Below are 288358 nucleotides of genomic sequence, written 5' to 3' on the forward strand. Positions count from 1 at the left end.
TATTTTGATCCGGACAATGTGCAGCTCACCCAGGTCCAGATGATATCTTATATCCACAATTCATGGTGGTAATTTCTACGGAGTGCACCAACAGCACACACCAACCCCCTGTCAACAGTAGTTTGGAAAGATGATGTACAACCAACAGTGGGTGATTTTTCACATCCAGGAATACAAAGACAGTATTCCGTCCCCCATCACTGCACCTGTGGAAAAGCTATCAGATAAACAGGTAGATAAACTGAATGAGGATTTCAGAGGGAATATGTCCTGCTTCTCACCTATAAGGACTCCTATTTCTATGACTGACAGCAGGTGTCCTCCTGCTCAAGAGAGAGGATATAAAAGATACCAGCTGACCATGCAGAGGATATGAGAAAGTAGGATGAACAATCCACCTTGATTCTAGATGCAGACATGCAGGAATTGAAGGGGAAAACAAACACAGTGCAATTTTTTTTTTTCCAGGGAGGTTGCTGCTCTAGTCTCCAGCAGACACTTTTCCAGGCAGAATGAAGGTCTGGTCATACTACTGACCCTGTGGAGAGAAGTTCTAGTCCATTTCTACAAGATGATAGTGGGGAACCTTCACAGCAGTATTAGAGGGACCCTGCCTCTAGCCAGGTGGAGGAGAGGGATGACTGGGTTTACTGGACTGTGTGGATTCAATGGCCTGGCACAGCAGCCCCACAGGATTAAAGGCTTTGGTAGACACTGGTGCACATTTTACCCTAATGCCATCCAGCTATACAGGGACAGAATCCATTTGTATTTCTGGAGTGACAGCTAACTCCATTGGAGGCTAAGATTAGCCCAACTTGGAATTAGAGGCAAAGGCACCTTAGTGTGCCCGGAGCAGAGACTCCACGCATCCTTGGCATAGACCGCACAAGTAAATGATATTTCAGAGATCCAAGAGGGTATTTGTGGGCTTTTGGTATAACTTCTCCAGAAACAGAGGAAATTAGACATCTCTCTACCTTGCTTGGTCTCTCTCTTGGACTCTCCTGTTGTGGGGCTGATGAAGGCTGAAGAGCAGCAGGTGCCAGCCACCACCACAGTGGTGCATGGGAGGTGATGACGCTCCAACGGAGACTCTGTAACTCCTACCCATGAGGTGGATTGCTGGCTGGAGAGACAAGGAGTGATCAGCAGGACCTGCTTACCCCTTAACAGCCCCATATGGCAAGTGTGAAAGTCTAACGGGGATGGAGACTAAGAGTAGATTTTCATGGCCTGAGTGAATGCCACCTCTGAGTGCTGCCACACCCAACATTCTGGAGCTTCAATATGAACACGAGTCAAAGGCAGCCAAGTGGTACCACCACTGACATTGCTGACGTGTTTTTCTCAGTCCCTCTGGCAGCAGAGAGCAGGCCACAGTTTGTTTTCACTTGGAGGGATGTCCAGTAGACGTGGAACTGACTGTGCCAGGGATGGAAACATAGCCCCATGGTCTGATCCAGACTGCGCTGGAACAGGGTAAAGCAGCAGACCTGGAATATATTGATGATATCTGTGTTTGGAGGAATACTGCAGGAGAGGTTTTTGAGAAAGGAAAGAAAATCCAAATCCTTCTAAAGTCCATTTTTTCCATAAAACAGGGTAAGCTAAAGGGACCTGCATAGGACATGCAATTTTTAGGAATAAAATGGCAAGATGGATGTCACCAGATCCTAGCGAACATTATTAATAGGATAACAGTGATGTGCTCACCAACTACGTAGAAATAAACACCAGCTCTTAGGCACTGTGGGATTCTGGAGAATGAACATTTCAATTTAATCTGATTGTAAGCTCTCTCTAGCATGGGACACAGAAGAAGAATGATTTTGAATGGGCCCCTGGGTAGCAACAAGCCTTTGAATAAATCAGTCAGGAGATAATTCATGGTATATCCCTCAGGCCAGTCTGAACAGGGCAAGATGTAAAAAATGTGCCTTATACTGAAGCTGAAGAGAATGGTTCTTCCTGGAGCCTCTGACAGAAAGCACCAGGTGAAGCTCAAGGTTGAATCCTAGGTTTTTGGAATGGGGCATACAGAGGACCTGAGGCCTATTACATTTCAACTAAAAATGAGATACGAGGCAGCTTATGGTGTCCAAGCCACTTTGGAAGTGATTGGTACTGCAGCACAGCTCCTCCTGGTATGCTGGTTGTACAATGGGCTGGATATTCCAAGGGGCGTTCTCCTCAACACATCATGCAACCAGATGCTATATGGAGTAAGTGGGTTGCAATAGTTGCACAATGAGCTTGGATAGGAAAACTCATCATCCAGGAATCTTAGAAGTGATCATGGACTGACCAGAAGGCAAAGATTTGGGAATGTCACCAGAAGGGAAGGTAATATGTGTTGGAGAGGCTCCACTATGTAATACATTACCAGAAAGGAAGGAACAATGTGCCTATTATTTCAGTCCTTGCTGTCCTTGTGGGAAAGCACTGGAGATGGAAAGTGGCTGTTCTGAAAGGAAGGAACAATGTGCCTATTTTATTTCAGTCCTTGCTGTCCTTGTGGGAAAGCACTGGAGATGGAAAGTGGCTGTACGGAGTCACCCACAACAAGTTGCAGAAACTGCTGAAGAAGGTGAATCAAGTTTGCAGAGTTGAAAGCCATCCAGCTGGCCTTATACATTGCTGAATGAGAGAAATGGCCAATGCTTTATACTGATTCACAGGTGGTGGCAAATGCTCTGTGGGGGTGGTTGCAGTAATGGAAGCAGAATAATTGGCTGTGTAGGACTAAACCCATCTGAGCTGCTGCATTGTAGCAAGATATTGCTATTGGGATGGAGATCCTGGTGAAATTGAGTACCCAAGCAATGGGCCACTGGAGAACATCAGAATAACCAGCAGGTGGATCAGGCTTCCAGGACTGAGGAGTCTCAGGTGGACCTGGACTGGCAACTCAAGGGTAAATTATTTCTAGCTTGGTGGGCCCATGACAACTTGGGACACCAAGGAAGAGATGCAACATAGAGATGGGTTTGGGATTGAGAAGTGGACTTGACCAAGGGCAGAGGTTATCCATGAATGTGAAACATGAGCTGCCATAAAGCAGGCCAGGCAGATAAAGCTTTTTTGGTATGGAGGATGATGCCTGAAGTATAAATATAGGGAGGCCTGGCAGATTGACCATATCATTCCCCCCTAAATCTGTGATGGCGAGTGTCATGTGCTTACACTGGTGGAAGCAGCCACTTCATGGCTGGGGACGTGCTCTGTGCCTCATGCCACTGTCTGGAACACCATCCTGTGCCTGGAAAAGCAAGTCTTGTGGCAAAATGGCATCCCAGAAAGATCTGAATCAGACAGTGGAACTGCCTTCCTAAACATTCTTATAGACATTTGGGCCAAAGAACATGGCAATGAGTGGATGTATCATTCCCTAGTGTGCACCAGCCTGGAAAGAATGAATTACGTAATGGACTGTTAAAGACTACACTGAGAGCAATGGGTGGTGGGACATTCAAATGTTGGGATAAACATTTAGCAAAGGCCACCTAGTTAGATACCAGAGAATCTGCCAGTCAGGCTGGCCCTGCCCAAAGTTTGTTGTGGTGTAGAAGGGGATAAATTTCCTGTAGTGCATACTAAAAACATGCTAGGGAAAACAGTTGGGGTTATTCCTGCCCCAGGCAAAGGCAAACCCATCTGCAAAACCAATCTGCTGGATTGCTTTTGCTCAAGGACCCAGGTGCACTTGGTGAGCAATGTTGGAAGATGGGGAAGTCCTGTGTGTACCTCAAGGCAATATGATTTTAGGTGAAAATAGCCAATGAGTTAAATTGTATGATGTTCATCACTATGCAACACTCTATTACCACTTCTCTGTGTAGAAGTGGTAAAAACAGCTGCATGTCTATCACCTCATGGCATCAATCCTAATCACAGCTGTTCTGGGGATCTAAGCCTGACTTCCCTCTGATCATTGCACTCACAAAAATGAACTTTGATAAAACCAAGTGCAGCAGTACCAGGATCAGAACTGGCTCAAATGTGCAGCATGCAATAAACACCTCATACCATCTTTTCTGCTTGAAAGACTCTTACCAAGGATAAAGGCCAAAGTAATGGATTAAATTAATTCAACAAACTTTTTTTTTAATTGTGTGGATGTTTTATGAACATTTAACAGAGAGTTCTATTGACTAAGAAAATGATGTTTGTGTACCTATCAAACAGATAAATAGGGAAGGTGACAGGATGTTGGGGAGTGTGAAATTTGACATAACACAGATGATGTGGAATAAGCAGTGGGTATTGTTCCGATTACAGCTAGGGTAATTTCTTCTCAGTAGCTGTTACAGTGCTATGTTTTGGATTCAGAATGAGGATGGTGTTGATAACACAGCGATATTTTGGTTTTTGCTAAGTTGTGTTTATCCAAAGTCAAGGACTTTTTCCCTCCTTGTCTCATGCTCTGCCAATGAGAAGATTAAAAAAACCCAAACAAACTGGGGGGGAAGCATAGCTGGGACAAATGACCTAAACTGATCAAATGGATATTCCACACCAGAGAACACCATGCCTGGTATTAAACTGTGGAGTTACCCAGAAGGCCTGCGGATATGGGTACAGGAAGGGGAATGTGGCATCTGTCAGTGGCTGGTGAGCAATTGCAACATGCATCACTTGTTTGTTATTTCCCATTATTATTGTATTTCACTGCATTTTCAATTATTAAACTGTTCTTATCTCAACATACAAGTTTTACTTTGAATCTCATCCCCACTCTACCTGTGTGGGGGGAAAAGAGAGGGGAGTTGAACAAGCAGCTACGAGGTGTTTCATCTCCAGCTGGGCATAAAACTACAACACAGGTTTTTGAATATGTTATTTCACATGTTTTTGAGTATGTTATTTTAAACAGAAAACTGAAACATTTCAAGAATGTGCAAAAGGTCAGGAGTAGCAAGTTCAAAACCTGTGCTCCCAGAACCAATCTCTACAGAAGGCAGCTAACAAGGCACTGTTTTCAGCAGTTTCCTTCTAAGGAACTCACCTTTACAAATGTGATGACAGGAGAGAGACTATGCTCCCATCTTTCCTTCCCCAGTAAAATTATTGAGGAGGAATAAGGTAGCAGAACCCCTTCTACCAGCAAATCACAGAAACTCTGCCCTGGGTTGTTACAGAGCAAACCACAGACTGCTATTATGCATTATTTATTCTAAGTACTCAGAGGTCTGATCAGAAGAGATAAATGTAATGAATACTTAAGATTTAGAATTTAAAACGAATTAAGTCTGCATATATAAACTTTTATTTACATAAGGCATCAAAATTGCCATTTTTAACAAAAGGGTCATTTTTCCCTTTAATCAATACTTTGGTAAAAGAAATGTCACATTTAATAAACTAATATTCACTGGTGTACTTGTTCTGAACAAGCAGGTATAATCCAATGTACAAGATGAAAAACCACAAAACATCCAAGCATACTGTTTCATTAATTACTCTGTAGAACAAAGAATTAAGGCTTGTTTGCATCACAATGATGATCAATCATGCATCATTTATTCCCACAAAGAATAAAATCCATTTCCAAGTGAAGCAGGAATAGCAGTAGTCTTGTATAATCCCCATACTGTTTACATGAAAAACAACCAATTTGGCATCTTAGAAATTAGATTGAAAAGTAGGGGGAAAGAGAGGAAAACAGAAAATGGCTTTTGCTTCAGAATCCTTTATAGGCATTTTCAGTTTCCACTTACAGAAACCTTCAGCTTAAAGAGGAAAACCGGGACTTGTCAATGTTTGAACTAAAAACATTTTCAGAAAGACTAGAGTTATGGTTTCATTGATGATGAATATTAAGTATCTAGCAAAAATACATTGTTTGGAATAATGAATTCCACACTGATATCCCCAAGTAAATGGCATATATACATTAGGCTGAGCCTGTTTTAATAGGTCTGATTTATAAAAATGGTAAACCTGTATTATGCTTCTGCCTGATGTAATAGTTCCTGAGTTTTAGATCACTGCTAAGCCACAGCAGACAAAACTCTGAATGATGTAATGAGAAGTTCTGCAAATCACTTTCAGCAATAGCACACATTTTGTTCAGCAACTTTCAATCATCAATAAAAGTCAGTCTTCCAGGTCCTTCATTTTTCATCCACCGCCGGTATCTCTTCCATCGGGGATCCATGGCCATCTTCTTCTTTAACTCCTCCTCTTGTTCTCGCTTATACACCTGGTAAGACAAAGAAAAATTTTCGATAAGGGTGAAGAAACAGCTTAACTGAGCCTCTAGTGGGGTCTGTGTTTATTCTTCAATCATTTGCCTGCTTATTTTTCTTACAAAAGACTGGATTGCAGTGCAGAAGCAGCCCCTGACCAACACAAAGTGTTGGAGGAGCACCTGTAGCCTAAGAGCCTACTACTTACTGCCCAAGATGCTTTGTGCTCTACTGAGAGCAGAACAACCTTCCTGTAAGCTCCAAAACTTATTTTTTGCTAGAGAAGTAGATGCTCAATGAATTCAACAAAACACACACTAAGCAACTGCTCATGTTCTGAAAAGCTAACCTCGTGAGTCCCTTTCAGCACACATACTATTCAATGCAGCTGTTCAACTCCACATTTTAGCTGTTCTCCCTTTTCAAAGTCGTCATCTAACAGAAAACCACTATGGAACTTTGCAAAGTTGGGAATATCTCAAATACCTCTGCATCCAGTATTTACAGTACTACAAGACAAACTATTACATTCTGTCAAGAAATATTCTGTCACTGCAATGGAATCTACAGTTATCAGCAGAGTCAATAATCTTTAAAAAAAAAAGCCACAAAAACGCAACAGTATCTGCATTTTTATTCTGGGAGGCAGTTTATGTAAATGCATCCAGCATAAATCTCAAAACCATCCATGATTTTATCATCTCAGTGTCATGTGACTTAGTCTGACTCAAAGGCCAATTAAATTTAGAGTTCCACTGTGCATGAGCACGATTTTAAAAATATATCATGGATGGCTACATGAATACACAAACTCAATGCTCAGTGATCATAAGGGTTTTAAGAATCACTGAGAAACAGTAAAAATATTGTGAAGCTCTGTGATGTCCCTGTGTATTGAATTCCTGCTCTTTCCCATCCTAAAGCACTGGAAAACTGAACAATACTTAGAGAGACATCCCCAGTGATGAAGGAACAGACAAGCTTTTGGGGAGAAACACTACAGCACTATTTTTCAGCCTAGAAAATACATTACTACGTTTCAAGTAAGGATATGGCAGTGGTACACAAAAGCACAGCTAGCAGAACAGAACAGATTAAAGCATGATTATTCTCTGTTTCCAGTAATACTGGAATGAGCAGGAGTCCAGGTGGCTTCAAAAAATCCTCTTCTACCACCTTCTACAAGTACTGAACTCATGCAGATGGCACAGCAGAGACTGAAAACTTCAATGCATACAAGTGACCAGGTAAAACTCATTAAAGCAATTACCTACAAAGACACCATTTCCTTTTCAGAAAGTCACAAAGTTGCAAAATAGCTTGGATAAATATTACTGCACAGGTGCAGTTGACATGTCTTTGTCAGCAAAAATGAACTGCCAACCACCACAAGAGACAAGTGTGAGCTAAAAAGTCTTCACTTGTGGCAAATACTGCTCTTTCACATTCAGTGACCAAAACATCCTTAGTTAGAAACTGCATGGATGAGAAACCAGGGCAGTTTTTCTCTACTACAGGATATCCATGCAATCTATTTCTATATTAACATCTGCTTTAACTAGCAGCACTGCTTAGTCGTGGGACTTCCAGACTGTTTCTTCAAAAGCAGGCAGGGGTAGATTACTCTACAAACTTGAAGAGGAAAATGGTAAAATATGTGTTAATGTAAGGAAATAATTAGCTGCCAGGTACGTGTATGTGCTCAGTTAGGATGGGTTTGCTAGGAAACATTCTCTTATCTTGGGTGTCCTGCCATCATCCCATCTCTTTTCCCAACATATGCAGAACAGCAGCACCAAATCCTTTTCCCCTTAAGCAGGCTAAGTTCACATTCCCGTGTTTTTCTTTAGACACCTCCCATCCAAATGGCCCACAGATGTACCTCTGTGGAATAACAGAAGGGTTCTGTCAACCTGCCATACCCCAGCATCCCAAATAATTCTGGACTGCAAATTCCATGCTGTGGCTAATGTTCTTTCTCTGCTGTCACAGAATTTTTAAAAATTACATAGTGACTACCTAGTATTGACTATCCATGGCAAGAGTAGAAGTTGTGCCTAATGGTGGCTTTTATGCCATTCCTACTTGAATAGGCATACAGCACTGCAACAGTCTATGACTCACCACAGGCCAAAGAACTATCAAAGGACAGATGGGAAAACCAAACCAAAACAAAAACAAACAACCAATCAAAACAGTCTGAGCCTTCTAACAGCTTAGAAGACTGATGAAATAGGAGTTTCAGACAATCTGGGTAATGCTTATTAAAATTATTACTGTTTGGAGAACAGACAATAGTCTTCAATCTACTGTAACAGCACACTGTTATTATTGCCCTGGGACTGCTGGATAACCAACATTAGTTTTTCCACCAGGGCTACTGATAAATAGCATAGAGAAGAGATATTTTCAGTTTCCCTGAAGCTGCTGGATAGACCTTAAAGACTAAATAGCAAAAAAAGGTAAAGCTATGTAAAAGTAACTGGAACCAGTAGATGAACAGATAATAAGGAAAACACTGTGCTTTTGCATGTAACAAGAAGCAACAGCACCTGCCGGAAGAAAAAGTTCAAGGAAAGGACACCTGTAATACTGAAACTTTTGTCAATACAACCATCACAGACCCTGTCAGACAAGCCTCTAGAAACATGAAAGGACGTCCAGTAGAACTCAAATGCATGCAAATTATCTCTAGGAAAAGTGATGTATAAGCTAGGAAGTATATTGTAATGAATATGTATGATCATGATAGAATAAATACCCTACTGTAAAATTTCATAACACACATTTGATTAGAGAATATATGCTTGGGGTGTGTCCAATGCTGTAATAAAGAATGTCTGCTTTCTAATACTTCAAGTTGTGTTAGAAAGCTTATTTCCTGGCCAATTTCAGTATTGCTACCCACCTCATAGTTTTCTCGTATCCACAGCTGCCGTTCAAGAAAGGTCTCTTTTTGATGATCTTCCAGGCTGTCAAACTGAGACTGAGACATTTTCATGTACCTTCGTATGATATACAACTTCTCTTCCACACCATACTCTTGCCCTTTAATAGTGAAACAATAAATCCACCAACAGTACCAAACTATGTATTTGCACCAGTAAAAAGGAGCAAGAAGGATCTGAAATAGGAGGATATCATATATTTTGGGCTTCTGATAACCACCCTTTATATCTATTTTATTTTTAATAATGTCTTTGATAATTTCTTCCTCCTCTTCACGAATTTCTTCTTTAGACCGCCTGTTCTTGCCTTTTTCTTTAGTCTTGTTGAGTAAACCTTGTTGCCTGGCAATCTCAGTAGCTTGTATACGGTATTTTGGCACAGATGCTAAGTAGTTGATAGCTTCATTGTAACTACTCCACCAGCTGAAGAACTGTAATTTAAAAACAGTACAAGTAAAAACCATGTTTTAATACAGGCACATTCCTATCTGGGGGTTTGCCAGGAAAAGAAAAAAGTAATGCTGTCACACACTTTTAACCACAGTTACATTATAGTAAGGGTAAAAAGTGAAGCTAACAGTACTTCTGTGATATCACAGAAACTATCCCTCCAGGCTCAGTGAAGCACTTGGAAAATGGATGTATATAAGTGAATCTCACAGCAATTTATGATGACAAGGAAGGCCAAGCAGACACTGTTCTGAAGAATTTTGTTCCTGAGTAGATGGCATGCTCCTGCAAGTTAATACCAGGCTGTGCCAGCCAGTCTCAGAAGCCCCTCTTCTTATATTTATAGATATAGGAGCTAGTATACGAATATTTAAGTATAAAATTGTTACCCATTTAAAACAGTTCACTGAACATCGGCTATGTGACAATCTCATTAGTCTGGCACTGTCCACTTTACAAGACTCAACATTCCTGTCTGATCTCTAGCTGCCCTCTGATTTTCAAGGGAGTGGGGGGAAAAAACCCCAGACAACAAACCAGAAATTTAGTGCCTGAATGAACACATAATTGTAGAACATCCTGAATAGGAAGAGACCCACAAGGATCAAGTCCAACTCCTAGCCCTGTACAGCAAAACCCTGAGAGTGCTTCCTTCTGAAGACAGAAGAAGCACATAGACCAGGTGAGAGCTGATGTTATTCCCATCTAGTGTCTTGTAAATGACCTGAGATCAGGCATGGAAAACATGGAAGAAACTAGATAGGAAAAGAGGGAAAAAGTTAGCAGCTCACTTTCATTCTTGGGACATCCAAGCATGTCCCACTGATACAACTTTTTTAACCATGACACACCTCACACCATTCACTAAGACCAAGCACAGACATAAACCCACTACACAACCTTAGCAAAGGCCAAGGAGCAGAAACAACAGAAAGCAAGATGGGAAAACCAGTTTACACAAATGCTTACATTGAATTTAGAAGCATTTTGCAGTTGGGACTCCAGGAAAGTGAGTGTCTGCACTTACAAAGTAAGAAATAAGATGCATTGCCACTACTAAATGTGAAGATAAATTAGGTATTTGGAGGAATATGCCATTAGAATTTATTATTCCAAGTTCTCAAATTCTGATCAACATACTTTTATTCTAACTTCCAATATCCCACTAAACACTGAGCTATCTGCACCACAGCATAAGCTGTATCTTCCTCTCTTAAACTTGAGTATTTTTAATGTTTTTAACCAGCAATTTAAGAGATTCTAAAGAGAAGTTATGCACTTTTGTCCTCTTGTCATCAACAGCACAAGCGTTTTTACCTAAAACACAGGGGGCTTTCTTGGCCTTGTTTCTACCACCTTCGGAGTAAACTCTGCTGAACTGGATTTGCTTCTCTCCAGATTTCATCAATGTGGTATTCAAAATACACCACAATGCAAGATTCACACAAGTTTAGTAAACTCCTGATATTCAGTCCTATCATCTGAACTGATTCTTGAATTCAGTTTGCTAGTCTATTTTTTAATTTATTTATGTGTCTTGACAAACTAACACACATTATTTGGGGCACTAGTCCTGCCTCAGCTACTCTGAGCCTGCCAGGAAGTAAATTCTTCAGAAAAGATGCACCTTGTCTCAACAAAATTAAAAGAAACTTAACCTCTACCTTTGTTCAAGGTACCAAGGACAGTCAAAAATCTGCTAAATACCTCCTGACTTCAGCATTTTTATGGACACCACACAGACCTGAACCACAGCATAGAAAACAGGGCTCCTCACTGACACTTCTTATTAAATGGCACATTATGAGAGCTGCCGCTATTTCTCTTCTTGTTCAGAAACTCACAGAGTAGTACAATGTAAACATGAAATTTTACCTGAAACACGGAGATGGCACACACTGTAACTAGGATCACTATTGTGACGTCTACTTTAGGTGCCAGTCTCCTGCGGTAGTAGTGGTAGTAATGCCTGTAATACTCCTCAGGATGATCCAGCATGTAGTCATAATCTTTTCGTGTTTCTTCATCCTGCAGGATGACATGAAAAACTCATTCAGGTTTAAATTCCTGCTTTCACTTGCTCTATTGTACGTGTGTTTTACATCTCATTAAGGACGATGCTTCTGTAAAACTGGCAGCAGCCCAAGGGAGTATGAGACATAGAGGAAATTCGTAGTTTTCTCATATTCTCTATTAATTTCTCACACTTATCTGCCCATGCACATATATGTTCAGTCATAAAATGAATAAGCAGGCACTGTGAAAAGGCATTTAAAACCAGAAAACACACAAGCAACTAAAATCCATAGAGTAACTTGTTTAACTTCAGAATGGGAAGTCCAGCTGGACTGGAGTTAATAAGTATTGCTCAGGAAAAGATTTTCAGATGAAAAACCTATTAGGAAATTGTTTTACAAAACTTAAAGGAATTAGTTTACAGGGCTATGGAATCTGTCCAATGGAAGGCCAATTCAAACCTCATTGTTCTCATGTCTTCCGAGTTTTTAATCATTTTCTTCCATGTAATTGCAGGATGGGAAATATAATTTTGCCAGGCTTAACTGAATTCCTTCCAAACTCGTCCCTCCTTCACCCCCGCAAAAAAAAAAAAAAAGTTCCCTTTTCTAATCCCTTGAAGCCTTAAAACACTTACACGTCTCCTTCTTCCATTCCTGGGTTCCATCTTTGCCAAGTCACACATGCTTTGCCCTGAGAAGCCTTCCCTTACAGATCCCATATGCTACTCGAGTCACTGCTACTTTTAAAGGTATACAGCCAAGATAAAGCCTCGTCGGTTCGTTATAAATGAATAAATAAAATAGATAAATAAATAAATGTGAAAAGAACGTGTTCTAGACACAGGAGGATCTTCAACAGCACTCCATCCTCCTTCCCGCACTCTCGGGCTGGTTACGGAAGGAGGATTTTTCGGGGTGTTTCTCCTCCCCTCCCTGACTGCTTACCGGAGCGGCTCCGGCCGCGGCGGCGGTCCCGCTCTCTCACCTTGAGGGTCTCGTAGGCGGCGGCGATGAGCAGGAACTTCTCGTGCGCCGCCTGCGCCCCGCTGCCCTCGCCGCCCGCGGGCTCCCCGCGGTAGCGGTCGGGGTGGTACTGCCGGGCCAGCTGCCGGTAGGCGCGGGCGATCTCCGCCTTGCTGGCCTGCCGGCTGACGCCCAGCACCTCGTAGCAGACTTGGCGGCCGCAGTAGAGGCGGTCGGTGAGGCCCCGCGCCGGCCGCGGCAGCAGCGCCGCGCACAGGCACAGGCACAGGCACAGCGCCCACCGCCCGCCCGGACCCCCCCGCGCCGCCGCCGCCACGCGGAGCGCGGCCCGCTCGGGGCGCGGCCTGCTCGGGGCGCCCAGCGCCGGGAGCGGCCTTTTGTCCCCGTCTGTCACACGCTGCTGCCGGGCCGTTCTGGCAGGCGGCGTGTGCCCTTGCGTTGCACAGCGGAATCCTGGGATGCATTCGGAAGAGCACTGCCAGCAGGTCGATAGGTGATCCTGCCCCCTGTACTCAGCCCTGGTGAGGCCGTATCTGATCTGCTGTGTTCAGCTCTGAGCTCTACAGCTCAAGAAAAACACGGAGATACTGGAAGGGGTCCAGAGAAGGCCACAAAGGTGATTTGAGGTCTGAAGCATGAGGAGAGACTGCAGGAGCTGGGCCTGGAGCAGAGAAGACTGAGAGGGGATCTCATTAATGCATATATATATATGCAGATGCCAAGAGGATGGTGCCAGACTTTTCAGTGGTTTTCAGCGATAGTATGTGGAGCAAAGGCCATAAGCACAAGAAGTTTCACCTCAACAAGAGGAAGAACGTTACAGTGAGGGTGGCTGAGCTCTGGGACAGACTGCTCAGGGAAGTCACTGAGTCTTCCTGTCTGGAGGTACTCAAAATCCACCTGAACACGTTCCTTTGCCATGCGCTTTAGGTGATCCTTGCCTTGGCAGGGGGCTTAGAGTAGGTGATATCCAGAGGTCCCTTCCAACCCCAGTAATTCTGTGATTCTTCCGGGGAAGAAAGCTTTGAAGTACTTCCTGAGCCTGTGCCTGGTTTAGACTTGCTCCTGGCAGAGCTCAGGGTCTGACACCTGTCATGTAGGGTCGAACGCAATTTAACTGGCTCCATATTGGGAACCGCCTCCATAGCACAGAATCGTGGAGAACACTCCTCCTGCTGCTGCCCAAAGACACAATTGATAGGTGACCTCATCTATGTCTAGAAGTATCCTAAGGGAGGGTGGCAAGGTTCCACCTGAACATGAGGAAGAATTTCTTTACTGTGCAGGTGACTGCACACCGGAGCAGATTGCCCAAAGAGGTTGTGGAATCTCCCCCACCTGAGAGATTCAAGAGCTGTCCAAATGCAATCCTGTGCCATGGGTGGCCGTGCTTGAGCAGGGAGGTTAAACCAGATACCCTTCCAGCAGGGAGGTTAAACCAGATATCCTTCCAGCCTGACCCATTCTGTGATTCTGAGTGATTCTGTATGCACAGCTCCCTGAAATGGTGGCTTTGATGCGAGGTGTGCCACCTGTGATGTCCCATACCCAAAGATTTCTCCTGGAAAGGAGGATTACATCTCTGCTCTGGTGTAACCAGCAGGAACACCGCCTCAGCGTTTGACCTTTCTTAGGAAAGCAGATATGGCCTTGATGCTGCAAATATTCACCACAAAATGCTCAGCTCATCGGAGAGTATGTGCTGTTCTTAAAGCTAGAAATTAGTGTGCCTCCCATGTGGCTGGTCTCCTCCTCTGCCTGTCTCTCTTAAAAAAAAAAATTAATGCCCTCTGTTCCTCCTTTCTCCCTCAGCTTTTATATCTGAGCTGACATCATATGCCACGGGATATGGCTTTGGTCAGTTTGGGTCAGCTGGCCTGGCTGTGTCCCCTCCCAGGATCTTTCCCACCCCCCGCCCCCTGGATGGAGGGAGGAATGTTGGAGAGGCAGCGCTGGTGCTGTACCAGTGCTGCTCAGCAACAGCCAGAACACCGGTGTGTTATCAGCGCCTTTCCAATTATCAGTGCAAAGTGCAGCAAGGTGAGGGCTTCTGTGGGGGAAATGAACTCCAGCTCGGCCAGAAACATTGCACGGATGTAGCAAAGATGGTGCACAGCAGCTTTTGTCACCTTTTTTTGCCTGACTCGAGAAACAAGCTAGTGCTCTGACACCTGTCGCTTGAGCTCACGTCTGCCTTGGGACTGGCCCTGGAGCTTTCGGGAGACGTCAGCAGCTGCCCCCGTGCCGCCTGCAGGAAGCAGTACGGGAGGTGCGGAGCGGGCGCCACGCCGCCTGCTTCCAGAGGAGCCCCAGCGACGCCTCGGCTGGGCCGTGTGGCCAAGATGCTCCTTACAGAGATCACACATGGCATGGCAGAGTTTGGGGGAAAGACGCGGTGTGGTGGTCTCTCTGAGTAACCCCAGAACGGCAGGGCAGGAGTTGTACGGAGCAGCTTTATTCCTTCGGGGAATGGCTCTGGAAGACAGGCGCGGCAGCGCCGGCGGGGGGCGTGGCCGCGCAGCTCGGTGGGCGGGGCCTTTCCCGCCTGTGGGCGGGGCTCTCCGCCCTCCTCCTGCTGGCGCTCCCACGGCCGCGCGGGGGCGCCCTTCGCCGTTCCCGTCCCATCCCTGCGCCGCCGTGCCGAGCGCGGAGCCGGCGCGGCCGCCATGGAGGTCAGCGCGGACTCCGGTCAGTGCTGCCCCCGTAAACCTCCTCCGCGGGGCCCGCCGGGCGGGGCGGCGGCGGCGGGGCCGGGCCGTGTACGCGACGGGGGCGGGCAGTGGGGACGGCAGATCTTTCTAAATATAAACTGGCGGTGACAGAAGAGCGGGAGCTTGCCAGTGTCGAGGGAAGCCGCCGGGAGCAGGAGGAGGAGGGGGTGGAAGAGGTGGAGAGGGAGGAGGAGGAGGAGAAGAAGAGGAAGAAGAGACGCTGCCGCCGGCCCGGTGCCGGTGCCGGAGAGGGGTGGGAGGCGCGGGGCGTCTCTCGCCGCCTCCCCTCCCTCCTCAGCCGGCAACATGGCCGCGGCCGCGCAGGACGAGCTCAGTAAGTGCTCGCGGCGCAGGGACTCGCAGCGGGGGCCCGAGGGCGGCGAGCGGGCGGGCGACCCGGGGTTTCCCCGCAGCGGGTCTCCTCGGCGGTGGGGCTCGGACCCCGGCCCGGCCGGACGGTGACGGCAGCGGGGCCGGACCGGCCGTGGGAGGCCATCTCGGGAAGCGGAAACCGGGAGCAGCGGCACCTCCCGCATCCCCGACCCCTCCGGCTGCGTGACCTTGCGGGGAGGTGGCGGGGGCTCCTGGCCGGGACGGAGCCTGGGGTCGTCGGGACCACCGCCTCCGGGGAGCGGCCTCCGCCCACCGCTCCCGTGCGGGCGCTAGCGGCAGCGCCTCTGCCCGTCGGTGCTCTCGCCCTGCGTTGTGCGGCTGCCGTGTTCGAACCGCGGCAGCGGTGTGAGCGCAACCCGGCTAGCACGTCCAGGGGCGGGTTCGGCCAGCCCCTGGGTGCTGTGCCGGGCGGTGGGTACGAGAGCGCGGCGCGGCCAACCCTGCAGCGCTCGGCACATGACCGGAGGTGCCGCTGCCGCCGAGCATTCGAGACAGCGGAGCTCGGCCCTGCCTTCTGGTCACCTCCGAAACCCTGTTTCAGAGACTCTGGGAAAGCACCCGATCAGCCGGTCTTTGGAGAAGCTTATGGAACTTCATAAAAAGCGGTTTCTTTCCCCTTGCTTTTTCAAGCCCCTGGCTTGAAGATGGTTCTTATCTGTGAAGAGTTAATATCTAGATAGCATATGACTCAGCCAAATGAGAGGGCCTTTGGTTGCCCTGAAATAGTACTTGGCAGTTGTCAGAGAGAAAGGGCAGAAGAAATACTTTGAGCATATTTCAGCACTATTGGCTTTCACTACTAAAGAATTTCTGTGTGCTGTTTTTTCATTTGTTTATTTTTTTTCGTTGTTGCTGTTGGTTTTTTAGTTTGTTTTTTGTTTGTTTGTTTTTGGTTTTTTTTAAATTGTGAACTTCTGTGTAGACAACATCCTAATTCTGCTTTGTGTTAGATGTTACTGGAACTAGGCTGAGTGATATGATTATAGTGGTGGGAATGTCCCTTATGTAGCCAAGGTCCAGTGGTGGAGTAGAGAAGAATCTTGATCCTGCGCTGATCCTAGAACTGGAGGACCCAAATGCCAAGATATTATTTCCATTGACACCTGGGATAAATTGATGTAAGGACAGTGAAAGCTCTCACTGCTGCTGTCATCCAAGAGATTCTGTTGTTGGATTTACGATGCTATTGCGATTCCCCTTGGTGAATCCAGTCAATGTGAGATCTCTTCCTTGTGACTCCTTGGCTTTTATCTGTGTGTAATCTAACTTTCCAGGCTCCAGATCTGATCCTGCAAAAAATAAGTTCTCAGCCATGTGCCTGTTGCTGCACAGCCCTTTCTCTTAAGCTGAGCTAAAAAGACAACTATCCCTAGACTGAGATTCACATTAATAATTATATTATGTCATTCAGGTTATTTGATCACAACATCCTTCAAAAATGAGAGAGTTTTATTGGATTGCTTAGAATTCTTTTCTTTGGGTGGGAGGAGGAATCTCTTCTTGGAAATTTATTTTTGTTTAGTTTGGGGTTTTTGTGGTACCTCTCTGTCATTGAATAGAAAATACTGTAATCTTAAATAAAAAATTAATTAAAGCTAATGGAAAAAAAGTAACTTCATGTAGAGAAAGAGACGGAAACTGAGCCTCCGTGTGGGCTTGCTGTCTTTTCATACATTCAAATAGTTAAAATTCAGCGTATCTGGAAGTAAATAGTGTTTTTTGTAGGATGATGACTAGTCCTGAAATAACAAAAGTAATTACCGTTAGTTTTAAATTGGAAAATCAAGTTTCGTTGCTTTATATTCACATGGCTGTAGGAAGCTTTCATCTATAGGCCCTGTCAAACATAGAAACTCTGTGTAAGTGCTGTGTAAAGGATGCCTCTCATTTTAGAGGACAGGTTGTTTGAAGGCAGCATAAGATATGGCACTTTAAAGATTAATGCAAAGTTAGTAAATTGGCCCTAAAGCCACAAGAGTTCAGATGCAAGAGAGGCAAGTTAATCAAGTTAATCTTGAGTAATAGCAGTCATCCATTCAAATGGAGAACTTGTGCCTGGAATATTGCAAATTGCAGCATGGGTGCTGGTGTACTATTCAAGCTTCTATAAAATTAAACAATAGAATGGGAAAAAACCATAATATATTCCTCCTACAACAGGCCTTCCTAACCTTTTCCAGTCAAATCTTGTAAAAAACAACCTGGTGAGTGGCCTGTTTGTACAAGTGCTCCCTTAAGTTTTTTGATTGTAGGCACATAAGGGGTTACTGGTAGAGACAAGAATAGCACCAGCAAATCCTGACTCACTGTTTGCTGCTATAATCATACTAGTTATATTTTCTCCCAGAGTCTAATAACATTTGAACAAGAATTTGACTCCTATTTTAGTAGTTGCGCACCAGATGAGAACTTTATTCTTCTGCGTGTGGAATAGTGAAGAATTGCTTAGTTCTAGAGAGACAGAAGGGTGTGCTAGAGTTTTTGCTTTGGTAGGAACCTGCCCCTAAAACTGCTGCTGCCATCCAGGAGGTGAAATAGAAATGCTTTTGTATCCAGAACTCTTCATTTGGTGTAGGGTCCTTTGGAGAAAATATGGGGGGATGCTTGTGCTTGTAATGCTTCTACACTGTTCAGGTAATAGAGGAGGGTCTCAGGGGTTTTTGTCTGATTTACTGAAACCATTGTTGAAATTATTTACTTTGTAGCAGTTCCACCAGTCTGTCAAACTGATAGTTCTCTGGAAAGTGAAGATAAATTCTGACTTCATGCACAGATCTGCTCTTTGCAGATGACTCAGACACTCTTTTTAGTTCCTCGGATGTTTTCTGGTTAACAGGCAGACTGTGAAGTACAGCTAGTTTGATGTGTCCTAGCCCCAGCAGTTTCTTGAGTCAGTTTTCATAAAAGGAAAGGTGTGTGTTTTGCTTGATACTGCTCTACACAAATGTGCATTGCTGAGGGATCTGTGTGGAATAACTGGGGTGCTATACATAATATCTATAAATGCCAGAGGGAACTGATTTGAAATGAAACTGTGTTTGGCTGAACTGAGAGATTTCTGTGATAAAAATACAGAGATAGTGTCATAGCCAGGCTCTTTTTTTGTTTGTTTGGTTGGTTTTTTGGTGTGGTTTTTTTGTTTTTTTTTTTTTGGTTAGTTGTGGGGTTGGGGTTTTTTTTTTTGTTTTTTTGGGGGGTTTTTTGTGTGTTTTGGGGTTTTTTGGTGGGTTTCTTTGGTGTTTTTTTTTTGTGATGAAAATAATGAGGGTAAACTCTTTGAATTCTTGGCTGTATTGAGGTAGCTATTTCACTGTTTATCCATATTTTTATCCTTTTTCCCGCCCTGTCTTTCTCCCACTTACCTTTGACATGTCAGTATTTACCAAATGGAAGGAAAGGGCACGTTTTTCCTGTGAGCAGGCTGTGGGGTTTTAGTGTTACTTTGGGTGACCACAAGGTCAGTTCTGAAGTAAGGAACCTTAAAATAATGCTGACAATTTTGTGAATGGTATTGCAGGATTTGGAAGTTAGTGTCTCATCATCAGTGTAGTTTTTTTGTACAATTTGTATCCATTATCTCTGTTTTGAAAGTGATTCCTTTCTTTTTTGTCTTTGCAAGATTGTTAAGTGCTGAAACCTGTATTCCTCCTAATAGTCTTAAATGGAGATTGGAAAGAACCAGAAGTGAAACATTCATTTTCTTGCAGATAGGTAGCTACATTGCCATGGTAACTTGGGAATTGCAGATTCCAAATACACCGTGTCAGTTTACATAAATTGGACACTGGTGTTGGAAGTAGAGATACAAAGATATGTCTTGGATTTTTGTCCCTTTGTTTCTTTTACATACAATGAAAGGAATATCTCCTTCATATGCAATGCCTTTTTCAGTTCTCCGTATTTATCTTTGTCTTGTAAACACCTTTTTTTCTCAAGAAAGTGCCACAAAATTGGCGTTTTTTTGTGAAAGTACTACACAGCAGCATGAAAAGAAGTAATTGTGCCAAAATACATTAATAACTGTTTCAAATTCTGCATGGATTTAGTTGTACATATTTTAAAAGTAAATCTACTTACCAGTTTTTTTTTTACTCATGCACCTTATTCTTTGTTGTGTTGTGTTTTTTAATCCATAGTGAAATGCTAACTGTCATAGCTGTGGCACACATACGATGTTTCTCAGATTGGTTTCCAGCTGCTAAGGCTTTTTCCAAATGGTTTTTATCCTTTCCGCCTCCCATCCTCCTTGGTATGTAGTAAGCAAGTTAGACATCTTGCTTATTTCTACTATCAGATAAGTAGATACCCTAAAATTGCTATTGTGCAGTTTTTCAGTTGGTAATAAGGACTGTAAAATCAGATGGAGAAGATTTTAGCTTTATACTGAAAAACTTTGGAAATGCATGACATGGGGAATTGAGACCAATTGCGAGCAAACTGTCTTGTTTGATGTCTGGTGCATAGTGGTCTGTTTGCTGGCTGTGAAGAGACATAAAGGAGGGAAAGGCACTTTCCTCATGCCAGCCAGGCGGTCTGCAGCACACACGAGGACAGGACACAGCATCTGAGATGCAGATACTTCATCTACTTTCCTGGACCATTGCATTGCGTGTGGTGCTTTAAATCACCAGTCTTCATGCTTTCCTGTAATGAATGCTGTCAGCCTGAGTCTTAATTTTTAGTAGAATAAAAACCATGGAGGAAATGTTTGATGTACAATACTTGGGAGGTTTTCTAGCTCTTTGTTTTCCTGTCCCACTGCTATGGATACAGCCTGCATCAGCAGCATGAGAGGGTACTCTGACAAACTCCTGGCCAGTATCTTAACTACATCCAGGTGACCAGTATCCTTGAATTGGCTGAAAAGGCTTGTTATTATTATGGCTAAAGAAGAATATCTGATGACAGTATTAGGGCTTAACTGACTTTGCAGCAGAGGTATAAGAAAAGTAATAATTGCTCTTGATATTATTTTCACTATTCTGGTTGTTGCTTGAAACTAGAATAATGGAGGAAGCTGGAAATGGGGCAGGTGCTTGCAATTCATTGCACTGCTGCACTTCCTGAGAGCACAAGCAAAGTGCACTCTGTCATTTTCTCTGCCTTTGAGAAGGTCTGTGTGTAGTCCAGTGACTACCAACAAATGGCTTTAGAGCTGACTTCAGTTGTGTTTCCTTACACTTGTTTTTGATCTGTTGCAACGTGAAAGAACATGTTGAGAAAGTTCCTCAGTTGATTTGCTTGAGAATGATGGCTCTGCGATGTTCTCCTGGAGTTCTAGGCCCAAGGGGAAAGATTTTATAGTTTTTATTAATTGTTAGAGCAATTTTAGCTGCTTGATGTGACTTCTGTAGTCCCTTACTGCCTGTGTGGTAGTGAGACACCAAGAAGGTCCTTGAATGGGGGCTCATTGGGATGGGAGGGACAGGAGGGGTGGGGGAAGGATGACACAAGAATGAAGGTGAAAAGAAATCAAATGTCATGCTTTTTTTTTTTTAATTGAAACATGAGATAAGTGTTATAGAGCCTTTGACTAGCTGACAACCTGAGTAGTCTGTGAAATGTGTCTCAAATGAGACTGATACATCTCTTCAGTTTATTGTATAGATGCTGCAGAGTTTTGGCAGTAGTTTCCTTGACAGTAAAATTTTATTGTCCTCTGTCTGTTCAGTTGCTCAGCAGAAAATGAAATTTTGTAAGTGGTATGTTTATGTTTAATCTGCATCTGGCAGAGGAGGAATGATGCTATGAATGCAGGGATAGCACAGGTTTTAAAAATAGGACAGTAAAGGCTTCTGGAGCCAAATCATCGTAGGTTTGCTGGTTAGAGCTGTATTTGCATTTCAACATCCCTTTTGTTCACTTTGGTTCTAACCATATCCATTCACCTCAGTCTTTACTGCTGCCCTGTACCAGTGCTATTTTTCTTTTTTTTCTCCCACAGTAGTCCTTTACAGTCAGTTTGATGATCCTCCTCTGCTGAAGGAGGCCTCTTCTTGGTCTCCCTCTAATCTCAGCTTGCTATAGGTCACTTTACATTAGTCTTTGGGGAAATTATTTCCTCTTTGTAAGATGTCTTAAGACCTTTAGCCCTTTAAAAGCATTAGGTCTCCTTGCTGCCTGTGATTCTGGGCTTCATTGCTGCAGGATGAAAAACATGCTTCTGGTCCTGTGCACAAGGACTCTTCTCGGTCCAGCTGTTAGGAATGTTGCTGCTGCTGGAGAGGCTTTGCTTTGCTTCTGGTGTAGCTGTTGGGGCAGATGCATGCTGGCACTTAAAATAAGGACTTCTAACCTTGTTTTTATAAAAACAAATGATCCTCAGCCTTTGTGCTTGAGCAATTGACAGAAGATTTTGCTGTATCTGTTTTTGTGAAATGACTTTTTGTTTGTTCCTTTCTGGATTTGGGGAGTAAATCAGCTGGCCAGAGGAAGGTAAGTTGAAACACTCCAGCCACTTTGTTCAGTGATAGTGGGATCACACAATATGTCCTACATTTCATGCTTGTGCTCTTACTCCTATTGATGATAGTGCTGTCTTTTTGAAAACAGATCGGCTACTTGTAACAAACAAGTAACTCACTCAGCTAACATTTGTTTGGATTTTCTGGGAGACCTAAGTGTCCCAGTGGACAGGTGTGGACAGGTTAGCCTGTGTCAAGATGTCATATGAATACTCCTGTAACCCTAACCTGTGCGTATCAGATTTACCATGGAACAGGTGTCTTGAGCTTCAAAAGAACTGATTTTTTCACTCTATAGATTGTTTCTTGTGTTTTCAGGTGTGTGGACTGTACACACAAAGGTGGCCTTAATTGTTTTTGTCTTTGCTAGGAGAGGTTTCCCTATACTTGTGAAAGCTAGTGCTAGAAGCCATCAGGCTGGTTTCTACCATGAATCATTTTCTCAGTGTTAAAAAACTGTGATGAGTGCTTTTGAGATATAAGTACATTATGCAGCGTTTCTTGTAAGTCCATTAGGGAATGTTCAGAAAAAGTTTTCTTGCTACAGAAATTTTTTTTTAACCAGTTTCTCTTTTTCTTTTTTCTTTCTTTAATTAATTCCAGATCAGCTGGAGCGTGTGTTCTTACGTCTTGGCCATGCAGAAACGGATGAGCAGTTACAGAACATTATTTCCAAATTCCTGCCCCCTGTTCTCCTCAAGCTGTCCAGCACACAGGAAGGAGTTCGCAAAAAGGTAAATGTTCAATTTACCATAAAGATACACTGTCCTGATCAGGGAGAAGGAAATGCCTGTGATGTATCATGATTTGCTATGCTTGGATGTTCTCTGTTCAGAAAATTACTCTTTGAGGAAAATTTATCATTACTGTAATAGAGAATAGGTTCATTACACCTGTTAGGGCTTAAACAAAACAGTCAGTGCTTGTCAGCATGGGTTTTGCAGATGTATGGAGGCTCTATTTGTTTCCACTTGAGGTCAGCTAGCTCTGAATTTGCTTGGGACCAAGGCTTGCTGCCACAGGGACAGTTGCCTTGCCTTCCAGGGCTGTTGTGATTCCACCTGACTTAGGGCACATTGGAAGCAAGCATGCTTCTGTGCACAAAATACCATGAAGCCATACTCATTGATGTCATTCACTTGGCTGATAACTGGAATAAGAGCAAGAACTAAGTAGTTTTGAAAATGGACTGTCATGCTTACCTGAAAAAAAATCAGTTCTATGGTAATAAGACAGCTTTATCACAAAATTTACTCAGGTATCTTAGTATGTACCAAAACTGTTTGTTTTTTGCCTGTAACCAGGCATAAGGAGCAAGGACCAAGCAGTTTTAGAGGTGGAATTTAATATATAACTGGGGAATTCAGTTTCCTGTGTTAGGTTTTAGGTCTGGTAATAGGAGTGGACTGGAATGTGCTGGAGCAGAGTGCAGATGAAGTGTTGGGGGTTAGTGGTGGACAAGAAGCTTTTCATAAGTCTCTCTGTCTTGTAGAAATAGGGAAATGATCATATGTCACTGCATTTATAAGTAGATTTTAGAACCTGCAAGTTACTGTAGCATAGATTTTTCTCAAAGTTCTGCACAAAATATGTCCCTAAGAGTGATTACATGAAAGTGGATCTGTGGATGTCATGCCATTCCACTGTGCTGAAGGACAGATATTCCAGCTCAGACGTGTTCTTCTGAATATCTGCTTACCATGTGTGCTTGAAGCTGTGTAGAAAGGCATTTAACCAGCTGGTGAAATTTCTTAGGGTATTTTTCTATGATCTTTTTCTCTAAGCTGGAATCTGTTGTCAGTTATTTGGGAGTGTTGGAAGAATCAGGAAAGGGGGAGGACTAGTCATTTGAAAATTAAATTTTAAGAGGCCTCTTGAAATCACACAGCCTAGTTAAGGGTGTCTTGTAGTGGTACCAGTTAATGGCCTTTTACATTAGAGTGAATAATGAAATAAATTTTTTTAGTGTTTAAACTCTTGATTTTCATTCTCACCAGATGGTAATAATACAAGTGATTATGGCACTTGATAATTTGAACATGTTTCTTGAGTTCTGTCTTAGTATGTCCTACCCTTTCTCAGAGGGATCTGTACAGACAGGGTTTTTTCCCTCTCTATAATAGTATGAATTTGTAACTGTTGCAATAAATTTACAGCAGCAAAATTTGGTAGCTGTCAGTGTTAGTTTGTTAATTTATTTCTGGTTTTGATCACATGCTTGCAGTCAGCTCTGCAGTTTCTCTGGATATAGCTGGATATTATTTTGTTTGAGACCTAGTCATGGAGTGTATGTAAAGATGGTATCTAAGAGGCTGCTCACATGCAGCTCAGCATCCATCTGGTTCTGCAGTTTCCATTATGGGCTTCAGTGACAGCATATTATGACCAAATCAATGATCCCTTGAAAACGCAGGACACCTTGGCTTTTTGGCTTCAATTGCTTGAAGTCAACATGAATCTAGAACTGGGTCTGACTGATTTTGCCTGAACTGAATTGACTTCATCTAATGTCACTTCCATTTTTTTTGCACCACGTCTTTTGAGAATCTAATAAAGTTTGAAAGCAAGATGCAGATATTCAGTGTGATTTCTTGGAATGGATAATTGTTCCAGAGTAGAAATTGTAGTTTTTCAATATTCTTCATTCATTTATGATACTTCGTTCTGGAGATTTACAAATGGCACTTAGGTGATGCTAAGAAGCTTCCTAATGGGATTGTAGAATCATGTTCAGTTCTGGATGAAGCTGAAGGTTTTATCAGATGGGTTTTGGAAAACATCTGAGAATAAAGACTGTACAAACCATCTGGGCCTGAACTTCACTGCTTGGTAGTCTTCATCATGAAGGAATACCATGGTGCGCCTCTCTTGTTTCAACACACTCTGGCCCCAGTTTTGGTTTGCTGTCTGTCAGAGCCCAGGTTTATTCCCCTGGAGCTTCTGCCTGACATTCACAGCACTCCTGTTGACTTCTTCACTTGTTTGAAGGATTTCAGTTCTGTAAAGTTCCACTCCAAACAGTTCTCGTACACTTACTTGGTAAATTATGGGTGGGGGTATTATTTTTTTTGTCTGCTTTGTGAATTGGAGTTATTCTGCAGCTCAGTATAGAGCAGGAGTGCAGATTTCCAAGCCAGAGGCAGTTTTGACAGATAGTAGCCAAACTGTGGAGAGAACTAGTCATCTTCAGTAATCCTTTCTTTTATTTCTGTTGATGGATGTTATTGATCGTGGTGTTGTTTGGGACTTTTGTGTTTGTCTTAACAGTGACATGGTTTCAAGATAATACTATAAATGATGGCTGCTGATTTCTTACAAATTAAATAATCAGTTAGATCAGGCCTGATTTGCTTATACTAAGCCTACCTAATGGATTGATGTTGATGAGTGGACCCCAAAGTAGCAATATTAATGGTGGTTCTTTCAAGTTTATTATTTTTGTTTTTTTCCTGTCAGGTCATGGAGCTGCTGGTTCATCTGAACAAGCGCATCAAAAGTCGACCAAAAATTCAGCTTCCAGTGGAGACACTGCTGGTTCAGTATCAAGATCCTTCTGCAGTGTCATTTGTCACTGTAAGTGTCTTCAAAGACTGTTTGCTGCTTTACTTTAGCAAATGGAATATTCTTTAAAGGTCCTGTATTTAGCTCTGTCAGTTTTCTTAGCAAGCATGTAATTGCTATGAGGTTGATGTTTAAAGAGCTTTTTTATATTTAGTTTTACAGTCTGGTGTGGGTGAAACTTGATTTCATAAAGCATTTTGCTGTTCAAATTACTGACAGTTACTCTTGATATTTCATGGTTGCATGAATTGTCATTGCTTGTATTGTAAAGGGTCTGTTCTTTGTACCAATCCTTATCTTGATATCTGCAGCATCTGAGTTCTACTTAAAACACCTTTATCTCTTTGAACACACAAGGACCTGTGGTTTTAGGGTCAGGACCTTAGCTGAACAAAATGAAAAAAATGTTATTTCATAGATTGTGAAACTTTCATAAACTATTTTATTCAATCCAATTTAAAAAGTGAAAATAGTTTTAAAGTGTTTTTTACAAAACTATGAAATTATTTACATTTCAGTTTTGATAGGTCTGTTGCAAATCATCGTCACGAAACAGAAATGATTAAATCATAGGGAAACTTTTAATTTTCATTTTACTGTTAAGCCCTGTGTATAGTATAAATTAAAAATATGACATCTTAGAAATGTATGGAGAAATACTTAGACTTTAAACAACAGTGACATACATAAAAGTAGTCTTAGGTTGTCCTCAGCGAGTAGCATTATCTGGAATTCAGTTTTTAGAAATGACCAAGACTTCTGGAGTGCATATGTCTTGTAGAGCAAAATGGACCGTCTTGTTTAAAGATATACTTGACAAACTCTGTATTTGACATGTACTTGTCAAAAACGTCTCTTGGTTCACGTTTGTCAGAGATGCATATTACTTTGCATCAAAAGGCTTCGCAGCATTTTAACTCAAGTGTCATTTACAAAGTAGTGTAATGCACTACAACTCTCCTCTTTGGCACTGCTTTCAGCCAGGTCATGGAGCACAACTCTTACATATGCAGTTCTTGTTTGAATTTAGATGAACAGCATAACAATTAAATAGTCCAGTATTCAGTATTGCTCTGCTGTTCTGTCCTGTCACTGGACTCTTAACTGCATTTGCAGCTTTTAAATGAGGTGATTTAGAAACATGCTTTCAAGAGAAATTTTGTCTATACTGCTGACTTTGTAGTTATTCAATATTGTATTTTGTTTTATTTCAGAAATAGGTAAGAGAGATCATTAAATTTGCTTTCTTTTAAGCTGTTGCTTAGTTGCAGCTGCTTTTGGTGAAATTGGCAGTGAAAAAGACAAACCAGAGAGAGCTTTTTTCATTGTTTTTTTCTGCCTTTTAAAGTAGAGACCCAGCAAGACCTGCTGTGAATAGTCCTTGCTGAGTCTCCACTATAATGGTTGTCAGTCTGATAAGTCTTAGACTTAAGAAATTGGTCTTGCAAAACATACGTCATTTCCAGTTATGTAACAGAACATACAAGAAGCGTTTAAGGAGCACATACTTCTTTTCCATTGCTGCAATACTGTGTGCTTTTTCTACCCCTTTAGAATTTTACCATAATTTATGTGAAGATGGGATACCCCCGTCTGCCTGTGGAAAAACAATGTGAATTGGCTCCAACCCTTCTCACTGCAATGGAAGGTAAACCTCAGCCACAACAAGACAGGTATGACTACTTACTTTTGGAGTGAATTTTGTTGGTATTGTTTTAATAAAATAATTTATGTTAGTTGTTAAAAGATTTCTTTTCCTTAATGCTGTCTTCATGACTTAGGATGTTGTTGCCATGTACAACTTGGATCAGGAAATCAGTCATTTGAGTGGTACAAAAAGTTCTTACAGTCTAATGCTATAATGATATACAGAATCTGCAGCAACAGACTCCCTATATGATAAGAGGTCTGTGTTATGATGGAAGTGAAATGCCTGTCCATGTCCCCCATACATCTTCATCAAATTCTGGTTTCTAGCTTAAGGCCAGACCTTTAGCAGGTACCCTCTGACCAGCTGCAGCAGGAGCAGTGCTAGATGTCTCAGATTGGCTGCTCTAAATTGAGAGGTAGTGTTTCAAGTAAGTAGGAATTTTAGCTAAGTTGTAATATGTGAAAAAAAAGTGTTTGGAAATGCTGTGTACTAAGAACCTCTATGGGTGGGCCTGGTTCTTACTGAGATGAGTTTCCACTGTGTTAGTATTGGAAAATATCATTAAAATCATGTCTTCATTCACTCTACATACTGTAATGGTGTAAAAATATTTTTAAATTACATTACTGAAAGGTATTGAGTAAAATCTTGCTTCCATTCATGAGATTGGTATGAAAATACATGTTTTTTCTCTGTTGAAAAGGCAAGTACATGACTGAAGAGAGCTTTGGAAAACCTGGCTGTACTGCTATACATTTACCACTGTGTCTTGAGGATGAGACAGCCCTATACTGTATTTTTAATTATGGAACTGTCAAAAATCTGGACAAAGACAGTGACTGTATCTCTCCAGATGTCTGCATGCATGCAGATGCATCTATTCCATTTTAAGGACAAATCCTAACTTCTGCTTTCCCTATTTAAGTACATCAGGTGGTAAATAGAAGCCACTGGATTGTGAATATGTTCAACTTTTGTTAAGGTTTTCTTTTTTTGCTATTAAGGAACAGGTTTGTTGTAAAGGTTTCTCTTGTATGTTGTAAGTAAACAGATGTGGTTTTTTAAATGGTTGCAGTAAATGTAATTGTTTTTCAGCCTAATGCATCTTCTAATACCAACCCTTTTTCACATGAAATACCCTGCTGAACCACTGAAAGCAGCAGCTTCTCCATTTAATCTTGCTGAAAAACCAAAGACTGTACAGCTGCTTTTGGACTTTATGTTGGATGTTCTTCTTATGCCTTATGGGTGAGTTGATACCAGTCTTCTCTAGAATTGTTGTGTTCTCTAGGTGTGGAACAGTACAAACTACACCCTTGAAAACACATTTAAAGTGTGATGTTACTTCCTGGCTTGAATGAAAACAACTAAATTAGTTGATAATTGTAAGAACCAGATAGGAAACCCTTTCAAAGAGAAGCCTGACAAAAATGCGTGCCCATCTTTCTGCAGTTGAGTTTTAAGGCTTATTGCTCTGAGATCATAAGCAAGAATAATCTCTAAAAACTTGTGCTTTCCAGAGCTGAACTTTTGAACAAGATTGGTCTTTTGTCTGTTTTATAGTGAAAAATGTTCCAACTGCAGTGGTGTTGTCTTAGTGTGAACACTGTTTTTGAAAGCAAGAAGAATGTACAGAACAACTTGAATTTACTGATAACTGTTTGTTGGGAACCTTCTAGTGTCTAAAATCAATACTTTCTCAAAATGTTTTTCCCACTAACTGGGCTTTTTTTTTGTGTCTTTGTATTGCTAGGGGAGCTTTTGCTTTGAAAAAGAAAAATAGGGATAGTTTTGATGGTTGAACATGTTTCTATTTTTTTCTGGCAATAAAAGTCTCATAGTATTTGAGCTCATAATTCTTGCTCACCTGAGTGGATTAACCTGAAGGAATGAATTTAAAATAGCGAGCACCTGGTCTTTCTCCATGTCAATTTGTTGGAGCTGTGCTTTCCATCAGATAATTAGGGGGCCACTTCCCTTTTGTTTGAATGTACAGAATCTTGCAGCTCACAGTTTCAAACGTCTGTTCTTCTGTTCAGGATTCACACTCTCCAATTGGCGCATGTTAATTGCCCTTAGCTTCATCCATGGCTGTAGCTGCAACAGATTAATCCTTTGGCTTTCCAGTGAGACTTCACTCCCTTCTGTGCTTTAATACTCTGGCCAAACATGAGTTTTTAAATCACAGAATATAAATGAATGTTTAGAAGAGACGTCTGAGAAAACACTTGGAGACACTGAAAGTAGGAGGTGAAGGTTTTAATTTTCTTTCCAGAAGGTGCTAGAGAGTGTGTTGAGTTAGCCTGTGGCTCTAGTTGTCTGTCTCTTAAAAGTCTTGCTCCCTGGGGTGAAGCTATTTGCAGTGTTTTACAGCTAATTTATGCATGTTAGAACTTGGTCTGTCATTGTCCAGTTGTGATTTAGCCTTACAGTTCATCACAGTAAAGCAAGCAGAAAGCTTAACTGTAGGGTTAAAGCTCATAATAAAGTGTTTAAAGTTTTAACTGATGAGTCTTGGAATGAATTCCTATTGTTGAGATTCTTTACCTCTTTTTGTTGCCTGTGTGCTGAATGCAAAATGGGAGGCTGGCTGGGGCAAAAGAATTCTTGTTGGTCTCTGCAGTGCAATTTTGAGGCCATTTGGCCATCTTCCAAGGATACATGGAGAGGTGGGGTGGCTTTTATAAAAGCGTGAAGGTGAGCACAGGGCAGCTGGACTAGCTGTTCTTACAGAAGATCAAGTTATGTAAACTTCTTCTGATTTTTGCTTTCCTTCTCTGCCCAGTATTAAAACTGCCATTTTGCAAGACATTATCTCATTAATTTATTTTTTTTACTTCAGGATGTTTCCTGCCACTTGTGTTGCATATGCTTCATTGTTTCACTTGTTAGGTTTGTATTTTTTATAGAAATCACGCAAATGTTATTGGAGCTTTTAGCATGAGTTTCACGTAGTACAGCATGAGTATTTACTCCTAATGCAAAATAAATAATTTTTTCTGGTTTGTAAGCTAAGAACTCTTTCTGGAAATGCCAGTGGACCCTTCCCTTTTCTAACTGAAGTTTGTTTCCATTTACAATGACGTTGTGATGGCTCTTGCAGAATATATTGGGATAATTGGTAGCAGAGCCTCAAATTCTGTCTTATATTAGAGTAATGGCATTAATTAAAGAAAAATAATCAAGTTGGACAAGTTATGTGTCTTTCTCAATTCCAGAATCTAATTCAGCTGGTAATGTGGATTGGAAAAGGCTCTAATTAGTCTTTCCCTGCCTGCTTAGGTTTGTATTGAATGAATCTCAAAGTCGACAAAATGTGCCGTCAGCCCAGGGGTCTTCACCAAGTGGCGTGGGAGGTCCTGGAATCCCTCAGCCACCTCCAGGGATGAGTTTTTATGCAGCCAAAAGGGTAATTGGAGATAGTCCATGGACACCAGAGCTGCTAGAGCAGGTATTTAGAGCTGTGGGGCTGGTCCATGGTGAATTGTGGGTACAGTAATGGAGACAGTTGCAGATGGAGGAATGGAAAGCCAGAGGGAAAATATGTAACTCATTCTGAGCAGGTCTTTGCTTGCCCTGGGGGAATTAATTGAGGGATTTTGCATGATGCCTTAAGGAATTTAGCAGTGGTGTGATGGGGAGAAAGGTGATAGGGAAGCAGTCATGACTGCAGCCTGCTCTTGTGTTTTACTCTGAAAGATTGCCACAGTGTCTTCTGAAGCATCCCTTTTCAGCAGTGGTGTAACAAGAGTATCCCATAATGGTAATGCTGGTGCTTTGCTGCAGATGACTTTGACAGGAGGCAAGCTAAGAGATGGAGAGGATATGAACTTCTCCTTAAGCAAGCAGAAGCTGCTGATGTGATACAGTTACTGAGGCATCCACTTTCTTGTCAGTAACACTGGTTTTCCCTGGTGTTGAACAGTGTAAGCTGGGAATAGTGAAGTTCATTGAAGCTGAGCAAGTGCCCGAACTTGAAGCTGTTATACACCTGGTTGTAGCCTCCAGTGATACAAGACACAGTGTTGCCACTGCAGCAGACCTTGAACTAAAGAGCAAGCAAAGGTAAGGTCTGGATGGTTGCCAAAGATGGTGTTAGTATTCCTGAAACAGCTATCTGCAATGAATGTAGTGCTCCAGAGAGAGTGTGCTGGAGGTGAGGAAGGCTGAGGTTCTCTGTATATCTGTGAAGCTGCCATGTCTTCCCCCTGGGCTGGGAATAGTGTGGTTTGCAGTCTTGCACCTGGAAACGTCATTTGTCTCCAAAGCTGACAGCTTTAATTGTTTGGGTTTGATCATTTTGGTATCACTTCTGAGCCATTTTCTTACCAAATCATAAAAAATAATGGTGGTTTCCACATTGTCCCCTGTGGATTATCAGTTGTCAGTAAAGCTTTAGTAAGTGATTCCCAGAAAAGTATACTTTAATTTAATTTGTTAGGAGAGTAAAGAGACTAATTATGAAATGAATCATAGTCTAGAAAGTTTGGCAAACACTGGTGTCATTATTACTGAAGCTTCTGCTCACCTGCAGTTTAGCCTTCATCATCTAAAGACAGTGCTTCTGTCTTTATCTCATGAAGAGGCCAGAGTGATGGCTGTTGATACTGTTTGCTGAGACATTGACAGTGGGAGATTTGTTGGCTTACGTAGGAGGCTGGAGCAAGGCAGGCCCATCTTTGAAATATATATGTGGCTTCTGTAGAACTATTTAACATGGAGTCCAATTTTTCACTTTCTGCAGCTGAAGTCTGTTCATGTACCTCATTCATGACAGGGGAGATGATTCTATTAAATGATGAAGCCTGATTAAGGAAGTTGTTCTCTCCTGTGTCATCTTTTCTTCTGATGAGAAAGATGCCCAGAGAGAAAAATAAATGTGTGAACAATATGTAATGTTGAATGTTTTTTATAAGAAATGTATGCTGGTTCACAGATTGCTGTTTGATATTCAATTGGTAGATTACCATGTCTTGTTTCAGTGCTAGAGAAGGGAGCGTGTAGGTTTCTAACAAATTGATATCATGTTGTCAGAAATTGTTAAAGTGTAATTAGTTCACATTCTTTATAACTGTGTATTATGTGGATGTGGGAAAAGTGGTCAGAAGTCAAACTGTGAAGTTCAATGTAAATTTTGGGACTGATATGACTATGATGCAAAATGCTGTATTTTAAGAAGTAGTCAAAGGTCAGAATCATTACATGTTTGTGTTTAATGTGGTTTTTTCCTTCAGTTTAATTGACTGGAACAATCCTGCTATCATCAACAAAATGTATAAAGTGTATCTTGGGGATATACCACTGAAAACCAAGGAGGTAAGATTTGCCCCTAGAGGTGTCTATCTTCTTAATTGCTGAAGAAGTAATTTTAGTTGTCTTACTTAATTAAAAAAAAAGTATATGTATTTCTTTAATCTATCACTTCCTCTGATAGCTGCTTTCACTGAATATTTATGCTATTTGAATAATTTTTTTCTCTGTGCCAGTGTGTTCTGATTTGCAGCAGAAAGTAATTTACTGTTGTCCAGAGATGCACTATTTAATCTCTGTTTTGACAGGGATCTGTTCTGAAACCAGAAATGAAACGAGAGTCAGTCAGCACCCGTGTTAAATTAAAGATAGTTCCTCATCTTCTACGGTCCCGGCAAGCTGCAGAAATGTTCCCAGCTAACATTCAGGTGATGCTTATTTTCCAAAGCTACATTTCCTAATAAGTTTGATGATACAGTTCCTTCAGTACTTAGAGGTAGGAAGCATTGTTACTGATGACAGTGTTTAAAGGAGAGGAGGAATGAAAATCTTTGAAAGTGAAGCCAGACGCTCTCTAATCTGCTCCTTCCTTTTCGTCAGGTGGTATATGATGGACTCTTCGGTGCAAACACAAACGCGAAACTGAGAAGTCTGTCTTTGCAGTTTGTACATCATATTTGTATCATGTAAGTAGTTCAGAGAGCACAGTGTTTTTTAACTATTTGCCTAGAAGCCATTCTGTTTAATAAAGATATAGCTGAAGTAATGAATACTAAAATGCAGAGAAAGTAGGGGTTTTTTTACTTAATCCAGAAAGCTCAGTGTGTCTGTGCTTGCACACTGTAAGTTGTAATATCTGGTCTTAACACAGTCAAGACAAGTGATACTGGAGAATAACCTTTTCAGGGATGCAAAAGATAATATTTTGTTGGTTTCTCTAATTGCAGTTGTCCAGAGAGTAAAATAAAGCCCTTAGGTCCAATGCTTTTAAATGGACTTACAAAGCTGATTAATGAATACAAAGAGGTAAGATGAAAATTCTTTACTGTAATTCTTCATGTGAATACAAGCAAAAGATAAATAAATTTATGATGGAAACTGATGTATGTCTTTTTGTGTTTACTTGAGAGTTTGCAGGAGGATACCTGTGAAGAATTTTTGTTAGAAGAGAAGCAAATATTTTAAAATGCTATATAGCAAAACTGTTTTACTTATTTAACACCTATAGATATGTGCTTGGGCACCAATTGCAAAATCTGAAGAAACAGTAGTGTTAGTAATATAAAGAGAGAAGTCAAAGTAGTATCTAGTTGCCCTTACTCTGGAGCACACAAGGACCTCAACTCTGGATTTTTATCCCATTGTGTTAAGCATCTGTATAGGCCTGCTTGTTATACATTCTATCCTGTCTATCCAGACGTGGTATTACTATGGGAAGGGTGTTACCAAAGAGAACTGCAAATGCCAGTCTGGCCTGATGAGGTGTTTCCAGTGCTGTTTCAAAAGTCAGATTCCACATTATACTCCTACATGTACCGTAGATAGGGCAGATGGTACAGATCACCTTTTCTGCAGCTTTGAACTGCTTGCTACTTTGTTTGACCTTTGAATGTGGCCTTCTGGCCTGAGTTGGCGTTTCAATGCATGGGACACCCTGCCATTGGGAAAGGAATGAAAAAAGAGGAAGTAAGTCCCTGTGTATAAATGTGCTGTATTGGTCATCCACAGGATGCATTGTGCAAACAGCTTCCTTTGTTTACAGCTGCTGTTCAGAGCTAATGGTTTCTGTCCCTTTGCAACTGTTTCATATCCTCACTGAATCTCCTTATTTGTTTCTCTTGAACTGAAGTGTAGTTAGCTGAGACCAGAAGAGAGATTTGCATTTTGCCACAATTTGCAGTTTCTCTGTTTCTTAGACAAAAGTGTGCTCCCTCTGTTTCTATATAATGTTTTTATTCTTGGATAGAAATATGTTGTATTTTAGGATTCTTTCTCTATGAAAACCTGCTTGATAATTTGAAGACAGGATTTAAAGTAAATGTTTATTTATAAAAGATATACCTGTGTGTATTTCTGGTTTTGCTAAATTCTGTTTCTTGTTTTATTATTCAAGGATTCAAAACTGCTATCAATGGCATATTCAGCAGTTGGAAAACTCTCCAGGTAACTGAAGCATCATTTAAGCAATGGGACATTGAATAACTTCTCCAGAGTAACCAGTTAATTTATCAGCAGCAAGCTTTATGCCACCTACCAAATTTTTAGTTGAGTGCACAGTGCAGAGAAAAGTGTTCTTCTTGTGACAATCCAGAGATGTGAAAGGAAATATGTTTTTAAACTGATAGCTGCTCTAGCAGTGATTAATGGCAGCTCATTAATTATGCACAGAATTTAAGAAATGGTTCTGCATTCTGGATTGCCAGGAATACAAATTTAAGGAGTGTACAGCAAAGACCAGAACGCATGAAGCTAGGCAAGTGGTATGTTCAGTCACGTGCTGGTGATCTAAGTGGTTGTCCATAAAATGTCTTACTTTCTAAACTGTGTTAAGGGAGGGAGAATGTGCTGCTTTATGGTGGGTATTGCTTAGATAGAGCAAGCTTTCTGTACTGGCTCTAATTGTTGGATGGTTAAAATTTGGAATGAGGGGAAGGCTAATGAAGTGTGAAGCATTTCATTTTAATAAAACAAAAGCCTCATGGATTAAAATATCTTGTTTCAGCCGAATGCCTCAGCTCTTTACCAAGGATATAGCACTGGTACAGCAGTTTTTTGAAGCCTTATGCAAGGTGGGTGCTTGATGAAGCTTTGGGAAATCATTATTGTTTTCTTCTGATTTTTCTGAATTCTTGACACTATAAAGCGAAAACTCTTGGTTTTTTACTGCAGGAAGATGCTGATACTAGGCTTGCCATTCAAGAGGCTTTGTCTATGATGGTTGGAGCATACAGTAACTTAGAAGGAGCCCAGCGTACCCTGATGGAAGCTCTTGTAGCTTCTTATTTAATAAAGGTATTTTCAGTGGAGTCAAAATCACATACCTTAAAAAAAGAGCAATTAATTGTCTTCCTGTTTCCTGACACTTCCTGTTAGATAATTCTGGAGCAGATGTTCCTTTTATTACTGAATGTATTGGCGTGTCTCAGAGAAGGCAGGGTGTGTATGCTCAGATAAAATATTTTTAACATGGCTTGGTGATGGCAAGGAAGGTAATACTGCAGTTCTGTATTTGTTCTGTTTAGCAAAAAAACTAAATCCATTACAATTGCATTTTATGTTTCTCATAGTCTTCTCCTTAGAAAACTTTGAGAAGAAAATGCTTCAGGGACAGTCTTCTGAAACACTGTGGGACATTGAGAGTTTGGTAGAAATGATCATTCACTGCTAAGTAGAGTCTCAGCAGGCTGTGTGATATGTGACATAAGGCACCTGTGAACCTCTCCAGGAGCTTATCCTTGAGACACTAGTCTAGATTAAATCAGACTTGACTTACTCATTCCTTGAGTACCTTGTTCAGCATACACTAGAATTCTGGATTTGCGGAAGGAGTGATTGTTGTATACTCTGTTTTTGCATGAGTACTCAGTCTGACTGTGGAGGTTGTATGTATTTCTAGTGTAAGAAATAATTTTCATGCAGCAAACTCCTTTGCTCAAGGGATCTAAATCTCCAGGCAGTACCTTTTTGAGACTATGTTTACCTTACAGACACAATCAACACGCTAAGCTGGTATTTCTTTCCCACCTCTGGCTATGCTGTTCCTAAGCGTAGCCCTGTTTTCTGTGGCAAGATGATATGTGTCAGTTTCATTTCAAAACTACCTGGATGGAGTAGTTCAGTTTTTCAAGAATTGGTATGAATCCCTGAAGAGTATATGTGTTTAATTAAACATTTAATTCCCCACTTGTTTATATATGAGAACTTTGCTTTTTTTTTTCCTGTCTCCTGCCATATGAACTGTAAGCATGTGTCTCAATGTCTAAACTTTTTGAATCATGTTGGTACCAGAGGTCAAAACAAATGACTGATGATGTACAAGGGGTGAGTGAAAGTCATTACTGCTTTCATTTAAGACTCCATATGTTTGTATCTTTTCCCTTTAAGCCTGAAGTTCAAGTACGTCAAGTGGCTGTAAAATTTGCTAGCACAGTGTTCCCTCCAGATCATATCCCTTCCAGATACTTACTCCTGTTAGCTGCAGGAGACCCGTAAGTTGTTTTCCTTTATAAATTATTTTCTCATATATATACTTATGTATGTTTGTGTATATGTTTATATATGTGCGTACATATATATATATACACACATGTAGATAGATTCAATATAATATATATCTTTGCATTAAATATGAATACATGTATGTGTGTATAAGTTTCCACATAAATAACGCAAAGAAAATGTGGTGATTTGGAAATCAAACTTCACATTCTTGACATTCTCATGGAGAACTATTACTCTACTCAGTGACAGTCTTGAGATTGTCTTTCTTGTTTCAGATAAACTGCAGTCACTAAAGCATTTCATACTAATGATCAGTTGCAATTGCAAAAGTAAAAATGCATTAACTGAAATACTTTTACAGTGTCTAGAAGTTATTTTTTCCTGGCAAATTCTGTCATTCTATTTTTAGCTTGTATTTGCAGAGAGTTGAGCATGCAGTTTTGAGAGCTGTCACTCTCTGCTGAGTAGGTGCCTCATTAAATTACAGTAATCATTTTATTTGCAGTTTTCTGTTATGGCAGTGTAAATGGTGGGGTTTTTTTCCCAACTTACTTTAATTACTAAAATTTTGATGAAAACAGCTATTGTGTAATTAAGGAAGCTAAGCAGAGCAGCTGCAACAACCAGCTCTGTCATTGCAGTGTCAGCACTGTTTCAGTATTTATCTATTGTTAAGTAGATAATGATAAACCTAGTAGATGGCAGCTGAAGCTTGACTATAGGAAGTGATAGAGAGAAGTAGCAGATAGGAAAACAAGGATGTGGGAACTAGGAACTGATGGTGAACACTAGAAGGATGTAAGAGAAACAGAAGTGAGCTCATCTAGACAGTTTTGCAAAGAGCACTAAGTACTATCCTTTTTTCTTCCTGTCTCTAAAATAAAAAATATTACAAGTTGTAGTGGAAGATTTTTTTTCCTCTCTTTTCTTTCAGAAAAATCCAAAAACAAACCCATACCTCATTTAAAAACTGTTCTCTCTCCCCCAGCTTCCCAACATATCTTCTTGCTCATTAAAGGTTTTTCTTTCCTGTGGAAATAATGTCTGTTTCTCGTCTTTTCTTCTGAAAGGCGGGAGGAGGTACATGGAGAAGCCCAGCGGGTACTGAGAACATTTTCTGGAAAAAATGAGAAGGAGAGTTCTGGGAAGCAGATGCCTTCCTTCCCTGAAATGGTTCATTACATTCAAGACAAGGTACAGTGCTTCTGTCACAGTAAACGACAAACAGATATGTGATACTCAGGCATGGGATGTGTGGTCTTGCCTTCCCTGTGTGTGTTTCCTACAGCTGCCCCAAGGAATAAAATTAGTGAAAGTCAAAGTAAGGACCACACATAGTATTTCATTGCCAAGATTACCGCTTGTCAACACTTTCTGCTGACAGTGATTGCAAGAGATCCAAGTGTTAAGTAGCAAGACAGATCTTTTAATAAAGGGAGTGTTTTGCTTTCTTACAATTTGTGCAGATGATATGTGGAATGAGTTCTCAACGGTTATAATCCAGCATGTTTTACAAACACAGTTCCTGAAGGTGCAAGAAGACTCCTTTTTATTTGGCTAAAATATTGTCTGTGTTACACACTTCTGTGTATAGTAGCTGTACTAGCCTTACAAGCAGTAAAGGAGGTGTGGAGAATCACTGACAATATTTTTTCTTATGATATCCTACCTTTTAAAAAATATCAGAAGTATGTAATTTTGAAGCACATGTGATTTAGCACGAGATCTGTGATAGCAGAACTCTTGAGAGATTTCTTGTGAAATATATACTCTGGTGGTGTTGTACTCCACTCACTCTGTAGTATTTGAAGTTCTGTCAGAAAACCTGCTTTTTTGTCCAGAATGCTGACTACTTAAGTAGATAGAAAAAATTACGAAACAAAGATTCAGTTTTAGATAACACTCTTAAGTCCTGTTGCCCTGTAGTTAAAGTTCTCCTTAACATTTATAATGTCACTAAATAATTACGAATCAGTGTAGTTTAATCACTAGTGACAAAAGCAGGAGTCCCTCAGTCATGGGGGGATTAAAAATTTTTCAGATCTTTGTGTCCTGAAGATGTATTAAAAATCCTAGAGGTACAATTATTTGCTTAGTTATCTCAAAGTGTTATTTTTCACATACTGTAAGTAATCTGTGATATTTGGAGATATTTGAGAAGACTGTATACATTACTTGACACAAATGGCTGAGATGAAAAATGACTGTATGATTTAGCTTGATCCTTCTCTCCTTCTGAAAAAAAAAAATACGAAAGAGTAGGACCCTGTCTGCTGGGTATGGATGAGAAACCATTCCTCAAGGGAGTCACTGTCTGTTCACTAAGTCAGGTTTTCTTTAATAATTCTGTATGTTAATATTAAAATTAGCATTGCAAAAGATCATGGCATGTTAAGGGGAGTTCTCTTCTGCAATTGCCTTGTGTGTTTACTCAGGGACAAGCATATTGATGTGCATGTTGTCTGTTTAATACATACATACATACTGCTTTTCTGCAACATTTGCAGTGGGTGTCACTTAAAACCTCCTGTTTGGATGTTTTTCTGCTGGCATATTCCTACTTGTGAAAGCTAACATTTACATGGAAAGAAGTTGCTCACTTGCTGCTGCAGCCTTCCACATAGCAGGTAGAGAGATTACCTTGGAGTCTCTCTCAGTCTGAGAGGCTCCCCAGACTTGGCTGGCGCAGTGCAGGGCACTCACCTCCCAGGACTGGAAAAGCATGCCTGCTCTGCAGCCTCTCCTGGCAGAGCTGCCATTTTAAAGCTTTCTGGCTGCCTGTCAGGGGGAAGGCTCAGAGTTTGGAAGTTTGTGAGGTACTTTACTTTTAAATTCTTAAGTGCTTCTTTGTGTCCTGAAAGGAAGAAAGAATGTTGTACTCCTTCAGCCTCCTCTGCTATTCTCTGTCATGCATTTAGTTTTTACTTTCTGAATTGCTGTAAAGTAGATCGAACTGACTATTACCAAGTGCACTGTGCCAGAGCTGTTACACATTTTCAGTTGTTAAGTGGAGGATTAACACAGTCATATCAGCAAAATTTCACTGAGCTTTCCAACATCTCCGTTGTTATGGGTCTGAATGGTTCACTCTTAATGTATTCTGTTATTTAGGCCACTCACCGAATGAAAACTCCAGCTAAATATATGACTGGAACTTCAGCGTTGCCTTTTAATCCTGCCACATTTGGAGAGGTAATTGTCTGGTTTTACTTCCTCAGATATGTATACTACTATATCTCTAGAGGGCAGTGTAAGAAGGTACCATAAGTCACCCTACATTCTAAAATTCTTCAAAATGTGTTGGGATTAACTGTCCATCCTTTGTCCTTTAAAGGCAGTCCAAACATGATTGTCATGGGGGGTTTGGATGGAATGTTCACGAGAGGGCTGCTCCACTGCTTTCTACAGCATCTCTAATGGAGTAGCATTAGATACAGACAGGCAGTCCTGTGCAGAGGTCCCATTATGCTCCTTGGGGCTTTTTTCCTAACAGAATCCCAGGCTCCAGTGATCTGGAGAAACAAACTGAGATGGGAAGTGAGGTTTGTATTAGCAATGTGTCAGGTTGCATTTGTACATATTCCAAATTGGTATAGGGTATAGGCTGAACTTCTGCAAGGAGTTACATCAGCTGATGATAAACCAAAATTCTGCATATGATTTAATATTTAGACAGTGATATAGGGTTGTCAGATCTCTCTTGCAGAAAGTGATCCTAAGGTTTATTATGCTTTATATTTGTTCCTGTCTCCATGCTAACTTTTCTATCTATATTTGATAAAGGAAAAAAACTATTCTGATTTGGTTACATTCAATGCAGCATATTCTGTGCTCTTTTGTTTTCTGCATGGTTTTTCAAGTGCTTATGCATTCAGGATCCTGTGTTTTTCATTTTCTCTACTTAGATAGTTCTCTATCTGCGGATGTGTCTTGCTCACAGTGCTGGTGTGGTGCCAACCTCCCAGAGCTTGGCAGATATGCAAGATCATGCTCCAGCCATTGGACGTTACATAAGAAACCTCATGTCTGGCAACCACATATCCTTCTCTTCCTCCTCCTCCTCTTCAAAGAGTGCAGAAACCAACCCTGTACATATATATATTGGCCTTCTTCAGCAGCTCTTAGCTGGTGTTGGAGGTAAGAAGATGTGTGCAGCAATATCCTGAAGAAATGTCTTCTCTTACTAGAAATGAGTGTCTTGTTTTTTGAACTTGGCTTCAGCAATCATAGAGTTGAAACACAGACTATATACTATTTAGTTTAAATTTGTTTTCTTTTGTGCTATTTTGTAGGTGGGAGAAAGCATAGCTGTAAAATTGCAGCATCAGTTGACATAATAGTGTAAAATTGTGAAGCCATTGTATATAACAGCTCCTTCACCAGTGAATGCTGTGTCTGCCTCACTCTGATAATAGTCTATCTGTCACAAGTGTAGTCTAAAACATTTGAATGCATTTTGAACGAATTGCTACTAGTGTTTTCTTTTATTAGATTCCCTAATATGTCTCGGAAATATTATACCTTATTATTCTGTATTGTTTGTTATTCCTAGTGGTTTACAAATAAATGCCTGAAATGCCTGATACTTCTTTACCTCTTTTTCACACTGAATGTTATATTGTTGTAAATACTATTTAATAACCTTGTTCTTTAATTATTATTTAGGTTTACCAGTCATGTATTGTCTTCTAGAAGTTGTTTCAGTGTATCCAGAAAAATTAGCCACCAGATTTGTAGACAAAATGGATTGGATTAAGGTATTGTGAAAACCCTTTCTTTTGGTGTTTTTCTGGGGGGTGGATGGAATTTGGCATTAGCAGATTCTGGCACATTTCTCATGGTGAAACAGAGTATTACTTCCAAATATGCACTTGATTTGAAATCCGGTATTTCTGTTCACAGTCAACACCTCATAAAATGTTGTATGTGCCAGGATGGGGAAAATTATTTTGTGGTTCTTCTGTATTACTATTTTTGTTCATTCACTTACATGTTCTAGGTAGTCTGGTAGTTATCCAAGATATAGTCATCCATTTTTTTCTCTGCAGAAGAAAACTGAAGACAACATTCTGCACATTTTTGATAACATGAATGTTTTCAGTGGGAAGATGTGAATGACTTCTTAGAAGATGAGATTAGTTACATCCCTAGTTGTTTTAGAGACCTTCCTGTGCAGATGGTTTTGTTCTATTTATTAATCCCAGACCAAAAAAAAAAAATGTGTACACTGGAGTCTGCTTGGAAATAAGCCAAAGGGAAATCTATGTTCTCTAGATTCTTTTCTCAGGCAGCTCTCTGCTTTTTCATTATTTGCCTCAAACATCTAGGATTTTTGAAAGTCTTACAGGTTGCCCTTACTTTCACTGGGGCAATCTGGCAGAAACACTTAGTCAAGTATTAAAAAACATAAGAATGTATTCTAGTAGTTTCTTCTGATATCTGTGCTGCGTTGCGCTGTATGCAGGTTATCACTTCTCATTTACAAGCAGTTATGAACTGCACAGGAGAATATTTAAAAACATTGCCCTTTTCAGTATTCCTCATCATTTGTAGGAAACTCTTCTTTGTCCTGGGCCTAGTGTCCGTTTGCAGAATTAAGCTTCTAGGGATGGATATTAATAATACCGAGTTTCAGAAATAGTGTTGTAAATCATGTTTAATGTGTTTTTGCCGTGCCAAGTGAAACAAACAGGTTGAGTGGTTTGTTAGAAGTCAGATATGTGATCTGATGCTATGTTGAAGTTAACATTACATTTCATGACCCTGACAGATCTTTTCTTGTTTGTTTGCGTGGCTCATTTTGGTTTCTTTGTGGTAGCCCAAGGCACTCAAAGATTTGGGTATGAATTTTCATGGGAGTGTGTTGCTTTATACATCAAATTACTGGTATAGAGGCAAGATCATGTCTTAACAAATTACCTGAAGCTTCCAAAATTCAAATTTTAATAACTTGCTTGGACAATACAAGATCTCAAGTACAAATTGGGTAATTGTGCTTTGAGAACTTCATTTCCTGGACACTTTTTTTTTTTTGTCATGGTTGTGTTTGAATGGTTAACCCTCTTGAGGTTTTTTAATTTCCTTTGATTAATAAAAAGGGTATGGAAACCTCCAGCAGCTCAGGGAAAGTGTAGTGGTTTTGGGTAAGTGTAGAGGTTTAAGGTGTGGGGTTTTTTAGCACAGTATGAATGCAAAACCTGGAAGCTCTTAGCTCAAGACAAAATTCAGCCAGAAGTCAATGTGCATGGTTTTGACACAGAGCTGGTGGGTGGCCCCCTTATGGCTGGTGGTCTTCTTTCACTGAAGCGCTCAGTGTGTAATGAATGATTCGTTGAATTGAGGGCTGTGTTTCTTATTAAGTGATGATGCTCTTTGTTTAAAGTGTGCTTTCTGAATTAAGAACTGTTTATGTATCTCCATGATAATTGTCTGTGTGTATTGAAGCTCTTTATGAACAGACTGGGTAAGAAGCTGCTTCCATATTTTATGGCCCTTTTTTTTTTAACTCCCACAGAACTTGATGAACACTAACAAAGAGGAAATGCGTGAGCTTGCAGCCCTGTTTTATTCTGTAGTGCTGTCTACCATGTCTGGAGATGAGCTTAAGGCATCCTTGGAGCAGCTGATCAAGATGACAAAAGACAACCATGTAACTACCTTCTTCCTTGTCTGCTTCTTGTTTTTTCTCACATAATGTAACTGATAGGATATTTGAATCTCACCATGTGTCCGGGATGTATGAACCTTAATCTGGGTGTAAAATTAACTAACTGGCTTCTGGTTGGATGTTGAGAAGGGATTTTTGTTGTAGGTGAGTGCAACAGATCTTTAAATAAATTAATCTCTGAAGCTATTGAAGTCAGTAGGAGGATTTCATGGAGACACGTCCCAAGCAAAGTTCTGTCATGTATTTAACCAGTTTCAGTCAGCTAAATAGCCACATCTCATGGAGTGGTAATGGATTGCACTACCTACTTCATACTGTTTACCTGTTCCTTATTCCTGAGCACTCACAGAAGAAAAGAAAATTTTTTACTTGTTAAATGTTCAGCTCTTCCCCTCCTGAGCCATAGTCACCTACTGGATCCTCACCACCTCAGCATCTTGTGCTGTGTTAGGGCTGTGCCTTCTTCCTTCTTGCCCCACATGGACTGCTCAGCAGGCTTCCACATCTGTGTCTTTACATGCTGGGTTTGCCTGCCTTCCCTTCTCCAGCAGCTCCTTTTGCTTCCCCTTATCTTATTTCTCCATTTTGTCACTGCAAGCATGGAAAAGGAGTCCTGGAAACAAATTGGTCGGGTTTCTGTGCTGGTATGTCTTGAATCCTGTGTGTGAGGGAAAGCAGTAGTATTTCTAGATTCTGTTTCCCCAAAATGTTTTTGTATCAGTCTCTCTAAAGGACTTAAGGCCACCATTTTACATTTCAGGTAACAGGCTGACAAGAAGTGCTGATTGCTTTTTGTTGTAGTTAACAGACGTGATTTATTTTGAATCTGTGAAAGCTCCGCGTGTGAGCCAAAGCCATGTCATTGCTCAGTTTTGTGTAGGGCACAGCTCCTGCAGTCATGAAGCCAGTATAGATGGGTCCCAACCCCCGCCACCACTTTCAGCCCCACTCACCCATGTGAACCATGAAAGGAAAAAAAAGCAGGGTATTTCCATGCCTTTGTGAGTCTGAGTCAGATAGAGCTCTGACTTCCTGTTAGTGTACAAAACCACTTGAATTTGTACACCTAGGGGTGATGGTGATCCTAATGTCTCAGTAAGGACTGCAATGTGAATGGATAATTAAAATGGAGATGGGGGAAGGATCCATCTTCTGCTGGCTTTGCTGCAGTGAGACCACATCAAGGCCTGGTGGCCAGGCTAGGTTGAGGATCCCATTGTGGCAGCACAATTGCACTGGTGCAACATTTGTAGTGTTAAGAAACAAGAGGTATGAACTAATCCAAGCTTAAGCTCCTGTACCCCTCCCTTTGTTTTTTTCTCCAGCTAGGCAGCATTTGAGTCTCACAGCCTTGTTTCTCCACAAAATCCTTTTGCTAGAATTTACTTATAAGAATAAAAATGGTCACTAAATAGTTCCAGCATCAAATCAGAGAAATTGGCGTTCTTGGGGACATTTAATTGTATTGATGAGATTTCACAATTTGTCGCCTGCCAAGCTGTAACGCCCTTGCCTTCAGCATTGGCCAGGTGTGAACTCATTCTTAGCCACGCAGATGTAGACTGGTTACCCTGTACTGCTTTTTACCTAAGCAGTATTACCATTTTGTCCCCTTAGTCTGAATATGTCTGGTTTTAAGTAGAGACAATGTAGTTTGGGGTTTTTTTTTCCAGTCTGGCTACCAAAGGGTAGCTTTAGGAATGTGAGTGCTGGTGATAAATTTCTAATCTGTCTTCCTAGATCTCTCTTAAGTTTTGTTAATGAATCTTAAAGAACTCCTTGCATCAGAGAGCACTAACAATGTCAAACTCTGTTGTTTTATAATGCTCTGCATTCTTTAGGTCACCTTCTGATCTGGCTTGTCCATATGGGTTTTTAAATCAGTGCTTTGTGCAAAGTGTTACTTACTTTGAAAATGAGATTTTTTTGCACTGTTGGTGTTGTCTGTAGAGCCCGGAAGTCCAACATGGATCCTTGTTAGCTTTGGGATTTACAGTAGGAAGGTACTTGGCCAAAGGGAAAATCAGAACAATGGAGCAACGTGACATAGAACAACCAAATACTTCAGTCATGCCGGAGCAAGAACAACTTATAAAGTCGACAACAGAGACAATAGGTAACTTCCTGCCTAAGACTTTTATGCATGTAACAGTTGGTTTTTTTAGTTTACCCCAGGCTGAGGATTTTTCTGAGATGCTCAGCCCATAGATAGTTTAATGCTGAGTTCAGTTTTTGTAATAGAATTTACAGCCTGTAGGAATATAATCTGATTAGATGTATGGCCATTTCAGTAAAACCTAGGTGTACTTCATAACTTGCAGACCAACACAGCACAATCAGGAGTAATAGTATTGCCTAGATTCCTCTCAATGTCTCCTTTCGCTCCTGTTTTTTTCTAACATAATCCTTCCTACTACCTGTATAGGAGATTAATGCTTTGCTTCTTGCATGGATAAAATACAAGTGCCTGTCCACTGCTAAATGATCATACAAAATCTGAGTCATCCTGGTTTGCTTTTCTCTCTAGGTTCTTTTTTGGACAGTACTTCTCCCTTCCTTGTGGTGGGTGCTTGTATGGCTCTTGGGGAGATTGGCAGGAATGGCCCCTTGCCCATCCCCAACGAAGGAGCAGGATTTACAAAGCTGCGACTTGTTGAAAACTTACTGGCTCGAATCCCTTCCAGCAAGGAAACAAATAAGGCAAGATTTTTGTAGTGTTCTTATGATTCCTGCTCATTTCTTGAATGCTCACTAGGTATATGTATTACATGCCAAACTCAGCCTTGTTTTTTAAAGGAATTAGGCTTTTGTTGACTTTAGTGAGTTGGCTAGGGTCTAGGTGTTTCTAATACTGTGTAGCACTGATCATTTGTGCTTTCTATAGTCATAACTAGGGGCTTAAGAGATGAAAATATGAATGGTCTTCATTTTAATTCAAGAAAAATGGGAATGTCTTCTTTTACTTGCACATAATCCTCAAAGATAACAGGACATTTGTTCTGATCTACTTTGGAAAAGAGGTGCACTGATTGGTGTAATAAGCTGCTTGCATGTAGATCTGATACCTTGAGTGAAACTTCAGCAAGGGTGAGAGATAATGGGTTTAAAGTGCATCTTATGGACTTAAAGGAAGGTTATATGATGGTATTATTTTTTGTTTGTATTTAAGATGAAGGAACGAGCAATACAAACATTAGGTTATTTCCCAGTGGGAGATGAAGATTTTCCCCACCAGAAGCTACTACTGCAGGGTTTAATGGATTCTGTGGAGGTGAGACACTATCAGTGTATTGTTCTTTATACTACAGTGAGTATTTCTCTTCGGGTGTTTTTTATGTACTCTAGAGCCAGATTTACAAAGGGAGTTGACTTTTTGTAATAGTGCCTCTGGGTTTTTTAAAACTGCCTTGAAATTGAGAGCAGAGATAGACTTGGGGCTGGTAAAAGGTTTTATGCCACCGTTTGAAAACTTGCTAGTCCAGGTCTCTCGTCTCAGTCTGAGCAGATACTCACTCCCCTTCAAGAGGGTTATGGATTTTTTTTTGTACACTCTTGTATACAATCTCTAGAGCTTATATTAATGAAGCCTTAGGCCTGCATTTGGCCTTCAAATGTACTCTGAAATAAATACCTCTGAGCTACATTAGCTAATACGACTTACTTGAATTAGAAGTTCATAGCAATATATGTATCTGTTGTCCATCTGAATTCATTATTGAAATACACTGCATTCTTTCATGTACTTCAGAGCTTCTGTACATATTGCAATATGCCAGATAACAAAATTAAATAAAAAATGCTTTTTTAGCATTTTTCATTTGCAGCTTGTTTTGCCTTCCTTGATGATACTGACATAGGATTCTGCATGGTAGAAGTGGCTGTTGAGTATCAGACAGGCATGCTTTGCTGAGTGCTCCAATTCTGATGTGATCAAACAAGAATGGTTTGGGTTGGAACGGACCTTAAAGGTGATCTAGTTCCAACCCCTCTACTGTTGACAGGGCAGGGACACTTCACACTAGACCAAATTGCTGAAAGCCAATCCAGCCTGACCTTGAGCGCTGCCAGGGTTGGGGCATCTATGAGTGACCTCTACTAGTGCCTCACCACCTTCACAGTAAAGAATTTCTTCCTAATAGTTTGTCTAAGCCTGCTTTCAGTTTGAAGCCTTTAACCACTACTCCTATGACTATACTTAGAATACTAAAAATACTGAGAATACTATGTACCCAAACTTCAAAAGATGTTTCTGAGTGCTGTGTTTTTCTCCTGTAACTGCCTGGGGACATTACAACTTCCTTTATAAAAGGTGTACTTGAAAAAAAGCTATTTATCTTAGATTGCAGGAAGCTAAGGGCTTAATTCTCCAAGAGTCTGAGCATTTTGTCCCTCTGGAGCATAAGGAAAACTGTCTAGAAGGTACTCAGTGGTTATGGAAATGAGTTCTTACAACATGAAATTCATTATAAGTACTGACAAGAAAGTGGCATATCTTGTTCCTGAAGGCTCAGAGGATAGTGTAAGGAGGACAGTGAAGTAAGACAAGTACCATCTGAATTATTTTAATGTGAAAAAAGGTTTCTGCATCTTTTAAGACATCAGCTTCTGGATGGAATTACAGGGGACTCTTTCAATACTCCCTATTATAGTAAAGCCATATAGCCAATTTTCACTAATCACTATGAGCATCATTTTAACTTTATTTTCATTCTGTTTAATTCTTTTTTTTCACCAAGTTGAGCTTCTGCAGAGACTAGTAAATACTTTGTCAAAGGTATGATTTAAAAAAAAAAGTGGAAATTTTAACTTTTACTATTCATTTCAGACAGTTTGGCATTGCCTCATTTTCCATCAACTTCAGTGGGTATGAGGTGCCGCATAGTCTCAGAAGCTCACCAGCAGAGTGATGTTACTGTAAATTGGTGCTGAACATTGGGACTGGGAAAGAGACTGTGGTTTTGTGGATTAAGTGCCAGAAGTTTTGGTGTATGCTTTGTTAGTACTGTCAGTGATGCTCTGATGTGTTTTTCAGGCCAAACAGATAGAGCTGCAGTTCACTGTTGGTGAAGCTATTACCAGTGCTGCTGTTGGAACCAGCTCAGTGGCTGCACGGGATGCATGGACAGTCACAGAGGAGGAATATATCCCTCCTTCAGGTAGGTCTTCCTAATGCAGGGGCTGGGTTGGGAAATGTCTGGGCTAACACTTGGCTCCAAGCTTCATTTCTGTGGTGTTTGGTTAATAACAGAATACGGAAGAGAAGTTTTGTGTTTATGGTTATATACAGGTTGTTTTAAGTCTTCATGTCAGTCTGCTCAGAGGGCAGAACACTTAATTCATGGACTGTTTAAATAGCTGCTTATGTAATTCATTGCCACTTGACTCTGTGGTTTTGGTTTTTTTTTCTTTATTTGTTTGCCATGTTGAGTTTTGGGTTTTTAATACACAAATCTTTTAAAATACCACTTTGAACCATGAACAAGAATATAGGGCTATAAAATAAAATTGCAAGTGTTTTCCAATAACTTCAAGTGATACAATTAAGTGAAATTTATGTGCAGTAAATGCAAAAATTCTATTTAAGGACTAAGATTCTGTACCCATTGAAATACAAGTGTGACAAAAGGCTAGCTCCAAATCAGGCAACTGTAAATATCAGTGTCAGACCTGCAAACACATGTTTTAGTTTGGTGAGAGTGGACTTAGATGTGCGGTGTACAGAAAGGTGAGCGTGTGGTAAAAATGAAACCTTGCCCTTGCTCCAGAAATTGAGTCCTAACAAAAAAATAATTTTTGCCCTGAGTCTTAGGCAGTGTGAATGGTACCTCTTCTTGGCCACAGGCTTTAAAACATGTTCATGGAGATTTAGGAGGATTCTGTATTTCTATTATTTATTCTACTATTATTACTTTCCTAGTGACTCCAGTGACTTCCTAAATAAGCAGAGATTAAGGTGTCACCTGAGTGCTCTTGAGTTCATTAGGTTTTTCATTATTTGCATTAAAATGAGTGTGGACTAAGTTCCTCCCCTCCACCTTTATTTTTTTCACATAGATTTGAAAGTGAATGATGTGGTGCCCTGGGTCCTAGACCTTATTTTGAACAAGCACATCATCAGTCCTAACCCACATGTTAGACAGGCAGCTTGCATCTGGCTTCTGTCATTGGTGAAAAAGCTGAGTACCCACAAAGCAATTAAGGTAAGTTATATGCCTTCCCATAACACTGGCTCCTTTCCCGTATTTTTGCCTATCATCTTGTTTCTGTCCCTTCCTTGCCCTTCACTTCTGTTGTCTCTTTTTTCTCCCTGTGCTGGTACAGTCCTTACTGAGATCTTTTTGAGACATGGCCTATCTTTTGTTTCTAGAGGAACAGACGATCTGGCAGATGAACAAGGGTGTTTGTCACCTTTGTAAACATCTGACTTGCATCCAAGTCAGAGTAATTTCAATGTAAATAGCTGTTTTAAGTTGAAGTAGCACTACATCCTCCATTGGGAAGAAGAGTTTGGTATCTGTACAGTGTATAGTGCTTAGGATTTATATTTGGAAAATATTTGAGAGGTCTAGGAGGGGAAGAAGAAAGAGAACAGAACTTATGTGTTTCATGGTGTTTATCTTTGGTACCTAAGAGCAGTTAGAATGTGCTTCATGTATTGTGTATTTTTGGTATGCTTTATGAACCTTATATTTAAAGTGCTTGTCCATAATGAGAAAATGTGAAAACTCCTATACAAGGACTAAATAAAACATTCCCAACCAAAATGTCCTCCATCTGCATAGAGGTACTATGGACTGTGATGGAATCAAGTAACCATTTTGTACTCTACAGATATTGATAAAGAGCTTCGGGACAAGCTGCTCTGCAAATGTAAATTTTTATATATAAAACATTGCCACGTATTGCACTCATCTAAACAGTGCACCTTGTAGGGAGGTTGCAAAACTCACCAGTTTGGGATTGGAGAAAGCCAGTCAGATCAAATTGTGTAGATCAAATGGGCAACTCCATTTGTACAGTAGCCTCTGTTAGAAACTTGCCTGGAGACCAAACAAAGGATCCAAAATAATGTCCTCTTTTCTCATCTTACAGTCTCATCTCAAGGATATTCAAAGTGCATTTGTTTCAATTCTGTCAGATAGTGATGGTAAGTACTGCTGCATCTTAAAAGATATGTCTTTTTGTGGGCATTCAGCAGGCTGGAGGGAATCTTTCAACAGGCATCAAGTCAACTACACTGTGTCAGTCCGCATTAAAAAAAGACTGTAGAAACTCCCCGTTTCTTATCTTAATAGGAATGATTCCTTTTCTAGGCATCATGTGCAGAGATAAGAAGCACAACTTTTTTGTGCGTTTGGCTAAAAAGCACACTGCATTTGCCCCTTCAAACTGTAGTAACAGAAGTGGTGTTACGTCAGCTCTGCTTTGGGCAACAGGATATGTATCTGCATGAACAGAAACTCTGAGAACTCTTTAAGCTAGCACATTTTGGCTTACAGCTCTCCCCATGGCAGCTACTGGAAAGAGTGGCATCCAGCAGCCTATGCAAAGCTCGCTGAAACTGAAGAGAGTCGATTTCAGGTGCCACTAGCATGTCAAAATACCTGTGGCTCTTGGAACTCTTTCTGCTGTTTCAAAACTTGCAGTAGCAATAGGTATGTGATGATGTCGCCTAATTTGAAGGGGTTTATGCCTTCAGAACAGTTTGCAGCTTCAGAATGCAAAGTTTGTGTCATGGCAGACTAGATCTGCACTGAAATGGAGAGCTCTGAAGTCCAATAGAGCCATGTTTGCTATGTCCTGATTTTGGTTGAACCTTACTTTTGAAATTTGTGTAGTGCTTAGTTACATGCTTATCTTGAATTTTGCTTGGTAAAATCTCTTACAGAGCTTAGTCAAGATGTTGCTTCAAAAGGTCTTGGGCTGATATATGAACTAGGAAGCGAACAGGATCAGCAAGAGCTAGTCACTACGCTCGTTGATACCCTTATGACTGGGAAAAGGTACAGTGAACTCAGAACATAGTGAGAGAGTACTCTGAGTTATATGTCTGGTGGGAATAAAAATGTGCGTCTTTTTTGTGGAAAGAGATGTTTTGGGGTCAAGGGCAAGCCAATAAGAGTCAATCTGAACATTTCTTAAATCAGCTTAGAGTATTTGGTGACTGAAGTTGTTCTGGTTTTGTTCCATTCAGCAAAGCTTCAAAATAATATCCGTCCTGATTCAAGAGGTTCAGATGGGTTAGGATTTGCTTAGATTTGCTACTTGCTGCGTTGTGTAATTGCAGAGAGCAACGACCACTCTGCACGCTGTGAATGTTGTGGAAGAAGTGACCTGCTTGTGCTGAAAGGCACCTTTTGCTAAGGAAGTGCTGTTAATGGTTGCTTGTCAGCTTTAGTGTGAAAAATGCTGGTTTTACAAGACTCATGGCTAGAGATCATGTTGGTCAGTATTGGAAATGCTCTTTAATGTCTAACCTGGTGTAGGTTTGGCCACTGAATCATAAAAACCTAGGCTTGGAGTGTAGGGATTCATTGATGGTAAGCAGGAAGAAATAAGGTGAATGGAAACGGTATTACTTCATTTTTAAGTACAGATTTGCTGTCCATTATTTAGCTCATGTCTGGACAGAACTGAAAAGTCATCATTCAGTGTTGTGACTTTCTACCTTTGCATAGCAAAACTCACTTGCTGTAATGTCTTCTTAACATTACATGTGATACAGGTAAATGACATTCCTTGCAGTGTGTGTAGCTTTGCCCACCTGAGTGCTTTTTGTGGGATTGTAATGAAAAAAATGTGAAGTTTTTAAGTTAATAAAACTAAATTACATGTTCTGTAATGTGCAGTGTATTCATCTGTACAGTTTGGTAATGCTGATACTGCACTTCTTTTCTGTCAGAGCCAAACATGAGATGACTGGAGAAACTGTAGTATTTCAGGGAGGTCTGAGTAAAACGCCTGATGGGTAAGTTTACTGATAGTCTCTGACAGAGACACAGTCAGTGCTGAAACAGGATTCCCTAAAAAATCTGCTTCCTGACATTCTGTTCCTGCTTGTTCTCTAAGTTACTGTAACTATTTCTGTGTAATACAGATGTGCTACTCATTTTTTTCTGCCTGCTTTACAATGTGAATTGAATATAGCTTTAGGTGTTGTAGCATTTGTCTAACTAAAAATAGTAACACTGATTTCCCTTCTGCTTTTCAAAGTCAAGGTCTTTCTACCTACAAGGAGCTTTGTTCACTGGCTAGTGACCTCAATCAGCCAGACCTGGTGTACAAATTCATGAATCTGGCCAACCATCATGCCATGTGGAATTCTCGGAAGGTAGTGCTCCATTTTCATACAACTTCCATTCCCACTGTGAACTCTGGAAACAACAATCCATTTTTCTATTCCTGGTTACGTGTTTTATGAATAACTGCATGTGTTGATGCTGTGATATTAGTCCAAGGCAAATTTAGCAGGCTGAGAAGAAAGTTTAGGATTACTTGAAATTCTTAAAACAAAACTTTGGTATTAGAGTATTCATATAATCCTACATTCCCCTCTGAATTATCTGACATACTTTTATTTTTTTTAAGTGTGTTTAGAAGGACAGTCCTTAATGTGTTCATTAAACAGTGATAATGTTTTGAAAACTGGATGAATTTTTGGATGCCAAGAAAAGTGATCTTTTTTATTTAAGGAGGCAGAGTAAAAAGTAACCAGCAAGTTGCTAAAAAGCACTGTTGTCAAAAAGTATCACTTTTTAACGCAAGTTTTGATGTTTTGAAACAGCTGGGAGCTTTAGCAGAGCCAAAATACTGTTGGATACACTTCCAAGTGGAAAAAGGAGCATCATAAGTTTGAAGATTTAGGTGTACTGTTTAGAGCTTATATGCAGGACTCTTCACTGGCTTCACAGAAGCATGGAAGAACTTGTTTTGAGTTCCTGACAACACCACTTAGTGCAAAAAAACAAGTCCCAGCTTTAACTTTCATCCAGAGTTTGACAATTCAGCACCTCTCAAGACCTCCCTCAGCACTGTGACTTCATAAGCACAGGAGCATAGTTAGGTTCCCGACCCTTGTGGAATTTCTCCAGCCCAGATGAGTCAAGAAAATCCACTCAGAAGGTGTGGATTGGGCTTTGGCATTTGAAGAATTGCAAAATCTTTTAAGTTGAAGGGAACACCTGGAAATCTGTGCTCTAAACCCCGCACAAGAGCTAAACAGAGCATGCTGTTCAGGGCCTTGGAGGCCTTGCTTTTCTTTACACTTTCTGCAACTTCTTGCTTTTCATGGCAGTGGTCCTAACTGAAAATGTGTCTTTATTGCTGTTTTCTAGATTAACCCAAACAACACATCCTGTCCTTTGAAGTCCCTAGTGTGGGGTTTTGAGTGGCAGCTTTTGAAACTGCAAGTCAGAAAACAGGCAGTCATTACAGGCAGTCACTGCACTGCCTTCATTGAGTAATTTCTTCTTGGGCTATCCTGCCAAATCTTGTGGTACCTCACAGGGAACCGTCAGTTCCACTGTATTAGAAGTGACAGTGGAACTGACAGTGTTGGAGAAAGAAAAGGTCATAGAAGAATACTGAAGTTTAAAGTAAATATGGACAGATGCAAAATTATAATCCACAGAAATTTCAGATTTTAGAAATAAGGTGGCGTTATTTTGTTTTTAGTTTTTCAGTTCCTGAGTTACTCTAACTTTTCTTAATCAGCAGAGTTGTAAGGAGGCAGTGGCCCACCCTCACCAGTTTAGCCAGGAAAGAATCTCTTTTGGAAGAACGTATTTAAATCCACATACTTTTAATTCACCAGTACTATTTCTGCAAATGAGATGAATCATTATCTTGCATTTTAGGTTGGAAGAAAGTTTTGAAGTAGTATGTTGTCTGCTGAGTGTGAGATTACTGTGTTACTGTAGCTGTGAGGATGGGCTGATTCTAGTACCATTCTAGACCTTTTGATCTGGTCTAACTCTGAACCATGTCCGTCAGCTCCACCCCTGACTGTGGTGTGCCCATGAGCAATAACTGGGTGAATGGACAATGTTTCAACAAATACTATTTTGTTGTTATTTCAGGGAGCAGCTTTTGGTTTCAATGTGATAGCTGCCAAGGCTGGAGAGCAGCTGGCTCCATTTTTGCCCCAGCTTCTTCCCCGGCTCTACCGTTACCAGTTTGACCCCAACCTGGGCATTCGTCAGGCAATGACCAGCATTTGGAACGCGTTGGTCTCTGACAAGTCGATGGTGAGTGACCAGCAAAGTGTGGCAAGGGGCTTTGCTGCCAGCCAGCAGTGTATTGGAGATCCTCATGGAACAGATGCATTTTGTGAAAGGAGGGGCAGTGCAGAAAGGGGTGAGGTACTGCCCTGGAAAAGGAGGTACCTCATGGATGAGGTTGCAGCTTGCACAGAGGTTTTGCATTCTCATATGTGAAAGGATTTTGCTGACCTTGTTTGTGCAGCCAGCGTTAAAGTTTATGACTTACTTAAAACGAGTCTTTCCACTTTGATGTTGCTTTGACACTGCTTATGATAAGTTTTTCATGAATCCTTACAGCCTAAGATGCCTTCCTAAAGGAAGTCCACCAAAATATAATTCCTCAGTTTTTAAGTGGGTGGAAGCTCATGGTTGGAGGCTGTTCCATCTGTTTGGAGCCTCCTCCCAGGTGTATTTCAGGAATAAGCGATTTTCATAAGATGCCCTTGCACTGGTTCTGCAAGGCTTGGGATTGGATTTGCATTTTTTTCTTCTAGGAAAGCTGATCTTAATGTGAAGTTATTCATTCTAATTCCTCATCAAAACACAACTGCTTCTTGAGTAAATACATGCGTGGTGTTGCATTTTAACAGTTCAGCTGATAAAGGCCTTAGGGGACTTTTCTTGTTGCATCTTTCACAATATTAAGCACTAGAGCAGTGCTGAGAAAGGTGTTTCAAAAGCACAGTCAGAGAAAGTTTGCACAGCACTGGCAAGCATTAGTTCATCTGATATGGCTGAAAGCAGGTTGTATTGTCCAAATGGACTCTTTTTTTTTTTACAGAGTATTGGACAAGAATGCACAGCTGTACTTGTTTAATGATTTTTCCTTTTTTTTTAATTGTAGGTTGATAAGTACATGAAGGAAATTCTTGAGGATTTGATCAGTAACCTAACCAGCAGTCTTTGGAGGATCAGAGAATCCAGGTATTGCTGGGAAAAGTATTGGGTTTGTCTTTGGACCTGGTTCTTTTCTCTTGTTCATCATAAACTTGTTAACCTGAAGAGGCTGAGGAGGAAAAGAGGACTTATCCTTTCATCAGGATACAGCCCAGCCTTGTAGCCTGCCCTTGAAAGTATGATACAATCTTGAAGCTATTTGCCTGAAATTTTTTATTGCATGTTGCTTTATACTAAAGAACATCTTCTGAAGAACGAGTTTTCTGGTTACTAGTTCTTGCCTATCCTTGAATCTGAAATAATGCTTTCTCTTAGAAAACCTTGTCAGTCTGACAGTTATGTGCATGGTAGCAGGATGCCATTTTTAATAAACTGCTTTTTATTTTTAATAGTTTGTAGCTATGCTGTATTGAAAATCTTCATTTTAATTTCAATTCCATAATTCATACCGTTTTGGTTTCTTCTTACTGTATGCTTAAAGAAGAGCAGACTAAAACAGTTTTGTCACTGGAATGTTTTGCCGTAGCAGTTTTCACCACAGCAGCCTTTTCACCTCCTATCACCTGTTTCAGGTTTTACCTGAACGAGTGAGCATTTTTTTCTCTGCCAAAGCAGACATTCTTGTGACAGAGTGGATTTAGTGTTTGGGAAAAGTAAGGAGTTTGAAATAGTTCTCACTATTTATTTATATTTATAAGGGTATCTGAATATATACACCTATATCAAGTAAGAACACTGTGTGAAAGAAATAAAATTCCCTGTTTACAGTTGTCTGGCACTAAATGACTTACTAAGAGGAAGACCTTTGGATGATGTCTTAGACAAGCTTCCAGAGATCTGGGAAGTTCTGTTCAGAGTGCAAGATGATATTAAGGTAATGGAACTGAGAACTGAACAGGAATCTTCAACAAACAGTACAGTAATCAAGCTCTGAGGTGTTTAAAGAGAGATTCTCTGACAAGAGAATTTCTAAGTCTGCTTAATACTCAAAACTCCTACTGGAGTTTTGAGTATCAAGCAGACTTAGAAATTCGTGCTCCTTGAAAGTAAAATTTTCTTCTCACATTGGAAATTCTCTTTATGTTTGAAGTGTTGGGTTTTGTTCTGGCTGTGCTTATTCTAGATGATTTGAGATTTTTCCTTGAAATAAAAGAATTCCTGAGTAGTTGCTTAACTTTTGAATATAAAAACATTTATTTTTGACTTCTAGTGTGCTGAACTGATATGTGGTGATATGTGGTATGCTTAACTTGCATATGTGACATCAGAGTCTTTGGGTCCTTACAGGTTTCAGCTCTGTCAGTGTATTGATTGCACCAGATACTCAGATGGACCAAAGTCAGAATTTCTTTTAACTATGTTCTAATACTTTCTTCTAAAGATATTGCTACTTTATATTAAGTATTGACTGTGAAGATAGCCTTGTCTGTTCTAGTGTTAATGCTTATTGATTAATATTAATCATTCTAGAAGAATAAAAATAACAGAAGTAATTGGTGACTTTTTTTTTAGGAGACTGTGCGAAAGGCGGCAGAACTAGCCCTAAAAACTTTAAGCAAGGTAAAACTACAATTTTGTCGTAGGCACATATAGGCAAGGCATATATGGTTTTGATGTCAGGAGTGACCATAGACTACATTCACTCAGAGGATCTCTCGTCTAAGATCCAGTTGTGAAAGACTGCTTTAGAGAACAATCTTAATAAGCATCACCACTCCTGTGTACTTTTGATGATGCTAGTGAAGTCCTGCTGCTTGAGGGTAATGTGATGTTAAGGTCCATACAAGCAAAGGAATGATATAATAAACTGTGGGTTTTTCCTCCCATGTTTTTTGCTTACTTGGGGGTGGAATTTAAGTCAACTTTTTGTAACTTCAACAGTTTACCAAGACTGACAAATCTAATTGACCAAGCCTGGTGGTACGTCACTGGTATGAAACGGAGTAACTGTGTATTGGACTTCTCTGTGATGCTGTTACTGACAAGGTTTTTTGCGTGTAGTACACACTTGATATTTTGTTTGGTGATCCTCTGAAAAAGTCATATGGGTGGCAGTGGATCTAAAGTGCTGTGTTTGAAATCACAGTCTTCATAGTGCATGACATTTTAATGCTGCAAGTAAGGATCTGGTTCTTCCCAAATGTTGTTGTGAAAGGTTATGATTGCAGAATCTGTTCTCATCTGTGACTTCTGCTCTGCTGTATGGAATGGTTGTGTCCCTGTGGCTGAGATAGGCTGTCCTTCAACTGAGAGGCTGTTTGATTCATATGTTCATCCAGATTCAGGTCAAGGCCTGCTAGGCTGTGAATTTGTCTTTTCTGGAAGTGGATTGTAGTTGACTTAACTTAGTTGGCTTAACTACCTTGTGGAGAGAAGATGAAGATGTAACAGAGCCTGGGCTTGGCCATGAGCAGTTTGTTTAGTTGCTCTTGACTTCTTCTATCTAAAGAAGAAGGTGCTTTAATATAATCTGTGGGGAACGTTTGTGCATGTTTGCAGCACTGATTCTCACCTGTCCCCAGGTCTGTGTGAAAATGTGTGACCCCTCTAAAGGAGCAGCAGGTCAGAAGACAATAGCTGTGTTGCTCCCTTGCCTCCTAGACAAAGGAATAGTAAGCACAGTTGCTGAAGTCCGATCTCTCAGGTTAGTTTTGCACCATGTAAGTTCCTGGGGGTCGAGTCTTGACCAAAGACACCAAGCTTATTCACCTAAGATGCAGAATGTTCTTTATGTTTGAAGTGACAAGTTGCTCCCCAAAAGAACTTTCCTGCTGAGTTCTTTTTTCAGGGTTTAAACAGCAGCCTTATGAACTCTGCCTGTGTTTTGGAAGTGTGTGGCCTCTCTGCAAATGCCCAGATTCAGTTCCCAGGTGGAAGTTCTTTTTCCCCTGTACAAATAGCAGGCAGATCCAGAAACAGTGTGCCATGCTAAGGCTGTCCTTTGGGACAGGCATATTTCTTCTTGTTGCAAGGAAAAATTCCCATGGTTCTTCAAACAGCCATGTCTGATTTCACAAATTCTTGTGAATATTGGCAATTCACATCCCACATGTGACTACATTTGGTCACACTGTTCAAATATGTTTTATGTCTTGTAACAGTTCAGTGTTCTTTGATGTGTAGGGACTTTATTATGCTTGTCAATTTATAACTTTGTTTATTCTTTCCTTTGACTGAGGGACAGAAAAACTGGAAAATTCAGAATTGAAGCTGGTCTTCACAAAAATAATTCTTAGGAATTCTAACAAAATAATTTTCTTGAACTTTGTTTTCATTCCTTCTGAAGATATAAAACCCCTTTGTCAAAATGCAGCATGAGAGATGTAATCAGTCTGAAACTGACTAGTAAGGTTTGAATAGATTATTGTAACTTGTCTTCTTGGGCAGAGACAATGAATGTCTTGGGGTGACTTTGCCAGTGCTTGTTTAAAACATGGGGGTGTGTTATTTCTTCCCTTATCTGTCTGCAGTACTCCCTTTTTGCCCATTCCCATTGTGATTCCATGGCCAAAGTAAACAATCTCTGGCCAAAATATACATAACATCCCTTGGAAGTTCAGAGCAAGGGAGCAATTTTGTTTAAGCAAAAATTACATACACATGGTTTTGTTTGAAGGAGGATTTATATTAGTGTGCCTGGATTACAGTAGATCAGAGAGGTTTTACAGATAATTTTGTGTGTACCTCTATTGACCTCCCCTTTGATCTTTTTCCAGCATTAACACTCTTGTGAAGATAAGTAAAAGTGCTGGGTCTATGCTGAAGCCTCATGCGCCAAAACTTATCCCAGCCCTGTTGGAATCCTTGAGTGTGCTGGAGCCTCAAGTCCTCAATTATTTGAGTCTTTCTGCAACAGATCAAGAGAAAGTAAGTGCAGCTGTAATGAAGAAGTATCAACACAGCAAAGATTACAAAGATTTAATCTTCATTCAGTGAACACAAAAATAGCAGATTTGGTAGAGAGGTGTTAAAAAGCAAAGAGAAATAGCTAATAAGTTGCTAAAAGATTTGGTAACAGAGTATGGCTAGACAAATGTGGAGATTTTTTTTGAAGGATTGTAATAATTTTTATTCCCTAGACCACTGTATGTTTCCAAAAGTGAGGAGCAATTTTAGTCTTCCGTTTTTAAATGTCACTGCTGTTTTTCCCAAGGGATTAACTTCAGGTCTTCATATAACTTCAGTTGGAAGGTGTACTGTAGCACTATGGGCTGGAGGTGGATGTTGTCAGTGCCATGTTATTTAATTGTTGTCAAAGAACTATATTAAGCAATCACAGTCTTCTTGAAAAAGTGATTAAAACCCATTGATTAGAAACAAATTTAGCTAATTTCATTATGATTCAGTTAGATTATCCCTTTGCAAATGAAAAGGGAGTGAACAATGTGAACAGTTCAGTGTGAGATTTTGTCTCTTTTCCCCCCCTTTGTTTTCGCTTCCTCTCTCTCTCCCTGTAGGACATCCATCTGCCTCTGAAAGGGAAACATTCATAGTCTGTAGGCATAATTGCTTTCTCCATGCATCTGAAATAGTTTTTAATGTAAGGTAGTGAGTTATGGCTGATGTTGTTGCCCTTTCTACTGTTTTCATGTTGTGTTTACACTTGGATTTGTTTGGTGATTTTTCCTGTTGGTTTTTTTTTTTTGTTTTGTTTTTAGACTGCAATGGATAGTGCCAGACTTAGTGCTGTCAAGTCATCTCCCATGATGGAAACCATTAACACGGTAAGTATTGATTTCAGAAAGGTTCCAGTGTAAGGTATGTTGTAGAAGAAGAGGAATTAAAATGGAAGCTTTACAGAATACCTCTTCAGGTTTGTTTTCTTATCACATCTCCATGTGGCTGCGTGTCCACTTCCTTTTTCATGTACAGACTTCTCATCATGCCACCATTGCTTTCCCGTCATATCAGTTGTGAATAGCTTTGGCTCCATTTGGAGTCAGATGGATTGCTTCATCATCTAAAGACCTGTCTGCTTTGATGGAGAGGGCATCCTTCTAGTGCTTTTCTTTGGATGGAGCCTCAGCTGATTCTGGGTTATGTTAGCTAGCATGTCTCTATATCTCTAGCCCACAACTTCAAAATCAGCTTCTCACCTGGGCCTTAAGTTGATGATAGTCATTGTTGGTAAGGCATAAATACTGTTCAGCCATTGTCTTGTGGTGCCTTAGATATTCCTATCTGGGCCTTGCCCATACTTTCATGGCGGAGGTACTAAGAGAAAATGCTGGAAACACTGTCTGCAAGTGGTGTTTGGCACCAGAGTTTCCTGCTGCTGGAGGAGGAGTTGCTGATGCCCAGATGCTGTGCTGTAGGATCTGTCCTGACAGAACTCCTTGTCCTCTGTAGGAACCTGTCCCTTTTGAAAAAAAGGCACCTCTTTTCTGCTCAGGCATTGCATGCCAGGGGCATGTGGGCAGGTAGAGAATGTAAGGGTTGAGCAAGTTTTCGAGGAGTTGTAGCCACCAGAGCAATTTATTGTTTTCTTGGCTTCTGGAAAAACAGCAACAGCAAGCCCTTCTGTACATAACAACATGTGGAGTTGAGTTTTGGTGTCAGATGGAGTGGTCTCTATAAATAGAGTGTAAAGCGGTTGGGAATGAAAGGCTCCATGTACAAGTGTACTTGCAGCAGCCCTGCAGGCTGCAGCAGCTGCTGCTGTCCCTCCTCCAGGCCATGCCCTACCCTGCCAGCCCTGGGGGAACAGCTGTGGTGCCCTGATTATTGACTGGGATTTTGTAGGGTAGGGGAGAGATAGTAATGGCTTCCCTGGAGTATTGTGAAGATGTCCTGGCTTATGAGCAACCTCTTCTATATTCTGGGGCTGGCTGGGAGATTATATGGATAATTTCCTTCACCATACTGGTGATGGAGGGGGAAGTAACAGTTGATCTGACTTTGAAAGCTCAGTTACCTTCATTTAGTATGTGATCCTTGAATTTGCTAGAGAATGGACCTCCCCTCTGGAAACAGTGTGTTATATAGAGTGCTGGCAACATGAGGCCCAGTTTTGGATATATTTGGCCCTACTTTGGATATATTGTTGCTTCCTGGTTTCAGAGAGTTGGGGGAAATGTTGGGTTTTGTCCTAAGGTACAGGTCCTAAGATATGAGATGCTTTTGCATTTCATTCTCACAAGTATGTTAGTTTCAGGCTTCCTGAAGAGTTGGAGTGCAGGAGAACATCAGTTCCAGCAAATGATAGTTTTAGCAAGGTCAGCTCAACAGAGAGGTGGGACAGGAGAATCTGTATATGGTGGAATCCACTTCATGTGGGCTTCTCCTCATCATGCAGCAAGCTCTTGTGATTCACCTGAGGACCAGCCAGCAGTGCTGAGTGCCTCTGCAAGAAATACACAAACTTAAGTTACCATCATTGCCTTTCTTTTTTTTCTTTTTTTTTTTTACTTTTTTTCTCTCTCCCCCTGTCTCTTGCCTTTCTCTAGAGCTTGCAGTATTTGGATGTGTCTGTCCTCAGTGAATTGGTCCCTCGGTTGTGTGAACTGATCAAGAGTGGTGTTGGCCTTGGCACAAAGGTATGTCTGTGGTTTAAATAGTTCTTTTGGAAATGAAGAAGGGAATATAGAGCAATGTCAATGTAAATATGGTTCCTTTGACTATGTCTTTTAAAGCAACAGCTTGGGTTGATAGATACTGGAGTAATTTGATATCTGAGTCCACTACATCAGTCTACTGAAGGCGTGCTGACCTAGCGTCTTCTAGGCTACGTGGCTGCTGTGCTCTGTGACACATGAGTGCAGAAGGCTGTCCGCAATTGCTGGAAATCTTCTAGGATCATCTATCCTGACTAGTCCTTTGTTTTGCAAACTTTTACTTCTACTTTTACTGCTCTTGGATTATGAGAATAGGGATCAGTGGGTATAGATCATGTCTTACAAGTGCAGCACCACAGCAACTATTAACAGTAATAACCAGTGGCAAATATTGTTTTATGTTACCTTTGTTTCCCCTTGCAATCTTCCAGGGCGGCTGTGCCAGTGTAATTGTGTCATTAACCACACAGTGCCCTCAAGACTTAACACCTTATTCAGGTAAGATTTGTCTCCTAGTGTCAGGTTTTAAAGGAACTTTTTGCTGCTGTGGTGTTTCTTCCCTTGAGTTTAACACAAAAATGATAATTACATGTTTCTTTTTATCAGAGACCTGTTTGAAGTTACCTTTTTTGCTTGAGATTAGGCATGCTTGGAATAGGTTGAGTACCCCACCAAGTTGGAAGAGGCAGAGGAAGGAGTTGAGGGAATTCACTAGCACTGAGTAGGAATAGGCAAAAATATTTCTTGTTTTTCTTGGAGCAGTCTAACAATGCCTATGTTAGGGCAGCACTGTCAGTATGCACTTTTTCTTTCAACTTAAGCTATGGGTGGACTGTGAACAGCAATTTTGCCTCATTGGGTCTCTTCTGATAGAAAAAACATCACCTTTCTGTTGCAAGATAGAAATGAAGCTGAGAGCATGAAAGTGTGGAGGGCTTGCATATAGGAACATTACCAGTCAATGTGTGCAAAACACCAGTGCTTGTCTAAACATAGTGACTCACAGACTCCATAACCCCACATACATGTAGTGGGGAAAATGCATAAATTCAGGCAGTCTGATGAAATGCAGGCTATTGCAATTCTTGCCAGAGGAATAAAACATAATGCTTTTAATAAAGTAAAGTTTCTTTCAACAGGCAAACTTATGAGTGCTTTGCTTAGTGGCCTGACTGATCGCAACAGTGTGGTACAGAAGTCTTTTGCCTTTGCTATGGGGCATCTAGTCAGGGTAAGCTGGGCTTTAAGTTTTATTTTGCTTTATAGGTGGTTTTCTTTGAAGTGTTTGAATAATTTGAGTCTCTTCCTTCTTACAGACTTCCCGGGACAGTAGCACTGAGAAGCTGCTGCACAAACTCAGCAGCTGGTACATGGAAAAGGAAGGTGTGTTGCTTTTGAGGTATTCACTTAGAGAATACATGCAGACAAACATCCTGGTGACATCAAAAGCTAGTAAAGAAACATTTCTATGTTATGATGCTTGGTTTCACTGGCTGAATAATTTCTATACAATGTTACACAATACTGTGCAGTACTCTACTTTCTAAGAGGCAAACCAAACAGTTAAAAGAATAATCCTGCTTCCCAGTCTTAAGGTGCTTGTTTTGCTCTTTCAGAGCCAGTTTACAGAGCAGGCTGTGCTTTAACTGTGCATGCTATGGGACGCTACAGCCCAGATGTACTGAAGAACCATGCCAAGCAAGTGCTGCCATTGGCTTTTCTTGGGATGCATGAAATTCCTGAAGAAGAGAAAGGAGAGAAAGAGAATTCTACTCTGTGGACTGAAGTTTGGCAGGAAAATGTACCTGGTATGTTGCATTAAGAATAGTAAAGCTTTCTGGAAAGCATGGGACAAGAAATAGCATGCTTTCTAGAATTCCATTTTGAAAATACAGAGTTTTCATGGTAAGAGATTTGGGAAGCTTGTTCCCATTTTATTGCTTGCTCTAGATGTCTTGTTTGAAGTTTGCCTTCTCTGGCTATTAAAATAATTACAGGGGCATTGATCACAAGGATGGACAGTAGAAGTATTTTGAAATTGTGATACACTGAATACCACTGTAATGTGGCCCTGATGGTGCAGATAACTAGACATCTTTGGAAATTTGTATGCCTGTAGGGGTGCTGCACACTTCAGAGTTACAGGAGCTTTGCCCTTTCTCTCTTTTGGAGATCTCTGCAGTAATACCTCTGGTTTTAGATTCAATGAATTAATCTATGTTATAGAAGTGCAGTTTTTTCTATAGATTAAAATCTGGATGCATTATAGTATTGTCTTGCTGACTCTTTCAGATTTCAGATTTGGTTCCTCAGTTACCAGATGATGATTTTTCTGGAGTCTGAGAAAGGAGCTGAAAAAGGTTCCCTAATGATATGTTATTGGAAGAAAAAAAAACAAACTAATATTATATTTCTTAGAAACAGGCTGACACAATATCTAGTGTCTGCTTTACGGAAGGACTGAAATGAGCTCTGTGTCTAAATACACAACAGACTTTATTTAGAACCCCTAGAAAGGAGCCCATCTTCAACCAGGCTGGGAGGAATTCTACATGCTTTTGCCTGAAGTAGACCTTTCTGATGTATCTCGTAGCCAAAACCTCCAAGAGATCTATTTGTTTGTTTTTTTCAGGGTAGCACTGGTCTTGTTCACTTGTGGTGGTTTTTGTTGTGTTGTTTTTGGGTTTGGTTTTTTTTAGTAAGATCAAAGGTATGTTTGTTTTGTAGCAAAATTATAGTTTTCTTCCATTTGACATGCAGGTACCCAGGGTGGGATCAGATTGTATTTGCAGGAGTTGATATCCATCACCCAGAAGGCTCTGCAGTCCCAGTCCTGGAAGATGAAAGCTCAGGGAGCAGCTGCCATGGCATCAATTGCCAAACAGACAGGCTCCCTTGTACCACCACATCTGGGAATGGTGCTCTCCGCACTGCTGCAAGGCCTGCCAGGGAGAACCTGGACTGGGAAGGTAAAGAGGGAATTGTCACCTCATGGTTTGCTGTGAGACCAGGAGCGTGCAGCCATTAAGCCAGGAAATGCAATGTTCTCTGCTGCAGAGCAGCACAGTAAGAATGCTGATGCAGGGAGTCTGCCTTTTGTCCCGCATTTAGCAGATACAAAAATGACTGGGAAGATAGGTAGGTGAAATTCAGACTGCTTTAGGAGTTGGTCTCCCACTTAGACTAATTCCACTGCACCATTTCTAGCCTGGAGGGATACTAGCATGTGCTCAGAGGTGCTGCAAGGCCCCTTTTTGCTGCCAATTCCATGCAGATTGAAAGTTAAGTTCTCTGCAGGAGGAGTGGCCAAGACATAGAGAGACATTGCTTCTCTGAACTGGTGTCACAGGCATATTTCCCCACTGCCCCTTGCAGAAGAACAAAAAGGTTTGCCCTGTGCAGCAGGACTGTGTGTTTTGGCTGTGTGGCCATCACTAGCTTCTCAGTGATGTCTCTTCTGTCATTGCAGGAGGAGCTGTTAAAGGCCATTGCCAGTGTTGTTTCTGGGTGCAGGTAAGTGGCTTGATTGGGGTGGTACCCTCAGGATATGAGATCTCAAAAAGGTGTTTTTTTTGTTGTACAGTGTTACTGCATATGGGCTACTAAGGAAATTATAGAAAGTTTGTTATTACCATCCTGATCTCTTATCAGTATGTGAGGAGCAAGTGATGCTTCAGAGAGACCTGCAGAAGTAAATGATTGATTTAGAGAGGAAGAGGAGGATGTTGAGAGGCCACAGTTGCTAAGAGGAAAGCAGAGACTAAGGGGGAAGATGGAGACCTTAAATGGGAAAAGAAGAAAGAGACAGAAGAATAGTGAGGGAGAAAATGCCTTGGAAGCATATGAGAAAATAAGAGAATAAAACAGGGAGAGCAGACAAAGAGAGGAAGAGCACTCCAGTGTAACTTGTGTTACAATTACTGGTAGGCGACTGAGTGCCTGGACACAGGAATTAATTCCTCTGTGGGAACAGTGGATTTTGGGATTAACATGGTAATGTCCATGTGCCTTGCATTTCAGTGCAGAGCTGCAGAAGTCAATGCCAGGTCAGCCCACCATCACAGATGTTGTCCAGGCTCTCCTGAAAGAATGTCGTAAAGAAAACCTGAAGTATAAGATGGTGGCACTGCGCTGTGCAGCTGGGGTGCTCCAGGCCACAAAGGAAGACCGGTTCCAGGAACTTGCTGATATCATCTTCCCCATGATAAAGAAGGTGACAGTTCAACTTCTTGAATTTTTTCTCTTTCAAAACAGAACACCCAAGTGGTGAAAGTCCCAGTGATGGTGGCTGCATGCCAGACTTCTGCCCAGAGGGCTGATGATATGAGGGATTCCCCACACTCAGCCAGATCTTTGGTGGGGCTGAATTCCGAACAGTTGGTGAGCCCTGGGGTGGTTCTACCTGTGCTGCCCAAATTCTGAATTAGCCCAACTGTTCTTTAGACAGAGTCCTGCCTGTGATGTCCACCACTGCCTTGTTAACCACTTGAGAAGTTCATTCCTGACTGCTCTACAGGCAGCAAAAGGCTCCTGGAAAGCTGTGTAGAGTGCTTGTGTTTAATATCAGCAGAGCCTTGCAGCTCTGGGGGTGGGACTGGTGTAGCACAGGCACGTGTCTGGGTGCCAGGCCACAGAGCCTGCTGTGCCCCTTTGCAGGCTGCTGGCAGTGCCAGAGCTGGGTGCGAGGGCTGGTGTGTGCAGGCTGCAGGGGAAGACTGAGCTGCACTGTAGTGTGTGCCTAGCTTGCCCTCATCCTTCTGTCAGTCACACCTTCCCTCATGGCTTCTGCAGAACTCTCTGGAGAGCATGGGAGCAGCTTTTCCAAAGCATGATGAAGAAGATGAGGACATGAGGGAGAAAGAGGTTCAGATGGAGTCCCTGATCTGTGCCTTCGAGACTCTGGGCAAAGCCTGGCCAAAGAGCCCGGAGACACAGCGTAAGTCAGCTGATGGCATGCAGAACAAACTATGTTTTCTTAAAATGAAAAGCAGATGAAGGGAAGGACCTGGAGATCACGTGCAGAATGAGGAGAGTGCCGGAGAAGATGCAGGATCTCACTGCAGCCAGATTGTGAGGGTATTCAGTGAGACAGCTGCCCCAACTGCTTTCATGCAAAATAAGCCATCCTTGGGAAAAATCTTTACTGTTGTCTTAAATTCACTTCACAAAAATGTTTTGAGTTTATAGATATGCAGGATGAGTGAGGTGGCTTGTCTAATGAAAAGAAGCCTAACTCTGCTGCTCACATTTACATTTGCATCAAAGCTAGTATAAGAATTGGGAATACCTGGAGAGAGTTGGGAAAAGATTGCTTTTATTAGCATGCTGGCATGTGTAATGCAGCTGTTTTGTCTGCCAGCGTTTGTAATGAGTGAGTTGATGTGAAGATTTTCAGGGTCACTCATTACAGGATGTTGTCTCGGTCATATGCAGTGATTGGCTTGATATCACTTGTTGAGGAGCACTTTGGAGACAGACCAGTGCTTCCTTCTGCCTTTCCACGTGGTAACACAGTGATGTCCTTGTTCTCCTGTAGGTTGCTATCGCCAAGAGTTTTGCAAGTTAATGTGTGATCGTCTGAAACTCAGCACATGGAAAGTGCAGCTTGGAGTGCTACAAGCCATGAATGCCTACTTTCAAGGGTAATTCTTCTTTCTGCAGTCCGCTTCAGTGATTTGTCTTCTCTTTCTTGCTTGATACTGTTCTATGAATTTGATGACACTGAATTAATGGAGAAGTTGAGCAAACTTCTGTCCCACTGATGCAGGATGCCTGACTGTTTTTGCATTTGACAGGCTATTGCTGTTTGATAAGGAGCACTCTGACCCTGTGGCTTTGACAGAAATACTGTTGGAAACCTGTTCCTCTATCACCCATTCTTTAGGTAAATGGACTTCTCCTGGTTTGTGATGGATGATGAGTTGCTTGTTAATGCCATTGTCCTCTGGGGATTTGTGTGGTAGAGGAAATGGAGAATAAGCAGCAGTTGTCAGAGGTAACATTTAGCCGTTCCGTGCACTGTAGTGATTATTGTGAAGTTGCAGTGTTCAGAACAGCAGTGTGCAGGGTGCAGTTCACAGAGAAGTGCATTCCTCTGGTGCAAGAGAGCTCTGCAAGGGGAGGGAGAGGCAGACAGCAGACCGTGCAACCTCTCAGAACACAATCAAGCTATTCCTGATTTAATGAAACACAAGCTTTTCTGCTCCACCATTCAGACTTCTTAGATATATATGCATTATGTATCCAAGATTATAGTACCCAAAAGATACCCCAAATTTCTCAGATAGCCAGTGCATGAAGCTCCAAGGCTTAGAGGCAGTTTGTGCTCTACTGGAGCAGGGCACCCATATGTAAATGCTGCTGGTGTCATGTTGACAGTCATGGGCCTCTGCATTACTTTGGTGTTTCCACTTGTCCTGTGACTGTAACAGTGCCCCATATCTCATACCTGCATCTTGTATGAGGTCTTGTTTCTGATGTGCCTAAAGACAGCACTTTAGTGCTAACTACCAATGCAGAGACCCCTTTGGAGAAAGTTTCTTTTAGGTATCAGTCCTCATAGAAGGAGGACTAGGGTCCTCACCTTAGTAAGATTTTAGGTCAGAGACCAGGTAACTTTTTGTCTCAAGCTTGTGCTTGATGGGTGGCATGGGGTTTATGTACCTTCACTTAATCCTGCTTGTTAACATTTGTATGGTATCCAACCAGTACAACTCACTAGAACATTCTGTTACACACAGAAGTTGTCTGCCATCACTTGCAGCTATGGCAGCATTTTGTTCCCTACTGAAATACGTAAGGAACAGTAGCTCTGTGGTACTGGCAGAGGCAATGCACAAAGTTGAGTTGACTTGTCAGCCTCCAGTTGTGAACTTTCTGCCATTCAAATGTGCCTAGTGTTCAAGTGGGCACTGCAGACTGACAGCACAAACAAGAGCTTAGTGAGCTGTGTTAGTAAAAGAGGTGACTTTTTGTAAGGTAGCTTTGTAGCTTTTTGTAAGGTTAATGCATTTGGTTCCCAATGTGGTTTTTGGGTTTTCTTATTTGTTTGCTTTAAATCTTTCAGAAAACAAAAGCTACACGTCCATAAGAACAGAAGCTTTGTCTGTGATACAACTGCTGCTCGCCAGACTACAAGGTGAGCCTTTTTGCTTGCCACCTGAAGAGCGACTGTTTGGTAAAGATGGCACCTGGCTGTATGGCCTGGAACTCTGGAGAGATGGCTTTACCTTCTGTTTGCAGCACTGGGTGATTCTAGGCAAGCTGGGACTTGGAAGTAGGAGAGATCTTGAAGTAACCAAGGCTGATATCAAGTTCTAAAGTACCATTGGCTACCATTTCCTTTGGTGAGGAAAATGTTCACCAAGGAGAATCCTACATGGAGCTCATAGAACTGTCTTGTCAGATCTGTGTTACATTCAAGCTCCACAGAGGTGGGAGTTCCTCTTAGTACAGAAGAGTGACTTTCAATTTTCAGTGTCAAGTTTGGTTCCTCATTATTATTTCATAATCAAACCTTGCAGAATTGTCTTCATAGGGTGAGATCTTCTTAGGTCTCAGGTTCATATGTGTCTGCAGTTGTTATGTAGCAAATCTTTCGTTTGGGTTTCTGGTATGCATTTAATATTTCCTTTATTCTGGCAAAAATCTTACATGCCTCTTTCATCAGCCATGTGCAACATGGGAAACATGGTTCTTCAGGCCCTTGTGCTGACACGTTGCAGGCTTAGACAATGACACCTGGTCTAGAGCGGTGCAACTCCCTGTCAGGCGGCAGCACATGCAGCTGAGCATCCAGGTGAATCTGAGTTCTCCTGGAAGTGCAGTATGAGCAGTGAGTGAAAGATTGAAGCAGTCAGTCTTTTAGCCTGTCTAGGGAAAGCAATGTCCTTCTGGAATTTTGTTGGTTTGTTTTCTGGTGTTCATGTTCAATGTCTGTCTCTCTTTATCTGCACAGAAGCTCAACAATGGGAAAGCCTGACACAAGACAGCAGAGAGCACCTAATTCGTTCGTTGTCTACGATGGCATCAGATAGCAGACCTGAGCTACAAGAGAGGGCATTTGTATTGAAGAGAACACTTGAAAATCTTGACTAAGTTCTAAAATATAAATTTCAAAGTGCCATGTAAAACAAAAACAAAAAAGTGCAGTGGTCTGAAAACCAAGCGGGGAAATGAAGATTACTCTGTAGGATGCATCATTCCTGGCCAAAATAAAAAATGCCTTAAATTCTTTTCCCCATTAATATTATTTTTATTCTTCAGCTGATCATTACTTGTTTTATCAGCAAATACCTCTCATCTGCCCTAGAATGTTTGTAAGTGTGCAACATAAAAAACGCAAGGGCAAGATGCTTTTTTTTTTTTAATAGGCAGAAGAATGTTACTCAGACCCCCTTTGTCCTTCAGAAAAACTGTTGGAAATCCACCAGCACAGAAAGTAAAACCATATTTAGTTTTCACATTTTTTTTATGTAGAGATCTGTTAACTGGTGTTTACCCCAATAGTGCTGGTGTTTGTTACCTGTAGAGAACAAAATGCTTCCCTTGAGGCCTGTGTTTGCCTCCTGTGGTTTCCCAGGGGCAGGGTTTCATCTGACACCCACCTCTGCTTCTGCTTGCTCCTCCCTTGCAGCCTGTTGTCTGTGCATTGTGAAAGGCAGAGTACTGTTAACTTCACTCCTTCCTTCTTCTCTGACCTCAGCATGGATTGACCAAGACTATGCCTTCCCCAGCTGGCACCCTTGGCCTCCCAAACTTTAAATGAGAACTTTTTCCCCAAAAGGATGCACAAGAGAGCACTTTACTGAGCTGTGTGGGACAAAGTTGGGCCTAGTTGGTACCCAGGTGGAACACTGCTCTTCTGAAAATTGTTTTGCATGGACACTCCTTAGCTCCAGGAAATAAAAAAAAAATTAAAAAAAAGGAAAACAATCTTTTTTTAGATATGTTTTTGAAGAGCATTTGAAGTTTGAAAATGACACATTTTTTTAATAGTAGTGGTAATGTTTTATTCCCTTCCTGTTCGTAAATCTGTTCTTGCTTTGGAAACCTGTAACAATTTAGACTTGTCAATATTTGTAAGAAACAGAATCATCTGTCATTTATCAGAGCCCAAGTCATGCTGGTTTCTAGCAATTTGCACTTAAGATTATATCTACATTAACATGGGAGTAAAATTGCTATATGGTGATGTGGCCCTGCTGCCTGTCTCCTTTTTTTCTTCCTCCTCTGACAAAAGACAAATCTGACCACTATAACAACAAACTTTAATAGTGTGAAGATAGCACTGCTCCATAATCTGACCAGTATGTGTACAACTTTTTGGGGATAAATGCTTTGCTGATGGTGAAATAAAATCATTAGTGTGGGCACTATCATGTTCATGGCTTTCAGCACCAGAAGGCTCATTTCTTTTCTTGCAGTCTGCAGCTCCTTTCAGATCTGCTCTGTTAAGGAGAGGATTGCTTAGATGACATAATGTTTCCTCCATGCCCATTTATGCAGATTCAGGTATGCAGTACCTGCTTTCCCCGCAGGTGCCATTCCCCAGTCAGTGTTTCCTGGTACTGTACTGTAACAGTCTCATTGTCTGACTTGCTCCCCATAGGGAAGAATGTAATTTGTGCACACCTGGTAAGAGAACATCAGGAAGAAATGGGCAGAGCTGTCCCACTGTGGCTCTTGTGTAGCAGAAACCTCAGCGAGCACTATTGCATTGTACATTAGAACTGGTCAGTGGGCAACTCCTTGGTGCTGGGAGCTGGTGCTATGATGCTTTGATTTACACCTTGTTGCAGGGAGCTGCTCTTTGTTTACGTGTAGTTTGAACTACTGAGCACAGTGTACATTTTAAAATTTTACTGGGCAAATCAGTTTGCAGTAGCTTTAAAAACTTGCTTACCATGACATGTAGTGTCATGAGTGCTTTTTTTTTTTCTTTTTTTTTTTTTTTTGTATTAGGTGAATATTACCTGTGATGCATTGCTGTAGCAGTTCATTGTCTGACTTGGGTTTTTTCATATTGGTGAGTGACAGGAACAGAAAAGCAAGACCCTCCATGTCTCTGGTAATTTGAGCTTTCACTGTGGACTGGAGTATTCAGAGGTAATGCCTCATATGGTCAAATGACTGTAGTAGAATAACTGTAATCATTGTCAATAGCAATTGAATTTCTCTATTGGGGATTTACACTAGAGGGAAGAGCGTATTCTAGGAACTCTATAAAACAGCTGGATTAACAACTCTGGCCAAGAGTGTTAGGAAGGTTAGAGATGGTATGACACTTTCTGAATCACAAAGCAATATGTCTTTCTCGTGATTACAGAGCAGATTCAGAGCTCCTCTCTAAAGCATGTGCCTATACACAAAACCTACCTGTACAAAAGTTAATTAAGTCAGAGGTTTGATTTCTACCCCCCTCACATTTGTAAACTTGATAGGATTAAAAAAAAATAGATGTGGCCTTCCTAGAGTTTCTTCTCTAAAAGGTATTGCACTATGTAAAACACACTGTACTTCGCCCAGCACGGGCATTTCTTGTGCTGCTGCAGTGCTTTGTATACCTGGAGTGCAGTGTGCAGACTCGACTTAGCACTCCTGCTCTGATTTACAAGCTGTTGCTTACATGGATGTATATTGAGAAAAGTTTTCTAATGTTGCAAGATCTCCATCAAATTTACTGCAATCTGTACTGTCCAAATATGTGAGTGGTCTGACTGAAAGAAAACCCTCCTGCTTACCAAAAAGGTAAAAACTAAATAAAAGCTGCATGACCTGTTCCTTGGAGTAACTGGTAGTGTTTTTTCTCCTGTGGTGGGTATTTTATAGTGTTCTGTGCTCCAGATTCAGTGTGTGCTGCTGTTGTGCTCAGTGCTGGCCTGCTGCCCTCCCCTCACGGTGGCTCTGCAGCCCTGGAAGGAACTGTGTGTTTTTGAACCCACAGTTTGGTCTCCTGAAATCAGGCATGGTTGGGGAATCTGTCTGTATTACAGACACATTCTTTGCATTTATTATATATATAGTCTTGTATGTAGTACATATACATGGTAGATGAGGCTATGAGATTGAAAGCTTACTAAAATAATATTCAAGAACTTTAGTATCTCCAAATTATTCCAGACATGCACACATTTCACCCCCAGTGCAACCTTAATTATATCTACTTTTCTAAACAGTATTCAGAAAGGAAGAAAAAGAAGGAAGGGACGTGGATGAGGTAAGCAGAGGACAGCATGCAAACACAAACCTCACCTATGATGGCTGCCAAGTGGCTGAATCCAGCAAGGGAAATGCTGTCAGACCATACACAGACAATGCATGGGTCCAGAGCTGTGGTGAGCAGAGACCTTCTCTGCAGTGCTGTGATAAAGCTGGTTCAGACTTAAGCCCCACAGACATGTAATTTCTGGCCAGTGAAAGCAGCAGGATAAGTTAAAAACTGAAGTAAGTTAAAAACTGAGAAACGGTTCAGTTCTGAGAGGACACTGTTCAAACGAAAAACTTTGAGGAAAGAAAGCATACACACAAACAGGTTCTGTTATACATCAAAGTTTATATTTAGTAAAAACAGCTTGGGAGTCTTCTTGTTGAAGACTGCTTTGCTCCTTAAAAAAATAATTGCATACCAATGACACTTTTCTGTGGAATTTGACAACAGGCAAGGAAGACTGTTACTACATTTTGCAATAGGTCTTCTGAATAGAACCCTGGTAGTTGAATCAGCTTTTCTTCATCTAAAGGCTTTAAGTTTACAAAGCTACTACTGATACATGTTTATTTGTAAATGTTACAGCGTAATGACAGGAACTATGGCCTGTTTCATATGAATTTCAATTCTTAAAAAGCTGCAGATATGAAAAAACATCTAAAACATGAAAAAACATCTAAAACAAACATTAGTAAGCAAACAGGGAACATTTAATTTGCTTCTACTTGGAGACCAGTTCTCAGCTCACTATTCAAATGCAATTTTTTCCCAGGTTTCTTAAGGGCAGACTCTTTGTTTTTTGTCTGATGGTATCTTGCAATAGTGGATACACCATCCACAAACCTGGTCTTGTAGAGGACATTTGCATTGTTGAACATTCCATCCTTCAAGGACACCACAATAAACTAAAAAAAAAAACCAGAAACACTTAAAATAAATGTTGCTATCCAAACAACACTAGAAAAGGTTTCCAAAGAGAGGACTCATTTTCCTTAATTTGGCTAATACCTCAGTAATAATATTAAAAAAATGTTCTAAAACTAACCAAGGCCCTACAGAATGTGCTACACAGGTCAATGTAAACCCACTTTTTCTGTAGCTAATGACACTTCTGTCCATATCCCAGCACCTAGCCTGGGATACAGTCCACATGCAGCATGCCTGTTTGTGGTGGAAGAAAACACGGAAATAACTATGCCACTAATTATGAAAGAATGTAAGATCTTACCTACTCAAAAGATACTACTCAAATAATTTTGCAATACTGGTTCCTCTCCTTACTCTCATTTGGAATGGTCAAGTCCTTACATCAAATAGAAACTGGTACTGCCTTTTTTTCATGTACAGGTCGCAATTAATAAAGAGATCCTTTCCAGTAGTGCCTGACTTACTAAAATAAGGTGCCGGGGTCGGCTGTTACTTGTCTCTGCCCCAGCACGGGAAAAGGTGGTTCTGGGCAGGCCGCGCTCTCGAAGAAGGAGTCTGGACTCTTGCTTTTAGGTCTTCAGTCGAGTTTATTATTTCTTATCTACAAAGATTTTCTGTCTGTCCAGCCGAGGTCTGATCAGCAAGACAGCCAAAGGCACTCTCCCCCGCCCACGAGGCGGTTGTCTCTTTTATAATGAAAACTACGTATTAGATATTTACCTTTAATTCCCAATACTTTCTGCCCTTGTTGGCAAGTGTACTCTTTCTATGAACCAATCCCCACATGCCAACATCATCCTGAACATGGATGCCAAGGAGAAGAAAGAAGAAGGACAGGTCACGCCCAAATTCCTCCATCTTGGGACTCCTGATCCATGCACAGAATTCTAGACCCCCCTGTACAACACATAAAACCCCCCTGTACAGTGCATTCTAACTTAAGTTCGAGCAAGTGAATAACATCCCCTCACCATTCAGACCTGAAATTCTCTCATCTCCTCACTTTCAGGTGTCATTTCTTTAAAAGGATCAAAGTCAAGCCACCAGGTACTTTTGGCAACATTCCAGGGCCTCCGAGCCCCCCAAGGGTTGTCTCGGTAGCTCTGGACATCTGGAGTGATGTACTGAGTTCCCACAATAAGGTCAACATAAAATATCTTTAACTTCAAGTTAAAAATCTCTAGGAAAAAATAATTCAGGATGTTGTGATGCTTGAAATTGAGTGTATCACACATACTCCTCCCTATTGCTCCATTTAAACCAGTGCAGCAACACTATTCAAGTTTCACCACTGCCATGTAAATTGAGCTTTCAGCTGAAACAACTCAGAAATATAACACACATCCGCAGAATAAAACAGGTAAAAAGCTCAGAGTCCTCAGTGCCAGACCACCTTTGGAAATAATGGATGGAACTCTGAGCATCTGGCCTGGTGGAAAGTGTCCCCCCCTGTAGCAGGGGATTGACCTAGATTATTTTAAGGCCTCTTCCAACCCAAATCATTCCATTGCCACAATAATTTCAGGAACTTACCTGGGAGTGTCTGAAATGAGTTTGAAGCATCTGCCCAATATTCTGGGTATGAGAGAGATCAAGGGCTGCATCCACTTCATCCAAGATGTAAACTGGAGCAGGCCTGAAGAGGAGCATGGCTAAAATCAAGGATAAGGCCACCAACGATCTAGTGTGGAGACAAGAAAATTATAATTTAGTCTTGTCTGAAGGGCTCTGGCTTTTGAAAACAATTGCTGAAAGGCAATGAAGATGGTAAAGGGTCTGCATCACAAGTCTGATGAGGAGCAGGTTGTGGTGGTGTTTAGCCTGGAGAGAAGGGGGTCCAGTAGGGACCTTATTGATATCATCTACAGAAAAGAGGGTGCAAGCAGGTGAGGGTTGGCCTCTCCTCCCAGGTAATGAGGCAGGCCAAGAAGAAATGATATCAGAAATATTTCTTCACTGAAATGGTTATCAAGCATTTGAATGGGTTGCCCACAGAAGTGCTGGAGTCAGCACTCATGGAGAGATTTAGAAGACATGTAGATATGGGGTTTAACGACATGGTTTAATGGTGGACCTGGCAGTTAAGTTAATAGTTGAACTTGATGATCTCAAGAGTGTTTGTCCAGCCTAAATTATTCTAAAATAGTCCCTTCAAAAGCACATTACTGCTATGGTTCTGAAGAGATGGAATGATAGTTTCCTCATTTCAAAATGTGAAGTCTTCGGTCAGAAAGAGCAAATATTGCTACTTCTTATTGGAAGATCACATTAGTTGAGTGATGATATTTAAAATTATGCTGTTGTTTGATTTCCAATTCTGAGTTATGCAATGATGTTTTTCCACATCTGGTTCTTCAAGTATTCTGTCCTTAGAAAGTTCTGTATCTCTGTCTCACTTCTTCCCAAATTCTGTTTCTGCTTTTCAGTTTGCAAAGATCTCTTTTCCTTAGATGTTGCAAAGAAGCACATGCCCTACACAGTAGCTGTAGACACTGGAGAAGAAAACTGTTGCCATGACACTGCCCTTATACAAGGCAAACACTTGCCTATATAGATTTTTGTGGTTACAACTCAAGGAGAGGAGCAGTTAATTCAACATTACGTCAGTACTGCCTGGAGTTTAATGTGGTTTTCTCACCATTCAATTTTTTTTTTTGCCACTTCTGTGTGACAGGAGTAAAATACTCCTGTCGCACAATCTTGTTTGTTAGCTTTTACTAAGTAAAGCATTGTTCTAAGTCAGAATGCATTAATAGTGCTTCCAACATTATACTGAGTCCATTTGGAAGGAGGCAGAGTCCCTGACTTGACAAAGAAAAGGTTAATTTTTTGCTTTTCAAAACTTTAATTAGTTAGACATATCAATTACATACACAATGACAGTGGAAAACAAATGAATTCACCAACCTTTGTCCGCCACTAAGTTCTGTTAAGTTTTCCTTCCAGGTGTTTCCTAAGGCAACTCTGAACTCCATACCAACAAAGACATTGCCAGTTTTAGAGGCTGCTAGCATAGCTCTGGCTCCAGGTAGGAGTGTTGAGAAAATGGAACCAAAGTCGTCATTCACCTAGAAGTCAGACCACAAAAGAAGTGTAAATGTGCTTTGGATCAAGAGCATAAAGAGTGAAAAACTTGATGATGAGCAGCACGACACTTGAGACGTCTTTCCCAGTTCAGCATGGTGACTCCCCATGTCACAGACAGGACAGTGAGAAAACATTAGCTTTTACTTTTTCTGTACTGAAGAGAGAAGCAACGCCAAAGGATATGTGACACTTCATACTAAGCATTTTAAAGGATCCAATGAAAGATGTATTGGAAGGCTTCTTTATGCTATCAGCCAAGGAAATGGTTATGCCCTAACTCAGACTTATTAACTGGCAAATTGCAATTTCTCCCAATTAATGGACTACTACTAAAATTACAAGCACCATGTAAGAGATACATGGTGGCATCCTCCCCACTCTTTTTCTTGCCAGGTTTACTTAAGCAATGTCCAGGTATGGGACAGGATGAAACGTTGTAAATGCAGATTAAAATTTCCTAGGTTAAGGAATTATCTGAAAACACACTTATTCCACCATGCATGATGCTTTTGCATTACAGCTCACTAATTTCTTCCAAACACCATTTTTACAATGAAAAGGTACCATTTTGTCAGTGATATCCGAAGTACAGGCAGGATAATTAATAATTAAACAGATACTTCATCTATGTGAAATTTAATCTTGGTTAAAATCAATTTTCTCAAAGGCCAAAAAGCACAAGTTCTGTTAGTACAGTAGAAAAGAAAGTGTCAAAAGATTTCCATCTAGAAAGGCATAATTTTATACTTCTCTTATAATTCATTATATGAGAGACCAGGTAAAAAGGCAGGGTGCCTAGGTAACAGAAACATAAATCAGATATTACTCCACCCCAATATTATGTATCCTGACAGTAACAGGAGCAGGACCCCAGGTCCACAGCCCTGCACTGTAGAAGGCAACATAACAACAGAAGATTTTTACTCTGGTAAAATACTGGTTAGAAAAGAAAAGACGCCAAAAAAAAAACCCAGCTGTATTTCGATATGCCTTAACCTTCATGAAATGTTTGTGCATATTAAAAGGGAATGAGAAAGTAGTTTTGCAGGTCTAACGAACCTTTACAATTCTCAGAGAATTTATGTCTTATTCTCAAAAGTGGGAATAAACAGGAGAAATAAAGTGTTTATTTTTAAATATAGGCAGGGATATCAGTTCTGAAAACAGACCTTTTTTCCCCAAGGAGATATGGAAAACAGTAATCTAAGATAAATCTGATCCTCTACTAAAACATGAAGATTAAATTTAAAGTGTCATACCTTTTTCCAAGCAATATCTAAAGCTTGTTTTTTCTTCCGGTCAAGCTCTTCAATAACTGCAAGAATTTTTATCTTGTCATTCTCAACAATTCTTTTTTTCTTCATTAAGTCATTGTACTGGTGCAAGGAGAAGAAAAGATTGATTTCAATGAACTTTGTGCTCAAATCTACTTTGTGCTCATCTTACAGCTTCACTGTATCATTGTGTAGCTATGAAATAGTCATTAACCACAAGATTAAAATCCAGTGCATTCATTTAGCTGCATGAGGGATGTAAATTTGGGATTATTTGCAAATTAAAGCATCAGAATTTTCAACAATCATGAAGGGGGAAGGACGACATTGCTATGAAAGTTGGACTTCCAAGTTAATCATTTTTCATTTGTTTTTCCATAGAAGATAGTTCTCAAGGCTGACAGAAGGAAAAGTACTAGAAAAGTTGAAGGATAAAATCAGTGGGCAGTTTTCAGAAAATCCTGGAATAGCCTGAAGATACAGATTAATTCAAAACAACCTTGCTACACCATCAAGCTATCATGCTTGAAGATGAATATATTTTTGGTCTGCAACTTCTAATTCAGTATATAGTTCTCAGATAATCTAATGGATGCCACAAAGCTTGCTAATGCTTCAATGTAGGATGATCTGGGGTAGGAAGGAACAAAAGAGTATTTTTTATCATCCAAGGTCAAGATTATGAGTAACCTAAAAACCTGGTATGCCAGTGAACAGTTCAAAGATGTAAGATTAGTCTGAAAAAAACAGGAAAAGTATTAGTTTTATTTTTGGTGTATTGAGAAAGAGCACATGAAAACATAAAGCTACATTATATATATCTGTATATATTGTATATACACCATATGATCAGCCTGCCCAATTTTTATAGATTGAAGCATAGAATATTTACCCTTTCCTCTGCATCAGAAAGCATGCTCATAGCTTTCATGTTCACATTCCTTCCCAACTTCTCTTTATGCTCCTGCAATTTTTGCAGCCTCTGACTTGCTTCTTTAGGGTTCATACTTTTGAAATCATAAGCTGTGTTTGGCTGGCCAAAGAGTGGTTTGTCTGAAGCTATCCACTTGTATTCTTTCAGCATTTTGGCCACCTTTAAACAAAAGATTACAATGAAGCTTTTCTTTTTCCTCACCCTTTTCAAATGTGAAATAAAAATTAAACCAAACAAACAAACAAAATAAAAAAAAAAACCCAAACAAAAAAACCCAAACAAACAAAAAACCCAATGCACCTACATTCTGAAAGGACCACATTAATTCTTCTACCCCAGTGCAGCACAGGTACATATCTTTTCAGTGCATTGTGTGATTTCCTTCACTGTGGACAAATTTAAGGTCGCTTTCATGTACATCTTAATTACTTGAAACACATTTTCTACATCTGAACTCTACCAATGTCACTGCATCATGGAATTACCTTCTTTATTTAGTTATCTAATTTGTCCAGACAGTCAGAATGTTCTTACTGATCACTTTCTCACCGTGATCTCTGTTACTCCGTACAGATGTGCTCTTTTACAATCTACAATTTCCACTCCCTCTTCCTCAGATAAAAATTTTACATTAAGAGCTGCAAATATGACAGTGCTTAAGGGAAAAAGGCTATTTCCTTTGCATGTGGCAAGGGAATAACCATTCTTGGTCACAAGATGTGAAGAAAAGCACAATTTTGAAATACCTTGGCAGCAGCATCAGCAGCTTCTTGTTCACATTTGATGATGTTGTGTTCCAATTCTTTAATCTTAAGCTGTAATTCATTATTTTGTTCTCTGTATTTTAGCAACTCTATAGATTTGTCTTTAATTGCATTATCATGGAATGCAATTACTTCCTTTTGCTCAGCAAGCTCCTTCTGTGCTCTCTCTACAGATTCCTGAAAAAGCAAATCAGCAGACATTTATTGGCCTCTTTTAAAACTGGCATTAAAGCCTTATTAGAACACAGCAAGGAGAAAAAATTCACATGTGAAAGTGAAGCAACGAAATAACTACCTAGGCTGATTGAGTATAGTTAACAAATCTGCAGAAAAAAATACATACTATAACATGAGGTTCAGAGGGATCACAGAGAGTAACATCAAAATGGATAATGAAACACAATATTTATTCACTTTTACCTCTGTTTGAGCCACTTCAGCCACCAGAGCATCAATGTGATTCTGGTAGGCTTTGATTGCTTCCTCTGCAGCTGTTATCTGTTGTTTATAGGAGGCCTGCTCTTGTTTCATCTCTTCAAGTTCCAGAACTAAAGCTTTGACTTCCTAGAGAGATGTTTTCTAATTTATTAGTTATACTTAAATGGAAAGAATTAAGATTCAGTTTGATGTAGTAAATAATGCAGAAGATTAACAGCACCTATTTTCGAGCAAGGGTGTAATCCCACAAAATAAAGAAAAAAAATACAAAAAAACGCACTTAGTGACTATGTCAGTGACTACACAGTAATATATTAAGTCCCAAAACTGAGAGTATTAAAACCTCATGAGAAAAAAACTTTCTGATTTTTGCACTTTTAACATGGAGAGAACTGCCAACAGAAATGAAGTTTTACCTGCTGCATGTCTTTTATTTTTTTGTTTGAAGTGTCTGCCTTTTTCTTGGCATTGTCTAGATTCTGCTCTGCATTTTTTCGCTCTTTTAGACACTCTGCTTCTGCATTTTTAATTTTATTCTCTAATTCCTTGTATTTTTTTTCTGCCTTCTTTTTGCTCTCTTCAGTTTTCTTTAAAGTCTCTTCACAAGATGCTGCATCAAGAAGTAGAGTACTGAGATTGAGCACTGTTCTCATCTTTAAATTTACATCCTAAACGCCAACTAAAATAAATCTCTCTTTGCCCCCAACAGAAAAATGTGGTTGAACACTCACTAGTTGGTGAAGTCAGATATTTCAATGATTACTCTAAGACATCTTTTTTGACATAGGGAAGAATGTCAAGTTGCAGGATCAAAAAGTAATTAATCAGACAGCTACCTAACAAGGCACCATCTCATGCCTAGAATACTACTTCTAAATATGTATCACTTCTGTCCATTTTTTAGATGTTTTACTTGCTGCTGCATTTTGTGCAATTTTGTCTTTCCTTAGCTATACAAAACACTATTTCTTTCCAATGCTTTCTTGTTATGCAAACTATATCACTAACCTTAAATAGAGATGGCCTGAAAAAAGCAAAGATTACTCAAATATGGGATTAAATACATATTTGAACTTCTGTGCAAAGATGTATCTTCCTTAATTACAAAGTATATAAAAAACATTCAATAAGAGAATAACCTTTACTATAAGAGAATGACCACCTTTAAATCAATCACCTCTATGCAAGTATATTGTGATTCTGTGTTTGTTACATATTATAAAATATAAAGCAAGTATTTTTAAAGTGCTGTGAAAAGTACTTCTTTCTTAAACACAGAATGTGTCACTCAAACAGCCTGATATCCATCCCATTCTCAACAATTAGTTTTCAGGTAAAAGAGTAAGAACACATTTGTCACCAATGGTTTTCTTCAGGGCAATCAGCTCTTCCTCTTGTTTGTGGTAAGCACTTTGACAAAGCTTCTTGTGCAGCAGCTCTGCTTCCTCAGACTTCATCTCCCATTGCTGCTTCAGTTGTTGATACCTTTGGAGAGAGTAGTGACACACACTGCTATAATGGAAGGTTACCCAGCATCTCACTTTCAAAGCTGAAGTAAGTAGATGAATGTCTACATTCCATTTCTCATGTGAGATACAGTGATAACAGCAGGGCAAATAAGCTTAAATGAATGAAAATCCAATATAATTGCTTTAATAATAACTGTGAAGTTTATAGGCATGTAAGTTCTTATATATTTAGCTCCTGCTATTTAGCCCTGATCTGACCTATTAAAACAAATGCAACTCATGGAATTTTGACAACAATTCTGACATCACTTTTTTCCCAACTGGCAGCATAACAGATGTTAGGGTGAAGAACTGTGGAAAAGATATCTAGAAACAAAAGTTCCTTCCTCCTCCTAGTGATATTTCTGGAAGTATACTGCAGCTCAAAATAATTTGAAAAAATAAATCCAGCTGGTAGGTAGCATGTTATTTAACAGTACCTCCTTATGGCATTTTTGCAGAACTGACTAAATATATGTTTCTGTTCCATCGTAACTGAAAATCAAATATACTTAATAGTATTTAATTTAAATGCTTTCAGCAGTATCACTCAGATAGTCCTTTATTTCCTTGTGAGAAAAATAAGACTGACTACAAATTGAATTCTGTACAGGTGTTAAAAATATGTCTGGAACAGACCCATTCTTCAGTAGACTTAATGAAAATGCTACCAGTTTCAATTAGATACCAAAGTGTACCCTTTCCCCCCACTCCCAGTATTATCCAAAACAAAAGGGTTTTGCATGCTATTTAAAAACTGAATTCGCTTTTTGGTTACTGAACTTACTAATTATGTTGGGAGAAGAGGGAGGAAGGGAATTACTTTCTTCATATTACATTCTCAAAGGGCCTATGGCCTTCCAAAACAACTCGTTACATTGAATTTACTCAGTCACATTAAGAGAAATTACACACATTGTATAGTGCAAACCTTACCTTTCAGCAGCCGTCTTCAAGCTTGCCAACTCATTCTCTAGAGCTGCAAGTTCAGATTCCTTTTTCTTGAGTTCTATTTCAACACCTTTCACTTCTTGAAGTTTAGACAATATTGGTACAGCCTGCGAAGATGCACCTGTTCAATGAAAAAATTTAAAAGCCAGGCTGATTGGGATGAAACCAATGAATTCACCACTGGTAATTGCAAATTCTAAACATTAATAATGAGGCAGGTTAATGATTTATTTTAGCTGAGAAACAGAGAAATCAGCTAGGCTAAATCTAGGGCTCTCAGAAGATAAAGACTATTCTCTCTGTTACAGAACATAGTTCTGCAGTCTTTGAATACTTCACATGTGTGTCTTATGCAAACAGCTAACTTTTCATAATTTATGAAATTATTGCAAACCAATGATGAATTACTTCAAAAAGTGCTTGAATTCCAAGCACTTTTACTTCCAAGAGGATTATACAGTCTAATAAGATTTAAGTATTTTAAATCTAAATTACTTTATGTGAAGTTTGTCATTAATTTTTTCTTAAACTAATATTGTTTCAGCTCAAGACAACTTTAGCTCAAACGTATTATTCCCAGTATGTATCTAAACAAAAATGTTACTGTTAATTTTTAGAAAAAATATGCAAGAGCAGTAATCGTATCAACAGACACACAATGTTATTAGTATTATATGAATAGAACAGCAATTGCCTCCATGCAGAGTTCCTTGGGGATCAAACACATCTCCATCAAGAGTAACACTTCTCATCATTATCCTTTTGTCGAAAGTCACTTTCTTAGCGTTATCCATGTTATTACAGACCAGTGTTGTTCCAAAGACATATTCCATTGCTTTCTGCAGTTCAGATTCATATTCAATTAGAGAAAGGGCTAAATGCAAGTTACCATGCCCAGCCTAAAAATCAAACAAAATGCAATTAGTATGCCTGAAGTTATAATAAGTTTCAAATTTAATTTCTGTCTTTTGTTGATAATAACTCTTCCAAAAATATCATCACATTTTAAAACTATTTCCGTTACAAATAGAATAATTAATACCCATTTAAACCTCATAAAATTGAAAGGATACAAAGCAAAACAAAATCAATATAGCCCCAAACCCTGTACTATTTATTATTATAATAACCATTAAGAATCTCAGGTTTTTAGTACAGAAATAAAATTAAAATGGGACAGAAGCATATAGTGCAAATAGTGTATTTATTTACATACCAAGTTTTGGGCCAACTTGATTATGTCTTCTTGAACACACCTGGCTGAAATTTTGTTTAAGGGAATGATGGTGTATCGATGCTTTAGTTCACCCTTCTCTAAAAGCTTTTTGCCAGTAACCTCAAATGAAAAATAGTTACAAAACATACTTTATAAAACTTGTGTACTCAGGTAAGACAATAGGGCATTGGAAGAAGAACACATTATTACCACTGACTTTGCACGACTTTCTTGACCCAATTAAAACATGTATATGGGTCCAAACCCCTCCCAAGTATTCAGTAACAAGGCACGTGTTTGCCAACTCTGAATCATATGACCACATCTCAAAATTTAGAGTTCTAATGAAATTTAGAGTACTAATGAAATAAACTTACTTCTGTGTCCACAATAATGTTATAGAGTTTCCCTCCAGCCACCGCTTCCAGGGCTTTGGCATTGGATAGATCTTTTGCAGTGAAAAGGAACACAACAAGGCCTTTCACATTGTTTGGATTCCAATTCTTTTCTGGATGTCTTAAAATAAATATAAATTATGGCTATGAATCATGTCAGTTTTTCTCTCACACATCCTTAAAATTTTCTATTTAAAACCCATGATAATGTGTTTTCCTCTAAGCAATTCTAAATTCTATCAGAAAAATAACCCCAAAAAAGGTTAAATTAAATACTCCACAGGAAGAGATTTGACAATAAAGAGTCAGTTACATTGTCATTAAAAGAATTCCTGATTTATTTCCATATTTTTTCAATGGATTTTTCCAATGGGGTCTGTTATTACCACAGCTATAGGAGTATGTTCACCCTATTACACAAAAAATTAAACCTGGGGATACAGATGTTTGGAGTCGATCTCCAAAGAGCAAGTCTACTTGTGTCCACAGGCAGAAAACAATGATTACATATTTCCCAGTTTAGACCTTTGGAATCTATGGCTTTAGCTACTGAACTTATGACTTGGAAACGCCATCAGACAAAACTTTTAAATTCTAGTGACTTAGATAAGATTATAACATTTCCTGACTTTCCCCTCACCTTCCCCTTCACTTTTCAGCATGGGTATTGGTCATTATTCACTGGCAGCAATAAAAAGACAGCAAGCTTAGACCAAGCTAATTGGTAGAATTATGCAGTAAAAGGCCCCCAGAAGTCTTCTCAAGTGTCTTTCAGGATCACACTGAGATCTTACTTGTATGTAAACTGTAGATGAGGAAATTTTGACATTAAATTTTCACTCAGTTCTCTTAGTCGGCTGATCTCAGAAATCAATGCCTTCTTTTTTGCTAGGAGGGCTTCTCCTTTTTCTTCTTCAAAGTTGAACACAAGCAGTAGACATATATCCAGAGGAGAGAAATCTATTAGCTTAAAAATTGTTATCCTACACTGTTTATCTACATATATGTAGAGAAGACTTCTAAAAATTATTTATTAATTTTCAGACTAAATAAATACCATCATGACACCAAACATGCAACGAAAATGTTTAAAGAGTAATGTTCTTCTCTAAAGGTTAATATGGAATATCAGCTAACAGTAGTGTCTGAAACAAATATTACCTGGCATAAGAAATAAACTTCAAGAAGTGTTTTAGGTACAGAAAACTAGGAAGCAATAGGGGTGCTGGTCTCTTTTACCATCTAAATTTAATTGTGCCATCAAATTTCAATATCAGCCCAAAGCTGATATAATCAAACTATTTTAAGCTTCTGTCTGTGAAAGTTTAAGAGTTTGCAGAGGAATTTATGCATGAAAGGAGTGTACTTAATTTTTCATTTCCCTCCTGCACTGGGGCTGGGTGACATGCCCAACAGCAGCCCTCATAGTGCTATTCTCTGTGCTTCTACTGAAAAAGCATAGATGTAACACAGTTTTGACTACTGCTAAGAATACTGGCACAGCACCAAGCCTGTCCCTCCAGTCCCTCTTCCAAAAGCCAGTAGGCTGTGAGTGGGCAACAGGTTGGGAGGGGACACAGACAGGATGTGGGGTCCATACTATTATGAAGGTATGCTCATCAGTAAAAGCTAAGAGGAAGGATGAGGGAAGGGAGCATCCCTCATTAAGGCCTTTGTCTTCCAAAACAGCCTTCCAAAAGAGCAGACTGAGGTCCTACTTCACAGGAAGTGGTTGAACACTGCCTCCAAATTCCTGACGGGAAGCAGAGCATAAATTCTTTTGTTTTCATTTGTATATGCATCCTCCAGCCAGCTCCAAGACAGAGCTGCCACTTGCCAAGGCCAAGACCATCACTGATGGTAGTGAAACCTCTGGGATAACATATTATGGAAGGGGAAAAGAAAGGCCAAACCTATCTGCAGTGGCTGGAAAGAGACAGCCAGAGTTATGCATCAGAAGTCTGTCCAGACCTGAATAGTTCAGCTCCTTTATTTGCTTCTCTAAGGTTATTTTCATTTTTTCGACAGCTTCCAATGCATTTCGGTCTTTCTTGTAGCCTTCATCCATCTTTTTAACTTCAGCTTCTTTTGCCTTTAATTCTTTTTGTGCATAATTCAATTTCATTTGAGCCTATGAGTAAGAAAATATGGAACCAGATCTTCACACACAATCTTGCAGGTGCAAATTTAAAACATTTGCACTATCAAGCTGTCCATGTAATTTATGAAGTTTTCCACTGGTTGCAGATATGACAAAGACCAGCCCTGGCTTTTGAAAATAATGGCACAAGTTATTTGGAAACAAAACCACAGATCTTGTATTTAACTATGGTAACATATTAGAATAATACAGAATAACATATGAATAAATTCTGAGAAGAAACAAAGTCATTTAAGATGGACATACCTGTCCTAGTTACTCTACAGAGAAGAATTTCTCCGTAAGTGAGACAAGGAAAGTAAACTTTGGAAATTTAAACTCCACTATCAGAACTACCCCAGCAGAGGTCTTCTATCTTAAGACAAAACAAGCATTGGCTCTTTCAGTCAGGTGATGAGCATACAATTTAACTAAGGAGAAAATAATTTGTTCTAAACCCTCCATTTCACAATCACAGGCATCTTTATTTTGATTCTATTAACTGTCAAAATCTCTTTGATTTTATATCATGGACAAGAGTCCTAATTTTTTCCTATTCAACACTATTGATCATTTGAGTACAGTGAATCCTACTTTATATCTCAAATGCCAGTTTCTAATACTTCCTCACAGCAATGCTACAGGATTTTCCTGTGCAAGGATATTTCATTTATATTTTATCAAAAAGTTAGTTTAATGCATATGCCAAAATGTAAAATATCTTCCATAGATATTCTGCACCTCTTATCATTGATCTTTCAAGCATGTGTCAGTTGGTTTTCAGACAATTTTCAAAAGCATGAAGGCAGGTCTAAGATAGGCAGAGGGTTTTTTCTTACCTGTTTAGCCTCTGTTAGTGCTTGGCTAATTTCATTTTTGCAGATCATCATCTGTCCTGAAAGTGTAGCTTCTTCACCATCCTTATTGCTGGACAGGCCAGCAGATACAGCATTAAAATGCTGTTGTGCTGCAGCTAAAGCATGTGCATCTTTTTCATTTTCTTCCAGTAAAACATTTAGTTCTTTCTCTAGATTCTTTACTTCTTTCTCCTTTGACACTAATGCTTTAGAATCCTTCAGCAAAACAAAGAACAAAAATTAAAAAAAAAAATAGAGAACCTGAGTCTATTACCTTGAAATTCATGTTGTTTAGGTGAGGATCAACAAGTAGTTTCATCAACTACACTTCTATGACCCTTTGTCAGATTTTGTGATCTTGCAATACTTCTTTCAATGTTTTCAAATGTGTTACTTGCCCCATGAGTATATTGAATATTTACAGAGAGATGAAATACAGGAAGTGCTAAGAACTCCCCAAGAACTAGGAGAATTATCTCACTCTTCCCAATTATCTAAAAAATGATCCTAATACATAAAAAACATCAATTGTCAAAAATATGCAAGGCAGAGATTCCTCATTTAATTTTAAGAGTAACATATGTCCAGAGAGCATAATAGTTTGAAGCTACAGAGACCTCTGCTGAGCTTAAGAGAAAATTTGGAACCGTGAGGAGTTGCTCTTTATTTGTATTTGCATAGTGTCTTTTTCTATAGGGAGCCTACTACCTATGCTGAACAAATTAAACAAAGCCCTTAACATTTGTCTCTACTTTCTTAATGTAAATTCTTGCCATCGCAGGATTCTTCATACCATAACAGGAAAGAAAAAAACAGCTGTTTCCACAATCTGAATTAATTTAGTATATAAATAAAATTGTATATAAATATCTTACCTTCTGCATACGTGTTACCAATTCATTATACTTAACCTCTTCACCTTTTAAGTTTTGCTTCTGGAGATCAAGAGCACTTCGTGCTTTTGTATTAACTCTTTGATGTGATGAAAGAGCAGATTCTAGTGCATTGAGTTTACCACCAGCTTCCTACAATCAGTAATAAAGAGAATTTAATTTAGCCTGTGAAACCAATGCAGCATTTGTAAATACTTTGCTCATCTTCTGTTCAGAGCTTTATGTAGAAGGAAATCTGACAAAGCAGGCAGTAGTCTCCAACACAAACAAGTCAGACCATCTCTCAGCTCTGAAATCCAACCTAACTAGAAGGTACTATTGAAGACCCACATCACTCCGTAAGCTGGGACACTGTCCCTGTACAGAAGGATTTAGACACTCAAAGACTCTATGGGCCATCCTGTGTCTTGTTACATTTACCCCCTCTCCCCACAAAACTGAAGCCAATATTGATCATTGTCAAACAATACCTTGTTTACTTTTCTTTTGAGACATCAACAAGAAGGGAGAAAAAAGCCTTTGGCAAAACTTAATGTTGAATGCACAGAGTAAAAACTTGAAGTCAGTTTTTTATGCTTCAGTAATTTTTCATTTCCATTTCAGACAAAAAAAAAAAAATCTTTAAGTGGATGTCTTCTAGACAAAACCAAATAACCTAAGCATAACCTAAGCAACACACCAGAAGAAGATAAAAATTCAACAGTATATTATCTATACAAATAACTCCAGTATCTTAAAATTCTATGTATTTCTCCTTGCTCCTCAGGTACTCAGAGGAGCACAACTCTGTTTTCATTTACCTTATCCCTTTCCTTTGCCATCTCCTCTATGTCGTCATGAAGTTGTTTTACCTTCTGTTCAATTTCAGCCCTTGATTCCTGAAACTTCTCTATATTAGACTGCATTTCCTTTAACACATCAGTGGAGGATACCTTTGTTTCTTCAGCCAGAACAAACTGATAAGCTGTACAAAAATGGCTTAAATGTTCTATTTCTCGTACTAATTTTTGGTATTCTAGATAGGATGCTCGTTCCTGGACAAAAAAAAAAAAAAAAAAAAAACCTCTAAATTTTGATGGAAAAACAGAGTTGCATAAGACTACTACAGAAATCTAAATATCGGTATTTGTAAGTAAGAGGATGGATTCTTCACATTATTCTCAGCTCAAACAATATTCATATAATTGATTGCACACCAGAAATACCACTTAATTTTTTTAAGAGCTAAGACACTTTTAAATCTATTTTTATCTAGTTCTCTTGTTTTCTTCCTTCTCCATACATCTCTCTCTAGGATTTCCTGTAAGTCTAAAATGCCACATTCTCTGTATTTGGAAATATAACAAAATTCTTTCCCTTAAAAAGGGACAGAATTGCAGCGCTTGAAAACATGTTATTGTTTTAGCCAAAACTTATTTGTTCAGGGTAGCTGTGAAAGTATTTTTTCAGCACTTGAAGGACCTATCTTACCACCCTTCTAATTTTTCCATACCTCTTTCAGTTTCTGTAAAGTTGGACTGATTTCCTCATTTAAGACCTGAAACACATAACAAAAGATTTATATTATGATTTTACTGAGCTCTAAAATTTAAACATGTCTAGGCATGGATATCTTAGTTCCAGGTGCAAAACTGAAATATTCTAGAACATTGTACAAAGCCAACATTGAACTAGTTGTTCAGTTAACTTTAACAAACATGAATAAAATGTAGTACCATTTGAATGTTTTCCAGTTTGGATTCCTTCTTCTCTATGGTTTTCTGGACAGCTATTTTCTTGCACTCATACAACCTAGTTCCAGCAGCTTCTTCAATCATAGCTAAAATCTAAAATAAAGCAATGCAAAAAACTTTGATGTTTCTTCTTACGTTAGATTGCTTCAATTAAGCTGAACATCTCATCTCCCTCCAACCTTTATTTGTGTTGTCCCCCTCCCAATATATAGATTCTTATCATTCAAAACAGTTCAGTAAAACTTCAGACAAAAAAACACTCCCACAACTGTCCTACCTCTGGTGGCTTCATATTTAGAACTTTGGTAATTCGTCCCTGGTGACCGAAAGATAAAACAAAATCAGTCGTTGTGCACCATGAAGTAGTAAAAAGAAAAACCAAGACCCCAAACCCCCACTCACTTTTATACATTGTATTATAAGTTCAAGCACTTTAAACGTTTTTTTTGCTACAACAATAATCTAGTTTACTCAATTGTTTTGCTCTTCAAAGTTCAAGTCACTCTTTCAGGTAATATACTTGAAATGGCCCTTACATCGTATCTTAGGCTAATCCTCCACAGTCCTGATCACATCTTAAGGGAGTAATACAAATATTTTTTCAAGAGTTTTACTGCGTTGCTGATGTTAACAAGCTCCTAATCATAAACCAGCTATAGTGGTGATGTAGCTCATACGTAACAGGTAGAAACATAGCATGTACAAAACTGTTCCCACCTTTGCCATCCACTTGGGATAGTTACATTTGAAACAATAAATCCCACTCTATTTTATTATTCCTTGAAATAACATTTCAAATATTTCAGGGTTTTACCTAGTCCCTTAAAGTCTTCACAATTTTTCAGCTTTCTTTTGATAACTGTGACTTAAGAAGGTAAATATCTCAACTTCTTTCAAGATACTGTCTAACATGGAGCACAAATAATAGCAAATAAAATCTGCCATTTTATAATATTTATAAAAGCAATATCTATCTGTTAAGGATAAAAAAAAGAAAATAAAATAGGAACATCTTTTGGAAAAGTTCTGCTAACATGAGGGCCACATGAGGTCTTGTGCTACAAGATGTATGTTAGCGTCAAACTGTGGTGTACTGGAAATATTAACAACTTAACAGAATTCATTTTTTTCTTGATAAGATGCCACTCTAAATAGGAAATTAAATGTTTTCCCACTATCTCCCCTGTCTTAAATTTAGTGCAAGTCCTACTTTTTCTGGATTTTATAGAGACGCACACAATACCTGCATAATGAGGAAGTGAGGATTATTGACATTGAGTCCAACAGAACAGAAGAGATCCTGCACACGACTGCTGGCAGCATTCACACCATTGATAAGATATTTACTTCTACCTCCAACAACAACCTAGAGAACAGACACAAAAAAAATCTGCTTGGTGTTGTAAGAATACAAACTGTGATAAAGCATAAAAAATCTGAGCAAATCACACCTGTTATATCTTTGCATACATATGTATGTGCAAACTGTGCAGAACATCAAAACAGAACTTGCTTGACATTTAAAATTTTTAACTCAAATATAATCAAGATTAGTCATTGAGGACAATACTGTCAAGAAACCTTCCAAAAGCTCTACTTTAAAAAACCAAACAATCAAAAAATAATCAAAAACCAAAACTCCAACATCTTCACCAGAAAAACAAAGGTTCCTTTGCTCTCTGAGACCAAATTTCACAAAGAGTTCAGATATTAAGAGGAAAGATATGAAAGCAGAAAAAGTAAGATAGAAAATTTTAACTTGCTTTATGAACACTTCTAGCTAGTACACTGGACCTACTCTTACAGTTTGTATAAGTAACAACAGTATAGAAGAACATAGAAGCCTTGCCTCTACTGCAGAAACTCAGGGACATTAAAAATCACCCTTCTTTTTTAACTTGATCACTCATGAGCATGGTAAAAATGTAAATAGGTCATGAAAAAATACAGATATTAACTCACCTGCCTAGTCACAGTGATCTCATCATTACATTCAAATCCCAGTGGACTTTGACTTTTGTTTGAATTATCAAAGTGAATAGACACTGTTGCCTTTGTAATTCCAGCTTGCCCACTCTTATAAACTAGATCTTGCAAGTTGGCAGCTCGCACCTAAGTCCAGGGAACAGATAAACACTCTTTTCAAAGAAATTAACATTTTAATTGTACTACTGTAAGTTTTTGAGAAATTAACCAAAAAACCAAAGATCTAGCTGCATATTTATGAGTTCATGTGAACTGACATATGGGAGCTGCAAAGGTGCTACCATTGTAAAACCACAACCAGTGTCTGCCAGTCTAGTTTTAGTTATCCAGATAAACTGCATGCTTCTGCATGAGGCTCCTGACAAACACTGAATACATCTGTAAAAAAAGCCAGCTGACAGTAAATTTTCAAAATGCAGTTCACAGGGAAATATTCATAAAGTGCTCCTTGGAGGCGTGCTGGCTTTGTCTACAACTGGGGGGAGGTAGGGATGGGAAAGAAATCAAATTGAAAAATTGCCTTCAGACAGAGATTAAAACTGATCTAAAAGCACACACTTTTTTATAAAACTAAAGCAGATATATTATCTCTTAAGTAGCAGGCATGGCATGAAAACCACTTTTAATTTTTTTTCTTATGAACCAGGTAGCCAGACTTTAAGATCCAATCCAGAACTGAAAATATTACAAATGAGTGAATCAGTGCCTTTAGATGCAAAAAGGGCTTTTGGCTTGAAGTTGTTAGCCCTTAAGTGGTTATTTTTAGTCTATTGTTTTAAGCCACATTATGTAACTGTGGTAGGTGGATGAAGTTGTAACTCAACCTTAATGTAAGGTTGAGCAATAACGACAGAAACCCAGATTCATGCAATGAAAAATTGAAATAATTAAACTATTTCTTTCAAAGAAGCACCACTTCAGGTCTTCCGCAGGAGGTTACTCACTAGAGTAACATGAAAAGTTGCTAACAGAAGAAAGACTTCTCAAATGTCCCATCTCCTTACCTGTGACAGATTGTTGATTCCCAGCACAAAACAGATGGAGTCCAAGATATTGGATTTGCCACTACCATTCAAGCCAGTAATGGCATTGAATAACGGGTCAAAGTTATTAATTTCTGTCCTCTGTGCATAGGATTTAAAACCTTCAAGAACAATTGACTTAATGTACATCTTCTCAATGTTCCTAAGGCACCGGGCAAAGTATTCCTCTGAGAGACACTGAGAAAGGTATCCGGATTATAATCCTATATACTTCAGAGTAAAGAAAAAAGAATAACCAAATTAATCACACTGCCAAACAACTAGATCTGAGAAAACCGAAAGGCCCCGTGCCTTTTACAACAAAAATATCATGCATTTATAAGTGAAAAAAGCCAAGTAGACCACAGATCCAGGCAGTATCCCAACTGTACATCAGCATTTCTAAGGGACTTGACTTTACACAAAGTTTATCACGACTCTTGGGCATAGACTGGCGGCAAAACCACGAGTTTGTCGCAAAGTCGGCCGGAAGCGATGAGGAAGAAAAGCCCCGGGCGCTCCAGAGCACAGCAAAGCCTCCCTTTCCCGCTTGCAGAATTGCTGTGCCTGCTCAGCCACACCGCCCGCGAGGGGCGAATCCCAGGGAAGCGCCAGCCTCGGCTGAGGCACCGCGAACAAGGACCCATCAGAGCCCCATCCACAACCCTGCCGCCTTCATCGCGCCAGTGGCCCTGCTCCGGCGAGCTCTGTCTACCGGCTCTGATGCCAAATCGGCAGCGGGCAGCCCTGCTTTCCTCCCCGGTCCCGACGCTTCACCCGCTCAGCCCCGTCCGCCGCCGCTCCGCGCTGCCAGTGCCTCCTCACCTGCTCAGCCCCGTCCGCCGCCGCTCCCCGCTGCCAGTGCCGCCTCACCCGCTCAGCCCCGTCCGCCGCCGCTCCGCGCTGCCAGTGCCTCCTCACCCGCTCAGCCCCGTCCGCCGCCGCTCCGCGCTGCCCGCCAGGATCAAATTTTGGCGCCGAGCGCCGCAGCCGTTAGGGGCGGTGCCTGATGGCGGCCGCGCCGCGCCCTCAGCCCGGCCCGCCCTCCCCGGTGGGAGAGGGGCGGTGCAGGACTGCCCTTGGCGCCTCCTGGGAGAGAAGCGGGTAGGGCCGGCATGCTGCCGGAGGGGAAGGTGGGCGCCCCAGGGCAGGCGCGGCAGGCTGGCAGGCGCGACTGGGAGAGGGCTCCTGTGGCTTTGACGCGGGGGGAGCCGGCGGAAAAAGGTGGCTGCCGGCCCAGGGAGGGAGAGTGGTAGAGGGCCTGTGGTCCCCGAGGGAGATGGGGGAAGGCACGGGAATGCACTTGGGCGTTCGTGGGCAGTTCTGTAGCGGAGCTGAGGAGTCTGAGCGTTAGCTCCAGGCTGCGGCGGGAAGTGTCTGTGTACCTCCCTGAAGTTATATCAAAATGAAGGAAGTGCTGCTCTGTACTTCGTACACGCATTCCTACTATGCCACTCCCTTCCCCCGAAAAAATTTAAACCTCCCCCCCCCAAAAAAAACCCACAAAAAAAAAAACCAAAAAAACCCGCGAGCGCCATTTATGCCTGTTCAAATCCGCTGCTATGATTTATACACAGATGCTTCCATTCAAGCAGAATTAGGAGAACTTGCTCAAAATGTGTGAGTACGTGTCACTGGAAGAACAGTCGCTGTCTATTGATTGCTGCACTGGTCCAAGCAGGAAAGCAAAGTCGGCTGGATGCATTTACTCATCACTGAGCCTGCTTTTGTCGTGCTGTGTGAATAGACCAGGACTTTGCAGCGGGCTCAAGCTGTCAGCTGGACAGTGTTACTGCTGAGATCTGCTGTAAAACTTAGTGTCCTGGACTGCTGAGTTTAATATTATTTCAGTAATTTGAAATAATTCAGACTACAGGTCTACATTATGGGAATCCATAAAATCAGAGGGTTTTGGGAAAGCTGTGAAAGGCAGGCCTCAGAGACAGCAGAACTGATTAGAGCTAAGCAGTAGCCATAAAATAAGTTAGCAGAAAAATTATGTACAAAACAGAAAATTAAGGACAAATGAAACAATGGTCTGTGTATTAACACTTGTCTAGAATAACTCCCTAATCTGAAGAAAAGTATATCTAGCATGATATTAGGAAGTTCTAAGCTTAATAATCGAGCTCTGTGTGTTGTGTTTTAAGGCTTACAATAGGTATTGTATTTGAAATAAGCAAGCATTGTTTTAACTGAAGGTACGTCTGCTTGTAGTGGTTGGATAGAATTACTGTCAACGTGTTTTTTGCCTTGTGTGATTGGTCAAAAAACTTATAAAGTAAGTTGTAACATTACATTCTTGGTCTGCTGCATGAGATGTGAGCTGCTGGCATCTTGCCATTGTCATAATGATGTAACGAGGCTGATGCTGGAAAATTAAACTGCTCAAGGCACGTTCCTAGCAGTCCCATTCCCTTCATGCTTTGTACATAGCCCCTGGCCAGCGATATACATTACATTAAGGGAAAAAAATATAGTGTATTTGCTTGCTTCAGGAATTATATTGGATGCATCTGTTTAAGGCATTAGTGTGACAGCACTGCTGCTGGAAATACTGTAGCCAAGAGTACTTGATGATCCCTTATCTGCAGTTCGCTTGCTTACATCTGGAACCTATACTGGGAAAAATTATTTTGAATTCGGACAAGAATCAGATGGAAACTGTGTAGCTATGCAGCCCGCTCTTTATGTGGCAAACTGAAAATATTCCCAAATTATTTTTGAATCTGTCTGCTGTGGCAAACGTGCTTGAGTGTTTCTTGCCTGCAGGAGGGTTCCTGGTTTGTTCCCATTAGAGGTGGCTGCTCAGACTACACTGAAAGTGGCACCTGGTTGTTCTTCAAATGGCCAAAGTCATTCTCAATGTGCGGTTGATGGAGCTGGCAGCTGGGGAGCTGGTACTGTACCTGCTCCAGTTGTTCCTTTTCCATCCAGGTTAACCACAGCCTGAAATAAGGAAATGGAAATAAAGCACAACCAATTCTGTTGTGAGAGGCTTCATCCTATAAAGACAGCCAGATTTGTTCCCTTTTTACATATGACATGGAAAAGAAAAAGAATTGCTTAAGAAATAAGTTATTAAGTAGATCTATAATAGCTTTGATGTCATAAGGCTTAAATTTGAGTGCCTCGTTTTAAGAAATGTAAAATCCAGTTGTAGCTACTTAACATGCAGTTAGCACATTGGAATTAGTATAACACGTGGTTTGAGGAAGGAAAGTATATTTTTAGCTGGTGGCTATCTAGATGCAGTTTTGTTCTTGTTATTAAAACAATTATTAAACTTCTTGGAAGCAAATTCCAGCTGTTCGAGGAGCTATTCGGTAGAATTCTGTGTGAAACTGCTCTTTTGGACAAGAGGTGACGTATTTTTAAGGACACCTTCCATAGAGCACAAGAGCTAGTGATCCCCAGTCACAAGAAATTGTTTAAGGAAGGCGAGAAATCAGCATGAGTGAGTCAAACAAAAAGGCAAGAAGGACATGCAGAGGCAGTGGAAGCAGGGACAAGTATCTGGGAAGAATATTGGGAGTCTGATTGTGTACGGATGGGCTGAGAAAAGCCAGGGCGCCTCTGGAGCTGAACTTGACAAGGAGTGTGAAGAACAGCAAGAAGGGTGTCTACAGGTATGTTACTTTGACAGCAGAGGTCAAAGAAAGCATACACACACATACCACTGTGGGAAAGGCAAGGCTGGCTAATGAGTAGCAATGGATGAGGATGAGGTGCTCGACACCTTTTTTGCCTCAGTCTTCAATGGCAAACCACCTCTCTGTCCATACCCTTAGAGTGGGTGGACAGCAGGGTGGGGACTGGAGTAGCAAAGTGTTTCCCACTATAAGTGAAGGTCTAGTGGTAGGATTGCATCTATGAAAAATGCCATCCTAGGGGTCCCAGAATCATGATAAAGAAGCCATCCTGCAGTGACACATGACACCTGACAGATTTGCCCCTTTCACTGATCAACACTGGTCATAGATTTGAGCTCTGACTGAGATATTTCCTATGGTCTGTAAATGTGCGTGTTCATCTAGCCCTACCTCAGAGACAAATTGGTGAGTTAAACTTGTCCCTAAATTGGAGGATTGTCCACCACAGGACAAAGTCCAGTTGGCAGCCTATTACAAGCCATAATTTTTGATATACTTATGAAAGATCTGATCATGACCTGGAAGACCAGAATCTTTTCCCACTACCCTGAACTTGGATCCAGCTGCATCCAGCGTTCTCAGTTCCCTGGTAGAAGACAGTCCCTGATACACATGAACAAATCCAGTGTAGAGTCCCCAAGATGATGAAGGAAAACCAAGAGAGAAATGGCTTTGTTCAGTATCCAGAAACAAAAGCTATTGTTTCTGCTGCCATCTTTAGCTGCTTAGTGAAATAAATGGGCAGGATGCAGCGAACCTAAAGGAGGCTGACTTGGTCTGGCTTGGTTTTTTTAGCTCTGAAACTAAAAAAAATTACAATTTTCTATTCATAACACTTAGCAGGACAGTATTAAGAGGATGGAACCCACCTCATCTGAGAGGAATGCACGGTAAGAGATGATAAATGTTGTTTGCTAAACAGTGTATTCCGATGGCACATGGAGAGCCCTGAGATTTCCTCCTGCAAACCATGTCAAGGTCAGATATTAGAACAGGTTGCCTGAAGATACTATGAAATCTTTATCTTTCAAAATAATACAGCTTCATGTGTCTTTGTGTAATTTGATCTGTGCTTCCACTCTTAAAATTTGTTTCCTTGGACCCTCTTCTTTTTTTTTCCTCATTTCCCTTTAATTTTTCATTTATCAGTCTCCTTAATACTACAAGATAATGGGTAACAAATACCAGATCAGATGTATGTATATGCTAATCAGGCTTGAGCAGCAAGTTCCATCTTGAGGGAGAAGTTGGTTGTGCATGTTGGAAGCAGGAACTTGTTCAACGATGAAACTACCCTTGTTATATTACAGAAATCCAGGAGGGGTCTTCAGAGAGATCACTGGTGCTTGAGGACACGAGCTTGAAGTTCGTCACTTCCCTTCCGAGTTCGCTTAGTCACTATGCTCTAGCAGATGTGTACACTGCAAGGGGGTGTTTAATGTTTGTAGAAATCTATGCTTTTAAATACTCAAAGTTTTATTTGGTAGCTGTAAAATCAAGCAGATTAAACATTTCTCTCTGTGGGGCAGTGACAGGCCTGTTGCTGCAAATCTAAGAAGTGAAACTGAGCTATAGGATGTTTTTTACAGCTTTGATGAAATTTTGCATTTATTGATGTTACAGCAGGTATTTGTCCTCTATCAACATTTAAGTAAGGCAGAAGTAAAAAAAGTGCCTAAAAGAAGTTTAGGGTGCTGTGCAGTGACTGGGAAAGCACAGCTGGCCCTTTAAGTGTTTCAGCTTTGTTTGTCAGCCTGCATCAACTGCTGCACCCCATAGAACTGCTAAAGCTGGAAAAAGATGTTTAAGATCATCGTGTCCAACCTAGCACTACCATGTTCATCAGTAAATGAATGTAGTTTGTCTATGTAGTAGACATGTCCTCAAGTGCCATGTCCATATGTGTTTTGAAGTCTTCCAGGCATGGTGATTCTGCCAGTTCCCTGGACAGCATGTTCCAATGCTTTACAGCCCTTTCTGAAGAATATTTTCATAGCACCTATATTAAATCTCTCTTGGCTCAGCTTTAGCTCATTTCCTCTCATCGTGTCACTTATTACTTGGAGACTGGCCCACACTTCTCTACAGCCTCCTTTCAGATCGCTGTAGAGAGTGATAAGGTCTTACTTTATGTGCAGTTTCTGAGAGCTGAATGCAGCTGACCTATTTCTGTGATGGTGTTGACTTCCCTTTTCACTTTCTCGTGTGAACTTGCTCCTTTGAACCTCTGTTGGAATTGCAGCCTGATAACAAAGTGCAGGCTAGCACAGTCATTTAGCAGAATGAAAACTAGTCACCTTCAATCTTTGACCTTCTTCCAAGGTTTGATAGTATTGCATAAGTGTAGGTGCAGCCTTATTGTTTCATAATGCAGTGTCATGCTTGCGTGGATATTTACAGTATGGTCTCTGCCAAAAGTAGCATGAGAGTGGTTTGCCTTTACTTTGTTCTTACCACAGGGAAAAAAAAAATACGATTGTGAAAGAGTTGGAAGAACTAAGCCAGAGGGGAAGAGCAGGTAATTTTTGGTAAAGTTTGTAAGAACATAGAATTTGAGGTCATATTCACTCCCAGGTAATTGGTATTCCTTGTATGTGTGGTATTCACTTGTATGTTTGGGAAGTCCTCAGGTAGCCTCTGGATTATTACTCCCTTGGCAGTATCTACTGCCAAGAAGTCCTTTTATGTTAGTTTGGGGGGTTTTTTGTGGGTTGATTTTTTTGTGGTTATTTTTTTGGTGGGTATTTTTGTTTCGTTGGTTTTTTGTGGGGGTTTTTTTTTTTTTTGCCTTTAGCCTTATGCTGGTTACTGGCACTTTGTTTTGAAAGCCTACAGAAAATTAATAAATTAGATCTGGGGGAAGAAAATATATAAGATGATGATTACCAGAAAAAGTGTGCTGTTGTGATGATGGGTGAATTTCTCCTCAGAACCAATCTAAACCAAACTATTTATGTCTGAGATACACTTTACTCAGCTTTTATTCACACCCTTTTCTTCCAATGTGTAGCTGCTTCAGAATGGAGATAAAAGGAAGAGTACCACAATCATATCTTGCAAATTGTGACTGTCAGGAAGATGAGCTGTTAATCTTACCCAGAATTTGAATTGAACTCATGTAACTGACAGGTTTCTAAAAGGATTTTGTCCTCAAGGTTAGGGGCAAGGTTGGGCAAGTGCAGGCTAGGAAATCATACCGCACCAATCATGCATAACAGCTGAGGTTACTTAAGAAAGGTAAACTTTTCTGATTTGACTCATGCTGTCTTGAAAGCTTTACTGCTTTTCTGCTTTGATGTGATGATTCCCAGATTTCAGGTATATTAGCTCTTCAGTCTATTGAAACTGTTTCAATTTTCTTAGACTTGTCTGTGTCTTCTTTTCTAGTTGCTAGTATGTATTATGGTATTCCAGTTTTCATCTCTTCCTTCTTCTCTTCCATTTTCCCCTGAATTGTGAACCTCCTTACTCATGCTGATTTTGGGAACTGAGCTATGATTACCTGTGTGAAGGGTCTTTGCAGTTTGCAGCAACTGCAGTGTCTGAACGCAGGTGGGATCCTTACTTTGTTACATATATTGTTAGTGCAAAAAGCCAGGACTTCTCAATCCATTTCTTCTTTCCTTGATAGTCTTTATTATTTGATAGCTTGATGGGCTAGACCACAGGGCAGGGAGGGTTTCAAGGACATCAGAATAAATGCTGTCTTGGACTTCAATTTCAGCAAAGGCTTTGATTGTTCTTTTTTGTCAAGAAAATCAAGCAGAAATGCATCACCTTATTTTTAAAGACGTCTTATCGCTCTCTGGGCTGTTCGTTCTCAAGTCATCATAGCAGTCTCTTTAATGATTATAATGGTCTGTGAAACACTTTATGCAAAAAACACACAGAAGTGAAACAAAGAGTTTTAACTCTACCAGCAGAACTCTGCTAGAGGAACATTCCTAATAACAATTTTGAGTCAAAATTTGAAACATTTGGGAATTTATTTGCAGAGATATGTTCAATGAAACAACACTTTTCAGGCATTTATACGCACTATAACATTCCAGATTTTTTATAGACACTCTGAAAAATCTGCCTAATTTACTGCATCATGGTATATGTGCTTTGTTTCTTTTAAGTACTTCCAGAACACTTAATCTATTTCAGTTTAATGGATAACCCAAGTTTTATCCAGCTAAAGAGTCCTTTATCAAATTTACTGTCCTGGTTAGACAATTCCTATTGATTAAGTTTTCTGGGGTGTACTCAGCTACAAAATGGCTCCCTTACTGCGCCTGCAATGTGTTAGTCAAGTTTTCTGGGATGTAAAGACCTTTGACTCCTTATCTTTCTTGTTCTATGACTTCCAATTAATCTCTGGTTAATTGATAACCATTGAAAAATTTTTTATTGAATTTTGTTCTTCAACTATTGATTAGGCTCTCTAAGAGGTATGGGTCCATGGAGTTCCTTCCTGCAGTTACAGTGAGGTAATTTCTCAGGGTTTTCTACTGACACTCAGCCAACATACATCTAAATCAAAACCAGCTAAAATCACAGTCAAACTTTTTCAGCTAATTAAATGCAGTTAATTACAAATTTTTTTTTTAAATCACAAAACTCCTGGTTAACTAAGATATAATTAAATGTCAAAGAAATGTATTATTCAAACCTATTGACATTAAAAACAAAGTAGTATTGCAGTTTACAAGAGCAGTTTGCTGTTCTTGGAACTGAGATTGTGGCTATGACATACTTAGTTCAGTAAAATTTAGCTGGAACCGACAAATGTTTCACTGCTGTTTGTCCTTTGGAGTTATTTAATGTGCTTAAGCAATGTAATCCTTACCACTTCTTATAATTCTATATCTAAACATACAAAATCATCTTGGTATGTTAACCTGGAAATTAGTTTGTGGATCCACTAATCAAGTATTGTTTTCTGTTTGATTTGGGTTTTTGTTTTTTTTTGTTTTATGACCTACAGGAAAGTCTCCTAGTCTTGAAGTGGTTATAAGAATGTGATTGCAGTAGAAAAAAAGAGAAATAGTAGACAGAAATAGTGTTCTGTCTCCAAAATTAGGCCTAAATGTAACAAAAAAGGGTTTAGTGAAATTAGTGTTTCAGTATTGTTCCTAAGTAATTGGTCTGCAGAGAAAGCCCGTGTATTCCAAAAAGTAGGGATGTTTGATAGGAAGGTGAGGATTCATGTGAATAGGAGAGCTGAGTGGAAGCACCCGAAGAAACAACAGAAGAGAGACAGAAATGGCCAGGACTGATGGCACGTAGATTTGCAGATCGTCATGATTACAGCACGTTTGAAAGGCCAGGTAGAGAAAACAGAGGACGGCCCGGAGCAAGTAACAAGTTCCTGTACTCAGATGTGGAGATTCAAGCTACTAAGGTAGGATAGTGGGACAGTAAAGAACAGGGCTGGAGCCTTGGAGGCATACAGACAAAAGAGACAAAAAGCAGGCAGTCAGTACTGATGGCTCACAAACATGTGACAGGATGGAAGACAAAGCATTTCTGAATCACTGTTAGCTCCCGGGGGTACAAATGGTGCATCAGTGAATGGCTGCCAGCCTAGCCAGCATCCCTTTGTCCCTGTCATTCCTGGCTGGAGCACTTGGGTATCTATCTGAATGCCGGGCACACAGGTGGGACAAATCCCTCTCAATGCCTATGAGTGTAAGTTAGTGAGTGGGATCAGTTTTGTGTTTTTCTGAATTCACCTTTTGCTCCCGTAAAGCTGTTTTCTCGCTTTGCTTTGTTGGTTCTGCAGTGTCACGGTATCTTTTGTTACAGCCAATCACTGCTGATACCAAAGCAAAAAGCAGCAGATACAAATGCTGACCCACTTACCTACTGTGGAATGCTTTGATTTTGATGTTACTTCATTTTGTGAAAGATGATTTCCCCAGCACACAATTGTGGTGCAGGAAACCTTCGCTTTCGTTGCGTTTCTTTGTCATTGCAGAGCACGGAATATTTCTGTTTCATCACAGAAAATTGTCAAGTGCTGATTAGTTTCTGGATTTGGTGACAGACTCTTTTATTTAAATAGTACCCTGTTCTCCCTGATCCTTGCATGTGCATCTTTAAACTCGTTTTGCCTTTTTTTTTTTCCTCAGGTCCTTGGTACTAATTAGTACTTCTGTCTTCATGGGTTTTATTGCTGTATATTGGTTTCTTTACACTTTTCGCCCTTCATATTGTACTTGTGAGTTTTCACAAAGAGAACAAAAGCTGAAGACTGTCCCTTGCAGAGTTTTCTCCCTTGCCACATACTTCATTGCAACATAGTTGGGGCAAAATGCCAAAATTGCTATTGTTTCTTAAGGTGGCTCATAGATAGAGGCTTAGCCACGCAAGCCTTGTGCTGAGAACAGGGAACAACATGTCAGGGCACACACCATGAGCGGCGAACGTATTTGCTGTGTAAAAGTATGAATTGAGCAATGAAATGGTAATTTTTAATTAGGTATTTCTGCACAGAGGTTTAGAGTTTCAGGGCTCGATGGGTAAAATGTAATTTGAAGAAACTCCTGTTGTGATGGATAGTCTTGTCTCCCGACTGCAGTATGTTGTGGGCTCTAGAATCACGGGTTTTATGCATTTAGCACTGGGTCCTTGACAACATACGTGTGCAGCTGGCTGGGCACTGAACTTCGGGGGTGGGGGGGTTGAGGGGTTGGTCTCAAATCTTAATGGGAGGGAGGTGAATCATAGTGGTTGTGCCTTATGCTATGTTTACTTACTTCCAGGGAAGTGTACTGAGGGTGGTACCTACCAACAGCAGACGTTTTCATCTTTTATCAGTGTGTGTGACTGAGGGAGTCCAGCCAGTGACTGAGCGGACGCAGAAGGTTATTGACTTGTCAGCAGAAGACCCAGTTTTCGCCTGCCTGCTCTAAGTATAAACTTCTCTTTTTTTGTTCTTGTTGATTCACTTGGGTGTAAAGAAGGGAAAAGGACCTGTGAGGAGAGAATTAATGGAAGTAATTTGTTTGTTTCTGTCTTGTATAGATAATAGTGCTCCCAATTCCAAGCTCTAAGCTTTGCAAATGCGGAAGTGTTTTCTTTCAATACATGAGTGTCACAGAAAGATCTTGCTTACCTGTGTCTTTCTCATTTGCCATTTGGTTTAAGCTTGTAAAAGTTTAGGTTCAGTAGACATCTCAGGTAATGGGGACAATAGACATCAGTTTTAAATTTTATTTTCTAAGGGGATTTTTTTCCTCCTAGAACTAGTAGATTTTCCTTTTGTAGTATCTTTAGAGTGGGAGTTGTACATTTTGCTAGGATGACTTCGCACATGAGGACTTGCTGCCAGCAGGCAGAGAGGTCAGACAGGTCACAGGAAGGTCTGGGTTGCTAATACATTAAGGGTACTTTTCTGACATTTTCTTAACCTGGTGATATTACCACAGACAAGCAGAAGCTTTCTTGTGTGATGGCACATTATTGAGATAGGTATTTTGCCTGATGAAATCTAAGCCAGCCCCATGAGCAGCCCAGCACTGTTGGGCATCACTTAGACAGGTGTGCTTTGTCTGTTTGTACACAGGATGGTGATTGCCAAGGCATGGGTTCTAAAGAAGCATTTTGATGGTTTTCCCAAAACCAGTGACTTTGACCTGAAAAAGATAGAGCTACCAAATCTAAAGGATGAAGGTGAGCAGAGCACTACTTGTTACTACTAATTTTTCTGGAGGTTATATGATTGCTGATGTGTGGCTGTGGATCTATAAAACTGCATGTTTCTCTTTGGAATTTCAAAAATTGCTGGCTTGTCACAACCCTCTCCCCTTAAGGGAGAAGAACAGTTGCTGAAGAAGCATACTGGTGGGGCTGGTGGTTTCAAAGACACTTTGCCTTCTGATGAGGCCCTTAGAAACAATGATTGAATTCTAAGTCCATTGCACAGCAAATGGGGCCTACCTTTCACAGTTTCTGCTGCCTAGTCACACTTGCTGTCTGATGACAAAGGCATTCAAATGTGTTTGCAAATGGAAAAAATCACCTAAGTGATGTGGCCTCGAAACAAACAACCACAAGGGGAAGAGAATTTGTTTAATGCAGAAAAAGAGAAGTGGACTGTGAGTCAGAACCAATGAAGTAACTGTATTACGTTTCTTACATGCTTTACTAGTAAAATGTTTTTATCTACTTTAATTTTCAAAATCCTTTGGAAAAAGATGGAGAACACGATACCCTATAGGAGTATGTTTTCAGTGGAGTTCTTAATGCTGATAGAGAAAATATTGAGAATAATGGTTGGGGAGAAAGGAGTGCCTGCACTGGGAATGAGCCGGCAGTTGAAAGACCTCGGGGCTGAAGAAGAAAGATGGCAAGATTTCTGCCTTCGTTCAAAATCTATTTTTTTTAGCATTCCTTATCTTATTTGATCTGTTGCAACAAGAAGATAGGTTGAATATAAATAGAAAAAGAAAGACATTTTTTATTCCTGCGTTTCTCTGTTTTGAAAAGATTAAGGAATATGATGACTTACCATCATATCAATAGCAAGAGCTGTAGATAAAAGAATGAACTTTGATTTTTGGTTTCACATGGACATTTGTACTGCATTTTGTTGAGACTCATCCCACCACTTGTCATTTACAAAATTTGCCACACTTTAAAAGGTGTGTAGAAGGAACTGTGCAGAAGGACATTAAAGTACCAATTATGTTTACAACTTAAATGTTTGAAAATGGATTTTTTCCTACATTTGCGGATATACTTAAAAATTTAATGCATGTGGGTATTTAAGAACATGGAGTATTTTTTTTCCTTCATATTTTAATCCCTAAAACAAAAAGAGGCATAAGTTCACACTGCAATGACACTTCTAAAGGCACTGGCCTTCCTTGTTATGTTACATGGCTTTTCTGCTCACTCTTGAGTAATGGGAAGGTACTTAGACATCTGAGTAAATTTCCAGCTAGACCGCTGCAGCACAAGCAATGAAAAACATTAGTAGGTGGAGATGAACCGCTAAAAGTGCTGTGTATATGAGAAGTTTAAAACATGTTTAACAATGTCTTTCCTAAGAATTAGCTTTGTTTGAGACAGTAAAGTGGATTAGGCTATTTAGAAAAGCTAAACTAATGTCTTCTGTTTAAGGCAGCCAATTGGTTTTTGGTATTTGACCTGTGCCACCCTCTTCTGGCTGAATCATGGGATGACATTTTATGTACATGGAAACTAAATGAAAATTTTGTTTAGGAATTCTGGCTGCTTGACCTTTCTGTAGAAAGAGGAGACACATGCAAAATTGCAAGGTTGAAAATAAGATAGTATGCTAAAGTTACACTTGGAGAAATTTTCTTTTTCAACAGCATACCAATAACCCGAAATTAAAGAATGTCGTAGTTGTTTCTGGAAAGTTTTTCCTAAACAAAGACAGGATACAGGGGTTTTGAGCTGTCAGGAGTTCATATCAATTTAGCTGAAAGACTGACTTGTGGAAACTATGCTCTACTGCACTGTTAATATCCAGGAATTTGCTTTGTCTTTTGTTGCAGAGTTGCTGCTTGAATCAGTGTTTCTCAGTGTTGATCCTTACATGAGGTATACCTTTTTGTCCTTTCTGAATTTCTGACTGAAGCGCTTCATTTGAATTGCCATTTAAACATCAAAACAACAGTGGGCAGCACCCACTGCTGTTGTCAGTGTCCCAGTGCCTTTGTGTGCTTTTTAAAAAAATGTATGTGAATTACAAGACTCAATATATGGAGCTGTGCCAGATTTAGCTAGATGTTGGGGTAACATTTCTGCTGCCCTAGACTTTTCTTGGAATCAGCTGTTGTTCCTTGTCATGTCTTCAACTGGAATGCAATGTACTCAAATGAGAATGCAGCCTCGTAGCAGTTCCTGCTTAATTTAACTTAGCAAACTTGTATTTAAGGACATTTTATTGCTGGTATTCCCAGTAGGGGGGGTAGTTGAAGCACAGGGAGACTGGGTAGTTTGAAGAGGCGTTGAGAACACTGAATTCAGAGATAGTTCTCTGAGTCTCAGGCTTCTTGGAGTGATGGACCATGCTGGGAAGATTAATACTTTCATCCCGCCAGCACTGTTACCCAGGATGCCCAAGTAGCTGGCTCTGGAAAACATCTGGTTATGGTGTTACAATGACAAGCTAATTGTTATCTGTCAACAACAGATGCTCTCTTTCTGGGTCAAACAGTTGCTACTACTTCCTAGTGTGTCTGGAGCATGATTAAAGTTGCATGCAGTAAGCTGTGTTTGTCTGTGTTGCAGACCTTACAGTCGAAGGGACATGAAGGAAGGCGACATAATGATCGGCACGCAGGTTGCCAGGTAAGACTTTCAGTTCCTGTTATCAATGTGCATGGCAGGTCACAACAGGAATGTGCTGACACTCCAGACATTTGCAGCCTATGTTACCCATCCTTGACTTGTGTCTATGTACTTCTGCTACTGACGTTCTTACCTGTAAGTGGTTGGAATGTTTTTCCTCTAAGAATCTCTTTTGCCTTTCTGGAGAATATATAGACCTATGATAAATTCTGTATGTTGTTTCTGGTGATAATGTCTTCAAAGGTAATTTTTACAAGTGTAAAGGACCAACCATTGTACTTGGCACACATTTTGAACTTCACATTTTAAAACCTCATGTCGTAGTAGCTGCATGTCTGCAACCATGCATGCTATCTACTCCACTTGAAAATATTTCTGCATCACCAAAGATACAGCCCGAGCCAAAGGGTTATATAACCTTAAATCCATCCTTTTCTCAAGCTTGTGGTAATGTAGCTGCACTGATGTTTCCCTCTGTTGGCTTGTTCCTGCTGTGCTGCCTGTAAGTTGCTGCCGGGGAGCATCTGTGGTCTTTGACTCTTGCGTTTCTCTGCAGAAATACTGAGGGCTGGGATAAATTAACAACCAACTCTGATGAACAGAAGGCCAGCTGTTTCTAATAATTCTAAGTTGCTTATCTACCCCATTCCAACACAGTTTTCTTGTTGAGCTAAGAAAGTGGAATTTTCATTTGGCATAGAGGTGCTGATATGGATATCTCCCTGATTTTAAATGTTGTTTTTTACCTGGTTTCATTAACCCAAGAGGTTCCATCTTCAGGATCTTCAATTTTTAAATTAGGTGCAGAGAACAACAGCCTATCAGCAACTCCTTGCTGTTCCATGCTTTAATCCCAATATCCTCTTTCCTGCATTCTAACTTACAGAAGCCTGATCTCAAACCAAATTGGTGCTAGTCAAAGAAACAGTTGGCACTTCTGTGTGAAAATTTGGTTTATTGTGGGCGAGGCTGAATCTAAAATCATCTTGCCCGTATTTCCCTCATGATAAGAGGTTGTGGACATTTCAGGAAAGACACTTGACACCTACAGCATTGGGAGCTATGCGTTAACAATCATGATGTGAAATATTTCTTTCCTGAATCACAGGAAGAATGGAAGAGCCAGTATTGATTTGTTTCTAGTTTTTTGTTTGTTTGTTTTTTGGTGGGTTTTTTTGTTTGTTTGTTTTATTTATTTATTTTGTTTTTAAACAGGGTTGTAGAAAGCAAAAATTCTGCTTTCACAGTGGGGGCCTTTGTCGTGGCTAACAGGGGCTGGAGAACTCATTTTATCTCTGATGGGAAAGACCTACAACTCCTTCCTTCCAATTGGCCAGAATCACTCCCGAAATCTCTAGCTCTTGGAACAGTTGGCATGCCAGGGTAAGTTTGGAGATGAAAGGACAACTATCCCCTGGATTTTAGTGTGCAGGAGATTTCTTCCTGTCTGTATTGACCTTTGTCTCTGACCTTTGTTCTACTACCATACTGCCTATTTGCACTGGTAAAAAAAGTGTGCTTCTAGATGCCCTTGTCCTGTATAGGGCATGAAGTTTAGCCCATCCTCAACATCAGAGAAGAGTTGCCTTGGAGATTATCGTGCTTCTCCTTGAGGAGCTGTAATAAGTCAGAAAGAGGATCCAGGAAGAGCTGGAAATAATGTAGTTCAGTCTATGTTAACCTCAGTGGAAAGTCTCAAACTTCGCTGGCACCCGGACTAGGACTCTGCTTTTACTGATTGGGCTCAGTTGCTATCACTGTATTTCCAGAATGAATCCCAACATGCAAAAGACAGATGCTGTATCATGCAAAATAGATGTTCTTTAAATTGCACTGCAGCAGACAGAAGTGTTGTGCTTTGGAATCTGTATGTACTATTGGAAACTCTCAGTCATCTGCTTGCATTTCTTACTTCATTCTGTGTAGTTTTTATGGGAGATCAGGAATTAGGCAGTCCTAATGATCTGGAGGGTTTGCAAAATGATTGTAAAATTGTGTATGGTAGAGAACTTCTCAGATTTCATTTTAATGTCAGTTAAGATGCATGTTTTTCTAGATGTCTTACAGATCAATTCAGTTAGCTCTTTCAGTTGGGACCATGTGGGAAGCTCTGAGCTTGAATTTAGAAATTAGAAGAGTTCTGTGGGATTCTGGGCCAGTCGATGAGCTACTTTAGTGGTTCCTACAGATTACTAATGCACTTGTGAGACCTGAAGTACAGATTCCATTTTTGGGTCCCTCACTACGAGAAAGACTTTGAGTTGATGGGGCACATGCAGAGAAGGGTAACAGAGCTGATGAGGTACCTGGAGCACAAGTCTTATCAGAAGCAGCTGAAGGAGCTGGACTTGTTTAGCATGGATAAAAACAGGCTCAAGGAGATACTACTCTTCTCTACAACTCTATTACCTGAATGAGGTTGTAGCCAAATGGGGGTCAGTCTCTTCTCGCAGGTAACAAGTGACAGGACAACAGGAAATGGCCTCAAGCTGCATTAGGGGATGTTCGTGTTGGACAACATCAGGAGGAATTTCTTCACAGAAGAGATTGTCAAGCGTTGGAATAGACTGTCCAGGGAAGTGGTGGATTCACTGTCCCTGAAAGTGCTCAAGAAACAACTGCATGTGGCACTTAGAGCTAAGGTTTAGTTGATCAAAGGTTGAACTCAGTGATCTTGGAGGTCTTTTCCAGCCTTAACAATTCTGTGTTTCATCTAGTAGCCATAGCACAGTAGTCCTCTGGAGCAGTGAGCACATCAGTTCAGCAAGCTTTTCTCAGCCTTTTTATCTTTTTCTGCCAGCTTTGATTTGTGATGAGTATTGTAGTATTGCATTTTATTTAAATGGTATGCTTTGTCTCACCCCTCCAAAATGTATGGTATATCCCAAGCCTGTGGTCCTGCCCTGAACCATCATGTATCTGTAATCCCATTGGCACAAGTCTGATTCCCGCCCACTTCAAATTCCCCTCTTAAGCTGCGCTAGCGAAATCAGTCACTCTCTTAACCCTTCTCCACTCTTAGCCCTTCTCCTCCTTTCTTGGCCCTTCCCTCCCCTAGGCCTTCTCCTTCCCCCTTTCCCCTTCCCTCTCAGTAACCATGCGGCTCCCGGGAATCGGACCCCAATAAACCCTCATTTAATCAGCACCCTCAGAAGCCGTGTGGAGTCTCCTTGCCTGCCTGCTGCAGCCAGCAAACCCACAGCCTAGGGGCCCTCTGGGGACACCCTGGGGTGCACCCCCCCAGACGAACTACAACAGGGTATAATTTAATCTAGTAGATACCAGCTGGCAACCAACCTCTGTCTGCACTGCATTTACTATCTCTTCCAGTAGGTAACTGAGTTGTCACAGAGTTATCTGTGCTTCTCCTTCTGACTAATGAGCACAATGAAAACTGTTTTCACCTTAGAGAGACTTCTGCCTCAACAACCTCTTTCCCAGCAGTGTATCTGTGGTTTTTTTTTCTGAGATGGCTTTGAAAAAGCCAAATTAAGACGATTACAGTAAGTTTTGTATTTCACAATATAGGAAAACTTAATCTTGTTCTGGTGGTGACAATATTTTGGATCAGTGTGATCAAGTCACATCTGGTTGTCTATCGTCTTTTATTCCTCACCGAACATTCTTTCCTTTTTTTTTGCAGCCTCACTGCATATTTTGGTCTGCTGGAGGTCTGCAAGATGAAGCCAGGAGAGACAGTCCTGGTTAATGCTGCAGCTGGCGCTGTGGGCTCTGTGGTGGGGCAGCTCGCTAAAATTGGGGTGAGTGGCTTGAAGTGCTCATACTTGCTGCTGAGAAGACATAGCTGTTAAACAGGGCAACAAGGCCATGAATGATCAGTAGGACAAGCATCCCTGAAGACATGCATACACTAGGGTCTTGAGATAGAAAAGCTCCTGAGAACATAGCAAATCTAGTTGGATGTTTCAGGAGCTCATATGCTGACAACAGCTTTACTTTAAGGGTGAGCCCAACTGAGCCTCTGTTGTCAGGGGATGTTTATGAATGATTTTCTCCTTTCCTTGCAGGGTTGCAAAGTGGTTGGCTGTGCTGGCTCAGATGACAAGGTTGCCTATCTGAAAAAAATAGGATTTGATGAAGCCTTTAATTACAAGACTGTTAAATCTCTGGATGAAGCACTGCGTAAAGCCTCTCCTGATGGCTATGACTGTTTCTTTGACAATGTAAGTGCAGAGAGAAGGCCTTGCCTTGAGCAGCTGTCATTTTCTTTAAACTGTAGCAGGAACTCAATATTGTAATCATCTGTTTGAAGTCTATGCCAGGATTTCAATATGGAGATCCATTTAATCAAGCAATGGTCTCTGTAGGAGCCTGCTGCTTTTCTGTTCTCTTCCCACACATATTTCTGCATCTGACTTAAGCAGTAACAGAAAGAACAAAAACGAAAAGGCAAAGCTGGATTGTTGGCACAGTTTGTAAGTGAAGAGAGGTTTTACTTCACTCTCTCAGAAGCATGGCACATTTTTGGAAGTGAGGGTCATAGTAACATGAAGCTGATTCAGTCCATTCCTGGCCCCACCTTCAGCCACAGGCAGTTCTCTGCTATTGCTGAAAGGGGAGTTGAGTGTGGATGGCTCCACATTATGTGGTGGTGGAGGGTGTACTGGTACCTGTAAACAAAATAGTAGCAAGGCCCACTTGCAAATCTACTGGAGCAGCCCTCAGAAAGTTTCTGACATCTCCCAAATATAGCTGGAATTAATAGGGACAATGTACTGTTCTTGATAGGTGTTTGAATATGAACATCTTGTTTTGAAGGTTAAGAAAATTTAATAGTATGGATGCAGTTAAATTGTGTCAGTTCACTTTCAAGATAAAGAACTACCCCTGTCTCTTTTTGATTTCCTACTGCAACTAACATATGTTATCATACCTGATAGTATCATACCCGCCACAGGGGTGTTAGCTGATATACGGGTCTTAAACTCCCTGGCTAGCCACCCAGTTTAAAAGAAACCATCATCACCTCTTTAGCATGTCTTTCTTTCAGAAGTGCTTCTGCTAATCCAGGGATGAAGGCTATGGTGTTTTGCCTTTCTCTGGCAATTGAAAGGAATGTTTGGTGTCAGAGCAAAGTGCTTGTCTCTGTGGCAGGAGCTCCTGCCACTTGGCCTTAGCCTTCCAAATTTCATGTCCCATGCTGCTAAGGTCTTAAATAGGTTTTATGGTCATGTCCATTCCCTTCATTCTCACTTCTAACTTTTCTGCAGAGCTCCTCACAGCAGTCTATTTTCTCACAGCTTTTCACTATTAAAAGCTTCTTTTCACAGCACATCCCTATTTTGGAGATGAGAACCATAAAGTAAAAAGTTTACATCACCATGATGTAAAGATGTAAAATTGCAGACTGATCCGTGGGAAAAGCAGAGTTGGTGCTTCTTAGCACCCTTAGGAGGAGAGATCTATGTGCTAGTCCTTCCTGATGCTTCCAAACCAAGCTTCATGAGGCAGATTTGGAATTAAAACTAATTCCACACATTCATAACTAATTTTTAGAAGAGTGAGATTTGAGTCCTCATAGCACTGTGTAAATCCAATGGTTTCTGCAGCCACCAAGTCTTTGGAGCAGTGGAAGTCGTTTCCCCCAGATGAACCTGTTGGTGCAATAATACAATGTCGGCAGATTTTGGCAGTCAATGCTAAACACTGGATTGTCTCTAATGCACTGGATTGTCTCTAATGCTGCACATGTTCTGGTTCTTGTAGGTCGGTGGAGAATTTGCCAGTGTTGCTATCAACCAAATGAAGAAATATGGAAGGATTGCAGTCTGTGGCGCTATCTCTCAGTACAATGACTCTGTGCCTCAGAAGGGTGAGGGCCTTTATTGTATCTAAAATTATTTTGTCTTTGGTGATGACAGAAATACATAATGGCAGTCTACTGTTTACTTCCCTGTGCCTTTAAGTGTATATATTTGTATGTATTTCGGTAACCAACTACTGCTGTGGGATATGTGGGACACTGGGACCATGCTCCTTGTGTGTACATGCACTCATCCTCCTTGTTCACCTCTCTGGTGAACATCAGCTGATTAGGAATGAAGGAGTGGCTAAGATACTTAAAACAGGACTCCACATGACCCTATGCAGATGGAGATCAGCAGAAGGCAGGCGTGGTGTCATGATGCCATTCATACAGTAGCATGTACTTTAAGATGAGATAATGGTTTTCCCTAAGGTTTTTAGATGATGCAGCTTAAGCTTTCTGGATTGTTGGGTTTTTTTCCCAGTAAGATTTCAGCTGCTCATAAAACTGCTGAGACTTGTGGCTGAATGAATATTAGCATTAAATAGCATTAAATTTTCCAGATTTGCCTTCTAAAATAAATAGGAGGACTGTATTCTCTTTGGTAGCTGACCAGCTTTGGACTGTCAGATCACTATAAAAAAATGGAACAGGCTTTTGGTAATGAGGAGACTATCAGACATTTTTGTGACTGAGGAAACTGTTTTTCTAGAATTTATAACTTAGATCCTGAGAGTTAGAGAGAGCATAGAGCCTATCAGGCTATCAAACAAGGTGTTAAAACAGTATTTTTGAGATTCAGCTTAAGTCTCTCAGGTGAAGCAGAGGCCACTTTATTTCTGAATGAAACTGTTTTCAGAATTGTTTATCTCCACAGCTTTATGGATCAGGCCTTTGTCTCCCTAGGTGACTATCTGTCCATGAATCTTCAATCTTTTGTGCTGGATATTATATTTGGAAAATATATCTGTTGCTTCTGATTGAAAGAAAATGATCCAGTGATCTTTACTGGCTAAAAGCTCACTTTATGCATTGGGACTTTTTCTGAATGAAACTGATATTGCAGGTGGCTTGCTGGTTCTTTTCTCTTGCAGGGCCTTATGTGCAGGTTCCCATGATTTTCAAAGAGCTTCAAATGGAAGGGTTTATTGTGAGTCGATGGAGGAACCGCCAGGAGGAAGGTCTGCAGGCCCTGCTGAAGTGGGTCGTGGAGGTAAGGAAGGAAGGAAGGAAGTTGTTTGTAAGGTGTACTCACACTGCAGAGTCCATCTTTGCAAGAGGTCTCTTGTCATGGCTGTTTAGGTGAGGTCCCAGCATGATGCTTTCCTTCTCCATGTCTTGAGACTCTTGGGGACACTTAAACTATAGTAAATATGCGTGATCCCTTCTGTTTTGTTGAGATGTGTGATATCAGCTTATAGACTCAGATATAATCCAGAATACATGTAAGCTTTGAAGAAGCATGTTTCCAGAATAATTAAAAAATACTTACCTGATAATGAAGACTGTCATAGTTAGAATAATTCCTGTATCTCTCATTCAGTCATTTGTAGTATGGGCCAGGATTTCCATTGTAGTATCCTGCTGAAGTTACTGGCAAGAATGAATTTATAGTACTGGGAGCTGGGCTTTAAAGGGATTTAATAGAGAATTTCTTGTGTTTTATTTTTCTAAGTGGAGGCTGAGTTAGTAACCGAGTTCATGGCTGTGAGAAGTTTGTGAGTGTGACAGTAAAGGTTAAGAGACTCTAGCTTTTACAAACATGAGGTTTTGGGATGGGTCAGGTTTTGATCACTGGATTTGCAATTCCATATCTCTGTATGGGTAGAGACAGGTCTGGTTTGGGTAAATGATCCCGTATCTGTTAACTGTTTGGGGACCAAGTAGCAATAAATCTGTCCTGGTATGTTTTACTTCCTGTTATGGTTCCAAGTAAAAGGTTTTACAACAAAAGCAGATACAGGAGCCCACCTGGTTTTGCAGTTATCCTGGTGCATATCAGCATGCGTGTTTCAAATGGAATATATATGCTGGAGAAAATATTGCTGCAATTCATTCAGTTTTGATGGATGAAAATTCAGCAATTTTCTTTCTTATTTTTGACAGGGGAAGGTGAAGTGCCATGAACAAGTCACTGAAGGATTTGAGAACATGCCAATGGCTTTTATAGGAATGTTAAAGGGAGAAAATCTTGGAAAAGCTGTTGTAAAAGTGTGAAAATCAAATATTCCTGGGAGACTGGCACAGGAGAATGTGATTCTGTCAAATGCTTTTAATTCATTTGTCAGGTCATGTGATCGGTATGTTTCAATCATTTTGCTAGATGTTTAGTGATGGTAACTTCTGTTAATAATTTGGCTAATAAGTCTAAGTATAGTCAGTTGCTTTGCTCTTGAAGAAATTGAGAATTGCTTCCCAGAGCTACACAAAACAAAGTGCCTTAAAATTGCTGAAAATCAGAACTGTAACAGATCTGATAGTAGCTTGAAGCTTTCTATGAGCAGGCTTGTAGAGAGGAAAATCAATTTGAAAAGCTTTCCTAACTGATGGCACATTTAACTTTTACCCATTGATTCGGCCCAGAACTTTGTGAGGGGGATTTTTTTAACCCACATCAAGGAGCGGAGAGCAAGCTAAGCTAACAACACTTGGGGATTCCAGCTTCCTCTCTGCCTGGCTTTTTTAAAAATTTCTTCATTAAACAGTGTAACTATCTTAGTTATTCTGAGAATATGAAAAGGAAAAATAAATCTCTTAATATATACTTTGCTTATGTTATATTTCTATTTGTGGAACACTCTCTCTGTCTCACTTCCTTGTGGTTAACACAGAGGAGCTAAAATATTGCAAGGACTTGTTTATCCCAGCAGACGTCAGTGCAGATTATATGGATAGATTACTAATTTCCTTGAGAAACTTGTTGGTGTCCAAGCTTGGGGCTGACCTTGCCATAGTGTTCACCCTGGCTCTCTGGGAAGGTGAGATGAATATGATGGCCCCACCCTGTGTTAAACTGGTGTCCAGCACACACAATGTGCCAAACAAAGGAGACACACAGATTAGCAACTGTAGATATCTTAGATGTTCTGAAAAAGAACAAGGACCTGTTACTATGGGATACAGACAGACATTGAAGGTAATAGTGATCCATTTTCAGTCACTGTGGAGGACTTCTTTGTTAGTTTGAAGGTTTCATTACTGATCCTTGACGAGAGATTCCAGGCAGCCTTAATATCTTTGCAGTGCCAGGGTTAGATGCCCTCTATGTCAACAAAAAGGGATCACTTACTTAAGATATAGATTGACAATACTTGCTAAGCGGACTTAACAAAACACACCCTGAAATGCAGGTCAGCTGGCCACTGGGGAAATAATGAACCTTGGCACAAGTGAGGAGGAGGTTCTGGTAGCTTCATAGTGTTTTTTGAGGAGAATAAATTGACAATTTGAGTAAGCTCCAGTGCTGTGGTTTTACACTGGCCACTGAGGAAAATCTGTGGACTAATACCACTGTATATTACATAAAATGTTAAACCAAAAAAGGGAACTTCTTGTCAGTAGGCTTCAGATGCACTGAGTAGAAGTGTGCTGTTGTGTGGTATCTCTTTGTTGAGGAATTTTCAGAGGGCTTGCAATTCCTAAAATACTGAATTAAATCCTGTGAATTAATTATCTCTTGTTTCAAGTAAAGTGATGATTGGGAAATGAACTAAGAACAGCCACATGGAGTCCCTTGGTAAGAGTTGCAGAAAGATTTGTCAGTTAGCTTCCTCCTAAAATACTGATCTGTACATTCCCCTTGCTGTGTGCAGATTATATGCTTCATAAATAGCAGTTGATTTTGCAAGGCTGTTTAACCATAAAAATATAACTTTTCTGTGTAAAATCAACACCACACACCTCCAAGCCTCTGAACTTCTCTGGGGAATATATTCTTCTGAAAATCCAAGTTTTCTGTTACACATCAGGAGCACTGCCACTACATGAATAATGACAATTATGTCCTCAAAGTTCTGAGTTTGTGGAACAATACCTGGATTTTTTCCACATGTTGAAAATAAAGAGGAAATACTAAAATTTTGCATTTTTTTACTTGTGGCAGTGGCCCAAGGCAGGATGAAGGTCTCTCTGTTTTGCCCTGCTAGTGAAGCAGGCTAATCCTATGAGTACAGTCAGGGTGATGAAGTTAACAAGGTGCCAAGGTCCAGCCTAGAACAAAGATGCAGCAATGTGTTGCTGGGATTGGCTTTTCTGCCAGTACATGGCTGTGTGTTTTTAGAGGCAGAGCCCTTGCAGGCAGTCCAGCCTGTCCTCTGACATCTGCACAGGGCCTGTGAGCAGCCCTCTGCCAGGCACCCCCTCTTCTAACATTATTACTCTGCAGCTGATCTTAAAGGCTTGCTGGGAAGGGGTGAGCTCCAGTGGTCCCACTGGCTGTCAGAAGGTGTTGCAAGGGCTTGCGTGGGGCTAGGTTAGTTCAGCAGTTCTTCACTGCGTGTGTCTGCAAAGATGGAAAGGGTGTCAGCTCAGCCCAGGGTGCAGTGGTCATTCTTTAATCACCTTGCAGCTGTGGTTATCTGATACTCATCTCTGGTCTTTTTCTGCCGTTTTTCTCCAGCCCACATGGTCATGTTTGTGCCACTATATAAGTTACAGTGCGCAAGTAGGGTGGCAGCGGGATTCTTGAGACTGTATTATCCCATTTAATTGAGGATGTAATATTTGAGAGCGAGAGCAAGAGGAAGAGTGTATGTTATCTTAAATGTAAAGAGCTGCAGGCTTCATAATGTATTGGCTAAATAGCTCTTCATTTATACATATTGTTGTTTCTAGCGTGGTGGCTTAACTGCTTAATGCCTTATGCTTGCTTGTGCAAAATGAAGCAGTCTCTAGAGTTGTTCCAGGCTCATAAATATGCAACTTTTATGTCCTGTTCCTAAGCAACATCAAACTGGGGCTGGTGACAATAACTTGCCTGAGCTCAGGACATAGTGGGTACCTCCTTGAGGAGTTCACAGTGGCCTGCCACACCAAAGGGGGCCTCAGGAAGCACTGGGAATTGTTGCAAAGGACTGTGGGTTGTTGAAACCAGGGAGCTATCCCTGGAATCCATTGCTGCCTGATGAGCTGCTCTCATGGTCCCCCCCAGGGTCAGTGCCCACAGGAGGGATCATAAGACACTATGGCCCAGCCACAGCATCCATTTCATATGAGGTGAGATCTATTTCCCCCACTGGGTCAAATCCAGCCTTAAACCTGCTACCACCTCTGCCTGTACTGGAGCAAGCAAGCCATACCTCTGATCCTTTGCTTTTATTTTGCTCCTATGATCCCTTACTTTAATTGTTCACCTCCACATCTGCTCCAGACAGGTTAGCTTGCTGCTGGACATTACCTACAGTGTAGGGAGATGACTCCTGTCCTTATCGTCAACCCATCATCACTACCTCAGTGTGGGCTCAGCCTCCTTTCGAGCAATCCTGCATAGTGCTGCCCATTGTGTTTCCCTTATCAGCAGGATTAACAGATGCAGTTCATGGTGTGTGTCCTAGCTCTCCCCTAAGTGTCCCTCTCAAAGGAACTAGAAACAAAGGTTGAAATACCAGACTTCATTGTCTCCCTGAGCAAATGTCATGGATTTATTTAAGTAGAGGGGAGATGCCTAGTCTAAGACTCTTCCTCCTTCTATGCCTTCTAATGCTTAGCTTCACCACTACCTAGAGTCTGTTTATACCTCTGTTACATCCATGACAAATGCTGCAATTCCTGTAAGCCAGGCAGATGGTGCCACCAGGATAGTAGGAGCCCACCTTCTCCCATGCATTCCCTTCTAGCCCATTACCTCAAGGTACAACCATCACCCCAACACTGTCAGAGAGGCACAAGCACAAGGCATTCAGAGAGCCTGCCTGTTATACACGTGTATAAAACCCACAGACAGCTGTGGCCACCTTGTGGTGCTCTGCATGGCACAAGCTTGTGTTTGTCAGCTGCAGGTAGAAATAGAACTTCATGCAGCTCCCATGCCTCCCTCACCTTGTGTGTCTATCAACCTGGACTGTAGGAGGAAAATTGCATTTCAGGTGGATGTCCATCTCCACTATCTCCTCAGGTGTTTTCAAGTTTCTCAGACTCATCCAGTTCATTCTTATCAAGGTCTTTTTACTGCAGGGGTGGTGAGGACCAGAAGCTGCCACCACATCAGATAGACCCAGTGACAGCCAGCTCCAAAGGGGATTTAACCAATGGCCAAAGCCAAGCCCTCTGTGATATCTGAGTTTAAATAAAAGCTCTAAACTATAGTGGTAGTGAGAAAGGAACAAGAACATATGAGAAAAAGCATCTTGTAAGACACCTTCACTGGGTCAGACTCTCCCACGCTTCACCAAGGGCCAGGGACTAGCACAACAGAGTTAATCCAGCAAGGATTTCAACAGTATACTCCTCAAGCCAATTCCTTTGGTGGCTGAAAGCTGCATGCCAATAGAGCACAACACAGAGGAGCTGCCAGGCCAGTTTGTTGGCATTGGTAAAAAAATATATGTAATTTTTTAGCTTGGTAGATCCAGCTAGTTTTAATGTATGAACAGTTAAGAAATTAAATATTGAAATTATTACCAACACTCTTACTAGAATCATTCCGGGGGAGAATTAAAGTCTCCATTCAGGTCAAGGAAAGAAGGGAAAGCAGATGGCTAGCTGGAGTTGCAGTTAGGTTGACTGCTGCAAGAGATGGGAGACATGTGGGTGGTTAAGCACCTCACATGCATGACATACGCTTCTCCAAGTATGCAACAGCCCTTTCAGAACCCCCGGATGGAGGTAAGGAGTGTCACTATTCCACTGCAATCTGATCAAGCATAGTTCACATGTCCACTCACTGTGATCCCTTGGCCCTTCCTTTCATGTTAGTCCTCTCTCATTAAGCCTAATTATTCCAGCTATGTGTTTTAATTGCTGTACTCAAGGAAGTACTTCTCTTCCTGTTGGCCAGCCCATTATAAGCAAGCTACATAACAGGCCTGCAGACTAAAACATCTTGTTTTTCTTGTTTGACAGCAAGGGACAGATCTCAGCTATTTCATAGCCAAATGACACAGACTGCAGTCATTGCCTGAGGGGAGAATTTCTTCCTGAAACCCTTATTCCCAAAAGAAACCTTTCCATGTTGTTTTTTCTCTGTCATGTACATCAAGTCTACCAAACATTCAAGTCAGTTGGCTACCTACTCTCTTCCCTTTTACAGGCATCTTTGCAGATCATTGGATCAAAGCAGCCAATTCTGTTCATTCAAGAAAGAGACCACAGTGTTTAATGAAAGAGTGAATGCTGTACTACTGCCTGGCACATAGCAATACTGGCCTCACACCTTCACACAAAAAAACAAACAAAAAATGCACCTACCCAGCTCTCTATGAAGTAACATTACTTAATACTTGTGGGAGGGCATATGCCCTAGGCTTTAGCAAGGATATTCATACCCATTCCATTAAGAACAAAACGTTTATTTGCTATACCTAGGCTGGTTAAAGACTGAAACACCCACCCTGTCCTTGCCTGTTGAAAGATTCAAGCCAATTCCCATCCTGAACTAGGGTTCTCTCCTCCCAGTATGGGGGCACTTGTGCTCTAGGAACCAGGCTCCTTATGTATAACCAGAACAAAGCATAGGCTTTGCTTTCCGTCACCTGTAATGACAAGGACCAACTACAAACAGTCAAATTCTGGCATAACTTTGCATTTGAGGACCATGTGTTGTTTCCTTTAAAGAGAAAGTTTACCTAACATGGAGATTCTCACTGCATATTCCTCAAAGAGTCAAGCCTTAAAGAATATATTTCAAATTAGCCTATGCAAGTTATTTTCATCACAGTATGCCTACATACCAGTTCTTGGGAGGGGAGGATAATGCAGCACAGGAAGCTGAACTCACTGCCCTTTTAAGAACTGCTTTGCACCCCTTGCTTCAGCACAAGTATTCCAGCTATTCTGGTCTTCCCACTAATGTCTTGAATTCCACTGTCACCTGGATTGTCCAAGGCTACTGCAGAGCATTTTATTACAAAACTAAACAAATATTAAGTTCAACTCAACACATAAGCAGCAAAGCACCACAGACTGCACCTTTCCCCTGCCGCTACATGGTCTGGTCTTGCCTCAGCAGAAATACTGTATGTTGCAGGACACCTCAGTATTATTTCTTAAGGATTAAGTGGGATGCCAGAGCCTCTTATTGAACTTCATCTGGAACTTTCAGCAGGAATTTTTTAAACCTTTCTTGCTCAGAGCTACTGCCCAAAGGGAATAAATAGGCCATGCAGAAACTGCTTTCAAAAGCAACACTTGTTTGCAGATAGTGTGTGTTCATAGTGCATTCTTGTTACAGCTTCATTATATTCTCTCCTCACGAGTCTGTCCAGGGCACCACTTGGAGTAGTGGTTTCCCATTTACCTTTGAGCAGTTCAAACACACAGCTGCACTTCTCTTAGTCAAATAGCCAGAACTACATGGAAAATATTTTCCATGTTCTTCTCATGGAAATGACAACTCAGAACTTACATCCAAGAAGAGCCTTGATGGCTCACTTTCAAGTAAAGGGTGTGGCCACTTCTTGGACTAGAAAAATCTTGTTTCAAATTAGGAACATATACATTAAGCTGTTCAAGGCCCCCAGTCCTCCAGAGCCATTGAGAAGTTCATGCATGCTTGTGAAGTGAGTGTAAGGCTGAGTCATGGGTGAGTTTCCTACCACAAAGACAAGAAGCTCTTTCATTCCACATTGTCTGCATAAGCAGCAGGAAGTCTAGCTTTTCCATAAGTGATACTCAGTGAGCAGCACTAAGCTGTACTCACTGCTAGCTACAGCCCTGCTCCCTTCTTCAGTGAGTTCTTGTACAGGATAACATCCAAGCCAGCAAGGAAGCCATTTTGATATAGTGGAAAAAACACTGTTCCTCTTGGTTACAGTGCCAAGAGTAAGTAAGTGGCAGGTATAAAAAGGCTAGCATTCATCTAGACAGCCCTTCAAGACTGGAGGACCACAGAGTCCCAGTTTACTGTCCAACACAGTGTCAAATGTGTTCTGAGAGTGCAATAGTGCAATCAAATGAAAATTACGCACGTACATAAATCTAAAATTCTCTTGACTGTAAGACATTACAATTTTTACTTCTTCAGTCATTTGTTCCAGACTATTGCCTAGGAACAAAGCAGGCCAACTCAGACTAAACACACTTCTTTACTATTAGTACCAGAAGGTACACATACCGGCAAGGCAAATTGAAAAAGCAAAAAGACAGCAAGTCCAAGTCCCACCTTGCACTTCCATGGTAGGATTGGTATAATGGTCTGGAAGGACAAGTCTTAGCTTTGAACTCTAAAATGCAGCTTGAAACATTTTAAAAACCTTTCAACTAAAAAGATGTAATGAAATAAAACTATCCCATGCAGTGACTACCCTCTTTTCTCTTAACTCCTTTTTGGTGTTTGTAAACTAAATTATGGCACAGTGACTACCATCTGAGTAGGGTGGCAGCAGACTCCTCCTAAAGCAACTGTCATGAATCGCAACCCAACAACAGATGAGGTTGCCTTTGAGAAGTCTTTGTATACAGACAGTACTCTTTTAACACAGGAAAACCTGACATTCACCTGACATAAAATTCTTAAGCTTCTTGTTAAACACACAGCAATATCCAAAAGTGAAGAGTTTATACTTTATTTTACTCATGTATGTGGACCAATAAGATAGTTTGCACCATTTAATCTAGCTAGCTTGTTTATTTTTTTTTTTAAGTAGAAAAGTTGCAGGCTGTAATTTAGCCAAAGCAGTCACGCTTCAATGTCTTCATGGCTGGAGATTAGACTAGACTTTTAATGGTCTCTTCCAGCTTCTCTTTATTGGCCCCAGAGAACTCCTGCACCTGTAAAGAGAGATTGATTTTTAGAACTCCTGCATTCAATGCTTTTTAACATTAGTTGCATAGCATCCAGTCACATACACACCTATTTAACTCTGCTAAAAACTAAAATTTTTCCCACTCTCAAAACACAGAATATTTTGCGGATGTTCACATATTTATTTGCCATTCAATTCAACTCATGCAAAAGTTGAGACGGAAGACTATCAAACTTCATTTCCAGACTACCATTAATCCTGGATCAAAATTATGTAAGACTCAAAAGGAGGCTTGAAGAGACTCTGAAGGTCCCCACATATCAGAGGTAGCTCAAAGTCACCTTGAGTTCTCAGGACCCTACCAATCAAATTTTGGAAGGACTGTTCCAAATGACCTACCCCTGTGCCTGGCTTCTCCTGTTAGAACTGATCTTCTTGCAACTTACAGAGCAGAAAGATAGAGGCAACATTCATCTGCTGTCTCAAAAACAACAACTCTGTCCTCCTGTATCTAGAGGGGTGGAAGGCAGAGAGCAGACTACACTAACAGGCCATGAAACTGCTTGCTTGATACAAAAAGCCACACATTGACTGTCACACTGTAATCACATTTCTTCTAATGACATCATGAAGTTGCAGAAGGTCACCCTAACAGAACTGTCAAAGGTTCATACTGACCCCAAACTGAACTGAAAGTCACCCTACCTGTGACACTCGACTATCCAAGGTGCAATTCCGTTGCCTTCAGCCACGAAACTTACACCCAAAGCACTGTTCTCCTTTAGACAAGCCTACCCTCAGCTTGCTTAGCAAAATAAAAGCACATTCAGATCAGCAAGTTTGGGCAGACAGGTATTCAAACTACCCTGCCCAGGCAGCCCACTGTGCTGTCAGAGCACAATCTGCATCCCATCTCATCCATCTCTTGGCAGAGCAGACAAAAGAGGTCTGCTCAGTCCTTAAACAGGGACAGGACCTGTACTTCAAAGGTTATACAGCCTCTCTGTGAAATAAACTAAACAGCTGTTTGTTGTATATAACCTCAACCAGGTTAGAGACTCCTGTTTGGGTGGGATTCCATAGGCACCTATAGTAATTTCCCTACCTCAACACACGCTGCATGCAGATAACAAACACTGGCCAAGTAAAAGGCAGGGTGCTAGGCAGACAGACCAGCAGTCTTACAGACATCTGACCCCACTGTCGCTCATGAAATTGTCTGTAAGATTGACCTATAACTGACTCAGTTTGCTACCTGTGAACAACACAGTCTGCATCACCAGTTAACTGCTGGTTACATTTGCTGTGGTACAAAGATGAACTTGCTTGCTCTTAGGAGTCTCTTAATGCTAGTGGTACCATAATCAAGAGAAAGCAGACCAAGTAGTCCAACATTCCCCATGTCCTTTCAAGTGTTTAGCTTGCCTGCTCCACTTCCAAAAAGGCAGAGCCTACCTTCTTTCCATTCTTGTAGAACTGGAACGTTGGCATGCACTTCACATCACAGTGTGAAGCAACATCCTGGAAGACATAAAAAACCATCTTCAACTGGGCATTCTTAAGGATGTTAAATTTAGAACCCACTCTAGCTGACTTTTGTTTAGGTGACAGGGTAAAGCCATTCTGCTCAAGATAAAGCAAAAGAACTTCCGCTAGTTCATCACTAGCAAAAGCAGTGCAGTGTTAACATCTCCCTGAAGTAAGCCTTAAAGATCCCTTTTTCAACACTTAATTCATGCAACAGCAAAACGGTACTCTATGTTTGGAAAAAAACAAACAGAATTCTGCATCAAAAGAGATGGCTGCTTGCAAGACTCAAGAGCCCTATGGCAACTCCTGGACTTCCAGGTGATATTTTTCAAGTACCTATTTGACAATGTTGAAACTGCAATACAGCAGACATTATATTGCACTTAATTCAAGACTTAATTTCATTTTTAATGAAAGACAAAACAGTGCCAAGAGCAGTGGAGAGACCAGACAGATCAGTAGGTTGTGAACCTATTAGGTTTAAGGAAGATTGCATCAAAGCAGCTTAAGACCTTAGACTAACACTCCCTCCCAAAGTAAAGGATCATTGCTTCCGAGTTATCTAATACATGCCATAGGACTTCAAGAGTGCCATAGACTTCAAGATAACCAAGACAGTTTGTTCTGTTCAGGTGTTCCCTGCAAAAAAATTTCTTTCCAGCTAAACCCCTGCGTTTCAATTTTAAGTTGAAGTAAACTCAGATTTTGATTCAAAACGTGTGAAGACATTTTGAATTCTTGTCTGTCACTTGCATGGAAATCCTTACAGGACTACCCCAGATCTTACCTGGGCATCATCCACATCGATTTCTATGAATATCACATCACCATACTTCTCACACAAACTCTAGAAAGAAATAAAAAGAACTATGCAGTTACAGTGTTCCAGGAGAGCTTCCTGAAAAGATGCATTTGTATAAATTGAAAGGCTGCTGCTTAAACTGCTAGTGAAACATGCTTTGTTATCTTAAAGCAGCTATTTTACTACCAGAGCAAAAATTTTCTTTTCTGCTGCAGACTCTTTCTGGAGGAGTCTGTGGAACATGTTCTCCCCACAAAGACTCAATTTCTTAAGACATAGGTGGAAGGCCTTCTCTAGCAGCCTTCAGCTGATCACCAAAAGATGCTACAGCTACTCATACCATATCAGGAGACAACACAGCCACCTAAATGCAGCTGGAGAAGATACATTAACAATGTACAGAAGGTTGCAATGCAACTGGTAGTCTGTATGTACCTAAAATGCATATGAACACCAGGACAAAAGCTAAAACTCACATTAGTTCCCAGCTATATCAATGGTCAGTCTATTTCATCTGGTAGTCTTAAAATTAGATACTTATGCAACTTCTCACTTTTCCAGAAAATGCTGGCAATCACATAAGGCAAAAGGAACTTTCCTCTATGTTATTGTCAAGCAACACAAACATTTATATACAATTTAATGCAGAAATAAACCCAGAAAAACTACTTACGTGGAAAAAGGGCTTGATCATTTTGCATGGTCCACACCATGTGGCAGAGAAATCAACTACTAAAAGCTTCTCACCAGCAGATTTCAGTTCTGCCTCAAATTCAACCTAAAAAAAACAAAAACGAAAAATATTGATGGTTTCCCTCTCCTTTCCTAAATGATATAAAACTAATCCCAATGCTGGTTTGCTCTCAGACCTAACACACTAATCGTTATGGCAAGTCTTAAACACTTAACTGGGTTATTTGCACCATCATGGAAGTGCTTCAGTATGAAATGTTTTTATTGGTGCTAGCAACAGTCAGTGTCTTATGTCTCACCAATTAGAAAGCAACCACAATGCTCAAACTCACTGAATTGTGGAAACAAGCCAGAAATTCTCTAGTTATGATGCTCAACTCTGACAGGTCTGTATTATCCCCAAAATATGATCCTTAGAGTTTCTTATAATCCATGTTCTCATTTCTGTCTTGGCAGTAAGACTTCCATCTTCGTCGGGGACAGATTTGCCTCTGCAGAATTTGGAAAGGACGACATTGTACAGTCATCAGCTCTAGTGACTTTTCCAATCAATGGCTAGCATTAAAATGATACTGTGTGTTTTACTCTATAGCATGTTTTTGAAAGCACCTTCATAGCATAGTTATTTTTCCAAGTGAACCCACATTTGACATCATTAGCCAAAAGCAGTGCTACACATACAGACTACACAAGTAAACACCCAATACTTATTCTGAGTCTTCAAGTCTGTGTTGCATGTAGTCACATGGATCATCCCTGGACAATATTTCTTGGAAGTAAACATCTTACATGCCATTACTCATTTTTGCTTGTCAAAAAGTGAATGCTTTAACAGAACAGACAAACATTAAAAGCAATAGATACTTGCATGCTAGCAAAAGGCAAACAAGTATCTCAGAAGCAGAAAGTGCCAATCACCTGCTTTCTGATACTGTCTTTGTCAAAGAAAGAACAAGCCACTTCAATAATTTTCAACTTTGTCTTGGCGATCAAGCTTCTGGAAAGCTGTTAGCATAAACTTCAAAAGATAGCTGCTTTAGTTCCCCCCAGCTTAATGGAGCAAAGCACTGGAATCCTGTCAGCAACAGCTGACTGAAAGCAGTATGGTGACTACCAGATGTACACAGGGGTTGGTTTTGCAGTGCAGGGTCTAACTAATTCATACCTGCTTCTGCAATCAGCCACAATAAGTTATGACTCGACTCTAGTAAGCTAAAGAATGTCATGCAGTTGAGGAGCCAAAGTCAAAGTGGACATGAATATATTTAACAAGCAAGCAGAGATCCTACATGAGCATTCTTATGTATGTGTAATCCTATGTGAAAGTCTTCACAGCTTCCTGGAACTTCAAACACACTCAGCATTACATCTCTGTTAACAGACTTTTCCCCTCCCTACATAGCTCTCTTCAGAGGCACAGCATCCATGTTGATTTTTCTATCCTTGCATCTTGGACAGTCACAGTCTACTCTGCTGTAAGACCACTAGTAACACTCCGCACCACCTACTCTCAACTGTTCCTGTCTCTTCAGAATAAGTTTTCCTGTCTCCCTAGGTTCCCCTACTCCTGTACTGACATAGTATGCATTCCTGCACCCATTCTCACCAACAATGTTTAATGTCTCTGTACACAGGCAATCATGCTTGCTGGTCCCTCCCAGTACTTTTAAGTTCTTATAAGTACTTATAAGTCAAGCTTCACTCCTTTTGGCCTTGAAATCCTGCTACTGATTTTTGGTATAGCTTCTCACATCTCTGCACTGTAACATCGCCTCTCTATTGAATCCACTTCCCACAGCTGCCAGTTAGACCATCCTATTTTAACCCCTAAGTCTCCTGTCCAGCTGCATAATTACTGTATTCAGTAAAAGGAAGCTAGCCTTGGAACACATTCATCATATGGCCACACACCTGAGGTTTGCTATTGCACACAACAAAGAGAAAGTGTGACAGCATCATAATTACAGCTGGTCACATATACCACTCACCACTGGTGACCTGGTTCTGACTACAAATCAGGTGTTACCCTGCAAATCATCTTTACTAGCAGCCAAACTTGTTGCAGGACAGTGAAATGAGATGCTGGGTCCAAAGGTGTTACCCCTGAAAGTTAAAAAATATTGAACTAGTGAGAAGTTCTGAAAGTTTTTCTAGTGAGCTTAATTTCCCTGGAGGAAGGAAGACAGTATCAGGGCATAAAAAACCCAAGCTGCTTGACCAGTCCAACTGACTTCACTAGTTGTCTTTCATGTTAACTGTAAAGTGACAAGAATTTTTATGAAAAACTAAATCTCTGTTACCAGAAGGGGAACCTCCCATCACAAGACTATTTGTCATGCTTTGAAAAGATCTTACAACTTTGTTAAACAGCATTTTCTCCAGGTAGCAGGGGAAAACCTCAGCTAGCATGCAGGTCAATATTGGTTTGTTCTTTGTAGTGGTGGCATTTTTGTTGTTTGGTTGATTTATTTATTTTTTAAATGGTTAACTACAATCTCTCTGAGCACACACAAGCCCTCATTTTACTTGCATTGTTGTCCAACAGAAAAGGGCATGCTACCTTCAACAAACATTTTGGTAGCAGGCATCTGTTCCTGAAGGCCAAGTAAGAAGCTCTACTGAAAATGAAATGAAAGCCTCTAATGAAAGCCTCTAGTGCCCCAGAGGTTCCCAGCACCAGGTAGTGCTTCAGAAAGGAGGCTGCTGGCCTCCTTGGGATGGTGCTGAAAGGAGTCTGCTGCTCTCAGCAACAGATAATACAGGTCCACACTATCTGGGATATTTCATTAAAGCTTGGTTGTAAACATTATTTTCAACACATATCAAGTCACCCTTGAACTTGCCCAGTGATCAGCTGACTGCCAATGGTTACTATGTAATTTAGTGAGTTTTTTTAAATACAGAAGCTAGCATAAACAAAGCAAAGGTTCAACTGCCTGAACTCCCTAGCACATGCCACTTCTAAAATTATTGCTTATAGCAAAAGCTGCCATTTTTCAGCATTTTCTTTAACTTAAATAACAAGAGAGGCAGCTAGAAGGAAGAGGAAAGCTTTGGCAGGACCAGCATTTTAAGTTTATATATCTCATTAGCTCTGGCTACAAAAGGCAGTATGTCCCATAGTCAAACCCTCTTACAAGTTACACTGGTCACTCATCTCAAGGCCACTAAAAAACGACCAATACAGCTCTTTCTGTGCTATAGCAGGTGCTACAGAGGGATCAATCAAGCATTCTTAGAAGCTAGTCTATTTCTGAAGAGGTGTGCAGGGAAAAGGGCCACCTCTACCTAGCTCTCATGCATAGAAGCTCTTGCAGACAGTGCAAGAACAGGTTTTCCCCTTTGTATGAGAGGAATACAAACCTGCTTTACTGAAAACCAGAATTAATCCAGAAATCCCAGCTGCACTGTGCTTGAATACTCTGGGTGTCACTGTCGTTAAAATGCTGTTGTCAGCATGACTGTTGAGTTCACACTCTCCATGAATGTGTAACCAAAGTTCGCTTTAACTACAGCAGACTATTAAACAATGCTCATAGCTAGGAGGATAGTGGAAGCCTAGCTAACTTAGAGCTCCTCCAGAGCCAGGTTTGACTTGCCGTGTTTAGTTTGTTCCTGTGTGTAAAACCTCAACCCTTACACCAAAAGTTTGCCCCTCCTGTGCCACCATAAACAGAGAAGGGGGAAGAGATACAAAGCAGAACAACAATTCCAGGTTGCATTCACACAGTACGGCATTTCATTCCTGTTAAGGAGCTTCCCGCATTCACAGGTTTTCAAGCTGTGGTCACAAGTGTTAGTTTGTATATTTATGTATCAGATCCCAACACTTTTGCGGTCTGACATGCCTTCCGTTTATGAAGTGAACTGATTGCAGAAAAGCACAGCCTAGAAAACAAACTTGGATGTGTGAGACTGGCAAGGCTGAGGTCTCGAAACAATGTGAGGCGCAGATGTGTGGGGGAAGGGGCAGTCAGGCCCCCTTGCTCTGGTGAAGCCCCACACTCCCCATCCCCTGATGGTGTGTCCCAGACACACCAGTGTCCGCCCGTCACGGCTGCACTGGAGGCAAGGGGTATTTAAGGCCAAACACGCTGCTAGCATATGTCTTGACCCTGCCTCCTCTTGGAATTCCTATCAGCTGAACACAGCGGTTAGTAGCTATATCTGCCCTTTTTAATGTATTTTCTGTCTTTTTCTGCTTCCAATTCTCTCTTCTCAGAATTTTTGAGTAACTTGAAATCAAACAGGTTCAGAGTTTGCTAAGTTGAATGGGCTAAGCTAATGCTTTGAGAAGTGTTTTATGTTGACTGAAAGTTGCCAAAGTTCCCCGATATTCTCAAGAGGTCAAAACAACAAAAAATACTGGCAACTTTAGAAAATCTCGACAGTATTTCTCCCTTGTCTAACTCAGAGTACAAGAACAGCTATAAGTCCTGTTAAAGACCTTGCTGAGCGACTTTTTGGGGCCTTACAGGATGCCCACACACTAGCAGATGCCTCAAAATGAGATTAAAATGATACCCGCACCAAATTTCAAGTTCAAAAAGGTGAGACTAGCCCTACAGGATTTTTCTTGAAATGAAGAGTTTGTTAAGTTTGCATGGAGTATATTTTTTCAGACTTGGGTTCCTAAGTTACAGCTAACAAATACTCTATTGTTGTCTATCAACCACATCAGCTGCTGTGCACAAGACCACATGCTATTTCATCACCAGCAGGGTATTCTCCATGTGTTGGTCTAGGCTTTATTTCTATTTTGTATTTCAGACCCACAGATGCATTTGTATTCCCAGAACCATCCAAACAGTGATGTACTGTATTAGGGTTGTGAATATGTCAGACAGCACCATAACAAGGGAAATACTTCTTATGCCAGCAACTCATGCTGTTTAAATATGGGGAATGGGCCCTAGCAGCTCCTTTCAAGTCAAGAATGGATGAACTTTTCCATGATGTCCTGCCCAGAAATGCAACAGAACTTAGGCCAAACTCTAAGAAAGCCACCTGGTCCCCTACACACTAGCAGCACATATGACAAATCAGGAACTGCTAAATTAAGAAAATCAATTAGGCTGGAAAAGACCTCCGAGATCATCGAGTCCAAGCTGTGACCCAACTCCACAGTCAACCACACCATGGCACTCAGTGCCACGTCCAGTTTTCTTCTTTAAACATCTGCGAGGACGGTGACTCAACCACCTCCCTGGGAAGCCCATTCCAACGCCTAACCACCCTGTCTTTTAAGAAATTCCTCCTAAAGTCCAACCCAAATCTCCCCTGACGCAGCTGAAGGCTGTGTCCTCCTCCTCTCGCTGTAGTACCCTGCTGTCCGCCTGAGAAACGAAACCTTTTCCTTAAGACTTTTCAGTGCGACCAGCCACAAGCCATCAGGAGGTGAAATTGCATCACCTCCCCGCTCAGTGCGGCTCCCCGCAGCCTCAGGCCGCGCAGTTTTTTGTTCCCCCGCTCTGCCCTGGCCGAGCCCCCGCGCGGCTTCCCCCGCTCCCGCCGCATGGGCGAAGCAGGCTCCGCCTGCCCGGGCAGCGCACGGGCTCCCACCGCCATCTCCCGCAGGCCGAGGCCTCTCGAGAGCCCGGGGCAGCCCGAGCTCCGTCCCCCGCCCGCCAAGCCGCCCCCGGCAGCGCTCCCGGCCCGCTCGCCCGCCCGCCGGGGAGCGATGCTCATCCCGCCGTCCGCCCGTCTCACGGCCAAAGGACACGGCCGCCTCGCCCATCGGACTCACCAGGCTGCCCACGGTCTTCACCATAGCGGCGACGGCTGGGAAAGGGGGGTCGCTGGCGTAAAGGCAAGGAACCACAGGCTTCGTCCCCGCGCTCGGCTCGGTTTCCTGCCTCGCCTCCCGCCGTCCCAGCGCTTCTCCCGCGCCGCCCCGACCGCCCTTTTATGCCCAGCGCCCCGCCGCGCCGCGCATGCGCAGGGCCCGACCCGCCTCCTGCCGCTCCCCGCGCGCCCCCGCCCACGGCGCCGCTGGGGCCCGGGGTCGCGGGGCCCCGCTGAGGGGGCCGAGAGGGGCGCGGGCCGAGCCCCCGCCCGCAGCCCCGGCCGGGGCAGAGTGCGTCCCTGCCGGCTGCCAGGGGGAACCGGCAGCCGCAGCGGAAGAAGGGAGAGCCCTGGGAGGTTGGAAAAGTGCTGTGTAACGATGAGCAGGAAGTGCTCGGCCTGCCCCCCCCCCCCCCCCCCCCCCCCGGGGGCGGCCCCCCCCCCCCCCCCGCGTCCCCCCGAGGGGCGGCCCTGCCTGACGCGCGGCCCTGCCTGACGCGGCGTTTTGCTCGCCTTACGAGAAAGGGAGCTGGTGCTGCCCGTAATGCGGGCCGAGTGGGGGTGCTGCGAAGCTGGAAGGCGGGAATAAGTCACGGGAATATTTTTTCTTTTCCCTTTCCTCCCCCCACCTTGTTGTTTTGCTTCCCAGCACCAAAAGCACGGAGTGGCGCCGTTCTCTGCGGGATGTGTTCCCTTCTGTGCGCAGAAAGCTCAGCGACGAGAGCGGTGCTTGCCCGGGGTTAAACACTGACCGTCTCCCGGCCCTCCCCTCATGCAGGGGCTCAGCCAGGATCAGAGAGATTCCTCGTGGGAACAACTTAGCCTTCCCATCCGAGGGGACTCTGTGGTGCAACCTTAAGTTCCCATCTAGCTTGTTTATTTCTCTGTGTTTTGGAGATATCCTTTGTCACCACATGCTGCACCCCTGCCCAGCCCACAGTGCAAAACAGGTCTGCCACAGCCCTACTGTCCTTCTGTTGGGCTGGTAGGGCTTAATGTTGCACTATGGACGTTGCTGGCTGCAGCTCCCACTGCACGGGACACAGGAAAGGCTAGGATATTGGTGCAAAGTGTGTCACGTATGGGCCGTTTCTGCAGGTTTTAGCAGCTGGGTTACCAGCCTGTGATAGATTTGCTGTGGGATACAGCTGAGCAGAGGATGGGAATACTTAGTGCAGGTCCTGGATAAAAAAAATTACACTTCCTCCTTAAAAAGAAAAAGAAAACAAAAGACAGTTTGCCTTGGATACAGGTACCAACCCATCCCAACAGGATGTGCCCTCCCTCATGTGTTGCTTTACTTGTGGTGGAATATGAGTAAGGTATTTTTTATTTTGAAAGTTTATTAAGTGTGTGGCATACTACTACAGCAGAACTAGTAAGCTCTTTTCTGGCCCTGTGGTTGCATCCCCTTTGCTCAACTTTAGTTGCACCACAGCAAGCCACCTCCTGTCTAGGTCTTTCCAGACCTGATAGGTTTTGTCTGCTGGAAACACTTCGAATGCTGCTCTCCCTGCTTCTTTCCCCTCCTGTTAGATGCCATAAGCATTCCTTTTTTTCCTTTGGTAGCATCACTAGAGGAGCCAGGATGCCTGTGGGTGAAAAGCAGCACTGTGAAGGCTTGGTGGTTTCTGTTGGCTTTCATATTTTCTTCCAGCTTTCTCCAGCTGGTCCCTGCTGCCCTTGTGTCCGTGTGCCCTGTGGCTGACAGACACAGCTGGTACCTGTGCCCTGTGCTGCTTTGGGGAAGTGCAGCTGCTGCCAATGGCAAGGGAAAGTAGGAATTCCTCATCAGCCAAGGCGCCTTGCTCTACAACTGGCTGCATGGCAGGATAAAATGAGAAGCCCAGACCACCTTCAAAGTCCAACTTCTGAATGCCCCACCTCAGCCAAACATCATGTGGCTCTTGCAGAAGCCAGTGCAAGCAAAGGCAGGGAATAACCCACACAGATAATAAATTCTTAGAATCCAACAGCTTTCTAAAGGCAAGTGTGGGTGGGTAAACCCTTTCTAAACTAGGAGAGGTCTGTCCCTTCTCAGGTGCCATATGTGGCCACTTGTCTCCTGCTGTGCTCACAGTCACTTGACTTGACAGGCTTAGGCATACAGCAGTTTGAAGTCCAAAATGTTGCTGTAGGATTGTTGCATGGATGCCTGAAATAACTGGACAGTAATATAATTTATGTAATTGTGCTTGATTCTAAGACTGTAGAAATTACTATCATGACTGCACATAATAAAAATGGTTTTCCGCTCTAAATGGGGAAAAAAATCTACACCCCCAGAAAACACACCCTGTTTTCTCATTAGTTTTGTATTTTGTTTTTTAAACTGTGGAATGTCTCATTGTTTAGCTCAACAATGCTGTAGCTGTCCCATGTACACAGTCACTCAACCATAGGGGCCTCAGCTTCTCATGTGCCCTCACTCCCACCCTTCCTCACAAGCACAAATGCAACGTGCTTCTCTCCCCCAGGCTGCCAGAGAGTGGATGTTAAAAATATGCAAGTTGACTGTGGCGAAGTTGAAAATCACGTGAATTTCATGCTTCAGCAGACTGCTGTATGATGTGTCATACCCAGGAGTCACTGGATAGGACGGTGGCCAATAGGTGGCTCTTTGCAAATGTGGGCTGGCAGAGAACCAGGAAGCACTGAAAGACACTCAGGAAAGTGTGTTTGCTTGATTCTGAAAGTCAGAAAATGTGGCCTGAGGAGGGACAGAGTGGAAAGGCAATGTAAGCTTCAAAAATCAGTCCCTAGATAGTTTCTCTTGCAGAAGGTCTGGAGACATAGGCAAATGCCTGAGCCACCCATGCACTATAAGTATATATTTGCAACACTCCTTGGATGTGTGGAAAACATGTAGGAGAGGAAGTCAGAAGGTCTAAATTTAGGTGTCCTCAAGAGAATTAATCAGTAGCACTTAGGTGTAGGCCAGTAAAAAGGACTGTGTTTTTGGAGAGCTCATGCTATGCCACAATCATCACAAACATCCAGGTGGGAATTCAATTTGCCTTGTTTTAGTCACCTTTAAAGCTCCTGTGATGGAAGGCATCCTCTATTTTTTTGGGCTTTGTTTTTGTTTATTTCTGTCAGCTGATAGATGAGCAACAGCACCATGGGCCAGCAGTAGGGAAGAGCTTCACCCACAGCTGGAAGTGAACTCAGGGTGGGCTCAGGGTCAGACCTGCAGTAGGGTTTGGGAGGCTGAGTAAATTACAGTTTCAGTTCTTTCTGAGCTGCTGGGAGAGGTGGGAAGCAGGGTAGGAAAGGTGGGCAGCAGTAGTCCCTCACAGGATGACCAGGGCGGGAGGTTGTAAATCATGGTGTCCCTCTGGATGAATGAGCCAGAGCTGTGACACATGGTGTGGTGTGATGCCCCCCCTTAGCTCCACATGGCTTTCCAGATCTGTTTACCTGTCTGTAGTTTAAAGGCTTTGGAGCCATGAATCTCCTTTCCAGGGCTTGCTTTGTTGTTTCTTCTTTGTGAGCCAGTGCATGTTGGTGGGTAGAGGAAACGCCGTGGAGTGGTGAGACCCAGGGTAGGCTGGAAGTCTGCAGCTGGACATCCTGAGTGTTGCAAAGTGTTAACCAACAAGAAACCTACTCTTGGCAGGCTTTGGACTCTGGCACACAATAGTCACTTGTGTTCCGTTTCCTCATAGGCATGCAATGGAGAGTGGGGAAACATGAAAATAAAAGGGAAAAAGAAGAGGAAGAACAGAGGAAATGGAAATAGAAAAAAAAAAAAAGAAGGAAACTAGATCCAGTTAGCTTGTGCTAACTTCTTCAAGTTAACCTCTCCAAGCTCCCATGAGCATATCTAAGACAAACTTCTGTCTCCTAAAACCACTCTTAAGTCTCCTGACCACTCAAATGTGTCATTCAGTAAAAGGCACAGCTGCAAGGAAAATAATACTACAGCTAGATGGTCAGTCATGTCCAACATTAAGAAATGGTGCATCCACTTGCAGAAATGAGGAAGCTGCTAGAGCAACAACTCCAGCCATAGCAGCGTCACATTTTACCACAGGAAAGCCAGGTTATTTGCCAGTGTCTTCCAATGGAAATTGAGAGTCACAGACTCTGGCCCTGACACTGCAACAGAGCAGCAGCAACCTTCAATTGTACTTTCCCTTTCCTTCCAGCCTGCCCTTCTGGAAGATTTAGCTTTTAAAGGTGCAATAAATGTTTAATAACGGGATAGGTGTGCTTGGTGTTGTGCCTATATAAGTCACAGAGGAAACATGCTTCTTTCTCTCTCCCAGGCTGATGTACTGCAGATGTAATTGCCCAGTCTTTGAATGCTTGGTGTACCATATATGATTAAAAATGAGAAGTTGAGTAAAATGTGAAAAAAAAGGGGAATAAAGATCTTGGCCACAGTTCATCTCCCTTTACCATAGGGGGATGTTGGTAAATGAAGCACTTCTGGGAATCAAGAAAACATCCATGTTGCTTCCCTCACACTCTTTTGCTTCATTTTTAGTAAGTTCTGTGGAGAAAAGAATTTCAAAACACTCCAGAGTTAATGAAGCTGCTACTTTTGGGACTTGTATTAGAAGGAGACCATTTTTCTTTTTTAAAGAAAGCTTCTGTGATCTCACCTGGGTTTATGACATGTGCCGGGTCTCCACAAAGGAAGGTACCGTGACAGGAGGTCTCTGAACATGGGAATGCTCGTCTGCACTCTCTGGTTTCGAGGCACTTCAGGTCTCATGTCAAGACAAACACATGTTGTGTGTTTGCCTCAAGTGTCTCAAACTCAGTTATCACCTCCATGCTCCCAGCCTCTGTTCTTCTTTGGGTAGCAGAGCATGCTGGAACAAGCAGACCTGCAGTTTTTTCTACAAGACGTGTCTTTTTTTTTTTTTTTTCTAGAGAACTTCATCTTTTTTTCAGAATCTGTCTGTGCCAAATGTCCCCTGCTGCTACTCAGGAGCAAGATTCTTTGGGGCACAGGAGGGTATTACAAGGCTCTTGACCTTGAGGACAGCAGTAGACAAAGAGAATTTCAAGGCTGTGCAAAAGCATGAAGCTGAAATTTAGCACTTTGTGGTTGTTGTGCTTGTGCTGGGTATCTGCAGATGGGAAACTCCTGGAGAGGAGATGAGATATTTTTGCTTTTCTGGGACATGTGCATTTTCATAACATTTTGTTTGGGGGGACAGTATCTGCTGATTTGGCCTGATAATAGGCAAACACTCGTGTTTCAGGACGTGGAGATACACATATGGAGATGTCTTTAAGGAAGCAGGTCATGCAGAATAAATGTGTATGTGGTGTCTACAAAGAGGACAAAATGGTTGGTGTGTGTTTTGCTTCCAGGTGTGGTGGGTTGACCTTGGCTGGCCACCAAAGCCAGTCTATCACTCCCGCTTCTGAACTGCAGAAGAAATTATAACAAAAGTCTTGTGGGTTGAGTTGAGGATAGACTGCTGTTACTATCATAGGCAAAATAGTCTCAGCTTTAGGAAATTAATGTATTGCTCATTAAAATCACAAATAGGATAGTGAGAAATGGGAACAAACCTTAAAACATCTTTCCCCACCCCTCTCTTCTTTCCCATGGGAGATTGTCCTCCATGAGTTTCTTCAGTTGGGTTCTTCCCATGGGCAGCAGTTCTTCCTGAACTGCTCCAGTGTTGGTCTCTTTTTTTAGGGTGCCATTCATCAAGCACAGACTGCTCCAGCTAGGGTTCCCTGGTGGGGGTCAGAAGTCCTGCCAACAAACCTGTGCCAGTACAGGCTCCTCTCTCCACGGTTCTGCCAGAAGCCTGTTCCAGAATGAACTTCCCATGGGTTCTCAGCCTCCCCTGGGCATCCCATTGCTCTGGGCATGAGGTCCTCCACAGACTGCCGGTCCTGTAGGTTCTGCTCTACTATGAACTCCCATAGGGTGCAGTGGCAGAGACTGCCACATTGTTGTCTTCACCAAAGACTTCAGAGGAATCTCTGCTCTGGTGCCTGGAGTACCTCCTTCCCCTTCTGCTTCACTGACCTTGGTGTTAGATCTCTCACCCCAGACATGCTAGCACCTTTGCTGACAGGCTCACATCTGGCCAGTGGTAGGTCCATCTTGGAGCCAGCTGGCATTGGCTCCATTGGACATGGGGGTGGCTTCTAGCAGCTTCCCACAGAAGCCACCCCTGCAGGCCCCAATTACCAAAACTCTCACACATAATTCCCATTCACAAGGCATTTGGTCCGGTGCTTTTCATTTAGAATTTGTCTGAAATACAATTAATTCCTGGAAATGACTAATGTATATATTTCACCAGAGATGAGTCTGTTCATTGTTGTGTGGGCAGGACCCTTTTCATCAGAGAGTTTTCTGGAAATCTACACAGCTCAGCCAGTTTTCACTACCACAATTTGCCAAGTGCTCTTGGTTTTTTCATCTTAAATGCAAGTTTGTGAATGAAATACACTGAGTTGGTGTGTTACCAGTGAACTAACACTCACATTTGCATTAAAAGTATTGACATCACACACGGGTACTTATGTAATGTAGAGAAGATACAAGCTGTAATTATCTTTGGCTACCTTCTCAAATCTTGTTCACAGGCCAAAAAAGGTACCTATGCACCTGAGGTAGGGTCCTGTGGTCCTGAAGTGTTTGTTCTGACTGCCACCATTCAGGTGTCCTTGCATCAAGCCTGGCTCTGATCTCCCAATCGAATGTGTAGGAGTCTGGTGCCTTTTGGCAGCTGGCTATGGCAGACCACGCTGTGCTGTCTGCAAGAAGCAGTGTGTGAGAAGGGGTATGGGAATAAGGTTCAGTTCTTCATTTTTCTTTGTTTCACATTCAAATTACAAACCAGTGCCAATGACAAACATTTTTTTTACTTTCTGCTGCCCAAAGCTGTTCTGCTTTATTTCTCTTTCAGCATCATCCACTTCCCTGTCTTGTTTTTTTCTTAATTCTTGACCTCTCATCATTTTTTTTTCTTCCCACCATGCTCTGCATCTTTTCTTCTGGAAGTAAAATACCACATTTCCGTATAGTTCTGAATCTGCCTCACAAACCTCCACATTCCTGCACTAGCTGCAGGCTGAGGAACCCAGATGCATAAGCCACACAGACTTTGACCTTCAGCAGTGATGCGTTTGTCAGGTCTGATTTAAAAACACATGGTGTGGTTTGTACACTGAGAATTGTTCATGGCCTTCTTGGGAAGATGCGGTGCTCCCATATCCCCTCCTTCCAGTTTTGCACACTCCCTGGACCACTGCAGAGACAAATTTGGCACCACAGTCCCTACACTTAGTGCCTCTATGGTCCCCTGTGCTCCAAAAACTGAAATTTGGGGCGTTGGGTCATCTTCACTGGCTTCAGGAGTGCAAGTGTATTATCTCTCTCAGGACTCCATGCAGCTCTTACTTTCATGCTCTGCTTGCAACCCTGAAATGGGTGATCTGTTATCTGGAGATGTAGCAGTGTGGGAAAGAAGCTGTCAGCAGTGTGAAGGAAAAATGATGGAAAGAGAAAGGCAAACTAGCTTTGGACCTGCATTCCAAGGTGCCTCAAGGCCTTAATGTCATCTTAGCTGTGGGAGAGCATCACATCCCTCCCACAAGGTGAACCTCAGAACACTAGAGCTCTGCCTCAGCATTGTTTTCTGTCCTGGCACCCATGGCTGTCCCTAGGCTGGGGGGTTGACTGGTCTCTTAAAATGTAGCTGTATGGTTGCCTCTTGTGGTGGGTTGGCCCTGGCTGGACACCACATGCTCCTCAAAGCTGCTCTGTCATTCTGCTTTTCAGCTGAACAGAGGAGAGAATTCTTGTGGATTGAGATAAGTATGGGAAGAGGTTACTCACTGATTACCATCATTATTGTCAAAACAGACTCGACTTGGAGGAGAAATCAATTGGATTTATTATAAATCAAATCAGAATAGGGTAATAAAAAATAAAACTAAGTGCTAAAGAATGACCTTCCACCCCATGTCTCCATTTTTCCTGGCTGATTTCTCTACCTCAGCTCCAGAATGCAGGGAGTTGGAGACGACTGAAATCAGTTTATCACACATTGTCTCTGCTCCTTTCTCTGCAGTAGGCTCTGCATACTCTTCCCCTTCTGTGGCCTGGATTTCTTCAGGGACTGAGGTGGATCTTTACTGTGGACTTTTGTGGGCTACATAAGAACAGCCTCACCATGGTCTTCACCCCAGATCCTTGGAACGTCTCTTCCTTTTCTGTCTTCACTGACATTAGTTCTGCAAAGTTGCTTCTCTCACATATTCTCACTCCTCTCCCTGGCTCTCCTTTCCTATAGAGTAACTTCTTCCCCTTCTACTATTCCAGAGGAGCTTCCTTCACCACTGACCAGCGGTGGCTCCCTTGGACATGGGGGAAGCTTCTAGAAGCTTGTCATAGAAGCCAACCCTGTAGACTGCCTGCCCTGCCCCCCATGAAAAACTTGCCTTGCAAATGCAGTGCATCCATAAACCATCACTGTCTCACTTTCTTACCCAAAACCAACAGCGCTTCATCTCTTGTTGCTGGGTCAGGTCAGGGGATGATTGTGTCTGGGTATAGAGTCAAGTTTAAAAAGCATGTGATCTGTGATTTCCTAGATGCTTCTTTAACAGAACCGTGATGTCCACTGGAGAGAGATGTGCCCAAGCTCCAATTTCCAAAAGTCACATACAATTGCATTTCTGTGCCCAAACAAATAATGCTGAAGAACACATGTTTACACTGCAGAAGTTGTCCAGCTGACATTTTTCAAAGCAATTATATTTTTGGATGTGCCAATATGTAGGGATGAGTCAGAAGATGGTCACCACATCCCAGAAAAAAACATAGGATCCTTGAAGACATCTGTAATAAAGCATTTGAAAAACAGGGATGAGATGCCCTGGAGCACACAGGAATAAACAAAACTAGCTGGCTATCTCATGAGACATGTGCTTTTGCCCTTCTACAAGCTTGGAGGTGGCTGTGATTCATGCACTGAGAGCAAGACTTGAGGAACCACACAGCCAGAGCCCCAGGACAGAGGAGTCTTCTAGTCTTAGACTTATCCATCAGACATCTCAAGCCACTGCTATTTCCAGGCAGAAGCAATGCTGTAAATGTCACATCCATGCTGGTGGCAGGTGTCATTTGTTTCCTAAGGATTTCACAGCTGTTTGGCCAACATATATGTGTGGTTTGTGGGTCTCTCCATATGACCAGGGTGACCACTGACAGAATGGCACCCAAGCATCACATGAGTGCCAGTGATGCTTTTCAGGCATCTGTCAGCACCAGTTTTGTCTATTGGAGCAGAGGACTACAAGGGAACCTTTCCCTAGTCACCAACAGCGCATGAGGAGAAGACCTGGCCTTGGCTTTTCTGTGTGCTACTGAGGAGCAATGGGTCCTTTTCCACCCTCTCTACAGCCAGACTGAACCTCAGCCTCCAGCCAGAAGAGGTTTTCAAGTTACTTGGCCATGCCACACACAGACATGACCCTCCCAATGAAGCTGTGATCATATGCCTAATGAAGATGCAGGGGAATGTGTGGATGTTCCTTTCATTTTCATGCTCTGTGGGAAAGGTGGACGCTGCTGCAGCCAGTGTTGTCATACCAAGTCCCTGAACTGCTGTAGGGCAAAGGATATGACAGTGATTAATGCTCAGGGAGGCATAGCTGCTGCTTTTCCTTCCTGTGCTGGACATTTAACTCCCCCTCAGCATGGGACAAGATCCTGGAGACAGCCCACCTCCAGAAACCTCCAAATGAACAAAAACAAAACAATGTTGAGCCGAGAGGGGAACCTGAACATCTCTGTGCATCACATGAATCTCAAAGATAGTTATGTTTACCACCTTTCTGGTTAATTAACAGGAACCAAATAATTCTGCTTTATTGCCATGCAATTTCCTCTCATGGCAACTCCAGAATGACTTATGAGACATTTCTGAGAAGTGCAATATTCCTTAACAGCCTTGGGGTACCCCTGGCCTCCTTGAGAGATGCTTCTGCATGAGTGCACTACTGCTGCTTCCCACTGGAGACAAATGGGCTGGACACCTGTACCTAGATCCAGGTGTCCTGCTGCAACGACAGACATCAATTTCCTCCCTGACTACCCCATGTTTGGGGCCTGTGCATGGTGTTGGAGCAGTGGGGGATTCTACAGGGGCACCTGGGCAGTCCGCATGGGCTGGGGAACTTCTTCTTGGTCATCTGCTTTCTGATAAACCCTGGCTTTTCCTACCAGTGTCGCAGCACTGCACCAGGCAAGCACCAGTGTACGGGGATAGATGAGGCATCCTCTCCTCCAGATAGAGTACCCCCTGACTGTGGTCTGGGGGAAATTCTTATCTCAATTAGAAGTTCTTTAAAATGTGCAGATTTTCTTCAGATTTTACCCAAATTTGAGGCGTAAACTTGAACCTTGATTTGTTGTTCAGCAGGACCCTTCCCTCAAAGTTGTGTTGCACAATGATGTCTGTGCCAAACAAGCACTTTCAGTCCTGAGTTTACTCTTTAGCATCATATTAATGTATTTTCTTTCTAAAGCAATTACAGCCCTAGCTTTTCTTTCCAGCAGCTACAAAGCACAGAAACTTAGCAATAGTAATACCAATTAAAATGGAGAAGTATGTTGTTTTTTTGTTAACTAAAAGAAAAGACCCTGCAAGCAGGAAATAGGGTATACAATGTAAAGAAAAGAAATTAACGTTTGTGTGTGTATGTGTGTGGTCCCAAGCTCAAATTTCAATTGTTGCGATAGAGGCTACAATAACAGTATCCAGACACAGAGCTGGTCCAGACCGGCCAATTAATGTTTGAGTCCTTTGAGCTCTTAACAAGATTGAGGGCTCCCTTGATTCATTTTTCCTTTCAGTATTGGAATAAAGGCTGGGATTTTGTCAACAGACTTACAGAAAGTGTGCTGTCATTACAACAAACTGGTTTATTTTTGGGGGAGGGTTGTGTGCAAAAAGAAAATGATCCAGTGAGAAGCCGGGACCCATTCCCAAGTGCTGTTACTTGAAAGTTTTGTTCCTGATCTGCTGAAAATAAAGTCATAGAGAGACAGGAACCAGATTTCTATAGCCTTGTGCCTCTCTGGGAGCCAGCTTGCATGAAGAGGTTTGGGACACTGTTTTTAGGCTGCAATTCAGCAAAGCGCTGAAACTGGTAAATTGCTGCTAACACACTTCATTTGGCAGCTGGCAGCCAGGAGGGGGAGTGAACAGAAAACCAGGGTTTGGCTACTGGGTTTTGGTCTGGGCCCAGCCTAAGCTTCATTCTCTTGAGGGCGAGGCTGGTGGTTGGCTGGCTGAGGGAAGTCAAAAGAAGTTTGTTAAGGCAGGTGAAATGGAGAGGACAGTACTGTGAGGGCACTCTGGGCTGGGCTGATAGACACCTGCTATACCTGGGAGACATTTCCAGCCTTTGTCTTTGGACCACACCCACCCACTCAATGGTAGTTGACACCAATCACCTATTGTTTCTTGATTTCGAACAAAGATGGTGTTTCCAAGAGGACCTCTGTCTTAATTTACATTGACTGGTCACTGGCCTTTTGGGTGTTTTGCTCAGAGCAGAAGAAAAGGCTTCTGAACTCCGTGTACCCTGCCTTTTTTTTGTGTGTGTGTACCTCTCTTATTGTGGGTGGTTCACATTGCTTTTATCTCCCATTGTCATGGTTTGACACTGGCCTCTCTTGCTAGAGTTGGGCAGAGGGGAGGGAAAAAGATTAACAAAGGGCTCATGAATTGAGATAAGGATTGGGAGAAAAAAATGCTCTAAGAGCAAAACAGGTTCAAATTTAAAGGTATAAATTCAATTTATTATCTGCTGAGTCAGAGGAGGATAACGAGAAGTGGAAGTAAGCCTTTAAAACACCTTTTGTCCCCCCAGCCCCTCCCTTGTTCCCACTGACAGTGCAGGACCGTTGTGGAGCAGTGATCCACTTGCATCTCATGGAAGAACCCCATGCTGGAAAAGATGGATGCTGAAAATACACTATCCACAGGCCCATGGTGGGAAGCCTACTCTGAAGAAGGTTCCTGCCAGGGACCTGCATATCCATGGAGAGAGGAGCCAGTGCTGGAGCAGGTTTGCTGGCAGGACTTGTGATTCCGTGAGGGAGCCACTGGTGGAGCAGTTCATGAGGAACTGCAGCCCATGGGTAGGTCTCACACTGGAGGAGCTAATGGAGGACTGTCTCCCATGGGAGGGATGCCACTGTGCAGCAGGGGAGGGGCTCCTCTCCCTGAGGAGGAAGCAGTGGCAGAAACAATAAGTGATGAACTGACCATTCCCAGTCTCCCTGCACCAATGTGGGGTAGGAAGCAGGGATTCAGGAATAAAGTTAAGTCTGAGAAGGAGGGAGGGTTGTGGGCAAGCTGTTTTTAAGATTTTTTTAACTTCTGATTCTCCTACTCTGATTTTTATTAAACTAATTTCCCTAAGTCAAATTAGTTTTGCCCATGGTAGCAATCTCTGATGAGTAACCTCTGCTAGTCTTTTTCTTGACTGATGAAGATTTCTCCCCTGTTCATTTGAGGAGGGGAGTAATAGAGTGGCTTTGGTGGGTGTCCAGCCAGGGTCAACCCACCACACTGAGTGGGGTGTCTCTTGGATCTTACCAGCTTTCACATGTGGGACTCTGGGAACTGTTGCCAAAAGTTCCCATGGGACTGGGCTGATGCCCCTGCCTTCTTAGGGTCAGTTCTTTGCCCATTGAGAAATGCAAAGGCATTTGACATATTTCACTGAACTTGAGGGTTTTTTTAAACAGGCACAAATAACTTTGTACATACTTCTATGTGTCTGTGTGTGTGCAGATGTAAATACAGCCTATAGCAGGTGTAGATTGAATGTTGCCATCTCAATTTTACCACTATGGTTACAGTACACCCTATTGAATAATTTTGTAAGTATTAAATTAGTCAATGGCTAAGGGATATTAAATCCTTTAGCTGTAAATTGTTCTGAGACTATGTTTGGGCACAGCCATATCTAGGCTTCATCAAGAGTTTAAAAAGAAAGGGGGTCTTCACTGAACCTTGTTATTCAATGGGAGGGTCTCCCTTTTACCCTTTTGCATCCCCAGCCTCTGTATAATTAATTCTAAAGTGATTCTAACACAATTTTCCTTTGTGCTTCATCTAGGTAGTAAGTGCTAGAGTGGACCCTGAGGTTGACTTTTGTTGTGACTTTACAAATTTATATTTAACCTGCTTTTGCTGATGGTGATTTGTTAAATGACCGAAACCATTCACTCATAACAGTATAAACTTTGAGTTTCTAGTTCCCATTTCACTCAAAATGCACCTGTCCTTTTGTCACCATGGCTTGTCTGTGCTGGCCCCTCAGGACTGAAATAGGAGCAAAAGAGCAATGTTTGAATTGCATGCAGTTTTCTCCCAAGAGAGCTAGGTCCAGGTCTGGAGAAGTTGAAGCTCCAGTTATTCATTGACATGGATAGAAATAAGTAAATACAGAGACCATGAAAGGTTGCTCTGAAGCACAGTTTTGAGAAAACACATCATCTTCCTGCAAATGATCCTGCACATCACCTTCCTTCCTTCAAGATGCATTCACATTTTGTCCTATAGAGTCTGCTTCTCCCCTCTCAGGAGCAGAATTGCTTTTTCCTCATTTCTTTTTCCTCATTTTTTTCTTATGTACTTGTCACAATTAATAGATTTGCTCATGATAAGAAATAGCCACCTCTACAAATTGTATGCCAAGGTGGAAATCTGAACAGTGATAAAAGGTCAGGGTTTTGAAATAAGAAATGTCCAGCTAATCCTTCTTTATCTTCCTGGCAGATAGCCAGAAACCTTCTCCTATTTTCAGCAATAAAACATGATGTTTTATTTGTCTGTATTTGATTTGGACTGGCACATCCTCTTTATCAGCTGGCATGGATCTATAGCTTGAGTAGAACAGGATTGTTTCCAGAAACTAAGAATCCTTACCAGAAAACCAAAGGAAAAGGTGTGTTTTTATATTTGGTGTGTTAATATCACCTGATTAGTTGCCGTGTACTCTGTTAGCAGTAAACAAAATGGACAAAGATTGGCAAAAATATTAGAAATATACATTGGAACTCCCTTTCTTATGTGTATCTCCACTGAGGAAGACCTCTGCTGGGTAGGATCTAACCTGATGTGACTTCCATCATGTGAAACTGCATTAGATGCCTGATATATATTTCCAACAATCCTGGATAAGTGGGTATTTTTGGGTGTTTAATGCTGGACTCATATTCCAATATACCTGAGGCTTTGGTTGTGCAAGAATCAATTCCAGGAGCAGTCTGATTCCTTTCTCATTTTATAGCAAAGCTTAGTTGCTAGAATACACAAACGAGACTTTTGGAAGGGGAAGTCCTATTTTTTCATTCCTTACATCTCCTTTGTACCCAAGCTGCCAAATATTACATGCAAATATTAGTTTACTTCCTGGTCTTCCTGACCTTTGAAAAGGCAGCCTCTTGCAGTCAATGGGACTGCTTTACTTGTTTGAGCTCGTGGCATTTAAAATTCTTGCAGTCTGGGGAGGGGGTCTTAGTTTGGATTTTGTGCTTAAGGCATAATGTTGACAATGGGTCTTTATAACTACATAAGACTTTAGGTGACTCAGTCTTTGTTTTGTGGCCCTTAACCAATATCAGACTAACTTCAAAATTAGAAAGCATTATGTTCCTCATTGCTTTTGGAGTAGGTAGAATAAATGAACTTGCCACCATGACAAGTAACAAGCCCAGCACTTTTCAGGACTCTGCAGCACAGAAGTTCTGCTATTTTACCTGAGTCTGTCTTCAGTACATAGTCTCTTGGGCAGAGAAGAGCTTCAGAATGTCCTTGAATGTGGATACATTTGGATAGGATGCTCTTCTGCAATTAAACCACAGCATTTACAAACGACAGCACTTACAAACTTACAAACAGTCACTCCTTTGTAGTGCATTTTCTTGATTCCTTCAAAGCTGAGAAATGAACCTTATTTCCGCCCCATAAGAGATATGATTGAAGCAGTTTATTGCTAAAGCAAACTACTGAGGCAGAGTCAGGAAGCTTCTTTAGATCTCCACTGTGCTTGCTAAAGATAGAGAATCCTTGCAGGTCTATGGCACTGCCAGTAAGGGTTTTTTTTGTGAACATCATACCTGAATCCATACAAATGCTTGGCCTACTTTTGGGTGGGGGAGGGATTACTGTTGAATAAGAGAAGAAAGTCAGGGAAAGTATCTTGTACCAAATCTTCCCAAGCTTTGTGGAACTTCAGAATTTGCTCCTAAATCCAGATGGTGCTTTTCACTCTGCAATTCTGTTTATCTGATCTTGCAGCTCCGGAGATGGCATGGCTTGAGCTGAGTGCTCAGGGTTTGGAGTTTGTTTCAGGATCAGAGTAGATGCCTGTGAGTGGGACCTACAGGGTGCTGAGGGCTGACCTGCACTGGGGAGCCTTTCTCAGCTGTCACCATGAGCAATAACCCTGGTCACCTCTGCCAGAATCAAGGACACTACTTCAGGGTCCCCCTGCTGCTGGGATTAGCATTGCAGCCCTGTATTGTTCCCTCCACCTGATCCCAACTTTTGTGTGTTGCTTACTGTGCATTAGCAGGTCTCTGCCTGATTCTGAGGCAGCACCAGGACACAGTGCAGCACAGCACCCTACACCACAAGGTGCTCCCAGGGGTATGGGTTGTCCCATCAGTGCCCTCCACCTCCTGCAAGGTGAGCAGGCCCCAGACCTCCCTTAGCTGTGGGGATGCTTTAAGGGCAGCCTTCTTCTTCACGGGGATGTAGCACAGCACAGCAATATTCAGGGACAGAGAGACAAGGATGAAGCAGTTTTGTCTATTTCCTCTGGACAGCCAGTTTTAGGTAAGGTCACCTCTCTGGCATGCCATAGCACCACACTTCCTGAGTTGTCTCTCTTAAGAAGAGCCTGAGGTTGTTTTTTGAAAATGTGCATCATCCCCCTTCCCCAGATTTTTGAACCCTATTCACATTCTTTGAACCTTAAGCATGAGGAAAATTTGCAGCCAAAGCACCCAGAAGGACATGGTTCATATGAGATATTTCCACTCTAAGCATTGTTCTAATCACTCTGCTGAAAGCCCATCATTGTGCTTTGAAGCAGGACTGGAAAAATATCCATTAGTGACAATCTCATCTAACTGATGGTTTTTTTACTATTTTGTAGCATTAGTTGTCTTTATTTTAGGTGGTTATTAAGTCCCAAGAGCTGGGATTCTGCTTCACTTTCATCCTAAGCAGCAAGAGCTGTCTGGCTAATGCCCTGAGAACGAGGGGTTAAGGGTCTCTGCTCTCTCAGAGCCCGAGGAGGTGCTCTGCTGGGTGCCTCCCCACTGCAGTTAAGATGCCTGATCCTAAGGCACAAGCCAGCAGGTCATTCTGACCTAGAAACCTTCTTGTTAACTGGGTAATGAGCACTCCCTGTGGAACAAAAAGGATGGTAAAAGCCAGTGTAGCTTTTCAGCTAAAAATGGCTGTCAAATTCACACTAGATGAACAAAATAATAGTCTGGGACAAAGTGAATAGAACACAGTGACAGACATCCTCCCTCATCCCTCTCTCTTTCTCAAACCCTGCCAGAGCAGATGCAGTTGCCACAGGCAGTGCTTTGCTGGTGACTGCTATTGAGGTGCCAGTGTCACCCATGTACCTCTGAGGTACCTCCTCTCCACTCCACTAACCCAGAATTTTACTAGCCTATACCTTGGCTCTTAGGGAACTTGCTGTATTTGTAGGCTGAGTTTGCTTGTCCAAGAAGTAGCAGATTCCTAGGGCAGTGCCTCAGATCTGAAAAATGTGCCTCAGTAGAAAATCTTTTCTGCGATCTGGACTTTGCAAAATCTGAGGCGTCTGGCTTTGTTCATGCACCATTTTTATACTAGCTCAGCTTTATTTTCAGTGCTGTGGCACTCCTCCTTTGTCAACTAATGAAATCAGAAGGAGAGCTTGTGTAAATCCACAGAAACAGGGTGCTGCACACACCCATCCACTAGGCAGTCTGTGTATTCCCAAGAGCTTTCTTGAATTTGGCAATCTGCAAACTACTGAGTATTTTCTGTATAAGTCATTCATATCAGCAGAGCTAAGAGATAGTCAAAGGTTGTGATTTTATCAGATGACTCAGAAGTGGAGGGTTTATTCCTCTCAAGCACCTTTACATCATCATGACTCAGCAAAACAGGTCCAGTTCAACAATTTTTTTCTTATTTAGCAAACTTCCTAGGGGTATTTTCTTTAATGTGGACTCCATTCTGCACATCCTGATGGTTATGCTCAGGAAAGCTCCTGCTGAAGGCAAAGCACTTTTTCTGTGTGTTGACATCAAAAATGGAGTCCCAGTTTGACAACAAGACCTGGCACAGAGTTTTTGTGGAGCCTCCTTGGCTCAGCAGGGCATGCCCTGTTCATAGGTGTACCTCCACGTGTGTCTGTCCACACACATGGCTTTTCCAGTGTGTGGTGGTATGTGTGCCACAAATACCACTGTACCTGCACTGTAGGAAAACCCCAGAGTGGGGACATTGAACAGAGCACGGTTTTTGTCAGTGGTCACAGCTGGCTGTCATTTATCAGCAGAAGGAATTTCTAATCTGCAGTGAAACATTTATTTTTCCTTTACTTTAAATACTCCTTGATAATAATATGTTCATTATTTGCTTCTTCCCCTGTTAGGTCAATAATGAATTATTCAGATCCTTTTTACACTGTGCCCCACTTGACATGGAAGTTGTCATATTTAATGAAATAAAATGTGATGAGGTACCAGAGAATTCTGCATCAACCACAGGAAAGCACAGACTTGAAGGGAAGTAAGGTTGATCTTCCCCTTACTCTCATTTTGGTTGCTTTAACAACACTGAAATCTTTTGTGACTGGCAGCCTGAGAAGCCAGCTCAGGTATTAAAGAAACCCTTTTCTGAGGGCTTTAGGGTAAAGTGTTTGTAGTGCTGACACGCATGTCCACCAGGGCATCCTTCAGTCACTCTGATTCTGAGGACAGGTCTCTCAGACTGGGGAACAGCCTGCTCAATCTGCTGGGGGCTGGCTGCAGCTGGGATTTGGCAGAAAAAATTCTGGGTCTGTTGGATGGACATTTTTCCCTGGAGTCCTTGGAGCCACAAGGGAGACATCCCCAGACAGCCTCTGGGGTTTTGGTACCAGTCTTTCTGGGTCATTTCTCATTTGCACCACAGCAAGATGTACTCCCAATAAACCCCACTAAGTTCTTTGGATAACCCCCAGCAGGCCTGGGGCATGGGTCTCCAGGTCTTCCTGCCAAGTTTCAGGCTTAGAGAACTGGAGCTCCTCAGCTGAGGATCTGTCCACCTCCTCATCTGACCATGGCTACACGAGTGCATGTGTGCATACACATATGTATGTGTGGGTGCATATCACTTTATGTGGGTGTAATCAACTTTATGTGAGGGGAAACGTAAAACTAAGCATGGTGCTGGCTGGAGAGAGGCCATAAAGGGCTTTTTGGGCTTATCTCCTCTAGCACTGCATCAGAGCAAGGTGGCTTCCTCACCTGGAAATCCAATTTGATTGTGAAATAGAAGGAAAATGGCATTCACAAACTGAGTCCAGTACAAGTCAAATGAAAAGCTGGTTTCATTAGCAACCAGTGCAGAGCTCAAGCTAGGCAGGCTTGCTCTTTGATTAAGGCTCTTGAATGTGTGATCATAATCTCTGGCAAGCAGAATATAACAATGAGAAAGGCTCCTTAAATGCAGAATCACATAGTGTGAGTGGAAAAGAGCTCAAGGATGGAAAATTGCTAACTCTGACTTCAGAAGACGGAGGTTATCAGTTAATATTTTTGGTTTTACTTAAGTCTTTGATGTATTCTTCAGCAGGAAACAGGTATTTTCATGCTGTCATGCACTAAGGGTATTAAATAAGAATACTAAATGGAAAGAGGGAACAGGCCTATTGTTTTTACTAGAAAACTGTGTGTAGCTTCTTCAACTGCAGGAGTTCTGAAAAACGGGGAAGTTTCAAAGGGAGCCATAGGAGTCTGCAGCAATCCTTTACATGAGACAGAAGCACAGAAAGGACCATGCTGAGCCTGACCAGAGGTCCAGCTACCTTGAGGTCTTGTTGTTGCCAGTGGTGCCCAGGGTGTTTGCAGACAGGGCACATGCAGTGATGCCTCAGCAGGTCAGAGCAGGACTGTGCTGGTGCTGGAGCCAGGAGTAGGGGGCAGGCGTACCTTTACAATTTCACATATTTCTGTGGATTTCTGTAGAACCTTAGGGCTGCTGTTGCAATGGAGAGGCAGCTGTGGGAATAATTTTTTTATTACTAGCTGGCTTAGCCATTGATGCTTCAGCTGTCAGGCTGAATTCAGGCTGGATTTCTTTTCCTAAGCTGGTACTGCCTAGCCAGCTGCAGTGTGGATCACACCCAGGGACCTCTCCCTGCCACTGAGATGAAGAGGCAGATGAAAAATCAGCCTAAGTCCTCCAAATGCAGCATGAGATGAGTTTGCTGCAGCAGCCATGCACCTGTCCAGCTTTCCTGTCACCACACATCTGCAACACCAAAGGTTTTAGATGAAAGCTAATTTATAACTCCAAGCCCTCATAAGCCATCAGATGTGGGTCTGCTGGAAGAAATCCTACTGTTGACAACCCACTTGAAATTCACTTCACTCTGGAGATCTGAAAAGTCTATAGCAGAGAGGTAAAAACCATAACACAAAAAAACAAACCTTCAAGAAAACAAGAGAAATTAACAACAACAGAGAAGGAACTCATCTGACGGAGAAGCTGAGCCCCTCTGATTTTGGCTGCAAAAGTGAAGGCCCTAATCCTTGTGCTGCTGGAGGTGGCTGCACTGTCCTCTTGTTGTTTCTCCCACTGCCTGGGTTGGGGCAAAATGAGTCAACCCAAAGATGCAGCTCAGACCACAGCTTCTTTTTAGGAAAGAAATAGCTGCCCTGCCACGTGGAGAGGAGCTCTGTCCTCTGTAGGAGCTTTTGTGCAAGAGGTTTTGATGGGTGAGTACCACCTTACTTGGAAGTGGCATCTCAGCAGCTGACGACACCTGAGGCCAACTGCTTTTTCATTTTCTTAACCTATGCTTAATGTTTTTGTACCTGCCAAAGGCAGATGATGCCAATAAAGGACAATTCTTTTCATTGCCCTCAGGCCAGATGCTGAGTGCTAATGGCCTTATGCATCAGGGAAGGAGAACAGTGCCAGGGCTGGTCCTTGCAGATGATCCTGTCCACTTGTCAGTGGAGCAGTGGTCCACCAGGGATGAGTGCTGGAGTGATGCTGGAGTTCTCTGTAGTGCTGGGCCTGTTGGTGGGGTCTGACTGGAGGTACCCAACATCTTTGCTTTTGGTAGAAATTAAATATTCTTCATGATATTTTATGTTTAAGGGGGCAGGTCTAGCCCTCTTGAATGAGGAGAGGTGCAGGTGCCACCCATGATGCAAATTGGCAATCAAAAAAACCTTTTTCATGATAGAGCCACAAAACCTGTGCAGTGTACAGAACTGGACATTGGGTAAACAAGGCATGCAACTGAAAGCATAGGTGAAACTCACTGTTTGGGATGCTTTTCTTCATCATTCCCTTTTACTCAGTAAGAACTCCCCAAGTTAAAGTCAAGGTGCAAACATTTCTCATCTTCCTTCTGTGATCCATATTCACCTGTATTTGTATCATTTGTTTTATTTTTGTTACCAAAAAAATTTCAGGAAGGCAAATCCCTTCCACTTCTCTTTCACAAGCCCCACTTCATGCTAAAGGTGCAAGAGATGGTTGCCATCACCCATGGTTACACCATCCCAATGTTTTCATGTAGTTGTCTGAATATGTCTACCCAATGTAGCAACAGGTCTTTATTCTTCAATGACAAATTCCTTGTAAACCTTCTTATCGTACTTGTACATCTGTGAGGGAACAAAACAGTGCCTTGTATAAGGAAAACCAAGAGAATCTCTGAGAATCTCTATTATTTTACAGCTGATAGGGTTTTGTACATGTGTTTCTGCTGTGCATACTTCTGAGCAAACCATTTTTCTGGAAGAGTTGTTTACAGACTTGTAAGTCCCAGGGAGAATTTTCAGGGAAATGGTCAGCGGAGACCACATGCATCTGCATTGTGTAGGTTAAATCCTTGCGTTAAATCCTTGTTGCTGGAGATAAACGACACTGTGTAGTTGATCTGGATGGTAGGGAGTGTTTGCTGGCTGGCATCTCAGAAAAATGTGGGGTGCACCGTGAGGGGGGGAGTTGCAAGAGAGTCCTGCCTTCCCAGAAGGCACTCACTACTCCAACAGGAGGCAAGTGGCTGGACAGTCTGGAGACAATGCACCGAATGTTTTAAAAGAAACAAGGCTGCTGCTTTCTCAGGTGGATGGTCTTGATTGTGCAGCATTTCTCAAATGCAGGAAGTGTTTTTAGGTAGACTTCAGCAGTGCCCCAGGGTCACAATCAGCCCAAACCTCCAGCTTGAAGTGGGGCCCTAGACAGTGCAGGAAGTGTATTCACCTTGTGTTTTAAAGCCACTTCCTTTGAAAGGTGATTGGCTCAAAAAATGCAGTTTCATTGGATAATGACTTTGTAAATGAAGCACAAAGTTAATTTTTTCAAATGCATCACCTGCACTGCTTTGTTACTAACAGCAGCTCCAGAAGACCAGTTAACAGCTTCAGGAAGAGTTTTTCCAGGCAAAACTATTTTTTAGCCCAAAGCTATTTTAAAGCCCAAAGCTCTTCTATTGCTTTAACATATCACTAATTTTTCAAAGAAGCACTGACAAACTTCAAAAATGTGAGGAAGTGCACCAAAGCTCCTTGAAATGTGCAAGTGCCAGGTTCACCAAGATGCATCCCAGCCCTCACCTGCAGACTGAACTTTGAGAATGGACCTTGCTGCCTGTGGTGGTGGAGAGGCTGGGGGACAAGCATCCTCTGAACGGCTTTTGCATGATGGGCATTTATGGCCCCACAACCTTTCCATGCTAGCTCTGCTCTTTGTTTGGAAAGTAAAAAAAAACTTCTCACAGGGTCACAGTCTCCTTTTGGCAACCACCTGCTCTGGCATGGGGTCCTTCACAGGCTGCAGGTGGATATGTGCTCCACTGTGCACCTCCATGGGCTGCTGGGAACATCCTGCCTCACCATAGTCTTCACCATGGGCTGCAGGGGGAATCTCTGCTCTGATTTCTGGAGCACCTCCTTCTTCTTCTTCTACACTGACCTTGGTGTCTGCAGAACTGTCCTTCTCACATATTCTTACTCCTCTCTTCAGCTGCTGTTGTGCAGCAGTTAATTCCCCTTCTACAATTTGTTATCCCAGAGGCTCTTGCTAATGGGCTCGAACTTGGCCTGTGGCAGCTCTTTCTTGGAACTGGCTGGTATTGGCTCCATCAGACATAAGGGAAACTTCTGGCATTTCCTTACAGAAGTCACACCTTGCTACCAAACATAGCTTGCAAACCCAATACAACTGGTCAGAAGATAGGGGGGTATATGAACTTTTCTGTCTACTGGCTAAGGAGAAGCCTGATGAGTGTGATGGTGGTGATGACCTGCCAAAAAAAAGTGCCCATCCCACTTGAGTGCTTTGGTGGTCTGATGTATTTGAAGCACTTCTGCCTCTTCTGCAAATCTCAAAGCTGTCCATTGAGCCTGGCATTCACATCCTGACCTGCTCCATTAAATGCACGTTGCACACAGTGCCTTCCCTGCCAGAAGTGCAGCAGTGTAGCAATTACGCTCTTGCCCTGATTGTGTTGCCAGCTCATAAAGCTCCCAGTGCAGGAAGGGTAATGCATGAAGCTCATACTTGCAGTTTGTCTGAAGGAAAATGTACCAGCAGGGCGTTCATGCATTGAGTGAGCATTGTTAGTTAACAACGTTAACTAACGTTCTGTTCTTCTCAGACACACCTTTTTTGTAAAGACCAAAATTTGCCTTTCACAGCGCCCTGTCCTTGCTCTATTGCCAGTGTAAGGCATAAGGTCCAGCACCCTCATTCTCATAAGAAAAGCCACAGAGCTGAACTTCCTGCAAAGTTACCTAGTTTGCAGTGGGCTCTTTGAATCAAGCAGGAGCTAGTCAGATGAATGGAAATGTGACAGCTGAAACATATCTGGCATTTACAGCCTGCACCTTCATGCAAGCAGAGTTTGCAAGTGAAATGTATGTTCAGAGAAGATGATCAGGTGGGAAGCACTTCTCCTTTGAGGCTGTTCCATTGGGGACCTCAGGTAGATCCAAGACTTAAATTTGTGCTTTCTGTGCTACTTGGGGGTTCAGGGGCATGCCAAGAAAAAACAAGTTTGTTGTTGATCATTAGAAGTATATTTTCAGTAGACACAGTGAATTTTTTAGGATAGAGTAGAAGCTCTTTCTGTTTATTTTTTGCATTTTTTCCCCCAGTTTTTACTCCACGTGACGTTTCAGTGAGGCAGCACGAGCAGACACACTGCTAGTCCCAGTAAATACATATAGTGGTAGCTGCCTGTGAGACTCAAAGTGGAAGACCAGACAACAACTTTTGGCACTGGAAGGGCTAAAATGGTTAATTCTGTATTTGTATCAGTCTTAATTTTGAGGTCCAGGCTGCATTTTGTGCTAGTTGTTAAACTGTAATAGCAAGCAATGAGATTTCAGCCGAGGGGAGGAGAAGAACCCACAGCTGTGAGACACTGATAGGTTGTCATGACCTGACAAAATTAATCTTCAAACAATGCAAGAGTTGGCTCAGTCAATCCCAGAACTATTTATAATTACCACTGAAAATTTGATGAAGACAGGAAATGTAGCAAAAGACTCAAAAAGTGCATCATGACACCTGCACAGCAGATTGTACTATAAAAGCCTAATTTCCCCTGAAGGGGGGAATGAGGTGATGCTGACATGCAGGAGCAGGACACCTGGCACATTTCTTGGCACTGCTGAGGCTTTTTATACTTTCTCCTGTGAGGCTTTCCAGAGCGTGGTTTAAATGGGAGTACTAGAAGGTGGGTACAGATTTTTCTGGATAAATGCATCTGGTGACAATGACTTCTGGCCACACTGATGAGATACTTCAAGCACACCTCAGAAGTTCTTGATGTATTAAGATTTTTTTTCCCAGTCTGGTCCCAATTAGTGTTTTTATTGTTGACCTGAATGCTGGACTGTGGCATGTGCTTCTGACATCTATGTATGATGAGGAACTGGGATGCACTGCTCTGAAGCACTGGAATAATGATAATGATCTTGGCAAACTGGAAAAGTGGTTTAGTTAATAAAAGGAATTACTCTGAAAAAGGACAGGTGCAAACACTTGTTTGTGCAAACAACTCATTTGCATCCCTGCAGTATGTCTGGGAAACTTCTTCCCCTTCTGATAGCTGGCAAGCTGCTCTGGACACACAGAATAAAAAAGGAGAAATACAAACCCCTACATCATCAGCACAAGACATGAAAGATGTTATCTCATACTGCTCATGCATGCTGATCAGAGATGTCTGGGAGGTGGCTGAGGCAGGGGGACTGAGGGCCACATGAGGGTGCCTGTTGGGAGTCCTCATCCATGAAAAGGGTAGACACAAGAACACATTTGGATGTTGAGTCCTTGGGTGCTAGGTGGCCCTGAGGCCATCTGTTCCTGGAGAGATGGCCTTGGAGATGCCTGGACTTGGAAGCATGCACTGCGGAGGGTAAGAGCAGAGATTATTCTCTTCTCCCTGTCTCCTTACCTCTCCCTCCTCCTTCCCTGCACCTTGTTTCTGTACAAATAAAATTAGGACAAACAGGAACCAAAACACCCTGGGGGACCATGAACAGCTGTGATATAGGATGCAGCAAATACAGATTATTTTGGAAGGTGTGGGTTTTCTGCCATCTTTCTTTCCACAGAGACCAATGCACTGGAGGGGAACAGGGGATCAGAGATACCCCCAGGTACAGTAGTTCACACTGAACTCTGCAGGGGCTTGAGGCTATTAAGTACCAGCCTCCTGGATGCTGCAGACAAAAAACCCCAAAACAAAAGCAGTAGAAAGTGGAAAAATATGTTTACAGACATCTTTAAGAACAGGATCTATGTCCAAACCAGGGCTGGTGGGCTCTGGGCATGGCAGCTATGGAGACACACCAGCACTGCAGTCAACTCACTGTGATGATGGGAGGGATGGAACTGCAGGCTGGAATTGTGAGTTAGGCTTCAGCCTATACCTGGGGCTGGAAAAGGCTTTTCCCTCAGTACAAGTTCCTGTGCAGCTCACACTTGGATGTGGGCTTGTCTAAGCCTGCCCAGAAAAGGCAGCTCGTGTCCAAGGTCTGCAAAGCAACTGATGGGAGATGAGTGGTTTGTTTGGGAGCACACCATGAGCCCACAGCAGGGCTGGCAGGAGCTCTGGCTCACTGGGATGCATCACTGCCTTGAACAGAGGTTGCTGAAGCACTTAGTGGGGATGCACAACTGCTGATACCACATCTGTGAAGGCAAAAGGCTCTGGCTGGACATGGTTGCTGCATCTCCAAGGGAAAGAAGAACACAAACAGGGTAAAGGTAGGGGAAAAAAGACAAAAAAGCTGTGTGAGATGTTACAGAGATGGGAGAAAGATACAGCTGCAGTCACACAGAGCACAGAGAAAGTGAAACTGTGTCTTGGGCAATCACTCTGTGGCTGCCAGTTCAACTCGGACATAGAGAGACGAATGTGGGAAGGTGTGGGGGCAAAAGACTTTCTGCAGAAAGTGGCAGGTCACAGGCAGCTGTTTCAGACTTCAAAAGATTCACTATCCTATTGTGAGAATTCAGCTAAAGTTCAGGAATATGGCCAGCTCATACAAGAATTTTATTTGGACATATCAATCAGACTGCATCAAATCCTGGCTGAAACATCACAAGGCTGGCAGGGAAACAGTCATCTTCATCTGACCTTTTTTTTTTTCTGGCCAAACTGGAGCAGTATGTACTTGCTTTGCTCATATGGTAAAGGCAGTTAGCTCTTCCTCCTAAAGATGCTTTGGAAGAAGACCAATGAAAACAGCCTGTTTTAGGACAAAGACAACAGCTGAATGTTGGTTTTCACCAAGAGCAGAGCAAAATCCCTTCAGAAAAGGATGCTTAAGGACTGTTTTTCCCATGGTAGCAAAGATTTTCAGGTACCTGGGTGTAAGCATAATTTTCAGGGAGAAGGTGGAGGAGCTTCTCGTTGTGATGCAATGTAGCCCTCTTTTCTATAGTGGTGTGGGAACTGAGCATTGCTCAGATAAAGGATCCAATGCCCCAACAAAAATCACAGTGTGGGGATCCTCTCTTGTGGGGTTGCCAGGCTGGTTTGAGTCAGGATCTGTGTCTGCAGTCAAAACACAGGCTACTGGGACCCCAGGTAGACAGATTTGGGGTTGTGTGGCTATGGGAAGTATCACCAGGGCTAAAAGCCTGTTCTCAAGCCTTCCACTGTTTCTGTCCTGGGCAAGGGTGTTGGGGGCAATGGTGACTGCTGCCCACTGCCTCCTCCCAGAAGCAGGAATACATGTCTGACCTGAATCTTTCCAGACAAGACTGAACACCATGAAACAACCTGTCTGGCTTTCTTTAGGTTTCTCTCTTTTTTTTTGTTCCTCTATTCTAACAGGCACCTTCAGCAGAGAATATGCAGTCACAGTTCTTCAATTCTGGTTGCGTCAGTCTTGCAAACTGATCTGGTAGGCAGTGCTGCAGTGGCTAGAGCCTGAGGGAAACTGAAATCCTGCCATTTTCTCGGGAAATTTTGTGAGGACTAAGCAGACCAGACTGCAGAGCTACAGCAGGCAAGGCTCTGCACACTCTTGCAAAAAGGTAATGGTAAGCCTGAAGGCCCAAACCCTTTTCATCCTAAGACTCAGTGTTCTGCTCACTCAGATCTTTTTTATTTCTCAGTGCTTCCAGTTATTTGCTGCTTTTATGGTCCTGATGATCTACTATGTGATTGGACATGTGGGTCTCCCAAGGTTTCTTGCATACTCCTCTGTCTGCCTTTGAGGCAGAGGGTACCCTGGCCGTGGTGACATGTGGCACTTTTCCTCCTGCATCCTCAGACACCCACATCTCTGAGAGCGCCAGCAGCCACTGACTACCAGTTCTGCTTTGGAGACAAGGGCTGGCAGCAGTACAGCCTAAGCCCAGACTGTATCTCTCCATCTCCAGTGCATGGCTGGGCAGATTATCTGCTGCCTGTGCTGTAGTTTCCCCATCTTCGCAGATGACATCAGTACCTGCAAGTCTTGCTATGGAAATTAATTACATGTGTCTGTGGTCTGAAAACTGGCCAAGCTCACGCCTGTCTGCAGAGGATCTGTCCTGTGACACTCAGAACACCAGCCTGGCATCACAGCAAGTGATATCCACACCTCTTCTTGTCAGAAGAAGAGTGGCAAACCAACACAGCTGCAGCAATGCATGGGTGCAGGTGGAAACTGAGGGTGGCAGCAGCATCCATCCCATCAACTCACCATATCTAGGCAGGGATGGCAGAGCTTCTGGCATCCTTATATAAAAGCCTGGTGTGCTGCCCAGGCAGCCAGCTCTGCCTTTGAGTGCAGGGCACCAAGGAGTTCTGTAGCCCTGTTACAGTACAGCAGGATGCCCTACATAATATTCCTCTTGGAGGCCAAGCCTGGATTTTGGCATGAGGGTTGCATAGTCTGAGATATAGGGGCCAGTGCAGCTTCCTGACAGTATGCCTTCCTGCCAGCTTTGGACTGACCTTCCCTCACAAGACCCCACAGAGGTTGTCTTCTCAGGGTCACATTTGCCCTGCTTCCCGCTGTGTGAAAGCACCTCTGCTTCCTGCAGGAGGCGTGGAACTCACTTTTGACCTTAAAACACACTGCTGTGGGGCTGATTGCACCCAAGCACTGCGGAGAGATACACCTGGGTACAGTTCCTGTAAGGCAGCTGAGACAGCACGCTGGGCGTTGCTTCTCCACGTGGCTGCTGTGTGGAGCAGTGCTGCCCCTGAAAGGGGTCTGACTGTGCCAGGCTGCAGGGCACTGGCTGCTGTGCATCTGGCTCACTGCTTTGTAGTCCTGAAGATGCATGTCTGCCTCGCTGTGCCTGCACAGGCAAGGCACAACTAAATCGCCCACCAACAGGATTTTGATGCTTTTAAATTAGGGGAAGTCACTTTAACCATGGGTAGCTGACCTGCAGCTCACTCTCCATCCATGCCTAGGGAGACTGGAGCTGGCACAAGAGTCTGCATTACTTCCCCACAAGTGGCAGACAGTGGCTCTCCTGCGCACGTGTATGTGCATGAGGGAGGTATAGAAATAACTCATCTGTTGGGGAATATTGGCAATGAAGGTTTTCTGGTAGCACAGATTGTACGATTGAGTGATGTCACTTTATTTCCCAATGGCATTTTTTGGTGTGTTGGACAATGTGAAAGATCCAGTTGTGTCTTGTTGTCCTTTTACAGGACATTTACTGTATTTCCTGTGTTGGCCCACTAATGCCTCATACAGATCCTGATCCTTGATTTGAATTTCATTAAACTACAAGGGCTGTTGCCCAGCTATGAATACTGATTGCTGGGGATATTTGCAGCTGCTTTTGGGTCCAAAGGCACCAACTGGTAATGAGGACAAGACTCATTACAGGAGAGAGACCCAGTGCACCCAGCTACATGTCGAAAGTGACAGAGTCCTGAGACTTTTTGGGTCTGACAGGGAATCTGGCACGAGTAAAGCAAGTTCTTGTGCAAGCCTACTTCAGATGTTTTTTTGCTTCAGTCTTTAATGCTAAGATTGGTTATCCTCAGGGTAGTTGAGCTGAAAGGCAGGGATATGGAGTAGAATAAAGCCCCTATTATTCACAAGGAAATGGTCCCTACTGGTGTATCCCAGGGTTCAGTGTTGGTGTCAGTTCTGTTTAAAATCTTTATCAATGATCTGGATGAAGAGACTGACTGCACTTGCAGTCAGTTTGCAAATGACACCAAGCTGTGTGGGAGTGTTGATCTGCTTGAAGGCTTTGCAAAGGGATCTGGACAGTCTAGAATGGTGGGCTGAGGCCAATTGTATGAGGTTCAACAAGGATAAGTGCCAGATGCTGCACTTGGGTCACAAGAACCTCACATGATGAAGGGAGAAGTGGCTGGAAAGCTACCCAGCAGAAGAGGACCGTGGGGTACTGGTCAACATCTGGCTAAACATGAGCCAGCAGGGGGTTCAGGTGGCCAAGAAGGACAATGGAATCAGCCTGTATCAGCAATAGTTTTGGACCATGACATGACTGTCTCCTTTGTACTGGACACTGGTGAGACCCCACCTTGAATGCTGTGCCCAGATTTGTACACCTGACATTGTACACCTAATGTAAGAAAGACATTGATGTGCTGGAGCATGTCCAGAAAAGAGCAATGGAGCTGGGGAAGGTTCTGGAGCACTCATGAGGAGTGACTGAGGAAGTTGGTATGTTTAGCCTGGAGAAAAGGAAACTACCTGAAAGGAGGTTGTAGCCAGGTGAGGGTCGTTCTCTGATCCCAGATAACAGGTGACAGGACAAGTGAAAACAAGTTGCATGAAGGAGGTTTAGACTGGATATTAGTAAAATTTTTTTCACTGAAAGGGTTGCCAAGCATTGAAAATGGCTGCCCAGAAGTCACACCATCCTTGGAGACATTTAAAGACATGTAAGACACTTGGTTTAGTGGTGGTCTTGGCAGTGGGAAGTTAACAGCTGGACTCAATATTATAAAAGCTATTTCCCAATCTTAACAATTCTATGATTCAGTGGTTCACTTTTGCTGCATAGCTTTTACCTCTATTGCCCTAAGGCTCAATTACAGATCTTCTGGGAAATGTAAATGGATAGACAGGGCTCCCTTTTCTAATTCTTGGTCCTTAAGTGCTTGATGGTTTTCAGAGTGCTGGTGTCTGTGTACCAAGTCATTTATGCCCAGCCAAGCTGCATTCTATACTACTTTTGCATCTTTTCATGAATAACCTGAAAGTCTCAAAAAACCCCCAGTAACTTCCTGAAATCAGAAACTGGATTTGGCTCTCTGACTGTACAGTGTGCTTATTATGCTGTATCATGCCTTGATTTACACGAACTCAAACTCATCAAGTCCTTAAGTGCTTCCTTAGAGGGAGCCCAGCCCACAGGTAACCCAGAAAACTCATATGCTTTTTGGTACTCTGGGATATCTGTCCCACTTACATTCAATCCTTTGTTTTATTGAACCCCATCGCCACCATCAGTGACTCCTCCCTGAAGTGTTCTCAAAAGTGGTATTTATACATGGCAGCCACTCATATCTGGTTAATGTCATCCTGCCAGAGATGAAATCAGAACAACCCCATGCTTCTGGAACACTTAGGCTGCAAAATGACACTCTGGACAGGCGCTGCACAGTGTGATCCTTGGTGGCATGAAGAGGCTCTGCTCGCCCCCTGCCCCTGGCTGGCTGTGCTTATCTTCCCTTATTTATCTGCCATTTTAGAGTGTCGCAACTCAAGATTTTGTGGCACTCCTCCTCCTCCCATGTGGATACCAGTTGCCAGCACACACAAGAATGGCAGGAACATTATCTCACTGGTGCTGGCCAGAGAGAAATCATACTATCAAAACTAAGATGAAATAAAATTCTTACAAGCTCTGTTGCTGCATCTCCCCAGTGCTGTAGGCTGGTCTTGGTTTTGGTCTCCTCTCATCTGCCTAGGACTCTGCCAGTGTTGCTTGTTCACAAGCATGAAATCCAAAGCAAGTGAAGGTGGGAATAGTGAGGTCACCAGCCTGCCTTCACACTTCCCTCCCTCCCCAGGGGCACATTCTTTTTAAATTTTTTTTTCCCTCAGGAAGCACTGACTTGTCATTTCTAACGTTAATTTCACATCATTTCCCTTTAATATGATTATCCTTCCTTCATGTAATTTATTCTCACACGTGCTTATAGCACTTCCCTGCAATAAACAAGATTAATTAGTGAGCTGTTTAAGCCTTACCCTACATTCTTAACCAAGCTATTTTATGAAATCATACCAGACATCTGGCCTAACAATACCTCACTGGGCAGCCACATCTTTTATCAACTTTCTACATTCAGCTGATGGCAGATATTCAGTGCCAGCCAGGCACTTAGCAGCCATCTCACCAGTGTCTGCAGGACCGACACAATTTTTCATATTTATTATAATCTTGTACTGACTAAAGCTGCAGCCCAGAAGAATGCTTAAGCATGTTTTTAACTGCATAGGTGCAATTAAGTACCCTTAATGGTTGTATGACATGACCATATACTTAAGTGCTTTCTAAACTGCAGCTTTCTTGAGGTTTCCATTCTTGTCATACCACACAGCCTCCGATTTTGCCACCCCTTCTTTTCCAGAGGTGAGAAACCTCCCTTCACCCTTGGGAATTCCCCAAATGCCCCATGCTAGGTGAGCTAGGTCTGGAGTTGTGTCCAGGTTCTCCCTGGGCACAGCTGTAAGATGGTCCCTGTTTAGCACAACCAGTAACCACTGCAGGCATTCCTGCCCCCATCCTACTTGCCAGGGATGAACTATGGTCCTTCCTGGACTCCCATGTCTGTTTCCTGGTGTTACTGCCTAGCTCCACCCTCTCCCTGTCCTGAGCCAGGACAAGGTCAAACTCCAAGGCCTTGGTTTTTGCAGAAGGTGTTGTGAACCTACCTTTTCCTTGAAGAATTGCCTGCCTCCCCAGCTGAGCCAGGGATGGGCATGCAGCCTGGCTTTGGTGCTGTGTGTGGCTTGGAGGCTGTTAGTTGATATTGCACCCTCCAGATGCAGCTGAGAGCAGTAATTCCTTAAAAACTCCATTGGCACTGAACAATGCTTCAGACCTGCTTACAATATCTCATGAGGTATGTACACATGAGGTAGATGGGGTCTTTGCCTATTGTTGGACTCCTGAGTCCTGTGTACCAGCCTAGGACCCTGCTCATGACCTCACCCATGAAACTGTAGCTTCCTGGACAGAGCTGCATAAAGACATGCAGAAATCAGTTGTGATTTCTCCACAACAGTGGAGCAGATGTCAGGGAAAAGGGCAACCCTAGGCTGCTGCAGTGCAGTCAGAGAAGGCAACAGCATCTTCTTCCCAGCTATTGCAAGCTGACCTGGATGTGCCTCTGCTCTGTGCCTTTGGTGTCTGCTTGGAAAATGCAGACACACCCCCCCAGCAGCTGCAAGCACAACCTGTAAAATGAAAAACATGGCCAGGGAGTGCAAGAGGAAGGGATGGCAAGGCAAAGTGAGGCAGCAGCAGCTGAAGGAGTGCTCAGCTGTGTAGGGCTGCCACTGTGTATTGCAGAGGCTGCCAGCCCTGCCTGCACTGGCAATTGCAGAGCTTCATCACCCTTCACAATGTATCTCCCTCCCAGCCAGTGAGGCTGTTGGCTTCACATCCAATAAATCCTGGTGACTTCTGAGTTAGCTGCAAAAAATCATGCCACTCCCAACTGAGAAGGAAGTACTACAGCCAGACTATTGAAAACAAAGTGAAATAAATGGACTGTACTGAGGAAGCAGCTAGGAGAAGATAGGAAGGGAAGGCATGACTAACAGGCAGCCAGGAATGTCCTGGATTTGTTTGAGGGGTATAGGTGAGCTGGGATTGGTGATTGCTGTGATTGTTCCTTGCCACCTGCTTGCATAACAACAGACTGATTTCCTGAGGCTCCTGAGATATAGCATGGCAAAATTGTCATCCAGGAGGGAAGAACTTTCAGTGGAGATCCAGGGTCCGTCCTCACCATGCTCTTGGCTTGCTATGTGGTGCAGGCCAGCACTACCACAGTGACAACCTGTCCCTGCCCAGTAGCCTCCTTTTCTGGCCTTTGCTATGGAGGCAGGCTCTGGGTCCAAACAGAACTGGTGCCAGTCTGGACTCGATCACATTGTCGAGTTTCTGGAGACAGAGAAAGAACTTGAGTTTTCAGGACAATCTGTTCAGCAGATGTTGGTTGCAAATGAAAATTTGAAGGAGGAAGATTTACATTCAGCAAAGACACTAGACTGAAAGAATTAAGGTTAGTGCTGGTCCACTGAGCTAGCAATGAGGTGTGCAGATGACATCTGCAGAAGTGCTATCATTAGTAAAGATGATAATAATGCTTAAATCTCATCTGTCGTTTTAAAACTGCAGTACCTTGGGAGAGAAGGTAGGGCTCATTGACCCATAAAATGGGAAGATTTGAAGTGACTTTCTTGTGGCACAATCTACCACTGGCTGGTAGACACTCGTGTCCTCTTTACCAGGCCATGCATGTTGCTTCTTACAGCACAAAGAAGTATGTGGTCATGCTGGTCCATCTACAGGAGGGACATCTGGCAGGATGGACAAGCCTGTGCTGAAGAACCACATCCATCAGCTTTTGTAGTGCTCCAAGCTCAGCAGGGAGAGGTGGCAAGCCTGCAGAAATTGACATTTGGCAGGCACTAGCAACACGTCAGGCTAGAAAGCAAGGGTAATGGAAGTGCAGCCCTGGGAGAGGAGCTCACTGTAAATGGGATAGATATGTGAAGAAGTGCTCTGTATCATGTGTATGAATGGAAATAACCTCAAGAAACAGATCAATAATGATACTGCATATTCCACCTGGCTTGCCTCTGGGTACTGCAATTCCTGTCTCTTGGTGCTGGAGATGTGTAGTCAGGGTGTGTTCTCCTAGAAAAGAATCTGCAGTGCAGTTAAAGCAGCAGGGATCATTTCTGCAGTGAGGATCCAAACTGCTCTAAGACATTTCAGAGGTGCATAAACTGTTGCTGCACTGAGATGCAAAAGAGATCTCTGGTCAGACTGTCAAAGTGTAAGGGTGACTCCTCACGTTAACAAGTGCTGGCACACAAAACGTGTCCATTGCCCCCCCCACGAGATCTGAGTCAACACTGAAACATTTCCCAGTGTACTTCCAAGCAGCGAGACATAGGTGTCACTAGACTCCTTTCAGAGTTTTAGCTTGTTCAATGGTCACAACAAAGAGAACCGGCCGGGTAAGGAGCCTGTTCTTACTACATGTCCCTTTAAATAAGGCAGTTCTCTGTGTTTCCAGAGCGTGCACAAGATCTAAGTCCATTTGCACAGGCATCTAGCTGTTCCCTTGCAGGATTTTTACCCATATGTCAAATACTGCATATCTGAGATCCAAATTTCTACCTTTTTTATAAGATACACATTAAATTTCAGAGCTTTATTAACAACACTGTCAGTAACCTCATACCACCTTCTGAGTTGCTAGCTTAGGGCAAGGCTTTCAAACATCGACCACATTTTGCGCTTCCAAGTCTCCACTTAAGGCTGTGTATCCAAACATTGACAGGTTTACAATATTATCTCCAAAAACTTTACATTCTAAATATTTTGCCTGTTATGTCATATGTGCTCCTTGTTTGGAGGAATGGTGTTTGAGTTAAAAAATTTCTTCCTGTTACAGTGATTCTTTTGTCCAGGAATATGGGCATTTCCATACCCTTAAAAATTCCAGTACTGGTGCAGAATAAAACAAGTTGTATCTCCTTCAATGGTGAGTGAAGCAGGTTTTAATCTGTCTCTTCATGACAGTGGTAAATTTGGCCTTTACAGGTTTAAAAATATGCCCTAGCAAAATAAAGGATTTGAAACATGAGGTGCTAACTGCATTTTTATCTGCATATCAAATCTGGACTAATCTGACACAACCTCTTAAGTTTGCTGGCAATTGTTTTGTCTTTTTGCTAGAATGGAGGTCTATTTTTGTAGTCATTGCCCTCAGATCCTAAAGATTAATAGATTAATATCATTGCTGTGAGGGTTTACAAAAAGAATACCATGTTGCCTCTATATAGGTACTAAACAGGGTGCAACTTTATTTACAGTGTAAAGTGCATCACATGGAAGTCGTTTAAAACACACAACAAGCAGTGACATAAATGACAATACAGTACTGGGTAGGGAGGGGAAAATATTCCAGCAAGTATCAAAACATCATCAATAACACTAACATGACAGCCGCTAATTTCAGCTATTCTGTCCTAACACCACATCTCCTTACAAAAGGTGTTGACTGGGTTGATCCCAGGACTCCATGTACAAGTCACTAGTGTGAAGCTGTGGTGATAAAAGCTATTCCCCAGCCCTAAACTGTCCAGCAATGTCCTGCCAGATCTAAGCACTCTCCTCACCACTGCTGTTCTGCTCTGGAGATGACAGGACAGAGTCAGAGACACACCAGAGAAGCACTCTGGAAAAGCGAAAAAACCATGAGAATGACATATAAATAAAGATCTGCTTTTCTCACCTATGCACTCTTTCCCTTGAGAAGTCCTGTGTTGCTCACTGCAGCTTCCCTTCATTTGCTGTTAAGGCAGCAAGGAAGTCAAGGAACAAAGTGCCTACAGATGGTGGTGACTATGTTGAAATGCGGATGTTACTTACTGAACGCTAACTTCAGTCAAAGCTGTAAACGCTGATGGCTGTGGAGCTGGGAGACAGAAGATTTTTTGCTATGTGCTAGCAGTGTCCATTAGAAAAAGAAGGTTGTGGGAGCTAAAACCACAACTCTTCAGCTGGTTGCAGCTCCCACTGGGAAGGAATCTACATTCACATTAATCTGATCCCCTAATGACTCCTATTCTTTACTATCTGTTTTTCTTTTAATTGGCTGAAAGCTCCTAATGGTTGACAATTTTGCTTGTTTCTTTCTTCCCCATTTCTGGCCTTGGGCTAACAGCCATCAGTTATGTGTCAGTATTTACTAGAGCCCTGTTACTGTAACTGTGAGCTCAATTTGGTGTCCTATCACTTTCCTGTATCAGGGTTCATGCATAAAAGGAAGGTACATCCATAAAGTGGGGTGGGGCAGTTGTGCACACTCTTTATCTGGAGGGTAACTTAGCAGGAATAGGAAGGTACAGAAGGTAAAATTTATTTCTCTTTTTCTTTCCCAATGATAACTGCAAATTACACTTTCCTGTTATTATTGGGAAAAATGTAGCTTCTGATCAATGACTCTTGTTCTGACTCTAAGAACTTTTTTCATAGATCAGACTTTTTGCTAACTGATAACAGTTACCAAACATGTGACTTTGAAAGATGCATGTGATTTCTGTTTTGTAATTCCACCACCCTACATAATCATAAATTTTAACATTTCAATTCATCAGAGCATGACTTAATGGTGGCATTCATGTGTGTGTTTTCCTCAGACATAGTGGGACCACCAGTCTGAGAATGAGAAATCTGATAACATGTATGCTCTCAGTATTTCTCAGTCAGCTGAGTATTTCTGCCTGTGTGTGTTCTCAAGAGAGGCCTTTCCAATTTTTTGAGAATTCTGCACAACAAACTGCAACATTTTGGCAAGCAGATAGCAAATTTTCACCTGTAAACCTAGCTGGTGCCTTCTCTCCATCTCAGATATTGGGACCCAATCCTAAAATATCAGAAACATTCACCTAGCAGATACCTGTGAAAAGATGTAATTCATTTATGTAGGAAAGGGATGGTGGTTACAGGCAGGTCGTGAGTCCCATGGCAACTGGAAAGTGTAAATTTCAGAGATCCATCTGCCTCCTACTGCTGGATCCTGGATTATTCAGCTTAAAGCTACACCTGAATCTTTTTGGCTACACTTAATCCATTCTCCTCTGAATGAGATGATGTTCCCTCATCTCTTTTACTAAGAAATCTCACGTAAAACTCATGCTGATGCCTCGCATTTAAGTCACTCTCCAATGAAGTCAATGTCACATAAGCTACACTACAGAATCTTCTTATGCTCACCAGAAACGGTGGTTACAACACAGACATGCAGTTATAATTTTTATCAGCTGAAGTTCCAAGAAAGGCCCAATGCAGAGTTTAGTGGCTCATTCAGCCTTGTGAAACACACTTTACTGTTGAGTTGCTGGACAGCAGTATGCTTTGCCATATTCTGTTTAATGATGGCTGGCAGTATAGTATAGTTTAATTAGCTTACTTAACGTAAGAAATGGGAGGGACTTCACTTTAAACAACCACTTCCTCAGTGGATTGTAGGAATCTTTACATTTGTATGTGTATGTGTGTATGACACCTGTGTAGCAGCATATATTTGATAATACTTTTATAAATGAAAAATACAGAGGATTTCTTTAAAAATTGAAAGATGTATCACAAAATAAAATACAAAACAAGGGAGCTGGGGAGGGGTGGGGGAAGGGAAAAAATGGATTTGATTTACAATGCATTAGAATCCAAGCCCTGGTGCCTAGGCTGAAGAAAGATATCTGAACGTAGAATTGCTGCTCTGATGTTAAAAGGGATAGAATCCAGCCTTCCGTTTCCTGCATCAAAAAACCCAAACAAAATAAAATCAGTGGTGTGCTGAACATATCAAATGATCAACAGTGAGGCACAAGAAGATGGTGTCTGAAAGTATACCAAGGATTAGAATGCTACAGCTCAAAGGCAGAGGTGGAGAATGGCCATGGGAAATAGAAATATCTGACATTTAATTTAAATCATGGCTCATCACAGAGTAGTTTGGAACTAGTCTTATTCTGCATGCTGATAAAAACTTTGGGACCTTTCAGCTTCCCCTTATAAATCCACACCTTGTTAATCTGCAGCAAGGAATCCCTGCTATCATGTTATTTGCCTGTATTGTTTTAGAATTCCCAGAAAGGTATCATATCCCATATAGAGCCACAAGTAACTGAGGCCAAAACTTAACAAAATATGAAACAGATCTCAGAGCTTGTTTCTGTCTTCACTTCACCTACCCAGTTATGTTTGGGAAATGTCCTCTCAAACAGCTCTGGAAGGGACGAGCTGCTAGACCCCAATCCTGAAGGGCTAATGACCTACCTTCTGTGTTCTGCTGCACAGAGCTATGGACGTGGACAAAAAAACCCAACAAAAGAAGACAGGGATAGTCTGGTTTGGGAATAGCCTGACACTTTGCTTTGTCTCTCATGAGATAAACTCCACTATTTTTGGCTATTATGCCTGCTGGATTTGGGCTTCTCTGCTTCATGTCCTAAATGGAAATACTACCAGACTTCACATGTATACCTTTCAGTCTAAAGCTGAAATATACTGTTTGTTTGCAATACATTTAAGTTGCTTCACTAAGGCACATATAATCACAGCTGACAAGTGAATACTATTCACTCTGGACAATGTGATTTCTCAGTCAAGCATCTCTTCCACAGCTTTAAGATAAACTGTCTATCAGAGAGATAGGAAGGAACGTCTGTCACTATCTGCCCAGAAAGAAGAACAGAAAAAATTACAATGTCACAGGCTTCATCTGTTCCCTGCAGAAAAATATTAATATTCATCTGGTTCTATTTAGCTCTCCAGGATAATGACCACTGTGTTCAGCACGGGCCCGTGTGAGTTGAGGGATATACATTTTTTGCTATCATGGCCCTAGAGCTGCCAGGAGATTTGAACTTGGACTTGCCTCAGGGATACCTTGTTGTACTCTTCAAATGATTACATCACTCAGTGCTGGGTGTAAGATGACTTATTATTTATGACAAATGTTGCATGACCCCAATCTTGAACATGGACCTAGCTGAGGTATGTACAATTCAAAATGAACACTAGTAAAGAGTAAGCCACCAAAATTTCCCAAAGAACATTCTGTATTACATGTCAAAATCCCACTTCCATTTACATAATGAAAAAATCAGTCTTAAACATTGTGGGTTTGCCTGTCTGCTTACATGTAAAGACACAATTTTCTGAGTTTTCTACAAGTTTGGCAATCATTTTGCAGAGTACCCTCTGAGGTCTTTACACATTGCCTATAAAACTTGAGGCATCTAAAGGTTACTGATTTACAGAATCTAGAGATGCTCAAAATGTTAAAATTACTTGCTCATTCCTCAGACTTAGAGTTCAGTAGGGTGTGATTCAGCCTAGCCCTGGGACAGTGCTCAGTGACACTTACCTAGAGCAGTCAGGTCCAGTCCAGGAAGAGGGACAGTAGCACCGATTTGGTCGTATGCACCTCCCACCATTTAAGCAAGGCAACTGGCAAACAGCTGCACACAAACACACACAAATTTGCATTAATGAGCAGATCCACAACAAGCTGATTTAGTAGCAGGACACTGAAAATCCATCCTGCCTTATTCTGTTAGGAATGGGAAGGGCAGCCTGAGAAGCATACGTCTATTAAGTGTGATTTGACTCCTTCTACTACTTTTGCTGTCTGATGCATTGTATGAGCTTCCTGAAACAGTCAGTGTGTAATTTTACATTGCCTTAAAAATTCTGTTGTTCTTTGATTCCAATTAAGACAACAAATGAATTCTGCAAGCAGAAGTAGGAGCAAGAATTAGAAGAACCATGAGATGAACAGGAGAACAGGAATAAAATGTAGATTCTTTTTTTTTTTAAAGGACTGTGACAGCTTAACACTAGCCAGGACAAGCAGACACCAGACATGGGAAAAAAGCATAGAAAGAGACAGCATAAGCAGAGGAAGATGAAGGTCAGAAAGCCATGTGCAGATCAATAGCAAGCAAGGAGTAGACTTCACAGAATGGCACCTGTATGAAGACAAGGAAAGGAAGCAGAGAATGACAGTAAGAACCTGAAAGACACTGGATCTTAGGGGTCTAAGAGGTGGGACTAGGTGGAACAGGGCATTAGAGAAAAACTCTTGTCTGCCTTACAGGTCATGCTGTGCCTGGTTGAACATGCTTTTGTGTGACAGTCTAACCGAAGGGTATCATGTAAACAAACAAAAGTCAAAGTTTTAAGTCTTCCTATCAATTTTGAGATTGAAAGGTAAACCACACAATTTATAGAACAGTTAAATATACACTTAATGAGATCCTTCAAACACAGACATTTATATTGCGGGAAAGATGTGAATACTTTAAAGCACATAATGCCATGTGTAGAGGACAGACCTAAAGATACTAGTGAGGACAAAGTCTGGGTAATATTTTTGCAAGGAATATGCATCAGGAAGCGCTGATTATTATGGAATTACAGGAAATGGAAATGAGTAGTCAGAGGAATGCAAAAAAGCTACTCCAGTTCCTCTGGCCAAACAAGAACAAACAATGGCAGAAGGCTATAGTGATAGGCCATCATACACAATTAAGTGCACCAAGTACATAATGCTGAAAATTACTTCTGATTTTGGAATGAAGCATATGACCAAAACATTTTTAGCCGTCACTAAAGTATTTCTCTATAACAACAAAATGTCAATATCCGTAGCTGAAACAACAAATGATTAAAAAACTTTATAAGCAGTGATTATGATGCAGATGCAGTTGTTCACTATAATTTTCCCTTTAGTTACAGAAAAGCATTCAGATCTGAATGGCTGGCCAAAAAGCCAAGAAGCCATCTATCCTCCTCAAGCACCTATTATACCTGCAAAGCTTGTGAAATATGAGAGGAAATGATGCATTATGTGTTAGGCAAGAGTCCCTTGAAAAGACAATAGGCCAGAGTTAAAATGTTCTCTCCGGTATTTCAATTTTCTGCAGAAGGATTTGGTTTGCAGTGTATTGCACAGCTTATCCCCCAGATTCACTATTCTTATCAGTTAAACAAATACTAGGAACTTTCATTAACAGAGGCATGGATTCCTTCCCAGCTCACCCCATCGGCCACTTCAAAGTCTTGCAGGAAGGCAAAACTGGGCTTTCATGTTAAGTCCCTATTAAAAATCAGTTAAGGTGCACCTGGACAATAAAAATACAGTGAAGAAACTGAAATATATGTTTAAAAATATCTAATATTTGTAAGCGTTTAAGATTTAACAATGACTGAAAGATGTTTCAGTGATCAGTCTGTTGCTGAGTTTTATTGTCTTTTCACAGGGAAAAGTCTTCCAAAACCTGGTGTTCATTCAGTCTTCATATGGAACCCCATATTCTAAACTCGGATTCAAATATTTTCCATAACTGCAGCCAACCTCATCTCACACAAACTGACTGGTTAGACCACAAACCTGGACACTAGAATCACTCCCCTCCTAGCCTTCCCTATTTTGATGTGGTCCATGACCTTCACCTTTGGTTAGTGCAAGTAAGAGATCTAATAAAAAGAAGAGCACATTGAATTTGCTCAAAGAACTTAGATGATAGCTGAAGTAAGGTACCCATGTATGATGTATCTATTGAACTCAATCACCCTTAAATCCTTCCTTTGGTGTGCTCTCTGTCCTGATCTAGTACCCAGGCAATTAGTGGGCATCCATCAAAACAGACAGCTATGTGGTGAGAAAACCTCTACCTGCAGCTTGTTTGTGAATTTAATGATGACCTGAATTTCCTGAAGATGAAAATGAAAATCATGCACCTGGAATTGAGAAAAATAGTTTTATTCTTCTCCTTGGAAACCTCTTCTCCTTTGCACTGCTTTTTGCAGAGAGTACTTTTGTGAATACTGTCTGTCCTTTTTGAGAGCAAGCTTTTCTGGGAGTTTTAAAGACTCATCAGGGAGGTAGTTTACAGCCAGGAACAGCAAATACTCCAGGAACATTATTGTAGGCCTGGGTTTTCCTGTGACAAGCTTAGGAGTTCTATGAGTCCCTAGAGAACTGTGCTAGGTATTGCTAGGAGAGTCCCAGAAATTGAGAAAAAATGCATGTGAGAGGTTTTACCCATGTGGCAGCGTGATCCAGTCCATCCGCTGGGGCAGTCACATTGGTAAGGGGCCACACAGCGACCTCCGTTCAGACATGGCAGAATGCATATTGCTAAGGAGAAGAGAACCAGAAAAAATAATTATCTCCCATGGAAGCAAAGAATAGAGTGTGCAAGAGATGAAGTTATGTTTTACTGGAAACTCCACTGCCCCTTGGAGTGTTTGCATGGAGTATCAGCAGAGCTGAGCAGGATCTACCCACCAGGCATGAGCAGCACATACAGACAGACATGACAAAGAGTAGTGGCAAAGAAATGGATAGGTTGGAGCAATTGCTGGAGTCCTTCACGTGCTTGTAGGCTCTGTGTTCATGGGAACTGAGCCAGGGCAAAAAAACTGGATGGTTTGTGAATTCTCTGGGCTTGCAGATGTAGCATCCAAAACAAGTTAATCTCTGCCCTGCCCATAGAAAAGCACTTTGTCTAGGCTAGTGAAAACATGCTGAGACAGGTGAGACCATAAGCCCCTTGGGAAAGGCAGCGTGGATACAAGGTATTTTGGGTGAAAAGGGCTAGGGCTGGAAGCTCTGGGGAAGAAACAAAGCACATACCAAGCAGCTGATGACCTCTGGACAGAGCAACAATTGAGCTACACTGCTCCTGTGAGCAAATCTACAAAATTCCCATGTGTTCATGCTTTAAGTATCTTCACAAAACTATCACCTCCACTATGCTAAGTGAACAAAGTACTTGAGTGTACGTGCTCTAAGAAGAGCAGGAGTTGAGCTGGGTCTCAAATTTGGACCCTCAAGCGGCACTTCCAGTAAAGTTTAATACTGGGAGGGTGGATGAGGGCTGCAGAAGATTGAGGTAGGGGTTCTTCTTCTGCACAGCAGAAGTCAAGCTGAGCACGTGCAGTCAGCCTGGATAAGAAAATAATTGTGAACTTCTACGGACCCCACAGGACTAACCTGTATCTCCAGGAAATACTTTTCTATACCATTCAACTTGTAGTACCATGCAAGTTTTTTAGAATGGTTATAACTCTCTCAAGAAGATGTATCCTACATTTTTTGTGAAATGTAGTGTGAACTACAAGGTGGCTGAATTCTCTCAGCGGCCTTACTGTGGCCTGATACTGACAGATCAGTGCTCAGTGCTAGCACTCAAAAACTACTTGGGTTTCCAGAACAGGCCCTCAATGTCTAAGACTAAACCTGTTTTTCTGTTCACTGATGCACTTGTTTGACAAGCAATGTAAAACTGGTGTTGCACTGACCAGTTGCGGGAATCCTTTTCCCCTTTTCTAACTATCTAAACTGAAGTTTAAAAAAAAAAAAAAGGCAAAAAAAAAAGGCTAGTGCCTGTACCTGCATGAAGTGTGACCTGCCTAGTCAATTGCCAGTCTGAACTGGATGATGACTGAAATGGCTGGGATTATAAATGAAATGGCTGGTTCTGGAGAATGCTTCAAGTGTCATTACTGATGAAACTAATAAACTCAATTGTGGATACCAAACACAATTTTGTCAGACACGGGGTGCAATCCTCTTCTGCTGAGACTATGAGAATTACAGGACTAAGTGGCACGTATGGCTGTGGTGATACTGCCAGGCACAGGGACAGAAAAATAGGAGCTGTGTGAATATACCAAATAGCTGGAATTTCCATAAATGCAAAAGGGCAGAACTTGCTGAACCTCTTGTTCTCATTCTGTATCTACCACTAATTTGTGCCATGTGCAGCTGATACTGTCATAGAGAAGACTTGAAAGCTTCAGAGATAGATTCAGAGGACCATTTTAATATATGATACATCTTAAATACTTGAACCATATCCTTTTCCAAGAACTAGACGAGAATGTGCACAATTTTTGTAGGTTTCCATGTATACTCAGAGTTGGGGACAGTGACTCAGAGTTGGGGCCAGAGACACCACCACTGTTGTAGATTTTGCTAAAGCCTTACATCAGGTCCATACTGAATACTAAATACTAAATAAAGGCACTTCCCTTTTCTATCCACATAGGCCTATGCCTTACTATATGTACATAGGGTTCCTCATGCAGCAGTTATGCCAGCCTGAAAGGGTTAAATCTCCCAAATTCCTTGTGCTAAGACCGCAATGAAGAGAAACATGGATCCCAATGGATGGGGAATTAGGACTGGCATCCCAATGTCACTCAGGTAATCCGATTTGAGAGTCAGATTTGGCTCTTTTCAGTGAGAGCAGATCCAGCTCTCTAATAATTTGGAGATCCATGACAGGAAAAAACCAGTCTAGAATTTGTGAGGCACAAGTACACAGGTCAGGAGGGACAGCATGGAAAATGTGACACATTATATTAATTGAACATTAAATGATGAAGTTAATAACCACAGACTGATAAAAACAGAAGCCGAGAAACTGATGCAGCCACCAGAAGAACACTCACGTCTCTTCTGTTCTAATCCCTGTTCATTCCCCAAAACTATCAGGTTAGAAACAGACTTTGGAGAACTGAAACAAGGTGTTCTTCAACCACAGTGAAAGAGCACCCAGAAACAAAATCACATCAATTTAAAAAGTGCTTGTTTTGCTTTGAAGATGTAAGGGAACAGTTATTATTCTAGAAACAAGCCAAGCATATATCTTTCTGTTTCCTTTCATTATCAAGCAGAATATATTAATGATTTTTATGGTTTATCTCTTAGGCTTCTTCTGGTTCACTGCAGTAATTCATCTGTCTTACCCACAACACCCTTAGGACTGCAGTTGGGGATGGTATACGTACGCTCTTCGCAGAGACGGCCCATCCAGCCATCCGGGCACGAGCAGGCGTTGGGGCGCTCGCAGATGCCGCCGTTCTGGCACGGGAACCGGCAGACAGCTGGAAACACCATGATTCCATTACAAACTCTGGACAGTGAGTTAGAAGCCTAGTAACTCAGCATCTTGCACAGAGCAGAACAAACAAATGCAGTGAAGTTCAGAAATATTGCTTGCTTTTGATTTCAAGGGCTGTATTATCTTCTGTCTGTGTGTGTTTGATTAGGTACTGTAAGCAAGAGTGTGGGAATCATTAAGATAATGAAAAGATTGTCCACAGAAAGAATGAAAATATAGACATATTTATAGTTGAATAAATTATTTGGATAGTGTTTCAAGGCTGAAACACTGATTATCTGATTTTCCCACTAACTTTTGTAAAACAAAATTAAAATACCAATACTCTACACCATAAAAATCTATTACCCTTCTCACCCCTTCCCACAGGCCTTCTGAATTGACTCTGGAATAGAATCAAGCTTTCTTCTAACCTTGGTATGAAACACCAAGATAATGCCATCTGGCATAATATACACTTGTCTAAAGTATGATTAACTGTGTGATAGATCAGGCAATTTCTACTGCATTATCATCCAACATGATGAGAAGGGACCAAAAAGGATGCAGCAGTGGCACAGTAAGTGCTCATCTCTGGAACTCAAAGTGTGACTACAAACCTCACCTAGCATTCATGTTGACTGTGTTCCTCGGCTTCCATTCCTATTAATAAGCACCTGATCATAAAAGTGAGGAATTTGGAGTGGAGTCTATCATGCTGGGCCAATATGGTGCCTGGGCCGGACAGACTCTGGACTTCTCGCCACTTCTATGACACTGTACCATCTCTTGTCACATACATCCAGGGAAACCAGGACTACTTTAGAAAATCAGGTGAAAGCTATGCACAAACATGTTATACTTAAAGATCATTGGAGGAAGCGCAATCTTTGTCATGTTGGTGTGCATGTTATACAGAGAAAATGAAAAACTGCGGCTTCAAGACAATACAACAGAACAAATAAGTAATCAGACTGACAGTAATCTCAGGAAACAACCTGAACTCCTAATTGCATCTGATCTGCTATCGTTAATTAGTTATTAGGTGAGCAAAATATGCATTTAAGCTTTGAGTGTTTGTTAGCATTAAATACAAACAGTGGATTGGCACACTGAAACACTGTTCAGACCTGAAATCCCCATTGGAAAGAATGAAAATCTTCCCCTCAGAGAGACAAACTTGAGTCACTCCTGGAGCTAAGCCACGCCAAAATGCGAGCTACAGCTTGGAGTCTGTTGAAATGAGGCCAAAGCTCTGCCATGTTATTTTTCAATGTCAAGAGCCTTCCCTCAAGTGTCAGCTGATAAGGAGAATGGGACAAGACCTCTGAGAGATTAACATAATTTGCAATATTTTAACAGTGATTTTGAAAATTTTTCTTGCAAAAATATCTATTACTACACAGACAGCTTGTCTCTGGGTGTTGACTAAAGCAGAATAGTGTGCCAAACAGGTTTCTTTTCTGCGGTGGAAGATCCATTTAAAGCTTTGTGTGATCTACACCATTTAAACAACATTCCACTAATGTATAATGGGATGTGAGGTACAAGATCAATATATAAATGATCCCATATTAAATTCAAATCCCATGAAATAAGATCTCTGAAATGTATTTTTCCTCTCTGTCAATGTAGAAGATGCAGATTATTTCACGAGTAAGAAAAATTGCTTTGGATGGCAACTCCATGCTACTCAGCAATCAGATGTCAGGTAGAGATAGGCTTTCCCTGGGTTTTTGCCCAGGTCCTGGTTGTGAAACTGAATAAGAATCTATCATCCCTAGGTGTGCACTTGTTATACACCAATTTAGGCAAGCAAAGGCTACTTGTCTATAGCTGTGAGGATTATTCTTGTCAACAGACAAGACTAGAACAACAATTGGGACTGGATGTTGAGATCTCTTTTTTTTTTGTTGTCTGTTGTAAAAGCAAGCAAACACAGTCCTGATGTGCTCGGGAGAGAATAGAAATGATCAATTGTGACTTTAGTTAATGGTAGCAAATCTCACATCTATGGTATCAATCTTTTGACATCCCCTTGTAATTTTATCTACACAGGACACAAAAGCATTACACTACCGCAAGTCAAATGTGTCAGAAGGGGAAAAATAAATTGTGTAATCTGTTTTCAGTTTTGCAAAATGCTTCCTTGTAGTTGCAAGTGAACAATTTCTTCAGGCCCTATAGCTTCCCTCTCGTAATGTTCTTATTTGCTGATGGAGTACAAACTTTCTTGTTGACAGATCCACATGGACCACTCACTCATTCAAAGTCAGCAAGATGTGAAGAGAGCAAACAGACAAGAGTTTTAGAGCACTTCAGAAAGAAGAGTCAGGTAAGCTGTGTGCATCTGTGCAGCCTAACCAGTCCTGCAGATATTTACAATCAGCAGATCCAGGCTAATACTTCTCACCCCTGAAACTTAGATCAGAATCTGGCCAGCAACCTCTAACCAGTGGTGATTCAGGCAAGTGCAGCTGTGGCGAGAGCTCTTCCAAAGTCTGCTTTTTAATTATAATATTTACATTAACAAACCTGTTCAACTGGGACAGAACGTTTCAAGCAGGCTTGGAACACATTAATAATCAACTCACACAGCCATAAACAAAAAATGCAGCATGAGTCATTACAAAGAGTGCTTTCATGTAGTTTCTGATGTAGACCACAAAGGCTGTAGGATCCTGTAGGACTTTTGTTAGGAAAACCACTCACATGAATTATAAAGCAGTTTTGAAAGATCACTTTGACATGTGTCATGAAAATGCAGGACAGTCCTCTCAGAAACATCTTTAGTTCTTTTAAAGTCCCCTTTTAGAAAAGAGGAGGGAAATTGTTATTGTCCTCCCCTAATACACAGGTTATTCTGCTTTGTTTTCCACCTTCATCATGTGTCCACCTCTTCACTGCATCTTTTGGAAATAATTTTCCCTAATACTTATTCCTCTGAACAGTCCCAGTAGATATTGCAGTATTGCAAACAGAATGTTTGACAGTGCTTTGCAGATCAGTCCTTCTTGGTTTCTGGTGACCAGTGGCATGAACCTATCTTAGCAGACAATTGCATCCCTTGGCATAAAGGAGTTCTTTGTAACTAATAAATATTAAATAAGAATAAAATGGTGATACTAAAAGGACAGTTGAACAATCCAAAATGCTACAATTGCAACAGATAATATCCAAATAATTTTGCTACTGAATTCTCACTTAGGTAAAGTAGCTATTATGCAGAGATCCCTTGAATTATGTAGTCATCACAGTTTAGAAATACAAACTTTTTAGAAACAGCCTGGTGCTTTGGGAGTGCAAATTTCCAACAGGACTTTTGGATACATCATGACAACTGAAGTAACTCAGTTGCTTTTCCTTCAAATATTCTGTACTTGGCTGTAATTGGCAATTGTTCACACCAAGCCTTGGTCACAAGCCCAAGACAAAACTGTTTCTCAGGAGAAGCTACTCTATTCCTGAAATATTCAGGAGTTGCAAGCCTTCTTCTTTGGTTCTGATTTTCCTCAAAATGCTCTACTGATCCATGATTTTTAGGCAGGACATTATCACATATAGGAATTTAGGTGAGTGTCTGCTTTCATAGAGAAGGGTAACTCAACTTGTTTAAGTGTCAGTATTCATAATATTTTGCTGTCAGAATTCATATTAAAAAAACTGATGAGGGGTCCATGATTTGCCAGGCTTAGTACAGTATAGAATCCTTTATCTCTAAATGGTTCCTGAGCCATTCTGAGGACGGAAGAACTGTTGCTTGTATTTTGACATGGGTAGCTGAGACTTTCAGGAGAGGCTGACCTGACAATTCTGAGCATCCTTGAACTTTTCTTCTTCTGTGTGAAGAGGAATGGGGCTGCTCATGACTGGCCACTGCTGTATTGTAAAGTTTTTTGCTTTCTAAACAGAATACCTAAAGCTCAATTTTCATGGTGGCTGTTCCACAGTCTGAAATAAGACTTCAGAGCGCAGGTAACTCCTTGTGTCCAGCTACCCAGCAGCAGAGGTCAAGCCAAGCTTCTGACAGGGAAATGGCAGATGACAAGATCTCTTCCACCAAAGCCCTATGACACTGAACTCTTTTGCTGTTGACTTAGTTAGTATTTGAATATACTTATATATGTTTTTTATTGTTGAGTTTATTTTATCTTCAGTTTTGTTTCCCCAATTTTCTGTTCAAAACTTTTTATTTATTTGAATCTTCTAAATGGAAGAGTTAACTCTTGGCTTTAAAAAAGTGAATGCTTTAGCTCAAGAGACCAAGAAATAACAAATACCTGCTGATATGCCAAGTTTAGAAAGCCTGGTATACTGTTAAATCTATGAATTTTCTAGAGTGCTCAGTGTGTATTATTTAGTGAGCTATATCAATCTACTTCTTACTGCAAACTGAATTTCAGTAGCTGCCACACCTTAAACATAGTAAGTGACTAAGAATCCATTTATTCTATTTTGGTTTCTGCAGTGTTCAGTTTTTGACTGTGAAAAACTGACTTATCTGAAACAGGTCAGCTTGTCAGGAAGATGACTAGTTCTGTCACTTTCTTGCAAAAGATGTCAGGAGAAAAGATCCTAAGTGTGGGATACAACACTGTAGCAGAACAAACTAGCTAGGACTAAAGAAAAAAAATTATGGAAGCCTTCTCTTTAAACTGGAAATAAATCAATAACCTGGAATTAAATGCCCTGAGTGAAACTATGACTGCATTAAAGCTAACAACAATTTCACTTTCATTTTTGTTGTACCTAGGATGACAACTCTGTGTTTATGGCAAGTTAAGCTATCATTCTGTTAGTAAAAAATACTGACCTTTGCAGGTAGGTGGTGTTGTCCATGTTCCATTTTCCAAGCAAATACTCCGCAGGGGCCCCTCCAGCATGTACCCACTGTAGCATGAATAGGTGATCATGTCTCCATACTGATAGAAGCTACCGCGAATCAGAGCATTCTCTACATGAGCCGGAGGACCGCAAGATATCTCTAAACAAAAGAAACCGTCCAGATGTTGGTGAGCTGCAGAGCCTACATGACACCGGTTTTAACCCTGGAGACAATGCTGTTGCAGGGAGATGTCACAGACACACCCCTGGTGGTAAATCAGCAATGGAGTCCAAGGATCTGGACAAATTTAAGAAGTGGGCTCATGAAAATCCCACGATGTTCAACAAGTCCGAGTGCAAAGTGCTGCACTCAGTTCAGGGCAATACCAAACGTGAGTACAGACTGGGAGAAGAAGTCACTGAGAGCAACCCTGAGAAGGGCTTGGGGGTTCTTTATGGTGAGAGGCTGGACATGTGCAGCCCCAAAAGCCACTGGTATCCTGGGCTGCATCAAAAGAAGTGTGACCAGCAGGGTAAGAGAGGGGATTATCTCACTCTATTCTGCCCTTGTGAGACCCCATTCGGAGTGCTGCATCCATCTCTGGGGTCCTCAGTACAAGAAAGAGTGGGTCCAGAGAAGGGACACAAAAATGATCAGAGGGATGGAGCATCTCTCCTACCCAGAAAGGTAAAGAGAGCTGGGATTATTCAGCATGGATCCAGGAGAAGGCTTCAGGGAGACCTCATTGCATTTTTCTTGTTTCTTAAGGGGTCTTATTAAGATGAGGTAGTATTTATGTGGGAAGATAGAGACAGAACAAGAGGCGATGGTTTTAAACCGAAAGCAGCGTGTTTAGTTGAGGTATCAGAAAGAAATTTTTTATCCAGACAGTGAGGAGGTGCTGGAGCAGGTTGCCCAAGGAAGATGTGGATGCCTCACACCTCTAAGTGTTCAAGGCCAGGTTGGATGGGACCAGAGCAACCTGATTTAGTGACATCCCTACCCATGCCAGAGGGGCTGGAACTAGATGATCTTAAATGTCCTTTCCAACCCAAGCCATTCTGTGATCCATGAGTCTAAGCAGTATTGCTTGCAAGAAGTCAAAAGGCTTTCCAACATGCTTGCAAAAGGACACTGCTTTCTGTCAGTATTAATAAATACTATAAAAGGCAGCACCTCTTTCTGCAACTCTTGTCTCATCATCCATGATCTCAGGGGAATCATTCTTAGGGTATTTAGGGTATTCAACAATTAATCCAGCTCCAGGCTTGCAAACGGTAAATTAAGAACACATTTACAGAAGGGTCTAGTATATAGTAGGATGAATACTGTTGAAGCACCAACCCACATAGATGTATTCTGAGTCCTTTTAAAGGAACAACTCTGTCAGAAAGAAAGAAGACACAGCTCTTCTCTACAGCTTCTTAGAACCCTCTGGAAGATACCAATCCCTGTGGAATGGTGTGTCTTGTACTTACTTTCACACTTAGCTGTGGCTGGAGTCCAGGTCTCATCAGCATTGCAGGTGATCACAGACTGCCCTTTCAGCTGGTAGCCCTCCCTGCACCTGATGGATACATTCTGGCCAACGTGAAAATCCACCTCTGACAGAAGGGCATTCTCTGGGATTATGAAAGGCACAGGACAAGGGTTTGCTGTTCAAAGTAAGGGTGTGAGGGGAAAGAAGGGAAGAAAAAGAGATGGAAGGAAGAGAGACCACTTTAGAATAGTTTCTGCAAATTTCAAACCCAAGGCACATGAGAAGCAATAGGAATAGATGCTGTATGTGAGCTCAATTTGTAATTTGATTTGAAATTATGAGATTTGGGTCACAAAATAATAATTTAAAAAATCAAATTCACTGCTGTTTAATTAGAAATTAAAGAATTTCTAATTCACTGGATCATAACATAATGATTAAAAATTTTCTAATTCACTGCTGTCACATCCTCTGCTGATGCCAGGAGAAGGCATACTAAGGATTTAAGTGAGAAATATCCTACTTGTTACTGTGAAACCATTCTCTCTTGTCCTTCTTGTTTACGATAACCATTATATAAAAGAGAACCAGACCTATCCTACTTCATGTTCGGAGGGGCTGGACTAATAAAGAGCAGCAAAAATTCAGATGTTTGATTAGAGACTTAGAGCTTAGAATCTCTCTAATTTTATTTATTGCTGGCTGTAAACTTGCTGGGCTATTTTTGCATGGTCTGTTGATCTCACCACCAATGTAGAAAATATTGGCTCTATAAAGAGCATAGATTTATGTCAGTTTCTTGATACTAAAATGAATAAATTGTAATACAAAAATTAAATGTCTAAATTAACCATCCTGAGACTACACTAGGTCTTAAAATTAGTTAAAGACACATACAGCAGCAAGAAAGGCTATTGTGGGTGTGTGGGTACAGTGCACATGTACACAACACACTATTTCACAGAAATGCAAAAGAATTTGTACAGCCATTAAGTCCAACCTGCTTATTCAAGCAGGCCAGCTAGGTCAGAAGTTGCTCTGGAACCTGATCAGAAATTTGAGTTAAATTTGAGTAACTCTGTAGATTGAAATCTCATGTCCTATTCTGAGTTTCTGCTCCTCTGTTTGACTCTGTTGATGGTAAAAAGTTTCTTCAAAAACTGCACTGGAGCTTTATTTATTGCAACTAGTGTGCATTGCATTTCACTCTACCACTGTGCAACTCTGAGAAGAATCTGGCACTTTTTCCTTTGCACCCTGTCAATATGTCACTTGTGGACAACAATAAAGTTTCCCTTTTGCCTTCTCCTCCAAATGATTCTCTCACCTGCTTCTAATATTTATCAAGTGTTTTACTATAATAACTCCATTTTATGTCATCTTTCCAACTAGAGGGACCTATGCAGAAGACAGCTTGTTCTTTTACTGGCAGAAAAATACACTCCAAGAAATTAATGCTTTAACTTGTATCAGTAACTGCCCCAGTTGTTTCTCTGCAAAAATTTTTCCATTACAAAGCAAACACACACGTTTACAGAGAGGCAAGGGATTACTCCATCTTCCATCTTGTGTGCACTCTGCTGCTGGTTCTCCTTCCAAGCTGTATCCCCTCTCACAGAGATATGTTACTGTACTGCCAACTGTATTGTTTTCATAAATTGCTTTCCCATTCGGCAAGGAAACTGGAATTTTGCATCTGGTCTCTGCAAAGGAAGGGGTCTTATTAATTCAGCTTGATATTTAGTCCTGGACTTGAAACATTTCCTGAATTAATAACACAATATGCTAAAAGTCACCACAGACTTATAAATAATGAAGAACATTGATTCAGTAACCCTGTGAAGGAAATGTAGCCAGCCTAGAAAAGAAATTCCTCCTGGTGACGGAGAAAAGCCCAAACAAAATGGGGAAGTTAGGGCACATTTATGACTTCAGACTGGGGCCAGTAGGGCAGAAAGATGGAAATCATTCTTTCTCTCCACTGATAGATTCTCTAGAAACCCCTCATTACAGAATCATTTTTCCAAAGAAACTCAGTCTCTGGATTACATGATATGCATGCGTAAGGGAGGAGCTATTGCTTATCCCAGATTGGAATGTTCCAGGACACAAAACCAAACAGTTACCTTCACACAATGGCAAGGGCTTACTCCAGCTCCCATTGGCAAGACATGTGATATTCTGGGGCCCAACAAGATGGTATCCAGAGCTGCACACAAAGGTTACATTACTTCTGTATGTGCTTCCAGTAGAAATGGCCTCTGCTTTTTCAATGGAGGGATGAAGCCCACAAGTAATTTCTAGGAGAGAAGAAAACTTTTGGGTTTTATACACAATGAAGACTATTCTTTCTATGAGTCACACACCTGCTGATAGCTCTGTTCTCACCCTGAATTAATTGAAAGACAGCAAGAAAGAAGCTGAGAACATGGAGAACAGTTATACAATTCCTTTCCTGCCCTTCTCCTGGGGTTCACACTGCAGACACCTGAAAGTGTTTAAATGTATTTGCTGTTGTTATAAGACATCTAAGGTGCTGTTGTTATAAGGTATGCTAAACCAACAGAGGATTCAGAATATTTCTCCTGTGCATGCCTGAGGCTGCATTTTCAGTCCCCTTTGTGGTCCTGCAGTGGACGATGATCTCAAAATGTGCTCAAGAACAATGGCAGTAGTTAAGAAGAATCTTGACCCCTGTCCCACACTGTGGAGACCAAGTAAATTCATCAAAGGTGAGAGAGAAGAATGCAAGGCATAGAACTATGACATCAACAAGAAAAGATGGAGAATGATTTATTGGTAAATACTGTAAATATTTACATTTTATTTATAAGCTGAATGAAATAAGTCATAAATCCTTCTTCCTAAGCTCCCTCTATTAGTTATTTTCTTGACAGAAAGCCAAGATTTGATCCTAGGGAGCACAGCTGTGGTATCCAGAAATACTGAGTGGCCAGGATATACTTGCTTTGGCATGGCAGGGGTGAACATGTCCAAGGCTCTGCACACCATGATTCAAGGCAAGTCAGATACAGCAGGCCATGTTCCTACCCTACTGACGTCAGCACGACTCTCTCTATGTTTATGCCATTGCAATGTGCCAAAAGGAGATTGCTTCTGATCAGAGAGATACTGCTGGCTTTTCCTCTGGCTCCTCCTCTTACAGACCCTTTGCTGGAGGGAAAGCCAGCTAGGGAGGAAGTCAGACAAAACACTCTCCTCCTGCCCTAGCTTTCCTGGACATCACATTACTCTGCTCGCTACTTACGCATGCATGTAGGGGCGGAAGGGCTCCACTTTCTGTCAACATGGCAAATCCTTCTGCTTGGCCCCTGCAGCTCAAAGCCAGGGTCACAGCTGTAAAAAACTTCACTGCCAAACAGGAACTCCTCTCCCTTAACAGATCCATTTTCTATCATGTCTGGGGGTCCACATGATATTCCTGTAATGTAAGCAATACTTTCCAATCAAGCAAAATGTATATGACTTGCCCTGTTCATAGCTCCTCCACAGGTTTTACTCTGAGAAACAGGAAAAAACATAGCAGTTATCTGGTCATTGCCAGGAATTTGCCCCTGAGTAGACCAGCAGAATCATACTTGGTGCTTCCACTTCATGCTAAAAGTAAAAAATCTATTGTGACTGTGCTGGCAGGAAGCCACTGGAAACTGTTTTGTCTTTCGGCCAACAGCTGAAGTCCATGTAAACATTTGTGTAAAAACTCCTATTTCAGCACTGCAATCAATGAGATCTCAGAGAATTGAAGTGCCTTTGAGAATGATATCCACAGAGTTACACTGGAGGACACTAAATACGTGTGACTCCTGGCAACTAACGTGTTCAGAGGCTCTCAATAACCGCAGAACCCATGACCTCAAAAGTGTCAGAACTATTTAACCTGGAAGCTCTCTGCAGAGGAGCAAGGCAGAAAGGTGTAGAGATTTTCTTCACACTGCTACCTGCACACACCAGCAATTCTGCCCTTCCAGGTTGTTACCAGTGGTACTTACCAAAAATATTTAGGTAAATGCAGACAGTATGGGTTATAAAGCAAAATGAGAATTAGTGATTTCTGTTGTGTGATATCACCCTTGACCAACATTAAGTGATAGATTCAGGTAGAACATACTTCTGCACACTGGCACAGTGCCACTCCAAAGCTTGTCTTCTTGGCAAGTCCGTTCTGCATCACCCTGTGAAACAATAGAAAATGCTCAAAGAACAACATTGCTTCAGTTAGCTCTTTTCTCCCATCATCTTTAGTATCCAGCAAGGTAAGGAAGCTTTTTCTCCATGTGCCAGCCATGTAAAGAGAAAATGAAGTGCTACAGCCCAAGTCTACTAGTAGAGTTTATGGCAGAACTTTCTGCAAAATGATGGGTGTTCTTTATAAACCAAAAGTTTGTGGGACCAGTTAGTTAGTTCTCTTGTCCTTATATCTCCAGAGTATCATCTTTTTTGTCAGTTTTATCATTCTTGTTCCTAGGAATGTGTTGTGATGACAATTTTTCTCCTTTCAGGACTCACTTATAGGAAATTCAATTAGCAATTTTTTCAACAACTGTACAACCTTGTGTTTGATAAACATGATGTGCTGATTTAACCACATCCCAATCACTCATTCTTAATATTTGCCTATAAATTACATTATTTCATTCTTACATACAAGTCTTACGGACAGCCTAATAGCCCAGGATTAATTCTTATTTTACTCCGAGACATGAAGGACAATATTTAATTATGTCCCTTGCTGTAATGTACTTTTATTACAAAGCAGGCCTATCGATAAAGAGCAGCTGTTTGACTTGTTGTTGTACAGCATCACACCCTATGGACTTTGCCTTCCAAAGGAAAAAAGCAGGACTTCTCTTCTACAGCGGGGACACAGTTTGACACTAGGTGGCGAAACTTGATTAGGAAGCTTGGAAGAGCTTATTACTGTATAACAACACTGTTTTATTGCATCCTAGAATTATTTGAAACATCAACTCTATCTTTTTGTCTAAATACCAACACCTTCATCCCCAGTGCATATTTGCACTATTTGACAACGTAATGAAAATTAAAGTCATTGCCACCTAAGCATTCTCCAAACTCTTATTTTAACTTGACCGAGTGAATTAACTTCTGACTGGGTGATTTTACATGCATGCAGTCCTTAATTAGTCACTGGTGTTAAAACAGTACAAAGGAAGTGTAATCCTGCACTCTGCTTGGCCCTCACAAAACCAGCATTAAGAGCCAGCCTCTGTCCTGGAGATATCTCACCACCTCATGTCTCACTCATCACCTGGGAACAGTGGAGATCATGCTGTGCCTCAGCAACCTACTGTCATTTCTGAATTCACTGCAGCTTTTGAAAACACCCCTGAGGCAGCTCTGAACTTGCTAGCCTGAATCCTGATACTGGGAAAGCAATGCTGTTTCAGAGCTGAGGTGGGGATAAAAGCCGTAATAAAAACAATGGACAGGAAAGAACTTTGATTCCTCCTCCATCAGGGAATAAAGCTGCCATTGAACAAAATGGAATACCTTTGATATATCACTTTAATACCATCTAGCAATGTCATAGAACTGAGGGCAGTAAGTCTGGAATTGTAAGTCTGGAAGGCACAACTCTTGGCATGCAGATGTAATGATGGGACACTACAAAATGGAAAAAAAAAAAGAAAAAAAAAAAGCAGCCTAACTCTAGCTAAGGAACCAGGTCAAAGGAGTGGTACATGAGAAATTAACTCTTCCCTGACTAATGGTCATAAGCATGTGTAATCCTGTATTTGCAAAGGACTTCAGTTAAGAAAACTCAAATACTGCAAGATACCTGCTGGACATATATCTCTGAACAGGATTCTTATATTTGCTTCAACTATACCCTGAAGCCATTCAAAGGCTGCCCCAAACACAGCAGGAACTGTTTATAGACAATAACAAAACCAGCAGACACCCAGCTTCTATGGCATCAGAATGAAAGAGGCAGTCCACAGCAATCACTCAGAACTGCAAAAGAGAACTTAGAGTATTGGAGATTTGAACTTGCTTACTTGTAATTCATAGCCAGAGTCACATTTATAAAGAGAAACATCTTTGAAATTGTATTTAGTTCCAATCACAAATCCATGCTCTGGAGACTCTGGAGTTCCACATGACACAGGACTGCAGATATCATCAGAAAATGGTGGCACCCAAACACCATTTTCCTGAAAAATAAATGTAATTAGAAATGTAAGAGCACTGCTTTATATGTGCAATCATATCTAATTGAAAAAGAAAAAGCATAGTAGGAGCATGCAGTTGCTGTGGGTGTACAGATAGAATATTATCTGTGCAATCCTTTATAAAACTTGATAATCTAAGTAACATTTTTAAGATGTTAACATAAACTGGAGTTATCTTTGGTAGGAACACTTAGCTTGAGATTTAAAAGACAGAAGGAACAAAAAAATAAAATGGGGAAAAAAGCTTGGAAAAGCAAATTCACTGGTGCAAGGTCACCTAATTGCTCAGGGAACACATCAGAAGAATGAAAACCACATCTGCCTGATTTCATGTTTTGTATTTCTCTCTTGCTTGAATGTCTAACACCACGACTAAGTGCTTCAGCAGCCTTTTCTAACTTACTAAGGGAAGACTGGTATCTGAAGAAACACTTGTCAAGGACAACTACTCCTACTTCTACAGATATTTGAAACAACAAAATGAGGGGGAAAACATTTCATAAGAAAGACTTACTCTGCAAATGCACACATACTCAAGCTTTTCTCATATGAGCATACCTAGTGACTTTAAAAGTCTATTTACAAAGTTAAGATGAGGCTGTCCACAGCTAATGTGACAGGAGGTTACCATTGGAACTGATTAAGATGTTTGTTCTTTAACAGAGGATTCAAGTTTGTACAGGTGTACAGTGGATTAAAATGTCTGCTGCCTGTTATTCTGGAGATACAGCTCTGTAGGCAATCCTCAAAATACATTAGAAATCTTGGACATAATTTTTTAAAGTCTCAGACATGATTTAATGCCTGGCATGTGATAAAATGAATGCTTTTCTAAAGGACAGCCTCAGCTATTGGTGGAAAGAGAAATAAAATATTTTTAGTTTTGAAAGTCTGTACATAGAAAACAAATAATTGCTCTTATTGGGAAACAACTAAACATAATATATTTTGCAGAATATGCTTTGAATTTTTTTGTTGTGTCCAGTTAAGGGCCAAAAGGTAAGGAAGATATGAGAAGGACTCCTGAATTCAAGGACTCCTGAATTCAAGAATAAAACCATGCTAATAAAACTATACCTTGCATGTAGATGTGCTTGCTCCCACCAGAGTGTAGCCTTCTACACATGACAAAGTGATGCTTGTGTTCACAGTGAAGTTGTTCCCAAGTACAATCACATTAGTGATATTTCCTGGAAGGGGACACTTTCTGGGGCAACAGGAAATACTTTGAGGGGACCATTGTCCATCTTCCTGGCAAGTGCATATATCCACTTCTGTCGCCATTGTGTAGCCTTCCAGACATCTGCAACACAGCATGAAGACCTGACCACGGAGACATAGCTAGGAATGACCCATAAATTAAAAAGTCAGGACAGTAATTTTTCAGCATTAGTTGTTAGTAAGTATGTATTGAGATTTTTCTATTATTTCAAGGTAAACCTGTAAGAAGTATGTCTGGACTGAATTAATTCTGTTGCAAGACCTGGAGACTTCAGGCTTAATTTCCAGTTGTTTCATGCTGCTGTAGCATCACAATAGAAAATGAGCTGGTGTCTTTAGTAGTCAGAGGGTACTACTGGAAGTTTTAGTTCAGTTCCTACACTGCCCATCTCTTTGCTAAGAGGGCCTTTCGTAAAGTAAAGAGAGTGTGTGAGCACCAAGCAATTCTAAAGATGATCTCACTTTCTTCCAAGAACAAACCAAGCCTTAGCCTGACCACACCATTTGCTTAGACTTTCAAGGCTGACTCAATGGTGCTTTACCAAGAACAACCCAACTGACTTGCACTGGTGGTTTTACTAGTGGGCAGCAAAAGTACTGCACCTTGTTAAAGTTGCATGGGAATGACTGATAGTGTTCAATTCACCCACCTGCCATCTCTGTCCCAGTTCTGTCCCATACCATTACTTGCTTTTAACATAAAAAATACATCTCCCCTTTGGCCAAGGCTTTCTTCATCTGGGAGAAAGAGATCTGCAGTGTATACAGTTCAGGAAATTAACAAAAAACCTCAATTTCTCATATCTGACAAAGGAGTAACTTGCTCCAGTGCTCCAAACAGCACAGTGCTGCAGTGCAGACAATGGGAAAAGAGGGATAACAAGCCTTTTGTATTACAAGAGACACCTGAAGCAGAAGGAAACCATACATTTGATGCCAAGAGGAGAGAAGCTGTACACCCTGCTGACTGTTGCTGTCACCTGCTAAAAAAACCTGTATGTTCAAAATAGTGCTTCAGTGGAGGAGAGTAAGAAAGCAAATGGAAATGGGAAATTAAAGTCAGTGGAGGCATCAGCTCACTGATGAGCTGAAATGCCTTTCTGGAGTTTTCCTGAGTGGTCCAAACAATATTTTATAAAGCGCAGGGCAATGTGGGCTTTGTCAATCTGAGTATGTAGAAACTTGCACTAACTGAGGGTACATAAACCTTCCATCTTCATTCCTTCAGAGACTTTTAATGAAAACAGAATAGCAACATCATCCTTACCTGTACTGGACCTTACTTCCATAGGTGTAAGTGTCCCCAAGGATCTCTGCATTTGGGATAGGTGGTGGTGGGCCACAGCTCAAGAGCTCACAGCTTGGGTATGGCTTCTTCCACACACCTGTCTCCACACAAGTCAGTTCTGGACTCCCCTTCATGACAAAACCTGTCAAGCAGGTATAGATGATTGTGTTCTCATCTTCAGAGCTGCTTCCATTGATAAATGTGTTGGGGATGATGGGTGGAGCGCCACAGGAAATCTGTCCACAGCGAGGAAACCCAGAACTCCATTTGCCAGCTGCCTCACAGGTAACTTCAGGAGGACCCAGCAGTTTGAAGCCCTCCAAGCACTGAAACTGGACACTTATCCCACACCTGAAATCTGTACCAAGAACAACTCCATTTTGAATCTGTGGTGTAGGACACAGACAGGGTAGGCAAGATGGAAGGCTCCCACTCCAGGAGCCATTGGACAGGCATTGCCGTAAGGGATTGCCATGCAGCTCATAACCAGGGAAGCACATATAGTGGACAAATTCCCCAAAAGTAAAGGCTGAGCCATTCAGAAAGCCGTGGGAGATGTCTTCAGGGGGTCCACAAATGACTGGTTCACAGTGTGGTGGTTCTGAGTCCCAGGTGCCATCGCTCTGACAGGTAAGCATAGATGCTCCTTGCAGGCTATAACCATCATTGCAGTGATAGTGCACTTCTTTATTAAAGCTGAAATCTGAGCCAGTAGTTCTCCCATTGGGAACAGGCAGTGGCACAGGGCAGGTAACAGCTTTGCAAGCTGGAGTGACTCCACTCCAGCTTCCATTTGCAAGGCAGACTCTACTCTTGTCCCCATCTAACAGGAAACCTTCGTTGCAGCTGTACTCTGTATGTCTCTGGAATGTGTAGTCCTCTCCAATTACCTGACCGTTCTCCAGAACTGGTGGTGGGCTGCAGGAAACAGGAATGCAGATTGGTTCACTGCCATCCCATTTCTGGCTCTCTTGGCATCTCCTCTCTGCGGGGCCATTTAACTGATAACCAGGATCACACTCATAGTAGACAACACTCCCATATGTGTAGTTTTCCCCTCTTATCTTCCCGTTCAAAGGATGGGCAGGTGAATTGCACGTTATTGCTTTGCAGTAAGGAGCAGTGTGACTCCACTCCCGACTTGGCAAACACAGCCTTGTGTCAGAGCCAACCAGCATGAATCCTGGCCTGCAGGTGTACCTCACTGCACTGCCGAGCCTGTTCTCTGTGACGTGCAAAAAACCGTTCTCCGGGGCAGATGGCAAGGTGCATTCTACAGAAACACAGGCAGGGGCAGTGCCGTTCCAAGCCCCATCTTCTTGGCAAGCTAGAACAGGGTTTCCCAGCAGCTCGTAGCCAGAGTAACATGTGTATAAAATGATAGTTCCAAAGAAGAAAGTGGTGAGCTGCATTGCACTCTCCTCCTTCAAGGAACTTTTGAAGTCCTTCACGTTGTCAGCCAGCAATATATGCGAAAGGGAGGGGCTCTCTGTAACAAACTCCTGGTCAGAACGCCTTTCCCCCTGTCTCAGCTGCACGTACTCGCCAAAGTCAATGTGAGGAGGCAGGCCACAGTCTGTTGGAAGGCAGGCTGGTGTAGAGCTAGACCACCCCAATTCTTCACAGGTCTGCATGGCAAGGCCTGACAGCTGGAAGCCTGGCACACAGCTGTAAATCACCATGGCCCCATAGCTATAATCTGCACCCTCCACAAAGCCATTCTCAATGGGCTGAGGGGGCTGGCAATTTATGGCCTTGCAAGAGGGAACCTCTGTACTCCACTCTCCTGTTTCTAGGCATCTCAGTGTTTCCTCCCCTTGGAGCTGGAAACCTCTGTCACAGAAATACCTAACTGTCTGGCCATAATGGAAGTTTGTGAATGAGTATTTGCCATTGAGAATCTTCTTAGGCCGTGGGCATTGAATAGGTTTGCAAACTGGCTTTCCCCCAAGCCACTGTCCATCTTCTCCACAGAGGACAGTTGTGTTCCCTAGCAGTTCAAAACCCGGTTTACATGTGTAGAGGGCTGTGCTGAGGAAGGTGAGGCCCTGCACATCAACTATGCCATTCTGAATTTCTTCTGGCTGAGGACACTCTACGGGAATACATTCTGGCAAAGGCAAGCTCCATGAGCCATCAGCCTGGCATCTGATGGTGGACTCACCCTTCAGCAAAAACCCATCCACACAGATGTATTTCACAGTGCTGCCAAAATGAAGGGATGAAGTCAAGGGGTCCCCAAAGGGAATATAGGGAGGTGCAGAACACTGTACAACCTTGCAGAAGGGAAAGGAATCATTCCACTGCTGGGAGGGCAAGCATTTCAGTACAGAGGAGCCATGCAAAACATAACCCTCCTTGCAGGAGAACTGTACAACACCGACTTGGTAAGATACTTCTCTCAAGACCAGCTGATTTTCTGCCAGGGGTGGTTCTGGACATTTTGTTGGCACACATTTGGGACTTCGCTTTTTGCTCCATTTCCCAGACTTTTGACATGTCCATGAAACATCTCCAATCAGCTCATAGCCTTCATCACAGAAGAACTCAACTTTGGAGCCCATATCAAAAGTTTCTCCCTTGGAGTAGCCATGCTGGATGGACGGTGGTTTTCCACAGCTGAGGGGAGCACAGTAAGGGGGTGATTCACTGTACCATTGCCGATTTGCTTGGCAGATAAACACTGGGCTCCCGACCATCTGGTAACCAGAGTCGCACTGATAATTTGCCTGATTTTCAAAGAAGTGTCCTGTGGTGTCCTGGAAAACAGTTAAGACAGAGACATGTCCGAAATGAAGATGAATGACTTGGGCAATAGGAGACTGATTTAATTTCTTGTGTTCTCCTAGTCTAGCTTCTTTCTAGCTGAATACCTGACAGCAGTAAAGGCTGTCTCAGAAGGAATGAAGGCAAGTAACTGGCACAAAATGTCTTGCCTCAAATAATGCACTCTGTTTTCAGGAAATATGAGGCCACTTTCAAAAGAAAACAGAAAATTCAAGCCTTAAAAGGTAAAGGCTAAAAAAGAATTCCTCTACTTTCTTCCTTCCTGACCCATGAGACTAAAATAGGTGTGGAAAGGAAGATGGAAGAGAAATGGATCAGGGGAAACTGCCATCAAATGGCCTATTGTTGTCACGATTCTTTAGCTTCCATGTGTATCTAAGGTTGGTCTACTCAAATCTACTGCTACTAGGAGAGATTTATAAATGCCACATATGCAACTGCAGGGCCTTGAGCGGGGAGCTGAGAAGTACCTCAAAGTTGCAGTTTGGGCTTTGATAAAGGTATTAAAATTTTTCTCTAACTTTAATGAATATATGGAGGAGTGATCTTACCTAAGGAAGACAAAACAGAGTGATATGCATTAATTAGCAGATGCATCTCTGTGGGAGTCTGAACAGAAATTGTTATTAGTACTGCTGGAAACCCATGTAGGGACTGGAATGTCAACCTCCACCCTCCAAATTTAGCAAATGCAGATTCCCTGGTATTTGGTATCCCTGGCATCTGGTATCCTGGTATCTTAAATCCCTGGATTTAAGGAAGCAAGAGGGATGCTCAGAAGAAAAATGCTTCAAAGATTCAATGTTAAATTTTTATAATAGTGGTTTTCATCTTCCTTACCACAATATTGTCCTTGTGCACCAAATGTGCAACATTGTTGCAATTTAATTTGATAAGGAAAGGGAAGTTCTGACTTCAGTAAAGAAATGTGCTTGCATCAAAGGAAGAAAAATTATCCCAAGGTGATTTATCTATTGCATATCAGATTTTTTTTCATAGCAGTGAAAAGAGCAAGGCTTGGAAACTGGCATCAGTACTTCAAATATAAGAAGGCACTTGAAAGCTACCCAAGAACCAAACAAATGAAGAATAAGACATTAAGGAAATCAGTTGAATATGGCATCTTGAGTCTCCTAAGTATCCTCCTTGAGTCTTCTAAGTGATAACCCACTTTATGATAGTAAATCCCAAGGAAATATTCATGCTATTCAGATACGATTCTGCTGCAAATCCACCCGTTTTTCCCTTTCCTTATTCTATCCAATCATGTACTTCCTCAATTTTAACAGAGTAGTAAATAGAAGAAAAAAAACCCAAACAGCAACAGTTGTGAAGATATATGAAGTGTGCCATGGTACCAGGCAGATGAGAAAACTCATTCTGTACCTTAATAAAGCCATTCTCAAGCTGCGGTGGTTCTCCGCAGGACACTGGGTGGCATGTGGGCAAACTGCCACTCCAGTTGCCAGTGGCCTCACAGGTCCGCTTCTTCTCTCCCTTGATGTAGAACCCCTTGTTGCAGCTGTAAGCCACCACTGCTCCAAAGCTGTAGTTGGACCCACTGGCATAGCCATTGCTAATGTGGGGAGGCTCTCCGCAGCGAACGGGGATGCACTGGATGCTCAGAGGAGAAGGATTCCACTGGCCCCCTCGGAGGCATTCGATCTTGGCCGAAGTGTTCAGAACAAAGCCTTCCATGCACTTGAAGCTCACAACGGAGCCAGCTGCAAACTTGGCTTTACTGATGGACTCCAGGATGCTGTATGAGACGGTGGATGGCTTTTCACAGAAATCAGCTATGCAGTGGGGCATGTCCCTGCCTTCTGGAGGCACCCACATCCCTTCTGCATTGCAAAGCAGCTGAGAGTTATCAGCCAGGCTGTAACCATCCAAGCAGAAGTAATAAGCTATATCACCAAAGAGGCGGTGGCCACTCTCTGGTGATGCATTTTCCACATGGGGTGGTTCATCACAGGATACTGCCAGGCACTGCTGGTGGCTCACATTCCACTTGCCGCTGGCTAAGCACTCTATGGTTTCAGGGCCAACTAATGTGTAACTGTGGATAAGGAAACCACATAGGAAGTCAAAAATACAAGCACTGTCAAACTCTACTAGGGTTTCCTCAAGCCTGTGCTGTATGAGCTTGTTTGCTAGAACCCCAGAAGAACAGGATCCTTTAGAAAAGCTATGATCAAATTCAAAAGGAAAATCCTAAAGCCTACATGTCCATGGGTGAGCTATCACAAAGGTGGATATCCTAACACATCTTGTGAATATTACCTCTCTCTCATCTGTCTACCCAATGACCATTTCTGAACTTCCATTTTGGCTCAAACTACTACAATAAACCTAGTATTGTGCTGTGATGGTCTGTGCAATCCTCAAGGAAATGATCCCACTCAGAAACTATTTCTGTTTAGCAAAACTGATTGGAAAAGAAAGAGATGAAAAGCCTAGAAAGGCCTTTTGGGTTTCTGTATTAGCCCTATCAATTTATTTTCCTACTTGCAAGCAAAGTGAAACCTCTTAGTGAGTTACCCAGAGATACCCTAACCAATAACACATATAGCAACTTAAAAATAACTTCGTCCTAAAAACTCACTGTTAAAAATACTAGAAAGCCAATTAAAAAAAAAACCAAAAAACAACTAATGCTGAACTGGAAAAAACCCAATGAAATGATTTATAACAAAATTCCACCACACTAATACTATTAGTGTAGCCATAGTTCTCCAGTCTCTCTGGGATGCAGGGACTAATCCATGCAGGCAATAATCCATGCAGCTCATCATCCCACTTAAACCCCTGCTGCTTAAATATGCAACAGGAGGTAGTGTACTCACAGTACTTTTGACTGTTTTCTTCATTTTTTTTTTCTCTGTAGTGTGCTCTCACAAAGAGTAAATAAACAATAACTACTGCAAAGTCTACATTGACTTTCCAACTGCAGCCTGTTCAGGTTTTGAAGCAATCTCTGTAAAACCATTTTGTCTTGTTTGCAGGATTTGCTTTCAAAGCCTCATGACTGGACCCCAGAAAAAGAGCCTATTGTGTGCCAATGTTTAAAATGATCCACTGTCACAGGCAGACAGCTGTGACAGTCTGTAAAAGCTACTATCCTACCCCATTTAAAATGCTTGCACAGGAAAGAGAAGCAGCTTTTAAAATCATAATGCAGTCTAGAAAACATCATAAGGATGCTTTGCTTCAATTATGTTTCAAATAACATTGCAAAGCCAATTTATAAGAAAAATGCTAGCTTGTCAATTTACTTTTTACACCAAGAAAAAGCAGAAAATTCTCCAGCCATTTTAGACCTAAACTGGCAAAAGCTCTGCTTACCTGCTCTGCCTTTTAGACAGAACAGTTCCAAGAAATTTTATGGAACTTCTTACAGGCTGTAAAGATTATTGTGTGCAAAGGTTCTTGCAGGATCAGAGTCCAGCATTATACTTTCATGCTTGATGTCATCAAAACTGAGCATCCTCTTTGATGAAAATTTCCCTACATAGATAGAGAAAAATAATTTTTTCTCTACATAGATAGAGAAAAATAAATTACTGGATAGATAAAAATAAATTTAAAATAATGCACCTCAATAAACAAAGAGTCTTAATTTTAAGGAAATAGAATTTACAACACCATAACAGAAAGTTGTTAAACTGCATCAAAAGGATTCTTACACCCTGATGAGACATAAAGAATTTGCTATGATCAGAGCCTTGAATTTAACACAGAAATACTGCTTCTGTAGTAACTACAAGAAAAGGTTTCCAGTTGAATTGTGCTACTGTTCTCCCTGATTCCTCTCTATTCTTCTCTTCCTGAGTTCAGTTCCCCTGAAACTACTTTAGGAGATGTCTCTGTCTCATACTAACCTGACTGCCCACAAAAAAATCTCCATCGCATTTAACTTCCAGAAAGTTAAGACAGAAGTAGTAAACATGAATTAGTGTGGAGTTACAAAGGACTTGTGAAACAGTGCACCAGTTTTACTCAACCTGAACATTAAACCAGTAGTGCTAATCTACATACCCTTCCTTACACGTGTAAGAGACCGTGTTTCCAAAAGTGAAGTTATCTCCTTTGATGACTGCATCTTTGATAGCAGGAGGGGGTCCACAAGACACAATGCTGCATGCCGGTGGTGTGCTGTTCCAGTTCCCTGAAGATGCACAGACAAGTACAGAAGGTCCCTGAAGGCTGAGACACAAAGATCATTGTTAAGGCTGCCATTTCATTCTGGGTGAGGGACGGAGAGTGAAAGAGCTGCTTTGCTTTCTGGCCCCAGTGAAACTAAGGAGTCTTTCTCACTGATGTCAGGAGAGGCCAGAATCTCACACTTTGCTCATGGAAAAACACTCTGATGCTATTAAAAAAAGCTGGTCTTCACATCACCTTGAAGAGCAAGCTGCTGGATTTCTTGTGAAGCCTCAAGGCTCTGTGCAGACACACACAGTTTCTGCTGTAGCTCTGCCCATCTTTGAGCACAAAGAAATACTTCTTTAACCTTAAAAATTTACTTGTACGTCATCAACAACATGCCATTCTTGAGACTTGCAACTAGGCCTCTGCCTGAGACCTGATTCACTTATGGGCTTAAAACACTATCTTCACCCAGGACACTGAGGGAAATGCTCCAGTTCAAGTTTGTTCACAAAAAGGCATTCAGTTCCTTCAGGAGGTAAAGGATATTGCTTGAGTAAATGGCCACACACATTTGAAGTTGATGGTATTTTTTGGTTTCCTTATCTGAGGAAACAGGATTGTTTTAGATGGTGTGACTTGGATGTCTGAACAGAGTGTGAAACACTTCTCTGAGATGCCCTGGGTGAAACCCCTTGTCTCCAGCTGCTATGTCAGCTGTCTGTGATTCCCTGTAGAGCCCACATCATATCTGAGACCCCTACATGGGAGTGTCTGATTCCCTACAATTTGGTGTCAAATGGTATTAGACCCCCATGTGTGGTGACTGAAATAAGTTAATGACAAAGAACACTGACGTGTAATGCTTTTACAAATTTGGCACAGGCCCTTGTCAGGGAAGTAGGGCTTTTCCTACCTGTAGCAATATGTTTAAGACTAAAAACACCCAAAAGGTGCTCGAAGGAAGAGACTGGGTCCAGAAATACTGCATAAGATGGACACTACTTGAGAGGGCTTCCTCTGGAGTGGTATCCACAGGAGAGAGGACCTCTCTCACCAAGCTATGGTAGACAGGTAAAGGTAAAGAATCAAAACTGATGTGATATTTGCTGCCTATATATCCAAAGTCCACAGTCAAAAATCTCATTGCGCTGCCTGCTTTAGTGTGGTACAGATAAACCCACAATGCAAATCTATGACTTAACACTACACCGAAGTGCAGCTGACTTATCCATTTGTACTAACACAAATAAAACATTCACCAAATGAACACACTTCACCTACGTGCCTGCATCTGGATAAGGAAATGATTGCAGCAGGAAAATGTAGAAAAAAAATCATCCCTAAGCAGGTCCATATGGGACCACTCATGTCAGAGTATATCTGCTAGAAGTGCAAGCAGATATGAGGGGAGGCAGAAACCTGCATGTACAGCCACATCCTTGGATATAGCATTAATTAATTGCAGCATGTTAAAAATGTGTTTGCAGTGTAATTGCTTACAAATGTAAAACAGAATGAAACCTTAGAATAAATTACTAGTACAAAGAGTTAAAGGAGTAAATTAGTAACTTCCAGAAAGTCCCTTCACAAAAGGTGCTGGAAAGTAATAGGAAAAATAATATGAAGTACATTTGTAGAGGTATAATGATCTTTAAAGACAAATGAGATCTTTCAGAAATTATGAAAACTATTTTTCTGAATATTCAAAACATTTTTATAAGTTTGATGGTAAAATGAAAGCATTACATACGTATATAGCAAATTTTGAGTGACTTTTCTGAACTGCTCCAGTTCAGGATAAAATACAGAAAGTACCCTCAAGATATAAAGAAGTCTTTTCCAATTCTGCTTTAGTATTTTATCACTTTGAGCAATGATCCCAGCTTTTTTTCTTTCAGATGTAAGTCAGACCTCCTAACAAGCATGCCACCTGCATTTGGGTCAGGCATGTTCATGCATTTACCTGTATCCACTGTCACAAGTGTATGATACAGAGGAAAGGTAGGCTGTGCCACTGAGTGTGTATTTTCCATTGCTGATATCCTGTGGGCTAGGGCACATCACCATTTCACAGGAGGGAGGACCATGATTCCAAATGCCACTAGCAAGGCACAGAATTTCCTTTTCACCCACCAAGTTGTATCCATCATTGCATCTGCATTAGAAGAAAAGAAGCGCTATCAAACACAGAGCCTTTCATGCACAACATAATCAGCCATCCCTTTTTTCTCATCATCCACACCTGCACAAACCATCTTTCTTTTCAGGAAATAGAGAAGTAGTACTGGAGTAAACATTCAGCTCTGCTAATGAACAGCCACTCTATAACCAAATGTCTTCCATTATTTTAATCCCATCTTGCTCCTCTCCTTCATTTCAACCAATCTCTCAATTCAGCCATACTCTTATTTGCTGCCAGATCGTCAATCAGTTATTAATACAGCACTTCAAACATACTGAATTCCTACCTGTACACCACCTTATTATGGTATGTAAAATTTGAGCCAAAAATGGCACTGTTCTCTGGAATAACTGGAGCACCACAGGATATAGCTTTAAAAAGACAGGAATACAAGAGAGGTTGATATAACACAAACAAAAATGAACAGAAAATTAGGATTTGCTTTGTTTTCTCTGAAAAGGTTTGAAGAAGTATAAAGCCCTAGATAACAATGAGTTCTTGACTAATCTGTAACTGACATTTAGGACTCTTTATCTCAAGTCACCTTACTGAGAAACTGAACTAATTGGAAGTAGGTAACTGCTCTACAAACCACATGTTTGGCTATCAAGAGGACTCCATATCTACCTCTCTACATGGACAAAGTAATTGGTTTTTTGCTTAGACAGTCTTTGTCAACTCTTCACTTTACCTGTTGCTTCATCTCATTTGTTCTGGTTTTCTAAAGAAACAGTTTCTGCTATTATACCATGGCTATGTACATGCATCAGCCTGTCCTTCCTGGTTGCTTTTAATCCACTGAGACAGTTAATGGTCTTTAAGTGACTAATTGCCTGAAAATGGAAGGCTGGGTGGAGAAGAATTAGAATTAGAAGAACACTTCTATGCTTGCATTAGGCTGAGTCTATACCTCTGACGCACTGGAGAATCTGTGTAAGAGAGAACCACTACAGACATGACAACTGCGCTTATGTCTTAAGGAAACAAAGACTTCAACACTGACATCCCGATCTGCTAGGACAGGCTTTCATAAGCTGCCATGGTCTCTAAAGGCTCTTCACTATTACTTTGCCCCTCCCATCTGTCTAATGTTAAAGTCACATTTCAGCATGCATTACCCCTAGGAACCAACCTTCACAATGGGGTGTTGGGTGGCTCCACTCTCCGGACTCCATGCAAGTAAGTTTCATTGCTCCTGTCAGCTGGAACCCTTCTTCGCAGGAAAATGTTACTTGACTGCCAACACTGTAAGTATCCCCATGTAAATGGCCATGCTCTGGATTTCCTGGATTATGGCATTTCACGGGTTCTGAGGAGGAAGAGGGAAACTACAAATAATATATTTTTGTGTCAGCTTTTATGAACAAACTACAAGTTCCTTGGGAATTTGCTGAAAGTAGAAGGCAAAGCACATAGAAAACACTAAAGTAGTTTATGTAAGTAATTTACAGAGTTTTCTCTTTTATATGTAAGCGACAGACACTGAAGACTCACGCAAGTAAGCTAATCTTGACGTGGAAGAGCCCTCTGTAACTGAGTTTACATTTCTTGTCAGAAGCAAACACATCTTACAGTAACTTCTCCCTCTGTGAGGGCAAGCCCATTCCAGCATGTCCATCCCTGAACATGGAAACTGCTCAACTACTTTTTATGCTAACCTATGCCACTATCTAGTTATCTTCGTCCAAAGTTACCTTGTTTAATGTTTCCACGGGCAGCACTAGCCCTACTCAGAAGCCTGTGTTAAAACATTTCTTCGCTGCACAGCTCTGCTCTGAGAAGTGAAGCACTGTGGCCTTCCCAGGTCTTGTGTGCCGTGTGCAATAAGGTTTTTGCATGTGTGTATGTCTTGGAGCAGCATCCCAATGACAGCTATATCCTTATGGAGAGGTGAGTTTTCAAGAAACAAAAGGAGACACTTTACTACAGCCCCATCCAGACTAAACCGACCAGGAGATGAAAGCATGCCTGCCCTAGATATCAATTGTTGCCTTGCAACTGGATGGCAGGATACTGGCCTATACGGAATCTTGGAAAGGTTAGCTGGTTGTTTTTCTTTCCCATACCTGCACATTTTTTACCATCTCCTGTGTAAGGAGGGATGCAAGTGCAAACATAGGATCCGTTTGTGTTGAGACAAGACGCGTGCTCATCGCAGTCTGATCCAACAGCGCATTCATCAACATCTGCAAAAAACAAAACAAAACAAACCCACAAACCCCCGTCTCTAGTGTGTTATTTGCACCAAGCATTTGCTTTAAATTTCTGTCTTACTATCAAGAGGAATTACTTTAAATAGTATAATTAAAAATCACTTACTGCAATCACATTTTTCATCCATCGGTAAAAACACTTAATATTTAAACAAATGTTTATAACTCACTGTAAAGTTTTATCATAATTTTAATTATAATTTACTCAACAGTATTGCACAACATGAGAAAATCAGAGATAAATGTTACTAACTTTCAGTCACTAATTCCACATAAAGTATCTGGTTTCCAAACTGCAACAGAACAGATATTGTAATTTTTGTATTACTAGTCTGCACAGACACTCTGAGGAAGGATTTTTGCATTCAACTATTGCTTGGGAAATCCTGTCTATCTCAACCTTCCTACTTCATAAGACAGGAAAACTTAGTCAAGAGGGGAAATACTCTGAAAATATTAGATCCCCATCTCTGATGAAGATAATGAGACTAGGCCCAAAGAGAGCCTGCAGTTGCCATAAAAGCTAAAAACAATTTAAAATATATTAGTTATTGTAATTAACTATTTACATGATAGTAGCACCTAAAAATCCTAATTGGTAATTTATGATCCATGTAGTTTAGTACTATGCAGAAAAAAAAAACATCCGTCACTCCAAAAGAAAATCTTTTAATCTTTACAGTAAGGAAATGTCCTCGGTATGAAAACAGAGTCAAATTGTAAAGAGTCAATTTCAAAGTATCTAATTGAAAAGTGCTGGCATCAGGGATAATTCTCAGGGATTATTCTCTCTCTATAAAAATGCTTGTTTCAGACTGTGAGAGGGAGGCAGAACAATTCTTAATTTAAATGCCCTGCTACAGGACCCCTGTTGATCTCGCTATGCCATGCAGGTACACAGTTTCAGTTCTTTGTCCATTTCAAGTAAAAAAATCACTGGTTAAAAAGGCAAGAAAATTTACTGGATTGGAGGGTTTATTATTCACTGCTGGATGAGTCTGATAACCATGGAAGGACCACAACACACTGAAAAGAAAAGGAGTTTCTTTCTGATATGCAGCATGACAGCTGCACTTTAATACCAGGATAGTTGCCGATCACACAAGTACCAGGAGAATGCAAAGTGCTACCACAGCAGGACTGGGATGACTGCTTCTTCTGTAATGTCATGTTAGGCAAGAGACTTCCAATGGGGTGCAACTACACTGTGAATCAGACTCTAACAGAACAAAAGGAATGCTTCAGGGCATAGGTGTACCAGGTTTTGTCAGCACCTCCCTGAAGCATGAGTCAGAAAGGCAAATGGCAGGTCAGGGTGCCAAATCCACTCTTGTTTTCATTTTCCCATAACGCTGCTTTAAGAGAGACAAGGCAAGCTGGAAGGTGGGGCGCAGGCTTTTTCCTTCTGAACATTGTGACTCCTATAGCATGGAAGTTGAACTATTTGGACAGCCTTGACGTACCTGTGATGATGTTTGTAGATTCTGAAGAAGTGCTGCTGGACAGGATGCTATGAAACTAGATGGATCCTACTTCAAAGTGAATTTTGGCAGAGCTAAAAGACTTTGGGCATTTCATTTGCTTGTCTTGACTGAAAAATATATGTGCTATACCTACAAAGAATTAGAAGTCAAACGCAAATCTTGCCAGTTTTTTACTGTGCAACTCCCATTGGAGGCATGGCTAAGATCCAGCACAACCAGATGCAGCAATCCAAGTACAGCTAGCTAGTGGATTGCAGCAGGGGTATGCTGGAGACGTGGCCCTGCAAGACCAGTGACACCTAGTCCTCTGTACACAGCACAATGCCAGCCTGTCATACCTTTCAGCTTGTGCCACTGCACTGTATGAACTGTGTAACAAGTGCAGTCCCAGCCCTCTCAGTGCCGCAGCTGCTTGCTAGCAGGCATGTCTGACTCACCAAAAAACCCCCACAATGGAAAAAAAGGCTCAGAGAACACTGGCAGAGCTGATCTGCCCATTAAGTTAGGGACTAAGGAGACAGCAAGGTGGCCTTTCACTTAGGTAAACGTCAATTAAGAGTTGAGTGGATCAACTGGCAGTGTAAATGCTTCTCTTGAGCTCATTAAAGAGTGTGAAATTCTTCCTGAGTTAGCCAGACCAGCATAGAGGAGTGGAAATGAATAGATGGTCAACATGAGGTATGAATGTCAGACAACCACCAGTGGGCTTGAGCTGGCCTTAACCCACACATTTAATCCCAGCTACTGGGGATGTGCAAGGTCATGATGGTGAACATATTACAGAGCTTGATAATGGGAAACACACTGGAATTACGCCTAAACTATGTATTACAATTGCTGTATATAGTTAAGTAACTTGAATTTGTTTCTGTTGTGCTATGCAGTACATTTTGTATCACTTGGCTTGATTGGAAATCTTGTGCAGCATCTACTGTCTTCAGGTCAGTAAATCTGATATTAAATACTACAATGTCCATGTGTGAAATATCTAAAAGAACCTGGTCAGAGAGCATGGGACACTGACAGCATGCTGGAGAACAACAAAATGCACAGGTCAGAAGCACAGAATGCAAGGACTGCAGAACATGGAAGGAGAAAGGCTGGGAGTGCAATGCAGGCCTACATAATATTATATATGTTTGATAAATGCAGGATGTGGGGCATAAAGAGGATGGACAGAAAAAGGTGACAGAATGTAGTTTTGGTTTCACATAAGGCTGAGCATGTTATTTCAGAAAAGTGAATATTTTGGATTATGACTCTGGGACTGTGGTTAGCCTCCACAATTTCAGAATGAATGTCTGCTCAAACCTAAGGGCACAGGAGAAGTGTGAGATTGTCAGTGCATGCAGCCAGAGGTATGGCACATCTTACCAAGGCATGATGGTGAAATGCTGTTCCAGCTTCCATTGTCCAGGCAGAGCATCCTGGAGTCACCCAACAAATAATAGCCACTGTTACAATGATAGGTAATAGTACTGCCTGCAAAGAAGTCCTCAGCTGAATAATATCCATTTTCTAAAGTTGGAGGCACTCCACAGCTGATTCCTGCACAATGGGTAAACAGAGGGCACAGGCATTAGCAGAGCAAATACAGATCATCTTCAGAATAATTCCACATGAGAGCCATTACCACATGTTTTTCTCTGCAGCTGCACAATTCCATTAGCAAGAGGGCCCAGTCCTTTTCTGAAGTAGCTAATAAATTCCAGGTCTAGTGGAGGGTCTTGTTTTCTGGGCATTTCTCAATATGAGTCTTAGCAGGACTTTCCAGCTCCTGCTAAGAAAATTTTGCTAGCTGTTGAGTAGACATCTGTGGCTGAGATCTGAGCAGATGCCCTTCAGTTACAGAACACTTCTGATAAGAAATAATCCTTGGTGAGTTATAAAGAAAAAGAAAAACTGAGTTTGCCTTGTTGTTACTTCCCTTTGCTGAAAATCAAGCTCAGGACTGCTGTGCTTAAACACTGCAAAAGTAGCCAACAGAGACTGCTGAGAGTTACAGTCCTGGCCTGAGATGAGGAAGTGCATGAATGACAGAGAGATTGGAGCTGACATCACATACAAAACTGGGCATCCCTTAGATTGACTATAGTAAATAACCCCATCTGATCCCAGTTGTGCCAGCAAGGCACAGGATGTGAAAGCATCCCTGTATCTGCCCACCAGAGTTTTTATTTATTCTAGCAGAGTTGCTTCTGTGCAACTTTATCTTTACCTCCATCACAAAGGCTTGAACTTATTCCAACAGCTACACAGTTCATCTTTGTAGCTACACAGGTTATAGCATGTCCTAGTCCCATAGCTGTGTGCAAAGATCACACAACAAGAATTTAAAGCCTAGAGTTATGGCAGTTATGGAAGCCAAGTACTTTCTGTGAAGGAATAGAGCAGGAGAGCTTGTAACAAAGACAGGCTCTCAGGCATCTGTGGTTTTGAGGGTATTTAGCACCAAGAAGAGGAAAAGGATCCTGATGGGATCAGGACAGTGATTACACTGAGCTTGATTCAGTAAGTACTTATTCAGGCCTACACCATTAGTATAAACCTGTAGTTCATTATGCAGAAAAGAGGTATCTTCAAGTAACTTTCATTCATCAGGTCCTCGTGGAGCAGGTGCCTTGAAAGTAAAGGCCAGTGGCCAAGTCTAGCATTCACCCACTCAGCCTGTTTATGGCAGGTCAGCCCTGCTCTGTCTCAGTTCTGACCTCAGCAGGTAAAACTGCTTGGCCCAATGCAGAGAAATCAGAAACACTAACAGGATTCTGGTGGTTGTCACAGATCACACACCAAGAAAGAGCAAAGCTGTCTCTGCCAGTGAGCTTTCCTTCTGCCCAGCAGGACTTGTTTTTGGGTAAATCCTCATGGGCATGCTGTTTACATGGAAGCTGAGACTTTTGCTACAAGTAACTGAATAAAGAGGAAGACATTAAAATTCAGATCAAACTATTTTAAAGGCCTTTTTAACAAATTTTATTATTTCCTGCAAACTACATATGAATTCTAGGATTACGCAATATCTACTTCTGGAGCTATTTACTATTCTGCTGAAAGGAAGAATGTAATCAGCTCCAACACAAGCAACTGCAGTCATATGTGCAGTCACAACAGAGGACCACCAAAGGAAAGGAGAAAGCAGCAGCAGGGAACATACAACCAAAAGAAACTTGGCAGCCTGAATACATACAGCTCAGTTTCTTTGAGGAAATCCTGTAAATCTTGGAGCACTTCCAAGTCCTAACACAAATATATGCTGCCTATAAAGAAATTAGGTTATAACTTACTCAAGTCAAGGCTTCTACCTCAAACCAGACATTCTCAGCGGCATATAAAAATCACAGAGATATTTTAGCATTTCCTGTGCATCTTCCACACTCCTAATAACACTAGGGAGGAAAGTTCCAGATTGCTAATCCAAATAGACTAATTTCTCCAACAGTCATGGATGTTAGAAACTGAATGAAAAACATGTAAGAACATGGTTATGATACAGCTTCTGCTCAGCAACACATGAGTTTAGTTTTAAGCATAGATGTAATATGCTGTAACATGGATGGATTAAAGTGCATGATAGCTACAAAAAACCCCAGGCCATGAATAGTGATAAGATCCAAATAAACACCACAGTTTCCTAATCCTGCCAGCTCACTGAGACAACTCACTTTCACATCGGGGAAAAGGCCGTGTCCACTGTCCCATGTTAAGGCAGTGTTGAACAGAGTTTCCCACTATCTGGAATCCTGGGTCACAGGAAAGGCTCACTTTTGACCCTGGCTTTAAATCAGCAGAAGAGGCCCGCAGATGTGGTATGGATCCTTGCAAAGATGGACAATCTGTGAACAGAATATATGCACTCAGTAAAAGGTACAAATATGTGTTGAAATGAATAAACTGGTTATGTGATTGTTTGATCCTGTAGAAGTTTACCCAGGAAAAAGCTTTCAGAAATGTTATGATGCTACATCCCACTTGGGTCTAGAGGGTTTTGAAAATCACCTACATATAAAATCAGAAAAGGAAGCTACAGAAAAAAAGCAAGGAGGCAGCAAGTATTTTAATACCGTACAATGATTATTAGAATAAAAGGCAGGACTTTTTTTCCTGATCCACTACCATCTGCACTCTTTTCCCATCTCAATTCAGGAAGCAATAAATTTTTGTCAGAGATTTCAATGAACTTTTGTTATAAAACCCTGGAATTTGAAGAATGAAGGACTGCATGTTCTAAGTGTCATATTATCAAAATAATTTATTCAAGGTTAGTAGAGCAAAGGCTGCAAGTTAGCTAGATGACCCCATAAAAGAGTCTTATAGTGCTGCTCAAAAAAAAAAAGGGTTCTAGGAAGTAAAATTCTAACCAGCACAAAATATACTCTTGTAATCTATCTTCACTCTTCCAACAACTCCTGGCAGGAAATCTGGCCAGGCTAGTACATTTCCTTTTTGCAGTTCTTCTGGACAGGATGTAGCCAGAGATTCTACCTATGGATTTAAAACAGTTGGTTAGGTGATGTTTAAGGACAGTGTAGGAAAAGAATATTAAAAAAAAAAAAAAATCCCTTCATGCACGTATGCAACACTAGAACAGATCCTTGAGGGAGTAATGCTCATCTTTTCCAGCACAAGAGGTTCCTGGCTGAAGTACTTATTATACTGTTCTTATAAGCCATCTAGATATGGACAGTTCGTGCTGAGTCACTACCTGAAGGACTACTTGACATACAAACAAGGTATTGAACACAGTTCTTGAGACACAATTTCATTTGTTAGTGTATAAGAGGAACACATCTACGTCACAGAAAAAGAGAGTAATGAGGCTGCAACCTGAAGAGAATACTTATCTATTTGCAGAAAATGTCAAATAGGAGCCAAAAGGAACTTAATGTTCAAGATCTGTATTCTGAAAACTGCTAGCACAGCACCACATATGAGGGACATAAACACAAAAAGGAGAAGCTTAACAAGGCAATTAGTTGTTTCCAGAACACAAGTTTTGTAAACTGAATTAACTAGACTCTCTAAAACACTGTAGGCAAGGCCCAACCAAAGCGGGAGAGGGACATAAGTAATGGAGTATAGAAACAGGAACTATACGGGCCAGCTAAGCACTGGAGGAACAAAGGAACACACTATTAGCTCAACAGCAGGTTAGTATCTTGAGAGAAGACCTGGTCATATGCCTCTGATGGAAAAGTTTTCTCAGATGGGTGATGGCCTTCTGTCAAGTTTCCAGTAGATAAATTCAACCACCAAGAATAATATTCTACAGTGTCTATCCTTGTCAGAAGGAAAGGTACATCATGAACTTTGGAGTGATTTGTTCTCATCTTGTCCCTGCTCTGAACCCATTGAGGCAAATTGGACTTTATTCTAGAGTCACTATAGCTGGAAAAGGAACTGATGTTCTCTGTTTATTCTGAGGCCATTTCAAAGTTCTCATTTCAGCAATCTGTGCTAAGGGAAACTGCTTAGGCCAAAGGCTGCAAACAAATTGCAAGGAATCTGCATGAAAAAATTTCCAATGTAGCAAAAACAAGTTTGGAAATCAGCCCTTTCAAGCCATATGATGGAAAATGGAGGGTCAGAAAGGACCTTACAGTTCCCTATACACTACTCACATTTCTGTTGCTTTCTATTCAACAATAAAGCTACCAGAGTGACAGTTTACCTGTACAAAATTAATGTGCAAATTCTTCCCCAGAGAAATGCCACAAACTTTAAACATTTGCCTTTGTTGTTTGAGTGTTATCAGCAGTTTAACACTTCTGACCTTCAGGATTTAAATACTAATGAGCAGGAAGCAGTGATGGAGCACTGTCATCAGGTTTGCAGATAATATCAAGCTGGTGATAATATAACCAGTCAGTGTGCTGGAGGACAGAGTTGCATACATAGGCACTTTGACAGGCTGGAGTAAAGGGCCAACCCAGACTTCAAAAATTCAACAAGGAAAAATGGGAAGGAAAAAAATTCTGAACAATATAGGTGAAGAAAGCCAAGAGCAGGAAAAGAACTTAGGGACTCTGGCAGGCAATGAGCTGAGTACGGGCCAGCTGTGCACTGTGCAAATATTGAGGACGAATAGCATCTTTGGCTGAGTGAATAGGGTTACCATCAGAAAACCAAGGAAGTGATTATTCTTTCTCAATGCTTATTAGATCACATCTGAAGTACTGCATTCCATTTTGGATTATTCACAGCAAGAAAAACATCGACAAGTTGGAGCAAGCTCAGAGATGGGATGGGACATTTGCCCTGGGAGGAGAGCTTGGTTCAGCCTAGGGCAGAAACAGCTATTGGGACACTTCTCAGCAGCCCCGTGTGTATGGGGAGATGATCAGGTACAGACATGCTTGTACAGCAGCACATGGTGGAAGACACAAGCAGTAGTCATAAATGGAAGTGGGAAGTCCCACCCAGGCATAGAGAAACAAATTCCACTTGATGATAACTGAGTTGAAGCTTGGCTCCCAGAGAAGTTGAGGGATTAGTGTCCTTGCAGACATCTTTCAGTCTTTATTAATTTTTAACTCAGTGGAAATTTGGTCATGTCAAGCTTTTGTTTTAGGTCCTGATTAGGTGTAATTCCAGTTATTCTGCCCTTTCAGACTTTTTCTGGAACTATATAGCTTAGATTTTTCAGTGTCTAATGCATTGACTGAAATTGTGATGTCTCCCTTCTGAAGTTTTAACAGCAGAATGAGAAAACTGTATGTAGTCTGTAAAATAAGCACTTTGCTTATTTCACTGGATTTCTCTCTCTTCTATCAGAACTGTTAATTTTTATACATTATTTCCTTCCTGTTTTGAAGCCACTTACTACAGAAAGGCTCAATCAAAACAGAAGGTGACTCAGTATTGATTTTACCAGACTTAGTTCTGCTTAAAGCTACTTTACTAACCACACAAAGCTTATTACCCTAAGCCAGAACTCCTTCTGGTCCCCACTGACTTCTGTGGGTGTAGGGGTACCCAATATGCTAACCTAGAGTGTCTTCTCAAAGGTTCAGCCTATGTTCAGAGCCCTCTGCTCAAACACTGCACTCAGGACGTACCTGCTGTGGAGAAAGTACATGGTCCCAAATGTTGAGCTGGCTGATGGAGCCCACAAAAGATTCAGCTGGATTGAATCCTTCTCCTTTTTGATCTTGCTCTTGACCCAGAACAAGTGCACCACCACCTAAACTCAGAATTTGAAGAGGGGTAGGAAACAAAGCCTTACAGCAGGGATCCCACAAGAAGATTAAAAACAAAGCAAAAAAAAAATTTTGCTGCCCCATGTTACTCGGATTTTGCAGTGAAGACCAGCCACCTTCAACAAACTCTCTCAGCAAAATCTCTGGGAAACCTTATGTTAGACTGAGATAGGTCAGCATAGCAATTTGGAAGTGACTGTCAAACACATATGGGAGCAGAAATCACCTATGGCTGTTTCAAGAATGATATTGGCTCAAAGAGATCACTTGTCGGTCAGTTTTTGAAGCATTACACACAGCAATATAAAACGCAGTTTTGAGCAGGTGGGGCACATTTTACAATACCAACTTAGACTTCCTGCTTTAAACAAAAGCTTACAAAGTCATGCAGGTCAAACGTGATTCCATACAGTGTGTTCAGAACACACTGAGGGTAGTTAATGCTCTGAGACATGGCATGCTAGTTAAATCTATTCTCCTTGTGATGCGAACATGCATCTTCTATATCACAGGGTATGTGGACAAGGTTAAAAAGTAATGGAGACAGCACACTTCCTTAGGTCTTATCTCTGGAGAGAACTCCAATTTAAGTGGGAAAGATGGAGCAAACATAAGGATCATGGACTAAAATGCTTTAATATTGTATTTTTTATATTAATAAAATACTATTTTGAAATTCTATGTAAATTTGGATGGTGGCAGTATGCAAACAGTACCAAAACAAAACCTCTTTGCAGCCAAATAATACCAGGCTTTTCATAGCTCTTCAATGCTGAAGATACTCCTTTTTACGCCCTCTGGTATTACTCTATAGACGACTGATCACAGGAAACAATGAAATAGCAAACCCCACCTTGTTAGAAAAAAATATAAACATAATTTTGAATATATGACTGAAAAGAACAGGAAAAGGCTTAGTCAATCAACCCTGAACACATATATGTAAGATTAATTTTGTCGAGTGAGACACTTATTCTCACAAAGCCATCCCAGAACCAGCCTTTGTGGACTAAACTGTGTTGTTCATAAAACAAGCTACCTACCAATACACCCTAGAAATGTGCATTTTGTCTTCAGTGATGCTGAGGTGGGGAGAACTGTCCTCACAAAAAAAGAACAGCAAACATGAGCTTTTCAGAAATGATGAAAATGTGAATATATACTAAAAAACCATAAACATTTTCTTGAATATTCTGCAATAAAAACATAATGAAGGCATCAGATGTGGTATGATATAAATAAAGCATACCAGGGATTTTTGATCCAACAGAGAGCCCGCTGCCTCCATCAGACAGTTTTCCATCGATGTACACCTTCCATGCCCCATCCCTGCACGTCCACGTCACTGCAATGTGATGCCAGTTACCATCGTTCACTGAAGGACAGTCTGTTATCTTCTCTTTCCCATTCACATAAAGAACCCAGCTGCATGGAAGGAAGACATAGGCATACTCAGCTTCACGTAAGTACTTTAAAAGCATGGTCTGTCCCCCATGACTCAAAGGAATGTCATTTGACTAACAAGATAACTGGCATGTAATAACTATCATGGGAGAAATCTCTCTTGAAAGATCATCATAGATGATATCTCTCTCCTAGAAGACCTGGACGTTGGTTATCATATGCAAAGCACGGTAACATAAGTGACATGCTTTTGTAACAAAATATTAAGGCTCAAGTCATGGCTACATAGTGGATTCTTAAATTTTCCTGTAGAGTTTGGAGTCACACTACAAGTCACACTCTGCTTTTGTAAAAGTGCAAGTCATACTCTGCTTTTAGAATCATGTCAGAAGTACTTTAAGTGTGATTCTCTATTTGTTCCACTCATTGTCTCAATGAGCCATTAAGAAAAGATGTGAATATAATACAGAAAAAAAATCATATTGTCTAAATTCACAATTCTCAACTCTCTCTTGCCATTACTCTTCTATAGGGCAAAAAGTGATAGAAAAAAAGAAAGAAAAAAAAAAAGAAAACAAAGAGACAACTCTGTCAAGGGAGTTTGGGTGCAGATTTTTCTACCCCAAAGCAGGTAAAGCTTACATTCAAACTTGTGTTCTACACTTCCTTTATCAATCCAAGACATCTGTAAGCTATAGAAAAGCAAAACTGTGATTTACCCATTGTAATCAGTCAGAAGAAATGCATTATCACTTCCATTTTCTACTGCATAAGAAATGGGAGTCCCATAGTTTGTGGTGTCAGTGGATTTCATCCAGAATGTACAGGTGATGTCACCAAGAGATGGTAAAACACCATCAAGCATGACATATCCATAGATACCAGAGACTTCAAAATCAAGATTGAAACCAGAGGACTGTTCTGCAATGAAGACAAAGAGTACTAAGAACGATATTCACACAAACATGGAAAGAGAATCCAATGAAATCTAAGCAAATGAAATAAAGTGGAATGAAGTCCTGCTACAAAAATTTTTCATTAACTTGAACAGAGGTAGAAAGAACTTTTGGCAGTCTAACATCAGCCAGAATACAGAATTCAAGGCTAGAATGCAGTGCTTGAAGACAAATATCTGGAAAAGACTGATTATCTAGCAATAACATGAACATGAGCCCTTCTTCTCTGTCCTCTATCACTGAAATAACATATCCATCTACCATCTACCATCCAACAACATAAAGAGGTATAATCACCTGGTTCCATTTAATCAGGCTTTGAAGAAAAAACTCAAAACAACTCAAGATTTTTCCTGTTCTGGAGTTACTGAAATACACTGCTTGGTATGGGACAGCACTTCTGTGCTACTGTTCAGTGCACAGTGACATGCTTTATAAGGATGCTACACGTAATGTTATCACGTGCAGCTCTCCTGAAAGGTAGGTGTTAAACTCTGACACAGCATGGCAGGTGTAAATATCTTCTACTGTCTTTATGAAATCAACATAGCTTCTGTGTAAAGATTCACCAGCTACTTTGTAATTTTCAGGGAGAGGGATTTTAAACCTTGTGGTCTCCAGTATCCCCAAGAAGTGCTAGAGGTGTGACCCATGCCATCTGTCCATAGCAAACTTGATACTCTTTTGCCTGTAGGGAATTTGATGTCTTTAGGACTTCTGAAGCTAAGACTATCCCTTACTAATCTCCAACCCTGTGACACAAAGCCCTACACAAAATACAAGAAACAGAAAGATCTACTTAAATCAGATACACAGTGCAAATACAAATTACTTTTAATAGATCTACGTGGTTAGTTAAAAAACTAGAACCATGTATTAGAAAAGAGAAATGACTCAGACACATGCTGTTACTTGTCTGCAATTACACTTATGCAGTCACACAGGCTTCACTCATCCTCTCACAGTCCCACCATCCTAGCTACTTTCTGGGGAAGCTGTATGAAATCAGCCCAGCCAGTGAAAATCTTGCACAGAGACTTAGTCAAGCCACCTTTTTCTGAGACTTAGTCCTGTGTACCTGTTTCACACCTGCTGCCTGTAAAGCCAGGGGGACATTTACAAACGTACGAGTTCAAGGCATCCACACAGGTGGCTTGGTTTAAGCAGGGACTGGAGGCACAGTCATTGATGTTCACTTCACAGTTCTGTCCTGTGTACCCTGTCACACACAGACACCTATGGAGGAAGAGAAGCACACTTCAAAGGTGACAGCCATCATAACAAAGAATTCTAGCTATGAGGCCAGATCTGCCAGTGAGAACAGTATATAACTAAAATACTATATAGATATAATACTAAAAAAATCAACAGATTATATATTACAGAATTCATGGAGTTTTACTTTGGTAATTCCTCTTAAGCATGCTGGCACTCTATTAGCTGAATAATAACATTTCTAGACAAGGACAATACAATGTTTAAACAGCCTGCATTTCTTTATATGAAATTGTGAGACATAACCATTGCACTTCCATGAGTAGAACATACCTCTTACATACACAGAATTAAAGATGAGAGGTATTCAACCTCTCAGATAGTCACCTTAATTTATAGGGAAAAGCAAGCTGGTATAAAGACACCAAAACCTTTGATACTTGAAAAACCAAGATGCTTGAACGGCACCAAAACTTTTGCGGCTTTTGGGAGGGAAAGACTAGACTAAACACAGATGTTAACAGCTGGCCCACCTACCTATACAGTGATCTAGGATATGACACTTCTGATGGCATTTGTAGCTTCTGATCTGAGTTCTGATACCCTAAATAATAAAATTGAATAGCTGGAAATTTCCACTGGGGTCTGTATTTTAACCTCTATAGGTTCAATATGTACAGCTATCCCTGTCTTTCCAAGCTATAGAAATGTAGTATTACCAGGTACATAATTGGTCATCGTGTATTATTGCAGTGGAAAGCAAGATAAGCCCCTGAAGTTTGGACAAATGGACATCTTTTGGAAGATCAGTATTAAAACCATGCAGCCCTACCATGCTTACATTTCAAACTCTGCATATTTTTTTTGCTGTTTTCCTTGGAATTTTTTAAGAGTGAAGACACTCTTAAGAAAATATATCCATATTTTCTTGTCTTTTAAGATCTCCCTCTTTATAAAGGGACCATTTATTTTGGATCAGGCTGCCAAAATATGCTTGCTGAAATCTGAGAAGGGTGAAGCACCTCAACATGTCTGACTTTCCACATTTTACTACATCAATCATCTGTTTTTCACCTGAAGCTGTTGATACCATCTCTGCATGTAGCTCCATTCCTACAGGGTCTACTGAGACACTCATCAATGTTTCTCTCACACAAGACACCAGTAAAACCTGGGAGACATTTGCAGGAGAAACTTCCAACTCGATCTTCACAAACAGCCCTGTTAAGACATGGGTTGGAAAGGCATTCATTCATCTCCCTTTCACAGTGATCACCTGAGGGGGGAAAAAAGAAGAACAAGGTAACAACTCTAGATTAATTCAACCTAAGAAAGAGGATTATTAACCCATCCCAATTTTTTAAAGGATGCAGCTGATCTTCTAAAGAAAAGCAAATATCCATGCAGTAGACATGCAGGTTTGGAATTTACTCCATTAACAGAGGTTAAGAAAACACAGAAGAATTATGGGAACCATCTTAACAGTTACAGAAATAACATGCAACAAACCGTCAAATTTAAATGTGACTAAGTCAGGGTAAACCAGGAAATCACCTGAGAAACTATTCTGAGTATCTAATGAAAACCTACTATAAAAGACATCTGGCTGAAACTCTAATGCTAAGGAGAGATGTGAAAGCCAGAAACATGTGATTCTGTGATTTATGATGTGAAAGAGGCCCTATGTCACAGGCGCTGAAACTGCATGTGATTTTATAGTGGAGCTTTTTGGCAACATGATAATCAACAGATAAGTGTATTTCTTATAGAAATCTGTGAAAGGAGACTATGGGACTGGGGAGTAGTTTTAGTATAGACCATTTTATCTACTGTAAAAATATTTTTATTTTTAAATAAAATTAAAAACAACGTTTTGAACCCATTAGAATGCTGTTATAAGTTCCTTAACATCACACAGCAAGTTCATGGCAAAATTAGTAATTGAAGATGTAGCACTTAGTAAATCCTTCTAAAGACATATTAACACTACAGGGAGTCTTAGATGGACCTAAGGAACACCATAACTTACATTCATATCCACATGTAGTATATTATATATATATATTACTATATACTAGTGGGATGAAAATATGTTGGGTAGGGTAGGAAGACACATTTTTTGGTCAGAAAGAGTAAAAGCTGGCTTAAAGAGAACAAGGTGTACCTGTGAACCCTTTTGCACATGTGCAGCGGTAACCGTTCTTGCCATCAACACAGTGGGCTCCATTCAAACATGGACTGGAGCTACACTCATTTATGTCTTCCTCGCACAAGAGACCTTTGAAAACCAAGGATTACAAGGCATGATCAAGACACAGTCACAGACTGTATGCTGCAGTGACTGGATGTGGACAACAGAACAAAACCGTACTGCGAGCATGACAAAGGTTACCAAGAGCGGGTGACAAAATTATGTGATTGACTGCACTACTGAAACAGCTCCAAAGATAATCTGTGTTATTTAGATGCTGGGATCAATATGCAAAGTCCATTGTGTATCTTTATAACGTTTAAAAACCCATCCAGCTAATGCTGATACTGATAAATGCATAGTCATAAACATGAACAGTGAGGGAGAATATTTCTAATGGAAAACGCAACCTTTTTTTGATCACACAAAATCATCTCAGTAGTTTTATTTCCATCTTTATAAACGTGCTTGTTTAGGTGCATTTCAGGTGCTGTTTTGGCCAGCTATTCAAGTGTGTTAGTTTCCCTGCAAATTTTAATACCTTCAATGTGCACGCTGGTGACAGTTAAAAACACTGAGAAAAAATATAATCAAAATTCCATTCACTTATTCCTAAGGCTGAAGTAAAGTAACTACATAAATTCTGTGTCTAGTCTCACAAGCACTTCCCCCGCTAGTATTTACTAATTCCCTAAACCTTATTCCTCTTTTCAGACCAGAAATGTCACAAAGGAGAAGGATACAGGCACACACACAGAGACACAGTCCCACACCCTATCCTTGGATGCTTGCCCTTCTATTTCAAAACCTATTCACATACAGTAGAACCTTACTCTAACCTGTAGATCATATTGTTTTCCTGTTATAATGGGATGTGGAATTACACAGCACTTGTGCTTTGTGTTACTTGGCACAGAAAGCAAACCTGTCTGAAGAAAAGCTATGAAGTGAACAAATTACCTGAATAGCCTGGTTGACAGTGGCAAACAAAGGTCCCAATGCCATCTTTGCATATTCCATTGTTTTGACAAGGAGATGACTTACACTCATCAACTTGTGTTTCACATTTCAAGCCTAGAATGCAAAAGAAAAAGGACTCAGACAAAATTTAAAATTCTTCAGAAAAATTGATGCCATGACTATCTAATGTAGGAAAACATGATTGCCTACATTAACAGACATTCAGGTTTATTATCTTTTCATTAGGTTGTGCTTTAACACAGACCTAAGACAAGTGTTGTTAGAAAGGTGTGATGCACATTGGGAACAGACTGATCCGCTTCAGAGAGGGGCAATCAAAAGTAACTTCTTGATAACAGCTGAATTATAAGACATCTCTTTGATTTGAAGCAACTGGGTAGCTAACACTGAAGACAAGTACAGGCTCTGTACAGGTGGAACTACCTGCCAAGACTGCAAATTTATAGCTTTTGTTAATGATAAATATTGCCAAGTGATAGGACTTTCACATCCACTAATTCCATTAAAAGAAATCCCATTCAAAACCTTTTCTGCAAAAGACCATAATTCAACAAGGACATGAAGAAGTATCTGTTTCTTATATATTCTAAACGTGATGAATATTCCAATTAGTTAGGCTATACCGAAATGCTTTTGCTCCTTAAAACTTCCTCATTTTAAGGGCATCATGAAGTAGTAGCTACTTCACCTGCTTCCCAGTTTTTTACCTGTATATCCAAGCGGGCATATGCAAATGTATCCACTTCCCAATTGCTTGCATGTCCCATTATTGTGGCACGGTTCCAGAAAACACTCATGAAAGACCTGCCAAAGGCACAAATGATACACTTACAGCAAAGCTGGCAAGCAATACCCTAGTTTTGTAAACTGTATGCCCTACTAGTCACTTTGGAAAGATGGGATAAAAAAAGTCACCAGCTTTAGCTTCTAGTTCCTCCTCTGTCTTCCCATCATGCTAACTATTTGTGGGGTTTTTCCTACCGAAAAATACCACAAACATGAATATTATTTTAAAATTAAGTTTTACTTAGAAAAATCTCCTCAAAACTGTCTGAGCTATGGTTCACAGTTTGTATTAAACTACATTTATATGCAAGTTCTCCACTTTGTGTCCCTCTTCATCAGCTACCACTTCCTGCTACTGGCCATCAGGTGGCCTGGCAGGGAACTTCACCATGGGGCATTATTTCTCCTATTCTTGCAAACCTGAATTCATCAAAGCCCTTAAGTAAATGATCAATTAAAACCATAGGAGATCAATTTGTCTCCTGTCCCTTTGTTATATAATGGTTCAGGACAAATTTGCCATGAGTCAGCTTTGCTTTTTTTTTACAGAATATCCCAAATTCCAATTCAATCAAAGCAGTCTCGTCAAGAGTTAAAGACTGGGGGTGATGGGGTGGGGGCAAGGAGGCATCTCCAGCAAACACTGTCACTAGCCTAGTTTCACTTGTCTGTATTTCAGAGAGGGTACTCAAAACAGAAGGGAGCTCTGCTTGCCTCCTCTCAAGTATATCTGTGCTACAACATGTAAACTCAAGATTTTACGTCTGAGACTCAGATGTCTGGCAGCATTTTCTGGAACTCAGCATATAGAAGTCGTCAGATGACTGAACACAGTCAGTATACTTTTTCTAGATTGTCTGAACCTCTTCCATGTAGTTTCATTTTGTTTTACAAATTTATTAAGTATTTAATACATCAGGTGAAGGCTTCAAAACCAGAATTTAAGATTGTCATCAGCTGATGACACTTCCTCTGTTCAATGAAAGTGCTTCTATAATTACAAAGAGAGTTTGAGTGTTCCCCTCTTAACCATTGCTTTCATCTCTTCAGGAAATAAAGTCAGCAAAAGAAGTACAGTTAAAAAGGTCTTACTTGTTTACTGCTGCATAAAGTGCTTTTTCCTTCATTTGAGATAGCACTGGAAAATAACACTTGTCCTTACCTGACTGCTGACTTTGTACTGCTTGCTGATATTTTCTGGGAAGGCTGGTACCATCATTATACTTTCCTCAGCTGCTGAAAAAGTAGATCCAAAACCTAAAGAGTAAGAGAGGAAAGCACTGTGAATAACACTGTTTAACAAAGTCTCTATTCCATGGGGGCATTATAACTGCATGTTAGTTATGTGCCTAAAGACACGCTGAAAAAAAGAGAATTTGTGGGAATAAAAAGAAACTTTACAGTACCCATTACAAAAATATGTATTTGTAAGGACAAACATTTCTAAAACACATACACGTGTGTACACATAAAAACATTTCATATTTTTTATATACAGTTACATGCATGCACATACATATCAGTGTATGTTTATATATATATTTCTCTCTATAGCATATGTGTACAGTACACATAGGCAGTGTACACACACATACATATGTATACTCTGTTTATTGAGCCTTGGCATGCATCAGAGCTAGTCTTAAAACCAGAGGCAACACCAGTAGGCAGAACCAGCTGAGAACTTCACTGCTTGAAATCAAAGTCCTACATTTGTCCAGAGAGTAAGTGGGATGTTTTCTGTTAAGACTACTTCTGGCTATCTCTTAGATGTCCCCCTTACTCACTTTATTCAGCAGAGATGATTTGGCTTACTTGAACAATCGGTGATGGATCTGGCACCAATAATGGTTGTTGTTCCATAAAAGGGACAAGACAAGCAGTAAGACTTCCCTGGGTCTGGTTGATAGTAGTCTCTGGGACAAGGGTAGCAAGGTGTCAAACCTGTGCGAGAGAACTCGCCTGCAAGACATGGTACTGCAAGAGGAAGAAAACCTTTTTGAGCAACCTGATATCTTGCACATGCACCTTACTTCCCTCCACCTCTTTATAATCACTTTCTCTTCTCCTGTCATGGTGTCTTCTTAAACTTAAAATGCACAAGATGAAATCTGCCAGGAATTCACAACTCTAGGAAATGTTAATTTAAAATCTTCTGTGAGATGCCATCTTGTTCTCAAAGGATTATGGCAATATTCAGGAAGTATTTAATTTTACTACTTTTGCTGCTCTGGAGGCAGCTTTTAAATGGAACTTCCCTTTTATCTCTCACACCTTTTTTTGGATATTGTTTCTTTGGTTTTTAAATTTTTTTTGTTTGATTGTTTGTTTTAGTTGTTTTTGTTGTTTTTTTTCTCCCTCAAGAAAGACAAGACTTTTTTGCACCTTGAATCCTTACAGACTGTTTCCCTGGGAATTCTTCTGGCAAAGACTGACTAAGACAATTGAGAAGAATTTATTTGAAAAAATTACTGAGCAAACTGTGTAAAAATTCAGAATTTTTGAACAGAAAAGAAGGGAGAAACAATAGTGACAATTCCCTTTCCCTTCTGTAAAGAAAAATATTCTATTTTCACTTAGGTACCCATCACAGATTTTATTTTATTCCTCATTACATAAGAATCAGAAGGAGGGCAATTCGTAACAGCAAATGACCTACCATTTTGCTGGCAAATGTTCCTTGGTCTACACTTAACCAGAACAGGAGTTCAGTCTCAGGCAGATGAATTGGACAATATTAGCTGACATTTAAACAACAGTTTATGTATTTTTAATATTTAGTCTAAAAAAAATTCATTACCCTTTCTGTTACAAACCTCCACAAGCTGAGACATCCACTGCACCTCTTTTTACTGTTGATGTATTTTCTGGACAAGAGATGCAATTTCTGGACCCAAATGATGGCTGATATGTTCCAAGTGGACATGTTTCACACGTCTCTAGGCCATTAGGTGAATAAGTTCCCTGCTTGCACTGAGCTATAAGGCAAAAGAGTTCAGAAAGTTTAAGCAATGTCCAAGAGGAAACATGGCTCCTGATCTCTGAAAATGATGTTGAAATCACAATACACATCACAAGGAATTTTATTTCTGGACCATACTCTATTCTGAAGGACTCAATGAGTACAAAGAGCAAAAAAAAAAAGACAGTTGTGGTAGGGTACTGACAGTGCAATTATGAATGATTAACAAGTGAATTCTCTGCAATCAGACTCACAGACGATTTACTCAACTCAGTTACATGTTTTAATCAACAAACCTAATGACAATAAAGACAACAAAAATTAAATCAAACTAGCTATTTCCTTTTCAGAAGAAGTCATGACCATATAGCACTTCTGTTCTGTTCAATGCCTCAGCACTGTAGGATAGGATGGAAAGTTGTTGGCAAGGGTGACAGTAGAATTATTTTAAGTGTATTCATGTCTGAAAAATGCAATCACAGAAATGAAAGTCCGACATTAAACAAAGCATCAAAGGCCAACTCTTCTCAGAACCTCTGCCTGGCCATCCTGCAGGGTAGAACAGTGATGAAAACTCAGATATTTCCCTATGCATATGCATTAAGGTGCAATTAGGACTGCTCCTCGTTTCACACGCTAGCTTCAATCCAGTACTTCCACCATGGGTCCAAAAGGATATCACCCTACCTTTGCACTCGGAGATGCTCCTAGAGTGTAGATACTCAGTATAGCTACCAGATGGACAACTTTTGCATTCCAGCTGCCCTTCCTCATCTTGATAGGATCCAGTCCAGCAGCTTTCACAGGTAAGATGCTCCAGGGAATAATAGGTACCCAAAGGGCAGTTGACTGTAATGGAATGTTGGAAACTTAAGTTTCCCTCAGAGTGAAAAACCATGCATACCTCTCTTGCCCCTGAAGTTCCCATTTAGTCAAACAAAGTTTTTATGAAATATGGCTCTGTTCCCCAGCAGGCAGGGAGACATCTCTCTGGAACACTGCAAAGACTTAATTATGCACAAGAAATGGAATCCAATATCCACCTTAGCTGCACATCACTCACAGGACGAACAGGGTTAAAAGACTGCATACCAAGCACTGTTTTCTCTGTATGGCCAAGCAAGGATATGCCTGATTTCCCCCTGGGAGTGCAATCCTGGGTACAAAGCATCCCTTTTCCACAGGCCTTGGTTAGGAACATAAACATCCTTTGGAAGTCAAACTGTGCAAAGCATTTTTGCAGTTTATTGTTATGGGAGACCACAAGCACTGGACTGTGTCAAGTCATAACCCTCTGCAAACATCCTCTAAAACATTGTTTTGCAAAGGGATTTTAAATACACATAAGAAACATGTTATCTGGCTTACCACACATTCTCCCTCGCAGCACAGAACCAGGCCTGCAGAAAAGAAAGGCTTTCTCGGTCTCCAGTGAGTTGGTGTCAGCTACAATGAGTTCAGATGCAAACTGAAAAGAATACATAGGTTCCTTATTGAGAGTTCTATTCAGCCTGTTTGTGATAGTTTCCAGAGTTTTAAGGAGCCGTCTCTGGTTTTCCAGTTCCACTGTATCATTCCTTTCATCAGGCAGCGGCACGCTAGCTGGAATATAAACAGCAAACACAAAAAACACACAAATTTTGTAGTCAGCACTTCCGGCGTACTCTGGAACTTATCAAGAGTGCAACACTAAAGCTTGTCAGAGGAAAGTGAAAAGGAGGCCATGTGCACAGAGCTCTCCATGACAACGAGGCTGTGATCTTTCTCTCAAGAAGAAAGTCTGTGATGAAATGGGGCTATGAATGTGTCCAGGGAAATGCCATCTGCATCTTCACCAGACTTCTGTGACCTGAAGTTTTATTGAATGTACTAGAGAAACAATTTTTAAAAAGAAGAAAGCAGAGAAGTTAGGTGTTTTGACTTGTCTCACCTGTGATGTTAAATATTAACTTGATTTTTTGGTCAGTCATTGGAACACTCAGTTTATGTCTTTTGACCCGAGCAGGTGCTGCTTTTTCAGAGGCAGAGAGATGCCTGGATAAGTCTTCTCCTTGTACTGCATCAACAAAATCACCATACGAATAATCCAGTTGGTTTGCTGTTCCCCAGCCAGCAGGTCCTGTGGGACATTTAAGAAAAAAACAAAAAGAAAAGCAACGTCATGTGGAAAGTAAGTACTCTTACTTATTTCTAAAATACAGCTCCAATTTGTTGTTTGCAGCTCCGGATGACGTGCTGGCTTTGACTCTGTACAAGTGGCCAATGTACCTGCATTTTTACTAACGAAAAGTCTTACTCCTAATTGATACCATAGAGGTCCTGAGTCTGCTGAAATTAGTCAATGCTTTAAAGAAAAGTCACATGTTGAAATTCTTTCTCTTCCTCTGTCTTGCACGAACCCACACCTGCACCCTCATCTGCCAGCAACTTCTTCAACAATTCCATATTGCCTTTGATTCCACTTCTTGCCCACTTACAGATGGCACAGCCTGTGCCATGTCTCCAATGCATCTTCTTCTAACAACTCTTGAACAGTTCTAACATGGTCTGGCCTCTCAGAAAAGGCATCACCCTGTCCATGTTACTACCCACAGATAGGCATTTCTTGTAACACACAGTGAGTAAAATTCACCCTAGTCTGATATCCTTCATCACTCTCACATGATTTCAATAAAAATATTTTCTGTACATAATCTACTTTTTCATGACTACTAAATCTAGAGAGATGTGGCCTATTTCAATGATCTAGATTATTTTTTAAAAGACATCAAGATAGGAAAAAAATCTGCCAATTATCTGCTAGTAGCACAAATATTGTTTTGTTTACAGTGGTAACTAGGACAAGTTAACCCCACAGTTTAATATCGTGTGTTCCACAACTAATTTTCTAAACTGCTGTCTCTTATGACCTGAAGAGAGCTCTCTCCTGCTTCCAAAGTGTAAAATTATGAGCAACTCCTGAAAAAACAGCAACAAGTTTATTCTGGTAAGAGGTTGACATGAACCAGAAGAGAATAGGACGCTACATTCCATGTCTGTAAGTGTTTTTTCCACATAACTTTACAGATGAGTTCCAGCTGTCATCAGCATTCACTCTTACCCTGATGACAGCTGCAGACTGATCGTCCAGACCTGCCCCACGTCTGAACACAAACAAATGCTCTCAGAGGTGAGCATAAGCAGGAAGTTCTACCAAGTAACCTCACTATAAACCTGTGAAAGAGGCACAGTCCTGTGACAGATTCTGATGTGGATCTGCCAAAATGCCTCCTGATAAGACAGGTAATGTAAGTTATCCACATTCAGCTTTTCTGCTCTGAGCACCCCTATGGAACTCAGAAAGGCCAAGAACAACAGCAGTACAACACGGACACTAAGCCACTCAAAAATGGACTGAAAATGACAACATACTTACTTTGGCATAAACCAAAGTGGGAACAACCACTAGGATGGTTATGGCTTCCACTCTGATATGGCCACAGTCATGGTGCAAAATCTGCCTGTGCATACAGGAAGTATTTGCACAGCAAATAGGCCAACTTAGGCTCATATAGCTTTATACAGTGAGGATTCTGCGGAGATCTGAACTGGCATCACGGATGCTCCTCATTTTCTTAACAACCTCCAAATCTATTTATTGTAACTTTTCAGTATTTTTGTCTTAAACTGTATGTTTTTAAGAAGTTCCTTTTTTTTTTGTAGGCTAACCAAGCAGGTTTCTAGGACTCTGTGTGTGTGTGCTTTTTTCCCTCCCCACCATGAGGCATCCCAGGAAATTCTACTCCACACTATGTAGGAAGCAGCATCAATACAAGACATCAAAGAGCTCCAGAATATTTTTATAAAACCTTTTATGTAAATGCTTATTATCTTATGAATACCACAGTTATTTTAAAAAAAAAGTCTCACTAAAGACATTGTGGCAGGAATCATGCTGCTTTAAACCTGGATGGCTAAGAACATATGGAATCAATAATTACCAATGGCAAATCCATTTTCGTAATCATAATTATATTCCAAGCAGTGTTTCTGTGTCTGATCTTCCAATCTGCAGTCAATATCATCAACATCATTACAGAATGATGGGACCTTTCAACATAAAGAAGAATAACTTTAAAAACATAAAACCACACAGCCCTCTCCCCTGACTTACAAAAAATTCTAATTACAGTGCAAAGTACTGGTTCTGTTAGTGACACTAGATTTCTCCTTTCATGTCTCTTATAAACCTGGTGAGGTCTGCTAGAAGACCATGTTTTAGTGATACAATTTGGAAATAAGAAAGCAACTTGTGTGAGTACAATCTCTTCATTATAGAAGATCTTTTCTTTTTAAGGGAAGATGTCAATTCATTATTCTTACAATTAATCACATTATTCTTACAATTAATCACTCTTGCATGCCAAGTCTAAGAATATAGAAATAAATTCAGGCATTTTTCCCCCTGCCAAAGAGGACTGGAGAATTCATATTTATAAAGCACCTGTGTTTTTTTCAGCTATGTTACTTGTAATTCTGTCAGGTTTAAAACAATGCTGTCACTTTTTTTCTAGCTTTCAAACCTTACTTCTTCAAATTCTTGGAAACAGGAACAAGCATATTCAAAACAACCTTTCCAAATGTTTTTCAAGACTGTTGCATTTTGATGCAAATGCTTGGTAAGGTCACTACCCACTTTTTTCTTATTATCTTTTACTTGCCAATAGGAATGGTTCAAGGACTGGAACCTGGTGATACCAGGGAAAGAAACAGAAATAAAACCAGTCAAGATTTTTCTACTGGAAAGAACAAACCTGAATCAGTAACTGGCACTTATGTCCAAGTGTTAGACATTGCCTGACATGTCACCTAACTTTTCAGCCATTTGAAAAGTGTTACTGACATACTTTCCAAAGCTGCAGGAGTTTGCCCACTACCTGTATGTGCTAACAATGTTTTTTGGTTAGTACACAACCTTTTATTAGACTATGGGCTGTGTTGTGCAAAAACACCTGTAGATGCCCAGTTTTCTCTACTGGAAAAATGATGTAGCACTAGGCCTGGACATCCACACCTGGGATCAGAACTCAGCATTCTGCTGGTTCTACTTCTCAGATGAGGATAGATTTGTGGATTAACAGGGGAGATTGTGACATTGAAGTGGAGAGCAAGAGCCATGGCAGAGAAGAATGACAGGGCCTCTTCAAATTCAGTATTGTGCAGTTCTTAATGATAAGAGTGAGAACTCAGAAACTCATGAAACCTGAGCAGATCACTGCTACTGGATTTCAGTGCCTGGAGGTACACACCAAATGTGGAATGTATCCATTTGTACATATGTGTGTCAATTCATACTATTTGGTTATATATTATACATATTCTATATAAAATGCATTTATTTTATGATCACATCTGACTTTCAAAAACAGCACTGAGGGGACAATTGATTGGGCATTTCAAAACTACAGGTTCTCTTTGGAAGCCTATTGAAAACTTGGATACTTGCATAAATTCTGTCCCATACAGGTCCACATTGGATACCAAACAGAATTACATTAAAATGCCAGTGAATCATATTTATTTTTAAAAATAACTTTTCACCCTCTGGAAAAGCTCAGATTTAACTTACAGGCTTCTGCTGTCATTTCCTTGTAGAAAATTAGTTATTTGGGAAAAGTAACAATATTTTTCAAGAAGTATGCAAAGGGAAGGAGTATTTACTAACCTACCATTTTACCAAGTGCAGTCTGAAATGCATCAGTAAAGCTGTTTAGAAGATTGTTGTCATCACATCGTGTTGCTTTGTAGAGCATTTCAAAGGATTTGAATCCATGATTTGCAAAACGATTTACTGAAAAATGTTGGAGAAATAAATTTTTACTGATCAGTGCAAGAGTTCAGAACTAAAATCAAGATAATTTAGGCTAAAACTGAAATACAAGAAGGTAAGTACAGTCTTTGAATCAGCAATCCAAATGCATCACTTACATCTCAGTCAACATTATGACCCTTTGGCAGGCATGAAATTTACTGGAAAAGTTAAAAGAAATTAAAACCCAGGTAACTTTTCTACTTCAGCTTGTTCTTAACAGAAGAAACCTATGAACTGTCAACTAAACTGCATGCTAACTTCTGAGAGGAATGCAATAAACATGAAAGTCTTATTACTAATGCTGCTAGACTAAATACAAAAATTCTTATCCTGAAATTAAGCCAAATTCTGAAGTGTCCAAGTTACAGATTTTGAACTGGCAGCTCTGAAACATAACTCTAGTTTGTTCATAGCTGAAACACTCATCTTTTATTGCTGAAACCAAGAAATTGACTCTGATGGAAGTGGATGCAACATGGTACCAAGACTGGCTTCAAATGTAGTTCTAATAGATTTATTATAAAAATGTCACTAAATGTGCAAAATTCTACCACTGAAGTTTTGCAAAAAGAGAACACATAAGCTCTTCTAATCTGGTGGTAATTAGATATGTAAGGACAGCACACACTGTGCATTTCAATGAATAATCTGCAAAGACTGCTGTACTCCTATTTAAAAGACAGTATAGTATTTGTTAGCAAACTGTTTCAATTAACCTGCTTGCTTTGCCATCGTTGCTATTTTGTGATTTCTGGAATTGAAATTCACTGTTATTTTTGTGATTTAGACAGCTTCTGAAAAAACATATTTACAGACTTCCAAGCATTATTTCACCACCTTTGTAACAATTCAGAGGCAGAGCACAGATTATATTTGTTATATAAATAAACAGAAATCAGATTTTCTAAAACATTTTCATTTGCTTTCTCATTGAATTTAGTGTTTCATGAGTTGCAGATCCATTCTAGTAACAGTAAGACTTACAAGAGCAGCTAGGCCACTCTGGAGAATAAGGTGGCTTCCAGAGACCATCATCATATGCACAATAGTAGTTCTCACTTGATCCTTCTGAAAAGCTGTAACCCTCTGCACAGTGCAATGTGCAATTAACTCCTGCTTCATCTGATGTGCATACAAAATCACCATTCACAGGCTCAAAGGAAACATCACAGGGAGAACCTATGAAAAATACAAATATTTATATATTGATTAATGTGATGAAATAAGTGATCCTGCATAAAAACAGCACTGATAGGATTTCCAAAAGTACTTAGTATTGACTTGATCTTGCCTCTGTTGAAGTTTGTGGAAGCATTATTTGCTATATCCATAAAGTCAGGATTAAGCTACTGCTAAATAATTCTCAAATTTTGCTATTGCAATCAGAAAACCAGAAACATGAAGACTTAAAAAATGTTATACATATGAAGAACTATTTACTAAAATAATTTAAAACATCAATACAAATTTTCACACACATTTAATACAATGAATTCTAGTAAACTATATTACCTCTTGAGTTCTGAAATTAACATTATCCATCCTGGACCCTCACATCAACATATGAATGAATTAGAATCACCTTAGGATAACCTCATGACCTCAGTTATGATTCATTTTTGAGGCCAGCTGTGAAGGAAGTTGTGAATGTCTGTAATTACTATGTCACAAACACTGAACCACAAAAAGTCTGAGATGGAATAGACCTTGATACAATGCCAGTTCTAAGCACTGGCTGGTTCTTGCTGAGATTTAGAGCAAATCAGAGACTAGCACATTCATTTGCAACTTACCTTTCCTGAAAGCTACAACCAAAATTCCAGTCTGCATGATTTTAAATTCTCTCTTCACTAACAGGTATTTTTATACAGATGTCCAACTGAGACATACAAAGTAGAGAGCAGATATGAAGTAGATTTTTCATTTTTAATATAGTTTATCTGCCAAATTATTTTTTTAATTTTTGATGAGAAAGTGAACTGTGGGTAGGAGATGTCTATGAAATAAACAAAATACAGTAGTGTATCTATAGGTACGGGCATATTCCAAAATCTAAAGAGTGTTTTATTATCTGCTGCAGTATTTGCATGTAATTAGAGAAAAATTGGCAGAAAATTCCCTTCAACTACAGATTTGAAGTAAGATTCAAGTAACACCTATTAATACATTCTACATGGGATTGCAAACTCTGCAAGTTTTACTGCTTAATGAATCACAATTTCAACTCTTTTATATGTAATTTGTATTTATAGTTAGAAATTCACTGCTGTCCTGATTTAATAGTGGACAATTTATTTGTAGCACTAGCAAATATTTTGACTGCCTTCAAGTTACCTCAATATAAAATGGGAATAACTAAATGAGGATGTGGAGCAATCTTGCATTCTTTATGGTATTCAGTTAAAACAATTCCAGGTATTTGAAGACAACGCACCTTTGATTACAATGTGGATCTCACATGTCCTGTTGTTGCCAGAAGGATCCACAGCTGTGTACTGGACTGTTGTCTCTCCTTTGGGGAAGAGATCTCCAGGTGCATGACTCCTAGTGACAGTCAGTGGACCACCTAGAAGAGTTAAAAGATAACCTAAAGCAGCGGTAAGGAAAAGTGTTGCTCATACCCAACCTTGACAAATGGAAAAGGAAATGGCAGCAAATCTTCCAAATTACTTAAAAATAACTAAGTAAAAGGAGCCTCAGCAAATCTCAAACTCCAAGGGATCAAGGGTGAACAGGAGCTCTCTAGCCTTCCACTGTCTCATGTATGTTTTGGGGAGCACTATCTCACCTGAATTGTCTGAAAATTCTGGTTCTTCCCATGTCACTGGGTAGTCGTTCTCTGCTGCTTGCATGGGTGGTGGAGATCTGCATCTGTCAACTACAGGAGGTTCTACATCTGCAGAATTTGAAAGGATGGCATGACATTAGCTTGCAGAATTACTGCCACACTCAAGTAGCATCCATAACCAGAATAGCAGCTTTAATTTCATATCAGAAGATAATACAAAGGTGCACACTTGGGAGCTGCTGCAACTGCAAGATGCTGAGTGAATGGACAAGAGTAATTACTCTTCTGAACTTGTGGTTTCTGCAGTGTTTGCCTTCTGCAGAGCAAGCCTTGGAGTACCTGCAGGACACCTGAATAACACAACTGTCTGACAGAAATACTTGAATAATGATTTGCATCAATGCAATATGTGTGAATCTCAGAAACTTTGTTGGAGTCTTTCAAGAATTAAATAGAGATTCATGATGAAGGTAATTACTGACAATGCAATAATGCATTTAATAAACCAGTGTGAGGAGAAATCTTAACAGTTAGAACGAACAGCAAAATAAAATGCACCCCAAACTGAACATTGCAAGCAGTGACTGCACATAAGCAAAGACTTTATGCAGATGCAAAGCCTTTATGGAGATGACAATATTCCTTGGCTTATAACTGCACACATAAAGGTCACAGTGACTCACAGTCTCTTTCTGCACAAATAAGAAGGCTTCAGCCATTATAAACAGCCTTTCCAGTGATTTTTACCAGCACTTACCAATAACCTTGACATTGAATGTGCATCTTGCTTCATTGCCTGACTTATCAGTTGCTGTGTAAGTAATGTCAACTTCGCCAATTGGGAGAAGAAATGGTGGTATGAAAGCTGGAGTAACATGAACTGAGACCTGTTACAGGAAAACACTCATTATTTAAAAGCCAAAGCTGGTTACTAATCATAATATCCATGTTTCAAAAAGTGGACAGAACAGTATCCTTCAGTGTCAAGCCTGTTCATTCTTAATGCAAATAGCCTCTTAAAGTAATGAGGACACACTTCACAACAGAGTGCTGTATGTCCCTTCTTATGTCTGCCTTCCTTATGGCAACATGGGAAGGCAGTCATGGATTTTACCAGTCAGGATCCTGACCCTGACCTGGTGCAGATTACAGCACTGTGTATTAAGAAAATTCCATAGCGACCCTTGTTTGTCAAATGGGACTGAAGGCACACTGTCAGCAAAGAACCTGTTTTGTCTGCTGACAGTTCTCCAGCTGCAAGGGTAGCAGACCTGGGAGAGGAGTGGAGCAGACAGCTGTGGGCTGTAAGTACTTACATGTCCAGTTTCAATCTATGTATGTGCATGCATCAATAGCCCATGGATGCTTCAGTATGGCATTTGGCTTCTGCAATTCAGTGAATGACCCCATGTCAGCAGAACTGTAGTACCTACCATAGCTATGCCACAGAAAATAATGTCTGAACTTAAATCTCTTTTACTGGGATAACTGTTTCCTAGAGCAAAAACCTCCTGCATTAAAAGCACACACAGACTCACTGTTCTTCTGCTGACTCCTGATAAAGCATTCAGTTGCTGTAACTTGATCATGCCTGAGCCTGTAGGGAATGTTGCTCTTTATGAAACAGCTCTGGAGCAAGTTTTCCTGGTAACTCAATTTCCAGACACCCTGACAGGCACAGTAGCCAATGGCCACATTTCTGAACCCAGCACAGGAAAATCAGATTTCTCTTTCTCACCCAGGAAGCTGAACTTATAGTTATTACTTATCATAATGTGCACTTATTAGCCCTTTAGATTAATGAACTGGTTTACTTCCTTCTGAGATGAGTTTATTAAACTTCTTCACATTCTAAGTGCTCATTTTTAAAGCAGCTGTCTTCATATTATAAACAAGAGCACATTCTTTCTTTTGACCACATAAATTAACCATATGAGGTTTTATGCACTGACACTCCATGCAGTGTTCTGTGACTGTATAACTCTAATCTAATCAAGACAGAAAATGCTGAATTCTCAAGATACAAACTTTGTAGGAGATTTTTCTTCTACTTCTGCTTATCAGAAGAAAGAAATTCTAGTGGATCATAAAATTAATTGAAATCAGGCAGATTGCCTCCAGTTAAATAGATACAGATTTTGACTTGCCTCTTCACCAGAGTTATCCTTAGCTGTTGGTACCTGCCAGCTGATATTAGCAGAGTTATGGTGTTCCAGAGTCACAGTCTCAATATTGTCTGGGCAGTGAATCTGAGGCGCTTCAATATCTAAACCAGAAAAAGACAATCTGATTTTATATGTAGTATTACAGAAGTAAAACCTTATAATCACTCTTTTTTGTACTGCCTGGAATAGAAATGTAAGCATTTTTGCAAAATTTCTGTTTCTACCCCTTTGTAATTCTTTCCTAGAGATTCACACATGAATAGTAAATTCTTCTCTGGAAAGGACTGATTTTTGCTGTATTTTTGTTTATCACTGAGCACAGCGATATTTTGGTTTCTACATAGAACCAAACCCCAAGTAATAAAAAAGAATAAATTTATTTCTTTTATTACCCATTCCTTCCTTCTCCATCCCTTCCCTGTCCAGACACAGGACGTATACAGATGAAAACACTTCTTTCTGATAGTCAATAACTAGAAAAACCTGGAAGTAGTTGTGACATGATATATATACTACAAACAAGACAATAGTGACTCAAATTCTCTGGAGCCTGCTGTGGAACTGACTTAAAAGTAACAGTGTCAAGAATTCAGGCAGCAGTTGCTGGAAATTTTCCTTAATAAACTCCTTTTACAAGGTATTATGTAGGACAAATAGAATCTTGTAGTATGTGACAATGCCAGATGGTTCCAGAGGACTGGTGGCATAGTATGGGTAAGAACACCACAAACATCTACACCTCAAGTTTCTCTGACAAACTTCAAGTTCTTCTTCAGTTCCTTGGCACAGGGCCCCCCAAAACATTTGTGGTCAGGTTATTTTATTGCTGTAGTGCTTGATAAATGGTCTCTAGATTCATAAGACAAGGATACATTTGGCTCTGAACTCATCTATGCCCAAGAGGCTTTAAAACAACTCAGAACTGATATCACTTATATTTTTATTATGAAATAGTTCCAGTAAAAACATAAGTTTGGCAATTAAATTACATAATTAAGAATGCAAAGCAATAAATGCATGTGATTTTGCCTTCCTTTGAACTCATTCAAATGAAAATTTTATTAGAAATGCACTCTTATAAATAACTACCACTTATGGTTCACACTCCCTTGACCACAGCCTTCAGGCTGGGGCAAATTCCACTTGAAAGTGAAATTCTCTAAAAAGGGTAATAATAAATAAGTCAGAAAGAAAATGGCTCTTTTGAACTGGCCAAATATGCTGGCAGCAAAACAGAGAAAGACAATAACAAGAATGAAAGCAATTGAAAGACAACTGTTCATTTTTATTCAAAAAGAATAAGCTTCAAATTTTCTCAGTGTCTCCTACATTAGGGGTTTATGCACTGGTAATATCTAAAAGCTTGAACCCAAGCCATGCTGTTTTATCTTGATCTAAACACTTCAGCTTGTGCTGGGATGCCATCAAATATTAAAAACTGTGGTTTGGCCCAGGTTTACATAAGAGATTCAGAAAAACAATGTGGTACATCACAAAATGGGAAACAGTATGTTTAAACAGAGTGACAAAGTCTTCCTGGCCTGTACAGAGGAAAAAAAAAAGCCTCCGTTTCTGTAGCGACCTGGCATGATGACTGGTGTAAGAGTTTTCTGTACCGTTCCATCACCTTGTGGCTGGCAAGGGCCCCAGTTTTGGGGGAAAGAAGTAATTCTCAGAGCACAATAGCTCATGAAGAGCTGAAGAGCATATTCCCAGAGAAACTCCTGTTTTTATCCTACTATAATCCAAAACCAGACCCTTTCCAGTTCAGTTATGCCTATGTGTAAGGGAATAAATAACCTAGCACTTCTAGAAGAGGTGGGTAAATATGGTAGAACCATACCGAAATGCATGTCACCTTCTCCTGCCCAGCTTTACACTCTGTGTCAGCCAGTACACTTGGTGTTAGTGAATTTTGGCCTTAACCCTTGTGCATTGTTGCTTGGGGCATGTCAACAGCTGTAGCCACTCAAAGACAACTAAAATGAACATTTCTCTATAGTCTGCCTATGAGCCAGGCCTTACACAACCTTTACAGTTCTGCTCTGACTACAGGGTTTACATAAACTTGTGCTAAAACAGAAGTGATAGCATTGCCATTATTATTTTATTAGAAGTGTGGGTTCCACTTTTAATATCTTTAAGCTATGAGCTTTCACCTCCACTTTGAAATTTCAAATTTACCTCATGCAGCTTGCTAACAAATAAGAGATGGAGCCCAGGAGAGGAACTTGATGATGAGCACTACAAGATCACACTCAAGGGACCTCTGAACTCCACATTTTTATTACAAACTACAAGTAAATCTGACAGGCAAACTGTAAAGGTACAGGCCATACTTCTTACACACTGTGCAAGATGTGCTTTCCCCACTCCAAGCCTGTCCTCACTCAGTTATTTGCTGTGTGCTTCCCTTCAATTCCGCACTCATATACACAGACATGATTTTGTGCTCTACCTTTACACAGAGCCTCCTGGATGTTTGCACTCCATCTCCCAAATGAAATGCACCTTATTTCTTCTCTAGCTCCAGACAAGATGAATCCTTGGGGACAGCTCAGCTGGCACACAGTCCCAGAAATGACAGGCTCCAGCCCACATCTGGGAGGGAGAACTGTCACACCTGCTGGTTTCTGGAGGATGGGACAACGCTTTTCTGCAAGACAGCAGTAGAACGTGACTTATCACTGACATACACAAAGTACACATTCAGAAAACCTGCAAATAAAGTCATATGTAAAATTAGTGGGAACACAAAATACACAGTCTATTCAAGAGTCTGTAGGGGTATGAGTGCACCAAAACATTACAACCTGATGAAGCTTTGCTACTCAACTTTCAGTAATGACTGAAGTAAACAGCAGCCAGTTTATCAGTTCTGTTTCTTGCTCATGCTCTTCACTGAAACTGAAACATGGTAATTTTCATGCAGATCCACTATATCTCACTCTATAGATTTGCCTTTTTATTTCCTTCTTCTTTTCCTTACACTTCATCTTTCATGGTTGTTTTGCAGTTGCATTTTCTTGCTTCTATGAAAAGTAGACCATAGCAGAAGAGAGAATTGAAGAGGTATCTGTAGTTTTCTACATCTTCTATACTCTATCTTAAAATAAGAAAGGGAGAAGAAGAAGGATATTCTGCTGTGAACTCTTTATAGGTTAGGGATATGACACATGGTTTTGCTTACTGCATTCCAAACCAAATTAAATTGGACTTGGTCTTGTCTGTGTTCAAAACAGCTGGAAAGACTCAGGGTGACCATAGGAAGCAGCTGAGCTGTGTAAAATCAGGGAGGGTTAACGGTTGCCTAAAGGTTTTAAAGGAAGTTTTGAACTATTCTATTAATAGGGCTCACTACAAATCCTGAAGACAATTTGAATCAAAGCAAAAACCATGATGTGTTTAAAGAGGTTCACAAAAGCTCTGTTTCATTCTTAAGCTGTTGTTTTTAGGAATGTTATTTTCACTTCAAATATGGAGACATTAAGAAAGGGGCAAAAAGGGGTATCTCATGAATGCATTTTGCACACTTTCAGTACTGTTTCTTACAACAGATAACAGGCAAACACAAGAAAAACGCTCCCTTCAGGGCCAATGAGAAGACTTGTAACTCTTTATAGCTTGTCAGTGTAGAAATCAGACAGGTCTTTACACCAGGAGACCACAAAAACCAACCCAACCCAGCTACACAGAAGGGAAGTTCTACTGAGCTCTTAGCAATGGTTTAATGACACAAAAGTGATTCACATTCAAAATACTTCACATTCCTTTTCTCTCCTCTCCTTTCCCAAAACACACAGCAAGTAACTGAAAACTAGTTTTTATGCATGAAAGAAAAAAAATTAAAGATTCTAAGCATTCTGTATTTAAATTTCAGGAAATTTAAGCCCTCAATGCTGAAATGCTTAAAAGATCAAGCTTTTAAGAACTGCACTTCATTTCAATAGGACACACAGGTCATAAACACTTCTAAAACATTTTTATAGTTCAAGCAGATACTGCTGGCTCTGCAAGGTGGAACAACTCCATCAGGAAAAAAACCCCAAACCTTAAGTTTTGATTGCTCACCACATGAAGGTAACTGACAAATAGCAAAAAGATAACAAATTTTAAAAACAGTATTTGTAGAGGGAATCTAAAAGCATTAAAATGTATATTACTCAGGGAACAAGTAGAGAAACTGAAACATGTAAGCATGAAAAGCAGAGAAAGTTGCAGTTCTCTGGGAAGCAAAAACAGTTGTGCCTCTTGCTTGAGACACATCCAGCTACAGTAGAAAAATCCAATGACAGCACAATCCTGAAATGTCTCACAAAAATCAGAACAAAATTTGGTATATCGAGCAAAAGGGAATTTCTTTTAAGCAAGACAGGTTTTTGCCAGGAAAAACAACTGTAACAACGTTGTTTAGATTTTTTATCTGTGCTCAACTCCAGAATTTGATCAAGCTAATCCAAAAGTCTGGAATTCATTAAGGGTAGAGGGATATCCATGACATTAGTCATATTGATAGGGAATTAATATAGGAGTATTTCTAAGGAGACACAAGAACCTGCTTTCTCCTGCAAGCACCTGTGATGAAGCACAACACTGTATTGCAATTCTCAACATCAAAAAGAACTTGGGAAATAAGATTACAAAGCATATCATGCCTCCTTCCTCCAATCCCTTTGCCAAGACTGCTTCAGGAAAAAAGCCTGGCCAGCTGCAATCAGGACCGTGAACTAGTGATTCTTTCAACGCTAGATGGCATCAACACCCTGGAGGTCATTTGTATTTTACTTCTCTTCACTAAACCTTGAACAAAGAAGGGAGAAATAATCTTGCAAAATGTATTTATTTTAAAGTGATTGATATTAAACTCTCGCCAATGGGTAGGAAACACAAGAACATGACAATGGAGCTTTCCCAGTTTTGTTTTTTTTTCCTCCCCAAGCTGGACAAATGACCAAGTTCCCTTTTTTAGTAGACATCTTGTTTGTCAGACACCTATAAAATACATGTAGCCTCCTCAGAAATAGCTCATTGTTAACAATATCTTAAATGCAAAAGAGAAAATTTTAAACGTGTAATATCCAAACTTGCATTGCCTTCCAGTCTCTTGGAAAGTGATGCATGACAATAGATCCCACAGAAGTGACTGTAAACAATCCAGGAAATGTTATGTCATAGTGTCAGTTTTGGTTACATTTGGCTGTGGTACAGTCTCAGTGAGCTAACTTGCAAATATGGCAAACTTTGCACTGATAACCAATCAAACCCAAAAGCATTCAGGAAACCGGCTAGAAGGATACCCTGAGGTCCAAGAAACCGATTTCAAGATAACAGCGTGAAGACAACTTCATTTGAGTTTTCTAACAGAAGGATATGAAATTAATATATTATCAATTGCAAATGCCTAAATACAGCAGGATTTCCAGTACCTTTTCTATAACAGACTGTAAATAATAGTTAGGAGCTATTTGGACTAAAAATTAACAGACAATACCTCCATGACAATGATGGTCATTCAAAAAATGGGTACAAATTGTAGCTTCAACCTTCAAGAGGAGGATGCAATATCAGTGTTCTGATTAACACCTCTCCCTGAATAAAACCCCACACATGTATATTGAACCAGAATTTCAGCAAGCTTGTTCTAAACACCAGTCACAAGAAGCAGCAGAGATGCTTTCTAGCTAACACTCTTTCCTTTCTGACAATCAAAGGTACCTTTCTCACTAAATTTTTCAGACTCAGCAAAAAATAAGATATTGCCATGGGTAATCCAGGAATGGAGGCAATAATGCATGGTGTGAAGAAATCTTCTGATAGAGAGCAGAGCTGGATTTTATTAATCAAAATGCTAAGCTAGGAAGGATAAATTAAACTGATGAATATGGTTAATCTTCTAATTATAATATCCCAACCGGATTTCAGGGTCCCTTCCTTTTGAAGTTAATTGAAGTTTTTCCACTGATTTTAACAGAGGAAAGATTAGAATCTCTTAGTGAACTGTCTTGTTAAATTATTTCTTGGGGATTATTTTCATAATTTCAGAGAATGTACTTACAGTTAGAAATCTATGCTTGTTTCACATAAAGTCCACATTTTTAAGACTGCAATAAAACAGTAAAGAAAGAGCAAGAGGTTCAAGTCAAATCACCCTACTGTCACTGCATTTACTGGATCCAGGTGACATTTACTTCACCCTGACTTTGGTCAGCACTGAGTCAACTTCAACTTCAATTGGTGGAGTTTAGACTTTTCACCTTTTTTTTTTTCCTGTTCAGTCTATGCTTGGAAGTGTTTCAACTGTATTTCATCATCTTCCTTTCCAAAGTTAATTCAATACCTGTCACTAGTCCTAAACAGATAATTCAGAAATATACAGTCCTATATTTTTGGAACACAATACATACCTACCTATCCCTGCACAGCTGGTGTGACCTCTGAAACTTGACTCAGAGGTGCTTAGCCCCTAACTTGTGTAAACTCTCACTTCCTTGCTGTGAGTCCAGCAAAAGTCACAACTGCTGCACCTTCAGTCGGCACTCACACCACCTGGCTAACATAAGGCTAGTCCTTGCCTGCATATCAACTTTTGTTTTATGATAATAACTCAAACTGCTGGTTGTTCATATTTAACCCCTAGACCTACTGCTTCTACGTTTCTTGCAACAAATTTTGTGACAGTGTCTGACACTAACGAGATACAACAGCCTTTCAGTAATCAGCAGTCCCACTATATTTAAATGATAATCTGTCCACTTTCTCCATTTACAAATTCGTTTGCCCTTCCCCAACATCCAAGACATGATAAAACATCCATTGACAAATTCTCATTCATGTCTTAGCTTCGCCAGTTATTAAAATATGAAGAATTTCTCACCTGTGACAACATGTCAGAAAATGCTGCACTATAACACAGACCAGTTATTAAAATATTCTCACCTGTGAAGAAGAATTTCTCACCTGTGACAACATGTCAGAAAATGCTGCACTATAACACAGAAAGAGTTAGATCAGATACCTACCCACACACTTTGGCTCCTTTGAATCCCACTGAGAGGTTCCCTGGCAGGTGAGTTTGCTGTTTCCTTCAATTTCATAGCCCTCATTGCAGGTCACAAAACATACTGTCTTGTAGGAAATATCGGATGTTGAACAATTAATGTGTCCGTTTTGAGGAGACCGAAGTCTGGGACATGTTCGAACTGCAAAGGACAAAAAACTCCAGTTCACTCTCAGCACTGAGTATCAGTGGAGTTACACTGCTTTGCCCAGTTTTTCAGAGGTAGAAGAGATACTGTCTTGCACATTAGTTAACAGTAGTTTGTATGAATTTAGGGAACAGAGCTAGTACAGAGTAGATTTTTTCAAAGGCTTGATACCTTCCTTTTCCTGAAACTCTCCTACGTAGAATGTATGAGGTTGGGCACACACTTCCAAGCTTACCTAAGTATTGACATAAGTTCAAACTAACAAATTAACAGTGCATCTGGTACACAGTGTGCAGCCTGGGCTGGTAATGTCTATCAGCCTTCAAAACAGGACAGCTGCAGGCAAATGCAATCCTGTGAAAAACTGTGTTCTTGGGAGTTTCTAGTTTGCAGCAACCTCTGAGAACTTTTGGGGGATTTCAAACTGGCGGGCTGTTATGAGCTAAGTACACGTCTGGGAACAGGCTAAGAGCTTATGAACAGGTTAGATGACAGTGTCCCTGTACTCAGGAATTTTCTCAGGCACTTGGGACTGTATTCACAGAATATAGACACATGAAGGCCTCAGCAAATCAGAAGAGAAGATGCTCAGCACCATGGAGGAGACAGAGAGAGGAGGAAGGAATACAAGCTATTTATATGGTTTGTATACCAGGTCCATGAGAGATGAAAAGGAACAAATCAGGTTGTTGCTGATACAAAAGAGACCCTTTCAGGTGTCAGGCATGGAGACAGTCCTGACTGCTGGTCAGCACAGAGGCTGAAAGTGGCATGATTCCAAGAAGAATGCAATCCTGTGCAGGTGGGGTATACAGAAAGGGAAGCAGGGAAGTGAAGAGTGATCATCAGATTGTCTTACAGTTTTACTACTAAATCCTGATGCTGCAATCTAGCACAAAGCTACTCTGTAATTAAGATTGATCACAAAAGATACAAATGATTGTAGTAAGAAAAACATAGCGATGGCATGACCCGGATTTCTGTTCTTTGTTTCAATGTCATAATCCAAGACTTTACAGGACCTATTTCCTTTGTACTGTCTATAGCGATGGCATGACCCGGGTTTATGTTTTGTTTCAATGTCATAATCCAAGACTTTACAGGACCTATTTCCTTTGTACTGTCTTTTCAGTGCAGCTCCTTTTCAGCCAGGATGTCATACTCCAGCATTTGTGTCCTTGATCCCCTCCAGACAAAACTCTGAACTACATACACACTACCTGGCCTCTGGGTACCTCAAGTAGATACACTATACACATCTGCTGTCCGGACATGTGTATGTGATGATGACACACCAATAACCAGCTACTGGCTTTCCAAAATGAGTGGAAAACTCTGATTTAAAACTGATCTCAGCTAAGTTCACAAATACAGTTCAGTATGTTCAAAAGAGGGATAAAAACAAATAAGGGCAAATGGTGTGATGATCAGAAATAGAACCAAGATTGCAGTTCCCTAAACCAACAGAATCACAGAATGGCTACAGTTTGAAGGGCCACTGGAGCATTTCTAGTCCTCTCTGCTCTACACTGGTCATCCTAGAGCTAGGACATTGTACAGGGTTGTGTCCAGACAGCTTTGAGTATCTCTGTTGAGGGAGACTCCAGAGCTTCTCTGGGCGGCCTGTTCCAGGGCTCAAGTCACTCAATGTAAAGAAGTTCTCTCTTATACTCAGGTGGAACAAGCTGTGCATCAGTTTCTGCCCATTGCCTCTTGTTCTATTGCTTGGCACCACCAAGAAGAGCCTGGCTCCCTCCTTTTCAGATACTTATATACATTGGTAGGATCCCCTCTCAGTCTCCTCCAGGTCAGCTCCAGCCTTCTCCAGCTCTCCCTTCCTCACAAGAGGAACTCTGTTCTTACTTGATTGTTTCCCACAGCTTCTGTTTACTTTGTTGGCAGGAGGGCAACCTGTGGTGATGGGTGGTTTCAGAGAACTGCTTTTGTGCTGTGATTTGAGAAGCTGATTTTGCCAATTAACCTAATCTTGCTACTGCCAGGTAGGAGGCAAAACATGATCTCCTCTACAAATGCACTCAAAGGGAAACCATCTTGGCAACCTCTCCTTTTTCCATTAATTGCTTATTCTGTGCACCAGTGGACACCACTAGACACCTCAAACTAATTAATGGGCATGTAGGCTGAATCCTGCTTCAAATGCAAGCCAGCTCTATAATTACCACTAACTACACAGCTTCTGAAAGCTACAAACAGCACTTAAAAAAAAAAAAGATCTATGGTGGCACCTAAGTGGAAAACAATGTAGCAAAACCTATGTATACGGGGTAAGAAAGAAGGAAAAGAAGAAATACAGATGTACCCCACAGCTCTTTATATTACTACTGTCTCACATGTACTCTCTGAAGGTGTTACTACACTTGTAATTGCATATAGACAGGCATTCTTTACGAAGTGTATTTAAAAACAGTCTTGAAATGCTCATTTTGTGAGGCACTCTGAGCTACAGAGCAGCTTTATAAAATGCTGTATCTTAATTCTAGTAGGGGGAGTAAGAAGAACATATTTACAGCTGAATCTCAAATGTGCTATCCACAAGAAAGTAGGCTTGCACTTTAAAGGTTTCTACAGAAGTAGAAATACCCAATCTTCAGAAAAAGAACCAAATTCTACCAAGCTCTACTACTTAGGAAGCCTGAATGAATTAACAGTGGTGAGGAGGCTCTTGTCAATGTTAATGTGCCTACAGACAAGGCAGAACCTTCAGTACCTGCTGTCTAGCCATTTCTTCTGGAAGGACTACACAGCCCCAGTGCTCTTGTCTCCTCAAGTGTTTCAAAGCTCATGCTTACTCAGTGTCTCAGCATGGCTCTGGCAGAAACCTGTACCTGAGCCCACGTTACCTTGGTCATGGTTCCAAGCATTAAATGCCAGCCCATGCTCTTATCAGTAACACATTTTCCATGATCAAGAAATATTTCCAAATAGCCAGTGAAAACAGTAAAAACAATAACGGTATATTCTGCTTGCTCTGGGGTTTCTTCTAATAATTTTTTTCTGGATTAAAGATGGGGTTTGTGTTTTTTTTTTTTTTTTTTTTTTTTTAGTTTCTTCTAATAATTTTTTTTCTGGATTAAATATGGGGTTTGTGGTTTTTTTTTTTTTTTTTTTCCCCTGGGTCACTGTTAATTGCATGACATATGACTGCTTTAATCACTTTCTAATAGGACAGCAGATTTTAGCTAGCAAAATAACAGGAGTATTTAATGTCAAATCCAAAGCAGTGGAAAGGGATTTTCCTTCCCTCTCTCTCCTCTTCCTAATTTATATGATAAAATACCCTTGGGATTAACAAGACAGCTATAAACCATGCCTTTGATCTTGCTCCCTTTCATAGTCTGAGTGAATCAAGACTAGCAGATCCAGCACATGTAACAGTGGGATTTAAAAATTTTTTTCTAATTGGAAGTCTTCAGGATGATGGACAACAGCACAAACAAAGCGAAGCCAAAATATATCCTTCCAATGCTTCAAAGGATATTAGCTCAATATCAAGAGAGTATTTCAATGCAGACTTTTCCCCCATCTTCCAAATTCCCTGTTAAAGAAAGATCACACCCCAAATAGGCAAATTTCTTTAAATGCTCCAGCAAGATTTTCAAGTACTAGAATCTTGCACTTCTCAATGAAAGAGAAGATAAAGGATCCCTTCTTTGTGGCTGACTGCAGCTTTTTCCCAGATTTTTTGCACAAAGGGTGCCTGTGCGACAGAAGCTTTAACAGAGAGTGCTCTTTCCCAGTGTCCCAGTCTTCCTGAACCAGCATGCAGTTTTGACTGCTGGAAAGTCCACAGCTCCAAGTCCTGCTACTCAAGATACCCTCATAATACTGGCCTATTGAAACCTTCTCCTCTTGTCACTGGAAGCTACATAGGAAACCTAAGATTTCTGGGATTATTTGAATAAAGTTCCTATAAATCTAAGCTGAAATAAACCGCTATACAAAGAATGCCCTGAGAGACTGATCTGTAGCTCAGATTCCCCCTTTCAGAGCCGTAAGTTGCTGTTTCTTTCAGGGCTGTAGCATTTGCTGTGACGTCATGAAGTGCTAATTCTGCCAAAGATCAGTCTTACATTTTTGCCCGAACACAGGGTAAGAGCTACAGAATGAGATGACGGCTTTTTATGTACTAGCTTCCAGTGCAGCAGACTAATGTCAAGGGCATTCAAGTCAAACTAAACATGCTGAACTACGTCTTGTGGCTGTTGAGGAGATAAAGGCTCCTACCTGGTTTATTTTTTTTTCCTTTTCTCCCCTCATAATACTGGCCTATTGAAACCTTCTCCTCTTGTCACTGGAAGCTACATAGGAAACCTAAGATTTCTGGGATTATTTGAATAAAGTTCCTATAAATCTAAGCTGAAATAAACCGCTATACAAAGAATGCCCTGAGAGACTGATCTGTAGCTCAGATTCCCCCTTTCAGAGCCGTAAGTTGCTGTTTCTTTCAGGGCTGTACCATTTACTGTGATGTCATGAAGTGCTAATTCTGCCAAAAATCAGTCTTACATTTTTGCCCAAACACAAGGCCAGGGTAAGAGCTACAGAATGAGATGATGGCTTTTTATGTACTAGCTTCCAGTGCAGCAGACTAATGTCAAGGGCATTCAAGTCAAACTAAACATGCTGAACTACGTCTTGTGGCTGTTGAGGAGATAAAGGCTCCTACCTGGTTTATTTTTTTTTCCTTTTCTCCTTGGAAGACATACCAGGCAGATATACAGGCATGGGATTGCCTGTATATCTGCCTGATCATTCTAAGTGATCAAAAACCCAACCTCAGGCAGTTTTGTTGTAGCAAAACAAAGCTCTGTTCCTACCACAAAATCCAGAAATAATTTTTTTCAGGATGCTCTTTCTTGTGTTTCATCTGTTTCACACATTATTTCTGGCTGACATTCTTTTATAGGGAAATTCTAGGGTATTTTAAGTCATTCCATATTGAAATTCCACTCAAAAGTCTTCTGAAGATCCTGCTCAAGTCCCAGGCTTTCCTATTTTAGGTAAGAAGAAATTGAAAGAAAGCAAAATGGAATTCTTTAATGGCTAATGTCTCCCAACACCAACACCCCTCTCTGCTGAGAATATGGTTGATGATCTAAAACAGCCAGGTGGAAAGGTCTTGTTACCTATTTAAATACTTGGTAGGTTCACTGGATCTATACAGGATAGATACAAAAATTCATACAAATTAGGTAGACAGAGGTGCAGAGAGGTTTAAAGAAGGAGTCTGTATATTCACTTTCAAATGACTGTCCATCTGGTCAATCTTGCTCTGTTTTTTCCTGTTGTAGAAGTCCCCCTTCCATTTTATAAATGAAGGAAACGGAATGATTGGGGTGGCAGCCAACCTTTGGAACGTACTTTCAGACAGGGCTAACAGGATCAGATCTGCACAACTGACCATGTAATGAGTGAAGAAAACCACTGCTAAGAATGAACAACAGAAAAAATGCTTTTCAAACACATACCTCTGCAAGTAGCCTCTGATCCAGACCACTGCCCATTTGGTTGACAAAGCCGGATGCTGCTTCCAATGAGATCAAATCCTGTCTTGCATCGGATTCCACAGGCAGCATTAAAGTAATTGTTGCAGACATTCTGGACAAAGTGACCATTTTCAGGGGGCTTCAGTTCAGGGCAGTGAACAACTAAATAGTTAAACAGACACAACAAAGTGGTTACTAGCTGGAGTGCAATACGCCACTGAAGGAAAACGATCTTTTAGAATTTCTAACTCAGCTTGTACCTTGGCATTTTTGCTGGTTTAAAATGATAGAGAAAATATTACATGCAATTTGACATGTCCCTCAGACTACAAAACCACATAAAAATTTGTCCCAGCACTGTATTGTGCATTCCAGGGGATGTTTGTGGATGGAAACACTTACCTTCACAGGTTTGTCCTACAGCACGATATCCCTCCCGGCATGTGCAATCCTCCAAGGAGGTACTTCCTGGTGGAGAAGTATGATTCTCATCAGGACATGAGATGCAAGTGCTGATTCCACCTGGTGAACCCTCAGGCTTGTACGTTCCTGGTGGACAAGCTTTCAGCAAAAGAAAGCAGAAAGGAATTCAGGACAGTCACCTTTGACCTTGCATATTTTTTCAGGTGTGTTGATTTATTCTTTCTACATTTTCATTTATATATTCAGTGTCACATAGGGCAGGAGCATTCTCCACTTGAAGTACTGCACACTTCTTAACAGGTTTGAACTAATGCCTACCAGACTCCGTGGAGTTATCTGTAGTGACTGTCTGGGGACTGACATTAAGTCCATGATTAATCACCTTGAAAAGAAACCCAGTCTCAGAAGACACACAAGATTTTCACTGACAAAACCTGTGCAGACCTTATGAAGACATTCTTGATTCAGAAGAGTAAAAAATTAGTTCAAACTTAATCCTTGCCATTCAAAACTATGAGACGTGTAATGCATACAGATTCATAGCTAAAAGCACACAAGTCAGCAAAACGCCCTGCCTTTGATTTACATATTATGGTCATATGATATGTGATCTATATACTAGATGTGCTAAAATGTGAGAGGCACAAACAATAAAGGAATTAATCAAAGCAACTACTCCTTGAAGCCTTTGCACTATTGCATTTAATTCTGTGCACCAACACACACAAGTTTTAAGAACATTTAGATGATGTTTTCTAAGGCAGGGAAAATGCATAGGGAAAAGGCACCTCTCACCAGAGAACTTCAGATAGGCTTGATAGCGCTGAGCCTTACTGCTCTCTGCCTTGAATTCTAGTTTTCAGAAAATCACTGTAATTATTTGTATTTCTTTCACAAGATGTGTGAATTAGGGGAGTGACTAATCAAGAGGACAACACAGCAGCTGCTGCTAAATGAAATTTTGATTGACCAGATTACCACTTGAAACGGAATGCAAAGATATTTGTGCTGAAAAATGTAACTGCTAATGAAAAGTTCAGGAAATATTCTGAGAAGGTTATGCAATAGAAACACTGAAACCCGGCCAAAAACCTCTCACTCCATTAACTTAATTGTCAAATCACCCCATTTTCTCCTTCAGACTGCAGGTCAGACTCTCTCATTCTCTCCTCAGCCAAGTGGTACATTTGATGTAGCTCTGAATGGTATGAAGAACTGTACAACCATAAACACGCTCAAGTGACTTCCTCCTTACACAGTTAGGTGTGCCTTGCTTGTGGAACTGGTCTCTCCTGTGGAGCTGTATTTCCTGGAGTTCAGATATTCAACCTTCTCTTTGGTAGTTGTAACCAATTTGGTCTATTGTGAGACTTGGATGCACAGATACTCTGCCTCTTGTCTTACTAATGAAAACCTACTGCTTTCTATGCAACTGGAAAAAAAAATCAAAAAAACAAAGGCAAAAGAAAACCATTCTCCTTTTTCCTCACCTGTCATGACAGAATTGGCTTTCATAAGCCAAGTTTTATGGAATATAGCCCCCCAAAAATCAGCAAATATGAACAGGTGGCACTTTCCAGAAGGAGGATGATTTTTTGGATAACTTCCAGAGAAAATACTTTTGTTGGTTTTTCAAAAAACTTTGTGTGTTTTTTTTTTGAAGAAAGCAACTGAGCGGCTTCCAGTTAAGAGGCAATTTTGGGTGCTGAAATTGGATTAATGAATTTGTATTTTAAACACACTTTTAAAGAGACAATGACAATGCCTATTCAGTAGGAGATAAAAAACAAAGCAATTCAGAAAGGAAATAGGGCAGAAAAATCCAATCAGATTTAGAGATGGGATTTTTAAATTTTTGTTTTGGGAAAACAAAAACGTATTGGGGAAAAAAAGTCCCTTTCACATAATTCACCTTTTCTTCCCATCCAAGACAGTCTTTTTGGACTTCTGCTTCTATCCTTTGTTCTGTGCAGATATTCCCGCCTTGGACATCACATGTCTCCAAAATATTCTCTCCTGCTTTAGATGATCAGAGTATCAGAGGCATTGCTCTGAAATCTCAGAAATATTTCCATCTGGCACTTTGTGAAGGTCTCTGTGCATCCTTTTTAAAACCGTATCCAGCACAAAGTGATGAAGTGCATCCAAGAGGACACAGGAAAGAGTGAAAATTAAGCATCACAGGGGACCTGCTCTGTGACAGAGATACCCTCCATATGCCAGTTGAAGTAAATTAGCCTCTTCTTTTCCATGTATGCCATATAAAATGACATCTAAACTAGGTGTTTCATTCCAAAAAATCCCCCCCATAAACCAACAAACCCTCAACCTAATTTCTCTCTTCCTTTCAACCTCACCTAAAATTAAAAAAAATAAAAATCAGCAACAATTTTCTCGTTCCGTTTTGAGAACTATGGAAAAGAAGTAATCACCCATTCTCTGATGTGAGCATTTTTAACAATAAACCCAGTAATTTGCTTAGAGCTTTGAATCAGTCTGGCTTTGAAGAAAATGATTAATTCTGAAATCACACTTACAATTTGCTCTTTCCAGTCAAGCAGCAGGAGGTAAATAACACTGTTAAGATGGTTATTAATGTCTCTACTGAGAAAAACATGTTTTTCCAAATGTCCTCGTTCTTTTTGTATGCTTTAAATGCTTATCACTACCTTTAGAGAAAGTTGAACTATATCCTAACTTGGCATTTTACATAGAATTTTTTTCAAGTCTGAATCCCTGCTCATTGATACCACATATGCCCCAGACATATTCAAACTATGAAACTCCACACAAGTTTCATTCAGAATCTTTGCCAGAAAGCACTGGCTTACAGAGATATTTCCAAAGGTGTGAGATCACACAGCCTATCCTGAGATGTCAAAGAGATGATTTAAGAATAGAGCATAAGCACACTGTGCATTTTCATAATTTCCATAATAGTCACAGAGATTAGCCTGGCCACAGCTCATGCTGAAACCATCCAAAATCAGCTATGGATGAGCAGAGCCCTGGCCATCTGCTCTAGACTGTTCACATTTGACCCAGCTATATTGCAGACCCATCAAAGCCAGCACTACAGCATGGACCAAGACTATACTCAGTGATGGAGTCAAAGCTAAGCCAGAGCTTAAGGGACAAACTCATCTGAAGAACACATGTGGCTCACTCCATAACTGATCATACAGTCAGGAATCTTCTAGGATCAAGCAGCATCAAATTTCATTCTAGTCACCTGTATGTATTCAGCAACCCTGTACCAGCAAAAAACTGACTACAGGGAAAGATCATATTCTTTGGTCCTAATCTGTAAAAACAATTAATTTTTTTTCAAGGTTTGGTTTCCCTTTCCAGCAATGTCAGGGTGTAAAAAGCCTCAAAACAGTGTAAATAAGCACCAATTTAGCACTGTCAAGAATAACAAAAAGAGGCAAGAATTTAAAAATGGGAAAAGAATTTTAACAGTATCAGCCTTTAAAGAGAGAGGAAACTCATATGCACATTGCAAACATGATTTCCCCAACAAAAGATGTGAATTTCCATATATGTGAACAATACTGTTCTCTGCCCAGAAGCAAGGGGAGGAGCAAGGAAATGCTTTTTTGTTTAATGTAATTCTCCTCTTGAGACGAGAATACTGAACTACACCACAGGATTACCTCTTTGTGGGAGGATATGGAAACAGGGATTAGTGTGCGAACTCAAATAAGCACAAGGCCTGAATTCCCCAAGCACAAAAAGATGGCTCATATTGAAGTTGTCATCAACAACCTGCTTTCATGAAATGGTAGATATTCATCAACAATTCACATGCATATTCTACTGTCTATATTAAGGACAGTGTAATAAATTTTTGACCAGAAATGATAATGATACATGGTACTCCTCACACATCTTCTCCTAGGGTATATAACTGACCGAAAAATTTTAAGAAAATCGAGCATGTCTCTTCTGGTTTTGAACATTACTGGGCTTGATGACATGTTGAGCCACCAATAGAATGCACTTTCTTATTTGTACTTAAGTTGCACATAGAAAAGAAATCACTAGAAAAGAAATATGACAGGGCTTTGCCAGAAACAAAGACCCACAGGCAGACATAAAAACATTTCAGTCAACTAACCATACTGACCACGCACCTGTATGTCAAGATGTTGTTTGAAGATAAACAGTGAACATGGAATGTTAGAAAAGGCTGCTAAAAAATTAAAGAACAGACTTCTAAATTCAGTAGGAATTTCATTCTACCTTCCTACAATTATGAAGTAACTGACATTTTAATCTTTACACAAGAATTTAATATTGTAAAAGTGACAACAAAAACAAAGGTTTGTTTCAGAGATTCACCAAACAATTAATATGTATTATGCAGTTTGGCTTTTTTAAAACTGCAAATACTAAAGCCATCAGCAAAGTTAAGCCAACTAGCACAGAATCCCCACAATGGCACAAAGACTGGACTTAAACAGGTGGAGAACATAGGACAAAGTGTTTGTCTACTCTGTGACACAGGATCACAATTCTTCCTCTGAATGTACAAGTACAAATTTTAAGGATAAATACGTCTGCCGTAAAAATGTCAAACTTTCAAAATCCTGGGAGAGCAGGCAAACTCAATTTCCTCTCCTACTAGCCTAGTGCTCTAAGTCACTGAAATGGAATTATTTTCCAATTATCCCAGTGTTAAGAGAGAGGAGACTCAAGCTCCATGTATTTCAAAGATTAATTTGAGGGATTTTGTATTTTTCTTCAATGCATAATTTCTTCCACTGACTACCTTTAGTAAGTAATCCCTGGCATGAACCGTTCTTTCCACACTTTATGCTAATGAAGGATCTGATTAAGGATTTATCTTTTGTGGGATATGGCAGGAATCAGCTAGGCGACAATTTCCTGTTCTCTTCTGCATCACTCTGAGTTCTATTGATACCCTGCTACTCTGATGGCTGTAGTCTATAATTCTCATTTTTTCCTCAAAAGCGCAAAGCCTAAATGAAATGACACCTTGATGCAAATCTGGAGATAGTCTTTATAACTCAGCCTGCAAACATCTTCAATAAGGAAAGAAAGCCTAGTTTGCCATTTAATCAAGTCATGTTTATGATACTGTAATTATTTTTATGACATTGATTGCATGGATGGGTCCACAACACATCTGTCCCAGAATCACAGTACACCATGAATACCTATTCCTACTTGGTTTCCTCGTGCCCACTAAAAATGATGGAACCCATGGGATGCAGAATCCCCATGGACATGGAGATTTTTAGTTGTGTGGATCCTGGACCTGACATTTGATTCCTTGTGTTTCTAGTAATTTTCTGGAAGTTACGTGGAAGATCCACAACCAAAACCTCAAATTAAGTCACATTTATGTCCTTAGAGAACTGCAGTCTGAAGCTGTGGGTTGTCCCTTCCACTCTTTTACTTCACCTATAACTGCTATGCCTTGGCAACAGTGGGGAAAAAAACCCCAAACCAATAGTTGTCACTGTAACTTTCATGTGTGTGAAAAACTGCTCTGGTAGCTGTGTTTGCAAATAGTCTTGTATTGGATTTTCCACCACAAATAGATCTGACCATAAAATTTATTTATTTTACTAAATGTGAATTAAAACTTTAATAATTAAGGATATATGGATAAGTTACTGTACAGTATCAGGCTACATCTTTCTACTTTCATATCTGCATCTCTCAACATGATAAAGTACTGCATGATCAGATCTGTCTAAGGGCCAAGCATTTCCTTGCTTAGAAGCAGCAGTAGGAACAAGGGGCTATTATGAATTTCTTTTGACAATAGCCTGCCAAATAAAAGGCTCTTTACAAGGACAAGCAATGGTGTCATGTAGGAAATGGAAATCCCATTCCACACCAAGCAAAGACTTCTTGGGATGTCCTGCAGTACCCAGCATACAGTGTTGCTCAAACTGCCTCTTGCCTCCTGCCTCCAAAACCCCTTCTGCTGATGCTGCATGCCTAAAGTGTGAGTGACCGCTGCAATGGAAGAATGTGAATTACACATGGGAGGCCACAGCTGCACAGAACTCCCTAGACCTCTACCATCTCCATGTGTTTCACAGTGACATCTCTTGGCTTTTGCTGCAACCATCTTATGAGTTCTTCTCAGCCTGGGCCAGTAGTAGTACAGACCATCATGCTTGCTTCTCTAAGACTTTCCACACGATGGGTCTCTATTATAGAGATTATTTCCAGAAATTACAGCTTTTGTCGACCTTTATAATCTAGGAAGATGTTTTATCTTAAGATTTTCTATATGGTAAGTTTGTCACATTGCCCACATTGTGATTATGAAATACCTTTAGAAAGATAGGGAAAAACAAACCTAAACTTTTGGCAGATGCAGTAATCCACCTTTCTGCAACATGATGCTACAAAAAGCCCTCAAACAGAACAACAAGCAAACAACAACAAACAAACAAAAAAAAAAACAATGCAGGAGCATGCTAGGATTACAAAAAATAGGCAAGGAAATGGCTTCAGTTAAACATTTGACATATATGACTTGTACATAGACTGCAAAGGAAAACCCTGAGCTTGCCTTTATGTGTAGGGATCAGGGAAGGATTTCTAAGTCTTAGCATGTTCTCCAGCTCTTTAATATCTCCTATTATTCCCAGCATGTCCTCTGCATTAATTTGAGATGGCACTGAACCTGCTCATCCATCTGCACTTTGTCAGTATTTTTTAAGCATCCTTCTCAAAGCAACATGATTAGCAATTTAACAAGCTAGATGTCTCTGTTCTTATTTGATGTATTTTCCTCCATCTCCTTAGTAGTTCTACAAATTTTCTCTCAGAGAAAGGCAGCAGGCTGAAACAATTCAGAAGTTTAGCTGTCTCTACATGATACACAGGGGATGGTTCATTCAAACCTTACAGTTGAGGTTACAGACAACAAAATTGAAATATTCCACTGCCAAGTAGTCTGCAGAGTTTGCTAAGACACTTTGAGATGATTTAGCTCTAGATTTTTAAGCACTTCAAACAGTCACAACAAATTTTCAGAACACAAAACTTTTTCTTGATAAAGATGAGAACCTTGGATGCCTTCCCATGGGGCAGAAGATGCTGCCTGGAAGGAGGTCCAGTCCTTGGGTGAGCAACTCATCCTGCTACTGCAAGTATCCACAATGTGGAGAACAATCTGCCTGCTTGAAGAATATAAGCCCAGGAAGCATCACATCTTGTAAATGTTAGGATGCCAATGAGAACCCTCTCCACAGGGAGGTCTGGCTGTGCCGAGCATCTCTGGGTAGGCTTGGGGCCAGCACATTCAACAGAGGGTTACTGCAAAGCAAAGACTCTCAATGCCAAACACCCTCCTTGGTCATAGCAGCAGTATTGAAAATATATAGAAAATCCATCTATGTGCACTTCTAAAACTTTTTTTAAGAAGCAGGCCAACTATTAAATGTTACAAGCAAGGTGAGTGCCTTAAACAGATTCATACTGGAACCACTCTTGCATTGCAAGGACACAGAGCAGTGAGAAGTATTTTATATATTTTACAATCATAAAAATAAAGACTACCGATAGAGATTACTATATAAACTTTTACAGAAGAATACTTCTATTTTTGTTTCAAAGCATGTGGCTTACTTAAGAATAAGAAAAAAATTCCTGATTCCATGCACTGTAACTTTAAAAGAAGTCTACTTATGCTTCATTCAAACTACAAAATCACAAGACAGGTCCTGACAACTTGTGCAATATCTCTACACAGAAGTGACATTCAGGTATTGAAAAGAAGCTCCTTGGGTTTAAGTCTCAGTGCATTTTAGACAGTTACAAGTTTGCCGTTTGCATGGAAATAAAATCCAGCCTTGGTGACACATTGGAGGAGATGTCCAAACATATACATGCCTACCAGCAACAGATATCAGTTCCTACCAGCACTTCTGATTTTTACAACTTGAGTACTGATTGATGTCCTCCTGTCCCCATGTATTTCTAGAAGTTATCATGCTAAAAGTGTAAAATCAATTCCAAAAGTACAAAAAATTCTTTCTGGAAAATTAACTCAGTTAATATTTTATTTAATTATTAAATTAATTATTAAGTTAATTATTTAATTTTTTTATAAGTTTGCTAAGCAAATAAAGATTATTTATGAGTTTATTTACATGCAAGTGAAGGGTTTTTTTGCCTAAAACATCATGCAGAGTGAGATCCTTATACAAAGGGGGAAATACAATAAATTCTGAAAATGCTTTGCTCAGAGCAGCACTGCTATACAGTAGGTTTCTCTGGACATGGTCTTTATCATAATCACAGACACACATTCCTCAGCAAACCTTGATCACTGCCGATTTGATAGCACATGCTACTCTAAATACTACTGCTCTAAGTGCTCTGGATAGCATCCTGCTATTTAACTGTATAAACACTGAAAAGGAGTTTCACCATCCTGTACTAGCTGCACTTGCTTGCAGTTTTACTATCATTGCTGTGAAGTTGCACATTCATTTTTAGAACAGCAAATTCAAAACACCACAACAAACAGAGTGACTGATGTAAAGAAAATTTCATTAAAGAGAATCCAAACATTTTGCTTCATTTGTGCTATACATAGATGAGCAAATACCTGCTTGAGAGATCTAGTATCTCTCTTGTCTGAAGGCACTGGCAGGCCAGGGCTCTCTAGGCCTGGTCTAACCATTTTACCATGCATCAAATATCTCTATTTGTCCTTTCACCCTTTCGCAAAAGGTACTGGGCCAAGAAGGAAAAAGGGAAGGACAAGAAAAGGACATGTTTGCACCAACCCATCACCTGCCTCCCTAACAGGAAGGACTAATAATCAGCAACTAGGTGCCTAAAGGGCTAAAATTACCCCTAGGTCAGATCCCAAGTGATGTCTGTTACATACACAAGAGTTGAAAAGCTCCACTGGGCTGCAGCGTATGCTGCTCAGCCAACTGCTGTGTGACCTAGAGGCACACATTGGGAAACAAGAAATGGACTTCCTTTATCCACAGCTTTAAAGAGGGACAACTTGGCAAGACAGGAGTCTGAGCTGGGATGAAAAAACTCATTCTTTAACAACTAATGTGCTATATCCAGAGCAATCCGGACAGAAGTGAGAATCTCCACTGCCTGTAACCTTTGGGACTCGCTGAAATTACCACAATCCAGCCAGCACTTGCCCAGCACAGCCTGCACTTTCTTCCAGAAGCAGGGAGAAGGAGTCTCATGTTACAGCTAACTCAACACATCACCTTCTCCTGGGATTGCTCAGTTTAACAAAATAAGGGAGAAGGGTTTAGAAGCTGACAAAGCACACACGCCAATCTTCACAACACTAACAGGACACTGCAGTGAAGAACATACCTGGTGGTTCAAGATCCATTTCTACCAAGTTCACCAGCACAGTAACTTGAACAATTTTGTGTTCAGTGATTCTTGGGACTTAATAGTAACCAAAAATTACTCTCTGCTCAAACTCAGTGAGCAAACTGGCTTTCTTGAGAGAAACCAGTTGTGTAGGGAATCCAGGAGTAGTCAAGAGACATTCTCAGATTTTCTCATTCTCATTGATACAAAAAATTGTGAATTTTCTCTCTGGCAAAATATTAACAGAGCCTTGTATGTTCCTGAATAATTTTGCTAGCCTAATGTGAAATACTCCCTGTTGCCTCCAACGCTCACTCCCAACAGCTTCTGGTGCATATGATTCTGGAGTTAAAAAAAACCCTAAACCAAAAAAAACCAGATACCTATTTCTGCCTCCTTTCTCTACAGATCAGAGTAGTTCCACTGCTCAATCACAGATGGGGAATGCAGCAAGTAAAAGTTATTATAAACAGGAAAGAGAAGCTATTTCTGCCAGAACCTCAATAAACTGTCACTACTGCATTAGGTGCCAAACTTGGCCTCATTTCCACATCCCTTATTTTTATCATTAAATACACTTTTCAACAACAGTGATTATACTCCTATTAAGTAACATTTCTGAGCACTGAAGATATAGCACATGACTGTGCAGATGGAGAACATATGTCACTATTTCCATGTTTATTTACTTAGCAGCCCAGGGTAGGAAACAGAGTTTTTGGTTAGCTTAAGACTGCTGGAGAACATGCAATGGCTCAGGCCAATAATCAGGCCATAAAAAGCAGTGGTTCTGCCAATTATTTTTTTACATATTGTGAAACTAGACCAACTATCCGTGCATAGAGTTCAGTAAGCTGTTGTAATCTTGATGTTATAGTTCCTATTAATTCCTGGAATCACTACTGACACTCCTGATTTACCATGAAAAATGCCAAAAATCCCACTCCCCATTCCTCAAGCAAAACTCTTATGGAAACTGACAGGATTCCCTGAATTCTTTTAATATTTTCCAAATATGTATATCAAAATAAAGTTGTGTTTATGGAAAGCCAGAGGACTGAGATAACAACTAAGTCAGTATGCTTAATACTAATTGCTGCCTGTTCAAGAAACATTTGGAAAACTGACTGCTTCTCACTTCATTTTCCCCAATTGTCCTTGTCACCCCCCCTCCCACCATTCCTCTGCAAGATATGAAAGATGTCCTTAAGAACAGATCTGACCCAGTATCTATTGCAGGAATAGTGTCACTGCAGATCTGAACCAAAGAAAGGATTTTAAATACTAAGTACTGTGGCTGCTAACAAAGTGAACATTACTGCTGCAAATTAAAAGGGATGAAAGACAAAAAAGATTATGTTGCAGTACCTTAACCAAATACACAGCCTCAGGCCTCAGTCTAACACAGCTTCCTTCTCTGAAGAACTGCCATTCAAAACATTTCTGAACCATGCTTTTCATCCCCCACTAGACAGCCACTCTTCAATGACCTAATTTTCTGCAATGCAGGAATCCTTCTGTAAAGAAGGAATACCAGGGAAGTGAGTCCTACATTTCTAAGGCCCCTGTTTTGCTATTAGTATTGACAAAAAGTGCTAAAGTAACACCTGTATGATCCAAGGACTTTACTGAAGGGCAGTTGATTAAACTAGAATGAAACACCCTGTGGCAGCTGCCAGAAAGGGAGAAGGGAAACACTCAGAGTGACTCTCAGGAACCTCCCCGCACATTTAAGTGAATCTGTGCTCTGTGTTCCACTTCTCCATCCTCTTCTCTGCTTGAAAGGTAATTTTTCCACCTTAAAAAGGCAGAATCACTTGTTCTCTTTCTAAAGAGCAGTGAGATTCTTTGCATATTTTGGGAGAAAAAGGGTCTGCCACAGTCTTCCAGTCCTTTCTCCTTTAAATACATGCTCTCTTTCTAAGCTCTTTTGCCGTAAACAAGACCATACACATCTTCAGAGATGGAGAAGAAGAAGGAGGGAACACTCTTAACAGAAATCTGAAGCAAAAAGGAAAGAAAAAGGTAAGTGGCAAAAATTATTAAATCACTGCCCAGTGGACCCAAGACTCAAAATTATCAAACCACAGAGTTTTAGCTAGAAAATCTATTTCTAAATAGCACTTGATTCCAAATAGTTAGTTTCACAACATAATTAATGCTATCTACAAACATCCCAGTTTTTCCTGAGGTGGAGACAAATTCTTAGCTAGTTTCTTCTACTTTTGCAGACTGTGAACCAGTGAGGGTGCAAGTGACATTTTATAAACTACCTCTCTGATTATGAATGCATGAGGCACTGCACTTTCTATTTCAATGTAGAAGGCCTCCCAAAAATTACCTTAAAATAATGAGAATAAATCAATCTCTAACATCACTGGGAATGAAATTCAAGATGTTACAGACAGCTTTGTGAAACATTACATTCATAGACCTTGAACTTACTACCATTAATACTTGCCTGTGCTACAGCCCTGTGGCAAAAACCAGACAAGTCACAGCTGTAATCCATCACCTCCGTCTGCAGGGATAGGTAGGTAAAAAGAAGCAGGGAACAAGAAGGCAATAAGGGCCTTCTCACAGGCTCTCAGAGTGCAAAGTTGCCTTCTTGTCTGAGACAGAGGGGAAGGTGCCCAGGCAGTTGATGATAAAATGCTGTTGATGGTGAAACACTATCAGCAGAGTAAAGACAGCAGAATCCTGGAGGTGGGCAAAGCAAGACGCCTCATTTTTTAAGCTGTAATTGAGGGCCATACAAACTGTGTTCTTGGGGCCACAGTATAGCTTATTACTGCTTCTAGGCCAAATTTCTCTGGCACTTAAGCTGGATGAGCCATTATCATGGGTGAGTTTTGGACCCTTCACTACAAGAAAGACACTAAGGCAGTGAAGGGTGACCAAAGAAGGCTAGCAAAGATGTAAAAGGGTCTAGAGCACAAGTAGCTGAGGGAGCTGGGCATGTTTGGCCTGGAGAAAAGGAGGCCTGGTGGGGGGAACATTATCACTCTATAACTCCCTGAAAGGATGGTATAGCCAGGTGGAGGTCAGCCTCTTCTAAGTAGCAAGTTATAGGGTGAAAGGAAATGGCCTTAAATTGCACCAGGGGAAGTTTCAGTTGGATACTAGTAGAAATTTCTTCACCAAAAGGTTAAGAAAGTCAAGCACTGGAAGCGACTGTCCAGAAAAGTGGAGTCATCAAAACTGGAGGTATTACTAGATGTGTAGGAATGGTACTTAGGGATGTGGTTGAGTGGTGGACGTGTCAGTGTTAAGTTAATGGTCAGAATCAATTATCTTAGTGGTCATTTCCAACCTCAACTGCTATATGATTCTTTGAGTATTGAAAAGGAGTATCACTAAGTAGTGAAAAAGGTAAGCGTGATGGGAGCCCTCAGCTGCTGTTACACTAAAGAGATACTGGCAGAGAGTTCCTCAGTGTCTGAGGCAAGTAAGATCCTTCTCAATCCAAATTTTGATCACACTGCTTCTGTTCTCAGGGGTTTGGACTGTGAGCACAAGGTGAGCTACTGGTCCACTTTAAAAGCCACACATAAATGCAGCTTGGCTACTCTCACTGATTAAATCAAGCAGCTAATGAAAACTAAATGTCCTTGCCTTTGCGCCATGACCTAACCAGAATCCCTACCATGACTTGTGCCATAACCTAGTCAGAACTCCTCTGCTGTCGCTGGGACAATTTTTTAGTGTTTTTGGCCAACCAGGAAGAATATGGGTGCTCACAGAAGTGCCATGTTTTTAAAAAGGTGTTGCATTTCATAAGGTATTTTGAATTTCCATTCAGAAATAAAAGAGATCAAAATTTATATATGTGTTTTACTCCTCTACAATTCACAATGACATAAAAACTCAAATGAAGGGATTTGCAAGTGACAGCATATTTGATACAAAGTTGAGGCGAAAGCTTAGGTTCTAAAATGAGGGAAACATTTGCATTTCATGTGATATTCTTTGCAAGCTGACAACAGAAATAGGACTAAGGGATCGGAATATGTTTAGGTATACATATTAATGCCTCTGTGAGACAGAAAATAATGCAAGTCCAAAAGAAACACCAGCTTAACAATGTGTAACTCTTCCGGTAGATGACTATGATGCTTGGCAGGCACTAACATCCTGTGCTGACAACATGAGTCTTCAGAACAAGGCTACTCAGCCTCCCACTTTCCTCCTTGTATTAGAAAACCTTAGTCCTGTGAGCTGAGTTACTTGACTGACTTTTTCAGTATTTCATACTCCTGCAAGAAAGCCCCTCTTCTATACCTTCTTTCTTGGGACTAATGGCACCACTGTGACACAGGGATAAGAGATGCAGAAGATTCAGACTAGTTACCTGCTGCATTTAAAGTTTCTAGAGCACCTCCTCACTGGACTGGACTCCCCAAAGTGTGCATACACAGTGTTGCTGATATCAGGTAGACTGGTCTTGAGTCCTAAGACACTACAGTTGTTACAGGAGGCTTTAGCAGACTGGCATTCCCATGACTGCACAGGCTTCACTGTATGTTCTGAACTCAGCAGGAGGGCAATGTGTGAAACAAGGTATAGAAAGAGAAAACACAATAACAGGCCAGTGTTTTCTTCCAGAGCTCCAGATATTTTTATACACACATAAAAGTCAGAATATATGTTTTTAAATTCACGTGACTTAGGGTTTTCCCAGCCCATCATGCAGGCGCTTCTGTGTTCCAACAGAATACTGCCTCTATCTCTACACAGTTTTTAATACCACCTATGTGCATTTCCAAATATGAGTTGTTCTAGGGGAACACAGTGAGAATGTAGCAAGCACCTTTCTGCCATAAAATCAAAAACTGGAGCTGACATGGAACCTGACAGTAGTCAGAACAGTGTTAACACTCTCAATTAATCTGTGAAGTACTAACCAACAAACAGCCTGGTTAATGGCAATAATCTTTGAAAAAAAGACATGCAGTACTAGTAGCCTCTATGTAGAAAATGTCTCGTACTTCATCTTCTAGAACTTTTGTTTGAGAAACAAACCACATGCCACAAGGAGATGACAATTTTGCATGGGTAGTTACCAGCATTTACAAGGGAACACCCTTTCTTTGACCTCTTTTGGGGCAAAAGTTCCATGTCCCCTCCCTTTTTTTTTTTTTTTTTTTTTTTTTTTTTTTTTTTTTTCCGGTGGGGTGTGGGGGAACACCCTTTCTTTGACCTCTTTTGGGGCAAAAGTTCCCCCCCCCCCTTTTTTTTTTTTTTTTTTTTTTTTTTCCTTTTTTTTTTCCTGTGTGTGTGTGTGTGTGTGTTCAGAATGTTTCTTTTGATGTCAGGGAAGAAAACCCCAGCAGATTTTTTTTAATGGCCAAGAGAAAGAGCCAGTTCTTAAGTTGTAACAATAAGTGCAGGTCTGTGTAAAATTAGCACATCTGCCCATACTGACACAGATGATAGATTTTTGCAATTTCTCTATGCTTTACACTGCTTAAAATCTGCAATTTAGTCCCTAATTTTATTGGGTTTTGTTTCAAAGCTGCCAGGTCCAAATTGTCTCTATAAGATATGGCTATAGACCTTATATTAGGTTAGGCCATATATTTAACTACATTATACTCACTTCTGCAACATCAGAGTTTCTCAACTCCCCATCAACTCCAAGGTTGGGAGTCCATTCATTCTTCCCACTCTTAACGACCAAAACATTTCCTATTCAATAGATTTCAGATTAGGGAGAAAAAAAAATCAACTTCTCAAACTACATTCAGGTGTTAGTTCTATTAAAACATCTAAATTGGAAGTGTTGAGTTGCTGTTCTCTCTTTGTTTTGCATAGTTACAAACTAAACCCTAGGGTTTTGGCCTGAAGACATTTCCATTTTTATGCAGAGTCCTGATTCTGTTTTCATCAAATCACCTACAAACCCAGTAAAAAACAATTTCCTATTTGAAATCAATCTGTGATGCTGCCTTCTCATTCCCTAGAGATGGGATCACACTCCACAATGCAGTCAGCATTGTTTCAGGTTGAGAAATTTGGGCTATCTGCAGCAGATTTTAGGCTGATAGAAGAAAACATGGCTGCTTGTAAGACAGTCAACCAAGCATTCTGGCTGCTGAGTACTTTGCAGGCATAATCAGCTTATGTATCTATAACGTATCTGCAACTCACATGCTGTACTTCTCCAAACTGAGTGGGCTTTTGAACCCTTTTCATCACAGTGTTTTTTCCACCATATCCTTCTCACTGTCCATGGTCTTTGCTTGAGTGGTACCAGAATCTGAAGTGCTTCTGGACCCCTGTAGGTCTGAAGAACAGAGAATGTGGGAGAGAGTGAGAGCACAGCTGCACAGGGCAGAGAGGGCTCTTCCCTGAAGTAATTGTGAAACTATCTGAGGAACCTGCCCTGTCAGACATTTTCCACAGAGAACACAGAGAAGTCAGCTGGATAGGACTGAGCCAAAGAAGGAGCAGAAAAACAATCTTAGCTCTCCTCACTACAATGCTTATGCTCTTGTGATAGTGGTAGATGAGTGACCAGACAGTAGTAGAGAAGCCTCTATATTGCCTTTTGGGTACACATCCCTTGAAAGGTTTTACACAGGTCAAAATCTGCAAACAAATGACTTATTTAGATGTGGGTTATGACCTGATGAGCTTTGTGCACTTTTGCTTCTATGTTTTCTTCTCCCTCTCAGCAAAACCAAGACAAGTAACAGGTCACCACCTCCGAACATTTGCAATTGCTGCAAATTGCATTTCATACACAATATTATTGTATTGGGAGAGGAGTAGATAATTTTGTTTAAAATATTGAAATAGTCTTTCTTACAGGAAAAGCACTGTGTAAGGTACACTGGCTTGGGCAGAATGAATTTCACAGCATAAGTGAAGAAAAGGACTTTAAAAAACGAGAAAATATTCCTACACTCCATCTTAATTTGAACCTTGTTCTGAGAGCTAAGAGTCAAATTTGTTTGACACATGACAAATACAGTGTGTACTATCCATTAAAATCCAAATGTAGAGACACGGGGGATGCCTGATTTTGTCACAATAGGAATTCAGTTAAAGGAATCAGCTTTGACAAGACTTCAGGTGCAATTTATGATGCTAGAAATCCTGATGCTTATTCACAACCTCACAGGCACTAGAGACTGAAACTTGCAAGTTAATTGTAGCAGAAATTACTTTCTAGGAATGACTTAAGTAGTTAAATGTAAAGCTTCGGAGCCCTGGAGAGCCACCAGGAATGAAGTAGGTACTTAAAACAAATGTTGAGTATTTTAACCTCTCCTCACTTCAAAAATTAACACTTTGCTTTATACTGCTATCTCATTTTGTCCTTGATGCACTGTTTCAAGAATTTAAATATTTTCTTCTCTAAGAGAAAATCTACTAAGAAGCTCACAGAATGCTAAGTTGTCTGCTTTTAATTTGTGAGATGGCACAAGTTCAGGAGCAATATGTCTACAAAAACATCCTGGCTATGTGTTTCTGAAAAGGTAGTGAAAGTAAGATGACACTATGCGATCCACAGAGGTAAACAAAGAATGTTGCAGTAGAAAACTTTTCATTAAGGATTTCATGGGACAACTATTCCAGTAAGATCCCGCTATGATGCCAGTCCCACCAGTTGAAGTCTCATCAACGGCCCTTGTCAAATGATTTGACCCTAAACTGTTTAAAAATGAGTGACAGCTGGCTGATGAACATTTTAAGGAGTTAAGACATGTCCAGGGCAAACTTTTAAACTACCACTTCTACCAGGACTGCACTACTGACAAAGGATATTTTCAAACCATGCGTGATCTTAGTGAAGGCAAAACAGACTGCCTGTCTAGAGCCTCAGCACAAATCTCAGCCTTAACAGTAAAGGTTTTACAGTAATTTAACCAAATGTACTTACACTTTTGTTAACCTTTTTAAATAGAATGATTGGCTGCAATGTTTAACTTGTGGCCAAAGGACACACAGAGACAGGCTCTATATAGAGCCTAAGTCTGATTGACAAAGAAAGCAGAAGACTCTTTCTGTGTCATGTCTATTTCTAATCAGGGTATAGTTTCTGCATCTCTCAAGTCCTCTAAATGGCTGATTTTTTTCTCCTCAAATCACACATATATTCTGGTGGCTTTATTTTCTTAATATTCTGAGGTGACCAAGACTTTGAAGATAAGGAAAAAAGAGTAAGTTGTACATCATGTTCTAATATTCCAACAAATGCATTGCAGAACAGTTCTGGACTTATAGGACAGAGCCTGATTTAGCATAGAAACTTATTTTCTAAAGCCTCAGATAACATCTAGATGGAAAGGATGGATATTTTTGTACAGGTGTAAAATTACACCTCTGTTTTTCTGGTCTGCATATGTCAAAATTGAATCTGGGTTTTCACCTTGACCCTATAACTTCATTTGTTAAAGAAATTCCTCAGGAATGGTGCAGAAATGCAGTTAAAACTTTTTTCTTAGTTTTGTTTTGGTTTTTTTTAGCTTCTGGGTTTTCTTTTTCTGCCACAGTTGAGTTTAAAATTCAAGGGAGACAAGCTACATGGTGAAGAGTTAGAAAAAAAATAGTATAGAAACATTGCTACCCATATTAACTATCATGTTATTTACAAGTTTTACTTTTGCAACAGAAGATTCATACAGTTGATAGACAAGGCGAAGAACCACTCAGTTCCAAAAACTTGATCCAGATCTCACTGACACTAGTGGAGATACGCTTATCCACTTCAACCAGCTTGTCAAAACTATGGATAGGGTGAAAACCCACCAGCAGCTTCACGTGCCATTTATTTATGTGAAAAATTTGTACCAAACTGAACAAGAAAAGATCCTCTCTTTACAATTTTGCAGGCAAAGCCCCTGCAGTTAGACGTTAGAACTCATGCTTTTCCTTTTTTTAATTTTTTTTTTAATGGAGAGCTCAGGGTCTGACTCTAGAGTTTGTTAAACAGTTTTTCTGATGGTCTAAATCTGGATTTTAATTCACTGCCAGAAATGCCTCATCTTCATAAAGCAGGCTGTACAGTGGGAAACTAACTACTTTGGTGTCAGAAGTCACCTAAAATAACAGCAAAACTATGGTATGATCATGCAGCAATCTTCATCTCTATCAATCATTCAGAGAAAACAAAAAACCACCAAAAAAACCAACCAAAAGCCTCTCCTGACATGAAGAATATGCGGACAATACACTATACAATATACTGTAATTTATCTCTGCTGTGTGCTATATTTCAAAAAATCTTGCAGCATCCAATTAAGTTTTTCCCTCAGCTTTGCTTTGTTTTCTATAGCAACAAGTAGGAGAACCTTCACCTAATTTCCAGAAGCAAAGTACACAATACTAGGCTTCAGGAGACTAATTTTTTAAAAAGCAGCATTAAATGTAAAAAATCTGGAGTGGTATGTCTGCATGCTTCTGGATGTGTTTATTTTGCACAAGAAACATTTCTAAAAGCCATTTTCTTCAGTATTCATGAAAACAATAATTATTAATGCTTTTACATTATTGTTTTAAGACTTAAAAAGATAATTAACCTGCTAAACTTCCACAGCCATGTCTATAGTATTTGTTTTTTACATCCATCTTTCTCATCTACTTTTCTTCCAGTACTCTCAGTGGAAAATGTGTTTATGCTGATTTACTTTTCTCCTGTACTCACCCATCATGTTATGCTACCCTCACTAGAAAAACACATTTACATTTACTTTGTATTTAACCATCACGATGTTTCCTGAAACTCTTACCCACAAAGAGTCACAAGATTAATAAGAAACAGAAAAAAATACACAGAATGGCAGCAAGAAATATTTTTGCCAATATTAATTAGGCGCCAATTCAGCATTACTTAGTTACAGGCATTTTGCATCCTTCCTCTTGGTTTAGCTCCCTCCTCATGACAGCCAGGCATTTTAACACAGCATATTCACAACAGAGCCTCTGTGTATTATCACAGATTGAAAGTCACTGTGTAACAAAAGAAGACTAAATTAAAAATAATGAAGTATACAAACGTGTCTCATCCCCCCCATAGGGTTACAGAAATGGGATCATGATTAAAGAGCAGTTCAGTAAAAGGGTTGAATCACAGGTTGACAGAAGTTGTACACAGAGAAAGGTCTCTCCAGTAAGGCTTTTCAGTCTCTACAGCAGGTGAGTCTAACTCCTAAGTCTTTCCAAACTGTTCAGGTTTTGAAAGCATTTCATTATTGCTTCATTAAGCACATACATTCTAACTTCCTTGCACAGCTGTAATCCAAGTTATTTGAAATCATCTGATGTAAAATTTTTATTTGCTTTCTTGTTTTGGTATATTAAGATCTGCAGGGTCATGTGACACAAAATACCACACCAGCAGCCATTTGACACTTTCTTCAAAGAAATGCACCTTTTTCAATTTGTCAGTTTTCAATGGCTGCAGGTCATACAAGGAGCCCTCTTTTAGTGACAGCTGAGTTAGAAATCAAGATTTAGATTTCTGATTTAGAAATTAAAAGCAAAGGAGGAGAGAGGAATCAAAACAAACTCCCACCCAGTTTTAAGATGCAGAATAAATGAATCTTTTTCACACTCCCTTTCTTGCTTTCTTTTCCCTCCCTGTCTGTCAGAATCTCTGAGTGGTGGTTCTCCTCCAGATCCGTGGTAGGCACCCAATGAAGAGTACAGCATATGTTGTATGTGTTGTTAACTCTGGAAGCCTTGGGACTTGGAGGAATCTTGAAAACTTAGTGAAAATTTCCAAGTACCATCTGCCAATTTTCAAGATGGTTGGCAAAGCTTCATCTAGTAACTCCTCCAGGGTCGGTAAAGAAATACCTCTCACAGAGAAATATTGAGAAAGGATGATTCAGCTTCTGGGGAGTGGAAGCTCCTATCAAGAGGAAGGGAGGAAGGAGAGAGCATGGCAGGAGAAATATTTACTTTCCTTTGACTGGATGATTGGACTCACCACTGGAATTAATGTTCTTCCTGTGTGACTAAGGTAAAAACTGCTAGTAGTGTATTAAACTCAAAAGTTTTTTTCCTAACTAGAAAGATATCCAATTTATGAACATCAGGTTTGGTTTTGCATTCTCAACAGGAACAATCCAGAAAATCTCATGGAAAAAATGCTCGGATGAAAATCAGGTCCATAGTTCAAGAAACCACAAAAGGCAAATCCTCCCTCCCTTGCTGAACCTATACACCCTCAGTTTAAAGTCTTTTCAGTAATGTGTTTTGAATTAATATTTGTTTAAAAAAAAAAGAAAAAAAAGTGGAGTTTTCACATGTTTTCATATTTCACTGGAAAGGCTCTTTAGAAATCTAATCCATGTGGTGTTTTGAAGCCAAGAATCTTGCCCTAGTAGCTGTGCATATGATTACTGATATGCTGCATATTCCTAAATATGCAGCATATTAAAAAGCTATTAAAGATTCTTGTGGATGGTGGAATTCAATAACTATACCCAAGCAGTGAGCTAAATATAAACAAAAGAATGAATAACCAGCCTAGAGAACAAGGAGTTAAGTTATTTGTTCTGCCCTGTGAGCTGAACATCATCTTTATGGATACCTTGTCCTGCAAAAAATACGGTCTACACAAAAGAAACTAGTGGTTGTAAGACAACAGCTTCCTAACCTCTCCAATAACAGTGGCTGTGCTTAGGAGTAACTGATGAGGTGAACATGATGGGTACTATATTCAGTTGCATAATCTTGAACCTAGAAGGTCATCCAACCCAACAGACCACCAAAAACAGAACTGTCCAAGGAAAGTCTTACTTAAAAAAAAAAGTGAAAACAGCGTGTCAAAGACATATATTCTAATGCCATAAGAGAAAGAAGAAGATACCAATGGAGGTCTGAACTTTTTTTTACTCTCCTATGAAAGGTGCAGTTGATTTAAACAACTCACCTTTTATTGACGAAACAGAAGAAAGAGTCCTAATGAAAAATCACAAGATTTATTTTTGCTGCCTTATGTGTTTTTCTTTGGTTGTCTCTAGTTTGAACCTCAACATTTGTAATCAAGGAAAAGAAGGAGATAAAAAAGTGAAGAGTTACTGAAGAGGAGGTGCTCATGTACTCTGCAATACTCGGGTATCGGTTACCATCCTGCTTCCGTTTTTCCTCTTGCTCCTTCCTTTGCCACAGTTATCCCAGACACCACATGAAGTTCCCAGTGTGGGCCAAGAAGTTTTGTTTGGTTTGCTTTTTAAAGCAGAGAACATTCAGTCTGCTCTTCCTTTAGTGGCACATCATCAACAATACTACAAAGAGCAGGAGTGGGACACTGAATAGCTGCTTTTCAGCACAAAGTATGTGACTCCTATTTTGTTTAACAGAAGATTTCTAGGGTGTTTTCTGGTAATTATGAAAGTAAAAAACTGTAAGGATTTTTATGTGTTATTCTGATGCCTCACATTTAAAACCATAAACAACAGTAAGCTTGTATAATTAAAAGCAGAGAATATAGAAAATAATCACAGAAAATAAACACAATAGCAAAACTAACAGATGCTATACAGAAAAGCAATTTCCCTCTTAATTAAAATTCTTTTAAAAAAGCCTTACTGTGCTAGGGAAACACAGGCTAGTGGAGTATCTTCAAGTTTTGCCAAAAAACATCTAAAAATAGTCCAATTACAATTGAAGTCCTATCACTGTAAACTTGCCACAAATCCTCCTGCACATTATAGAGTGAAGAAAAGTTAAGATGCATTCTTAAGATTCCTTATGCTTTACAAATCCACAGTTATGCTCAGATGTGAAATATTAAAAAAGGCTGGAATCCTTTTCAGAATAAAAAATTTCAAAATAGGCTCTTTTTCCTTTAAAGAACACATATAATCTTTTATTTTTCTGTCTTGAAAAAACACAAGAGTTGAACACAGCATACATAAAGAAAAGGTTTGAGTTACTTGGTCAAATTGTCCCTAAAATACATGTATACAACTTCAACTACCATCACATACACAGCAGATGGCTGCAATCATCAGCTTACTTGCAGTGTATCTAATACCAGACCCTTCTACAAATTTATTTCAGAAGCACCTACCAAGGAAGCAAAAATGAAACTTTTGTCTGCAGCTGCAAAGTGCCCATTTTAAGAAATCTGGCTTTTACTATTTTTGGTGGCACTTGAAAGGTATGCTTACTTTGTCAAAAGACCCTTTCATGAAGAAATGGCAACTCTGAAATTATAGTTCTGCTCTCTCTAGGAATAGCTCAAAACAATATTTAATGACACAACCTACTGATAATGGTAGAAATGCTGTATGTATTTTGTTCAATATCTTACTATGGCACTCAAGGTGACGGAAAACTACTTTATGACAAAAGAAAAAAAAGATGAAAATATGGCTTTGTCTTAAATAAATTAGTATTAGAATTGAAAATAAGAGAATGGCATAGTGTATCTGTTTAGAGTGAATTGAGCATGAAAGGGAGCTGCAACCACTTACAAATAATACAGTTCTGATCCATTGTGCTAGTGCTGATATAGATTCCTAACTGCATTCCTGTACTCACTGATTTCAAAACTCAGTGAATTCCTGCTTACACACTGAAAAAAGGAAAGGTGTTTCAGAGACACAAAGTGAATTACAGTGTGATAATTGGCAGGGAGTGTAATACAACTTTACAGATCCACTTCCGTAAAGAAGTGTAAACTGTTGTTATTTTAACCATACTTCGAATGCATACAAGTAAAAGGGTTTCTCTAAAAAGTAGTAACAAAACTAATATTAGCAAAATGTCACAATGACAAGTCTCTGTTTAGTGACTCAAATATTTTCCTCCTCTATGGTAACTGGAAGTCATCATGGGAGAATTAAAACACATTTCCATGATTGTAAGCTTCACCCAGAATTTATCCTGAGAAGATCCACATATATAGCCCCTCTCCAAACAGCAGAGTTTAAGGAAGTTCAAAAAGTGATCAGTATAACTCAGGAGAGAATAACATACTACGAGCACTTGAGAGTAAAAGGTATTACCTCAGATTTGGTAAACTCACAAGCTCACAAATTTGGTAAAGTCACAAATTTCTGGTGTTCTGTGTTTTAGGAAAGTTTTACTTTGTCAGAATATTTGCCCTGTTCTTACCTCTTTCCTGTGCATCTCTTTGAGCTATTGCTGATGACAAGGTATGAGGTGAATTTTACTGCTACAGCTATTCTGTGTCTTCAGCCAGAGAGTTTTCCAGCAGCCTTGAATGCATTCTGATCCATGGTACATAGCCATAATCCTAAACAGATCTTTTAGCTCTCCAATAGATTAGCCATGCATTTGGAACATGCAGAAATACTCAGACATGAGACTCACCTGTACACTCATGTTGTAGTCCTTTCCCGTAGTAACCTTTTTCACAGATACACTCAAACTGGCCAGTGTGAGTGCCACACTTGCAGCTTGCCATGATGTCACAGCAGTTTTCGTTTGCCTCGCAGAGATATGAACAATGGGATATATCTTCTTGGATATAGCTGCCAGAGGGCAGGTCTGAAATAACATCAATTTATTAACAAAGAATTCAAGCAAGAGTAATGCCACAGTGTCACATTACACCATTAGTGAAATAGTTGTTAAAAACTCTAGGCTCCAGTTCTAAGTAGGAAAGATGGCAGTATGGAGCAGAGTCTTCCTATGCTCAATGTGCAAAATATTGGTGTCCTTATTCTGGAAAAGAGCTCACTGAAACCCATGGTGCACTCACGTTTTCTCCTCGTTTGAGTCTAACACTGCCAGAATGCAGTCTCACTCACAACAGAAGCTGTTGGGACAGTTCTTCCCAGCTTTGGTGGATGCCATATTTGGAACAAAATCATCAAAAGAACATTTGCTCATGGCATTGAAAACCATTTGGTCATATTATAAACTAAAAAACTTCAGCACATTCACACAGACCAACCCAATCTTACATGGAACAAACAGGCTGGCAACAAAGCACCAGAAATTACACTGTTATTTTAAAGTAGTATGTTTTAAAAAATTTTAGCAAATAAATTCAAATGGCTAGTCTGATGCCTGTTCTAAGCCTCAATCAAGCAGCATTGCCAAAATAGTGAGTTAAAAATAGTGAAATAGTTGTTAAAAACTCTAGGCTCCAGTTCTAAGTAGGAAAGATGGCAGTATGGAGCAGAGTCTTCCTATGCTCAATGTGCAAAATATTGGTGTCCTTATTCTGGAAAAGAGCTCACTGAAACCCATGGTGCACTCACATTTTCTCCTTGTTTGAGTCTAACACTGCCAGAATGCAGTCTCACTCACAACAGAAGCTGTTGGGACAGTTCTTCCCAGCTTTGGTGGATGCCATATTTGGAACAAAATCATCAAAAGAACATTTGCTCATGGCATTGAAAACCATTTGGTCATATTATAAACTAAAAAACTTCAGCACATTCACACAGACCAACCCAACCTTACATGGAACAAACAGGCTGGCAACAAAGCACCAGAAATTACACTGTTATTTTAAAGTAGTATGTTTTAAAAAATTTTAGCAAATAAATTCAAATGGCTAGTCTGATGCCTGTTCTAAGCCTCAATCAAGCAGCATTGCCAAACAAATGTTTAATCGTGTGTTCTCATCTGCTTGTCTAAACCTACCCTATATTTCAGAAAGAACTTTTATTTTAGGATATAGGAGATTAAAAGAGGAATCACAGTCTGAACTCTCTTTCCACCTCTTCCTCTTTCCAGTTTTACTGCATGTATAAGGTCATAAATACAAATTGTGTTGACTCTTACACAGAGGGATCTAGACTGGTTCTGAACGGGCTGTTGTTGCTGTGTGAGACACCCTAAAGGTATTAAGTCTAGTTCTAAAGTGTGCACTTGGTGCCTCATGTATCTGACTACAAGTTCCACCCGTTCAAGCACAAGATACATTGGCCCAAGAGCACAGTCTGTTCTTCACAGACAAAATGAGAACTGAATGGATGTAAGTATGTATACACAGCAGTAAGGAGAATTTTTCTCAAATCCTGTTGGTGATGAGTTAAGCCAAAAAAACTTTATCCTTTTAATTGAGGGACAAACATCTCTACTAGAAGGTAGGAGAAAAATAAAAAGTGAATCAACACTACATGAAGTGTAACTGCAAAACAGTACTGGAGGGCTTTCTATTCAGACCTCTCTGCTCCTTGTAGATTTCTGAGGTTAGGACATTAATACCTTCATGAAGAGCTCTGCGTGCCAGAGCTTCAAACTCAGTAAAACTGTGAAGAAGATAACAGTGATCTTCTTTTGGGTGGGATGCCATGTCATTCAGTTCTCGGATATTCCCCTGCCATATCCCAAAGGTGAAGATCTCCACTCCAAGTTCACGCAAGGATGCTGCAATAGGTCTCGGGTCTCCCCCATTGGAATAGCCATCAGTAATGAGAAATATCACTTTTGTAGCGTTTCCACGGGCATGCCGTAATATTTGCTGGAAGAGAAAATGAAATTGCACACCTCAGCGAAAGGCTGACAGTGGTTGATTAGTACACTTCCTCCATTATATGACTCCTTCTATTTGAATTATATAGCTAATAAGGCCCTTGCAAGATCACCCACTATAACAAAGGTCAAACATCAGTGCGTAGAGCCTGTGGTTGATTAAGGCCAATCACTGAGTCACACTTTAGGTGGTCACATATTTACACAACCACCAAAATCATGACATGATAAGACATAAGACACTTTTCATGTTGATTGATTAAGTCACCCATGCATCAGATTCACAATGATTCTGAGAGCTTAAGTGACTTTGTTGGGGCTGAAGTTTAAATAGATACTACAAACATTGAAAATCTAGTGCAAGACCCAAAACACAATCGAACATATTTTAATACAATATTATGTTTTGACTGACTAAACTATAAATCCTAATGCTGATTTATCGTAAGGCTTCTCCTAACAAGTATTTTGACTGTTGGTTATTTTAAATCCAGCATTAAAATTCCCCATTTGTCCCTACTGAATGATGCCTTCTTCCCTTACAACAGTATGCCAAGATCACTTTCGATTGTCCATCATGGCCTCAAAAATGCCGGTAGTTCCTTCTACTCTGCTGCTCGCTCTTCCCAGTACTTCACACAAAGCATATATGATACTGCCCAGAACTACCTGAGTGAGAACAAGCCCCACAGATTCCTGCCTGTTTCAGTCCTCCAGTCTGACAATGCACTAGTCTTCCTAATCATGGCCAGGTGCTGTCCACAACCCTAAAGCAGGGGATTGTGAAAATATATTTTCTCCATCCTCTGGGAACTTACATAGAAAGAATTAGATGAAGACTTCCAATTTGGTAGCAGGCATATTATGCCCATGTTTATTTCAATAATAGGTTGTACCATGCTACAATTAATGCAAAAGACCACATTTAATAGATCTTTGAATGATACTCCAAAAGACATGCCATTGTATGACAAGGAGGTAAATGTGATTAAGACACTCTTAACAAGCACAAATTCCAAAACCAGAAATCAACCAAGCTGAGCTATTTTATTACAAAATCTTTATGTAAGTCTTATGAAATAAAATCATCTGGCTTTCACCTCATCCAAAAGGTTACTAGCTAGGCCAGCCTAAATAACCTGCAGTTTTTATACCCCTTCTCAGTAAACCAAGCCACATTTTAGGACAATTGGATTTTTGATTTGTCAGTTCTCTGATTTCAGGTAGATACTATGCAAAAATAAGCACAGACGCCATAAATCAAAGCACATACCACTGGCACTGTGGTCTGAGAGACTGCCAAGCAATATTTTGCTGTTGGGCTTGATTTTATTACTACTTGTTTGCAAAAACCCAAAGGGAGTGAAACCAGATTCTCTTGCAGTCAAAAATACCCTTCACAAATCAAACTTATTGTTCCTCATATTGCCTAAGTTATAAGTGGAAAACCAGAATGTAGTAGGGAAACCAGAATGAAGTGGGAAACTAGAATGAAAAGAATCAGGAAGAAAAAGACAAGATAAAGGGCAACACGAAGACAAACAGTAAAAGAAAGATGTACAAATGCCTATTTCAAAATGCATTCTGAAACTGATCTCTAATACAAGTGACTGCAGGCAGAGACAGTAATGTTATTTATAATTAACATGTATAATTAATATATTCACCATTAACTGTGCTATTTTAAAACAGAATATAAATAACTTCAACTTCTATCCAACTTCTTAAATACTCAGGCTGATGTTCTCCACTCAGGATGTTTGTCTAAAGCTATTTCAGTAAAAATGACCCTTTTTTTGGAAAAACAAGACAAGGAAAACATATGTTCTATCCATACTCACTAGATTTTGGCAACTGTAGCATCTCTGAACTTTGAAAAAAGAACATTCATTCTGCACATTACATAATACAGGTGGAAAAATATGCTCCAAATTACATGCAAGTTGTGGAATGCGTGTAACTGAGGAAGAAACCACAACTTACACAGGGTTAAGAGACATTATGGAGATTGCCAGTGCAATTCTCTGAAGATCCCACCTACAGGCAGATTGCTCTAGCAGATCATTATTTCAGCTTGTGATTGTGCGTAACGTACAGAAGGGGGAACAAAGCTTAATTTTGGAAGAATGGCAGTTTCTGTAGTATCCTTCAGCACTGTTTCCCTCACTGCATAACAGAAAGTTTCGCACACTTTGCAGATTAAGGTAGTGGATGGCCTTCCACATTGCCCTGGTTCTTCAGCAGTTAATGCTCATAATTAGCAGTAATCAAACTTCCATGTTTCCCGGAGACATGTCTGTCTGCATGGCCAGTGAACAAATGAGCTTGAGCCCCAGTAGTCTACAGGACTACAGATATCTCAGGACTACTTAATTCTGACTAGAAAATAAGCAGGGATTTTTGTCTTACAAAATTGAACTGCTACAAATACCCTCTGAAACTCCTGAAACACAAACCGTCCATGAATTTCCTTGTAAGCCAGGTCCCAGGAAAAATTGCTTTGCAAGACCTTTAAAAAGATGTGGGTTTGAGTAAGTTGAAAGCATCAGTAAAAGACCATCTTTGAGGATGGTCTTTTAAATAACTATTAACTTTTAAATAACTATTAACTATAACTATTAATAACTAAAAAATAACTATTTCTGAGAGGAAAATATGCCTTGGCTACATGACCCTCTGTCAAGGCAAGAGCCAACATCTATTCTGTCCTCTGCATCTCAAAGGGCAACCACCTCTTCAAGACAACACTTCTGTCACACAGACACAAATTGAGCCAACAGGTAAGAGAGCATGAAGATGTCTTCCTGCTACCCAGAAGACTTGAATATTCAGCCACCAGAGAATCTGAGTAGAGAAACAGACAGACAAACAGGCAAGATTGCTACATATTGCCCCTGGAAATCAAAACAAAACAAAGCAACTGACCAGCTTGGCCCTCATGTCTTGCAGCTGTAACTCTAGACACAGAATCCCTGCTGCATAAAAACAGAGGAAAACAACAAGGGAGGGAAAGAAACATTCACCGTGTAGGGGGGGCAAGGAAGAGGAAAGAAGACAAAAGTTGATTTCAAAATAATTTTAGTATGTCTGTTGGTCCACTCAGTATTTTGTTTCTTTTTGTGATAATAAGAGGACAGGCCACCAGCCTGTTAGCGCTGCTGACAATCCAAGTATCAGTCTCCATTCCTCTTCTCTGCAATACTTGTGCAGCATTTCACATAATTTTTGTTTTCTCTAACCCTGACTTACATCCCTCTATTCTGAGTAACCTCTCTCTCCTTCCCTCTCCAGAAAGCTGTTCTGAAGCGATTTTTCCCCAAAGAGAAAGTTCATATATTTTAAAATGTTTGTTCAACCCCTAAACTTGTTTAACCCCTAAATGTGTAAGTACACACAGAGATTGTTCATCAGCCCCTGCCAACTTAATGGACTGTATCTACATAAAGATTATTTTTTTTTCCATGACGAGGCTTTGCAGTCCCTTCATAAATTATCAGGTTCTTCAATAAATACAGTTTTAAAGCCCTCAAAATGGTACTAGTAAGTTTAAAAGATCCTGAGAACCTGTTTCTTTGACATGAATATCCACATCTGCTTCTGATTTTACCATCAAATGAAACTGAACACCAGCCATAACTCAAATCACAGGGCTGAATGGCCTGTTAAATTGAGAATTTAACCCATTTGGTCAATATTATAAATTAATAGGGGATAAGTACAAACAAAACAAAACAACTAGTGCTATTGATGAATGAATAGAAATTCACAGGGCTACTAGAAATACCTAATATTTTACCATTTCAGTAACTAGTTTCTTGTCTACACTTCCTTCAGAGGAGTAGTAGATCAGTCAGTTTCAGTAATCCTTCCAGATTTTAAATAAAACATTCTTTTCACATTAGCAAAAAGTTATTACCATCTGTATTGTGTTCAGTGACTGTTTGGTGTGTACAAATATCTGGCAGTCTAACCAATTTTTTGGTGCCAATAAAAGTCCTTAGAATTAAAATATGAAGTCTTGTGCAACAAAAGAGTTATCATACAAAATCGTCCTCTAGAAATTCACTACTGGAATGAAAATTCACATAATGGAAAAATAAATCCTATCAGTACAGTTATAAAACCAGTTAAATTCTAACTTCTACATTTTTAACATTAACATGGAGTTTGTAACACAAAATTAGGAGAAGAGCAGTATTGAAGGGCAAAGATGTCTTCAGTCACTTGACAGCCACAACAATGATGTTGTCAAAGGTTCTCTGTTACTGTCTCAACTACATCTGCTGCATGTAATCTGTAAACATATGATCCTGGACCTGATTCCTGTCCTTCCTCTCTCTTTTGGTTTCAAAGAAGATTCTGATCGTACAGAATTGAATATTAATATATCTATCTAGAGGGAAACAAGTTGAAATGGGTTACCCTCTCTCACTTTAAAACCAAGCTAGGCTGTAACATCATACAGCTCCAAGAGAAGCTTGCCTTAAAATGCTTAAGTTGGAGCCTAACCTTCAAAATAACATTATCCAACATTCACTTTGCAGGACAAACACTACAAAGGGAATATTAATTCTTACAGATCAGGAAGAACCACCGCTGCATTTCAGAAGCAAACCAGAAAACTCTCCACTAGAGAGCCATTCAGCTGTTCTACCCAAGAAGACCACTTACACTGGATTTCCTTTCACTTTAGGAATGACATAAAACATACACATCAGGGGGTGAGCTCCAAATAGAATTAAATTATTCTTTTTCCTATATGATCACTTATTCAATATAAAAGAAATAATTTCCATTTTATAATATTATAGAATTAATTTAACTATCCATAAGGTAACATATTTGTTACTAAGCCTATTTTAAAATGAATAAATGTTAGTTTATTACAAAAAACACTGCATAGATTTGGTCCATATATTCATAACAATATTAAAACAGTACATCCTAATTTATCACATGTGGCTTCAGAAGCAGATCAGTCTTTCATTCACAAAGGGAAATGGCAATGCTAAATATCTTTGGCAAGCTAAACTTCTGTTCCAAGGTTTCTTTGCTTTCACCTTTCCCCCAGGTAAAAACGTCCAAATCTGACAGGAGATTTTACATAAATAAATGTTCTGTAAAGAAAAAAAAAAACAAAAAAAAACCCCACCAGTACTGTGATCAAACATAGCTTTTGGTGAAGCTGAGACATCTTATCACTGAATCCAGAGCACTCCTGAGGAATCTGGTCATCTCCCAAGAGTAATGCAAAGCCAGAGTGTGACAAATACCGTTGCCCTTCATCAGGAAACTGTTGCCAGGTGGAGAATTGCTTGCACCTGGTAGGTGCTTGCTCCTCAAAAACCACGGGCCTATGGACCCACATAATGCTGATTCTGCACGAAGAAGACCTGGAAAGCAACCCAGCCCCATTCTGCAAGCTTTTACAAGTTCACCAGGCAGTCAGGTATAACTTTGGGGTTGCCCATCGCCAGGGATCACCAGTCTCCCAGGACAGAAAACATGCACAGAAGGAAGGGAATGTAAGGTAATGACTTTGAGAAAATTATTATAATATGTATAGTTTTTTTCCTGGGAAAATCTATGAATATGTAAGTAAAATATAGTAGATAAACAGGAGCTTTTTCTGCATTCAGCATGCAGGCTATTTCAGTGGAGATATCCCCTCATGCATCCAACCGAATAAAGAATGCCTGGTGTAGTGTTACACTGGTCTAAGGAGTTTTATTTTATTGATTTTGGGTACATAAAAGACCTGGCTACACCTCCTGAGCTCTCTCTCTAAAACAGCAAATATGGTGATTTCACCGTATTTTCTTTCTGTCACTATACATTGCTATTTTTACTGCTCAAATTGAATGAATCTTATCCCCTCTTTAGGTTTCACAAAATGAACTAAAAAATATTCCATAGTTAAGAGGTTTTGGCTTCCAACCTTTCCCACTCTTCTCTGCATTGCTACACGGGCCCTGGAGAATGAGCTGTTACCTATCTAAAAGAAACTAATACTAAAGCTTCCCTTGGATATTTCCCTAGCAAGAAAGGCAATCTTAATTCAGAGAAAAGATGTATCTATAGAAATAATCTGGATATTTAAAATACTTAAATAGTTCTTTCAGTAACTGGAAGGCATGATCTGAGTAGATCTCACAACTATGTCAGAACAACCGCTCTATATGGATGAAAGCGCACAGATGAAAAAGCCAGGCAAGTTCATGGCCAGCCAATGTACTGACATGACATCTGAGCAAAGACTGACACAGCTAGTAATGTTCAGACGGGGGAAAAGAAGGTTTGAGGTCCTCTTATCCATGCATATTATACAACTACTTGATGAGGGGGGGAGTAAAAGATGTATACAGAACCTTTTAATTGGTAGGATGAGGCAAGAAGCATATATTTAAATACCAACATTCCACTTAAAGAGAGGAAGCAACATTTCTGCTGCAAGAGTAATCAACCACTGAAACAGGTTTCCCAGAAGGTTTGTGGGCTCTCCATCCCTGAGTATATTAAAACACCAACTCAGACACAGTCCTGAGCAACCAGAACAAAAGCCTAAACAACCCAGAACCATCACTGGCTTTACAATGACACAGAACTATTACACAGAATTTTGACTCTCAGAGTTGAGTTAAGACTGTTGGATCTAGTGATTTGAAATTGTGTGGCTTGCAGTTTTGAGCTCTGAACTAGAAAGAACAGAATTCATCTAGTTTCCAGGAAACAACTAACACAGATATCTTCCATCATTCTGAGGTCCTCTAAACAGGACATTAAAAAACAGGGCATGTTATGTACATAGATATTTTCTGAACTCTTATGCTATATAACTTTTAACAACTTTATCAAGACTTTGTGCAGTTGCTGGAGGCCTTTATATGCTGCCATGCTGCATGCTATATTCAAAACAGCATTTGCTAACAGATCTCAGTTTGATTCAAAAAATGAAAAATCTTAGTTTTCTTCTCTGTGAGCAGTTTCCATCATTAAAATAACAAAGACATTATTTGATTTCTTTAGTACTGCGCAGATCTTGTCCTAACAATAAAAATAGGGACTCAAAAATATTTTACTAAATACATAACTGATTTTCATGTATTTTCAGACCAAGCACTCACATCACTATTGACTAGTACATCTGCCAAATATTTGTTTCTTTTGAGTTTGCTTTAAACATTTATTACTTTAAATAAGCAGAGGGAAAAAAGAAAAGCTGAACTGAATAATTAGTTCCAAAAGAACAAACACAATTCATGACCTGGCCCATCTACTGCCAACTGTCACTGTTCAATTATCATCTGAATATTTTTTTTTTTCTCCAGGACTGCTAGAATTGAGCAACACTAACACAAAGTTATCACTGATAAGAGATGTCCCAGACCAACTGGAAGTGGGGGAGTGCTTGGGAGAGAAACCCATGTCTGCTTAACTGTTCATACTGCCCATGCTTAGCAGAACACCATGACTCTGAACATTAAAGCTCTTTACAGACTGCTGCTTACATTGAAGGAGGCTCTTCATCTTCCTGGCTGAGGTTGCCAGTGAGACCTTGAAGCAGAGGGAGTATTATAATTTTAACAAGAGCTTTGTTTTGGATTGTGTTACTGTCATAGAGAAGTAAGCAGCTCCAAAATTTAAGCAGGGTCCTGGTCCTACAAAGAACCTGTTGCTAAAAGCAATAGTGCTTTTAATTTCTGCACCTAGAAAAGTCAGAAAATTCTTGGCATCACAAACATCCAGCCTCACCTGCAAAATCTGACTCACAAATTCTGGTACCACATGGAACTGGGGGACAAAGGGTAGAATACGTATCACAGAACGTGCAAAATAAACATTCAGAAGTTTAATGCTGAGGCTTGTGTCAGGAACTACTGCTAAATATTATATATTTTGCTGTAAACGCCTCTTGTAAGCTTAGGAAATGAATTTAAAATGAACCGACTTATTTTGTCCTGACTTCTTCAAAATTGTAATGCTATGAATTTATTCCTTCTCTCAGAACAAATCACTCAGCAGCTTTTCTGGTTTGTCTTCGTATCTCTGAAGTAAAGCACATGATAAGACTGATTTCTCTGTAAGGGTCATAACTTTTAAGGACTGGGGATCAGAAGGGGCTTATTGTCAGACCCTTCCAAAAAAGGCTCTGAGATGATAAATGATTTTCTCAGGAAAAGGAATCTCTATTCCTGAAACATTTAGGATGATATGATCCAGATATCATCCTGGTAAAATATTTCATTCATTGTATCGTTAGTTCAGATATTACATGCGCAAGATTTGTTTTATTTTGTGCAGCAATATCTACACCAGGCTTCCAAATTACACGCTTCTGATTAGACCAAAAGGCAAGACACAATTTTGTAAACACAAGCAGAAAAATTCCAAAGAACAGGTTTTCAACTAAAGAAAGTATTAATCCTGATTAGGCAGCCACAGATATTATGCTAAACAGAGCACTTTTTGCCTGTCCTGGCCAAAAGGTCAGAGAAAAGTTAACTACTTAATAACTTCTAAAGGTAGGTATATTTCAGGCTTGGTATAAGAACAATGTGCAGATGTGTATCTTGCCTCTGACCCTGCCTTATTAATCTTGTGAACAAACCCCATGCGGGGTTGGAGTATGCAGTACTCTTCACAACACCACGCTGATTGAAACTGGAGACTTGGAGCTGACACCAGTGATGGCTGACAGGAACACTACTTTCAATTTGGTAATCCCTAACTACTAACTCTGCAATTGCAAAAGTGGCCACAGAGGTTGACTTTGATTTTTTTTTAAACTACCATAGCTTTAACAGACTTCTAAAGCCATGTCAAAAATGCTGTCAACCAGTCAGTTAGCTCTAGTTGACCCAAGCCATCATCAGATATTTAGAGCATGATGCCAAAGATAACTTAGAATCTGCTATTCTCTTATTATTAGCTGCAGATTTGGCAGGGAACACAGGAACAGAAATCCACAAACACATGCTTGATAACCAGACAATATACATGATTCTGAATGTCCATCTTCTTAGTGAGAGGGCATTACTTTTTTTCAAATTAAAAAAAACTTAACCAAGTACCTGGTAAGAAAATACTTTCAGCTCTTTAGCTTCAATAAATTATTAATTTTAATTTGAAAATGAGATTCTGAATCTGAAAATGCATTGAAAATTAAAACTAATTTTCCTAGTGGGTAACAATGCTGCATCTTTTACTTTTGTGTTTTGTCATACAGAAGAAACAAAAGCCACCCTTACTTAATTAAACAAGCATTAAATAAGCATTAGAACTGTTTACTCTAAACTGATATGTGCTTACATTCTTTTGGGGGACACTTTTAAAAATATTTATTAACTACAACACGATCATGGGATTTGACATGCTAGTTGGACATTCGTCACACTCTCCCAAAATCATATTAGATACAAACACCTGATTTCAAAGACCAGATTCTCAGAAAATGTGTAACCCTACTCTGTAGGTGATAAACCTTTCACTTGCATATATCTATACCTCTAATGCCTTCAATGGAGTGAAGATGAATTACAAAAACAAAAAAAGAATTACCTTTTTAATGCAACAATTATTTTTATAACACAGAAATCCCAAAGGCTCCCTCAGCTACTGTTTTGCCAGATTTTTTACAATCGACTTCTCTGAGTACTTGTCTGAGTACTATCTCTGACTTCTGCTCAACAGTAGTGCATACCTACCACCTCCCCTTCAATTATGAAGAGAAATTGTTTCTATTTTACTTCCACTGAAAGACAGAAATAAGACTATCTTTTTTTTTCAGAAGATACAATTTTATCAACACATTGCCACATGGAGTAGTTTAAATAATTTTTATTTTAATCTTTTTTTTTAGACAACCAAAACCAATGCAGCTTCAGGATGTCCAAACTGTCCATCAAAAAAGATAGAACACCAATGCTGGCGTATATGTAACTGTGACTCAGCTGCTAAAACAAGAACCCATTAAGCTTCCACAATTGCATGATGACCCCTCAGTTCTATTTCAAAGCCCATCTGGTAACAAATGCATATCCTTCCTGCAAAACATAATGGGTGCTGTTAGCAGCGGTTGTCTCTCAGGTTCAGAAGCTCCAATACAGGTGCCTACAGGTCTCTCAACACTTTTCACCACTGAGGTCTTTGGGCTTTAGTTGCATTCCTTAAGCATCAGGAACAATACTTGCTTTAACCTGTTTGTATTTTCAATTCTGCTTTGGTTCTTTCTTGCTGTCACAACAGCTCTGTAGCTTTCCATAATGCAATAAGCAATCTGCTTAACATAAGCTGCATGTAGTTTGTGCTGTCCCACCAACTTATGCTGCGAAAAACTGAAGCCAAAGAGTTTTGAATTAATGAGCTCAGTTTCTTTCCCCTTCTAAGACTGTTTGCATGTGCCTTAAAAGAAAGACTCCGAAAATGAGCACTTGCTAGCTCAGGCATGGCATGAAATCACAGAGTGGCAAACCCAAACATCAATAGAAGTTCAGCTATTCTCATCAGGATTCTGTCTCTTGTGGTGTATTTGGCATACTTCTGTGAATCACATAGACTATAATAGGCAGGGTAGGAATACCAAAGTGCGGTCTACATGGCAAAAGTTAGTAAAGACAGCTTTGACAAACACAGAAACTCTGCAATAAATTTGTCTGCAAAGAACCTTTGGAAATGATGCAAAGCTGCAGTGTCAAGGAGAACTCTAATGTTTTTTAAAGAATATGGACATTCTGTGGTTGTGCAACTGTTTTGCTGCCACAGGTTCTGAGACAGCTACTGCTTTGTAAACCTTGTTCCTGTTCACTTATGTTCCCAAGTCAGACACTAACTGGCCTGCTGACCTTGCAGAATTCACTTATCACTCTGCCTCAGTGGTTTCAGTGGAACTGTCACAGATGTGAATTAATAACTTTGAGACCTACCAAAGAAGAGTACTGCATGATGATTTAAGTGCTGGGTTTATTCTAACAATGCACTTTCCTTCATTTGCTATTACTATTACACAAAAGTGATGCAATTCCAGAGACTTTGTAATGCAGATACTTTTGAGTTTGGAAAAGTAGCAGAGAATTCTCATCAGAAGCATAAGGAGTCCCAAGTTAGAGTGTAAAAGAAAAAGAACAATTCAAAAAAGAGACATTTTGGAAAATTATGGTTGTACCAAAAGACAGTTAAAAACATAACGCAGCAGTCTAAGAGTCCAGAGGGAGTAGCAGTTTTATTATACTTCAAAAACTTCCTAGATTTATTCCAACATAGTATTTTAAACTTGGAACAGTCATTTTCTGAAGAGTGTCTAGAAAGGAGAGTATTCTCTGAAGACATTCATTTGTCTGACATGAAGAAATCATACTGAAGAAAACCACAGTACAGCATCTTCAACCAAAAGCTAGTAAACAGACCGGAATTTAACCTTGTCATTCTATCTTAATTTTCCCTGTCACCATGCGAATATTTTTCTTCCCACATTCTTATAAGAACACAGTGTAAAATGACAGTCATGCTGTTGCAGCCACAAAGCTTAGCTGGGCTCAAGAAACTAAATTGTAGGTTTCTGAAGGGATTTTTTGTTTATTCCACTTTAAAGATATCATTAGTCAAGATTCCCTATCAAGATGACAGATGGTATTTCTTAAGCTTGTATTTTGTTTTTAATGGCTATTTTTAACTTGTATCATTAACTTTTTCACACGACACCCCTGGGATGGATATATATTGAAACATGGCTTCACAGTGGAAGATCTAATACCGGGATGTGTTTTCCTGAAGCAGGTTTGGCATGTGCAGCTCTGAGCACATTTTAAGTGAACTTGCTTTCTCCTGCCAAAAGTGAAGAAGAGAATAATCTCTGCCAATTTCATATGCCCAGCAGTGACGCACCTCTTGCAATCTCACTCCTCAGCTCCAAACAAGAATCTGTGTTTCAAGACAAGTGCACCCAATGCTCAGCTACAGGACACCACCAGAAATTAGATTAAAAAAAAAAAATAAAAAAATCACAAATGATACTTGATTTGGTTGTTATTTCTGAATACAGAAGCCAAAAAACAAGGAAAAGCCAGGCCCAGCCTTGCAAAAAAAACTTCCTGGGTAGACTAGCTGTCCCTTGACCATCAACTGAGAAGTCTTCCCCAGCATGACCAAGTGCCAACACATGTCCAGGGGCTGCCAAGACCAAATTTCTGCCGTGGGTCTGTATGACAGCATGAAAAGTGATTGTGTTACGGTGTCTGGAAATGTTCCTGGGGACATGCCCCTACTTATTGGTATACTGCACTTATTGGTATACTGCCCATACTTATTGGTATATTGTAAGTCATCAGCAATTAAAACAGACACCTGGTAGGTAGGTCTGACAGCTAGCAGGCACTCAAGTCCCGCTGCCGTGAAAACTGACAGGCATTTCAGATACCAGACTTGACGCATATGTATCACTTCTGAAATTGAGACACGGACTCCATGTCCCTTCAAAGAAGGAATTTCACACATTTGTTTGCAAGGGCAGCGGAAAACTTGGGAGTTGCAGGTGCAGACAGCACGGGAAGGTAGTGACTAATTGCTCTGACCAGACTATTGGGCATCCCACACCACACCATTCCACATCCCACCACACAGCCCTACACCCTTGTCGCGGAACACCCTCGAACAACGCAGAGAGCCACATTCCCACACCACACCCTGCACAGCACGGCACACCGTACACCCCGACACGCCACGCACTGCCGCGCCTCGCATCGCCCTGCCTTCCTTCCCTCGATGCCGAGACCTCGCCTTGCCAGGCGCACCCCGCACCGCACCGCGCACCCCGCGTCCCTCTCAGCGCCCCGTCCCAGCGCCCCGGCTCACCGCCGCCTGCTGGAAGGCGCCCTTGGTGTAGGTGCCGCCGCCGCGGTAGGCGATGCCGGGGATCTCGCGTCCCAGCAGGGCGCACTTGTGCTGCTGCGGCCGCCGCCGCGAGATGTAGTCCACGCGGGGCACCACGTTGCTGCGCGAGGAGAAGGTGACGATGGCGACGCGCGTGGCCGCGGGCACCACGGGGAAGTCGGAGAGCAGCTTCTTGACGAAGCGCAGCTCGCTGAGGAAGTTGGCCGGACCCACGCTCGACGACTCGTCCACCAGGAAGACCAGCTCCAGCCGTCCGCTGCGCGCCCGCAGACGCCGCACCTGGCGCTTGAAGGCGCGCCCCAGCTTCTCCACTTTGCTCTCCGTCGTGTCGGGCAGCGGCGGCGCCTCCAGGGACGGCGACGCGAAAGTTGGGGCGCGGAGGAGGGCGCCCGGCTGGCCGCCCGCCCGGCCCTGCGGCGCCGACGGCGACAGCGACAGGGACAGTCCCCCCCAGCAGCAGAGAGCCACCAGGGGCCACATGGCGTGCGGCGGGCGCGGGCAGCCGCCGGCAGCCGCGGCAGAAGAGCTGCTGGTCGCCCCCTGACGCCCCACCTCTTCTCTACTCGGAGAGGCGTCCGGCCTGCCTCTCTGCCTCCCTGCCGGCCTCCCCGCCGGCCCCCGCAGGTATCCGCGCCCTTTAATCCCCCGCGGCTGAGGCGCTGCCCCTCGCACGCCCCTCTCTCCGTTTTCCCCTCCTCGCCTTTCGGTAGCGCGCTCCCTCCCGTCCCTCCCCGCCTCCCGCCGCCCCGTCCCGCCCCGATGGGTCCCACACGGCTGGCGGGGGCCAGCCCGACAGCGGGGCGGGTGGCGGTCGCTGGAAACGCGCCGAGCAGAAGCGAAGGGGGGCGGAAAGGCAGGACCCCCCGAAAAGTGAGGAGCGCCTTTTCCGCTCCCTCGCCGCGCGGGCTGGAGCTGCTGCTCGCGGGGACGGAGTGAGGGAGTGAGGGCTTGCACTGACACGTGCTGAATTAATCGTGGTTAATTTAGCACTTTGTTTTGCGGGGAAGATGCGCCGGCGGCTGGGAGGTTTGAAGGGTCCATATGCTCTGGTCTCGCTCCTGGCTCTGTCACAGTCTCCGTCTCTTGTTCAAGGGCACACTTTAGCAGCCTGAGGACTCGGTTTTTCAACTCTCAAGATGTAGCAATACTTTATTTATGTACATCTCACAGCAATGACAGCGAGGTGTCCCTATACATGGGGTGAGTGTCCACAAGGGTGTGTGCATAAAGGACAGGGACAGCACTTGCATATGTACATCAACATGTGTTTGCAAACATATACACTGACGTAGCAACAGTGACAATAAACTGTGCGTGTTGTGAAAAATTCCTGGTTGCCAACTATGACATTACAAAGACATTTCTCCAAAGAGGTCCTGTGCTATCTTGCTGTCTGTGAAACACTTTAGGAAAGAGATAAACTCTCAATCAGACCTCCTGCCAAATTCGGAACCCACCTTTCAATCAATCTCAGTACAAATTTATTTCTCAAGAATATTATGAGTTGAGAACTTGGGTTTGTTTTAGCCATTGGTTTCAAATGAAACAGTTTTCTACTGTTTCTTAATCAACTGCATTTCCAGGAGTTACTTAGTCTCAGAAAAATTTCCCTGGTTAGGGGGAGTGGTTAGGGATGGTTAGATTAGCCATGTAAACCTGTTGATTGCAACTTTGGGCCTTTTGTTGGTATTTTCCTTCTTTTACACATTATCTACTCCTCCTCATGAGTTTGCTTCTGTTGACATCACAGTGTGATGGAATACACAGGTACACTGGTGCATTTGCAAGTTCAGCCTCACATTTACATTTACATTTGGTTAAATTATACATTACTTACACATTGAGGCTTTCAGCTGATGGAAAATTGATCCAATACTGTCCTTTTGACTTCCCAGCAATACTCAAATTTCACTGCAAATGACAAGAGACTAAGTAACAGAAAATATTATTTAATTAGGGAAATGATGCAACTGATATACACATCCAACATGTTTTTTCATGTTTTATGTCTATGGAGTAGTCCAAGTGCTTAAAAAAAATCTGTTTCTTAGGTATACTTCAGCAACTCGTGCTTGAAGAGAAAATAAAAATCAGACACTTACAGAGGCATATGTGAAAAACAGTTCTGGTACTGAAGGATGTGCTATGTGATGGACCGATCAATTTCTGCTCATGTTATAGTGAAAGGAAAGAGACAATATCATACTTGGGCTGCTATGTGACCTTTTTGTCTTGAAAAGGTAGCTGAAAATGCTACAACCACAAAAGTCCTCAGCAGGTTGATTTGCTCAGTTGGTCTTTGGAAGATTGAAGAAATGATGCTCTAATTGCATCCACTGTGGTCACACCACACCACTAGTACACCTAGTCTTCTCATCTATTTTGCACGAAGCTGTAAGACTGTGTTAGTCTTTGCACAAACCAGAATGAAAGAAAGGAAAAATGTAGGCAGGATGAGTCTGGTTTCTCAAGGTGCTCCTAACCAAAGAGGATTGTTGCAGTTACGATGTTCTGCTATTACGCCTGAGTTTTCAGATCATAGAAAGTACTTTAGTCTGGGTTAGCTTGTTGGAAAGCTGTCAGTTCCTTTGTTTCACCCATATTTACATAATCCCAGATTCATATTTATAAATGCCACACATTTTAGGACTCAGAAGCAGAGGAAAATAAGATGTACTGAAAGCACTTTTAGCAAAGGAAGAACAATTCATGTCTATGGCCCATTGCCAGTGTGCAATCAGGTATGACTAATGGTGAAAACACAGTAGTTAATTTCAGTCTTTGTGATCTCATCAGAATTATGAATGCAAGAGGGCAATTCTAAAGTAATCTTTGATACACGTACAATTTTCAAAAGCATGTGTTTTCTTAAGTCACACAGACCCTCTAGTCATGCTGCACAGAAGCTCTTACTGGTTTAACAAAAATAAACATGTACAGGACTGCAAAGTGAACTCATCAATGCGAGATGTAAATATATCTATCACACAGGGAATTTGCAATAGTAGAGGATTAAAGAGGTGAACAGCTAAACTTTGACTATACATGCAAGACTGAGACACTAGCACAGTACTGATGTGAAACAAAATCCAGGAAAATTTGAATGGCAAGCAGAAATTACAGTCCATGGATAATTAGTGTACAAAAGGCTTTGAAAAGAATCAGTGACTTGTATTTAGTGAATTATTCTCCTATATATTTTCCCTTGTATATAACACAGGTGCCTCTCCTTACATTCATTGACATTCAATGTATTTGTGCAGAGAGGAGATACTAAAGCATTACAAGACACTGAGAAGTTAGCATCAGCATCTGTAGTAAAGGAAATCCAATGGTATGAGGGAAAGAGTGAGGCCAGCCAAAGAATTCAAGTCTGCTCCTGATGTGATTTAACAAAACCCTAGAATAATTTCTGGAATAAACTGGAACTTAAAAGCTTGGACTCAGCATGCAAAATCCTCAAGAAGGTATTTTATCCATGAGGCTGTACTTGCAAAAGGAAAAGTTGTCTTGCAGATGGTGAAGGTCATGTATGTATGTGTAAGCAGCAAGCACTCTGTTCACTATATGTTCACTAAGCTTTTCTGAAAGCAGCATTTCCAGGGGAAATCTCTGTTGTAATGATATTGCCTTCTCCAAGCCTGCCTGCCAGCTTTTTACAAATCCTTTCCATGTTGGTGTGCTTAAGCCCTCTTCTTTTGATGGTCTGTTCCCTGTTGTATTCATGCATATTATTTGTTCTTTGGTTCATACTGATCTGTAGCAGATGGGGAGGTGGAGAGCAGAAGGAGTTTTTTCCCACTT

The 288358-nt window shown here is 40.9% G+C and overlaps 6 protein-coding genes across 19 annotated transcripts; 2 read left to right on the forward strand and 4 right to left on the reverse strand.

The window, feature by feature from the left end:
• Positions 1-5251: 5251 nt before the first annotated feature.
• On the reverse strand, positions 5252-12922 carry DNAJC25 (DnaJ heat shock protein family (Hsp40) member C25). 2 transcript variants are annotated; one of them, XM_039733254.1, is made up of 4 exons: positions 12593-12772; positions 11465-11617; positions 9100-9570; positions 5252-6205 (listed from the first exon to the last, which is right to left on the reverse strand). In XM_039733254.1, exons 2-4 carry the CDS (start codon positions 11585-11587, stop codon positions 6083-6085), a joined length of 717 nt encoding a protein of 238 aa, XP_039589188.1. In that variant the 5' UTR covers positions 11588-11617; positions 12593-12772; the 3' UTR covers positions 5252-6082. The 2 variants fall into 2 exon arrangements, with proteins under 2 accessions (XP_039589188.1, XP_039589186.1); XM_039733252.1 differs by having other exon boundaries at positions 6072-6205; positions 12553-12922.
• A 2148-nt stretch (positions 12923-15070) lies between these two features.
• Positions 15071-73009, forward strand: ECPAS (Ecm29 proteasome adaptor and scaffold). Of its 4 annotated transcripts, none has more exons than XM_039733225.1 (49): positions 15071-15279; positions 22763-22893; positions 25616-25732; positions 27275-27393; positions 28467-28619; positions 30654-30822; positions 31297-31436; positions 32606-32687; positions 32930-33049; positions 33222-33307; positions 33569-33647; positions 34735-34784; positions 35344-35410; positions 35511-35633; positions 36726-36829; positions 37913-38036; positions 39954-40034; positions 40748-40979; positions 41508-41599; positions 43357-43491; positions 45460-45625; positions 46037-46209; positions 46679-46780; positions 48542-48665; positions 49564-49709; positions 50602-50656; positions 51398-51512; positions 52412-52477; positions 52723-52840; positions 54588-54755; positions 55615-55694; positions 56436-56541; positions 57180-57227; positions 58190-58311; positions 59384-59534; positions 60326-60391; positions 62114-62203; positions 62653-62719; positions 63361-63452; positions 63538-63604; positions 63838-64029; positions 64982-65190; positions 65691-65734; positions 66242-66434; positions 67013-67157; positions 67758-67863; positions 68017-68105; positions 69288-69359; positions 70179-70318. In XM_039733225.1, exons 1-49 carry the CDS (start codon positions 15258-15260, stop codon positions 70316-70318), a joined length of 5538 nt encoding a protein of 1845 aa, XP_039589159.1. In that variant the 5' UTR covers positions 15071-15257. The 4 variants fall into 4 exon arrangements, with proteins under 4 accessions (XP_039589159.1, XP_039589158.1, XP_039589157.1 ...); XM_039733224.1 differs by lacking the exon at positions 15071-15279 and adding an exon at positions 15289-15636; XM_039733223.1 differs by lacking the exon at positions 15071-15279 and adding an exon at positions 19832-19944 and having other exon boundaries at positions 70179-73009.
• A 783-nt stretch (positions 73010-73792) lies between these two features.
• Positions 73793-94538, reverse strand: SMC2 (structural maintenance of chromosomes 2). 3 transcript variants are annotated; one of them, XM_039733272.1, is made up of 25 exons: positions 94429-94538; positions 93538-93786; positions 92510-92659; positions 91791-91913; positions 90825-90863; positions 90530-90640; positions 90307-90351; positions 89615-89848; positions 88797-88946; positions 87904-88137; positions 86896-87055; positions 85719-85836; positions 84907-85045; positions 84530-84649; positions 84008-84212; positions 83299-83434; positions 82215-82339; positions 81271-81464; positions 80837-80980; positions 80399-80593; positions 79611-79811; positions 78704-78820; positions 77265-77425; positions 75891-76038; positions 73793-74335 (listed from the first exon to the last, which is right to left on the reverse strand). In XM_039733272.1, exons 2-25 carry the CDS (start codon positions 93703-93705, stop codon positions 74141-74143), a joined length of 3612 nt encoding a protein of 1203 aa, XP_039589206.1. In that variant the 5' UTR covers positions 93706-93786; positions 94429-94538; the 3' UTR covers positions 73793-74140. The 3 variants fall into 3 exon arrangements, with proteins under 3 accessions (XP_039589206.1, XP_039589207.1, XP_039589208.1); XM_039733273.1 differs by having other exon boundaries at positions 94477-94506; XM_039733274.1 differs by having other exon boundaries at positions 94333-94463.
• Positions 94539-94579: 41 nt separating this feature from the next.
• PTGR1 (prostaglandin reductase 1) lies at positions 94580-116053 on the forward strand. Of its 8 annotated transcripts, none has more exons than XM_039733283.1 (11): positions 94580-94659; positions 103961-104110; positions 104735-104870; positions 106724-106769; positions 107463-107522; positions 108738-108905; positions 111166-111283; positions 111551-111706; positions 113250-113355; positions 114384-114502; positions 115396-116053. In XM_039733283.1, exons 3-11 carry the CDS (start codon positions 104765-104767, stop codon positions 115504-115506), a joined length of 990 nt encoding a protein of 329 aa, XP_039589217.1. In that variant the 5' UTR covers positions 94580-94659; positions 103961-104110; positions 104735-104764; the 3' UTR covers positions 115507-116053. The 8 variants fall into 8 exon arrangements, with proteins under 8 accessions (XP_039589217.1, XP_039589209.1, XP_039589210.1 ...); XM_039733275.1 differs by having other exon boundaries at positions 104764-104870; XM_039733276.1 differs by having other exon boundaries at positions 94605-94688; positions 104764-104870.
• Positions 116054-122987: 6934 nt separating this feature from the next.
• Positions 122988-132152, reverse strand: TXN (thioredoxin). Its single transcript, XM_039733257.1, has 5 exons — positions 131960-132152; positions 126194-126298; positions 125506-125565; positions 124644-124709; positions 122988-123213 (listed from the first exon to the last, which is right to left on the reverse strand). Exons 1-5 carry the CDS (start codon positions 131981-131983, stop codon positions 123151-123153), a joined length of 318 nt encoding a protein of 105 aa, XP_039589191.1. The 5' UTR covers positions 131984-132152; the 3' UTR covers positions 122988-123150.
• A 34641-nt stretch (positions 132153-166793) lies between these two features.
• SVEP1 (sushi, von Willebrand factor type A, EGF and pentraxin domain containing 1) lies at positions 166794-285229 on the reverse strand. Its single transcript, XM_039733256.1, has 50 exons — positions 284516-285229; positions 271403-271658; positions 269552-269728; positions 245879-246037; positions 245459-245638; positions 239784-239963; positions 235223-235420; positions 232747-232865; positions 231357-231486; positions 230600-230707; positions 230246-230377; positions 228796-228990; positions 227669-227790; positions 225941-226049; positions 223891-224079; positions 223329-223562; positions 222648-222809; positions 221815-221976; positions 220814-220975; positions 220161-220255; positions 218920-219016; positions 218192-218305; positions 217205-217318; positions 216115-216316; positions 214904-215061; positions 213589-213790; positions 212715-212890; positions 211325-211449; positions 208628-208751; positions 207932-208102; positions 205644-205817; positions 202639-202758; positions 201705-201881; positions 200859-200943; positions 200354-200545; positions 198277-198444; positions 195625-196297; positions 191431-194210; positions 190020-190245; positions 188769-188924; positions 186857-186920; positions 185996-186169; positions 184854-185027; positions 184257-184430; positions 182726-182902; positions 181236-181406; positions 176331-176426; positions 173575-173670; positions 170893-170986; positions 166794-169276 (listed from the first exon to the last, which is right to left on the reverse strand). Exons 1-50 carry the CDS (start codon positions 285032-285034, stop codon positions 169246-169248), a joined length of 11073 nt encoding a protein of 3690 aa, XP_039589190.1. The 5' UTR covers positions 285035-285229; the 3' UTR covers positions 166794-169245.
• Between the last annotated feature and the right edge of the window lie 3129 nt (positions 285230-288358).

This window comes from Passer montanus, unplaced genomic scaffold, assembly GCF_014805655.1.
Source record: "Passer montanus isolate IOZ18808 unplaced genomic scaffold, ASM1480565v1 scaffold85, whole genome shotgun sequence".
NCBI lineage: Eukaryota > Metazoa > Chordata > Aves > Passeriformes > Passeridae > Passer > Passer montanus.

What these genes read in the sequence shown, in the direction of transcription:
- TXN (XM_039733257.1), bottom strand. Translation starts at nt 131,983, where the DNA reads ATGGTGAAGACCGTGGGCAGCCTG. An exon ending in TCGATGTGGATGATGCCCAG is followed by an intron (nt 124,710 to 125,505) that starts GTAAGATCTGGG and finishes TATGTCTTCCAG; the next exon opens with GATGTTGCTTCACACTGTGA. An exon ending in TCTACAAGAATGGAAAGAAG is followed by an intron (nt 123,214 to 124,643) that starts GTAGGCTCTGCC and finishes CTCTCTTTACAG; the next exon opens with GTGCAGGAGTTCTCTGGGGC.
- ECPAS (XM_039733223.1), top strand. Translation starts at nt 19,836, where the DNA reads ATGCTAACTGTCATAGCTGTGGCACACATACGATGTTTCTCAGATTGG. An exon ending in GTACATCATATTTGTATCAT is followed by an intron (nt 33,308 to 33,568) that starts GTAAGTAGTTCA and finishes CTCTAATTGCAG; the next exon opens with TTGTCCAGAGAGTAAAATAA. An exon ending in CCAGCAAGGAAACAAATAAG is followed by an intron (nt 46,210 to 46,678) that starts GCAAGATTTTTG and finishes TTTGTATTTAAG; the next exon opens with ATGAAGGAACGAGCAATACA.
- SMC2 (XM_039733272.1), bottom strand. Translation starts at nt 93,705, where the DNA reads ATGTACATTAAGTCAATTGTTCTTGAAGGTTTTAAATCCTATGCACAG. An exon ending in TGGCAAAGGAAAGGGATAAG is followed by an intron (nt 88,947 to 89,614) that starts GTAAATGAAAAC and finishes TACTGATTGTAG; the next exon opens with GAAGCTGGTGGTAAACTCAA. An exon ending in CTCATTTCAGACACTCCCAG is followed by an intron (nt 74,336 to 75,890) that starts GTAAGTTCCTGA and finishes TTTTTTTTTTAG; the next exon opens with TTTATTGTGGTGTCCTTGAA.
- SVEP1 (XM_039733256.1), bottom strand. Translation starts at nt 285,034, where the DNA reads ATGTGGCCCCTGGTGGCTCTCTGCTGCTGGGGGGGACTGTCCCTGTCG. An exon ending in GATCCACATTGTAATCAAAG is followed by an intron (nt 228,991 to 230,245) that starts GTGCGTTGTCTT and finishes TATTTTTCATAG; the next exon opens with GTTCTCCCTGTGATGTTTCC. An exon ending in CGAAAATGGATTTGCCATTG is followed by an intron (nt 224,080 to 225,940) that starts GTAATTATTGAT and finishes AATGTCCCACAG; the next exon opens with GACCTGCTGGCTGGGGAACA.
- PTGR1 (XM_039733283.1), top strand. Translation starts at nt 104,765, where the DNA reads ATGGTGATTGCCAAGGCATGGGTTCTAAAGAAGCATTTTGATGGTTTT. An exon ending in ACCAAATCTAAAGGATGAAG is followed by an intron (nt 104,871 to 106,723) that starts GTGAGCAGAGCA and finishes CTTTTGTTGCAG; the next exon opens with AGTTGCTGCTTGAATCAGTG. An exon ending in TGCTGAAGTGGGTCGTGGAG is followed by an intron (nt 114,503 to 115,395) that starts GTAAGGAAGGAA and finishes TATTTTTGACAG; the next exon opens with GGGAAGGTGAAGTGCCATGA.
- DNAJC25 (XM_039733254.1), bottom strand. Translation starts at nt 11,587, where the DNA reads ATGCTGGATCATCCTGAGGAGTATTACAGGCATTACTACCACTACTAC. An exon ending in GTGCCATCTCCGTGTTTCAG is followed by an intron (nt 9,571 to 11,464) that starts GTAAAATTTCAT and finishes TTTAAATTACAG; the next exon opens with TTCTTCAGCTGGTGGAGTAG. An exon ending in GGATACGAGAAAACTATGAG is followed by an intron (nt 6,206 to 9,099) that starts GTGGGTAGCAAT and finishes TTGTCTTACCAG; the next exon opens with GTGTATAAGCGAGAACAAGA.